General features: G+C 47.5%; 1 protein-coding gene, 1 non-coding gene and 1 pseudogene across 8 annotated transcripts; 2 read left to right on the top strand and 1 right to left on the bottom strand.

The window, feature by feature from the left end:
* Positions 1-68,466: 68,466 nt before the first annotated feature.
* TRNAS-CGA (transfer RNA serine (anticodon CGA)) lies at positions 68,467-68,548 on the bottom strand. The gene has a single exon. It is a non-coding gene; the product is annotated as a tRNA-Ser (tRNA).
* Positions 68,549-68,685: 137 nt separating this feature from the next.
* SMARCC2 (SWI/SNF related, matrix associated, actin dependent regulator of chromatin subfamily c member 2) lies at positions 68,686-278,123 on the top strand. 7 transcript variants are annotated; one of them, XR_010212139.1, is made up of 30 exons: positions 68,686-69,087; positions 81,341-81,460; positions 93,868-93,953; positions 118,769-118,850; positions 119,180-119,272; positions 150,273-150,342; positions 175,766-175,835; positions 177,144-177,219; positions 188,707-188,838; positions 199,579-199,694; positions 215,005-215,129; positions 215,211-215,270; positions 221,463-221,500; positions 222,737-222,867; positions 223,001-223,072; positions 223,555-223,668; positions 223,844-223,997; positions 224,318-224,434; positions 225,258-225,320; positions 225,398-225,656; positions 225,867-226,028; positions 226,911-226,943; positions 227,537-227,601; positions 252,832-252,961; positions 253,506-253,660; positions 254,574-254,708; positions 255,945-256,263; positions 274,297-274,689; positions 276,437-276,574; positions 276,669-278,123. XR_010212139.1 is itself a non-coding variant. In XM_063952635.1 (30 exons), the coding sequence occupies exons 1-30, from the start codon at positions 68,977-68,979 to the stop codon at positions 276,728-276,730; spliced, it is 3,312 nt and encodes a 1,103-aa protein (XP_063808705.1). In that variant the 5' UTR covers positions 68,687-68,976; the 3' UTR covers positions 276,731-278,123. The 7 variants fall into 7 exon arrangements, 5 of the variants coding, with proteins under 5 accessions (XP_063808703.1, XP_063808705.1, XP_063808704.1 ...); XM_063952635.1 differs by lacking the exon at positions 276,437-276,574 and having other exon boundaries at positions 68,687-69,087; positions 274,297-274,386; positions 274,618-274,689; XM_063952634.1 differs by lacking the exon at positions 276,437-276,574 and having other exon boundaries at positions 68,687-69,087; positions 274,297-274,386; positions 274,585-274,689.
* Positions 127,122-127,240, top strand: LOC135051604 (5S ribosomal RNA; annotated as a pseudogene).
* Positions 278,124-288,358: the final 10,235 nt, after the last annotated feature.

Raw genomic sequence — 288,358 nt, 5'->3', positions numbered from 1 at the left:
TTGTTTTCAGCATGTTACTGTAAATGGTTCATGCCTGTTGGCGTGTGTTATGTAGAATGCCATGTTGTGCGGCATGGTTGAGGTGTGAGCTGGTATGAATCTCACCATTAGTATAAAAGTAAATTGTTTCCTCGAAATGTCCGTCTCCCTGGGCACAGTTCCTATAACTGGGGTCTGGAGGAGGGGCATAGAGGGAGGAGCCAGTTCACACCCTTGAAAAGTCTTAAAGTGCCCATGGCTCCTGCGGAACCGTCTATACCCCATGGTCTTGAAATGGACCCCAGCATCCTCTACGGACTAGGAGAAAATAAGAATTTACTCACCGGTAATTCTATTTCTCGTAGTCCGTAGTGGATGCTGGGGACTCCGTAAGGACCATGGGGAATAGACGGGCTCCGCAGGAGACTGGGCACTCTAAAGAAAGATTAGGTACTATCTGGTGTGCACTGGCTCCTCCCTCTATGCCCCTCCTCCAGACCTCAGTTAGGGAAACTGTGCCCGGAAGAGCTGACATTACAAGGAAAGGATTTTGGAATCCAGGGTAAGACTCATACCAGCCACACCAATCACACCGTACAACTCGTGATAACCTTACCCAGTTAACAGTATGAACAACAACTGAGCATCACTCAATGGATGGCTCATAACAATAACCCTTTATTAAGCAATAACTATATACACGTATTGCAGAAAGTCCGCACTTGGGACGGGCGCCCAGCATCCACTACGGACTACGAGAAATAGAATTACCGGTGAGTAAATTCTTATTTTCTCTAACGTCCTAGTGGATGCTGGGGACTCCGTAAGGACCATAAGGATTATACCAAAGCTCCCAAACGGGCGGGAGAGTGCGGATGACTCTGCAGCACCGAATGAGCAAACACAAGGTCCTCCTCAGCCAGGGTATCAAACTTGTAGAACTTTGCAAAAGTGTTTGAACCCGACCAAGTAGCCGCTCGGCAAAGCTGTAAAGCCGAGACCCCTCGGGCAGCCGCCCAAGAAGAGCCCACCTTCCTTGTGGAATGGGCTTTCACTGATTTTGGATGCGGCAATCCAGCCGCAGAATGAGCCAGCTGAATCTTGCTACAGATCCAGCGAGCAATAGTTTGCTTTGAAGCAGGAGCACCCAGCTTATTGGGTGCATACAGAATAAACAGCGAGTCAGTCTTCCTGACTCCAGCCGTTCTGGAAACATATATTTTCAAAGCCCTGACTACGTCCAGCAACTTGGAGTCCTCCAAGTTCCGAGTAGCCGCAGGGACCACAATAGGTTGGTTCAAATGAAACGATGATACCACCTTTGGGAGAAATTGGGGACGAGTCCGCAATTCTGCCCTGTCCATATGGAAGAACAAATAAGGGCTTTTACATGACAAAGCCGCCAATTCTGATACACGCCTCGCCGATGCTAAGGCCAACAGCATGACCACTTTCCACGTGAGATACTTTAGTTCCACGGTCTTAAGTGGTTCAAACCAGTGGGATTTCAGGAAATCCAACACAACGTTAAGATCCCAAGGTGCCACTGGTGGCACAAAAGGGGGCTGAATATGCAGCACTCCCTTTACAAACGTCTGAACCTCAGGCAGTGAAGCCAGTTCTTTTTGAAAGAAAATGGATAGGGCCGAAATCTGGACCTTTATGGACCCTAATTTCAGGCCCATAGTCACACCTGACTGTTGGAAGTGCAGAAATCGACCCAGCTGGAATTCCTGGCCTCACACCAAGCAACATATCTTCGCCATATACGGTGATAATGCTTAGCTGTTACATCCTTCCTAGCCTTTATCAGCGTGGGAATCACTTCATCCGGGATGCCCTTTTCCGTTAGGATCCGGCGTTCAACCGCCATGCCGTCAAACGCAGCCGCGGTAAGTCTTGGAACAGACAGGGCCACTGTTGCAACAGGTCCTGTCTGAGAGGCAGAGGCCATGGGTCCTCTGTGATCATCTCTTGTAGTTCTGGGTACCAAGTCCTTCTTGGCCAATCCAGAACGATGAGTATTGTTCTCACTCCTCTTTTTCTTACTATTCTCAGTACCTTGGGTATGAGAGGAAGAGGAGGGAACACATATACCGACTGGAACACCCAGGGTGTCACTAGCGCGTCCACAGCTATCGCCTGAGGGTCCCTTGACCTGGCGCAATATCTTTTTAGCTTTTTGTTGAGGCGGGACGCCATCATGTCCACCTGTGGCAGTTCCCATCAATTTGCAATCTGTGTGAAGACTTCTTGATGAAGTCCCCACTCTCCCGGGTGGAGGTCGTGTCTGCTGAGGAAGTCTGCTTCCCAGTTGTCCACTCCCGGAATGAACACTGCTGACAGTGCTTGTACGTGAATCTCCGCCCAACGAAGAATCTTTGTGGCTTCTGCCATCGCCACCCTACTTCTTGTGCCGCCCTGGCGGTTTACATGGGCGACCGCCGTGATGTTGTCTGACTGAATCAGCACTGGTTGGTCTCGAAGCAGGGGCTCCGCTTGACTCAGGGCGTTGTATATGGCCCTTAGTTCCAGTATATTTATGTGCAGACAAGTCTCCTGACTTGACCACAGCCCTTGGAAGTTTCTTCCCTGAGTGACTGCCCCCCATCCGCGGAGGCTTGCATCCGTGGTCACCAGAACCCAGTCCTGTATGCCGAACCTGCGGCCCTCGAGAAGATGAGCACTCTGCAGCCACCACAGAAGAGATACCCTGGCCCTCGGGGACAGGGTGATCAGCTGATGCATCTGAAGATGCGATCCGGACCACTTGTCCAACAGATCCCACTGAAAGATCCTCGCATGGAACCTGCCGAAGGGAATGGCTTCGTATGAGACCACCATCTTTCCCAGGACTCGTGTGCAGTGATGCACCGACACCTGTTTTGGTTTTAGGAGGTCCCTGACCAGAGTCACTAACTCCTGGGCCTTCTCCTCCGGGAGAAACACCTTCTTCTGTTCTGTGTCCAGAATCATACCCAGGAAGGGCAGACGCGTCGTAGGAATCAGCTGCGACTTTGGAATATTCAGAATCCAGCCGTGCTGTTGCAACACTTCCTGAGAGTGTGCTACGCTGATCAACAACTGCTCCCTGGACCTCGCCCTTATGAGGAGATCGTCCAAGTATGGGATAACCGTAACTCCTTGCTTCCGAAGGAGTACCATCATTTCGGCCATTACCTTGGTAAATACTCACGGTGCCGTGGACAGACCAAACGGCAACGTCTGGAATTGGTAATGACAGTCCTGTACCACAAACCTGAGGTACTCCTGGTGAGGTGGATAAATGGGGACATGCAAGTAAGCATCCTTGATGTCCAGAGATACCATAAAATCCCCCTCTTCCAGGCTTGCAATGACCGCTCTGAGCGATTCCATTTTGAACTTGAATTTTTTCATATAAATGTTCAAGGATTTTAAATTCAGAATGGGTCTTACCGAACCGTCCGGTTTCGGTACCACAAACAGTGTGGAATAGTAACCCCTTCCCTGTTGAAGGAGGGGGACCATTATTATCACTTGCTGGAGGTACAGCTTGTGAATTGCCGCCAGGACTACCTCCCTTTCCGTGGGGGAAGCTGGCAAGGCTGATTTTAGGTAACGGTGAGGGGGAGTCACTTCGAACTCCAGCTTGTATCCCTGAGATACAATTTGTATAGCCCAAGGATCCACCTGTGAGCGAACCCACTGGTTGCTGAATTTTTGGAGACGCGCCCCATCGCTCCTGGCTCCGCCTGTGGAGCCCCAGCGTCATGCGGTGGACTTAGTGGAAGCCGGGGAGGACTTTTGTTCCTGGGAACTAGCTGCATGGTGCAGCTTCTTTCCTCTACCCCTGCCTCTGGCAAGAAAGGATGCACCTCTGACCTTCTTGCTTCTCTGAGAACGAAAGGACTGCATTTGGTAATACGGTGCTTTCTTAGGCTGTGAGGAAACCGGAGGCAAGAAAGTCGACTTTTCAGCTGTCGCTGTGGACACAAGGTCCGAGAGGCCGTCCCCAAACAATTCCTCACCCTTATAAGGCAAAACCTCCATGTGTTTTTTAGAATCGGCATCCCCTGTCCATTGCCGAGTCCATAAGACCCTCCTGGCAGAAATGGACATAGCATTAATTCTAGAGCCCAGCAGGCAAATGTCCCTCTGGGCATCCCGCATATATAAGACGGCGTCTTTTATATGGCCCAGGGTTAGCACGACAGTATCCCTGTCCAGGGCATCTATGTCCTCTGACAGAGTATCTGTCCATGCTGCTACAGCGCTACACATCCAGGCTGAAGCAATAGCTGGTCTCAGTAGAGTACCAGAGTGTGTATACACTGACTTCAAGATAGCTTCCTGCTTCCTATCCGCAGGATCCTTTAGGGCGGCCGTATCCTGAGACGGCAGGGCCACCTTCTTAGATAAGCGTGTCAGCGCCTTGTCTACCCTAGGGGAGGATTCCCAACGTAACCTGTCCGTTGGCGGGAAAGGGTACGCCAAAAGTAATTTTTGGGAAATCACCACTTTCTTATCAGGGGAACTCCACGCTTCTTCACATAACTAATTTAATTAATGTGACGGGGGAAAAGTCACTGCCTGCTTTTTCTCCCCAAACATATACACCCTCTCGTCAGGGACAGGGTTAACCTCTGAAATGTGCAATACATCTTTCATTGCAATAATCATGTAGCGGATGGCCTTGGTCATCTTAGGCTGTAATTGTGCCTCACCATCGTCGACACTGGAGTCGGACTCTGTGTCGGCATCTGTGTCAACCATCTGAGATAGTGGGCGTTTATGAGACCCTGACGGCCTCTGAGTCGCCTGGGCAGGCCCGGGTTGAGACCCCGGCTGTCCCAAGGCTGCAGCGTCATCAAACCTTTTATGCAAGGAGCTTACATTATCATTTAAGACCTTCCACATATCCATCCAATCAGGTGTCGGCCCCGACGGCGGCGACACCACATTTATCCGCACTTGCTCCGCCTCCACGTAACCCTCCTCATCAAACATGTCGACACAGCCGTACCGACACACAGCAGACACACAGGGAATGCTCTGACTGAGGACAGGACCCCACAAAGGCCTTTGGGGAGACAGAGAGAGAGTATGCCAGCACACACCACAGCGCTATATAACCCAGGGATATTCACTATAATAAGTGATTACCCAATAGCTGCCGATTTTATGTCTTTTGCGCCTAAATTTATGTGCCCCCCCTCTCTTTTTTACCCTTCTTGTACCTGGATACTGCAGGGAAGAGCCTGGGGAGCGTCCTTCCAGCAGAGCTGTGAAGAGAAAATGGCGCTGGTGTGCTGAGGAAGAAGACCCCGCCCCCTCAGCGGCGGGCTTCTGTCCCGCTTCTGTGTGAAAAAAATGGTGGGGTTTTTACATATATACAGTGCCTGACTGTATATATGTATGTTCTGCCAAAAAGGTACTTCAATTGCTGCCCAGGGCGACTCCCCCCCAGCGCCCTGCACCCTACAGTGACCGGAGTGTGAAAGTGTGCTGGGAGCAATGGCGCACAGCTGCGGTGCTGTGCGCTACCTTAAATGAAGACAGGAGTCTTCAGCCGCCGTTTTCGCCGTCTTCAAGCTTCTGTTCTTCTGGCTCTGCGAGGGGGACAGCGGCACGGCTCCGGGAACGGACGATCGAGGACAGATGCCTGTGTTCGAACCCTCTGGAGCTAATGGTGTCCAGTAGCCTAAGAAGCGCAACCTAGCTGTAGACAGGTAGGTTTGCTTCTCTCCCCTCAGTCCCTCGTAGCAGTGAGTCTGTTGCCAGCAGAAGCTCACTGAAAATAAAAAACCTAACAAATACTTTCTTTTACTAGCAGGCTCAGGAGAGCCCACTAGGAGCACCCAGCTCTGGCCGGGAACAGATTCTAACTGAGGTCTGGAGGAGGGGCATAGAGGGAGGAGCCAGTGCACACCAGATAGTACCTAATCTTTCTTTAGAGTGCCCAGTCTCCTGCGGAGCCCGTCTATTCCCCATGGTCCTTACGGAGTCCCCAGCATCCACTAGGACATTAGAGAAAAGGATTTACCGGTAGGTATTAAAATCCTGTTTCCCCTACTTTCCCCCAGGGAAACTTGCCATCACCTTGTAATTATATATTACATCATCAAACTATAAATATATATATTATCACACACCGCTCTTCACACACACAATTAGCAGCCATACAAAAAATGCCTACATTAGTGCTCCTTTCACATAATGGCCACAGTAATAGCTACTTACACATACTGCCACCAGTAATACCCCTTACACATAATACCCCCACTATAGTGCCAGTTACACATAATGCCCCCAGTACAGTGCCCGTTACATGGAAGCCATTATATAGGGATAAGATAGAAGTAACAGGAGGGACAGGACAGAGGTAACGGCAGGGACATGATAGTGGGGATAGGGACATGAAAGTGGGAACAGGGACATGACAACCCAAAAAAGTATTGTATTCAGGCGCAGAACTAAAATGTTGGCAATAATGAAAATATACATGTAAATATCCATATAAATTTGGATCTACTGCAGCTTTAAAAAAGGAGCTCACTACTTCATCATAGAACGTATTAACCACATTAACACACAGAAAAAAGCGCCGCCAATCCAATATATATATATATATATATATATATATATATTCATATGTTCTCTTTATAAAAACTTTTTTTTAAATAGAGTAATTTTTATTCAAAATAAGTTGTGATAGACATATCGCATGAGACATATGACATCAAGTACAGCACATAGTTATACTACAGCATTATGTAACAGTACAGAATATAATCATCAGATAGCTGTATATAAAAAACACAATACAATATGTAGAGGTAGCGAAATCTGTAAGCATGGTATGAGACAACATGAACATGTTTTTTAACGTTTTCTCCCATTTACCTTGCATTTGCAAGTATCTAACAATGCTAAATAAAAAAAAACCTACAAAAAAAAAGAAAAAAAGAAAAAAAGAGGGGAAAGGAAAATATAACCATCACCAAAGGAAGGAGAAGAAGAAAAAGTGAACGTGAAGCAGCATAACATGTATAAAGTACACCAGGTACGACATCAACCCAGGACACTGGTTATGAGAAAATCACAATGGCCGCCATAGTGCAAGATCAGGGGAGGAATACGAGGACTCTAGCCAAGGGGACCAAATTTTCTCAAATTGAGAAATAGCATTGTTTTTCATATATATGTATCGGTCCTTGAGAATAGTATCATTCACCAGGGTCTTAAAAGCAGATATCGAAGGACAGCTAGGGGCCGTCCATAGTCTCGCAATACACACCTTGGCAAGGCACATAAATTGCGAGCATATAGACCCTCCCACTTAGACACTGAGTTAAGGCCTCCCATTCCCAAAAGACAAAACCTCGGAGTAAGCACACTTCCCTGTCCGCTCTAGAACCGACCTGATCCCAGACCAAAATATCCGCAGCAATGGACGGTTCCACACGAGGTGCCAAAAAGAACCCCCAGTAATCCCACATTTAGGGCAAACATCCAAGTGGCCAGCCCCAAAGCTAGCCAGTCTGACTGGCGTAATGTAAGTTCTATGTAAAACAAAGAGCTGTATCTGTTGAAATCTAGGGGACTTAGTAACCAAACTTGGGTATTCCAGGGCAAGTTCCCAGTCTTCTGCATCTATGGGGCCCAGATCACCCTCCCACCTCTCGCAGAGACGAGAAAGTGGGTCAGAGTGAAGTGTAGTTAGAAGGAATGAGTAGGTGAAAGAAATCGCCTTAACTCGACCCAGTTTACTTACAAAGGTCTTAATGGGAAATGGGAGGATTACAGGGGGCGAAGTCTTAAACTGAGACTGTAGGGCATGCCGAAGTTGTAGGTATCTATAAAAGTATGAGTTGGGTATATGAAACTCATCCCTCAATTGCTGGAAAGATTTTAAAATGCCATCACTATACAGTTGGGATATGGAGACTATTGAATAAGAAGCCCAAACCTCTCTACCCTCTAAGGTTTTCAATTCAGGGAGCCAAGCAGAGTGCCAGAGGGGAGTATCCGGGTCCAGGCCGTCAAAACCAAGAAGGACTCTCAGGGCGCGCCAAATCTTTGCAGCCTGAAAGACAATGGGAGGTGAAACCTGAGGCATATGCCCGCTCAGAAGGACCTGTGTGGGAGAGAGGCCTGGAAAGTAACATTGGAGAAACACATAATGTATCGAGCCCACATCACTACCCTGTACCCAGGTACTAATGTGTGACAGCTGAGCGGCGTAGTAATACAATTGAAAATTAGGCAAAGCCAATCCACCATCAACTTTTTGTCTGGTGAGGGTATTCAACTGTATTCTAGGTCTTCTATTGGCCCAAACCAAAGACGATAAAATACTATTAAATTTCCTAAAGAATGTCAGGAAAATGTATACCAGAGATTGCAAAATAATATACAAATTTTTTGGTAGCGAGATCATTTTGATGAGGCTAACTCTACTGGTCACCGTTAATGGGAGTTTACACCAAGATTTTGATTTACATGTAATCTGATGCATGAGTGGGTCAAGGTTTAAAGGTATGAAGTCAGAGGGATTATTCGTAATATGGATACCTAGGTATTTAAATTGATTTGTCCAACAAAGAGGCAAAGACATTTTTGGAATCTTGGGAGGGGGGCCAATGACAGGCATAATAAATGACTTAGTCCAGTTGATATGAAGGCCAGAGACATTGCCAAAGTCCTCCATGACCTGTTATAGAACGGGCATAGATGTGGCATAGTCATGTAGAAACAACAAATCGTCAGCATAAAGGACAATCTTGTCCATCCGAGGGCCAGTAGCAGTACCTACAATGTCAAGATGTGATCGTATTAAACAAGCCAAAGGCTCGATAGCTATGGCATACAATGTGGGGGAGAGGGGGCATCCCTGTCTGGTGCCCCGGGACAGTTTAAAAGAGGAGGAAATATATATCCGTTTACTGAGATCCTGGCACTTGGACTTTGGTATAGCAGTTTAGTCCATTGTATATAGTTAGGGCCGAAGCCCATATATCTCATAACTTCCCACAGATACGACCACTCGACGCTATCAAAAGCCTTGGCCGCGTCCAACGAGACCACGACCGAGTCAGAGGGAAAGTCGCGCGGGCATTGCAGTATGGTATACAATCTGCGCAAGTTTATAGATGAGGACATACCAGGCATAAAGCCGGATTGATCCTGATGAATTATAGAGGAGATAACCGTGTTAAGCCGAATCGCTAAAATTTTTGCCAGGATCTTAGCATCAGTAGGAATGAGAGAGATTGGCCTTTAGGAATCTAAGAGCCTGGGGTCCTTATCAGGTTTCGGCAGGAGTATAATAATAGCCTCAGACATGGAGGGGGAAGTTGATTGCTAGCGAATAAATCCAAAAATAAAGAATATAACCTGGGGCCAAAAAAATCTATGTGTTGTTTGTATAGTTCATTAGGTAGTCAGTCAGAACCCGGGGATTTACCATTGGGAGACAGTGCCGCAGTCACCTCATCCAATGTAATAGGAGCGTCTAAGAAGGCACAAGCCTCAGGGGAGAGTTTGGGGAGGGATATACGCTTCACATATTGACGGAGGTCAGTGTCGGAGCAAGCCGCCGAGACTGATACACATTCTCGTAGTAGGAGGGAAACAGCAGCGCAATATCAGGTGTAGTGTCAACAGTAGTGCCGTCAGGACCACACACTTGCGTAATGACATTCCCAGGTCGGTCATAATAAACTAAATGAGCCAAGAAGCTGCCAGGTCTATCCGCTTGCAAGTATAAATGAGTGGCTCGAAATAAAAGAGAACGTGAGTTGGCATCAGCAAGATGGGTTAACCACGCCGACTGAGCCGCCAACCAGAGCAGTCTTAAGAGCAGGGGTGCCGTTTGCCAAGTATTGAGTCTCCAGTTCCCTAAAGTCTGATTCAAGGGTTTTCTCTTTTTCTCTATTAGACACTTTATGGGCAGCTATCCGTCCAATCAATTTGCCTCGTAGAAAAGCCTTGAACGAATCCCAAACTACAGATACAGGGGCCATACCTACATTATCTGCAAAGTATCCCTCCCACTGAGATTCAAGGTCTGAACAGTCACCCAACTGAACCAGCCAAGAAGGGTGTAATTTCCAATAGGACTGTCCCCTCTGGTACTCCACATTAAGTGACATTATTATTGGTGAATGATCAGAGACACCTCTAGCCTCGTAGTGAACATCCAAAATTTTTGGCAACAGTGCAGGAGAAACCAGGATCAGGTCAATTCTAGAGAAGGAGCTATGCGTGCTAGAAAAACAAGAAAATTGCCGAAGCGTAGGAAATTGAGTCCTCCAGGCATCCACCCACAGTAGACTACACACGAAATCAGCAAATTTAGTCGGGCCCCCGCCCACCCCGGGTGCAGGAGGAGAATTCCACCTTTCCAGAGAGACATCGAGAACATTATTGAAATCCCCTAAACAGATAATGGGGGTGGAAGGGGAAGAGGCAATAAACGAGGCGGCCTTTTGCAAAACTTTATAAGAGAACGGAGGAGGCACATAAACAGGCAAAAGAAAAAAGGGCTGGGAACTTAGTTTACATTCAATAAATACACATCTACCATACGGGTCAGTGGCAACTGTAAGTAACTCAAATTGCACAGTCTTTTTAATCAAAACCGACACCCCACGAGAGAAGGATGAGTGTGTGGAGTGGTTAGAGATGAGCGGGTTCGGTTTCTCTGAATCCGAACCCGCCAGAACTTCATGTTTTTTTTCACGGGTCCGAGCGACTCGGATCTTCCCGCCTTGCTCGGTTAACCCGAGCGCGCCCGAACGTCATCATGACGCTGTCGGATTCTCGCGAGGCTCGGATTCTATCGCGAGACTCGGATTCTATATAAGGAGCCGCGTGTCGCCGCCATTTTCACACGTGCATTGAGATTGATAGGGAGAGGACGTGGCTGGCGTCCTCTCCGTTTAGAATAGATTAGAGAGACACTTGATTTACTAATTTTGGGGAGCATTAGGAGTACTCAGTACAGTGCAGAGTTTTGCTGATAGTGACCACCAGTTTTATTTATAATCCGTTCTCTGCCTGAAAAAAGCGATACACAGCACACAGTGACTCAGTCACATACCATATCTGTGTGCACTGCTCAGGCTCAGGCCAGTGTGCTGCATCATCTATTATCTATATATAATATTATATATATCTGTCTGACTGCTCAGCTCACACAGCTTATAATTGTGGGGGAGACTGGGGAGCACTACTGCAGTGCCAGTTATAGGTTATAGCAGGAGCCAGGAGTACATAATATATTATATAGTGAGTGACCACCAGACACACAGTGCAGTTTATTTAATATATCCGTTCTCTGCCTGAAAAAAGCGATACACACAGTGACTCAGTCAGTCACATACCATATCTGTGTGCACTGCTCAGGCTCAGGCCAGTGTGCTGCATCATCTATATATATTATATATCTGTCTGACTGCTCAGCTCACACAGCTTATAATTGTGGGGGAGACTGGGGAGCACTACTGCAGTGCCAGTTATAGGTTATAGCAGGAGCCAGGAGTACATAATATTATAGTAAAATTAAACAGTGCACACTTTTGCTGCAGGAGTGCCACTGCCAGTGTGACTAGTGACCAGTGACCTGACCACCAGTATATATAATATTAGTAGTATACTATCTCTTTATCAACCAGTCTATATTAGCAGCAGACACAGTACAGTGCGGTAGTTCACGGCTGTGGCTACCTCTGTGTCGGCACTCGGCAGCCCGTCCATAATTGTATATACCACCTAACCGTGGTTTTTTTTTTCTTTCTTTATACATACATACTAGTTACGAGTATACTATCTCTTTATCAACCAGTCTATATTAGCAGCAGACACAGTACAGTGCGGTAGTTCACGGCTGTGGCTACCTCTGTGTCGGCACTCGGCAGCCCGTCCATAATTGTATATACCACCTAACCGTGGTTTTTTTTTCTTTCTTTATACATACATACTAGTTACGAGTATACTATCTCTTTATCAACCAGTCTATATATTAGCAGCAGACACAGTACAGTGCGGTAGTTCACGGCTGTGGCTACCTCTGTGTCGGCACTCGGCAGCCCGTCCATAATTGTATATACCACCTAACCGTGGTTTTTTTTTCTTTCTTTATACATACATACTAGTTACGAGTATACTATCTCTTTATCAACCAGTCTATATATTAGCAGCAGACACAGTACAGTGCGGTAGTTCACGGCTGTGGCTACCTCTGTGTCGGCACTCGGCAGCCCGTCCATAATTGTATATACCACCTAACCGTGGTTTTTTTTTCTTTCTTTATACATACATACTAGTTACGAGTATACTATCTCTTTATCAACCAGTCTATATATTAGCAGCAGACACAGTACAGTGCGGTAGTTCATGGCTGTGGCTACCTCTGTGTCGGCACTCGGCAGCCCGTCCATAATTGTATATACCACCTAACCGTGGTTTTTTTTTCTTTCTTTATACATACATACTAGTTACGAGTATACTATCTCTTTATCAACCAGTCTATATATTAGCAGCAGACACAGTACAGTGCGGTAGTTCACGGCTGTGGCTACCTCTGTGTCGGCACTCGGCAGCCCGTCCATAATTGTATATACCACCTAACCGTGGTTTTTTTTTCTTTCTTTATACATACATACTAGTTACGAGTATACTATCTCTTTATCAACCAGTCTATATTAGCAGCAAACACAGTACAGTGCGGTAGTTCACGGCTGTGGCTACCTCTGTGTCGGCACTCGGCAGCCCGTCCATAATTGTATATACCACCTAACCGTGGTTTTTTTTTCTTTCTTTATACATACATACTAGTTACGAGTATACTATCTCTTTATCAACCAGTCTATATATTAGCAGCAGACACAGTACAGTGCGGTAGTTCACGGCTGTGGCTACCTCTGTGTCGGCACTCGGCAGCCCGTCCATAATTGTATATACCACCTAACCGTGGTTTTTTTTTCTTTCTTTATACATACATACTAGTTACGAGTATACTATCTCTTTATCAACCAGTCTATATTAGCAGCAGACACAGTACAGTGCGGTAGTTCACGGCTGTGGCTACCTCTGTGTCGGCACTCGGCAGCCCGTCCATAATTGTATATACCACCTAACCGTGGTTTTTTTTTCTTTCTTTATACATACATACTAGTTACGAGTATACTATCTCTTTATCAACCAGTCTATATTAGCAGCAGACACAGTACAGTGCGGTAGTTCACGGCTGTGGCTACCTCTGTGTCGGCACTCGGCAGCCCGTCCATAATTGTATACTAGTATCCAATCCATCCATCTCCATTGTTTACCTGAGGTGCCTTTTAGTTGTGCCTATTAAAATATGGAGAACAAAAATGTTGAGGTTCCAAAATTAGGGAAAGATCAAGATCCACTTCCACCTCGTGCTGAAGCTGCTGCCACTAGTCATGGCCGAGACGATGAAATGCCAGCAACGTCGTCTGCCAAGGCCGATGCCCAATGTCATAGTACAGAGCATGTCAAATCCAAAACACCAAATATCAGTAAAAAAAGGACTCCAAAACCTAAAATAAAATTGTCGGAGGAGAAGCGTAAACTTGCCAATATGCCATTTACCACACGGAGTGGCAAGGAACGGCTGAGGCCCTGGCCTATGTTCATGGCTAGTGGTTCAGCTTCACATGAGGATGGAAGCACTCAGCCTCTCGCTAGAAAAATGAAAAGACTCAAGCTGGCAAAAGCAGCACAGCAAAGAACTGTGCATTCTTCGAAATCCCAAATCCACAAGGAGAGTCCAATTGTGTCGGTTGCGATGCCTGACCTTCCCAACACTGGACGTGAAGAGCATGCGCCTTCCACCATTTGCACGCCCCCTGCAAGTGCTGGAAGGAGCACCCGCAGTCCAGTTCCTGATAGTCAGATTGAAGATGTCAGTGTTGAAGTACACCAGGATGAGGAGGATATGGGTGTTGCTGGCGCTGGGGAGGAAATTGACCAGGAGGATTCTGATGGTGAGGTGGTTTGTTTAAGTCAGGCACCCGGGGAGACACCTGTTGTCCGTGGGAGGAATATGGCCGTTGACATGCCAGGTGAAAATACCAAAAAAATCAGCTCTTCGGTGTGGAGGTATTTCACCAGAAATGCGGACAACAGGTGTCAAGCCGTGTGTTCCCTTTGTCAAGCTGTAATAAGTAGGGGTAAGGACGTTAACCACCTCGGAACATCCTCCCTTATACGTCACCTGCAGCGCATTCATAATAAGTCAGTGACAAGTTCAAAAACTTTGGGTGACAGCGGAAGCAGTCCACTGACCAGTAAATCCCTTCCTCTTGTAACCAAGCTCACGCAAACCACCCCACCAACTCCCTCAGTGTCAATTTCCTCCTTCCCCAGGAATGCCAATAGTCCTGCAGGCCATGTCACTGGCAATTCTGACGAGTCCTCTCCTGCCTGGGATTCCTCCGATGCATCATTGCGTGTAACGCCTACTGCTGCTGGCGCTGCTGTTGTTGCCGCTGGGAGTCGATGGTCATCCCAGAGGGGAAGTCGTAAGCCCACTTGTACTACTTCCAGTAAGCAATTGACTGTTCAACAGTCCTTTGCGAGGAAGATGAAATATCACAGCAGTCATCCTACTGCAAAGCGGATAACTGAGTCCTTGACAACTATGTTGGTGTTAGACGTGCGTCCGGTATCCGCCGTTAGTTCACAGGGAACTAGACAATTTATTGAGGCAGTGTGCCCCCGTTACCAAATACCATCTAGGTTCCACTTCTCTAGGCAGGCGATACCGAGAATGTACACGGACGTCAGAAAAAGACTCACCAGTGTCCTAAAAAATGCAGTTGTACCCAATGTCCACTTAACCACGGACATGTGGACAAGTGGAGCAGGGCAGGGTCAGGACTATATGACTGTGACAGCCCACTGGGTAGATGTATGGACTCCCGCCGCAAGAACAGCAGCGGCGGCACCAGTAGCAGCATCTCGCAAACGCCAACTCTTTCCTAGGCAGGCTACGCTTTGTATCACCGCTTTCCAGAATACGCACACAGCTGAAAACCTCTTACGGCAACTGAGGAAGATCATCGCGGAATGGCTTACCCCAATTGGACTCTCCTGTGGATTTGTGGCATCGGACAACGCCAGCAATATTGTGTGTGCATTAAATATGGGCAAATTCCAGCACGTCCCATGTTTTGCACATACCTTGAATTTGGTGGTGCAGAATTTTTTAAAAAACGACAGGGGCGTGCAAGAGATGCTGTCGGTGGCCAGAAAAATTGCGGGACACTTTCGGCGTACAGGCACCACGTACAGAAGACTGGAGCACCACCAAAAACTACTGAACCTGCCCTGCCATCATCTGAAGCAAGAAGTGGTAACGAGGTGGAATTCAACCCTCTATATGCTTCAGAGGTTGGAGGAGCAGCAAAAGGCCATTCAAGCCTATACAATTGAGCACGATATAGTAGGTGGAATGCACCTGTCTCAAGTGCAGTGGAGAATGATTTCAACGTTGTGCAAGGTTCTGATGCCCTTTGAACTTGCCACACGTGAAGTCAGTTCAGACACTGCCAGCCTGAGTCAGGTCATTCCCCTCATCAGGCTTTTGCAGAAGAAGCTGGAGGCATTGAAGAAGGAGCTAAAAGGGAGCGATTCCGCTAGGCATGTGGGACTTGTGGATGCAGCCCTTAATTCGCTTAACAAGGATTCACGGGTGGTCAATCTGTTGAAATCAGAGCACTACATTTTGGCCACCGTGCTCGATCCTAGATTTAAAGCCTACCTTGGATCTCTCTTTCCGGCAGACACAGGTCTGCTGGGGTTGAAAGACCTGCTGGTGACAAAATTGTCAAGTCAAGCGGAACGCGACCTGTCAACATCTCCTCCTTCACATTCTCCCGCAACTGGGGGTGCGAGGAAAAGGCTCAGAATTCCGAGCCCACCCGCTGGCGGTGATGCAGGGCAGTCTGGAGCGACTGCTGATGCTGACATCTGGTCCGGACTGAAGGACCTGACAACGATTACGGACATGTCGTCTACTGTCACTGCATATGATTCTCTCAACATTGATAGAATGGTGGAGGATTATATGAGTGACCGCATCCAAGTAGGCACGTCACACAGTCCGTACTTATACTGGCAGGAAAAAGAGGCAATTTGGAGGCCCTTGCACAAACTGGCTTTATTCTACCTAAGTTGCCCTCCCACAAGTGTGTACTCCGAAAGAGTGTTTAGTGCCGCCGCTCACCTTGTCAGCAATCGGCGTACGAGGTTACATCCAGAAAATGTGGAGAAGATGATGTTCATTAAAATGAATTATAATCAATTCCTCCGCGGAGACATTGACCAGCAGCAATTGCCTCCACAAAGTACACAGGGAGCTGAGATGGTGGATTCCAGTGGGGACGAATTGATAATCTGTGAGGAGGGGGATGTACACGGTGATATATCGGAGGGTGAAGATGAGGTGGACATCTTGCCTCTGTAGAGCCAGTTTGTGCAAGGAGAGATTAATTGCTTCTTTTTTGGGGGGGGTCCAAACCAACCCGTCATATCAGTCACAGTCGTGTGGCAGACCCTGTCACTGAAATGATGGGTTGGTTAAAGTGTGCATGTCCTGTTTTGTTTATACAACATAAGGGTGGGTGGGAGGGCCCAAGGACAATTCCATCTTGCACCTCTTTTTTCTTTTCTTTTTCTTTGCATCATGTGCTGATTGGGGAGGGTTTTTTGGAAGGGACATCCTGCGTGACACTGCAGTGCCACTCCTAGATGGGCCCGGTGTTTGTGTCGGCCACTAGGGTCGCTAATCTTACTCACACAGTCAGCTACCTCATTGCGCCTCTTTTTTTCTTTGCGTCATGTGCTGTTTGGGGAGGGTTTTTTGGAAGGGACATCCTGCGTGACACTGCAGTGCCACTCCTAGATGGGCCCGGTGTTTGTGTCGGCCACTAGGGTCGCTAATCTTACTCACACAGCTACCTCATTGCGCCTCTTTTTTTCTTTGCGTCATGTGCTGTTTGGGGAGGGTTTTTTGGAAGGGACATCCTGCGTGACACTGCAGTGCCACTCCTAGATGGGCCCGGTGTTTGTGTCGGCCACTAGGGTCGCTTATCTTACTCACACAGCGACCTCGGTGCAAATTTTAGGACTAAAAATAATATTGTGAGGTGTGAGGTATTCAGAATAGACTGAAAATGAGTGTAAATTATGGTTTTTGAGGTTAATAATACTTTGGGATCAAAATGACCCCCAAATTCTATGATTTAAGCTGTTTTTTAGTGTTTTTTGAAAAAAACACCCGAATCCAAAACACACCCGAATCCGACAAAAAAAATTCGGTGAGGTTTTGCCAAAACGCGTTCGAACCCAAAACACGGCCGCGGAACCGAACCCAAAACCAAAACACAAAACCCGAAAAATTTCAGGCGCTCATCTCTAGGAGTGGTAAGCCCACCCCACCCAGGGTCTGCGGAGCGACAGCAGTCTGGTTCCATCTAAATGGGTCTCACTCAAGCAAACTATGTCCGGGCCATATTTCCCAATCATTTTAAGCACTAGGGAACGTTTTATTTTATTGTTAACACCGCGGACATTCCAAGCCAAAAGTTTCAGGTCTGGCATCGCACATGTGAAAGTATCTGGCCCATAACGGATAAATGCAATATATCAAGGGTACGCCAACTCATCAGCAAAAGCAGCCAGAGATACGGGAGCTTTAGTATGGTGAACACAGGGTCAACAGTATCCGGAGAGACCTAACATAGGCCCTCATTCCGAGTTGATTGCTAGCTGCTTTCGGTTGCAGCGCGGCGTTTAGGTGAAAAAGCTGCATTTCTGCACATGCGTACGGGCCGCAGTACGTACGCACAAAGTACTTTCACATAAAACTATGCAGTTTTACACAAGGTTGAGCGACGCTTTTCTGTCGCTCTGTTGATCGGTGAGTGAGTGACAGGAAGTGGGTGTTTCTGGGTGGTAACTGGCCATTTTCAGGGAGTGTACTAAAAAATGCAGGCGTGACAGGTAAAAACGCAGGCATGCCTGGGGAAATGGGGAAGTGGCTGGCCGAACGCAGGGCGTGTTTGTGACGTCAAAGCAGGAACTAAACTGTCTACAGTGATCGCAAGGTAGGAGTAGGTTTGAAGCTGCTCAGAAACGGCATGAAAATTTTTACGAGCAGTTCTGCTAACCTTCCGTTCGCACTTCTGCTAAACTAAGATACACTCCCAGAGGGCAGCAGCTAAAAGCAGCTAGCGAGCGATCAACTCGGAATGAGGGCCATAAAACAGCCCCAGAGAGGAACGGAGTTCAACCACTCGCTGTCCACTTTCCCCGGGCTGTAGGCCTGGCCAATTACTACAGAATACCTGCACGTTACAGTCAGAAATACCGAAACAAGAAAAATAACAAACTAAAGAAAGAAAAAAAAACACACTATTAAGGGAGCTGCTTTCAAGATGGCCGCCGGACCCACAGCTCTCTCCCCCCTCTCGTGCAGGGATGCAGACCTCGAGCTTCGGGGACTCTGGATGGCCAAGTGAGGGTGCACAGAGGCTTCAGGGGGTCACTCCACACCCCAGGGACCCGATGGCTCTGGCCTCCGCCGCGGATGCACCGCCGCGGTAACCCGGGACCGCGCGGCCGGAAGCAGGAAATCGAGGCCGGGGATCCAGTGCCGGGCTAGGCCTCAGCTCCGGGCGGCAGCCGCCGCAGCCAGATATCCAGCCAGGAAGGCAGCAGAGGATGCCCGCCGCAGCCCAGAGGGATAGGGGGCTAAATGCAGCTCAGTGCAGCCTCAGGAGGGGGCCCAGGATGGGTGCCAGGATTTATAGCCTGGGGAGCTCCAGAGACCCGCTGCCTACCCGCTCGCCGCCGTGGATATTGCCCCCCTTTATAAAAACTTTTAATGACCATCCAACATACACACAGCCAGTGTTTCACATATAATATATAAGATGGAACGCACACCGGGCCACGCTTGGCGCCGGTATGTGTGATCATTTAAGAGACTGCCTGGATGGAAGTATCTTTGTTACTATAGTCCAGCTATAATGTCTCACAATATATAGCACCGGGTTACTATCCGTATTTTATTGTAACTGCAATGTAGCCGTAACACACACAGAGCTGTATATATGTATCACTGTATGATACGAATAGTTCTCCACAAATAGTTACTTCACTTCTTGCAACCTTAGCAACAATGTAGCGATATCCCTGTTAAGGTCCATACACACTGAGCGCTTTCCCCCCTGCCCAGCGATGTCAGTGGGGGTGAGTGGCTTTCCAAAGCAGGCAGGGCCGGGGCTTCCACTAGGCAGCTTTAGGCAGCTGCCTAGGGGCGCCGGATCCTGAGGGGGCGCCTGCTACAGCTGCCTGAAAAAGGTAGCATGGTCCTACCTCACAGTCGCCGCAATCCCTCCGGCACTCGTATCTTACAGTAGTCGCAACTGGCAAGCTCCCGTATTGCAGCCTCCAGCTCCGCCTCTACCTGGCACAAGAAGTTTCTTTGACAGCTCCTGGAGTCCTGGCTGGGGGTGACATGTGGTGCTGCTCTTCATTGCAGGCTCTTTTGCAGACTACTCAGTCCCAACTCTGCATCGCATCCCGCAGGTATGGTGGCTGCACAGTGCACTCTCTGCATTTGATAAGAAAAGAGGGGGAGAGCAGCAGTCTGGGGAGGGGGGGGGGGAGAGAGGCAGCAGGCATGCACACAGTCTGGGGGGGGGGATGAGCATACCTCCCAACTGTCCCGATTTTCGTGGGACAGTCCCGTTTTTTGGGGACTGTCCCGCTGTCCCACCCGCGGGCCACAGTGTCCCGCGGTGGGGGGGTCAGTTGGGAGGCTCTGTCAATCGCTGCTCTGCTTAGCAGAGCAGCGGTGAATAGACGCTGTGCGCATGCGTCTATTCAGTGGAGTCAGAGGGAGAGGGAGCATGCCAGCGGCTCACAGAGCACTGGGCATGCCCCCTCAGTGACGAAAATGGGGCGTGGCTCGCGATCGCGGGTCCTCCCGTGACGCCACACCCCCTTTTCATAGGCTACACCCCTTTCGGGAGTGTCCCGCTCCACAAGTAAAGAAAGTTGGGAGGTATGGATGAGCAGCAGCACGCACACAGATGTGGAGGAGATAGAACAGCAGACATTTAACAGAGTGGGGGGGGGGGAGCTGCAGGCTGGCCTCGCTTGTGATGGGTGTGGCCTCATTCAAGTGGGCGTGGCCTCACCAAACAGGCCATTTTCCTGCCTTTTGGGAGCGTGCCCAGCGCTCCCCAAGCAGCTGGGCAGCCCCCCGCTCCCCTCCTAGCACTGAATACATGCCCTGCGCATGCGCACAGCATGTATTCACTGGCAGCGGGTGATCAAAGGCTCTTCCAACTGCCCCCCCGCGGGACACTGCTGCCCGCGCGTGGGACAGCGGGACAGGGTCCGAATAGTTGGGAGGTATGCATTCACATAAACACAATTTATAAATATGTTCATTCAAGCCAAGAGTAGCAGTGTTAGAAATAGTGAAGCATGCCATAGGCTTGGTTATAATTCATCACACGTGTGGATACAAGCCGGAACGTATAGAAAACGGAGCAGTCTCCATCCCACTCATCCTCAGTGACGCACTATCTGTCCGTCCTATTTGTAGTGCAGTAAATTATGTCAGAGTCCCACCAGACCTAGGCACTAATGGGGCAATATTTACTAATATTCGTGTTTGATTCGGTTTGTGTAGTGTTTAAACTCGTTTTGTATCGGGTGCATTTTCATTCAACTTTTAGAATCCATATACGCAAAGTTACGAAGCAGTTGACTTTATGGTTTTCGTGTTTTCCGATGTCGATGCCAGTCGGGTTTTTTTGGCACATTTACGGCCGTCATTGTCGTTTGCGTACGTGTTTTTGTTGTTTTTGCTGTTTTTTTTCCTAAGTTAAATGCGGCAGGGTTTTTTTTTTCCGCGGCCGCATTTTCACTTTCAGTTTTGTTTTTCATCCCCGTTCATGATTGGTTGTGTTTTAGATGGTAGGAGTGTCTGTGCGCAACCATATAAATACGCCCCAAACCGTCCGCACCTCGTGGGTTTAGTTAGTGGTGAGGAGGAGGGAGGTTGTGCTGTGGAGGTAGGTGAATTTGTGGTTTGGTGAGGAGTGTTGGTAGCGATTTCTGAGTGTGGTATTGTGTTTGAAAGTCGTCTTGTCATTCTTGTAGTCTTGTATTTTGTGGTTTTGTTTCATTTTTCGTCCAAGTTATTTTTCTTTATAGTCCCTTGTCAGTGTGTGTGTGTGTGTGTGTGTGGGGGGGGGGGGGGTGTGGGTGTGTGTGTGAGTTGTGTAGTGGTAGTGGAGGAGTGTGTTGTTTGTCTTTGTTTTTTCTGTGTTAACTGTTTAGACACACAATTATGTGTGACTCAGAGGTGGGTGAGGTGGAGGGTGTGAGTGAGGGGGAGGAGGTCGGTCAGGTGGAGGAGGTGAGTGTTAGTGAGGTTAGTGAGGTGGAGGAGGTGGGTGAGGTTGCTGCAGCAGCCTCAAGTGATAGTGACAATCAGAGTGCTCCGCAGCCACGCACCACTACTAAGACTGGGCGGAATGTAAAGTTTAGTTTTGCTGAAAATGTGGCATTGGTGCGTGAGCTGATAAAGTATCAGAGGCAGCTATTTGGCCCTGAGTCCGCCAAGGTGCCAACACGGAGGAAGACGGTGTTGTGAGCGAAAGTTGTTGCTGCTGTCAATAGTGAGGGGGTGGTCAAGTGGACGGAGGACACGTGCCGCAAACGGTACTATGACATAAAGCGACGTGTCAAGTCCAAAATGGCCAAGGAGGCGAAGTCGGCTCGAAAAACCGGTGGTGGGCAGCTTTATATTGCAAGATATCTGGAGTATGAGGAGCCCATGCGGAGTGTCATACCTTCTGAAGTAGTCTCTGCAACCCATGTCCGGGATTCCGATAGGCCCAGGAAGAATGGTGAGCATGTGTATTTGCATTTACATTCTATGACCTTATTTATTTATTTTTAAATGTGTGTCATGTGACATTGCATATTACTCCCATCTTCAAGTGTGTGTCAGCAAATACATTGTTTTGGTTAATGTTTTATACAAAAGCCAATGTAACATCTTACTTTATTGTATGTCATGTGTTTTTATGAAAGATATTTTGCATGTGTAGTTTGGACTTGGTGTTTCTCTGAATTGTCCTGCAATAATATTTTCCTTTTGGGCCTTTTTTTTTAAATAATTGTGACTATGTTTTATATTTATGTGATCCATGTGCAATGTTTCAAAAACAGTGGTTGTCATGTTAGCGGCTGGAGTAGTGGAAAGTGGTTTGGAAACCACTTACATGTGTAATTTAATTATTAGATAATGTAATATTTTTTAACAAAATACCACTGTTTCTTTGATAATTTTTAGTTTGTATTTGTACCGTGACACCACACTGCAGTTTAATTTTTAAAATATTTATACATTTTGGTTTGGCTCATATAGTGGTAATGTGTGTTTGGAGTGCCACATCACAGAGCAATTTATATATTGCATCTGTAATATTTTTCCTTTCAATACAAAATGAAGATGTGTGTGTTTTTGGTTGGTAATGTTTTTTTTTTTTTTACTTGTGGCCTATGTCAGTGTCCTGTACATGTTTTCCTGTGTTGATTTTTCCATAGTGCATATGTCTATTGGACAATGTTTATTGTTTTATGTATTGTTTTTTTTGTTTCCGGTCCTTATGTTTTTATTAAAAATAAAGCAAGCATTTCTTAAAGAATAAATGTTTATAAGCATAATGGGTGGATGTATCAACAATAGCATGAATATTTTATTTTTATTTTTTATACAGTGTTTGAAAAAAGCAGTACTACTCGTCGGCCAGTAACTCCTATCACATCTGATGATGATGACGCTGCGGAAGCAGGTAAAGTGTCCATTGTAGTATAGGGTATGTTTGTAAAGGAATGGCCATAACAAAATTGCACTTTCATTAATAGGTCCATCAAAAGAAGTATGGAGCAGCAGAAGTGGGACTTCTGTAAGACATCACCACAAAAAACCTGTGGCCGAAAAGAAAGCAAGGTCGTATGTCCCGGGCCAACCACAGCAGGCTACCCCGCCACGAAGATTATCGTCCGTATGTTCTGTCCCCCCACTCCAAATTTTGGACACACCTCCAAGACATCATCCACACTCCCCTCATCTTGATTGTGAGTATCAAACTGAAATAAATGTAAAAAATTTCAGAACGTAATCCAAATTTTTCTTAACCGCATTAAGTCAAAACACATCAAAAACTTAGATACTTACCGCAGTAAGTAAAACCTGAAATGGAATCCAAGCTAAATGGCCTTGTCCACATCCAGTAAAGATATGTATGTCCACTTGAGCCATACAGTATGACATTGTGTGTAAGATGCTGCAACAAAAAAATCATGTTTTTTTTTTTAGAAAAAAGTAAGGTTGTTTTTCCAAATTTCACATGTGTGTTTGAGGTAACATTGCAAAATACATATAAAAACATTACTATGTTTGTTTGATCAAAGCTATAAGGTAACACATTATGGATTCCAATGTGTTTTTATGGTGGAGTATGTGTGAGCTACAATAAAACTAAAGTGTTTGCTTTCACAATTAAGTAACCAGACACATTTGCCACAAACAGGCATATGTATGTATTTAAGTTATGAGTGATGATGTTGCTAGGCAGAATATTTGAAAGCAACAGTGAATGACATGTGTTCCACGTGTAGTGATTTGTTTACATTTCTCAAACATATGGATAGCTAACGGAGATTTGTTTAACATTTCAGCTTCGAGTCCTGGGAACAGCATCCCTCCGCAACAACAGCAACACAGTGACATGGAGGAGACAAACATCTTAGAAATGCAGCCATTAAGCCAAGGAATGAGCCCCCCAGCACCTGTGAGTACACCACCACAGCAAAGCACACCACCACCACAACACAGCCCAACAACACCAGGAACACAAGGCCCTGATCAGGTGTTTTGGACCATTTGGGCTAGACAGCAGGCCACTAATGAAGATTGCCTGCGTAGGCAGACACAAATGTTTGCAAGCCTACCATGTCACCTCAGAAGAATATCAAGAAATCTGAGTAGACAAAATGAACAAACAACCAGAATTGGCAATACCATGGAGCTCATGCGTACAGACATTACACAGGTCATGGGCAACTTACAGCGCATAATGGAAGAACAGCACAGACTAATGGAAGAACAGCATAGACAACAGCAAAGTTATATAAACATTTTTCAAAACAATCAAAAGATTAATGAAAGTTTATTCCGAATTGTAGACAATCAAAATGCTGCTACACGTGAACTCAATGCCACCCTCACTAACCTGAATGAAACACTCAGATGCATGCACCAACAGCAAACAAGCAGCAGTTCTGGTACAACTACTCCAAATATCACGCCAGTCTCATCACCACCAAGATGCTCCACCAGAGCACAACAACATGACAGTGCTAAAGGCAAAGGGCAGGACAACCAGCCACCCAAAAAAACGTGAAAAAAATACAAATTAGACATTTCTGATAAGTAACTCTAAATAGTTAGTAAGTGTATGTTTGGCAAAAAATATATAACATTTAGCTCCTTGACAATTATTCAACATCATTAATTATAAGTGGTACAAACAACAACATAAAATTTGTACGCACATTTATTCTTTACCGTTTTTTTTTGGTATTGAAGGAGGGAAATGTTGATGGAGCCGCACATACATGTTAGCAGGAAGTAAACAGACCACTTGATTTTTTTTCTAATCATTACTCTTTCTAGATTCCAAACATTCTCATATCCTGCAGACACAATAATTGGCAGCCAGGCAGAATGTCTTTAGCAGGAAGTAAACAGACCACTTGATATTTTTCTAATCATTACTCTTTCTAGATTTCAATCATTCTCATATCCTGCAGACACAATAATTGGCAGCCAGGCAGAATGTCTTTAGCAGGAAGTAAACAGACCACTTGATTTTTTTCTAATCATTACTCTTTCTAGATTCCAATCATTCTCATATCCTGCAGACAATCCAAATTACAATGTTATTGATAACTATTTTACCTTTCTTCTCTATACAACATTACAAGAAGAACACAATTGAGTTGCGAAAAAAGCTTTTAATATGTTGGCATTGAATTTTTAAAAAAACATTGACAAAATGAATGTCAGTATTGTTGGGACATGTTTGTGTGTGTTAAAAATTAGTAAGAATGTTATTACACATGATGCAGAAACCAACAAACAAGAACTTTTTTTTACCAAAAAACAAAGAATGTGTATAATAATGTATATATGTGATAAACTGTGTATTTACTTACACATCAGCAAGTTTACTGCAGCAAACATTAGGAAATAAATTATTTATGATTACAGTAAGTTTGTGTCCCTTAAATATGATGGAGCATCACACATAGGGACACATGTATTCCTCAAGGCTAACATATTATATGTTGAGGAGTGTTTTTTGGGAACACAGGTTCTCAAACTCGGCCCTCAGGACCCCACACAGGTCATGTTTTGCAGGTCTACTCACAGAATCACAAGTGACATAATTAGCTCCACCTGTGAACCTTTTAACATATGTCTGTGAGTAATTCATACACCTGTGCTTCTACTGGGTTACGTGAAAAACATGCACTGTGTGTGGTCCTGAGGGCCGAGTTTGTGAACCTGTGCATTAGGACGTTACACACAATGATAAAGTAAAATACTAAATGGATTATGTGTGCTTGTAATAAATTAGCACTGCAAGTTTACGATCACTTATCCAGACTTAATGCATGCCACTCATAATCTGTTGTTTTGAGTTTTAAAATACACACAATACACATGCGACATTTGTTTTGCATAAAGAGAGGGTATGTTTGTATGTGTCAAGGAGACAGACACATTCTGAGTAATGGTTTTGCCAATAAAAATGGCAAAACATCTATTTATGATTACACAACAAATGAAATAAGCAAACCAAACTTACCTTAGAAATAGCGAGTGATGAACTCTTGCCTAACCTGCCTCCCTACATCTGTACTCCAAGTATCACCAGATGTCTCTAATTCCTCTGCTTGCTGGCTGCTTTCTTCCTCCTCCTCCTCCTCCTCAACATGTGGCAGATGTTGTTGCAAACACATGTTATGAAGAAAGCAGCAGCAGAACACAATTTGAGTCACCTTGGAGGGACTATACAACAAAAGGCCACCAGACTTATCCAGACACCGAAACCTAGATTTCAGCACACCAAAACATCTTTCTATCACATTCCGCGTGGACTTATGTGCATGATTGTAATTGTGTTCAGCAGGGGTATCAGGTCGGGACAATGGAGTTAGAAGCCAAGAGAAACAGCCATATCCTCCATCACCTAAAAGACAGATATAGTTACGTGATTCATGTTAAGATACAGCAACACATAAGTAACACACTGTAGGCAGATGTATTAACCTGTACAAGGCATAAGGAAGTAATAAACCAGTGATATGTGCAAAGTAATAAAGGCAGCAGACAATCTGTTCCTAAATGTTCATTTACATATTGGAGCTGATTGGCTGGTGCCTTTATCACCTTGCACATATTACTGGTTTCTCACTTCCTTATGCCTTCTACAGGTTAATACATCTGCACCTGTATTTGGACAAAGTATACGCAGGCCTACACATATCAAATTACATACCCAGCAGCCATCCATCTGGCATTTGTCCGTCCTCAAACTTATCAAAGAGGGATGACTGACTGAGGATGAAGGAGTCATGGCAGCCCCCAGGGTAACCAGCAACAACACTCATTATTTTGAGATTTGCATCACAAACCACCTGCACATTTGTGGAGTGTTCGAAATGGCGATTAGTATATATGTGCTGCCTGCCCCTAGGTGGTCTCAGCTGAATGTGTGTGCAATCTATGGCTCCAAGCACATTGGGCATGCCAGCCAGCTCATAGAAATCTACCCTGACGGCATGCCACTGAGACTCCTGGGTAGGGAAGCAGATTGAGGCCTCGATGTGGGGCTGCAAAACAGCCAACATCTGTGTGTATATTTTAAAGAACAATAAACACGAGATTTTAGGACAGAACTGGCCACCGAGAAATGAAAACAAACAAAAAACAGAAGAGGTAGTTAGGTATACATCACCTGTGTTAAGATTCTGGAAAATGAGGGCTGTGAGATTCCTATGACATCCCCAGACACAGCCTGAAAGCTGCCAGTAGCCAGAAAGTGCAACACAGCCAGGAGTTTGTGCAGGCCTGAGACAGAGCGAGAGCGTGCTGTCTCAGGGTCTAGGCCCAGTTTGACAAGGTCATACAGACGGAAAATGTTGCTACGATTTAGACGGAACATCTGTATGACCTTATCATCGGACAATGCGTTCAAGTTTAAACGCCCCCTAAAAAAACGAGGCCTGCGCAGCCTCCGCGGAACCTGTACAACCTGCTGACCATGTTCAGTTTCTTGGCCCTGGGTACTTACAGGCTGATGTCTGAGTCTGAGGAATCCCACAGCACACAAAAGATCACTGGCCCACAGTCCTGCTGCCATTTCTGAGTGTAGGTGTATTGAAATGGGACTAACATCCTTTTATAGGCATCCTAATTCAGGTGTGATTGATTTTTGAGTTGCAACACATGTAAACACGATTGAAAAAAGCAGGTCTATTTTTTTACCAATTCGCAAAAAAATACGACCGCAATTGAGCACTCAGAAACTAACACCCAAATACGAATGAATAGTGAATTCCCGTATTGTATGAAATAACAGCCGCGTTTGACCGATGGTCTATTCATTCGTATTTCGGAACTTTGCAAATCAAACCATTACGAATAGTCCAAACACTGCCGAGATTGGTGCTTAGTGAATTCCCGGATTGGGACTTAGAAAAAAAAACACAAATCGGACAAACTCGAATTCTTAGTAAATATTGGCTATGGTCTGGTGGGACTCTGACCCACCAGACTTGTATCAGCATGTGTGTGATGAGTTACAACTATGCCTACGGCATGCCACACTATTTCCAACACTGCTACTCTTGGCTTGCATGAACTAACATATTTATAAATTGTGTCTATGTGACTGGATGACACTGTGAGCAATAAGCAAGCAGCTAATTAATCTGTTGAAGATTGAAAAATATCCTTGGGCTACTAACCAAATGAGTGCGTGAGTTGGAATACTAATAATGCGTACACACAGGGGGTAATTCTGAGTTGATCACAGCAGCAAGTTTGTTAGCAATTGGCAAAACCATGGCCCTCATTCCGAGTTGTTCGCTCGTTGCCGAGTTTCGCTATATTGCGATTAGTCGCTTACTGCGCATGCGCAAGGTTCGCAGAGCGCATGCGCTTAGTTATTTTACTCAAAAGTTAGGTATTTTACTCACGGCATAACGAGGATTTTTCATCATTCTGGTGATCGGAGTGTGATTGACAGGAAGTGGGTGTTTCTGGGTGGAAACTGTCCGTTTTATGGGAGTGTGCGAAAAAACGCTGGCGTTTCTGGGAAAAACGCGGGAGTGTCTGAAGAAACGGGGGAGTGTCTGGGTGAACGCTGGGTGTGTTTGTGACGTCAAACCAGGAACGAAACTGACTGAACTGATCGCAATGTAAGAGTAAGTCTGGAGCTACTCAGAAACTGCTAAGAATTTTCTATTCGCAAATCTGCTAATCTTTCGTTCGCAATTCTGCTATGCTAAGATACACTCCCAGAGGGCGGCGGCCTAGCGTGTGCAATGCTGCTAAAAGCAGCTAGCGAGCTAACAACTCGGAATGAGGGCCCATGTGCACTGCAGGTGTGGCAGATATAACATGTGCAGAGAGAGTTAGATTTAGGTGGGTTATATTGTTTCCGTGCAGAGTAAATACTGGCTGCTTTATTTTTACACTGCAATTTAGATTTCAGTTTGAATACACTCCACCCAAATCTAACTCTCTCTGCACATGTTATATCTGCTACACCTGCAGTGCACCTAGTTTTGCCCAACTGCTAAAAAATTTCCTGCTGCGATCAACTCGGAATTACCCCCACTATGCGATTTCACAAGCGATATCGTTCATTTTCAGCCTTCTGAACAATATAGTTTGTAATATCACCCAGTGTGTATGGTATAAACGATGAACAATGCGCGATCCCGGCTATCACTATTGCCCCCCTCCGTCGCCCGTACATGCAGCTCAATATTGGCTTATCATCCAAAACTGCACGTATGGGCCGGCCGCAGCATGACATCACTGTATGATATCGCTAGCTATACCGTCCAGTGCGGCAGATGTATTAAGCTGGAGAAAGCATAAGGAAGTGATAAACCGGTGATAAGTGCAAGGTGATAAACACACCAGCCAATCAGCTCCAATATGTAAATGAACAGTTAGGAGCTGATTGGCTGGTGCCTTTATCACCTTGCACATATCACTGGTTTATCACTTCCTTATGCCGTCACCAGGCTTAATACATCTGCCCCAGTGTGTATGCCCTGGGTCGGCCACCTGGGAGTGTAGGGAGAACACTATACAGGTTAGTTGCAAGACGTGAATTAACTATTTGTGGAGAACAATTCCTATGATACAGTGGGGCAGATGTATGGAGAAGGCATAAGGAAGTGATAAAATAAGAATTTACTTACCGATAATTCTATTTCTCATAGTCCGTAGTGGATGCTGGGGACTCCGTCAGGACCATGGGGAATAGCGGCTCCGCAGGAGACAGGGCACATCTAAAGAAAGCTTTTAGGATCACATGGTGTGTACTGGCTCCTCCCCCCATGACCCTCCTCCAAGCCTCAGTTAGGTACTGTGCCCGGACGAGCGTACACAATAAGGAAGGATCTTGAATCCCGGGTAAGACTCATACCAGCCACACCAATCACACTGTACAACTTGTGATCTGAACCCAGTTAACAGTATGATAACAAACGAAGTAGCCTCTGAAAAGATGGCTCACAACAATAATAATAACCCGATTTTTGTAACAATAACTATGTACAAGTATTGCAGACAATCCGCACTTGGGATGGGCGCCCAGCATCCACTACGGACTATGAGAAATAGAATTATCGGTAAGTAAATTCTTATTTTCTCTAACGTCCCAGTGGATGCTGGGGACTCCGTCAGGACCATGGGGATTATACCAAAGCTCCCAAACGGGCGGGAGAGTGCGGATGACTCTGCAGCACCGAATGAGAGAACTCCAGGTCCTCCTTAGCCAGAGTATCAAATTTGTAAAATTTTACAAACGTGTTCTCCCCTGACCACGTAGCTGCTCGGCAAAGTTGTAATGCCGAGACCCCTCGGGCAGCCGCCCAAGATGAGCCCACCTTCCTTGTGGAGTGGGCCTTTACAGATTTAGGCTGTGGCAGGCCTGCCACAGAATGTGCAAGTTGGATTGTGCTACAGATCCAACGCGCAATCGTCTGCTTAGACGCAGGAGCACCCATCTTGTTGAGTGCATACAATATAAACAACGAGTCAGATTTTCTGACTCCAGCTGTCCTTGAAATATATATTTGTAATGCTCTGACAACGTCCAGTAACTTGGAGTCCTCCAAGTCGCTAGTAGCCACAGGCACCACAATAGGCTGGTTCAAGTGAAAAGCCGAAACCACCTTAGGGAGAAAATGAGGACGTGTCCGCAGTTCTGCCCTGTCCGAATGGAAAATCAGATATGGGCTTTTGTACGATAAAGCCGCCAACTCTGAAACTCTCCTGGCTGAAGCCAGGGCCAGTAGCATGGTTACTTTCCATGTAAGATACTTCAAATCTACAGATTTGAGAGGCTCAAACCAATGAGATTTGAGAAAATCCAAAACTACGTTTAGATCCCACGGTGCCACTGGGGGCACAATCGGGGGCTGTATATGTAGTACACCCTTGACAAAAGTTTGTACTTCAGGCACTGAAGCCAATTCCTTCTGGAAGAAGATTGATAAGGCCGAAATTTGAACTTTAATAGACCCCAATTTGAGGCCCATAGACAATCCTGCCTGCAGGAAATGTAAGAATCGACCCAATTGAAATTCTTCCGTTGGGGCCTTCTTGGCTTCACACCACGCAACATATTTTCTCCAAATGCGGTGATAATGTTGTGCGGTCACTTCCTTCCTAGCCTTAATCAAGGTAGGAATAACTTCCTCTGGAATGCCCTTTTCTTTTAGAATCCGACGTTCAACCGCCATGCCGTCAAACGCAGTCGCGGTAAGTCTTGGAACATACAAGGTCCCTGCTGAAGCAGATCCCTTCTTAGAGGTAGAGGCCACGGATCCTCCGTGAGCATCTCTTGAAGTTCCGGATACCAAGTTCTTCTTGGCCAATCCGGAGCCACTAGTATTGTTCTTACTCCCCTTTTCCGAATAATTCTCAGTACCTTTGGTATGAGAGGCAGAGGAGGAAACACATACACTGACTGGTACACCCATGGTGTTACCAGAGCGTCCACAGCTATTGCCTGAGGGTCTCTTGACCTGGCGCAATATCTGTCCAGTTTTTTGTTGAGGCGAGACGCCATCATATCCACCTTTGGTTTTTCCCAACGGTTCACAATCATGTGGAAAACTTCCGGATGAAGTCCCCACTCTCCCGGGTGAAGGTCGTGTCTGCTGAGGAAGTCTGCTTCCCAGTTGTCCACTCCCGGGATGAACACTGCTGACAGTGCTATGACATGATTTTCCGCCCAGCGAAGAATCCTTGCAGCTTCTGTCATTGCTCTTCTGCTTCTCGTGCCGCCTTGTCTGTTTACGTGGGCGACGGCCGTGATGTTGTCCGACTGGATCAACACCGGCTGACCCTGAAGCAGCGGTTTTGCCAAGCTTAGAGCATTGTATATCGCTCTTAGCTCCAGTATATTTATGTGAAGAGACGTCTCCAGGTCTGACCATACACCCTGGAAGTTTCTTCCCTGTGTGACTGCTCCCCAGCCCCGTAGGCTGGCATCCGTAGTCACCAGGACCCAGTCCTGTATGCCGAACCTGCGGCCCTCTAACAGATGGGCACTCTGCAACCACCACAGGAGAGACAACCTTGTTCTTGGTGACAGTGTTATCCGCTGATGCATGTGCAGATGCGATCCGGACCATTTGTCCAGCAGATCCCACTGAAATGTTCGTGCATGGAATCTGCCGAATGGAATTGCTTCGTAAGAAGCCACCATCTTTCCCAGGACTCTTGTGCATTGATGTACTGACACAGTTCCTGGTTTTAGGAGGTTCCTGACCAGTTCGGATAACTCCCTTGCTTTCTCCTCCGGGAGAAACACCTTTTTCTGAACCGTGTCCAGAATCATTCCCAGGAACAGCAGACGTGTTGTCGGGGTCAATTGAGATTTTGGAAGATTCAGAATCCACCCGTGTTGCTGAAGCACTACTTGGGTTAGTGCTACACCGACTTCCAGCTGTTCTCTGGACTTTGCCCTTATCAGGAGATCGTCCAAGTAAGGGATAATTAATACGCCTTTTCTTCGTAGAAGAACCATCATTTCGGTCATTACCTTGGTAAAGACCCGAGGGGCCGTGGACAAACCAAACGGCAGCGTTTGAAACTGATAATGACAGTCTTGTATCACGAACCTGAGATACCCTTGGTGTGAGGGGTAAATTGGGACATGCAGATAAGCATCTTTTATGTCCAGGGACACCATGAAGTCCCCTTCTTCCAGATTCGCTATCACTGCTCTGAGTGACTCCATCTTGAACTTGAATTTCTGTATGTACAGGTTCAAGGATTTCAGATTTAGAATAGGTCTTACCGAACCGTCCGGCTTCGGTACCACAAATAGTGTGGAATAATACCCCTTTCCCTGTTGTAGGAGGGGTACCTTGACTATCACCTGCTGAGAATACAGCTTGTGAATGGCTTCCAATACCGTCGTCCTTTCTGAGGGAGACGTTGGTAAAGCAGACTTTAGGAACCGGCGAGGGTAGACCTTTCGAACTCCAACATGTAACCCTGAGATACTATCTGCAGGATCCACGGGTCCACCTGTGAGCGAGCCCACTGATTGCTGAAAATCTTTAGTCGACCCCCCACCGCTCCCGAGTCCGCTTGTAAAGCCCCAGCGTCATGCTGATGGCTTTGTAGAACCCGGGGCGGGCTTCTGGTCCTGGGCAGGGGCTGCTTGCTGCCCTCTCTTACCCTTTCCTCTGCCTCGCGGCAGATAAGACTGTCCTTTTGCTCGCTTGTTTTTATAGGAGCGAAAGGACTGCGGCTGAAAAGACGGTGTCTTTTTCTGTTGGGAGGGGGTCTGAGGTAAAAAAGTGGATTTGCCGGCAGTTGCCGTGGCCACCAGATCCGATAGACCGACCCCAAATAATTCCTCTCCTTTATATGGCAACACTTCCATATGCCTTTTGGAATCCGCATCACCTGACCACTGTCGCGTCCATAAACTTCTTCTGGCAGATATGGACATCGCACTTACTCTTGATGCTAGAGTACAAATATCCCTCTGAGCAACTCGCATATAAAGAAACGCATCCTTTAATTGCTCTAGAGTCAATAAAATACTGTCCCTATCCAGGGTATCAATATTTTCAGTCAGGGAATCCAACCACACTACCCCAGCACTGCACATCCAGGCTGAGGCTATTGCCGGTCGCAGTATAACACCAGTATGAGTGTATATACTTTTCAGGTTAGTTTCCAGCCTCCTATCCGCTGGATCCTTGAGGGCGGCCGTATCAGGAGACGGCAACGCCACTTGCTTTGATAAACGTGTGAGCGCCTTATCCACCCTAGGGGGTGTTTCCCAGCGCGTCCTAACCTCTGGTGGGAAAGGGTATAATGCCAATAACTTCTTAGAAATTAGCAGTTTTCTATCTGGGTTAACCTACGCTTCATCACACACGTCATTCAATTCCTCTGATTCTGGAAAAGCTACAGGTAGTTTTTTCACCCCCCACATAATACCCCTTTTTGAGGTACCAGCAGTATCAGAGATCTGCAAAGCCTCCTTCATTGCCGTGATCATATAACGTGTGGCCCTGTTGGAAAATACGTTTGTTTCTTCACCGTCGACACTAGATTCATCTGTGTCGGTACCCGTGTCGACTGACTGAGGTAAGGGACGTTTTACAGCCCCTGACGGTGTCTGAGACGCCTGAGCCGGTACTGACTGGTTTTCCAGCCGTCTCATTTCGTCTACTGACTTTTGTAATGTACTAACATTATCACGTAATTCCATAACTAAAGCCATCCATTCCGGTGTCGACTCCCTAGGGGGTGACATCACCATTACCGGCAATTGCTCTGCCTCCACACCAACATCGTCCTCATACATGTCGACACACACGTACCGACACACAGCAGCCACACAGGGAATGCTCTAATCGAAGACAGGACCCCCTTAGCCCTTTGGGGAGACAGAGGGAGAGTTTGCCAGCACACACCAAAAGCGCTATAAATGTATATAAACAACCCTAAAAGGTGTTGTTTTTGTTATAAGCGCTTTTAATATATAAATATCGCCAATTTATGCCCCCCTTCTCTTTGTTACCCTGTTTCTGTAGTGCAGTGCAGGGGAGAGTCCTGGGAGCCTTCCTCACAGCGGAGCTGAGCAGGAAAATGGCGCTGAGTGCTGAGGAGAATAAGCTCCGCCCCTTTTCCGGCAGGCTTTTCTCCCGGGTTTTGATAAATCTGGCCTGGGTTAAATACATACATATAGCCTTAATGGCTATATGTGATGTATTCTTTGCCACTAAAGGTATTTAATATTGCTGCCCAGGGCGCCCCCAGCAGCGCCCTGCACCCTCCGTGACTGGTCAGTGAGAAGTGTGTAGCAACAATGGCGCACAGCTGCCGTGCTGTGCGCTACCTTCATGAAGACTGAAGAGTCTTCTGCCGCCTGTTTCCGGACCTCCGATCTTCAGCATCTGTAAGGGGGGTCGGCGGCGCGGCTCCGGGACGAACCCCAGGATGACCTGTGTTCCGACTCCCTCTGAAGCTATGTCCAGTAGCCTAAGACTCCAATCCATCCTGCACGCAGGTGAGTTGAAAATCTCTCCCCTAAGTCCCTCGATGCAGTGAGCCTGTTGCCAGCAGGACTCACTGAGATTTAAAACCTAAAAAAACTTTTTCTAAGCAGCTCTTTAGGAGAGCCACCTAGATTGCACCCTGCTCGGACGGGCACAAAAACCTAACTGAGGCTTGGAGGAGGGTCATGGGGGGAGGAGCCAGTACACACCATGTGATCCTAAAAGCTTTCTTTAGATGTGCCCTGTCTCCTGCGGAGCCGCTATTCCCCATGGTCCTGACGGAGTCCCCAGCATCCACTAGGACGTTAGAGAAACCAGCGATAAGTGCAAGGTGATAAACTCACTAGCCAATCAGCTCCAATATGTAAATTAACAGTTAGGAGCTGATTGCAGGGCCGGCGCCACCACTAGGCAGCTTTAGGCAGCTGCCTATGGGCGGCGGCCACTAGAGGGCGGTCACGCTGCCGATGAATGCTTCCGTACAATATGTGGAGCGTTATCGCGGAGAGGAGGAGGAGTAGACAGTTGTTAGAAGCACTTTAACAATAGCCGGCAGGACGCTGCTTACTCTATGTGCATAGAGTATTAGAGCCTCTGCTCATGGGTTACATTCACACTGACAGCGCTGGCGGCTGATAACAGTTGGGCGGCCGCGGCATCTGTGCAGCGATGTCAGTGTGAATGTAACCCATCAGCAGCGGCTCTATGCACATAGAGTAAGCAGCGTCCTGCCGGCTATTGTTACAGTGCTTCTAGCTCCTCTCCACGCAGGGGCGTCGGAACGGGGAGGGGGCAGAGAGAGGCACCTGTCTACTTTAGAAGGGGAGCGGCAGACGGTCAGGTGCTTAACCGCTGCAGGCTGCTGCACTGTACAGCTAATGTGCGGCAGCAGCAGCTCCTCCTGCTTCCTTGTCTGTCCTCGGTCAGGTGGTCCCGAACTCCTCCTCCATGGTGCCGCCTCCTCTCTCGCAGTGACTCCACCCCCAACCACAGTGGCCAAACGCACACCAACATCTCCGCCGCCGCCGCAGGCATGTGGCAGCGGCTTTAATAGGCTCTAATTCAGCAGCTGCTTTGCCCCCTCACATTGATGCTGGCTGCATGTAGGGGGAGCTGCAGTGGCAGCGCGCAGCTCCTCCCGTCACAAGCAGATCGGTGAAAGGAAAATAGGCAGTGGCAGCCCCTGAACTGAGGCAGTGACTGACTCCAGCATGCCTACTTACTGTGCGACAGCCAGGTTTGTGTCAGGGAGGCCGGGTGGGCAGTGTATTTTATTTATTTATTTATATATAAATATATATATATATATATATATATATATATATAATATATATATTTTATATATATATATATATATATATATATGCTGGCTGAGTGAGGCACACATATATAATATGCTGGCTGAGTGAGGCACACTGTCCCGATTACCGCAGCAGCATGTGGATGGGTGCAGGAGTTTTGCTTTCTGTTATTGTGAGTGCATGTATGTACGGGTCATTCTGACCCGTTTGCTCGCTGCGTTTTAATGCAGCAGAGCGAACGGGTCCCTACTGCACATGCGCCGGCGCATGCCAGACGGCCAAAGGCCGTAGCAGGGATACGATCGCCTCTGCCTGATTGACAGGCAGAGGCGATCGTTGGGTGGAGGCGGAACGGCGGAGTTTGGCCGCCGCTTCGTGGGTTTGGTCCGGCCAACACAGCCGCTGCGGGCCGGGGAGCGATGAGTAGCTCCCGACCAGCACGCTAAAGCTGCGCTGGCCGGGAGCTACTCTTGAAGTGCAAAGGCATCGCCGCTGTGCGATGCCTTTGCACTTCTGCGAGGGGTGGCCAGCCTGACATGTGGGGCGGGCTAGCCCTGTGCTGGGCGTCCCCCCGCATGTCAGTGTGAATGATCGTAGCTGTGCTAAATTTAGCACAGCTACGATCAACTCGGAATGACCCCCTCTGTGTGTGTGTATGTATATTTTGCTCAAAGTGGGCCGGTATTGGGCCCTACACACTCGGCAAATGGCCGACGAGCTGCCCGATGGCCGATGCAGCCATCGGACAACCCAGCAGCGGGGGGTTGTGACGGGGGAGTGAAGTTTCTTCACCCTCCCACCCCGGTCACCCAGCCCCATAGCCCTGCATGCTAATATGGATGAGATTGTCCATATTGGCCTGCACATATAAATGACCTGGCACTAACGAAGAACAAGCTCCTGATTGGCTGCCGGTCCGCAGCAGATTTGAAATAGTAGCGCCGCGGACATAGGAGCCGCAGTGCAACCAACAACAGCTTCCTCCTCCTTGCACCGCCACCGCCCTCTGCCTCCTACTCTGCTACACCGCCGCTGCCCTCAGCCGCTCCGCCACCGCCTTTAGTCCTTCTGTGCACCTCCGCCTCCTTCGCACCATGCCGACCACAGCCTCCTCATCTATCGCACCGCATACCACATCATCCTTACCACCGCCGCTTCTAAATAGGTAATCTTGCCCTGCTGCTTTTCTCTCTCCCAGTCCCTATGTCCCTGCTGTCACTTTCCCTGTAACTCTCCCTGTCCCTATGTCCCTGCTGTCACTTTCCCTGTCCCTCAGTCACTCTCCCTGTCCCTATGTCCCTGCTGTTACTCTCCCTGAATTTTGTCTTATTCCATGAATTTAGGCTCATTCAGTGTGCTATAATGTGAATTTCAGCTCATACCGTGTGCTATAATGCGAATTTCAGCTCATACCGTGTGCTATAATGCGAATTTCAGCTCATTCCGTGTGCTATAATGGGAATTTCAGCTCATTCTGTCTGCTATAATGTGAATTTCGGCTCATACCGTGTGCTATAATGGGAATTTCAGCTCATTCTGTGTGCTATAATGGGAATTTCAGCTCATTCTGTCTGCTATAATGGGAATTTCGGCTCATACCGTGTGCTATAATGGGAATTTCGGCTCATACCGTGTGCTATAATGTGAATTTCGGGCTCATACCGTGTGCTATAATGTGAATTTCGGCTCATACCGTGTGCTATAATGTGAATTTCGGCTCATTTTGTGTACTATAATGTGAATTTCGGCTCATACCGTGTGCTATAATGTGAATTTCGGCCCATACTGTGTGTTATAATGTGAATTTCAGGCTCTTACCATGTGCTATAATGTGAAATTTGGCTCATACCGTGTGCTATAATGTGAATTTCGGCCTATACTGTGTGTTATAATGTGAATTTCAGGCTCATACCGTGTGCTATAATGTGAATTTCGGCTCATACCGTGTGCTATAATGTGAATTTCGGCTCATACCGTGTGCTATAATGTGAATTTCGGCTCATACCATGTGCTATAATGTGAATTTCGGTTCATACCGTGTGCTATAATGTGAATTTCGGCTCATTCTGTGTACTATAATGTGAATTTCGGCTCATTCTGTGTACTATAATGTGAATTTCGGCTCATTTTGTGTGCTAAAATGTGAATTTCGGCTCATACTGTGTGCTATAATGTGAAAGGGGCATCAGTACTAACTAGATAGTATAAGGGGTCCTACTATTGTGGTGCATAATGTGTATAAGGGGTATATTGTGTGGTAAACTACACTGAAGGACACGCCCCATTTTGAGTGGCCACGTCCACTTTTCCAACCTACACTTTTCCATCCTTCACTTTTCCATACCCCCACTTCAAAATTTCTAAAATGTTGTGTGTTATGTTCATGTTTGTCTTATCTGAGCACTTGCAAAGCCTGATGAAGGGTCCCGCTGTGGCCCGAAATGCTGCATTGTGATTACGCTTGTGCTGATGTTACTACTGCTTCATGCCACACATGAAATACACTCCTGAACTTGCAACCCTGGATATATATGTATACATGCTTTGCTGTTGTGGCTATTAAATCTGCTTATATGAAAGACCTGGAGTGCCGTGTCTGCTGTGAATGAGACATCGTTCGGAATTATATATACACACACAAGGTATTGGAGAAACAGCAGGCACGGGATGTAGTTATGTGACCGCTGGTCACAACACCTCCCCCTACATTCCACCCCTTGGGGAGGAGGGGGGGCGCAGCAGGCTGAAGTTTTGCCTAGGGCGTCGAGAAACCTTACACCGGCCCTGGCTGATTGGCTGGTACGTTTATCACCTTGCACTTATTACTAGTTTATCACTTCCTTATGCCTTCTCCAGGTTAATACATCTGCCCCAATGATACAAATATACAGCTGTGTGTGTGTGTGTGTTGAAGAAGGCATCTGTTATATTATGGCTACATTGCGGTTACAATAAAATACGGATAGTACCTAGTGCTATATACTGTAGTACATTGTAGCTGGATTATAGTAACAAAGTTGGTTTGCAGGGACAGAACAGAGGGGACAGGAGGGAAAAGACAGCTGTAATGGCAGGGACAGAACAGAGGAGGCAGGGGCAGAAGAGAGGGGACAGGAGGGACAGGACAGAGGTAATGGCCGGGACAGATGAGAGGGGACAGGAGGTAAAGAACAGAGGTAATGTCCGGGACAGAAGAGAGGAGACAGGAGGGACAGGACGGAGGTAATGGCCGGGACAGATGAGAGGGGACAGGAGGGAAAGGACGGAGGTAATGGCCGAGACAGATGAGAGGGGACAGGAGAGACAGGATGGAGGTAATGGCCGGGACAGGACGGAGGAGGCAGGGATAGATGAGAGGGGACAGGAGGGACAGGGCGGAGGTAATGGCCGGGACAGATGAGAGGGGACAGGAGGGAAAGGACGGAGGTAATGGCCGAGACAGATGAGAGGGGACAGGAGAGACAGGATGGAGGTAATGGCCGGGACAGGACGGAGGTAATGGCCGGGACAGGACGGAGGTAATGGCCGGGACAGGACGGAGGTAATGGTCGGGACAGGATGGAGGTAATGGCGGGGACAGGACGGAGGAGGCAGGGACAGATGAGTGGGGACAGGAGGGACAGGGCGGAGGTAATGGCCGGGACAGGACGGAGGAGGCAGGGACAGATGGGTGGGGACAGGAGGGACAGGGCGGAGGTAATGGCCGGGACAGGACGGAGGTAATGGCCGGGACAGCATGGAGGTAATGGCCGGGACAGGACGGAGGTAATGGCCAGGACAGGATGGAGGTAATGGCGGGGACAGGACGGAGGAGGCAGGGACAGATGAGTGGGGACAGGAGGGACAGGGCGGAGGTAATGGCCGGGACAGGACGGAGGTAATGGCCGGGACAGGATGGAGGTAATGGCCGGGACAGGATGGAGGTAATGGCGGGGACAGGACGGAGGTAATGGCCGAGACAGGACGGAGGAGGCAGGGAGAGATGAGTGGGGACAGGAGGGACAGGGCGGAGGTAATGGCCGGGACAGGACGGAGGTAATGGCCGGGGCAGGATGGAGGTAATGGCCGGGACAGGATGGAGGTAATGGCCGGGACAGGATGGAGGTAATGGCGGGGACAGGACGAGGGTAATGGCGGGGACAGGACGGAGGAGGCAGGGACAGATGAGAGGGGACAGGAGGGACAGGACGGAGGAAATGGCGGGGACAGGACGGAGGTAATGCCGGGGACAGGACGGAGGTAATGGAAGGGACAGTACGGAGGAGGCAATGGCGGGGACAGGACGGAGGCAGGGACAGATGAGAGGGGACAGGAGGGAAAGGACAGAGGTAATGGCCGGGACAGATGAGAGGGGACAGGATGGAGGTAATGGCAGGGACAGTATGGAGGAGGCAATGGTGGGGACAGGACGGAGGAGGCAGGGATAGATGAGAGGGGACAGGAGGGAAAGGATGGAGGTCATGGACGGGACAGGATGGAGATAATGGTGGGGACAGGACAGAGATAATGGCGGGGACAGGACGGAGATAATGGCGGGGACAGGACAGAGATAATGGCGGGGACAGGACATGGGTAATGGCGGGGACAGGACAGGGGTAATGGCGGGGACAGGACAGGGGTAATGGCGGGGACAGGACAGGGGTAATGGCGGGGACAGGACAGGGGTAATGGCGGGGACAGGACATGGGTAATGGCGGGGACAGGACATGGGTAATGGCGGGGACAGGACAGGGGTAATGGCGGGGACAGGACAGGGGTAATGGCGGGGACAGGACATGGGTAATGGTGGGGACAGGACAGGGGTAATGGCGGGGACAGGACAGGGGTAAAGACGGGGACAGGACAGGGGTAATGGCAGGGACATGAGAGTGGGGAGAAGTGAGATTATGGAGGAAGTGGTGCTGTTGGCACCCACTGCATGGGGGAATCAAAAGTAAAGACAGCAAGATGATCTCTCTCTTTTTACCCCCCTGTTCCCCACATTATGACCTTACAATATCACTTACATTCAGAGTGATGTGGGGAAAGATGAGACTGCAGTGGGGAATCTCCTCTGGTGTGCTGAGCCCAGCCTGGCTGAGCTGGGCCTGGGCGTGGGCCTGGCTGTGGATCGGAGCACCAGGCTGGCAGTGTGTGCTCCGCACCCCCTTCAGCATCCGGGTGCTCACTGACTGTGGATCTTCATGGTACCTGGCCACCGGGGAGGGGGAGGAGGAGAAGGAGGCTGCAGACGCAGTCATCACTGCGGTGGCCTGGTGGGACGTCCGCGCCGGGCTGCTGCTTTCCTGGTCATCACACACACGGGTGCTGGCGGCGCAGCTCCTGCCCCCCGGATCGGCACTGTATTAATAAAATAGCCAGGGCAGAGGCGGAGAGAGACGCGGGCAGCCAATACGGCAGTGAGAAATCGGTGCGCCCCATTAAGGGTGGAACCCTGCGTGGCTGCACGTGTCGAACGTGCCTAGAGCTGGCCATGTGACAAGGGGACGGGGTGTCAGGACCAGGTAGGCCAGCAACATCCTAAACATTGGCGTATATACAATGGGTGCAAGGTGTGTGATGCACATGGGCACTGGATCCAGGGGGGTTAACGCCACACTTCCTGCACCCATAAAAATAAGAATTTACTTACCGATAATTCTATTTCTCGGAGTCCGTAGTGGATGCTGGGGTTCCTGAAAGGACCATGGGGAATAGCGGCTCCGCAGGAGACAGGGCACAAAAAGTAAAGCTTTTCCAGATCAGGTGGTGTGCACTGGCTCCTCCCCCTATGACCCTCCTCCAGACTCCAGTTAGGTACTGTGCCCGGACGAGCGTACACAATAAGGGAGGATTTTGAATCCCGGGTAAGACTCATACCAGCCACACCAATCACACCGTACAACTTGTGATCTAAACCCAGTTAACAGTATGATAACAGAAGAGCCTCTGAAAGATGGCTCCCTAAACAATAACCCGAATTAGTTAACAATAACTATGTACAAGTATTGCAGATAATCCGCACTTGGGATGGGCGCCCAGCATCCACTACGGACTCCGAGAAATAGAATTATCGGTAAGTAAATTCTTATTTTCTCTATCGTCCTAGTGGATGCTGGGGTTCCTGAAAGGACCATGGGGATTATACCAAAGCTCCCAAACGGGCGGGAGAGTGCGGATGACTCTGCAGCACCGAATGAGAGAACTCCAGGTCCTCCTTTGCCAGGGTATCAAATTTGTAGAATTTTACAAACGTGTTCTCCCCTGACCACGTAGCTGCTCGGCAGAGTTGTAATGCCGAGACCCCTCGGGCAGCCGCCCAAGATGAGCCCACCTTCCTTGTGGAATGGGCCTTAACAGATTTAGGCTGTGGCAGGCCTGCCACAGAATGTGCAAGTTGAATTGTGTTACAAATCCAACGAGCAATCGACTGCTTAGAAGCAGGCGCACCCAACTTGTTGGGTGCATACAGTATAAACAGCGAGTCAGATTTTCTGACTCCAGCCGTCCTTGAAATGTATATTTTTAAAGCTCTGACAACGTCCAACAACTTGGAGTCCTCCAAGTCGCTTGTAGCCGCAGGCACTACAATAGGCTGGTTCAGGTGAAACGCTGATACCACCTTAGGGAGAAAATGCGGACGCGTCCGCAGCTCTGCCCTATCCGAATGGAAAATTAAATAAGGGCTTTTATAAGATAAAGCCGCCAGTTCAGATACTCTCCTGGCGGACGCCAGGGCCAGTAACATAGTCACTTTCCATGTGAGATATTTCAAATCCACATTTTTTAGTGGTTCAAACCAATGGGATTTGAGGAAATCTAAAACTACATTTAGATCCCACGGTGCCACCGGAGGCACCACAGGAGGCTGTATATGCAGTACTCCTTTGACAAAAGTCTGGACCTCAGGAACTGAGGCCAATTCTTTTTGGAAGAATATTGACAGGGCCGAAATTTGAACCTTAATAGATCCCAATTTGAGACCCATAGACAATCCTGATTGCAGGAAATGTAGGAAACGACCCAGTTGAAATTCCTCCGTCGGAGCACTCCGATCCTCGCACCACGCAACATATTTCCGCCAAATGCGGTGATAATGCTTCGCGGTGACTTCCTTTCTTGCCTTAATCAAGGTAGGAATGACTTCTTCTGGAATGCCTTTTCCTTTTAGGATCTGGCGTTCAACCGCCATGCCGTCAAACGCAGCCGCGGTAAGTCTTGGAATAGACACGGTCCCTGCTGAAGCAGGTCCAGTCTTAGAGGTAGAGGCCACGGATCGTCCGTGACCATCTCTTGAAGTTCCGGGTACCAAGACCTTCTTGGCCAATCCGGAGCCACTAGTATCGTTCTTACTCCGCTTTGCCGTATGATTCTCAATACCTTTGGTATGAGAGGCAGAGGAGGAAACACATACACCGACTGGTACACCCAAGGTGTTACCAGCGCGTCCACAGCTATTGCCTGCGGATCTCTTGACCTGGCGCAATACCTGTCCAGTTTTTTGTTGATGCGAGACGCCATCATGTCCACCATTGGTCTTTCCCAACGGTTTATTAGCATGTGGAAAACTTCTGGATGAAGTCCCCACTCTCCCGGGTGAAGATCGTGTCTGCTGAGGAAGTCTGCTTCCCAGTTGTCCACTCCCGGAATGAACACTGCTGACAGTGCTATCACGTGATTCTCCGCCCAGCGAAGGATCCTGGCAGCTTCTGCCATTGCACTCCTGCTTCTTGTGCCGCCCTGTCTGTTTACATGGGCGACTGCCGTGATGTTGTCCGACTGGATCAACACCGGTCTTCCTTGAAGCAGAGGTTCCGCCTGGCTTAGAGCATTGTAGATTGCTCTTAGTTCCAGAATGTTTATGTGAAGAGACTTTTCCAGGCTCGACCACACTCCCTGGAAGTTTCTTCCTTGTGTGACTGCTCCCCAGCCTCTCAGGCTGGCGTCCGTGGTCACCAGGATCCAATCCTGTATGCCGAATCTGCGGCCCTCCAATAGATGAGCCCTCTGCAACCACCACAGAAGAGATACCCTTGTCCTTGGAGACAGGGTTATCCGCAGGTGCATCTGAAGATGCGTGCATTGATGTACAGACACCTTTCCTGGTTTTAGGAGATTCCTGACCAGGTCGGATAACTCCTTGGCTTTTTCCTCGGGAAGAAAAACCTTTTTCTGAACCGTGTCCAGAATCATCCCTAGGAACAGCAGACGAGTTGTCGGCATTAATTTGGATTTTGGAATATTCAGAATCCATCCGTGCTGCTTTAGCACCTCTTGAGATATTGCTAATCCCATCTCTAGCTGTTCTCTGGACCTTGCCCTTATTAGGAGATCGTCCAAGTATGGGATAATTAATACGCCTTTTCTTCGAAGAAGAATCATCATCTCGGCCATTACCTTTGTAAAGACCCGAGGTGCCGTGGACAAACCAAACGGCAGCGTCTGAAACTGATAGTGACAGTTTTGTACAACGAACCTGAGGTACCCCTGGTGTGAGGGGTAAATTGGAACGTGGAGATACGCATCCTTGATGTCCAAGGATACCATAAAGTCCCCTTCTTCCAGGTTCGCTATCACTGCTCTGAGTGACTCCATCTTGAACTTGAACTTCTTTATGTACAGGTTCAAGGACTTCAGATTTAGAATAGGCCTTACCGAGCCATCCGGCTTCGGTACCACAAATAGAGTGGAATAATACCCCTTCCCTTGTTGTAGAAAAGGTACCTTGACTATCACCTGCTGAGAGTACAGCTTGTGAATGGCTTCCAAAACCGTCTCCCTTTCGGAAGGGGACGTTGGTAAAGCAGACTTCAGGAAACGGCGAGGTGGATCTGTCTCTAATTCCAACCTGTACCCCTGAGATATTACCTGCAGGATCCAGGGATCTACCTGCGAGTGAGCCCACTGCGCGCTGTAATTTTTGAGACGACCTCCCACCGTCCCCGAGTCCGCTTGAGAAGCCCCAGCGTCATGCTGAGGCTTTTGTAGAAGCCGGGGAGGGCTTCTGTTCCTGGGAAGGAGCTGCCTGTTGCTGTTTCTTCCCTCGACCTCTGCCTCGTGGCAGATATGAATAGCCCTTTGCTCTCTTATTTTTAAAGGAACGAAAGGGCTGCGGTTGAAAAGTCGGTGCCTTTTTCTGTTGGGGAGTGACTTGAGGTAGAAAGGTGGATTTCCCGGCTGTAGCCGTGGCCACCAAATCTGATAGACCGACTCCAAATAACTCCTCCCCTTTATACGGCAAAACTTCCATATGCCGTTTTGAATCCGCATCGCCTGTCCACTGTCGCGTCCATAAAGCTCTTCTGGCCGAAATGGACATAGCACTTACCCGTGATGCCAGTGTGCAGATATCCCTCTGTGCATCACGCATATAAAGAAATGCATCCTTTATTTGTTCTAACGACAGTAAAATATTGTCCCTGTCCAGGGTATCAATATTTTCAATCAGGGACTCTGACCAAACTACCCCAGCACTGCACATCCAGGCAGTCGCTATAGCTGGTCGTAGTATAACACCTGCATGTGTGTATATACTTTTTTGGATATTTTCCATCCTCCTATCTGATGGATCTTTAAGTGCGGCCGTCTCAGGAGAAGGTAACGCCACTTGTTTTGATAAGCGTGTTAGCGCCTTGTCCACCCTAGGAGGTGTTTCCCAGCGCTCCCTAACCTCTGGCGGGAAAGGGTATAATGCCAATAATTTCTTTGAAATTATCAGCTTTTTATCAGGGGCAACCCACGCTTCAACACACGTCATTTAATTCTTCTGATTCAGGAAAAACTATAGGTAGTTTTTTCACACCCCACATAATACCCTGTTTAGTGGTACGTGTAGTATCAGCTAAATGTAACGCCTCCTTCATTGCCAAAATCATATAACGTGTGGCCCTACTGGAAAATACGGTTGATTCGTCACCACTGGAATCAGTGCCTGTGTCTGGGTCTGTGTCGACCGACTGAGGCAAAGGGCGTTTTACAGCCCCTGACGGTGTTTGAGGCGCCTGGACAGGCACTAATTGATTGTCCGGCCGCCTCATGTCGTCAAACGACTGCTTTAGCGTGTTGACACTATCCCGTAATTCCATAAATAAAGGCATCCATTCTGGTGTCGACCCCCTAGGAGGTGACATCCCCATATTTGGCAATTGCTCCGCCTCCACACCAATATCGTCCTCATACATGTCGACACACACGTACCGACACACAGCAGACACACAGGGAATGCTCTAAACGAAGACAGGACCCACTAGCCCTTTGGGGAGACAGAGGGAGAGTCTGCCAGCACACACCAAAAAGCGCTATATATGACAGGGATAGCCTTATAATAAGTGCTCCCTTATAGCTGCTTTATATATATCAAGATATTGCCATTAAATTTGCCCCCCCCTCTCTGTTTTACCCTGTTTCTGTAGTGCAGTGCAGGGGAGAGACCTGGGAGCCGTCCTGACCAGCGGAGCTGTGAGAGGAAATGGCGCCGTGTGCTGAGGAGATAGGCCCCGCCCCTTTTTCGGCGGGCTCGTCTCCCGCTATTTTGTGAATACAGGCAGGGGTTAAATATCTCCATATAGCCTCTGGGGGCTATATGTGAGGTATTTTTAGCCTTTATATAGGTTTACATTTGCCTCCCAGGGCGCCCCCCCCCAGCGCCCTGCACCCTCAGTGACTGCGTGTGAAGTGTGCTGAGAGGAAAATGGCGCACAGCTGCAGTGCTGTGCGCTACCTTTAGAAGACTGCAGGAGTCTTCAGCCGCCGATTCTGGACCTCTTCTTACTTCAGCATCTGCAAGGGGGCCGGCGGCGCGGCTCCGGTGACCATCCAGGCTGTACCTGTGATCGTCCCTCTGGAGCTGATGTCCAGTAGCCAAGAAGCCAATCCATCCTGCACGCAGGTGAGTTCACTTCTTCTCCCCTCTGTCCCTCGTTGCAGTGATCCTGTTGCCAGCAGGAATCACTGTAAAATAAAAAACCTAAGCTAAACTTTCTCTAAGCAGCTCTTTATGAGAGCCACCTAGAATTGCACCCTTCTCGGCCGGGCACAAAAATCTAACTGGAGTCTGGAGGAGGGTCATAGGGGGAGGAGCCAGTGCACACCACCTGATCTGGAAAAGCTTTACTTTTTGTGCCCTGTCTCCTGCGGAGCCGCTATTCCCCATGGTCCTTTCAGGAACCCCAGCATCCACTAGGACGATAGAGAAATTATACTTACCCCTTCGGAGTCCCACTGCGGCCAGCGCTGCAGACAAAAATCACTGGGAAAATGCAGTGGTGGCCATTTTCCCAGTGATTTGCACATGCGCAATATGAGATCCCCAGGAACAAGATGCAAGTGCCATGTTCCCGGAGACCTGTGCACAGTGCAATATCTTTAATGGGTGCAGTGTGTGTGGTGCACATGGGGCCCATGGGTCCAGAGGGGGCCCACACCGCACACACTGCACCCATTTCTTCTATACTTACATTTCTGGCATTCATCGGTGTCCGTGTGTGGGCCCAGAGCCGGATTAAGAGGGGGGTCCCGGGGATAAGTACCCCGAGCCCCCTTTTTTCAAAGGGCCCCCCGTCGCCGCTGCAGATCGGAACAGTGATCCGATCTGCCGTATTGCGCCGCACTCCCGGGAACCGGCGCCACACGCAGCGGCAGTGACTAATGTGAAGAACAGCAGCCTGCGGCTCAGTCATTGGCTGCCGCTGGGCACGCAGGCTGCAGGGAAGGAGGAGGGAGGACAGCGCGCGTGGACTCCGTGGAGGCAGCAGCCAGCCCAGCACCCATTCTCAGCCAGCTCTCAGACTCCTACAACACTGGCGCTGCTGAGATCCCCGCAACACTGGCTGTCCCGGCTCCACGCTACCTGTCTTGGCTCCCCACCGGCGCTGCACACAGGACAGCTGAGTGACAGCTGTCCAAAGAATGTAAGTGTGGCTATAGTTAAAGTTTAGGTTCTGGGTATATATATAATATATATGTGTATATATATATAGCATGGGAAGCAGAGGCACTCTGTATAAAACAGTGGAATCTTGGGAAAATCCACTGTCATGGCCCGTTTTTGTTCAGAAGATAAAATCCCTGATGTGGTAGCTTGTGTCAACACATCATCCGATTCCTGTTTGAACCGAGTAGTGGGGTCATAAGATAAGGGACTATAAGTCTCTTGGTCTGACAGTTGGCGCTTGCTTTCCGATAAGTAGTCTGACAAGTCTTGTATAACTATAGCACCACTAGATGACGTCACTGTTCTGAGACCCGCGACTTCAGCGGCTAGACGCGGCGGGAATGGCAGCGCCGGACAGGTGAGTGAGGTTAGACGTAGTTAACACTTGTTAGATAGGGTATATTAGATGTGGTTTGTAGCGTGTATGTTTGTACTGCTTGTCCCTGAAGACGGGGGATTACCCCGAAACGGCGTAGGACCGTAATAAAGGCTATACATTTGCTTCATCAGACTGTTGAGTGCCTCTGCTTCCCATGCTATACAAAGGACTCTACACATCCTCAGATGGCACCACAGCAAGTAATCCTTCCCCATAAGGAGTGCCGAGCCTGACCGCTGCATGTATATATATATATATATATATATATATATATAATATATATATGTATATGTATATATATATATATATGTATGTATATATGTGTATATATATGTATATATATGTACATATATATAGATATATATATATAGATATATATGTATATATAGATATATATAGATATATATGTATATATATATATATATATATAGATATATATGTATATATATATATATATATGTATATATATGTATATATATATATATATATAATAAGAATTTACTTACCGATAATTCTATTTCTCGGAGTCCGTAGTGGATGCTGGGGTTCCTGAAAGGACCATGGGGAATAGCGGCTCCGCAGGAGACAGGGCACAAAAGTAAAGCTTTTACAGGTCAGGTGGTGTGTACTGGCTCCTCCCCCTATGACCCTCCTCCAGACTCCAGTTAGGTACTGTGCCCGGACGAGCGTACACAATAAGGGAGGATTTTGAATCCCGGGTAAGACTCATACCAGCCACACCAATCACACCGTACAACTTGTGATCTAAACCCAGTTAACAGTATGATAACAGAGGAGCCTCTGAAAGATGGCTTCCTAAACAATAACCCGAATTAGTTAACAATAACTATGTACAAGTATTGCAGATAATCCGCACTTGGGATGGGCGCCCAGCATCCACTACGGACTCCGAGAAATAGAATTATCGGTAAGTAAATTCTTATTTTCTCTATCGTCCTAAGTGGATGCTGGGGTTCCTGAAAGGACCATGGGGATTATACCAAAGCTCCCAAACGGGCGGGAGAGTGCGGATGACTCTGCAGCACCGAATGAGAGAACTCCAGGTCCTCCTTTGCCAGGGTATCAAATTTGTAAAAATTTACAAACGTGTTCTCCCCTGACCACGTAGCTGCTCGGCAGAGTAGTAATGCCGAGACCCCTCGGGCAGCCGCCCAAGATGAGCCCACCTTCCTTGCGGAATGGGCCTTAACAGATTTAGGCTGTGGCAGGCCTGCCACAGAATGTACAAGTTGAATTTTGTTACAAATCCAACGAGCAATCGACTGCTTAGAAGCAGGTGCACCCAACTTGTTGGGTGCATACAGTATAAACAGCGAGTCAGATTTTCTGACTCCAGCCGTCCTTTAAATGTATATTTTTAAGGCTCTGACAACGTCCAACAACTTGGAGTCCTTCAAGTCGTCTGTAGCCGCAGGCACTACAATAGGCTGGTTCAGGTGAAACGCTGATACCACCTTAGGGAGAAAATGCGGACGCGTCCGCAGCTCTGCCCTATGTCGAATGGAAAATTAAATAAGGGCTTTTATAAAACAAAGCCGCCAGTTCAGATACTCTCCCGGCCGAAGCCAGGGCCAGTAACATAGTCACTTTCCATGTGAGATATTTCAAATCCACCTTCTTTAGTGGTTCAAACCAATTTGATTTGAGGAAATCTAAAACTACATTTAGATCCCACGGTGCCACCTTAGGCACCACAGGAGGCTGTATATGCAGTACTCCTGTGATAAAAATCTGGACCTCAGGGACTGAGGCCAATTCTTTTTGGAAGAATATTGATAGGGCCGAAATTTGAACCTTAATAGATCCCAATTTGAGACCCATAGACAATCCTGATTGCAGGAAATGTAGGAAAACGACCCAGTTGAAATTCCTCCATCGGAGCACTCCGCTGCTCGCACCACGCAACATATTTTCGCCAAATACGGCGATAAAGCTTCGCGGTGACTTCCTTCCTTGCCTTTATCAAGGTAGGAATGACTTCTTCTGGAATGCCTTTTCCTTTTAGGATCTGGCATTCAACGCCATGCCGTCAAACGCAGCCGCGGTAAGTCTTGAAAAAGACAAGTACCCTGCTGAAGCAGGTCCCTTCTCAGAAGTAGAGGCCACGGATCGTCCGTGACCATCTCTTGAAGTTCCGGGTACCAAGTCCTTCTTGGCCAATCCGGAGCCACTAGTCTTACTCCCCTTTGCCGTATAATCCTCAATACCTTTGGTATGAGAGGCAGAGGAGGAAACACATATACCGACTGGTACACCCAAGGTGTTACCAGCGCGTCCACAGCTATTGCCTGCGGATCTCTTGACCTGGCGCAATACCTGTCCAGTGTTTTGTTGAGGCGAGACGCCATCATGTCCACCATTGGTTTTACCCAACGGTTTAATAGCATGTGGAAAACTTCTGGATGAAGTCTCCACTCTCCCGGGTGAAGGTCGTGTCTGCTGAGGAAGTCTGCTTCCCAGTTGTCCACGCCCGGGATGAATACTGCTGACAGTGCTATCACGTGATTCTCCGCCCAGCGAAGGATCCTGGCAGCTTCTGCCATTGCCCTCCTGCTTCTTGTGCCGCCCTGTCTGTTTACATGGGCGACTGCCGTGATGTTGTCCGACTGGATCAACACCGGTCTTCCTTGAAGCAGAGGTTCCGCCTGGCTTAGAGCATTGTAGATTGCTCTTAGTTCCAGAATGCTTATGTGAAGAGACTTTTTCAGGCTCGACCACACTCCCTGGAAATTTCTTCCCTGTGTGACTGCTCCTCAGCCTCTCTGGCTGGCACCCGTGGTCACCAGGATCCAATCCTGCATGCCGAATCTGCGGCCCTCCAATAGATGAGCCTCCTGCAACCACCACAGAAAGGATACCCTTGTCCTCGGCGACAGGGTTATCCGCAGGTGCATCTGAAGATGCGACCCTGACCATTTGTCCAACAGATCCCTTTGCATGGAATCTGCCGAAAGGGATTGCTTCGTAAGAAGCTACCATTTTTTCCCAGGACTCTTGTGCATTGATGTACAGACACCTTTCCTGGTTTTAGGAGGTTCCTGACCAGGTCAGATAACTCCTTGGCTTTTTCTTCGGGAAGAAAAACCTTTTCTGAACTGTGTCCAGAATCATCCCCAGGAACAGCAGACGAGTTGTCGGCATTAATTGGGATTTTGGAATATTCAGAAACCATCCGTGCTGCTTTAGCACCTCTTGAGATAGTGCTAAACCCATCTCTAGCTGTTCTCTGGACCTTGCCCTTATTAGGAGATCGTCCAAGTATGGGATAATTAATACGCCTTTTCTTCGAAGAAGAAATATTATCTCGGCCATTACCTTTGTAAAGACCCGAGGTGCCGTGGACAAACCAAACGGCAGCGTCTGAAACTGATAGTGACAGTTTTGTACAACGAACCTGAGGTACCCCTGGTGTGAGGGGTAATTGGAACGTGGAGATACGCATCCTTGATGTCCAAGGATACCATAAAGTCCCCTTCTTCCAGGTTCGCTTATCACTGCTCTGAGTGACTCCATCTTGAACTTGAACTTCTTTATGTACAGGTTCAAGGACTTCAGATTTAGAATAGGCCTTACCGAGCCATCCGGCTTCGGTACCACAAAAAGAGTGGAATAATACCCCTTCCCTTGTTGTAGAAGAGGTACCTTGACTATCACCTGCTGAGAATACAGCTTGTGAATGGCTTCCAAAACCGTCTCCCTTTCTGAGGGGGACGTTGGTAAAGCAGACTTCAGGAAACGGCGAGGTGGCTCTGTCTCTAATTTCAACCTGTACCCCTGAGATATTATCTGCAGGATCCAGGGATTTACCTGCGAGTGAGCCCACTGCGCGCTGTAATTCTTGAGACGACCGCCTACCGCCCCCGAGTCCGCTTGCGAAGCCCCAGCGTCATGCTGAGGCTTTTGTAGAAGCCGGGGAGGGCTTCTGTTCCTGGGAAGGAGCTGCCTGTTGCTGTCTCTTCCCTCGTCCTCTGCCTCGTGGCAGATATGAATAGCCCTTTGCTCTCTTATTTTTAAAGGAACGAAAAGGCTGCGGTTGAAAGGTCGGTGCCTTTTTCTGTTGGGGAGTGACTTGAGGTAGAAAGGTGGATTTCCCGGCCGTAGCCGTGGCCACCAAATCCGATAGACCGACCCCAAATAACTCCTCTACGCATCGCCTGTCCACTGTCGTGTCCATAAAGCTCTTATCAATATTTTCGATCAGGGACTCTGACCAAACTACCCCAGCACTGCACATCCAGGCAGTCGCAATAGCTGGTCGTAGTATAACACCTGCATGTGTGTATATACCTTTTTGGATATTTTCCATCCTCCTATCTGATGGATCTTTAAGTGCGGCCGTCTCAGGAGAGGGTAACGCCACTTGTTTTGATAAGCGTGTTAGCGCTTTGTCCACCCTAGGAGGTGTTTCCCAGCGCTCCCTAACCTCTGGCGGGAAAGGGTATAAAGCCAATAACTTCTTTGAAATTAGCAGTTTTTTATCGGGGCACCCCACGCTTCATCACACACGTCATTTAATTCTTCTGATTCGGTAAAAACTACTGGTAGTTTTTTCACACCCCACATAATACCCTGTTTAGTGGTACCTGTAGTATCAGCTAAATGTAACATCTCCTTTATTGCCAAAATCATATAACGTGTGGCCCTTTTGGAAAATACGGTTGATTCGTCACCTTCACTACCGGAATCAGTGCCTGTGTCTGGGTCTGTGTCGACCGACTGAGGCAAGGGGCGTTTTACAGCCCCTGACGGTGTTTGAGGCGCCTGGACAGGCACTAAGTGAGTGTCCGGCCGCCTCATGTCGGCAAACGACTGCTTAAGCGAGTTGACGCTATCCCGTAATTCCACAAATAAGGCATCCATTCTGGTGTCGACCCCCTAGAAGGTGACATCCTCATATTTGGCAATTGCTCCGCCTCCACACCAATAACGTCCTCATACATGTCGACACACACGTACCGACACACAGCAGACACACAGGGAATGCTCTATACGAAGACAGGACCCACTAGCCCTTTGGGGAGACAGAGGGAGAGTCTGCCAGCACACACCAAAAAGCGCTATATATGACAGGGATAGCCTTATGATTAAGTGCTCCCTTATAGCTGCTTTTATATTAATATATTGCCATTTATTTTGCCCCCCCTCTCTGTTATACCCTGTTTCTGTAGTGCAGTGCAGGGGAGAGACCTGGGAGCCTTCCTGACCAGCGGAGCTGTGACAGAAAATGGCGCCGTGTGCTGAGGAGATAGGCCCCGCCCCTTTTCCGGCGGGCTCGTCTCCCGCTATTTAGTACATTTAGGCAGGGGTAAATATCTCCATATAGCCTCTGGGGCTATATGTGAGGTATTTTTAGCCTTTTTAAAGGTTTACATTTGCCTCCCAGGGCGCCCCCCCCCAGCGCCCTGCACCCTCAGTGACTGCCGTGTGAAGTGTGCTGAGAGGAAAATGGCGCACAGCTGCAGTGCTGTGCGCTACCTTAAGAAGACTGCAGGAGTCTTCAGCCGCCGATTCTGGACCTCTTCTTGCTTCAGCATCTGTGAGGGGGCCGGCGGCGTGGCTCCGGTGACCATCCAGGCTGTACCTGTGATCGTCCCTCTGGAGCTTCATGTCCAGTAGCCAAGAAGCCAATCCATCCTGCACGCAGGTGAGTTCACTTCTTCTCCCCTCTGTCCCTCGTTGCAGTGATCCTGTTGCCAGCAGGAATCACTGTAAAATAAAAAACCTAAGCTAAACTCTCTAAGCAGCTCTTTATGAGAGCCACCTAGAATTGCACCCTTCTCGGCCGGGCACAAAAATCTAACTGGAGTCTGGAGGAGGGTCATAGGGGGAGGAGCCAGTACACACCACCTGACCTGTAAAAGCTTTACTTTTGTGCCCTGTCTCCTGCGGAGCCGCTATTCCCCATGGTCCTTTCAGGAACCCCAGCATCCACTTAGGACGATAGAGAAATATATATATATAAAATAATAAGATTTTACTTACCGATAAATCTATTTCTCGTAGTCCGTAGTGGATGCTGGGGACTCCGTCAGGACCATGGGGATTAGCGGCTCCGCAGGAGACAGGGCACAAAAATAAAGCTTTAGGATCAGGTGGTGTGCACTGGCTCCTCCCCCTATGACCCTCCTCCAAGCCTCAGTTAGGATACTGTGCCCGGACGAGCGTACACAATAAGGAAGGATTTTGAATCCCGGGTAAGACTCATACCAGCCACACCAATCACACCGTACAACTTGTGATCTGAACCCAGTTAACAGTATGACAACGTAGGAGCCTCTGAACAGACGGCTCACAACAATAACAACCCGATTTTTTTGTAACAATAACTATGTACAAGTATTGCAGACAATCCGCACTTGGGATGGGCGCCCAGCATCCACTACGGACTACGAGAAATAGATTTATCGGTAAGTAAAATCTTATTTTCTCTAACGTCCTAGTGGATGCTGGGGACTCCGTCAGGACCATGGGGATTATACCAAAGCTCCCAAACGGGCGGGAGAGTGCGGATGACTCTGCAGCACCGAATGAGAGAACTCCAGGTCCTCTTTAGCCAGGGTATCAAATTTGTAGAATTTTACAAACGTGTTCTCCCCCCGACCACGTAGTTGCTCGGCAGAGTTGTAATGCCGAGACCCCTCGGGCAGCCGCCCAGGATGAGCCCACCTTCCTTGTGGAATGGGCATTTACATATTTTGGCTGTGGCAGGCCTGCCACATAATGTGCAAGCTGAATTGTACTACACATCCAACTAGCAATCGTCTGCTTAGAAGCAAGAGCACCCAGTTTTTTGGGTGCATACAGGATAACAGCAAGTCAGTTTTCCTGACTCCAGCCGTCCTGGAAACCGATATTTTCAGGGCCCTGACAACATCTAGCAACTTGGAGTCCTCCAAGTCCCTAATAGCCGCAGGTACCACAATAAGCTGGTTCAGGTGAAACGCTGACACCACCTTAGGGAGAAACTGGGGACGAGTCCGCAGCTCTGCCCTGTCCGAATGGACAATCAGATATGGGCTTTTGTGAGACAAAGCCGCCAATTCTGACACTCGCCTGGCCGAGGCCAGGGCCAACATCATGGTCACTTTCCATGTGAGATATTTCAAATCCACAGATTTGAGCGGTATAAACCAATGTGATTTGAGGAATCCCAGCACTACGTTGAGATCCCACAGTGCCACTGGAGGCACAAAAGGGGGTTGTATATGCAGTACTCCCTTGACGAACTTCTGGACTTCAGGAACTGAAGCCAATTCTTTCTGGAAGAAAATCGACAGGGCCGAAATTTGAACCTTAATGGACCCCAATCTGAGGCCCATAGACACTCCTGTTTTCAGGAAATGCAGGAATCGACCGAGTTGAAATTTCTTCGTGGAGCCTTCCTGGCCTCACACCACGCAACATATTTTCGCCACATGTGGTGATAATGTTGTGTGGTCACGTCCTTCCTGGCTTTGACCATGGTAGGAAAGACCTCTTCCGGAATGCCTTTTTCCCTTAGGATCCGGCGTTCAACCGCCATGCCGTCAAACGCAGCCGCGGTAAGTCTTGGAACAGACATGGTACGTGCTGAAGCAAGTCCCTTCTTAGCGGCAGAGGTCATGAGTCCTCTGTGAGTATCTCTTGAAGTTCCGGGTACCAAGTCCTTCTTGGCCAATCCGGAGCCACGAGTACAGTTCTTACTCCTCTACGTCTTATAATTCTCAATACCTTGGGTATGAGAAGCAGAGGAGGAAACACATATACCGACTGGTACGCCCACGGTGTTACCAGAACGTCCACAGCTATTGCCTGAAAGTCTCTTGACCTGGCGCAATACCTGTCCAGTTTTTTGTTCAGGCTGGACGCCATCATGTACACCTTTGGTCTTTCCCAACGGTTCACAATCATGTGGAAAACTTCCCGATGAAGTCCCCACTCTCCCGGGTGGAGGTCATGCCTGCTGAGGAAGTCTGCTTCCCAGTTGTCCACTCCCGGAATGAACACTGCTGACAGTGCTATCACATGATTTTCCGCCCAGCGAAAAATCCTTGCAGTTTTTGCCATTGCCCTCCTGCTTCTTGTGCCGCCCTGTCTGTTTACGTGGGCGGCTGCCGTGATGTTGTCCCACTGGATCAATACCGGCTGACCTTGAAGCAGAGGTCTTGCTAAGCTTAGAGCATCATAAATTGCCCTTAGCTCCAGTATATTTATGTGGAGAAAAGTCTCCAGATTTGATCACACTCCCTGGAAATTTTTTCCCTGTGTGACTGCTCCCCAGCCTCTCAGGCTGGCCTCCGTGGTCACCAGCATCCAATCCTGAATGCCGAATCTGCGGCCCTCTAGAAGATGAGCACTCTGTAACCACCACAGGAGAGACACCCTTGTCCTTGGAGATAGGGTTATCCGCCGATGCATCTGAAGATGCGATCCGGACCATTTGTCCAGCAGATACCACTGAAAAGTTCTTGCGTGGAATCAGGGGTGTATCTACCCATTGGCCAGGATGGCACTCGCCAGGGGCGCCAGGCAAGGAGGGGGCGCCGCCAGGCAGTGCCACCCGCGGCCAAAGGGTAGAAAAGTAGTAATATCAGACTGTACCTGGTGAGAGTCTGTTACTGCTGAAGCGGTGCCGGTGTCCGGCAGCACAGCACTTGTAATCATATTCAAAATAATCTACAGCTCCCAGCAGCCCTTGTTGCTGGGAGCTCCCGGCAGCAAGGGCTGCTGGGAACTGTAGTTTATTTTGAGTCTGATTACAAGTGCGGTGCTGCCGGACACTAGTCTGATCACTAGTGCAGTGTGGTGCTGACGGACACCAGCACCGCGCCGGCAGTAACAGACTCTCACCAGGTACACAGCAATTGTTATATAGCACAGTGCTATAGATCTATTTGTTGTTGAAGATAATAAAATAGTGGCAGTGTTTGGGAGAAGGGACTGTAGTTCCTAGAACACTACACGATTTTCATGCATGTTAGATGTAAGGAAGTAGTAAGTAAGCGAAAACTTTAACTTTAGTGTAATAAAGAAAATACATACCTTACCTATTTCAAGGCCATGTTCAAGGAAATGTATATCAGTTAATTGTATAATTGATCATTTTATCTTGGAAGTGATGGCACCCTGATGTTTTTTCTAACAGGAAGCACTTCTACCATCCAGCTAATGGTGTTTGGTTAATGGCTGGGTCCATTTGAGGCTCATCTCACAGCATATCATTAGCATTTCATTCAGGATGCAGTCAAGATGACGGCGTTTGGCATCCCGGCGGTCGGAAAGCTGATGCCAGCATCCCGAAACTGCTCGGAATGCTGATGCTGGCATCCCAACATAGATAGCGATGCAGAATGCCAAAATCCGGATCGAGTTGGTGCCAAAGTCTCCACTGGCAAGCCGCGTGGGAGGGTTAAGGTTAGGCTGCGGGGGTGGTAGGGTTAGTCTGCAGGGAGGGAGATTAGGATGGGTGGGTTAGGGTTAGACACCACTGAAGAGTCTTGGGGGGGGGGGGTTACGGTCACGGTTTGGGAAGGGTGGGTTAGGGTTGGGGGGAGGGATGGTATAACGTGAATATGAGACACTACTGTCCGGTGTAATGTGAAAAAGGAACACTGCTGTGTGGCATAATTTGATTTGGAAGTACTATTGTGTCCACGCCCTTCCCCCATAAGACCATGCCCCATTTCCAATACTCACACCTTATTTCAAATGTGTGTAGGGGGGGCGGGGCGCCAGCCCCTTACTTTGCCAGGGGCGCTTGGACCCCTAGATACACCCCTGCGTGGAATCTGCCGAATGGAATCGCTTCGTAATAAGCCACCATTTTTCCCAGGACTCTTGTGCAATGATGCACTGACACTTTTCCTGGTTTTAGGAGGTTCCTGACTAGCTCGGATAACTCCCTGGCTTTCTCCTCCGGGAGAAACACCTTTTTCTGGACTGTGTCCAGAATCATCCCTAGGAACAGCAGACGTGTCGTCGGAAACAACTGCGGTTTTGGAATATTTAGAATCCACCCGTGCTGTCGTAGAACTACTTGAGATAGTGCTACTCCGACCTCCAACTGTTCTCTGGACCTTGCTCTTATCAGGAGGTCGTCCATTTTCTTCGAAGAAGAATCATCATTTCGGGCATTACCTTGGTAAAGACCCGGAGTGCCGTGGACAATCCAAACGGCAGCGTCTGAAACTGATAGTGACAGTTCTGTACCACGAACCTGAGATACCCTTGGTGAGAAGGGCAAATTGGAACATGGAGGTAAGCATCCCTGATGTCCCGGGACACCATATAGTCCCCTTCTTCCTGGTTCGCTATCACTGCTCTGAGTGACTCCATCTTGATTTGAACCTTTGTAAGTGTTCAAATATTTCAGATTTAGAATAGGTCTCACCGAGCCTTCTGGTTTCAGTACCACAATATAGTGTGGAATAATACCCCTTTCCTTGTTGTAGGAGGGGTACTTTGATTATCACCTGCTGGGAATACAGCTTGTGAATTGTTTCCAATACTGGCTCCCTGTCGGAGGGAGACGTTGGTAAAGCAGACTTCAGGAACCTGCGAGGGGAAACGTCTCGACTTTCCAATCTGTACCCCTGGGATACTACTTGTAGGATCCAGGGGTCCTGTACGGCTCCAGCGTCATGCTGAGAACTTGGCAGAAGCGGTGGAAGGCTTCTGTTCCTGGGAATGGGCTGCCTGCTGCAGTCTTCTTCCCTTTCCTCTATCCCTGGGCAGATATGCTTATGGGGACGAAAGGACTGAGGCTGAAAAGACGGTGTCTTTTTCTGCATAGATGTGACTTAGGGTAAAAACGGTGGATTTCCCAGCAGTTGCCGTGGCCACCAGGTCCGATGGACCGACCCCAAATAACTCCTCCCCTTTATACGGCAATACATCTTTGTGCCGTTTGGAATCTGCATCACCTGACCACTGTCGTGTCCATAAACATCTTATTGGCAGATATGGACATCGCACTTACTCTTGATGCCAGAGTGCAAATATCCCTCTGTGCATCTCGCATATATAGAAATGCATTTTTTAAATGCTCTATAGTAAATAAAATACTGTCCCTGTCAAGGGTATCAATATTTTCAGTCAGGGAATCCGACCAAGCCACCCCCGCGCTGCACATCCAGGCTGAGGCGATCGCTGGTCGCAGTATAACACCAGTATGTGTGTATATACTTTTTAGGATATTTTCCAGCCTCCTATCAGCTGGCTCCTTGAGGGCGGCCGTATCTGGAGACGGTACCGCCACTTGTTTTGATAAGCGTGTGAGCGCCTTATCCACCCTAAGGGGTGTTTCCCAACGCGCCCTAACTTCTGGCGGGAAAGGGTATACCGCCAATAATTTTCTATCGGGGGAACCCCGCGCCTCATCACACACTTCATTTAATTTATCTGATTCAGGAAAAACTATAGGTAGTTTTTCCACACCCCACATAATACCCTTTTTTGTGGTACTTGTAGTATCAGAAATATGTAACACCTCCTTCATTGCCCTTAACAAGTAACGTGTGGCCCTAAAGGAAAATACATTTGTTTCTTCACCGTCGACACTGGAGTCAGTGTCCGTGTCTGTGTCGACCGACTGAGGTAAAATGGGCATTATAACGTCCCTGACGGTGTTTTAGACGCCTGGACAGATACTAATATGTTTGCCGGCCGTCTCATGTCGTCAATCGACTTGCAGCGTGTTGACATTATCACGTAATTCCTTAAATAAGCCATCTATTCCGGTGTCGACTCCCTAGAGAGTGACATCACCATTACAGGCAATTTGCTCCGCCTCCCAACATCGTCCTCATACATGTCGACACACAGGTACCGACACACAGCACACACACAGGGAATGCTCTGATAGAGGACAGGACCCACTAGCCCTTTGGGGAGACAGAGGGAGAGTTTGCCAGCACACACCAAAAACGCTATAATTATACAGGGACAACCTTTATATAAGTGCTTTTCCCTTATAGCATTTTAATATATGTAGTCATATCGCCAAATCAGTGCCCCCCCTCTCTGTTTTAACCCTGCTTCTGTAGTGCAGTGCAGGGGAGAGCCTGGGAGCCTTCCCACCAGCATTTCTGTGAGGGAAAATGGCGCTGTGTGCTGAGGAGAATAGGCCCCGCCCCCTTTTCGGCGGGCTTCTTCTCCCGTTTTTCTGAGACCTGGCAGGGGTTAAATACATCCATATAGCCCCCAGGGGCTATATGTGATGTATATTTAGCCATAAAAAAGGTATTATACATTGCTGCCCAGGGCGCCCCCCCAGCGCCCTGCACCCTCCGTGACCGCTGTGTGAAGTGTGCTGACAACAATGGCGCACAGCTGCAGTGCTGTGCGCTACCTCAGGAAGACTGAAAAGTCTTCTGCCGCCTGCTTCTGGACCTCTTCCATCTTCGGCATCTGCAAGGGGGGTCGGCGGCGCGGCTCCGGGACGAACCCCAGGGTGAAACCTGTGTTCCGACTCCCTCTGGAGCTAATGGTGTCCAGTAGCCTAAGAAGCCAATCCATCCTGCACGCAGGTGAGTTCACTTCTCTCCCCTAAGTCCCTCGATGCAGTGAGCCTGTTGCCAGCAGGACTCACTGAAAATAAAAAACTTAAAAACTTTTTCTAAGCAGCTCTTTAGGAGAGCCACCTAGATTGCACCCTGCTCGGACGGGCACAAAAACCTAACTGAGGCTTGGAGGAGGGTCATAGGGGGAGGAGCCAGTGCACACCACCTGATCCTAAAGCTTTATTTTTGTGCCCTGTCTCCTGCGGAGCCGCTAATCCCCATGGTCCTGACGGAGTCCCCAGCATCCACTAGGACGTTAGAGAAAAGAATTTACTCACCGGTAATTCTATTTCTCGTAGTCCGTAGTGGATGCTGGGAACTCCGTAAGGACCATGGGGAATAGACGGGCTCCGCAGGAGACTGGGCACTCTAAAAGAAAGATTAGGTACTATCTGGTGTGCACTGGCTCCTCCCTCTATGCCCCTCCTCCAGGCCTCAGTTAAGGAAACTGTGCCCGGAAGAGCTGACACAACATGGAAAGGATTTGGAATCCAGAGTAAGACTCATACCAGCCACACCAATCACACCGTACAACTTGTGATAACCATACCCAGTTAACAGTATGAACAACAACGGAGCCTCAGTAACAGATGGCTCATAACAATAACCCTTTAGTTAAGCAATAACTATATACATGTATTGCAGAGAGTCCGCACTTGGGACGGGCGCCCAGCATCCACTACGGACTACGAGAAATAGAATTACCGTGAGTAAATTCTTATTTTCTCTGACGTCCTAGTGGATGCTGGGAACTCCGTAAGGACCATGGGGATTATACCAAAGCTCCCAAACGGGCGGGAAAGTGCGGATGACTCTGCAGCACCGCATGAGCAAACTCAAGGTCCTCCTCAGCCAGGGTATCAAACTTGTAGAACTTAGCAAACTTGTTTGACCCCGACCAAGTAGCAGCTCGGCAAAGCTGTAAAGCCGAGACCCCTCGGGCAGCCGCCCAAGAAGAGCCCACCTTCCTTGTGGAATGTGCTTTCACGATTTTGGATGCGGCAATCCAGCCGCAGAGTGAACCAGCTGAATTGTGCTATAGATCCAGCGAACAATAGTCTGCTTCGAAGCAGGAGCGCCAACCTTGTTGGCTGCATACAGAATAAACAGCGAGTCAGACTTTCTGACTCTCGCCTTTCTGGAAACATAAGTTTTCAAAGCCCGGACTACGTCCAGCAACTTGGAATCCTCCAAGTCCCTAGTAGCCGCAGGCACCACAATAGGCTGGTTCAAATGAAACGATGATACCACCCTAGCAAGAAATTGGGGACGAGTCCTCAATTCTGCCCTGTCCATATGGAAGATCAGATAAGGGTTTTTACATGACAAAACCGCCAATACTGACACACGCCTAGCCGAAGCTAAGGCCAATAGCATGACCACTTTCCACGTGAGATATTTTAGCTCCATGGTCTTAAGTGGCTCAAACCAGTGGGATTTCAGGAAATCCAACACAACGTTAAGATCCCAAGGTGGCACAAAAGGAGGCTGAATATGCAGCACCCCCGGAACAACGTCTGAACTTCAGGCAGTGAAGCCAGTTCATTTTTAGAGAAAATGTATAGGGCCGAAATCTTGACCTTTATGGATCCTAATTTTAGGCCCATAGTCACTCCTGACTGTAGGAAGTGCAGGAATCGACCCCGCTGGAATTCCTCTGTAGGGCCTTCCCGGCCTCACACCAAGCAACCTATTTTCGCCATATACAGTGAAAAAGTCTTGCTGTCACGTCTTTCCTAGCCTTTATCAGCGTAGGAATAACTGCATCGGGAATGCCCTTTTCCGCTAGGATCCGGCGTTCAACCGCCATGCCGTCAAATGCAGCCGCGGTAAATTTTGGAACAGACAGGGCCCCTGTTGCAACATGTCTTGTCTGAGAGGCAGAAGCCCTGAGTCCTCTGAGAGCATTTCCTGCAGCTCCGGGTACCGAGTCCTTCTTGGCCAATTCGGAGCAAAGAATATTGTTTTCACTCCTCCTTTTATTACAATTCTCAGCCCTTGGGTATGAGAGGAAGAGGAGGGAATACAGAGACCGACTGGAACACCCACGGTGTTACTAGTGCGACCACAGCTATCACCTGAGGGTCCCTTGACCCGGCGTAAAACCTTTTTTAGCTTTTTATTGAGGTGGGACGCCATCTAGTCCACCTTAGGCAGTTCCCATCCATTTGCAAACTGCGTGAAGACTTCCTGATGAAGTCCCCACTTTCCCGGGTGGAGGTCGTGCCTGCTGAGGAAGTTTGCTTCCCAGATGTCCACTCCCGGAACGAACACTGCTGACAGTGCGCTTACTTGATTCTCCGCCCAGCGAAGAATTCTGGTGGCTTCTACCCTCGCCACCCTGCTCCTTGTGCCTCCTTGGCGGTTTACATGAACCCCTGCGGTCTGACTGGATCAGAACCGGTTGGTCGCGAAGCAGGATCTCCGCTTGACTTAGGGCGTTGTATATAGCCCTTAGTTCCAGGATATTGATGTGAAGGCAAGTCAGTTGACTTGACCACAGACCTTGGAAATTTCTTCCCTGTGTAACTGCCCCCCACCCTCGGAGGCTTGCATCCGTGGTCACCAGGATCCAGTCCTGAATGCCGAATCTGCGGCCCTCGAGAAGGTGAGAACTCTGCAGCCACCACAGGAGAGACACCCTGGCCCTGGGGGATAGGGTGATTAACCGATGCCTCTGAAGAGGTGATCCGGACCACTTGTCCAGTAAGTCCCATTGGAAGGTCCTCGCATGGAACCTGCCTAAGGGGATGGCCTCGTATGATGCCACCATCCTTCCCAGGACTCGAGTGCAGTGATGCACTGACACCTGTTTTGGTATTAATAGATTCCTGACCAGTGTCATGAGCTCCTGAGCTCTCTCTATCGGGAGATAACCCTTTTCTGGTCTGTGTCTAGGATCGTGCCTAGGAGAGGCAGATGAGCTGTAGGAAACAACTGCGACTTTGGAATATATAGAATCCAGCCGTGTTGCCGTTACACTTCCAGAGAAAGTGATACGCTGTTCAGCAACTGCTCTCTTGATCTCGCTTTTATGAGGAGATCGTCCAAGTACATGATAATAGTGACACCTTGCTTCCGCAGGAGCACAATCATATCCGCCATTACCATGGTGAATATTCTCGGGGCCGTGGAGAGACCAAACGGCAACATCTGAAATTGGTAATGACAATCCCGTACCGCAATTCTGAGATACGCCTAATGAGGTGGATAAATGGGGACCTGAAGGTATGCATCCCTTATGTCCCGATTCACAATAAAGTCTCCCCCTTTTAGGCTTGCACTGACCGCTCTTAGCGATTCCATCTTGAACTTGAACCTTCTCAGGTATATGTTCAGGGATTTTTAATTCAATATGGGTCTGACCAAACCGTCTGGTTTCGGGATTACAACATGGTCTAATAATAACACCCTCTTGTTGAAGGAGGGGACCCTTGACCACCACCTGTTAAAGATACAATTTGTGAATTGCAGATAACACTGGCTCCCTCTCTTGGGGGGAAGCCCGCAGGGCCGTCGGTGAGGGGGCATCTTCTCACAGTCCAGCTTGTATCCCTGAGACACAATATCTATTGCCCAGGGATCGAACAGGGAGTGAACCCACTTGTGGCTGAACTTACGAAGGCGTGTCCCCACCGGGCCTAGCTCCGCCTGTGGAGCCCCAGCGACATTGGTGGATTTTTGTAGGGGCCTGGGAGGACTTCTGTTCCTGGGAACTAGCTGCCCGGCTCTGACAAGAAAGGACGCCCCTCAGACTTTCTTGTTTCTTTATACGAAAGGCTGCATTTATTAATGTCGTGCTTTCTTAGGCTGTGCAGGAATATAAGGCAAACTAGCAGAATTACCTGCTATAGCTGTGGAGACCAGGCCCGAGAACCCTTCTCCACACAATCCTCAGCCTTCCATATGCCTCTTAAGTCGGCATCATCTGTCCAATGCATATTCTACAGGACACGTCAAGCAGAGATCGACATAGCTTTGACTCTAGGACCCAGTATACTCATGTCTCTTTGGGCATGCTTTATAACTATATATCTATCACTTAAGACAGCATCTTTAATATATTTATATTGCATACTAGGGTCTCATCTCTGCTGATAAGGTACCTGTCCACGCTGCCACAGCGCTATAAACCCATGCCGACACAATCGCCGGTCTGGGTAGTATACTAGAATGTGCACGCTATCTGCAGGATCCCTGAGAATAGCAAGTGCTACCGTCTGTGCAAACAGGACACCCCAGGGGAAGATTCTCAACATATCCTGGCCCTAGTGGGGAAAGGATACAGCCTGAGAATTCTCTTGTGGGAAGCTGCCGTCTCTTGTCTGGAGATTCCCGCTCTTTTTCCTCATGAGAGGAGGGAAATTTACCTCAGCATTCTTCCCCTTAAACATGTGTACTCTCGTGTCAGGGACAGATGAGTCATCAGTGATATGCAAATCATCTATTATTTCAATAATCATATATTGAATACCTTATAGCCATCTTGGCTGTAACTTTGCATTATTTGTAGTCGACAGTGGAGTTAAACTCCATGTCGATACCAGTGTTTGTTATTATGGATAGTGAGCATTGAGAGACTCTGAAGGTCTCTGTGACATAGGGACAGACATGGGTAGATTTCCTGTCTGTTCCCTAACCTTTTGTGCAATAAATTCACCTTAGCACTTACACATATCCAAACAGGTGTTGGCGTTGTCGACGGAGACACCCTCTCACACACATATCCGCTCTATCACCTCCTTAGAGGAGCCTTTTACCTCAGACATGTCGACACACGCGTACTGACACACCACACACACAGGGGATGCTCTATTTGAGGACAGTTCCCCCACAAGGCCCTTTGGAGAGACAGAGAGAGAGTATGCCAGCACACACCCCAGCGCTATATAACCCAGGGATTACACTACAACTCAGTGTTTACCCAGTAGCTGCTGTATATACAAATTTTTGCGCCTAAATTTATTGTGCCTCCCCCTCTCTTTTCACCCTTTGTGTACTAGGATACTGCCGGGGAGAGCCTGGGGAGCTTCCTTCCAGCGGAGCTGTGAAGAGAAAATGGCGCTGGTGTGCTGAGGAAGAAGGCCCGGCCCCCTCAGCGGCGGGCTTCTGTCCTGTTTCTGACTAAAAATGGCGGGGGTTTTACACATATACAATTTTACAGACTGTATTATGTGTATATATTGCCAAAAGGTATACTTATTGCTGCCCAGGGCGCCCCCCCCAGCGCCCTGCACCCTACAGTGACCGGAGTGTGTGGTGTGCAGTGGGAGCAATGGCGCACAGCTGCAGTGCTGTGCGCTACCTTAATAAAGACCGGAGTCTTCTGCCGCCGATTTTATCTCCTTCTTCTGTCTTCTGGCTCTGCAAGTGGGACGGCGGCGCGGCTCCGGGAACGGACGATCAAGGTCAGGCCCTGTGTTCGAACCCTCTGGAGCTAATGGTGTCCAGTAGCCTAAGAAGCACAAGCTAGCTGCACGCAGGTAGGTTTGCTTCTCTCCCCTCAGCCCCACGTAGCAGTGAGTCTGTTGCCAGCAGATCTCACTGAAAATAAAAAACCTAACAAATACTTTCTTTCTAGCAAGCTCAGGAGAGCCCACTAGGTGCATCCAGCTCTGGCCGGGCACAGATTCTAACTGAGGTCTGGAGGAGGGGCATAGAGGGAGGAGCCAGTGCATACCAGATAGTACCTAATCTATCTTTTAGAGTGCCCAGTCTCCTGCGGAGCCCGTCTATTCCCCATGGTCCTTACGGAGTTCCCAGCATCCACTAGGACGTCAGAGAAATATATGTATATATATATATAGGTATATATATGTATATATGTATATATATGTATATATATATATGTATATTTGTGTGTGTGTCACTCTATGTATGTATATATATATATATATATATATACCCATATATATGTGTGTGTATATTTATACAGGTTGAGTATCCCATATCCAAATATTCCGAAATACGGAATATTCCGAAATACGGACTTTTTTGAGTGAGACTGAGATAGTGAAACCTTTGTGTTTTGATGGCTCAGTGTACACAAACTTTGTTTAATACTCAAAGTTATTAAAAATATTGTATTAAATGAACTTCAGACTGTGTGTATAAGGTGTATATGAAACATAAATGAATTCTGTGAATGTACACACACTTTGTTTAATGCACAAAGTTATAAAAAATATTGGCTAAAATGACCTTCAGGCTGTGTGTATAAGGTGTATATGAAACATAAATGCCTTCTGTGCTTAGATTTAGGTCCCATCACCATAATATCTCATTATGGTATGCAATTATTCCAAAATACAGAAAAATCCGATATCCAAAATTCCTCTGGTCCCAAGCATTTTGGATAAGGGATACTCAACCTGTATTATACTTTGTAGTGATTACGATTTTAATATTACATTTTAGGGCCCCCCTGTCGTAAGTACCCCAGGCCCCCCAAAGCCTTAATCCAGCTCTGTGTGGGCCCCCTCCTCTCCCGTAGCTGGCATCGCCGCTGTTAGCACTCTGAGCACTAGAGACTCTGGAACAGTGCCAGAGTCTACAGTGCATGCGCAGGTCTCCGAAAAAATTACGCGGTGGCTCCCTATACTATAAGAAATGTCACAATTTCTTTTCCAACCAAACGATACGCTTATAGGGGTCTATTCATGCAGCAGAGAAAAGCCTGTTTTGCGTTAAACAGGGCTTTTCTCTGCCTACTGCAATTCACAGAGCCGGTTACCGTGGAGAAGTCTCTGATTTCTCCAGCGGTACCCCCACTCTGTGCCTGAATCGCATCACCATACCTTTGTATGGTGAGTGCGATTCATGAAGGTGCGGAAAGCTCTGCTTTCCGCTTCTCCATGGAGTTCAGGTTCGCCATCTCAGGACGGCGTAACCTGAACTGTAGTGCAGAGACGTCAGGGAAGCTCAATGCTTTCCTGATCGCTGCTCTGCACCTCGCGCTGGCTCCGCCCCCCGACCTCCCAGCAACCACTGCGGCCTGCCGGGAGGTCAACACCCTGCGCATGCGCAAAGGGACCCGCTGCTGGACCCCGCGCATCGCTGGGAAGGACCGCTGGAGATGACCTCACCGCAGGAGCCCCAGACACCGCAGCGCATCGTCGGAAGGGTGAGTATACATGAATTGCTACTTATTACAGCTATACATCGCATCGAAGCGATGCGATGTATAGTGATAAGTAGCAATTCTGTTTTCGTTTTCTGTATGAATAGACCCCATAGTGTCCTAAGCAGTAACCTGCTATAGCTGTGATGAGAAACACACACTGCTAATGACGAGCTCACTGTACTCTATTGCAGTCTACTGTCATAAATACGTAATTATGCAGCGAAATATTAAAATGTCACCGTCCTGCAAAATATATCACCCGTCACGAACAGGATTCGAACCTGTGCGGGGAAACCCCATTGGATTTCGAGTCCAACGCCTTAACCACTCGGCCACCGTGACTGTCAGCCAACCGCCGGCCGCTGCACCCTGATACAGCTGGAGCCGCCTCCTGCTCGGCCTCAGCTCATTGGTGCAGAGCCCGGCGCAGATTAACCAGCTCCATGCTGCGCAGCAGCGTCCGCATTGTACAACTTGCCAGCATTCTGTACCAGGCACGGCATACTGGGAGTTGTAGTGGACACTGCAAGTCCCAGTATGCCACCCCCCGCTGTTTTTCTAGGCACGCTCTCTTGTAAGGCGGTCCCCGAAAACTGACAACCCAGCATCATCATACCGTCGCCGGCAGAGGCCACTGCTGCGGTTGCACGTCCTGTCGCTAGGTGGCGCCCTGTCTGCATGATCCCCCTGACTGCTGTCTGCTGCGCGGCCGCTAGATGTCGCCTTGATGTTGTTGGTAGCATTGCCGGGCGGTAGGCTGGCGGTAGAAGATGGCGGTGCGGAAGAAGGACGGCGGTCCGAACGTGAAATATTATGAGTCCTCTGACACTATTTCTCAGTTCGACAACGTGCGGCTATGGCTGGGGAAAAACTACAAGAAGGTACCGGAAGGAGAGGCGTAGTGTCCCGAAGGGAACCGGGGTGTATTCCGCTAGTCTCTTCCCCGAGAACAAAGAGCCGGGCCCGGCTAGGGGGTGGGGGAGACACGGCACCGGGGACAGTCGCCGGGGCCCGGGACGCTGCTCTGGCTGCTTCTGACCTCGGCAGTGGCCACAGGGAGCGCTTCCCCCTGCGGCGGCCTGGATCTGCTGGCCCGGCCTGGGCAGCGCTGGGACTGTGTTCGGCCTACAGGCATCCAGATGTCGGGGAACAGCATCGTGCTGAACCCCAGAGGGGCCAATGGGCCCTTCTGACGTCTGTGACAGCCTAACAGCACCCCCCCTGGCTGTCATAGTGACCCTATATACTGAGCACAAATCAGGGCAGCTGCAGTGACTGCTGAGGAATGTGGCCAGATAATCCCATTCACAGGTCTCATGTGTCACTGTCACAGCCCCATGCTGTCACCCTGACCCCACCATGTGTATTCTGTCACAGCACTGATCCCATCACTGTGCCCCATATGTCGCCCTGACCACAACGTGTGTACACTGACAGCACTGATCCCACATGTGTACACTGTCAAAGCACTATTCCCATCACTGTGCTCCATGCTGTCACCCTGACCCCACCATGTGTACGCTGTCACAGCACTGTGTCCCATGATGTCACCCTGACCCCACCATGCATACTCTGTCACAGCACTGATCCATCTCTGCCTCTGCCGCATATGTCGCCTTGACCACAACATGTGTACACTGACAGCACTGATCCCATAGACATGTTTAAACTGTCAAAGCACTGTTCCCATCACTGCTTCATGCTGTTATCCTGACCCCGCCATGTGTGCACTGTCACAGCACTGATCCCATCATTGTGCCCCATATGTCGCCCCGACCACAAGATGTGTACGCTGACAGCACTGATCCCACATGTGTACACTGTTAAAGCACTATTCCAATCACTGTGCCCTATGATGTTGCCCTGTCCCCACCATGTGTACACTGTCACAGCACTGATCCCATCACTGTGCTCCATGGTGTCACCTTGACCCCACTATGTGTACACTGTCACAGCACTGATTCCATCACTGCCCCATATGTCGCCCTGACCAGAACGTGTACACTGACAGCACTGATCCCACATGTGTACACTGTCAAAGCACTATTCCCATCACTGTGCCCCATGATGTCGCCCTGACCCTACTATGTGTACACTCTCACAACACTGATCCCATCACTGTGCCCCATACTGTCGCCCTGACACCCCTCCCATGTGTACACTGTCACAGCACTGATCCCATCACTGCTCCATGCTGTCACCCTGACCCCACCATGTGTGTACCAGCACTGTTCCCATCACTGTGCCCCATGTGTACACTGTACCAGCACCAGTCCCACCACTGTGCCACACATGAGCCCAATGTTATCACTGTCTCAGTACTAATCCTATATGCCGTCACCCTGACCTCCATGCTGCCGGCTGCTCCCATTAATAGCTCAGCTGTCCTGGCAGGCACTGGCTGTTAAGTCTCCCATAAATCCTGCCATGTGGCAGCTGTCATCACAGTCACTGGCAAACCCCACTCCTATCACCTGCGTAATGCATGTTCCCCACTTCTCTGTAATATTATGCTTCTTGAATGGGTCTGACCAGTCAGATGTGTTTGTGTTCACCAGGTGCCCTAGATGTGCTTAGTAGATGCTGATTATAATGACTAGCATGCAATGTTACGCCGGGTACATGCCTAAAGGTTTATCTGTCCAATCTGTGGCAGGAACAAAAATCTGGTTATGTGTGGGAGCAAATCAACCATTTGCTAGTCACAAACCCTGGAAAACGGACAAAAATGATTGGATTCATTTGTTAAATCAAACCGATTTAACTAGTTTGTCTGAACAACCAGTGTCTGTTTTCCAGTGTTTGGGAGCAGATGGTCGATTGTCATTTGCTCCCATACATTACCAGATTTTTGTTCCCACCAAACATATTGGACAGATAAATCTTTAGGTGTGTACCCGGCTTTACACAATAGTACATACATTATACCTGTACATGTGTGACCTTTACTGTCTTCTGTTCCTGAAACCCACCCACTGTTAATGGCTAGGTTTATCACATTTGGGTTCACCTCCCTTGCCATTGTATAAGAGAGATTTATGCAGACCATCATGTGAACAGTGGCCATGACCTAGACAGCATGGAGTAAAAGGAGAAAATTGGATTGCAATGTTTACAGGCTGTTGTGTGGCAGGAGCACGTGGATGTGTGATTATAATCCTCAATTACCTCTGACCTGGAGGAGTGAGTCAACTGCATGCATCCCTGCGGCTGCTCACAGCACACACAGCCACGTCTTTCTGCAGTAGTACATCTGATTGTACTGAGGCTTTCTATGAAAAGTGAATAAAAGTAAGCTAGCAGCTATTACTACAATACTCATTTGTTATGGTAGTAGAACATGGATTATATTCTGCAGTTGTTTATATCAAATTAAAGGATGGTTCAATTTTCTGACAACTGTTTTATATTTTACGCCAAAGTATACTTAATACAGTACCGGAGACCTTGAGTTTAGACCACAGGTTCTCAAACCCGGTCCTCAGGATCCCACACAGTTCACATTTTCCAGGTCTCCTCAAGGAATTAAGGGACAGATGTATTAACTTGGAGAAGGAATAAGGAAGTGATAAACCAGTGATAAGTGCAAGGTGATAAATGCACAAGCCAATCAGCTCCAATATGTAAATTAACAGTTAGGAGCTGATTGGCTGGTGTGTTTATCACCTTGCACTTATCACTGGTTTATCACTTCTTTATGCCTTCTCCAGGTTAATACATCTGCCCCTAAGTAAGGAGCCATTATCATGTGACTCCTTGCTGGTTAATCATACCCCTTTCACACCGCAAATATATCCCGGGATATTGCGACCCGGGTCGAGGTGCAGTCTAAAAGCATCACTTTTGAATATCCCTGGTCGAGTAACCCTGCATTTCAACCCGGTATAAAAGCAGTGTTATACACGGGTTGGATCCGGGTTAATGTGCACTCTAAAGTGTCCAACTCAACCCTGCATTCATGTAAAAGTGCTGATTGGCTGTTGTTTGTGTGCCTTGATGATGTCAGCTGCCTGAGCCCTGCTTCACAGGAGAGAACAGAGAGCATTAAGAATTAGGGGTGAGGCAGAGATTGCTAGGCAGCTTACTGCATACCTCCCAACTTATTAAAAGTACAAAGAGGGACATTGGGGCGCACCACGTGCATGCGTGCCTGAAAAGGGGGGGTGGCCTATATGAAAGGAGGCGTGGTCTGGTGGCAGAGCCGCTATCGCAAGTCACGCCCTTTTGTACCGTCACTGAGGGGGCATGCCCAGCGCTCACTGAGCTACTGGCATGCCCCCTCTCCCTCTGTCACTTGTGAATAGACGCTGTGCGCATGCACACAGCGTCTATTCACCGCTGCTATGCAGAGCAGCAGTTACAGGAGCCTCCCAACTGCGCCCCCCCCCCTTCCCCACTGCGGGACACTGCGTCCCGCCGGTGGGACAGTCCCAAAAAAACAGGACTGTCCTGCGAAAATCGGGACATTTTGGAGGTGTGTTATTGGAACAGTTAAAGATGCAATTGTGTATAAAAACATAGATCTGTCAGCCATGATTCCTGCAATGCTGTGATCTGCCCCTCCTACCAGACTCAGTCTAGAAACTGTGCCCGAGGAGACGGACATACTTCGAGAGAAGGAAATACACAGATAGTGGTGAGATTCACACCAGCACACACCTAACAAAAGGAAAGCCAGGCTAACCAACTTGAAACGATTCAGCAACGACTGAACCAACAATACTTAACCAAGTAACAATGCAGGAATTCAAAGCACTGGACGGGCGCCCAGCATCCTCTACGGACTATGAGAAAAGGATTTACCAGTAGGTATATAAAATCCTATTTTCTCTTACATCCTAGAGGATGCTGGGGTTCCATTTAGTACCATGGGGATGTACCAAAGCTCCCAGTACGGGAGGGAGAGTGCTGAGGTTCCTGCAGAACAGATTGACCAAAGAACCCACTTTACGAGTAGAGTGGGCCTGAACAGATTTTGGAATCTGCAATCCTGCCGTAGAATAAGCATACTGGATAGTAAGCCTGATCCAGCGAGAAATCGTCTGCTTAGAAGCAGGACACCCAATCTTGTTGGGATCATAAAGGACAAATAGTGTGTTCGACTTCCTGTGACGAGAAGTTCTCTTCACATATATCTTCAAAGCCCACACAACATCCAAGGACTTTGAGGTAATTGAGGTGTCAGTAGCCCCTGGCACCACAATAGGTTGGTTGATATGAAAAGCTGACACAACCTTTGGAAGAGATTTCTCACGCGTTCTGAGTTCAGCTCTATCCTCATGGAAAATCAAGTAGGGGCTCTTGTGCGACAAAGCCCCCAATTCTGACACACGTCTTGCAGATGCCAATGCCAACAGTGTGACCGCCTTCCAAGTAAGAAACTTTATGTCCACCTCCTGCAAAGGTTCGAACCAATCTGATTGCAGGAACTGCAGCACCACATTAAGATCCCAAGGTGACGTAGGAGGCACAAAGGGTGGTTGGATGGGCAGAACTCCTTTCAAAAATGTCTGAACCTCAGGGAGACCAGCCAATTGTTTCTGGAAGAAAATGGACAAGGCCAAAATCTGGACCTCTATGGAGCCCAAGCGTAGGCCCACATCCACACCTGCTTGCAGAAAGAGGCGAAAACGTCCTAGTTGAAACTCCACCGTAGGAAACTTCTTGGATTCACACCAAGACACATACTTTTTCCAAATCTGATGGTAATGCTTAGACCAGGCTTTCCCAACCACGGTCCTCAAGGCACGCTAACAGTGCATGTTTTAGTGATATCCAGGCTTCAGCACAGGTGACTTAATTAGTAGCTCACTTATTTTGATTTAACCGTCTGTGCTGCAGCCTGGATATCACTAAAACCTGCACTGTTGGTGTGCCTTGAGGACCACGGTTGGGAAAGCCTGGCTTAGACGTTACTCCTTTCCTAGCTTGGATCAGAGTAGGAATGACCTTGTTCGAATGCCCTCCTGAGCTAAGATCTGGCGTTCAACCTCCATGCCTTCAAACGTAGCTGTGGTAAGTCTCGATAGGCGAACGGCCCCTGTTGTAAAGGGTCCTCGCGAAGAGGAAGAGGCCTCGGATCCTCCAGCAGTAATTCCAGAAGATCCGCGTACCAAATCCTCCTTGGCCAGTCTGGAGCAATGAGGATCGCCCGAACTCTTGTTCTTTTTATTAGTTTGAGAATCCTTAAGATTAGTGGAAGTGGAGGGAACACATACACTGACTGGAACACCCACGGAGTTACCAGGGCGTCCACCGCCACTGCTTGTGGGTCCCTTGACCTGGAACAGTACCTCCGACGCTTCTTGTTAAGGCGAGAGGCCATCATGTCTATCTGCGGTACACCCCATCGGCTTGTTACCTCTGCGAACACCTCTGGGTGGAGTCTCCATTCTCCTGGATGGAGATCGTGTCTGCTGAGGAAGCCGCTTCCCAGTTGTCTACTCCCGGAATGAAGATCGCCGACAGCGCCACCGGATATCTTTCTGCCCAGAGGAGGATTCTTGTTACCTCTAACATTGCAGCTCTGCTCTTTGTTCCACCCTGCCTGTTTATGTAGGACACCGCTGTGACGTCCGACTGAACCTGAATGGCTTGATCTTGCAAAAGATGTGCCGCTTGTAGAAGGCCGTTGTATATGGCCCGTAGTTCCAGAACATTTATTGGAAGGATGGATTCCAGACTTGACCATTTTCCTTGGAAGCTTTCCCCCTGGGTGACTGCTCCCCAACCTCTGAGACTTGCATCCGTGATTAGCAGAATCCAATTCCGAATCCCGAACCTGCGGCCCTCGAATAGGTGAGAAGTTTGCAGCCACCAGAGGAGTGAAATTCTGGCTTTCGGCGACAGGCGTATTCGCTGGTGCATATGAAGATGTGATTCTGACCACTTGTCCAGGAGATCCAGCTGGAAGAATCTTGGATGGAATCTTCCGTACTGCAGAGCCTCGTAGGAGGCTACCATCTTTCTCAGAAGGCGAATGCACTGATGAACCGTACCCGGGCTGGCTTCAGGACAACCCGGACCATTGATTGGATCACCAACGCTTTCTCCACTGGTAGAAACACCCTCTGCACTTCCGTGTCGAGTATCATCCCCAGGAAGGGCAGTCTCCTTGGCGGCTCCAAAAAGCAATACTCTGCAACAGCCTCTCCCTGGAAGATGTTTTTATCAGGAGATCGTCCAGATATGGAATTATGTTCACTCCCTGCATGCTGAGGAGGAGCATCATCTCTGCCATGACCTTGGTGAACACCCTCGGTGCTGTGGAGAGGCCAAATGGCAATGTCTGGAACTGATAGTGATAGTCCTGCAGCACAAATCTTAGATAAGCCTGGTGAGGCGGCCAGATCAGAATGTGAAGGTACGTATCCTTGATATCCAGGGATACTAGGATTTCCCCCTCCTCCAGACCTGAGATCACCGCTCTCAGAGACTCCATCTTGAATTTGAATACCCTCAAGTAGGGTTTCAATGACTTTAGGTTTAATATTGGTCTTACCGAACCGTCCGGTTTCGGTACCACACACAGGTTTGAGTAATAACCCTTATGTTTTAGGTGAGGTGGAACTGGAACAATGACATTTGTTTGCACCAATTTTTGAATGGCTTCCCGTAGGATAGCACTTTCTGTCAGCGAAGCTGGTAAGCCTGATTTGAAGAATCTGTGCGGTGGGAGTTCTTGAAATTCCAGACTGTAGCCCTGGGTAACAATATCGTTTACCCAGGGGTCTAGGCATGAAGACGCCCAGACGTGACTGAAATTTTTTAGTCTCGCCCCCACCGGCCCGATCTCCAGGCTGGGAGGTCCACCATCATGCTAAAAATTTTGAGGAAGCAGAACCTGGTTTCTGTTCCTGGGAACCTGTTGGTGCAGGTTTTCTGGATTTTCCCCGACCTCCTCTAATGAAGGTGGGAGGAGGTTTGGATTTTTTAAATTTTGCTGTCCGAAAGGACTGCAGTGTAGGCGTAGGATAAGATTTCCTAGCCGTTGCTGCTGCTGAGGGAAGAAAGGTCGACTTACCCACAGTCACCGTGGAAATCCACGCATCCAATGCGTCCCCAAATAGGACCTGACCTGTGAAGGGTAGGTTCTCCACACTTTTCTTGGATTCTACATCCGCAGTCCATTGGCGTAGCCAGAGTCCTCTGCGTGCCGAGACTGCCATGGAAGTAGCCCTTGCATTAAGCAGGCCAATGTCCTTCATAGCCTCCACCATGAAACCTGCAGAATCCTGTATGTGACGTGAAAACAAGTCAATGTCACTCCTATCCATAGTATCTAAGTCCTCCAGTAATGTGCCTGACCACTTTACTATGGTTTTAGAAATCCACTCACAAGCAATAGTGGGTCTTAAAGCCACGCCTGTAGCAGTGTATAGTGATTTGAGCGTAGTCTCAGTCTTGCGGTCAGCCGGCTCCTTTAAGGCGGTTTAACCAGGGACAGGTTTTTAACCACCTTTTTTGACAACCTAGATACAGAAGCATCTACTATAGGTGGGTTTTCCCACTTCTTCCTGTCGTCTTCAGGGAAAGGGAAAGCAAGGAGAATTCTTTTAGGAATCTGGAATTTTTTCTCTGGGTTTTTCTTGCATTTTTCAAATAAGGAGTTCAACTCCTTAGAAGCAGGGAAGGTAAGCGAAGATTTCTTATTTACGGTAAAATAAGTTTCCACTTCCTGCTCAGGTACCTTCTCAGAAATATGCAAAACATCCGTAATGGCTTCAATCATTAGTTGCACCCCTTTAGCAAGTGATGCTTCCCCTCCCTGCATATCCCCATCACCGTCCCTGGTATCAGAGTCGGTACCAATGTCAGCTTGCATTATCTGTGCAAGTGTACGTTTTTGCAGGTATGTAGGTGGGGTGTTAGACGAAGTAGTAGGGGCCGAATACTTCAGACCCTCCACAGATTTTCTCAAAAACTGCGTCTCTTTCTCAGTATGTGACATCCTTGTTGAAAACTGGGATATCACTTAAAGAATCCACCCATGCGGGTTCGGCTGAGAAAGTACATTGCAGTCCTGAGTACATGGAATAGACTCCTCAGGAGAGGATAAACACTCTGCAGCACAGGACACAGAGTCCTTAGACATGGTAATGTGGGATATGTACACTCACACACACATACAGACAAATGTCAAACAGTTTCCCCCAGAGTACCTTCAGAGAGTCACAGAGTATAAGGAGCCAGCCACACTGCACCCCAGTAGGCTATTATTATAAAAGCCCGGCGCCTACTAGCTAACCTTAATAGGCTAGTTAGTACTGATATCCCACTCCCCCCCTGTCTATAACACCCTGGTACCGTAGAGGTATTGCTGGAGTTATGTGGAGGGCAGCGCTCCCTGTCAGCGTGTTCCTGTTATCTGCAGGGAGAAAATAGCGCTGGTGAGTGCTGGATCCGCTCTGAGAGGAAGCCCCGCCCCCTGTAATGGCGCGCGGCTTCCTGCACTTATTCTTTATACTGGCCTGAGGATTTTTTGCGTTAACAGTGGGATTAGCCCCTGTTAACTGTGTGACCAGTGTAGGGTTAATGCGCTGGCTCAAGACGCCCCTCAAGCGTCTACATGTGTGTGTTGCTGAGCCTTCCAGGAGCGCAGCTTGTCAGAGCTGCACTCCACCCCTTGTGCCGCTATATCCGCCGGCGACCCGCTAACTGGGCCAACGGCACTTTACTCACCTCTCTTCTATCTTCTGGCTCTGTTAGGGGGTGGTGGCCGTGCTGCAGGAGTGAGCGGTCGCCTCGTGGACTTGCGATCATCACCCTCAGGAGCTCAGTGTCCTGTCAGCGGAGTAGAGAACCATTAACTCTTCATTAAGTTGGTTCCTACTCCCCCCCCCCCCCCCTAAGTCCCACGAAGCAGGGAGGCTGTTGCCAGTAGCCTTCCTGTAACCTAACTAACTCTGAAAACAATAAAACTAAGAACTCCTAGGAGCTCCCCAAAATGTGACCGGCACCTCCGGGCACATTTTCTATACTGAGTCTGGTAGGAGGGGCATAGAGGGAGGAGCCAGCCCACACTATTAAACTCTTAAAAGTGCCCATGGCTCCTAGTGGACCCGTCTATACCCCATGGTACTAAATGGAACCCCAGCATCCTCTAGGACAGTGATGGCTAACCTTGACACTCTAGCTGTTGTTGAACTACACATCCCAGCATGCCCTGCATCAGTTTTGTTATTTGGCCATGCTAAAACTGATGCAGGGCACGCTGGGATGTGTAGTTCAACTTCAGCTGGAGTGTCAAGGTTAGCCATCACTGCTCTAGGACGTAAAAGAAATCTGGTTACTGTTATCATTCAGGGTGCTGGGGTCCTTGCTTAGAATTACCCCTCCCTTTCAAGCACCTGAATGATATCACTAAGCTAATTGAGCATCTGCCACTATATATGTCTCCTCACAGAATTGCCAGTGAAATAATCAGCTCCACCATTGGATCTTTAAAAATGTGTCAGTGAGTAATCAATACACCTGTGCATCTGCTCGGTGAACTGTGTGGGGTCCTGAGGACTGATTTTGAGAGTGATAGCCTCCTGCAGACGAATGCTAGTTAGTTCTGGAGCTGTCCGGTTTACCACCCCATCCCACTTCACCTATTTTTTTGTTACATTCTCTACAGTTGTTGGTTGCAGTAATTTTGAAGGAAAAATCAGCCTGGTTTTACCTTTTAAATTATAATCCAGAGGTTCTCAAACACTGTCCTAAGGGCCCCCAACGGTCCAATCCAGGTTTTAGGTATATCCATGGCTCAGCACAGATGGTTAAATTAAATTGACCGAGGTTCTAATTAAGTCACCTGTGGCCTGGACCGTTGGGGTGCCTTGAGGACTGTGTTTGAGAACCTCTGTTATAATCACTTTAAAAATATGAGCTGACCATCTGATTCGTTTCTGTGCCTGCATCTCGGCCAGTTTCATTCATTGCTACTACTGAACGTTTTATTTCTTGTATGATTAGTGTGAGTGGTGCTTGTGCTATTTGCAACATACAGTACCCACCCCCCAGTAAAGCTATTTTAAATAGATACAAATCCCGAAAACAGCTACTTGCATTAAGACAAACCCCCTAGAAAGGGTTCTTCAGGGGTCACAGTAATAAAATAAAAATACATTGTTTTGGACATATTAGCAGTATTACATATATTATGGAATTATTATTTTAATACAAATGTCTATGGCAGGGGCGGCCAATCAGTCAGACAAAGAGCCAAAAAACCTTGTTAGGTACGTCAAAGAGCCGACATCGAGCTGAAGGCGCGCGTGCAAAAATGGAATGTAGCCTTGTGCCTGCTAGACCACGCCCCTGGTATAAAATACATTGAAAAAGCCAGAACAACATAAAATAAAATATTTTAAAGTCAGATCCATTGAAAAAGACACTTTCACATAAAATAATTGAAAAAGCCAGAGTCACATAATAAACTTAAGTTCCCCCATGTTTCACTCCAGCCAGCTCCCCATGTGACACTCCTGCTAGCAACCTTCTATGTCAAGGCCCATACACACTTGACGATAAAATGAGCGACGTCGTTCATTTCAGCCCTCATCAACGACGTCGCTCATTATATCGTCAAGTGTGTATGCATCCGACGACCACCAATGCGCGGCCCCGCGGGACGTTAACGACTTTCGCTTATCTGTGGAGCATGTATGCTCAATTTCCACTATGGTTGTTACCGACCAGAGACGTCGTTGAATGTGTATGGTGTTAACGACCAACGACCAAGCCACTGTTCACCAGCCCTGTTCCCAGCTCATTATTTTAATAAACTGTTCAGCTTGGATGCTTCAACGATGAATGGTCTTTGGTCGTTGGTAGTGTGTATGCTCATGTCGTTTGCTCAGCTGTTCAAGGGAAGTTCAAGGGAAGTCGTTAACGACGTGTGCATCATCAAGTGTGTATGGGCCTTCACTCCTGCCAGCACCCCCCATGTCACTACAGCCAGCTCTCCCATGTGTCATTCCTGCTACCACCCTCCTATGTCACTCCAGCCAACTTTCCCATGTGTCACTACTTCCAGCAGCCTCCTTCATCACTCCAGTCAGCTCCTTTATGTGTCACTCCTGCCAGGACCCTTCTGTGTCACTCCAGCCAGCTCCACCTTGTGTCACTCTAGCCCACCCTCATGTGTCACTAAAGTTCCCCCACCAAGTCGTGCCATTGCTGCAGCCCCTAATGTGTTCTCTGTTTGCCAGTGGGTGTCTCGCCTCTAGTATCTGGCTCCTTCAATTTTTAGTCCCTGTAGTGCTGCTGCATGTCTGGCTGGAGTGGAGCAGTTTCTGTATCTGTTGTGGTGACATGATTTACAGTGTTGGGAGCCACATTTAAATAAAGAAAGAGCCTCATGCGGCTCAAGAGCCACTGGTTGGCCACCGCTGGTCTATGGTGATGAAGGCAAGTTAGCTACTTTTTTTTTGTTGTGAAAGAATCCATATTGTTTCAAGACAGGCTCAGTTACCAATTTAGGCTCGTTACTGTAGTACAGTTAATACTGCTTGGTTTTACCTAAATAATCTATTCTTGATTGAAATTTCAAAAAGCAGATTTAATGCAGGCCGTACATCTAAAGACGGCCATACACCTAAAGATTTATTGTCCAGTCTGGCTGGTTTTAACGAAAATCTGGTAATGAATGGGAGCAAATGACAGCTGACCATTCATTTGCTCCGAAATGCCGGAAAACTGGTCAAAACTGTCGTTCAGACAAATTGGTTAAAGCAAATGGATTTAACCAATTTGGCTGAATTTTTTTCATGATTTTTGTCTGTTTTTCTGTGTTTGGGAGCACATGGTCAATTGTCATTTGCTCCCAAACATTACCAGATTTTCGTGCCAGCCAGATTGGACAATAAATCTTTAGGCGTATGGCCAGCTTTAGACCCTATTCCCCGAACTGGTGCTCGTCAGACATTGATGATCGGTGAGCCGTTGGGGAATCGGGAAAATACTACATGTTAGAAATTCCCAACATCACCGATCCCAATCATTTTTTTAATCAAAATTGTCGAATTGAAGATTTCTAACATGTTGGATTTCCCTTTTCCTTCAACCCAGGCATTGGCAGAATGGGGTATTTGCCCTGATTCTTGGCAGATGTATGGGCCCCTTTAGTAACCAGTTGTTTTGTTACAGTACATTCAGGCCGAGCCGCCTACTAACAAGTCTCTGTCCAGTCTGGTGGTCCAGCTCTTGCAGTTCCAAGAAGAGGTCTTTGGAAAACATGTCAGCAATGCCCCGCTCACTAAATTGCCGGTAAGTACAGTTTTTGTTCATATCTCTCAAAAATATAGATGGGCGTTTAGGTGTGCTCCTTCCCTTATGGAAGAAAAAACTTTCATGTGGAGGTGCTTAAGGGATGGGGATGTTTTTCTGTCACCTAGTGACAATATGCAGATAAGCAATACCCTGCAGGAGGTTTAATTAACTGAGGACACAATTTAAATAGCCACTCTTCTACTCAATGCTTTATCCAGTGAGAATACAGAGACAGTCACACTCTCGTTGTAGTTATCAGTGTGGGTTAAAGGTTTTTTCTGCTGTGGGGTACACTGGGCTCCACAAGTCTGGACAATGGGGTGTAGAGTAGGATCTTGATCCAAGGTACCAACAGGCTCAAAGCTTTGACTGTTCCCAGAATGCACAGCGCCGCCTCCTCTATAACCCCGCCTCCCAGCACAGGAGCTCAGTTTGTCAGTTGGTGCTGCAGTAAGCAGGCACTTAACAGAGGGACTGCTCCAAGCAGCCCTAAGAAAAGCTTTTTATGAGGTAAAAGTGAAGACTTCAAGGGCAGCAGCGGTGGTAAATGTCTTCTGACATTCTCTGCTGCAGCTCCAGCTCTCCCCAGCGGCGCTGTACACTCCCGAGCCCTGGTTGCCGGGTACCTACAGCGGAGGCTCCGGTTTACTTCACGTTAGGTACACACGGCTGGGGCTCTCCAGGATCGCGTGGCCGCGCTTTGGGAGGTGGTAAGTGGGTCCCGCTCGCGGGACCCGGTCTTTATCGCGATCCGGCGCGGTCAGTGGAAGGTGGGCCGCGCGCGCTGGCGGTGGACACTGTGGATACAGGCGATCCCACTAGATCACCAGGGCATGGGCGCAGGTCAGGTTTTCTCTTAAAACCGATTTTAATATCGCCCACAGTACCCGGTGGTTTTGCCAGCAAAGGGGATAAGGCTTAGACCTGAAGCCCCTCCCCCAGCCCCAGGGTGCCATTTCCAGCAAGTGTTCCTGCCCTGGAGCTGCATCTCTGTCTTTCCTCACTCCCTGTCAGTGTCTGCGGCGCCATTACTCCTCAGCTCACTATTCCTGGGACTGCTTAGGCAAATCCTCCTATGTAAAGCCGCCTGGTTGTCAGTGCTGTGACTACAAGACACTTAAGTATTCTACCTGCCTTTTTAGTCAGTGTTAGTTAAGAAAGAGTGCATTTAGTCAGGGGTTTATAGTACAATTACCCTGTGATATACATCCAGTTTCTTACTGGGTAGTGTTATATCTATTGACTATATAGCTGTGTAAGCTAATCCAGTGCAGTATTATTGTCTGTAATAACCTCTGCATTGTACAAACTGTGACTATTTGTGTGTGCATTGATAGCTGAGTGGTGTACATCTCGTGTCTTTCACTCAACCTGCTATCCCTATTTCTCTATCGTCCTAAGTGGATGCTGGGGTTCCTGAAAGGACCATGGGGGATAGCGGCTCCGCAGGAGACAGGGCACAAAAAAGTAAAGCTTTACTAGGTCAGGTGGTGTGCACTGGCTCCTCCCCCCATGACCCTCCTCCAGACTCCAGTTAGATTTTGTGCCCGAACGAGAAGGGTGCAATCTAGGTGGCTCTCCTAAAGAGCTGCTTAGAGAAAGTTTAGTTTAGGTTTTTTTTTCTTTACAGTGAGTCCTGCTGGCAACAGGATCACTGCAACGTGGGACTTAGGGGGAAAGTAGTAAACTCACCTGCATGCAGAGTGGATTTGCTGCTTGGCTACTGGACACCATTAGCTCCAGAGGGATCGAACACAGGCCCAGCCGTGGAGTCCGGTCCCGGAGCCGCGCCGCCGACCCCCTTGCAGATGCTGAAGCGTGAAGAGGTCCGGAAACCGGCGGCTGAAGACTCCTCAGTCTTCATAAGGTAGCGCACAGCACTGCAGCTGTGCGCCATTTTCCTCTCAGCACACTTCACTGGGCAGTCACTGAGGGTGCAGAGCGCTGGGGGGGGGCGCTCTGAGAGGCAAATATAAACCTTATACAAGGCTAAAAATACCTCACATATAGCCCATAGGGGCTATATGGAGATATTTAACCCCTGCCTGACTGGAAAAATAGCGGGAGAAGAACCCGCCGAAAAAGGGGCGGGGCCTATCTCCTCAGCACACGGCGCCATTTTCTGTCACAGCTCCGCTGGTCAGAACGGCTCCCAGGTCTCTCCCCTGCACTGCACTACAGAAACAGGGTAAAACAGAGAGGGGGGGCACATTAATGGCTATATATATATATATTAAAGCAGCTATAAGGGAGCACTTAATATAAGGATATCCCTTGTATATATAGCGCTTTGTGGTGTGTGCTGGCAGACTCTCCCTCTGTCTCCCCAAAAGGGCTAGTGGGTCCTGTCTTCATTAGAGCATTCCCTGTGAGTTTGCGGTGTGTGTCGGTACGTGGTGTCGACATGTATGAGGACGATATTGGTGTGGAGGCGGAGCAATTGCCAAATATGCAGATGTCACCCCCCAGGGGGTCGACACCAGAATGGATGCCTTTATTTGTGGAATTACGTGATGGTTTATCTTCCCTTAAACAGTCAGTTGAGGACACGAGGCGGCCGGACAATCAATTAATGCCTGTCCAGGCGCCTCAAACACCGTCAGGGGCTGTAAAACGCCCTTTGCCTCAGTCGGTCGACACAGACCCAGACACGGGCACTGATTCCAGTGACGACGGTAGAAATTCAAACGTATTTTCCAGTAGGGCCACACGTTATATGATTTTGGCAATGAAGGAGACGTTACATTTAGCTGATACTACAGATACCGTAAAACAGGGTATTATGTATGGTGTGAAAAAACTACAAACAGTTTTTCCTGAATCAGAAGAATTAAATGACGTGTGTGATGAAGCGTGGGTTGCTCCTGATAAAAAGTTGATAATTTCAAAAAAGTTATTGGCATTATACCCTTTCCCGCCAGAGGTTAGGGCGCGCTGGGAAACACCCCCTAAGGTGGACAAGGCGCTCACACGCTTATCCAAACAAGTGGCGTTACCCTCTCCTGAGACGGCCGCACTTAAGGATCCATCAGATAGAAAGATGGAAGTTATTCAAAAGAATATATACACACATGCAGGTGTTATACTACGACCAGCTATAGCAACTGCCTGGATGTGCAGTGCTGGAGTAGTTTGGTCAGAATCCCTGATTGAAAATATTGATACCCTAGATAGGGACAATGTTTTACTGTCGTTAGAACAAATAAAGGATGCATTTATCTATATGCGTGATGCACAGAGGGATATTTGCACACTGGCATCTCGGGTGAGTGCTATGTCCATTTCAGCCAGAAGAGCCTTATGGACACGACAGTGGACAGGCGATGCGGATTCAAAACGTCACATGGAGGTTTTGCCGTATAAAGGGGAGGAGTTATTTGGAGTTGGTCTATCAGACTTGGTGGCCACGGCTACTGCCGGGAAATCCACTTTTTTACCTCAAGTCACTCCCCAACAGAGAAAGGCACCGACCTTTCAACCGCAGCCTTTTCGCTCCTACAAAAATAAGAGAGCAAAGGGCTTGTCGTACCTGCCACGAGGCAGAGGAAAAGGGAAGAGACACCAACAGGCAGCTCCTTCCCAGGAACAGAAGCCCTCCCCGGCTCCTGCAAAAACCTCAGCATGACGCTGGGGCCTCTCAAGCGGACTCGGGGACAGTGGGGGGCCGTCTCAAAAATTACAGCGCGCAGTGGGCTCACTCGCAGGTAGACCCCTGGATCCTGCAGATAATATCTCAGGGGTACAGGTTGGAATTAGAGACGGATCCTCCTCATCGTTTCCTGAAGTCTGCCTTACCAACCGTCTCTTCCGAAAGGGAGAGGGTGTTGGAAGCCATTCACAAGCTGTACGCTCAGCAGGTGATAGTCAAAGTACCCCTATTACAACAAGGAAAGGGGTATTATTCCACTCTATTTGTGGTACCGAAGCCGGATGGCTCGGTAAGGCCTATTCTAAATCTGAAGTCCTTGAACCTCTACATAAAAAAGTTCAAGTTCAAGATGGAGTCACTCAGAGCAGTGATAGCGAACCTGGAAGAAGGGGACTTTATGGTATCCTTGGACATCAAGGATGCGTATCTACACGTTCCGATTTACCCCGCACACCAGGGGTACCTCAGGTTCATTGTTCAAAACTGTCACTATCAGTTTCAGACGCTGCCGTTCGGATTGTCCACGGCGCCTCGGGTCTTTACCAAGGTAATGGCCGAGATGATGATTCTTCTTCGAAGAAAAGGCGTATTAGTTATCCCATACTTGGACGATCTCCTAATAAGGGCAAGGTCCAGAGAACAGCTGGAGACAGCTTTAGCACTATCTCAAGAGGTGCTAAGACAACACGGGTGGATTCTGAATATTCCAAAATCCCATTTAATCCCGACAACTCGTCTGCTGTTCCTAGGAATGATTCTGGACACGGTTCAGAAAAAGGTTTTCCTTCCAGAGGAAAAAGCCAAGGAGTTATCCGATCTGGTCAGGAACCTCCTAAAACCAGGAAAAGTGTCAGTACATCAATGCACAAGAGTCCTGGGAAAAATGGTGGCTTCTTACGAAGCAATTCCATTCGGCAGATTCCATGCAAGAATATTCCAAAGGGATCTGTTGGACAAATGGTCAGGGTCGCATCTGCAGATGCACCTGCGAATAACCCTGTCACCAAAGACAAGGGTGTCACTTCTGTGGTGGTTGCAGAAGGCTCACCTATTAGAAGGCCGCAGATTCGGCATTCAGGATTGGATCCTGGTGACCACGGACGCCAGCCTGAGAGGCTGGGGAGCAGTCACACAAGGAAGAAACTTCCAGGGAGTATGGACGAGTCTGGAAAAGTCTCTTCACATAAACATTCTGGAACTAAGAGCAATCTACAATGCTCTAAGCCAGGCGGAACTTCTCCTGCAAGGAAAGCCGGTGTTGATTCAGTCGGACAACATCACGGCGGTCGCCCATGTAAACAGGCAGGGCGGCACAAGAAGCAGGAGTGCAATGGCAGAAGCTGCCAAGATTCTTCGCTGGGCGGAGAATCACGTGATAGCACTGTCAGCAGTGTTCATCCCGGGCGTGGACAACTGGGAAGCAGACTTCCTCAGCAGACACGATCTTCATCCGGGAGAGTGGGGTCTACATCCAGAAGTCTTCAACATGTTAATAGACCGTTGGGAAAGACCAATTGTAGACATGATGGCGTCTCGCCTCAACAAGAAACTGGACAAATATTGCGCCAGGTCAAGAGATCCACAGGCAATAGCTGTGGACGCACTGGTAACTCCTTGGGTGTACCAGTCAGTGTATGTGTTTCCTCCTCTGCCGCTCATACCAAAGGTATTGAAGATCATACGGCAAAGAAGAGTAAGAACAATACTAGTGGTTCCGGATTGGCCGAGAAGGACTTGGTATCCGGAACTTCAAGAGATGCTCACGGACGAACCGTGGCCTCTACCTCTGAGAAGGGACCTGCTACAGCAGGGTCCCTGTCTTTTTCAAGACTTACCGCGGCTGCGTTTGACGGCATGGCGGTTGAACGCCAGATCCTAAAAGGGAAAGGCATTCCAGAAGAAGTCATTCCTACCTTGATTAAGGCACGGAAGGAAGTCACCGTGAAACATTATCACCGCATTTGGCGAAAATATGTAGCGTGGTGCGAGGATCGGAGGGTTCCGACGGAGGAATTCCAACTGGGTCGTTTCCTACATTTCCTGCAATCAGGATTATCTATGGGTCTCAAATTGGGATCCATTAAGGTTCAAATTTCGGCCCTGTCAATATTCTTCCAAAAAGAATTGGCCTCTGTCCCTGAGGTCCAGACTTTTGTCAAGGGAGTACTGCATATACAGCCTCCTGTGGTGCCTCCGGTGGCACCGTGGGATCTAAATGTAGTTTTAGATTTCCTCAAATCCCATTGGTTTGAACCATTGAAAAAGGTGGATTTGAAATATCTCACATTGAAAGTGACTATGTTACTAGCCCTGGCCTCTGCCAGGAGAGTATCTGAATTGGCGGCTTTATCTTATAAAAGTCCTTATCTAATCTTCCATTCGGATAGGGCAGAACTGCGGACTCGTCCGCATTTTCTCCCTAAAGTGGTATCAGCATTTCATCTGAACCAACCTATTGTGGTGCCTGCGGCCACTAGCGACTTGGAGGACTCCAAGTTGTTGGACGTTGTCAGAGCCTTAAAAATATACATTGCAAGGACGGCTGGAGTCAGAAAATCTGACTCGCTGTTTATATTGTATGCACCCAACAAGTTGGGCGCACCTGCTTCTAAGCAGTCGATTGCTCGTTGGATTTGTAACACAATTCAACTTGCACATTCTGTGGCAGGCCTGCCACAGCCTAAAACTGTAAAAGCCCACTCCACAAGGAAGGTGGGCTCATCTTGGGCGGCTGCCCGAGGGGTCTCGGCATTACAACTCTGCCGAGCAGCTACGTGGTCGGGGGAGAACACGTTTGTAAAATTTTACAAATTTGATACCCTGGCAAAGGAGGACCTGGAGTTCTCTCATTCGGTGCTGCAGAGTCATCCGCACTCTCCCGCCCGTTTGGGAGCTTTGGTATAATCCCCATGGTCCTTTCAGGAACCCCAGCATCCACTTAGGACGATAGAGAAAATAAGAATTTACTTACCGATAATTCTATTTCTCGGAGTCCGTAGTGGATGCTGGGCGCCCATCCCAAGTGCGGATTATCTGCAATACTTGTACATAGTTATTGTTAACTAATTCGGGTTATTGTTAAGGAGCCATCTTTAAGAGGCCCTTTCTGTTGTCATACTGTTAACTGGGTTTAGATCACAAGTTGTACGGTGTGATTGGTGTGGCTGGTATGAGTCTTACCCGGGATTCAAAATGCCTCCCTTATTGTGTATGCTCGTCCGGGCACAGTACCTAACTGGAGTCTGGAGGAGGGTCATGGGGGGAGGAGCCAGTGCACACCACCTGACCTAGTAAAGCTTTACTTTTTTGTGCCCTGTCTCCTGCGGAGCCGCTATCCCCCATGGTCCTTTCAGGAACCCCAGCATCCACTACGGACTCCGAGAAATAGAATTATCGGTAAGTAAATTCTTATTATTCTATAACCTGAGGGGGCTTGGTGCGTCAGGTGTTATTTAATATAGGATTTTCACAAAGATATACTGTATTACGTATTTTTCTCTGTGATTTAGTCACCATATCTCTCCTTTATCTCTGCTGGTGCTGACTACACTGCGCAGGGGTTTGGGTTTAGGGATATAGTGCTGCTAATAATTGTACTGTGTTACCTCATACTGCAAGTTATATCATGTCTGCTTCTGAGGGTAACGGTTCTGGGGCGGAACACACTGCTGGTGTTGCTGAAGCCACAGGCACATATGGGGAGAATATAGCAGCTGTGGGCTCTGGTTCTGGGGGCTCCTTGCTCCCCAGTGGGACTGTGGCAACGGAGGCACATACTGACCCTCCGTGGGCCGCTTTTTCCATGCTTCTGCATACGCTAGTTCATAAACTAACACCCCCTATGGGACCCCCAATGCCGGTATAACCGTATGTGGTCCCTGCAGCTAACCTGCCGTGGGCGGACGATTTATCTGCTCAATTAAAGAAGTTGAACCAGTCCCTGACTACTAAAAAGTCTGACCAACGCTCGCCTAAGTCAAGAGGTCCTCTAAGCGAGCGCTCGTCTCCTCACAATCCACTGCTGTCACTGACACCTCGTCTGATGAAGACAAGACAGCACATACACTGACCCCACAGGTTCTGACTCGGATACGGCTGATGGGGAGGGTAGTTCACATGTGGATGTTCCTGATCTTTTGGAGGCTATTAAGTTAATTCTGCAGATTATGGATGATCCCGAGCCATCCGTTCCTCCTAAGAAACCAGATAGGTTCACGCGTCAGAAGGTGATTAAACAAGTTTTACCTCACTCTGACCACCTAGTGGATATACGTCAGGAACCCTGGCAAAGCCCGGGTACGAAGTTTTTGCCTCAAAAGAAGATGCTGGCTCGCTATCCCCTCGCGCCAGAGCTGTCTAAGAATTGGGAAACGCCTCCTCCAGTAGACTCACATGTGGCTAGGATGGTGGTTTCCTCAGCTCTACCTGTCACTACCGTCACGTCTCTAAAAGAGCCTATGGATAAACGTGTGGAGGGTTGTCTAAAAGCGATTTAAACCCTCATGGGTGCTGCACAAAGGCCCACTATTGCAGCTACATGGGCGGCAGAGTCTATTCAAGCATGGGCCTTGGAGTTAGAGGCTGAAATCTCCTCTGACCATGCTAGACAATGCTTGTCATATATTGTCACAGCTTCTCGCTATATTAAAGAGGCGGCTTCTGATGCCGGTATCCTAGCAGCCAAGGCCTCTACTACGTCAGTCCTGGCTCGCAGGATATTGTGGCTGAGATCCTGGTCTGTGGATCTGGACTCTAGAAAAACCCTGGAGGTACTCCCTTTCAAGGGGGATATTCTGTTTGGGGAGGACTTAAATAAGATAGTGGCTGACTTGGCACTGCCAAAACTGCCTGTCTACCTAATACAGCTCTTTCTGTGTCGAAGGCCAAAGGCACGTCCTTTCGCCCCTTTCGTCCTTCAGGTAAAGCAAAAGGTCAGGCGTACCATAAGCAGGCCCGCACTTCCAAACCTAGTAAGCTGAAGCCCAAAAGAGCCTGGGCTGCCCGTCAGCCAGCAGCCAAGACCGATAAGCCTGCCGCATGACGGGGCGGGCCTCCCCCTGGGGGATCCCAGGGTGGGGGGCCGGCTTCAAGGGTATACCCAGGAATGGTTGAAGACCACTTCAGATGCCTGGGTACGGGAAGTCGTCACTCGAGGTTACGCCATAGCCTTCAAAAACCGACCCCCTCATCGATTTTGCCAGACAGACGTCCCGTCGGACCAGACAAAGGCAAACACTCTGCATTCGGTGGTACAGACCCTCCTGGATACAGGAGTCGTAGTACAGGTGCCTCTTGCTCAGAGGGGCCGGGGGTACTATTCTCCGCTGTTTCTAGTCCAGAAACCGAATGGGTCCTCCCGGCCCATTCTCAACCTCAAGGCACTGAACAAATTTGTGAAGGTTTCCAAGTTCCGTATGGAAACCCTTCGCTCTATAGTTCTGGCCTTGGAACCTGGGGACTACATGGTCTCCCTGGACATACAGGATGCTTACCTGCATATTCCTATAGCAGTGTCACATTAACAATACCTGAGGTTCGCTATTGGCAACCTCCATTACCAGTTTCGGGCGTTACCTTTTGGTTTAACAACGGCTCCGCGAGTTTTCACCAAAGTAATGGCGGTGATGACGGTGGTACTCCGCCGTCAAGGGGTCAGGATACTGCCGTATCTGGATGACTTGTTAATCCTGGCAAATTCTCCAGATCTTCTCCTGCGTCATCTGGATATGACTGTCCGGTTTCTAAAAGCCCACGGGTGGCTCATCAACTGGAAGAAATCCTCCCTGGTCCCTGCTCAGAGCATGGTGCATCTGGGAGCGCTGTTGGACACTCACAACCAGAGGTTGTTCTTGTCTCCGGAGAAAGTCCTGAAACTTCAGGACAGGATTCGTTGCTTCCTTTCTCATCCGCAAGTGTCGATACATTCGGCAATGCAGGTGCTGGGCCTCATGGTGTCAGCATTCGACATGGTGGAGTATTCTCAATTCCATTCTCGCCCCCTCCAGAAGCTGATTCTAGCCAAGTGGGACGGCCTGCCTCACCGGATCAGGTCTCACATGATCTCTTTGACTCCGGAGGTCCGTCTGTCGCTGCTCTGGTGGCTCCTGGACCGACAGTTGTGCAGAGGCCGTCCCTTCTGGATATCCAACTGGGTCCTGTTGACGACAGATGCCAGTCTAAGAGGTTGGGGCGCGGTGCTGGAGCAGCACTCCTTGCAGGGTCGGTGGACCAAGGAGGAATCTCTCCTCTCGATCAACATTCTGGAATTGCGTGCGCTCTTCAATGTGTTGAACCTAGCCCAGCATTGGATTCAGAACCGTCCTGTTCAAGTACAGTCGGACAACGCCACCACAGTGGCTTATATAAATCATCAAGGCGGCACTCAAAGCCGTTTGGCAATGAAGGAAGCCTCACGGATTCTACGTTGGGCAGAACCCCATCTACCGGCAATATGGGCAATATTCATTCCGGGAGTCCTGAATTGGGAAGCAGAGTTTCTCAGTCGTCAGGACGTGCATGCCGGCGAGTGGGGCCTCCATCCAGAAGTGTTTCAACTCCTCGTGGAAAGGTGGGGGTCTTCCCGATGTGGATCTGATGGCGTCTCGACACAATCGCAAGGTTCCGGTCCTCGGAGCAAGGACAAGGGATCCTAAAGCAGCATTCGTGGATGCGCTGGCAGTGCCGTGGAGGTTTCGGCTGCCGTACGTGTTCCCTCCAGTGTCCCTCCTGCCCAGGGTAATTCGGAAGTTCAAGCAAGAAAAAGGAAATCTGCTTCTCATAGCTCCGGCGTGGCCCAGACGGCACTGGTTCTCAGACCTGCAAGGCCTATCGTCAGAGCGTCCAATTCTACTTCCACAACGCCCAGACCTCCTCGTTCAGGGCCCCTGTGTCTACCAGGACCTAGCCTGGCTGTCTTTGACGGCGTGGCTCTTGAAGCTTCCGTCTTAAGAGCTGAGGGTTTTTCTGAAGAGGTCATTAAAACTATGTTGCTGGCCCGGAAACCGGCCTCTGCTCGGATTTACCATCGGGTCTGGCATTCCTACTTTGTTTGGTGCGCACCTAACCATTATGACGCTTCCAAGTTTAGTACAGCCAAACTTTTGGCTTTTCTACAGCAGGGCCTAGATTTAGGCCTGCGTCTGACCTCCCTCAAGGTTCATATTTCTGCCTTGTCGGTGTGGTTTCAGAGGGTGTGTTGCGTATCCAACCTCCCTATGTCCCGCCTGTGGCTCCTTGGGACTTGTCGGTGGTTTTGGAGGCGTTGCAGGAGCCTCCATTTGAACCTCTTGGTTCAAGCTGACCTTAAGGGGCTTTCCCTTAAGGTGGTGTTCTTGCTGGCTATTGCCTCTGCTAGAAGAGTGTCGGATTTGGGTGCCTTGTCTTGTAGTTCCCCATATCTGATTTTTCACCGTGACCGGTTCTTAGGACTCGTCCCGGATATTTACCTAAGGTGGTTTCTTCGTTCCACCTTAATCAGGAGATTGTGGTTCCAGCTTTTGTCTCTCCTGATTTGTCTCCCAAAGAGCGGTCTTTGGATGTGGTACGGGCTCTCCGTATCTATGTGAAGAGAACTGCTTCTATTCGAAAGTCTGATTCTCTCTTTGTTTTGTTTGGATTTCACAAACGTGGCTGGCCTGCTCACAAGCAGACCCTGGCCAGGTGGATTAGAATGGTGATTGCGCATGCTTATGTGAAGGCTGGTCTCTGTTCACATTACGGCCCATTCTACTCGGTCTGTTGGACCTTCTTGGGCGGCCCAACGTGGTGCGACCCTTGACCAATTGTGCAAGGCGGCTACGTGGTCCTCCGGGAACACGTTCCTAAGATTCTATGCCTTCGATACTGCCGCTTCCCAGGATGCTTCCTTTGGACGCCGGGTTCTTGTGCCCGCTACAGTGCATCCCCTCCCATAAGGAACTGCTTTAGGACATCCGCATTGTCCAGACTTGTGGAGCCCAGTGTACCCCGCAGCAGAAAACGAGTTTTATGGTAAGAACTTACCCTTGTTAAAACTCTTTCTGCGAGGTACACTGGGCTCCACAAAGCGCCCACCCTGACGCACTTAGCTTCTTTGGGTTGATATGGCATTAGCCGCTGACACTTCTTTTGTCGTGAGAGTGTGGTATATGTGGCTACTAACCGTTGTCGTCTCTTTTCCTGCTACTGCATTGGGCTGGTTAACTAAACTTAGCTCCTGTGCTGGGAGGCGGGGAATTAGAGGAGGCGGCGCTGTGCATTCTGGGAACAGTCAAAGCTTTGAGCCTGTTGGTGCATCGGATCAAGATCCTACTCTACACCCCATTGTCCAGACTTGTGGAGCCCAGTGTACCTCGGAGAAAGAGTTTTAACAAGGGTAAGTTCTTACCATAAAACTCGTTATGCACAGTAGATGTGGAACTATAAAGACCAGCTCACTTATAAGCTATGTACAGGTTGAGGCTCCCAAATGCAAAATATTCTGAAATTTTTTGAGCACAACTGATATAGTGACATCTTTGCTTTCTGATGGTTCAGTGTACTCAAACTTTGTTTCATGAACACAATTATTAAGAATGTGTTAAGATGTATATGAAACATACATGCATTTTGACTTGGATCCCATCTCCAGGGATATATCAGTATGCTATGCATATATTCCAAAACACTGAAAAATCCTAAATCCTTTTGGCACCAACCATTTTGGATATGGGAGACTCAACTCATTGCCTACTAGAAACAAGCACGTTCTCAGTGTTCTATAACCTCTGCTTTGCAGATGAAATGCTTTCTGGATTTCAAGGTTGGGGGAGCGCTATGTCATATACTTGCTGCTGCTTATAAGTTCAAGAGTGACCAGGGATGGTGAGAGACATTCTGTTTATTTATTCATGTTGTTATATCAAACTTGATTTTCTATATTACTATATCATTTAAATGAAAAGTCGCAGATCTGTGAAAAGATAAGAGACGCATAATTGCTGGTCTGCGTGAATGCCATCTTACCTATGCTACATTTGCCTATGTGAGAAGGTTCCTTTACTCCCCTGCCTCCGGTTGCAAAGCTTATTGCGACTATAATGTGCATTTGGGCCAGTTCGCTTTCTGTACGTGTGCAGTGTGAAAATATGCAAAGTACACCCCTCCAGCAGGCGTAGTGCAGTCATCCTTCGCCTCATAGTTTATAATGTCTTTTACTGAAGCAAGCAAGATGGATGTGTGTTTTAAGAAACTGACCGTCCCGTGATTTTCTTTGTCAACATATAGATGTGTTCTCATATATCTAGCCTAAGTACGCCACGCAGAGAGAGGGAGATGCTTGGCGTGTGAGCTGACAGGTCCTGTGCAACTCCATTAGTGTCTGGATTTTTCCCCCCCTCTGAAAATGCTTCTTATTTGCATCGCTGTGCGAATAAGAAGCACAATCAGACTCTGCTGATTAAAATGACATGAGGCATGCCTATATTCTGTGTTGTGACTGCGACTGTATCTGCATACGAAGTGCTACATTACAGTGTTTTCTAGGAAAACATTGTAGTGTAGCATTTTGTATGCAGATACAGCCAAGGTGTGTCATATTTGCATTGTTTTACAAATAAGACTATTTTTTTTTGTTTTAACACTATTTATTCAAGGAATCTCAGCAGTGAACAGCATATTTGATACAAAAAAATAACTATGCAAGTAATAGACACATATATAAACTGCAGTGTATCAACAACAAAGTAATCCAATTTCTCTAACGTCCTAGAGGATGCTGGGACTCCGTAAGGACCATGGGGATAGACGTGCTCCGCAGGAGACATGGGCACTTTAAGAAAGACTTTGGATCTGGGTGTGCACTGGCTCCTCCCTCTATGCCCCTCCTCCAGACCTCAGTTTGATACTGTGCCCAGAGGAGATGGGTGCACTTCAGGAAGCTCTCCTGAGCTTCCTGACAGAAATTTTCAGGGAGTCTGCTGGCAACAGACTCCCTGCATCGAGGGACTGAGGGGAGAGAAGCAGACCTACTTCTGTGAGTTTCAAGGCGCTGCTTCTTAGGCTACTGGACACCATTAGCTCCAGAGGGAGTCAGAACACAGGTCTCACCCTGGAGTTCGTCCCGGAGCCGAGCCGCCGTCCTACTCACAGAGCCGGAAGATAGAAGCCGGGTGAGTATGAGAAGAAAAGAAGACTTCAGAGGCGGCAGAAGACTTCATGATCTTCACTGAGGTAACGCACAGCAGTGTAGCTTTGCGCCATTGCTCCCACACACCTCACACATGGCAGTCACTGTAAGGGAGCAGGGCGCAGGGGGGGGGGGGGCGCCATGGGCAGCAATATAAACCTCATTTCTGGCAAAAGAGATATATATATACAGCTAGGCACTGTATATACACTGCTCAAAAAAATAAAGGGAACACTAAAATAACACATCCTAGATCTGAATGAATGAAATATTCTTATTAAATACTTTGTTCTTTACATAGTTGAATGTGCTGACAACAAAATCACACAAAAATTATCAATGGAAATCAAATTTATTAACCCATGGAGGTCTGGATTTGGAGTCACCCTCAAAATTAAAGTGGAAAAACACACTACAGACTGATCCAACTTTGATGTAATGTCCTTAAAACAAGTCAAAATGAGGCTCAGTAGTGTGTGTGGCCTCCACGTGCCTGTATGACCTCCCTACAACCCACACAAGTGGCTCAGGTAGTGCAGCTCATCCAGGATGGCACATCAATGCGATCTGTGGCAAGAAGGTTTGCTGTGTCTGTCAGCTTAGTGTCCAGAGCATGGAGGCGCTACCAGGAGACAGGCCAGTACATCAGGAGACGTGGAGGAGGCCGTAGGAGGGCAACAACCCAGCAGCAGGGCCGCTACCTCCACCTTTGTGCAAGGAGGAACAGGAGGAGCACTGCCAGAGCCCTGCAAAATGACCTCCAGCAAGCTACAAATGTGCATGTGTCTACACAAACGATCAGAAACAGACTCCATGAGGGTGGTATGAGGGCCCGACGCTCACAGGTGGGGGTTGTGCTTACAGCCCAACACCGTGCAGGACGTTTGGCATTTGCCAGATTACACCAAGATTGGCAAATTCGCCACTGGCGCCCTGTGCTCTTCACAGATGAAAGCAGGTTCTCACTGAGCACATGTGACAGAGTCTGGAGATGCCAAGGAGAACGTTCTGCTGCCTGCAACATCCTCCAGCATGACCGGTTTGGCAGTGGGTCAGTAATGGTGTGGGGTGGCATTTCTTTGGGGGGCCGCACAGCCCTCCATGTGCTCGCCAGAGGTAGCCTGACTGCCATTAGGTACCGAGATGAGATCCTCAGACCCCTTGTGAGACCATGTGCTGGTGCGGTTGGCCCTGGGTTCCTCCTAATGCAAGACAATGCTAGACCTCATGTGGCTGGAGTGTGTCAGCAGTTCATGCAAGACAAAGGCATTGATGCTATGGACTGGCCCGCCCATTCTCCAGACCTGAATCCAATTGAGCACATCTGGGACATCATGTCTCGCTCCATCCACCAATGCCACGTTGCATCACAGACTGTCCAGGAGTTGGCGGATGCTTTAGTCCAGGTCTGGGAGGAGATCTCTCAGGAGACCATCCGCCACCTCATCAGGAGCATGCCCAGGCATTGTAGGGAGGTCATACAGGCACGAGGAGGCCACAGACACTACTGAGCCTCATTTTGACTTGTTTTAAGGACATTACATCAAAGTTGGATCAGCTTGTAGTGTGTTTTTCCACTTTAATTTTGAGTGTGACTCCAAATCCAGACCTTAATAAATTTGATTTCCATTGATAATTTTTGTGTGATTTTGTTGTCAGCACATTCAACTATGTAAAGAACAAAGTATTTAATAAGAATATTTCATTCATTCAGATCTACTAGGATGTGTTATTTTAGTGTTCCCTTTATTTTTTTGAGCAGTGTATAAAGAGCCCCCGCCAGTTTTTATTATATTTAAGCGGGACAGAAGTCCGCCGCCGAGGCTTCTCCCTCAGCACTCACCAGCGCCATTTTCTCCACAGCACAGCTGAGAGGAAGCTCCCCGGATTCTCCCCTGCTTATCCACGGTGAAAGGGGGTTTCAGAGAAGAGGGGGGGGGGGGCACATAATTGGCAGCAAATAATAGTATTACAGCGCTACTGGGTAAACACATTGTGTGTTTTTCCTGGGTATTAGCGCTGGGTGTGTGCTGGCATACTCTCTCTCTGTCTCTCCAAAGGGGCCTTGTGGGGGGAACTGTCCTCAGATAAGAGGATTCCCTGAGTGTGTGGTGTGTCGGTACGTGTGTGTCGACATGTCTGAGGTAAAAGGCTCTTCTAAGGAGGAGATGGAGCAAATGTTTGTGTGTGTGTGGTGTCTCCGTCGACAACGCCGACACCTGACTGGATATGTGGAATTAAGTGCTGAGGTTAATTTATTGCACAAAAGATTAGAGAACAGACAGGGAATCTACCTATGTCTGTCCCTATGTCACAGGGACCTTCAGAGTCTCAAAACGCCCACTATCCAAAATAATAGACACTGCTACCGACACGGAGTCTGACTCCAGTGTTGACTACGATGATGCAAAGTTACAGCCAAAACTGGCAGAAGAGTATTCAATATATGATTATTGTAATAAAAGATGTTTTGCATTTCACTGATGACCCATCTGTCCCTGACACGAGGGTACACATGTTTAAGGGAAAGAAAGCTGAGATAACATTTCCCCCCTCTCATGAACCAAATGAATTGTGTGAAAAAGAGAGGGAATCTCCAGAAAAGAAACTGCAGTTTCCCAAAAGAATTCTCATGGCGTATCCTTTCCCTGCTAGGGCCAGTATACGATGGGAATCCTCCCCTAAGGTGGACAAGGCGTTGACACGTTTACCCAAAGGTAGCGCTGACATACCAAGATACAGCTACCCTCAGGGATCCTGCAGATAGCATGCAGAAAAGTACTTTGAAGTCCATTTACACACATTCTGGTACACTACTCAGACCGGCGATTGTGTCGGCAGGGGTTTATAGCGCTGTAGCAGCGTGGACAGATACCGTATCAGCAGAGATTGAAACCCTAGCTAAGGATACCATGTTATTGACCCTAGGATATATAAAAAATGCTGTCTTATATATAAGACATGCTCAAAGAGACATTGGTCTACTGGGTTCTAGAGTCAACGCTAAGTCGATTTCTGCTAGACGTGTCCTGTGGAACATGCCGACTAAAGAGGCATATGGAGGTTTTACCTTACAAGGGTGAGGAATTGGGTGGAGAAGGGCTCTCGGACCTGGTCTCCACAGCTATAGCTGGTAAATCTGATCTTTTGCCTTATATTCCCTCACAGCCTAAGAAAGCACGACATTATCAAATGCAGTCCTTTCGGTCGCAGAAAAACAAGAAAGTACGAGGAGCGTCCTTTCTTACCAGAGGTAAGGGCACAGCTAGTTCCCAGGAACAGAAGTCCTCCCCGGCCTCTACTAAATCCACCGCATGACGCTGGGGCTCCGCTAAGGGAGTACGCCCCAGTGGGAGCACGTCTTCAACTCTTCAGCCACATCTGAGTTCACTCACAGGTGGATCCCTGGGCAATAGAAATTGTTTCTCAGGGTTACAAGCTGGAATTCGAAGAGGTGCCTCCTCGCCGGTTTTCCTTATCGGCCCTACCGGTTTCTCCCCCAGAAAGGGAGATAATATTAAATACAATTCACACATTGTATCTCCAACAGGTGGTGCTCAAGGTTCCCCTCCTTCAACAAGGAAGGGGATATTACTCAACCTTGGCTGTAGTTCCGAAACCGGACGGTTCGGTCAGATCTATTTTAAAATTAAAATCTCTGAACCTATACTTGAAAAGGTTCAAATTCAAGGTGGCATCGCTAAGAGCGATCATCGCCAGCCTGGAAGCGGGGAATTTTATGGTGTATCTAGACATAAAGGCTGCATACCTTCATGTTCCCATTTATCCACCCCATCAGGCGTACCTGAGAATTACGGTACAGTATTGTCATTACCAATTTCAGGGTAATTGGCGGAAATGATGGTGCTCCTACGCAAGCAAGGAGTCACAATTATCCCATACTTGGACGATCTCCTAATAAGGGCGAGATCAAAAGAGCAGTTGTTGAACAGCGTGTCACTTTCACTGAAGGTGTTACAGAAACACGGCTGGATTCTCAATATCCCGAAGTTACAGTTGGTTCCTACGACTCGTCTGACCTTCTTGGGCATGATTCTGGATACAGACCAGAAAAGGGTTTTTCTTCCGATAGAAAAGCTCAGGAATTCATGACTCTAGTCAAGAACCTGTTGAAGCCAAAACAAGTGTCAGTGCATCATTGCACTCAAGTCCTGGGAAAAATGGTGGCGACGTACTAAGCCATTCCCTTCGGCAGGTTCCATGCAAGGACTTTCCAATGGGACCTATTGGACAAATGGTCCGGGTCACATCTGCAAATGCATCAGCGGATCACCCTGTCCCCCAGGGCCAGGGTATCTCTCCTGTGGTGGCTGCAGATTGCTCACCTTCTAGAGGGCCGCAGGTTCGGCATTCAGGATCGGATCCTGGTGACCACGGACGCGAGCCTCCGAGATTGGGGAGCAGTCACACAGGGAAGAAAGTTCCAAGGCCTTTGGTCAAGTCAAGAGACTTGTCTTCACATCAACATCCTGGAACTAAGGGACATATACAACGCCCTACGTCAAGCGGAGACCTTACTTCGCGACCGACCAGTTCTGATCCAGTCAGACAACGTCACCGCAGTAGCTCATGTGAACCGCCAGGGCGGCACAAGGAGCTGAGTGGCGATGGCGGAAGCCACCAGAATTCTTCGCTGGGCGGAGAATCATGTAAGCGCACTGTCAGCAGTGTTCATTCCGGGAGTGGACAACTGGGAAGCAGACTTCCTCAGCAGACACGACCTGCATCCGGGAGAGTGGGGACTTCATCAGGAAAACTTCGCACAGATTGCAAGTCGGTGGGGACTGCCCCAAATAGACATGATGGCGTCCCATCTCAACAAAAAGCTACAAAGGTATTGCGCCAGGTCAAGAGATCCTCAGGCGGTAGCTGTGGACGCCCTAGTGACACTGTGGGTGTTCCAGTCGGTCTATGTATTCCCTCCTCTTCCTCTCATTCCCAAGGTGTTGAGAATAATAAGAAAAAGAGGAGTGAGAACAATAATCATTGTTCCGTATTGGCCACGAAGGGCCTGGTATCCGGATCTGCAGGAAATGCTCACAGAAGATCCGTGGCCTCTTCCTCTAAGACAGGACCTGTTGCAACAGGGTCCCTGTCTGTTCCAAGACTTACCGTGGCTCCGTTTGACGGCATGACGGTTGAACGCCGGATCCTAGCGGAAAAAGGTATTCCGGATGAGGTCATTCCTACGCTAATAATGGCTAGGAAGGACGTGACATCTAAACATTATCACGGAATATGGCGAAAATATGTTCTTGGTGTGAGGCCAGGAATGCTCCTACGGAGGAATTCCATCTAGGCCGTTTTCTTCACTTCCTACAAACTGGAGTGAATTTGGGCCTAAAATTAGGCTCCATTAAAGTTCAGATTTCGGCCTTATCCATTTTCTTTCAAAAGGAATTGGCCTCTCTACCTGAAGTACAGACTTTTGTGAAGTGAGTACTGCATATTCAGCCTCCTTTTTGTACCTCCGGTGGCGCCTTGGGACCTTAACGTGGTGTTAAGTTTCCTTAAGTCACATTGGTTTGAACCACTTAGAACAGTGGAGTTAAAATATATCACTTGGAAGGTGGTCATGTTGTTAGCCTTGGCTTCGGCTAGGCGAGTTTCGTAATTAGCGGCTTTATCACATAAAAGCCCCTATCTGATTTTCGATATGGATAGAGCGGAATTGCGGACCCGTCCTCAATTCCTACCTAAGGTGGTCTCATCCTTTCATATGAACCAACCTATTTTCGTGCCTGTGGCTACACGTGACTTGGAGGATTCCGAGTCCCTTGATGTGGTCAGGGGTTTGAAAATTGACGTGGCCAGAACGGCTAGGATCAGAAAAACAGAAGCACTGTTTGTCCTGTATGCAGCCAACAAGGTCGGCGGCCCTGCTTCAAAGCAGACTATTGCTCGCTGGATCTGTAACACGATTCAGCAGGCGCATTCTACGGCAGGATTGCCGTTACCAAAATCGGTTAAGGCCCATTCCACTAGGAAGGTGGGCTCTGCTTGGGCGGCTGCCCGAGGGGTCTCGGCACTACTGCTGTGCCGAGCTGCTACTTGGTCGGGGTCAAACACCTTTGCAAAGTTCTACAAGTTTGATACCCTGGCTGAGGAGTACCTCATGTTTGCTCAATCGGTGCTGCAGAGTCATCCGCACTCTCCCGCCCGTTTGGGAGCTTTGGTATAATCCCCATGGTCCTTACGGAGTCCCAGCATCCTCTAGGACGGTAGAGAAAATAAGATTTTAAACCTACCGGTAAATCTTTTTCTCGTAGTCCGTAGAGGATGCTGGGCGCCCGTCCCAAGTGCGGACTTCTTCTGCAAGACTTGTATATAGTTTTGCTTACATAAGGGTTATGTTATAGTTTTCATCGGTCTTGGACTCATGCTATGTTGTTTTCATACTGTTAACTGGTTAGTATATCACAAGTTATACGGTGTGATTGGTGTGGCTGGTATGAATCTTGCCCTTGGATTAACAAAAATCCTTTTCTCGTACTGTCCGTCTCCTCTGGGCACAGTTTCTCTAACTGAGGTCTGGAGGAGGGGCATAGAGGGAGGAGCCAGTGCATACCCAGATCCAAAGTCTTTCTTAAAGTGCCCATGTCTCCTGCGGAGCCCGTCTATCCCCATGGTCCTTACGGAGTCCCAGCATCCTCTACGGACTACGAGAAAAAGATTTACCGGTAGGTTTAAAATCTTATTTTTAATAGAGATAATAATAGCAAGAAAAAACTTAAGGGCCCTACACACTAGAAGACATGATCAATGTGAAGGATGAACAGTGTGGAAGATGAGCAATTTCCCTTGAACTTCCCAGAACCCTACACACTAAGCAATTTTTCAAACAATTTGAAAGACGAAAGATATCTTTGGAATTGGCACCTTATTTACATATTTTAATATTGGGGAAGCATTTCTGGGTGTGGGGGCAGGGCTGTAGAAGGGGGAACCAATGAAGTTTTTTATCACCCACTACCCCACCAATTTCAACTGTGCCACCCACTTAATAAATAATTAATTATAATAGGTTCATTATACACACACGCACACACACACCAGAACACACACACACCAGAGTGCCCGGCTCTCCCATTAAGACCGCGTTACTGTGGCGGGTGCCTCCACACCTTTGGACTTAATTGGTGGGCCAGTGGGTATAAAAAATTTCCCGTCAGCGGCTCAGCTAGAAAGCCGCTGCTGGGGAAGGAGCCGCTGCCGGGGAGGAAGCCGCTGCCAGGGAGCTGAGCTGCTGCCTGGGAGGGAGCCACTGCCAGGGAGGAGGAGCAGTGTCACATTGTGAACATTGCTCATCGTGGCTCCGTACACACATGCCGTGATGAGCGATGTCACAAGTGACGTTGCTTACATTGAGCATGCAGCACCTCCGACTGCTAACCTGCAATCAACGAGCGTGGGTGCGCGCATAGTTGATTGCTAGGACCATACACACTGGACGATGTGAACAATATTTCTCTAGCATCCACTAGGGACACTGGAGGCTGATTACGCTGGGGAGAGACGGGCTGGCTATCAGGAGCTGGCACTTTAACTAATTGAAGAGAATGCAGACTCCTCCCCCCTCTATCCCCCACAAGCCCCAGTTTTTTTAATGTGCCAAAGGAATTGGTCATCTTTTTTAGTGCTCCTGCACTACGATACCAAACGAAGACAGACTTTGGGTAGGCCCTTCGCCACCTCTGCCAAGTTGGGGTCTGGGTCCTCGAGCAGCCTGACAGCCGGAGGACTCGTCAGTACAGGACTGTCAGCAATTACTGAAAAGTGCTTGCCAGCCTCCGTTCGTCGCGCCGCTCGCCTGGAGTCTCCCGCTCACAGGTAAGAGCGCAGCTTCCCCGCTGCCCCCCCCTCCAGCGCTGGGTGCAGAATGGCCGGGGCTCTGTATCTACATTGCTCATATAACCGTGTACCCAGCCACGTTTGCAGTGGCGCTAAGCGGAGACACAGCAGCTGGAAGGGAGGGGGCGGAGCTTCTTGCTAAGCTCACATATTTTAAGCGCTGGGACATTCCTCTTATCTTGCAGTAACTCCAGCCTTCTGACTCCTGAAAACAGCATTCCTTCATCTCCTGGATGCTGAAGGTGCTGGGGACGGATTAGAGAAGTGTTACCCTTTACTGAACAGACAGCGTTCAGCAAGTGATATAGCTTTTAAGCTTAGAGGGTGCTTTCTCCTCCTCTATCTAGCTCCCTATCCCTTATTGTGTGTTTCACAGTGGTCTAGTGTCCTTGTGCCGGAGCCACAATGTCGGGGAGGAATACAGTGCAAAGACTTCTCAGAAGTTCTTTACATGTACTAGGTGCAATAAGAAATTGCCCAAGGCCTCTGACGGTTCGACAGTTTGTTCTGCATGTACGCAGGAAGAGGAAGTCCAGGCAACTACCTCTTTGTGAGGTTCAGAACCCCCTTGGGCCTGTAATTTAGTACATATTATGTCAGATCTCCGATCCGAACTGGCAGCTGCTCTCAGAGTTCAAAACTCAGCTAGAGCTATTGATCCCTCTGTACACCCTTCTCCCCCTGCAGAACCAGCGCGAGCAACGGATCTAGTCAAATCCGTAGAACGCTTGGTTAAATGGATGGATTCCTCCGCCAGTCAACCTATACCGGTACGCCCCAAAAAGAAAAGGACTCTTCCAGCAATCCTTCAGTCAGATGAATCTGACGAAAAGCGACGAGGGGCGGAAGGGACGGAGGACAAAGAGGGTGAAATTGACGATGTACCCGATGCGGAGGATAACACGTTGCGAGACCGAGTAGAAGCCCTTATAAGAGTGGTTCGCCAGGTGTTGAACATCACTGATACAGCTCCTCCGGAATCCCCGGATTCTTCTCTATTTGGTACTAAACGCAAATCTTCCAGAACGTTTCCCTTTTCACCAAAATTGGACAAACTTTTGTCCGAAGCCTGAAAACACCCGGATAAGAGATTCCAGATAAGGAAACGATTCCTGGCTTCGTATCCCTTTCCAGCTACTATGACGGAAAAATGGGAACAACCTCCCCCAGTGGATTCGTCACTTTCACGATTGTCAAAAAAGACTGCTTTACCGGTTCAGGGGGCAACAGCCTTGAAGGACCCTTCAGACTGTAAGATGGAAACGACACTGAAATCCATCTACAAAGCCGCCGGTGCCTTACTTAGACCCACATTGGTAGGGTTTTGGGTGAATAAGGCTATTGAACATTGGGCGGCCCAATTGATTTCTGACTTGGAAGCAGGAGTTCCACTTGACAAATTAAGTGTTCTGGCAGAACATATTAAAGAATCAGCAGTGTACCTGGTAGAAGCTTCAAAGGATATCGGACAAGTAGGGGCACGGATTTCAACCTCAGCCGTAGCTGCTCACCGGGCACTGTGGCTGCGCTCTTGGAAGGCTGATGCAGAATCTAAACGAACAGAAGCCTTACCGTTTACAGGGAAGGTGGTTTTTGATGATGATCTAGACAAGTTCATTTCTCAAGCTACGGGTGGAAAATCCACGTTTTTGCCGCCATCCGTAACTCCTCCACCTAAACGGACCTATTCTGGTCCGTCTTTTCGTTCCTTACGGACCTCTGCTTCCTTTCGATCCAGATCCGGAACTTCAGCAGGTCAGCCCAAGGGGTGGAAGAGCCTGCAGTGGCCAACAATCTACCTCTCGTCGTCAGGAGCCTAAGTCCACTGACAAAACAGTAACATGACGGACTCCCTTCCCACCTGGGCTCTCCCATGGTGGGTGCACGTCTCCGAAATTTTCAGGAGGCGTGGATGCACACTTCCACAGATGCGTGGGTGCGTGCCTTGGTGTCCAGGGGTTACATGATCGATTTTTGAAGTTTCACCTCCACCACGGTTCTTTACCACCGGTCTTCCGGCTTCAGAAGACAGACAGATTGCTCTTCACGTAGCTATTCAGTCTCTGTTGACCTCAGCGGTCTTAATGCCGGTCCCAGGCCCTCAATGGATGAAGGGTTGCTACTGAAACCTGTTTGTTGTCCCGAAGCCGGACGGCTCGGTAAGACCTATCCTGAATTTGAAGTCTTTGCATCAATATCTCACATATCAAAGATTCAAGATGGAGTCGATTGGCTCCGTGATAGCGGGTTTGGAGCCAGAAGAGTTCATGTTATCACTGGACATAAAGAATACACACCTACATGTTCCCATTTGGGAGCCACATCAGGAATTCTTGAGATTCGCAATCCTACAGGATCATAAGTTCAGAGCACTTCCTTTCGACCTGTCTTCGGCTCCCAGAGTGTTCACCAAGATCATGGCAGTCATGGTAGCACACCTTCGTTTTCTGGGAGTAACGATTGTACCGTACCTAGACGATCTTTTGCTCAAAGCATCAACAGCGGAGAAACTTTGGGAGCATGCCCTGATCACTCACGAAGTCCTCTTGCGATATGGGTGGATCCTCAATTTCAGAAAATCCAATCTCTTGCCAGCCCAGCGCATACTGTTTCTGGGACTGATTTTGGATACCAAGCTACAGAGGGTATTCCTGCCAGAGGACAAGGCGCAGAATATCCGGCTGCTGGTTCAAAAAGTCCTCAGGCCAAAGAGGGTGTCATTACACCTTTGTATTCGTCTCTTAGGGAACATGGTGGCAGCCTACGAGATGTTGCAGTTCGGGCGGTTTCATTCCCGCCCCTTTCAGATAGACCTCTTAACCCAGTGGTCGGGGTAACATCTACATCTACAAGGCACGGTGCAGCTAGCTCTGCGCACCCTAATGTCTCTTCTATAGTGGCTTCATTTGAACAACCTCATGGCGGGAAGGAGATTCGGCATATTGGACTGGATTTTGGTCACGACCGACGCCAGTCTCAGAGGCTGGGGAGCTGTGATACTGGAGTATCACTCCCGAAGAAAGTGGTCAGAACAGGAACAGTTACTGCCAATAAATGTATTGGAACCGAGGGTGATCTTCAGTACGCTTCGAGAAGCCGTTCACTTGCTTCGGTCAAGAGCAGTACGAGTGCAGTCGGACAACGCAACCGCAGTCTCTTATATCAATCGACAGGAAGGCAGTCGCAGACCATGCGAGAAGTGGATCGGATCCTGAGGTGGGCAGAACTTCACAAACTCATATCAGCGGTTTTCAACCCAGGAGTGGGACAACTGGGAAGCGGATTATCTCAGCCGTCAGGACCTTCACCCGGAAGAATGGGCTCTCCACCCCCAGGTTTTTCAACAGTTGGTTCGACGATGGGGTCTTCCACAAGTGGATCTGATGGTCTCACAGTGGAATCATCAACTCCCATGATATCTGTCCAGGACTCGAGATCCCAGAGCAGAAGATGTAGACGAGCTCATGGCTCCTTGGCCGTACGATCTGGGTTACCTCTTCCCTCCATTCCCACTTCTACCACGAGTACTCACGGATCAAGAGTGAATCAACGTGGGTCATTCTAGTGGCTCCAAACTGGCCTTGGAGAGCTTGGTATTCGGACCTCCTTCTGCTCATCGCAGACGAACCGTGGCTGTTGCCTCTTCGTACAGACATGTTGCAGCAAGGGCCGTTACGTCACCCGGATTTGGCGTGGCTGCGTTTAACGGGGTGGCACTTGAAGCCTCTATCTTGAGAAGTAAAGGTATTCCTTCCTCGATAATCCCTACCATGCTTAAGGATCGTAAACCAGTTACGGCGGCCCATTACCACCGCATATGGCGAGCCTACATGTTCTGGTGTTTGAAAAGAGGTTTCGACACCCGATCTTTCAAAATGGCCCGTCTTTTGCTTTTCTTACAAATGGGCCTGGATAGTGGCCTACGCCTCGGCTTTCTCAAAGTACAAGTACTGCTTTGTCTATCTTTTTCCAGCGCAAATTAGCAATCATGCCGGAAGTGCAGACCTTTCTGCAGGGAGTGTTACGGGTGAAACCGCCCTTCGTTCCACCTACTGCTCCGTGGGACCTCAATTTGGTCCTTCACTTCTTACAATCCTCAGTTTTTGAACCTTTGGAGGAGGTGGATTTCAAATTTCTTACTTGGAAAACTGTTCTCCTTTTGGCCTTAGCGCCAGCTCGCAGGGTTTCTGATTTAAGTGCCTTATCGTGTAAACCGCCTTACCTGGTCTTACACGAAGATAGACTGGAACTCCGTACACACTCCGGTTTTCTACCAAAGGTGGTTTTGGCTTTCTACATAAACCAGCCAATCGTGGTTCCTACTTTGAAGGATGACTCCGGGGCTCCAACTTCTCTAGATGTGGTCCGTGCGCTTACTATATATGTCACTAGGACGGCACCCTTGCGGAAAACGGATGCCTTGTTTGTGCTGTATGATGCGATCAAGCGTGGTTGGCCTGCCTCAAAGCAGACTTTGGCCAAATGGATTAAGTTGGCCATTCGCCAAGCCTATTCGCATTCCGCCAGCCAACCTCCGGCGGTTATTTTGGCACACTCAACGCGGTCCGTGGGCCTATCTTGGGTGGCGAGCTGCGGTGCCTCTCTGTCACAGCTTTGCCGTGCAGCTACCTGTCCCACGGCCCATACTTTTGTTCGGTTTTATAAGTTTGATACGTTTGCCGCCTCCGCTTCGTGGTTTGGACGGCTTGTTTTGCAGATTCCTCAGTGCTCTCCCGCCCACATGGACAGCTTTGGAACGTCCCCAGCTTAATCAGCCTCCAGTGTCCCCTAGTGGATACTAGAAAAATTTGTATTTTGGTATTTACCGATAAATCCTTTTCTCTGAATCCATAAGGGACACTGGACGACCACCCAGCACTGTTTCCTGCCTGCGTTGTGGTTTAGGTTCAAGGTTGTAATTGTTAGTTGTTATTGTTGTCCTCCTCTGTTCGTCTTCTTACGGCTCAGTTATTAAAACTGGGGCTTGTGGGGGATAGAGGGGGGAGGAGTCTGCATTCTCTTCAATTAGTTAAAGTGCCAGCTCCTGATAGCCAGCCCGTCTATCCCCAGCATAATCAGCCTACAGTGTCCCCTATGGATTCAGAGAAAAGGATTTATCGGTAAGTACTGTTAAGTTCCTTAAACTTACAGGAAAATGCAATACCTTATGATACAATGGTTCGGTCCGCTGCGGCCGCTGAATGCTGACAATACCCCTACGAGGTGAATGCACGTTGCGTATACACACCGACACGCTATGCGCACTGTACAGCGACACGTGTGGCTGAATACACTTCTATACCCAAACAAGAATGGAATGCGACACCAGTAGTATGTGTTATGTTGTGGTCCAACGCAGCAACAAATATTTACTAAAAGGAGATACACACAGAAATACAACAATATTACAAGAGAAGAGCTACAACCAATAGTACATACGTTTGTTCGCCACCCGGATCCGGTCCTCAGTCAGTCTAGCAAGATAACCTTCAGAGAATAGGCTGAAGCCGGCCAGGAGGCCTTGCTTTTATACAGTGGTCCAAAACACAATACAAAGGAAACTGTAAGCTCTTCTTCCATAGGTCAAGGGGCAGGTCATTTACAGTACATGAGGGGTCATAGGTTGGTTTGAATAGGTGGGCGATGCTTAGTCCAGGTGTACTTACAGATGTCTTCCACTGGGTTCCCGCCGAATATCACGAGTACAGTAATTACAGTAAGAACTGCAATCGGAATGTAGCCCTTGAAATACTGTACATCTGGATACCAAACACTATGTCCTAATCCCCTTATATCCTGTAAAGCTGGATATCTCTATTGTTCTATTTCCTCAGTAAATGTAACTTGCTGGTGTGGTGTGTGTAGACTATAGGTGTGTACACACGGTGAGATTTTTTCTTGAGATTTTGACTATATAGTCAAAATCGCAAGAAAAGTTAGTGCAAATCGCAAGGTGAAAGTCACCTTGCGATCCCGATGCGCGGCCCCGCCAGGTCGGCATCGCAAGAAAAGATAGACTGTGCAGGCAAGTCAATCCTTGCTAGATCGGTGTACTGTCTAGTTCATCTCACATGTCAATATCTCACATAAGCCAAAATCTCACATAAGCCAAAATCGTAAGCACACATAGTCCATATCTCAAGAAAAGTTAGTCAAAATCTGTCCTATCTGGGCTCCGGGGAGTTCAAGGGAAACAAGTAAAAATCGAACATAGCAAGGATCTCACCGTGTGTACACACCTTAAGTGTAAATTATGCACTATGTGGCTAAAATATCAGATATGTCTTTGTGGCTTTTCTATGCGAATGCGTATGCTACCGTATTTACTCATACCACGCGCTAATATGCACGGTTTCGTGAGCGAATGTATGCAGCATGCGGGTATACGCACACACGGCAGAGCACGTGCACGCACGGAGGCCACTCTGTGTGGTGTTTGCACGTGTACTCTGTGTGTGTAATATTTTCGACTTCGACAGTGCCAAAATCCCATTATCGTTCACATTCGTCGGTATCGGCCATATTGGTCAAAATAATCATCTAGTGTGTATGACCCTTTACAGCGAGGGTGTGGCAAGCCGTCAAGGAAGGAAAGGTATAAAAGAATAGAACGAAAAGAAGTAGAAGAGTACAAGGAAAGGGGAATATATGTGTCTGTGTGTGTGGTGGGGTGGGGGGGGGGGGTGACCTCCATGTATATGACCCTCTACAAAAATTCAAGTTGGTAAGTCAAGTGTCAAAAGGGGAGGGAGCGTTTTGAGAAACCTGCCATGAGGTCCATATTTTAATAAGAGTTAGAGGAATTACAGATGATGATGTCAGTCATATACTCCATTTTATGTACATACCATATATGGGATAAAATTGCTGACATAGGGGAGGGTGAGTGACTTTTCCAATCAGCACCTGTTTGACAGGTCATAGCGGAGACGATGTGTTGGAACACTTTATTTTGATGCCGTGTGAGGATTGGGAGAGTCAGTGGGAGTACAACGTATTTGGGATAGAAAGAGATACTTATTTCAAATAGGTGCGCGAGCAGGGCATTGATCTCCTGCCATACAGTGCACCCGGAAAGTATTCACAGCACTTTACTTTTTCCACATTTTTTTACATTACAGCCTTATTCCAAAATGGAATAAATTAATTTCTCTGACGTCCTAGTGGATGCTGGGTACTCCGTAAGGACCATGGGGAATAGATGGGCTCCGCAGGAGACTGGGCACTCTTAAAAGAAAGATTAGGTACTACATCTGGTGTGCACTGGCTCCTCCCTCTATGCCCCTGCTCCAGACCTCAGTTAGAATCTGTGCCCGGCCAGAGCTGGATGCACCTAGTGGGCTCTCCTGAGCTTACTAGAAAAAGAAAGTATTTGTTAGGTTTTTTATTTTCAGTGAGATGTGCTGGCAACAGACTCACTGCTACGAGGGACTGAGGGGAGAGAAGCAAACCTACCTGCTTGCAGCTAGCTTGTGCTTTTAAGGCTACTGGACACCATTAGCTCCAGAGGGATCGAACACAGGGCCCGACCTCGATCGTCTGTTCCCGGAGCTGCGCCGCCGTCCCCCTTGCAGAGCCAGAAGACGGAAGATTCCAGGAGAAAATCGGCGGCTGAAGACTCCGGTCTTCTCCAAGGTAGCGCACAGCACTGCAGCTGTGCGCCATTGCTCCCACAGCACACCACACGCTCCGGTCACTGGTGGGTGCAGGGCGCTGGGGGGGGGGGGGCGCCCTGGGCTGCAATATGTATACCTTAGTTGGCAAAATGCACATAATACAGTTTTAAACTGTATATGTGCCTAATCCCCCGCCATAAATATTATTAAAAAGCGGGAGAAGCCCGCCGCTGAAGGGGCGGGGCTATCTTCCTCAGCACAGCCAGCGCCATTTTCTCTTCACAGCTCCGCTGTAAGGACGCTCCCCAGGCTCTCCCCTGCAGTATACACTACGGAAAGGGTAAAAAAGAGAGGGGGGGCACATAAATTTAGGCGCAAAAGGTGATATAAGCAGCTATTGGGGGGAAAATTCACTTTGTATTAGTGTAAATCCCTCTGTTATATAGCGCTCTGGTGTGTGCTGGCATACTGCCTCTCTCTGTCTCCCCAAAGGACTTTGTGGGGTCCTGTCCTCAGTCAGAGCATTCCCTGTGTGTGTGTGTGTGTGTGTGTGCGGTGTGTCTGTACGTCTGTGTCGACATGTTTGATGAGGACGCTTACGGGGAGGCGGAGCAGGAGCCGATAAGTGTGATGTCGCCCCCTGCGGGGCCGACACCAGAGTGGATGGATATGTGGAAGGTATTAACCGACAGTGTCAACTCCTTGCATAAAAGGTTCGATGACGTAACAGCTTTGGGACAGCCGGCATCTCAGCCCGCGCCTGCCCAAGCGTCTCAGAGGCCATCAGGGGCTCAAAAACGCCCGCTACCTCAGATGGCAGTCACAGATGTCGACACGGAGTCTGACTCCAGTGTCGACGAGGATGAGACAAATGTACAATCCACAAGGGCCATCCGATGCATGATTACGGCTATGAAAAATGTGTTGCACATTTCTGACATTAACCCGGTTACCACTAAAAAGGGTATTATGTTTGGGGAGAAAAAGCAGCCAGTGACTTTTCCCCCATCTGATGAGTTAAATTAATTGTGTGAAGAAGCGTGGTGTTCCCCAGATAAGAAATTAGTGATTTCTAAGAGGTTACTAATGGCGTACCCTTTCCCGCCAACGGACAGGTTGCGTTGGGAAACATCCCCTAGGGTGGACAAGGCGCTCACACGCTTATCAAAAAAGGTGGCACTGCCGTCTCAGGATACGGCCGCCTTAAAGGAGCCTGCAGATAGAAAGCAGGAGGCTATCCTGAAGTCTGTGTATACACACTCAGGTACTATACTGAGACCTGCTATTGCTTCAGCATGGATGTGTAGTGCTGCAGCAGCATGGTCTGATTCCCTGTCAGATAACATTGATTCCCTTGACAGGGATACTATTTTGCTAACCATAGAGCATATTAAAGACGTAGTCTTATATATGAGGGATGCACAGAGGGACATTTGCCGGCTGGCATCTAGAATTAATGCAATGTCCATTTCTGCCAGGAGAGTATTATGGACTCGGCAGTGGACAGGTGATGCTGATTCTAAAAGGCACATGGAAGTTTTGCCTTATAAGGGTGAGGAATTGTTTGGGGACGGTCTCTCGGACCTCGTATCCACAGCAACAGCTGGGAAGTCGACTTTTTTACCTCAGGTTCCCTCACAGCCTAAGAAAGCACCGTATTATCAAGTACAGTCCTTTCGGCCTCAGATAGGCAAGCGGGTCAGAGGCGCGTCCTTTCTGCCCAGAAGCAGGGGTAGAGGGAAAAAGCTGCACCATACAGCCAGTTCCCAGGAACAAAAATCCTCCCCTGCTTCCACTAAGTCCACCGCATGACGCTGGGGCTCCACAGGTGGAGCCAGGTGCGGTGGGGGCCCGTCTCCGGAACTTCAGCGACCAGTGAGTTCGCTCACAGGTGGATCTCTGGGTTCTACAAGTGGTATCTCAGGGATACAAGCTGGAGTTCGAGATGTCTCGCCCTCGCCGTTACCTCAAATCAGCCTTGCCAGCTACTCCCAAGGAAAGGGAGGTAGTGCTGGCGGCAATTCACAAGCTGTACCTCCAGCAGGTGATAATCAAAGTTCCTCTCCTTCAACAGGGACGGGGTTACTATTCCACAATGTTTGTGGTACCGAAACCAGACGGTTCGGTGAGACCCATTCTAAATTTGAAATCCTTGAACACTTATATAAGGAAGTTCAAGTTCAAAATGGAATCGCTCAGGGCGGTTATTGCAAGCCTGGAAGAGGGGGATTTTATGGTGTCACTGGACATCAAAGATGCTTACCTACATGTCCCCATTTACCCACCTCACCAGGAGTACCTCAGGTTTGTGGTACAGGACTGCCATTACCAATTCCAGACGTTGCCGTTTGGTCTGTCCACGGCACCGAGGGTATTTACCAAGGTAATGGCCGAAATGATGATACTCCTGCGAAAGAAGGGAGTTATAATTATCCCGTACTTGGACGATCTCCTTATAAAGGCAAGGTCCAAGGAGCAGTTATTGGTCGGAGTAGCGCTATCTCAGGAAGTGCTACAACAGGCTGGATTCTGAATATACAAAAGTCGCAGCTGGTTCCTACGACGCGTCTGCTGTTCTTGGGCATGATTCTGGACACAGAACAGAAGAAGGTGTTTCTCCCGGAGGAGAAGGCCAAGGAGTTGTCATCTCTGGTCAGAGACCTCCTGAAACCAAAACAGGTGTCGGTGCATCACTGCACGCGAGTCCTGGGAAAGATGGTAGCTTCTTACGAAGCAGTTCCCTTCGGCAGGTTCCATGCAAGGATCTTTCAGTGGGATCTGTTAGACAAGTGGTCCGGATCGCATCTTCAGATGCATCGGCTGATCACCATGTCCCCGAGGACCAGGGTGTCTCTGCTGTGGTGGCTGCAGAGTGCTCATCTTCTCGAGGGCCGCAGATTCGGCATTCAGGACTGGGTCCTGGTGACCACGGATGCAAGCCTCCGAGGTTGGGGGGCAGTCACTCAGGGAAGAAACTTCCAAGGACAATGGTCGAGTCAGGAGACTTCCCTACACATAAATATTCTGGAACTAAGGGCCATTTACAATGCCCTAAGTCAAGCAGAACCCCTGCTTCAAAACCAGCCGGTGCTGATTCAGTCAGACAACATCACGGCTGTCGCCCATGTAAACCGACAGGGCGGCACAAGAAGCAGGATGGCGATGGCAGAAGCCACAAGGATTCTCCGATGGGCGGAGAATCACGTGCTAGCACTGTCAGCAGTGTTCATTCCGGGAGTGGACAACTGGGAAGCAGACTTCCTCAGCAGGCACGACCTCCACCCGGGAGAGTGGGGACTTCATCCAGAAGTCTTCCAGCTGATTGTAAATCGTTGGGAAAGGCCACAGGTGGACATGATGGCGTCCCGCCTCAACAAAAAGCTAAAAAGATATTGCGCCAGGTCAAGGGACCCTCAGGCGATAGCTGTGGTCGCTCTAGTGACACCGTGGGTGTACCAGTCGGTTTATGTGTTCCCTCTTTTCCTCTCATACCAACGGTACTGAGGATAATAAGAAAGAGAGGAGTAAGAACTATACTCATCGTTCCGGATTGGCCAAGAATAACTTGGTACCTGGAGCTACAAGAAATGATCTCAGAGGACCCTTGGCCTCTGCCGCTCCGACAGGACCTGCTACAGCAGGGGCCCTGTCTGTTCCAAGACTTACCGCGGCTGCGTTTGACGGCATGGCGGTTGAACGCCGGATCCTAATGGAAAAGGGCATTCCGGTTGAAGTCATTCCTACGCTCATAAAAGCTAGGAAGGATGTGACAGCAAAACATTATCACCGCATATGGCGAAAATATGTTGCTTGGTGTGAGGCCATGAAGGCCCCAACGGAGGAATTTCAGCTGGGTCGATTTCTGCACTTCCTACAGTCAGGAGTGACTATGGGCCTAAAATTGGGATCCATTAATGTCCAGATTTCGGCCCTGTCTATTTTCTTTCAAAAAGAACTGGCTTCACTGCCTGAAGTTCAGACGTTTGTTAAGGGAGTGCTGCATATTCAGCCCCCTTTTGTGCCTCCAGTGGCACCTTGGGATCTCAACGTAGTGTTGGATTTCCTAAAATCACATTGGTTTGAGCCACTTCAGACCGTGGAGTTGAAGTATCTCACGTGGAAGGTAGTCATGCTGTTGGCCTTGGCCTCAGCTAGGCGTGTGTCAGAATTGGCGGCTTTGTCCTGTAACAGCCCATATCTGATTTTCCATATAAAACAGGGCAGAATTGAGGACTCGTCCCCAATTTCTCCCAAAGGTGGTATCAGCGTTTCATTTGAACCAACCTATTGTGGTGCCTGCGGCTACTCGGGACTTGGAGGATTCCAAGTTGCTGGACGTAGTCCGGGCCCTGAAAATCTATGTTTCCAGGACTGCTAGAGTCAGAAAAACTGACTCGCTGTTTATCCTGCATGCACCCAACAAGCTGGGTGCTCCTGCTTCTAAGCAGACTATTGCTCGCTGGAGCTGTAGCACGATTCAACTTGCACATTCTGCGGCTGGACTGCCGCATCCTAAATCAGTAAAAGCCCATTCCACGAGGAAGGTGGGCTGTTCTTGGGCGGCTGCCCGAGGGGTCTCGGCTTTACAACTTTGCCGAGCTGCTACTTGGTCGGGATCAAACACTTTTGCAAAATTCTACAAGTTTGATACCCTGGCTGAGGAGGACCTTGAGTTTGCTCATTCGGTGCTGCAGAGTTATCCGCACTCTCCCGCCCGTTTGGGAGCTTTGGTATAATCCCCATGGTCCTTACGGAGTACCCAGCATCCACTAGGACGTCAGAGAAAATAAGAATTTACTCGCCGGTAATTCTATTTCTCGTAGTCCGTAGTGGATGCTGGGAGCCCGTCCCAAGTGCGGACTTTCTGCAATACTTGTATATAGTTATTGCTTAACTATAGGGTTATTGTTCTGAGCCATCTGTTGAATGAGGCTCAGTTGTTGTTCATACTGTTAACTGGGTATAGTTATCACAAGTTGTACGGTGTGATTGGTGTGGCTGGTATGAGTCTTACCCTGGATTCCAAATCCTTTCCTAGTAATGTCAGCTCTTCCGGGCACAGTTTCCCTAACTGAGGTCTGGAGGAGGGGCATAGAGGGAGGAGCCAGTGCACACCAGATGTAGTACCTAATCTTTCTTTTAAGAGTGCCCAGTCTCCTGCGGAGCCCGTCTATTCCCCATGGTCCTTACGGAGTACCCAGCATCCACTACGGACTACGAGAAATAGAATTACCGGTGAGTAAATTCTTATTTTTTCCCCCTCAAAATTCTACACACAATACCCCATAATGACAACGTGAAAAACGTTTTTTTTTTTTTTAGATTTTTGCAAATTTATTAAAGATAAAAAACTAAGAAATCACATGTACATAAGTATTCACAGCCTTTGCTCAATACTATGTTGATGCACCTTTGGCAGCAATTACAGCCTCAAGTCTTTTTGAATATGATGCCACAAGCTTGGCACACCTATCTTTGGGCAGTTTCGCCCATTCCTCTTTGCAGCACCTCTCAAGCTCCATCAGGTTGGATGGGAAGCGTTGGTGCACAGCCATTTTCAGATATCTCCAGAGATGTTCAATCGGATTCAAGGCTGGGCCACTCAAGGACTTTCACAGAGTTGTCCTGAAGCCACTCCTTTGATATCTTGGCTGTGTGCTTAGGGTCGTTGTCCTGCTGAAAGATGAACCGTCGCCCCAGTCTGAGGTCAAGAGCGCTCTGTAGTAAGTTTTCATCCACGATGTCTCTGTACATTGCTGCATTCATCTTTCCCTCTATCCTGACTAGTCTCCCAGTTACTGCCGCTGAAAAACATCCCCACAGCATCATGTTGCCACCACCATGCTTCACTGTAGGGATGATATTGGCCTGGTGATGAGCGGTGCCTGGTTTCCTCCAAACATGACGCCTGGCATTCACGCCAAAGAGTTCAATCTATGTCTCATCAGACCAGAGAATTTTGTTTCTCATGGTCTGAAAGTCCTTCAGGTGCATTTTGGCAAACTTCAGGCGGGCTGTCATGTGCTTTTTACTAAGGAATGGCTTCCGTCTGGCCATTCTACCGTAAAGGCATGATTGGTGGATTGTTGCAGAGATGGTTGTCCTTCTGGAAGGTTCTCCTCTCTCCACAGAGGAATGCTGTAGCTCTGACAGAGTGACCACCGGGTTCTTGGTCACCTCCCTGACTAGGGCCCTTCTCCCCTCAATCGCTCAGTTTAGGCGGCCTGCCAGCTGTAGGAAGAGTCCTGGTGGTTCCGAACTTCTTCCATTGGGACTTTCAAAGCAGCAGATATTTTTCTGTACCTTTCTCCAGATTTGTGCCTCAAGACAATCCTGTCTCGGAGGTCTACAGACAATTCCTTTGACTTCGTGCTTGGTTTGTGCTCAGACATGCACTGTCCCAAGTGTGGGACCTTATATAGACAGGTGTGCGCCTTTCCAAATCATGTCCAATCAACTGAATTTACCACATGTGGACTCCAATTAAGCTGTAGGACCATCTCAAGGATGATCAGTGGAAACAGGATGCACCTGAGCTCAATTTTGAGCTTCATGGCAAAGGCTGTGAATACTTATGTACATTTGATTTCTTAGTTTTTTATTTTTAATAAATTTGCAAAACAAATGTAAAAAACTTTTTCACATTGTCATTATGGGGTATTGGGGGTCATTCCGAGTTGTTCGCTCGCAAGCTGCTTTTAGCAGCTTTGCACACGCTAAGCCGCCGCCTACTGGGAGTGAATCTTAGCTTATCAAAATTGCGACCGAAAGATTCGCAAAATTGCGAAAAGACTTCTCGGTGCAGTTTCTGAGTAGCTCGAGACTTACTCTGCCAGTGCGATCAGTTCAGTGCTTGTCGTTCCTGGTTTGACGTCACAAACACACCCAGCGTTCGCCCATACACTCCTCCGTTTCTCCAGCCACTCCCGCGTTTTTCCCAGAAACGGTAGCGTTTTTTCACACACACCCATAAAACGGCCAGTTTCCACCCAGAAACACCCACTTCCTGTCAATCACATTACGATCACCAGAACGAAGAAAAAAACCTTGTAATGCCGTGAGTAAAATACCTAACTGCATAGCAAATTTACTTGGCGCAGTCGCACTGCGGACATTGCGCATGCGCATTAGCGACTAATCGCTCCGTTGCGAGAAAAAAATAACGAGCGAACAACTCGGAATGACCCCCATTGTGTGTAGAATTTTGAGGGAAAAACTGTATTTATTCCATTTGGAATAAGGCTGTAACATAACAAAATGTGGAAAAAGGGAAGCGCTGTGAATACTTTCCAGATGCACTGTATGCAGGTAAGTTTCTGACAAGACCACCAGATGTGTAAAAAGGTGCCCTCATCAGTACAACACCTCCAACACCTATCCGAAGTATCGGGAAACATGGTTTTTAATCTGTAGGGCACATAATACCAGCGATACAACAATTTATATTTCCCTTAGTTTTCACACATATCGAACTAGAAGCAGCATTGTTCCAAATCTCGCCCAGTCTTCATCATCTAAGGACTGTCCGAGATCCCGTTCCCATGCCGATTCATGAGGATTTCAGGCAGTGCTTGATTCCTCACTTAACAAATAAGACTAATTTGAATAGAAAAGTCACACGAAAAGATGCTCGGTGATACCAAGTGATGCCACGGCATGACGTAACTAGAAGGGCTGTTTTACATGCAGGTGGACACCTCTGTACCATATTCTCTCATTCAATGTCATGAAATTCCTGGCTTATTATAATATATATTATCACATTTGTATGAGCTCAAAATTCAGTGTTAGTTGCATTTTCTTAATAGGGCATTGTGTATTGAGGTGATGAGAAATAGACTGATCTTTTTTCTCAAAGTGATGTGTAGTGTAGAATTGATAGTGTCTTGTATATAGCTGTTTTATTGTTAATGATTGCTGGCATTACCTACCTTTCTGGTCACAATTCCACAAAGTTATGTAATGTGTCAGCAGTTATAAGAATAACTTTCTTCTCTCTAATTTCATCTTTATATTCCCTGTAGGCGTAGGTTTGATTTCCAGAACCCATCACGAATGGATCGTAATGTGGAAATGTTTATGAACATAGAAAAGTCCCTTGTGCAGGTAATCTCTCCCATTTCATCTAGTACAGCAGAGAATCTGCATTTTTCTTTAACCCAGCTCTCAGAAGAGAGACAGCAGCCGGCATTTACTGTTCATACTTTATAGAGTAAAATGGATATTATATAATACATGAAAGTTGCTAAGTATTGCAGTTATGTGTTCCAAATATCATTTTTGAATTGACATTTTTATTTTTCGTCTTCTTTCTTTTACTGTCTTCCTCTTCTTTAATGTCAGTTGTGTATTGTACAAAGGAGTGATAAGAGAGTAACTTATGTTATTCCATATTAATATAATGTATGTACGATTCCTTTTTCTTAACTCTGCAGAATAACTGTTTATCCAGACCAAATATATACCTTCATGCAGACATCGATTCAAAGCTGCAGAGCAAGCTTAAAGACATTGTGAAAAGACACCAGGTAATAAGCGCTTGTTTGGTCTGTGTTCGCCTGGTGATGTGACTTTCTATCCAGTGTTTGTACATTATCTTTATGTTTAAAATAGCTTTAGGAAGTAACAATAGTAAATTATTGAATGAAGTAGAAGTTAGCAGTGCTAGCTCTTACCATCTCTCCCATATTGGTGTTGACATATCTACACTGTACAGGTTATGTGGCTAATTAAAGTCAGATAAGATATAAAATGGTTCTAACTAGTCATAGATGTGATACATGTTTTGTAATCCAGTCAGATAAGATCACTGCAGTAGGCCTGATATCAAGGCACGAGTGGTTCCAATTGGTCGGCTAGATCATGATCCTGTTGAAAGCTTATTTAATTAAATGGAAGGGCAGAATCTGCTTATGTGTGCACTCATCTACCTTATGCAAATGAGGGTAAACGTTACATGCCCTTTCAACCTAAGTGACCTGTCAACTCAATCACATCCTATTACACCATCTACCTGGATCCTTCATGTAGCTCATCTCTTCAGTGGCATGATTGGACCTTATGTAGTTACAATTAATATACATACTTTCTGCAGCAGGGTACATTGGTTTCCACAGGGAAACATCGGGTGTAGAGTGGATCTTGATCCAGAGAGGCACCAACAGGCTAAAGCTTTAAGCTGTCCCAGGATGCATTGTGCGGCCTCCTCTATAACCACGCCTCCAGGCACTGTGAGCTCAGTTTTGAGTTGGTGCCTGTAGAAGCAGTCACTAACAGGAGGGCTGCACTGGGCAGCCCTGAAAAAGCTTTTTCTGACAGAAAATTTCTTCAAAACTGGGCTGACAGCACTGTATGTCATGGTGACACTTGCTGCAGCTCCATCACCTCCCAAGCGGCATCACATACTCCTGCGGCCTGTTCCCAGGCACTTGCGGTGGAGACGCTCCGGCTCTGGGCACGCTGTCGCAGACGCTCTCCTGGTTCACATGGCTGCTATGGGGAGGAGGTAAGAGGGTCCCCCAGACGGGACCAGTCACTAAATCGCGTTCCTGTTGCCGTCTAGGGAGACGGACTGCGATGCTGGCGTTGACACTGTAACAAAGCAGGGACCCCACTATATCCTCCAGGGCATAGGAGTACAGGTCGGATATACTCCATTATAATCCATTTCTCATACGTCCTAGAGGATGCTGGGGATGCTTCAAGAACCATGGGGTATAGACGGGATCCGCAGGAGACATAGGCACACTTTGAGACTTTGATTGGGTGTGAACTGGCTCCTCCCTCTATGCCCCTCCTCCAGAGTCCAGTTTAGATTCTGTGCCCAGAGAGACTGGTCACACACAGGGGAGCTCTACTGAGTTTCTCTGAAAAGACTTTGTTAGGTTTATTATTTTCAGGGAGACCTGCTGGCTACAGGCTCCCTGCTTCGTGGGAGTGAAGGGAGAGAAGCAGACCTACTTCTTAAGAGTTCAAGGGCTCTGCTTCTTAGGCTACTGGACACCATTAGCTCCAGAGGGTTCGATCACTTGGTACACCTAGCTGCTTGTTCCCGGAGCCGTGACATCAACTCCCTCACAGAGCCGGAAGAAAGAAGCCAGGTGAGTATAAAGAAGAAAAGAAGACTTCAGTGACGGCAGAAGACTTCAGGGTTGAGGTACCGCGCAGCGGTCGCGCTGCGCGCCATGCTCCCACACACACAGCTGCACTGACAGGGTGCAGGGCGCAGGGGGGGCATTGAAGCTTCTAAAACTGGTATTATAAGTGCCTAGGCACTAAAATATAACCCCCGCCAGTATAAAGATGTGAATTTGAGCGGGACTGAAGCGCGCCAGTGAGGGGGTGTGGCTTAGCCCTTACAGCACTTCCAGCGCCATTTTCTCCTCACAGAGACGCTGGTCCTTCCTAAACACTGCTGCATGGATCAGAGTAGAAAACAAGGGGGGGCACAGTGGTTTGGTGTGATATAAAGTGAAATAAAAACAGTATATCATGGGCGCTGGGGAAAATGAGCTGATAAACTCCTTCTGTGTTTCCATGACAAAATGTACTGGGGTCTATCCCTTATAGCCAGTGAAATGTCGGTGGGTGTTTGGTACACGTGTGTCGGCATATTTGAGGCTGAGGGCTCTGCCACAAAGGGAAGGACTATGTCGGTGCTGTCGTTTCCTAACGGTACTTTGTACATGTAAATATGTCAACATGTCAGTAGAGGTATATTTTCCCAAGAGAAAACTATATGGGAGACACAGACGTGGGGGGTGTCCCTGTCTGCACCAACAATATCTGACTGGGTGGATATGGGGGGTCTTAATCAGTGAACTTATACCTTACACATGTTAATGTTAGTTCATATTAGAGTATACTTGGCTGATTAAGCCTGGCTGATTGATCCACGGTGTAGGACTCGAAGGGAGGAGGCTCAAAGGGAGCAGATATATAATTGTAGTATCAAAGCCTGGACTTAAACTGGACGAAAAACTGAAAGAAAACCTCAAACAACAACAGATGAACAACTTATCAATATCAACTGTATATACAAATGTATCACCCTCAAACTTTCACTCTGTGAACACTATGCAACCTATTTGCAGAAAGAAACATATGTAAGATCAAGTTTCCATCCATAATCAGGATCACAAAGATCTTCTTTGGGACAATTGTGAGTTCATCTTCTCATCTACAAACACTTAAAAAAATCGAACAGAATTACCATTGCTTCTTAACCCTCTCACAATCCTTTCATTTCTTACAGCCCAAATACATTTCTGCACCCACTTTATCTACGCTTTTGACTCATTTCATACTAAATCTACACCCATTGAGCCTACACTGCTTTTCTCACCTGCATTTCTGCAATTCTTCTGCTCTGATTCCCTTACAGTCTCCACTCCTACTTCCACTTTCCCTCAACCTATTTACCTACTTAACACTATGTCAAGGCTTTCTTATACTCCCCACATCACTCAGTGTCTACCTAATAATGTATCTTTATCCTTCCACCCTAGTCTCCTGCACCTCCTCCTCTGTCTCCCCTCCATCCCTCTGTCTCCTTCCCCCTCCTTTCCTGTCACTCCACTTTCATTCACCTCTGCCCCATGGTCCTGCTACCCCACAACTCAGCCCTGCTCCCTCTCTCCCTTCCCTGTCACCTCCCCACACCCCCATCCACATCACACTGACCTCCCTCCCTGCCCACCTCCTGCAGTTTCCCCTCCTAGCTCAGGCACCCATACCATCACTACTCTCTCATCATCCCTGCCCTCAAAGTTAATCTCACCTCATCGCTACAGCAATCCTGATAATCTCATTCACATCTCTCCCACAAACTCATACCCCCTATCCTGTGCCCTCTGGAATGCCAGATCTGTTTGTAACAAACTGGTCCCCACTCATGACCTTTTCATTTCCAACTCCCTACACCTACTAGCCATTACTGAAACTTGGATTACGCCCTCTGACACTACTTCTCCTGCTGCTCTCTCTGCTGGGGGCCTCACATTCACACACACCCCGACCTGGGGGTCGCCATGGGGGTGGTGTTGGGGTCCTTTTACCTTCTAGATACTCCTACCAACTCATACCACCAGAACCATCCCTTACATTCTCTACATTTGAGGTCCATGCCATACGCCTCTTCCAACCAGTCCATCTTAGAGTAGCTATCATTTACCGCCCCCCTGGCACTGCTTCCAAATTCATCGACAACTTTGCTTCCTGGCTTCCTCACTTCCTCTCTTCTGACATTCCCTCCATTATCCTAGGCGATTTCAACATCCCTATTGACATTCCCACACAATCCCCTGCTTCTAAACTCCTTAATCTCACCTCTTCACTTGGTCTCTCCCAGTGGACCTCCTCACCCTCCCATGTGAATGGGAGCTCACTGGATCTGGTCTTCACTCACCGCTGTGATATTTCTTATTTTTCCAACTCCCCATTTCCCCTCTCTGACCACCATCTGCTCTCCTTTAACCTATCTCTCTCGACTTCCCCATCTCTACCTCCTAAGGCTACCATCACCAAGGGTAACATTGAAGCTATTGACACCACATTCCTTTCCTCCCTGTTTGACTCACTTCTCTCTCCTATTCTCTCTCTCTCATGCCCTGAACAAGCCACTTCCACATTCAATGCATCCCTTACTTCTGCTCTTGACTCTGTTGCTCCACCAACCACTATTCACCCTCGCAAATTAACACCTCAACCCTGGCACACCAAATGCACCAGATATCTGCAAAAATGCTCACGTACTGCTGAGCGACACTGGAGGAAATCACGCTCTAAGGCAGACTTCTTCCATTTCAAACTTATGCTCTCATCCTTCAGTGCTGCCCTTTCTCTTGCTAAACAGTCATACTTCAAGAACCTCATCTCCTCCCAGTCTTCCAACCCCCGGCGCCTCTTTGCCACTCTCAACTCACTCCTCTGCCCACCTCCACCTCGTCTCCCCTCCTCACTCTCTGCTCTTGACTTTGCCACTTACTTCACATCCAGAATTGACTCCATATGTCAGGACATCACATCACACCAGATAATCAGTAACCAGCTTTCTCCCATCCCTTACCAACCCTCCCCATCCCTCGCACCTACTCTGACATCTTTCTCCCATGCATCTGGAGAGGAAGTCATGGCCCTCATTTGTTCCTGTCCCCTCACCACCTCCCCACTTGACCCTATTCCCTCCCGCCTCGCCGCTACCTCTCTACTTCTGCTTGTTCCCATCTTTCCCACCTTCTCAATCTCTCCCTCTCATCAGGCACTGTCCCCTCTGCCTTCAAGCATTCACTCTCCTATTCTTAAAAAACCTACCCTTGATCCAAACACTCTCTCCAACTACCGACCCATCTCTCTCCTCCCTTTTGCCTCCAAACTCCTTGAGCGTATTGTCTACAACCGCCTTACTTCCTTTCTTTCCTCACACTCACTGCTTGACCCATTCCAGTCTGGCTTCCGTCCTCTCCACTCCACTGAAACTGCCCTTACAAAAGTTTGCAATGACCTCCATGCTGCTAAATCCAAGGGACACTACTCTCTACTTATTCTACTTGATCTCTCTGCTGCTTTTGACACTGTGGACCATCCTCTTCTACTGCAAAACCTTCACTCCATTGGTCTACGTGATACTGCCCTCTCTTGGCTGTCCTCCTACCTTTGACCGTTCATTCTCTGTCTCCTCTCATGACTCCACCTCCCCCTCACTTTCACTAACTGTAGGGGTACCCCAAGGTTCTGTCCTTGGTCCTCTTCTCTTCTCTCTCTATACGTCCTCACTAGGTAAGCTCATTAGTTCTTTTGGTTTCCAATATCATCTCTATGCTGATGACACCCAAATCTATCTTTCCTCTCCAGACCTCTCCCCTGCTCTCCTCACTCGTATCTCCAACTGTCTCTCTACTACCTCTTCCTGGATGTCCCAGCGCTTTCTTAAACTTAACATGTCTAAGACCGAGCTGATCATCTTCCCTCCCTCCCGCATAACCTCACCTCCTACAATCTCATTATCTATTGATAGCACTACTATCTCCTCTAGCCCTCAAGTGCGCGGTCTTGGAGTAATCCTTGACTCCTCCCTCTCCTTCAAACCACACATTCAGCACCTCTCACAAACCTGCCGTTTTCATCTAAAAAATATTTCCAGGATCAGACCCTTTCTGACCCAGGATGCTACTAAGACTCTTATCCACTCACTGGTCATCTCCAGACTGGACTACTGTAATCTCCTCCTGACTGGCATTCCTGACCAATACCTCTCTCCACTCCAGTCTATCCTCAATGCTGCTGCCCGGCTCATCTTCCTCACCAAACGCACTACGTCCACCTCTCCTGTCTTATTAGACCTTCACTGGCTCCCCTTCCCTTTCAGAATCCATTTCAAGCTTCTCACACTCGCTTGCAAAGCCCTCACCAACTCCTCTCCCATCTACATCTCTGACCTTATCTCCCTTTACACTCCCACCCGTCCTCTTCGCTCTGCTAATGCACGCCGACTCTACTGCCTGCGGATTACTTCCTCCCACTCCTACCTCCAAGATTTTTCTCGTGCTGCACCACTTCTCTGGAATTCCCTACCTCTCCCCCTCTCTACAAAACTTCAAACGGGCTCTCAAAACCCACTTCTTCACAAAACCCAGCCAAATCTCATCCTAACCCTCTGTTCTACGCTCTCTATGTACCCCATCTGTGTCACCCCTGTCTGTCTACCCCTCCCCTTTAGAATGTAAGCTCTCACGAGCAGGGCCCTCTTCTCTCATGTGCTTATCCTTTCTTAATTTAATAATCTTCAACTGCACCAAATCCAGCAGTCTTATGCCACCTGATACTTATTCCAGTGTCATCTGCTTATGTAACTATGTTCATTTACCCTGTACTTGTCCTATACTGTCATCAACTGTAAGTTGCTGTTTTTCTGCTTGATTATTTGTTTATGTACTCTGTAACTGGGCGCTGCGGAACCCTTGTGGCGCCATATAAATAAAGGATAATAATAATAATAATAATATGATGCATATCAGATAGATCTATACCTATGTGTAATATGTATGTATAGTATGATTGTATAGGTCTGTGGCACGATCACAGATGTGATAATTTTATGGTGGGAATCATATTCATAGAATAGATTTCTCTCAGACCCTTCAGGTTCGCAAAAATGTTATTTTGCCCAGTTACTACTCCCTGAGATCGACTCGAAAATCTTTCTTAGGTCGACCATAATGTTTCCTGAGAAGAAAAGGGGCGACCCGGCACTGATCTAAATATGAATGAAATAACAAATAATAATAAATAAACCAGAATTCGGACAATTAGGATATATTTACGTAAATTATCAAATCTCTGTCCAATATGGTGGTGCGCCCAGAGCCAGAAGAAACATGTGTCAACAAAGGGAGAAGAAAGGAAGGCTCTTGTGTGGGCGCACTCTTAAGTAGTTGAAATAAAGTTCAAATAGTTTTAATTATACATAAGAATTGGTAAAATATAACTTTTATTAGATATACATTATAAAGAGTATCTCATGATTACCCATTGAACAACCTGGGATCCAAAAAATGAATGTGATTTAAAATACATATTAAATTGAAAAATTTAAAAGTAATTATATTGAAAAAATGAGGGAATGTTCTGGTCCTGTCTCACAGAATGTGATAAGAAAGGATGTAGATACTTTGCTTTTCTACATCCGTTTCAGCCCGACCAGTACAGAAAATCTGTATTGCTGAGACCAAGCTATGGTCAATTACCAAAAAATGAAAAAGCTGGATAGGTCCGGCAATGGAAAGTGAGACATTACCCACTTCCCACCAGTCACCAGCCGTGTACACTGTATGATTTGAAATACAAAGATCAAAGGGTCTTGAGTAATTGTGTAAACAGTGTATGCCTACAAGAGATTGGGATATTGTAGAAAAGAATAAAGACAAGTGGTGATACTGCTGTTGGCCTCAAATAACGCACATCACAGGGATAAAGAGTCTACTACACTGGGTATTCCCTGTGAGTCTCCCCCTCAGGTACTGACCCAGCCGAGATGCACTTAGCTATTTCACTTATCTGACATCCAAGTGATATTATCAATGTCTACATTCAATTTGTATTATTATTTTTTGTATCCTTTTTTTTGATGTTAGCAAATGTTGGTTAGCAGGGTATTTTGCATAGAACTATTTATGCCTTCTGCTTCCATTCTTGACTCTTTTTTTTCTTCTTTCTTCTTTCCGTGGACTCTCATCTATGATCCTGGATGCGTAATACCACCTATGTGGGACCCACTGCATCCAGCCTAACGTAGAAAGCAGATCCACATCTTTCGTGACTAAAATTGTCACATCTTCATTTATATAGGTGCAATCTCATTGGCGTCTAACCCATCCATCTGTCTACTACCATACCACACTGCCAGTGCCCGATCTCGTCCGATCTTGGAAGCTATACAGTGTTGGGCTGGGTCAGTACCTGAGGGGGAGACTCACAGGGAATACCCAGTGTAGTAGACTCTTTATCCCTGTGATGTGCGTTATTTGACGCCAACAGCAGTATCACCACTTGTCTTTATTCTTTTCTACAATATCCCAATCTCTTGTAGGCATACACTGTTTACACAATTACTCAAGACCCTTTGATCTTTGTATTTCAAATCATACAGTGTACACGGCTGGTGACTGGTGGGAAGTGGGTAATGTCTCACTATCCATTGCCGGACCTGTCCAGCTTTTTCATTTTTTGGTAATTGACCATAGCTTGGTCTCAGCAATACAGATTTTCTGTACTGGTCGGGCTGAAACGGATGTAGAAAAGCAAAGTGTCTACATCCTTTCTTATCACATTCTGTGAGACAGGACCAGAACATTTCCTCATTTTTTCAATATAATTACTTTTAAATTTTTCAATTTAATATGTATTTTAAATCACATTCATTTTTTGGATCCCAGGTTGTTCAATGGGTAATCATGAGATACTCTTTATAATGTATATCTAATAAAAGTTATATTTTACCAATTCTTATGTATAATTAAAACTATTTGAACTTTATTTCAACTACTTAAGAGTGCGCCCACACAAGAGCCTTCCTTTCTTCTCCCTTTGTTGACACATGATGTTTCCTGATCAGATCCTCAAAAATTGGCATTCAGTACCTGTTTATACACATTAGAACGTATTAACGTCACTAGGGACCTTGCTGTTCCTGACAAAAAATATGTATATGTACATATATGTATATTTAGATTTTAGATATGTGTACTGTATGTATATATATATGTGTGTATATATATATATATATATATGTGTTTATAGGTGCATTGGAAGGTATATATGTATGTATATATGTATATAAAGATATTTATAATGAATGGTGAGGTAAAGTTTGTCCTTCTCAATGGATAGAAGGTGAGAGTCACCCCCTGTTCTGCACGGGGACCTGTCACAAAGGATCGTATGCAGGAAGATATGTGATACTCTACTTATGTGTCTGCATGTACGTTGTTTATACTTGCGTTACATGCACATGGGGGAATAGTTGTATGCAACTTAAGTTGAGTCATGTCTATATCTTTGCAGCATACTGCCGTGCGACTACAAGGGATATGGGACTCTTGTTTTCGCGGGCCACTTCCATGGCGGTCTCGGCTAGGAGGGCATTGTGGATTCACCAATGGAATGCTGAGGCTGACTCCGAGAAGAACTGGAGTATCTTCCCTATGAAGGTGAAGCCTGGTTTGGGGATGCCTTTGTTAAGTTGATCTCGGCAGATACCACTGGTAAGTCTACCTTCTTGACCTATGTTCCCTCACAACGGTTGGTGACGCATTTTTGTAGGATGCAGTCATTTCGACCGAATGGATACGGTTTTCCCTTTCTTTGCAGGTAGAGGAAGGTGAAAAGGTAAGAGGTCAGCAGCCTTTTCAAGTTCGCAGAAGCAGAAATCATCCTCTGCTTCTACCACATCCACCGCATGGCGCTGGGTCTATCTTGCGTGAGGCCACACCGGTGGGACAACGTCTAATACTGTTCAGTCAGTCCTGGAACGTACATGGACCAGTGAGTTTGAGGATAGAGTCCCAAGGGGGACATACTGGAGTTTCCAGACGATTCCCCTCACTGATTTTTCAAATAAACCTTTCCAATTCTCCTCTGGACGGGGAGATAGTATGCGACGCCATACAAGAGTTGGGTCAGGATCAGGTCATTGTCCTGCTGTCCCGGTCACACACACACAAAAAAAAAAGGATAAAAGCTGTTATTCAAGCTTTTTCGTGCTTCTGAGGCCGGAAGGCTCGGTCAGAACAATTCCAAACAATTTCTACTTAAGAAGTTGAACTGCAAGATGGAATCTCTCTGGGCGGGGATCTCCAATCTGTTAAGGAGAAAGAGGGTCTAAATGCGGTTCTTCCGCATTAGGCTTACCTGGTTTGCTATTCAAGATTGTCAGTGCCAATTCACCGGAGTGATGGCGGTATGATGGTTTTCTTCAATAGTAAAAAAGTCATTATTACTTGTACTGGGACGCTCTCCTGCGTACGGGGAGGACAAGAAACAAGTGGTGCAAAACGTTGTTTTATCCATGATGGATCTTCAACAAAGTGGTTGGCTTCTGAACTTGCCAGAATCACGGTTGATCCCAACGACGCGGTTGTCGGCGTTGGGAAAAATGTTAGATACAGAACTGTTGAGAGTTTGTTTCTTCCAGTGGAAAGAGCTGTGAAGATCCAGAGTTGGGTCAGATCTACAACAGTGTCAATCCATCAATACGTTCCATTGATGAAAAAGAGGGTTGCGGCCTACGAGGCCATTCAGTGAGCAGGTTAAATGCGAGAGTGGTTTTTAGCGGGACCAATTGGATATGTGGTCCGGGTCTCACCTGCACATGCATCAGAAAATAATCTTATCTTCCAGGACCAGAATTTTTCTCCTGTGGTAGCTGCTCAGTTCTTACCTCCTATAGGGACGAAGGTTCGGGATCCTGGATGGGATCCTGGTGTCCATGGATGCAAGTCTCCAGGGCTGGGGAGCAGTCATTCTGGGGGAAACGAATTTCCAGGGAAAATGGTCAAGCCAGGAAGCTTGTCTGCACATAAACATTCTGAAGCATCTTGTTCGTGGTCTGCACGTCTTAATTCAGTCGGACAACATACAGCAGTGGCGTACGTAAACCGCCAGGGCAGATCGGAGAGCAGAGCAGAGATGGCAGGAGCCACAAAAGTTTTCCGCTGGACGGAAAGGCATGTAAACGCTCTGTCAGCGGTCTTCATTTCTGGTGTAGACAACTGGGAAACAGACTTCCTCAGCAGACACGATCTCCATTCAGGAGAGTGGGGTCTTCATCAAGAGGTATTTGCAGAAGTGTCAAGTCGTTGGGGAATTCCTCAAATAGACGTGTTGACGTTTCGCCTCAACAAGAAACTTCAAAGATATTGTTCCAGGTCGAGGGACCCTCAAGTAATAGAGGTGGACGCCCTGGGGACACCGTGGGTGTTTCAGTCGGTCTAGGTGTTCCCTCCACTTCCACTCATTCCAAGGTGATAAAGATCATATGGGGAACAAGGGTTCAGGCGATGCTCATTGTTCCAGACTGGCCAAGGAGGGCCTGGTATCCAGATCTTCAGGAGTTGCTCATAGAAGATCTCTGGCCTCTTCCTCTTCCAGAGGTCCTGTTACGACAGGGGCCGTGCGTGTATCAAGTCTTACCGCGGCTGCGTTTGACGGCATGGCGGTTGAACACCAAATCCTAGCCCGGAAGGGTATTCCCAGTGAAGTCATTCCCACACTTCTTCAGGCTAGAAAAGAAGTAACGGCAAAGCATTACCACCATATTTTGAGAAAATATGTGTCTTGGTGTGAATCCAAGAAAGCTCCTACGGAGGATTTTCCGCGGGGGCGGTTGCCCCATATTTTGCAAGCAGGTGTGGATGCGGGCCTAAAGTTAGGCTCCATTAAAGTACAAATTTTGGCCTTATCAATTTTCTTTCAGAAGAAATTGGACTCCCTTCCAGAAATACAGACCTTCTTGAAAGGCGTGTTGCACATCCAACCTCCCTTTGTGCCCCCTGTGGCTCCAGGGGATCTTAATGTGGTGTTGCAGTTCCTGCAATCTCATTGGTTTGAACCTTTACGTAAAGTTGCATTAAAATTTCTTACTTGGAAAGTAGCCATGATGTTGGCCTTAGCATCCGCAAGGCGGGTATCTGAATTGGCGGCTTTGTCTCACAAAAGACCCTATTTAATCTTCCATGCTGAAAGAGCGGAGTTGAGAACTCGTCAGCAATTTCTGCCAAAGTGGTTTCACGTAAACCAGCCTATTGTGGTGCCAGTGTCTACTGACACCTTGGCGGAATCGAAGTCTCTCGATGTGGTCAGAGCTTTAAAAATCTATGTCGCCAGAACGGCTCGTATTAGGAAAACAGAGGCTCTGTTTTTCCTATGGGCTCCCAACAAGGTTGGGGCTACTGCTTCTAAGCAGACTATTGCGCGCTGGATTTGTAATACGATTCAGCAGGCTCATTCTACGGCAGGATTGCCGTTGCCGAAATCGGTGAAAGCCCATTCTACCAGAAAGGTGGGCTCATCCTGGGCGGCTGCCCGAGGGGTCTCGGCATTACACCTTTGCCGAGCTGCTACTTGGTCGGGATCAAACACCTTTACAAAGTTTACAAGTTTGATACCCTGCCTGATGAGGACCTCTTGTTTGGTCAATCGGTGCTGCAGAGTCATCCGCACTCTCCCGCCCGTTCTAGAGCTTTGGTATAAACCCCATGGTTCTTGAAGCATCCCCAGCATCCTCTAGGACGTATGAGAAAATAGGATTTTAATACCTACTGGTAAATCCTTTTCTCTTAGTCCGTATAAGATGCTGGGCGCCCGTCCCAGTGCGTACTGTATCTGCAGTCATTGGGTATGTTTACATACATGGTGTGTTGTGTTTCAGTCCGCCTGTTGCTGATGAGGTTCATGCCATGGCATGCGTTATGCTGTTATTGGTTGTGTTTACACACACAGGTTGTGTGATGCTTTATGTCAGCGTATTGCTGCATATTCTTCATGCCGTCAGCTGGTGGTCTATTGAATGCCAAGTTCTGCGGCATACTGAGGTGTGAGCTGGTAAGATGCTCACCGTGGTTTAACATTAAATTCTTTCCTCGAAATGTCCGTCTCCCTGGGCACAGTTACTTAAACTGGAGTCTGGAGGAGGGGCATAGAGGGAGGAGCCAGTTCACACCCAATCAAAGTCTTAGTGTGCCTATGTCTCCTGCGGATCCCGTCTATACCCCATGGTTTTTGAAGCATCCCCAGCATCCTCTACGGACTAAGAGAAAAGGATTTACCGGTAGGTATTAAAATCCTATTTTCTCTTACGTCCTAGAGGATACTGGGGTCCATTTAGTACTATGGGGGTATAGATGGGTCCATTAGGAGCCATGGGCATTTTAAGAATTTGATAGTGTGGGCTGGCTCCTCCCTCTATGCCCCTCCTACCAGACTCAGTTTAGAAAATGTGCCCGGAGGAGCCGGTCACACTGAAGGAAGAGTTATCTGCATTTATTTTCTTTGTTTGTTATTTTCAGGCAGGGCTGGTTGGCACCAGCCTACCTGTTTCATGGGACTTAGGGGGGGGACGGGCCAACCTCTTGAAGGGTTAATGGTCCTATTTCCCGCTGACAGGACACTGAGCTCCTGAGGGAACTATTCGCAAGCCCCACCACGGCAAGCGTACATTCCCGCAGCACGCCGCCACCCCTAACAGAGCCAGAAGAATGAAGAGTGGTAAGTACTGAGCCGGCGTCCCGGCTAGCGGTGCCCCGGCAATTATGCCGGCATGAGGGTACGGATACGCACGGCTCCTACACAGGGCGGAATGCGTCTCCGAACACAGTACACAACTGCGTCCCCGTACACTGTACACAGTACCCATACTGGCACAACAGCCTTAAAACGGTGTTCTCCATTTTAAGCACCAGATTCCTCAGCCAGTATAAAAAAAAGCGGGAAGACCGCGCGCCATTGCAGGGGCGGGGCTTCACTATGAGAGGATCCAGCAGCTCACCAGCGCCTTTTTCCCTCTGCAGTGGACACAGACGTTGACAGGACAGGGACGCGCAGCTCCTCCAGTGTGATTCCAGATTACCTCAACGGTACCAGGGGGTCATAGCAGGGGGTAAGCGACTATTAGTGTACTAAGTCCCCTATCAGGGTACCTAGTCTGTGACCCGGCTAACCTTGGCATTAGAGGTAAGGGCGCTGTGGGGGCTGGCTCCAAGCAACTCTGTGTCCCCCTTGAAGGGCTTTTTGTGGGTTAATTGTGCTTAACCTTTCCTGTGTGTGTGTGTGTGTGTGTGCTGTCACATTTACGTTGTCAGGCAAAGAGTGTGTCTCTTTTACCGCAGAGTGTTCCTCTTCATCTGGGGGCTCACTACTGGGTACTCAAGGTTCACAGACTAGCGGGGCAGAACCGGAATGGGTTAATTCTCTTAAAGGAATGATCTCAACTCTTTCTACAAAATTGTCCCGCAATGGGAAAGAGACGCAATACTTAAAACAGACTGTGGATGAGTTTATGAACAGAGACTCAGTCCCCAAAATGGCGTCTCAATCCCCTCCCATTTGTCCGCAAAAGCGATCTCTGGCCCATATTCTGCAGTCTGAATCTGACGCTGACAGGTCAGACATGGAGGAGGGGGAGGTGGACTCAGAGGGGTGGGATACAGCTCTGTCACAGGGAATACAGGCTATCAGAGATGTTCTGCATATTCCTTATAAGGTGTCAGAGGAGTTTGAGGAATCTTATTTTAATGTAAAAAAGAAGTACTCAGTTACTTTTCCTGTGTCAAAGGAATTGAATACCCTGTTTGAAGAACCATGGGTTAATCCTTATAAGAAGTCTCAGATCCCTAAAAGGTTACTCTCATCTTTTCCTTTTCCTCTGGAGGATAGGAAAAAATGGGAAAATCCACCGATAGTGGACGCATCAGTCTCTAGGCTGTCTCGTAAAATTGTATTGCCTGTTCCTGGTGCAGCCTCCATGAAAGACACGGTTGATCGTAAAAATTGAGACTACACTCAAATCATTGTACACAGCTGCTGGGGTGGCCCAAAGACCCACTATTGCATGTGCGTAGATCACTAAAGCCATTGCGAAATGGTCAGGTAAGCTAATTGAGGTGTTAGATTCCTTATCTAGGTGGGATGTTGTCTTACTTCTGCAGCATATACAGGACTCTGCGAACTTTATGGTGGAAGCCATAAAGGAAATAGGCATGCTTAACCGATATGGCAGTGTCGGCACACAGGGGCTTGTGGCTACGCCAGTGGACTGCTGACGCGGACTCCAGGAAAGGCGTGGAAGGCCTACCATTAACAGGAGAGGCCTTGTTTGGAGATGAATTAGACAAATGGATGTCCACAGCTACTGCGGGTAAGTGTACGTATCTTCCTTCCGCAGCCCCTCCTACCAAGAAGACTTTTTCAGCTTCTAAGTTACAGTCCTTTCGGACGGCCAAGTTCAAGGGCAAGTCCAAAAGTGATTCTACGTACTCCAGCGGTGCAAGAGGTAAACCACGCAAACCAGCAACAGCAGGTGCTCAGGAACAGATCTCAGGCTTGGCTTCCTCAATGAATTCAGCATGACGGTGGACCGCAATACCTGGAAGGCTGTCAGGTGGTAGCCCGACTACAATTCTTCAGTCAGATCTGGTCAAATTCGTGCCAGGATCCCGGGTGTCGGTGCATCTGTGCATTCTCCTTCTGGGGAAAATGGTGGCCTCTTACGAGGCACTTCAATACGGAAGGTTTCACGCAAGACCCTTCCAGCTCGATCTGTTGGACAAATGGTCTGGATCGCATCTTCACATGCACCAGAGGATCCGTCTGTCGCCAAAGGCCAGGATCTCCTTTCTGTGCTGGCTACAGTCTTCTCACCTCGTCGCAGGATGGAAGTTCGGAATTTAGAACTGGATTCTGTTAACCACAGACGCAAGCCTCAGAGGTTGAGGAGTAGTTACTCAGGGCGTGCAGTTTCAGGGAAGATGGTCAAGTCAGGAAGTCATCCTTCCAATCAAATTTCTGGAACTCAGGGCCATATACAACACCCTTCTGCAAGCCTCACATCTTCTTCAAGCCTCACATCTTATTCCGGTAGTAGACAACTGGGAAGCACACTTCCTCAGCAGACACGACCTGCACCCTGGAGAGTGGGGCCTTCATCCGGAAGTGTTCAGGTGCTTGACAAGTTGATGGGGATACCCACAGATCGACATGATGGCCTCTCGTCTCAACAAGAAGCTTATGCAGTATTGTTCCAGGCCGAGAGACCCGCAGGCAGTGGCGATAGATGCGCTGACAACTCCATGGGTCTATCAGATGTTTCCTCCTCTTCCTCTGATCCCAAGAATTCTAAAACAAATAAAAAGGGAAAAGGTTCAAGCAATACTCAGTGCTCCGGACTGGCCAAGAAGGGCCTGGTACGCGGATCTTCTGGAGATGCTCCTCGAAGATCTGTGGCCTCTACCTCTTCGTGAGGATCTTCTGCAACAGGGCCCGTTTGTCTATCAGGACTTACCGCGCTACATTTGACGGCATGGAAGTTGGACAGCTGATTCTAGCCAGGAGAGGGATCCCTTACAAGGTTATCCTGACTATGATCCAAGCCAGGAAGGGGTAACGTCTAAGCATTACCATCGTATTTGGAAGAAATACGTCTCTTGGTGTGAGAGCAGAAATTATTCTGCAGTGGAATTTCATCTGGGACGTTTCCTGCTTTTTCTGCAGGCAGGCGTGGATGTGGGCCTGCGTCTGGGCTCAATAAAAGTCCAGATTTCGGACTTGTCTATTTTCTTTCAGAAACAATTGGCTTCTCTCCCTGAGGTCCAGACGTTCTTGAAAGGTGTTCTGCACATCAATCTTCCCTTTTGTTCCTTCTACGGCACTTTGGGATCTCAATGTGGTCCTGCAGTTCTTCCAATCGGACTGGTTTGAGCCTTTACAGGAGGTGGACATCAAATATCTAACGTGGAAGACTGTCACACTGTTGGCCTTGGCTTTAGCATGACGTGTGTCGGAGCTGGGGGCTTTGTCTCACAAAAGTCCCTATTTAATTTTGCATGAGGACAGAGCTGAACTCAGAACTTGTCAGCGATTTCTTCCTAAAGTGGTGTCCGCATTTCACATCAACCAACCTATTGTGGTACCGGTTGTCACCGACACCTCTGCTACTTCAAAGTCTTTGGATGTTGTGCGGGCTTTGAAGGTGTATGTGAACAGAACAGCTCGTCACAGAAAGACGGACACGCTGTTTGTTCTTTATGATCCCAATAAGATTGGGTGTCCTGCTTCAAAGCAGACCATTGCACGCTGGATCAGCATGCTTATTCCTCGGCAAGTTTGCTGTGTCCAAAATCTGTACAGGCCCACTCTACTAGGTCGGTGGATTCTGCCTGGGCGGCTGCCCAGGGTGTCTCGGCTTTACAGCTCTGCCGAGCAGCTACTTGGTCAGTTTCGAATATGTTTGCTAAGTTCTACAAGTTCGATACTTTGGCCTCTGAGGACCTTCAGTTTGGTCAATTATTTCTTCAGGAACCTCAGCACTCTCCCACCCGGTTTGGGAGCTTTGGTATATCCCCATGGTACTAAATAGACCCCAGTGTCCTCTAGGACGTAAGAGAAAATAGGATTTTAATTACCTACTGGTAAATCCTTTTCTCGTCCGTAGAGGATGCTGGGCGCCCACCCGGTGCTTCGTTCTTCCTGCACTTTTACTTGGTTAAGTAAAGTTGGTTCAGCCGTCGCTGTTCCTGTTTCAAATGTAGTTAGCTTGGCTATCCTCTGTTGTGTGTGCTGGTTCGGAATCTCACCACTATCCTTATCTATCCTTCTCTTGAAGTATGTCCGTCTCCTCAGGCACAGTTTCCTAGACTGAGTCTGGTAGGAGGGGCATAGATGGAACGAGCCAGCCCACACTATCAAATTCTTAAAGTGCCCATGGCTCCTAGTGGACCCGTCTATACCCCCATGGTACTAAATGGACCCCAGTATCCTCTACAGATTACGAGAAAAGGATTTACCGGTAGGTGATTAAAATCCTATTTGTAATAAGACTCCGTAGTACCAGGTGGTGAAGTCCAGCATAGGGGAACCGGCACTTGACCTGTAGCCTCTCCCCTGGCCCAGGGCGCCATCTACTGCTGGTGTTCCCACCCTGGAGCTGCCTCACACTCTCCCTCACTCTCTGATTGAAACACTGGGCGCCATTTTCTAAAATAGATGCGACTGGTCTCTTGGACTGCAGGGCAAGGTCTCCTTTGTAAACGCGCCTGTACATCAGCGCCGTGGTTTTACAAGCACTTAAGTATTCTACATGTCGATATTAAGACAGCGTTAGTTAAGAACAAGTGTACCTGTGACAGAATATATTGTACGAGTATTCTGATATATACATCCGGTCTCAGACTGTGCATTGTTATATATAATATACATTTACTAGTCCAGTGCAGTTTTATTGTATTACTAAAATAATTTTCTGCATTGTCACTGTGTGTGTGCCTATATCTGCTGTGTGCATTTCACTTTCAGTGTATCCCAGCTATATCTATCACTGTATTCTGTACCCTAGGGGACTAGGTGCGTCAGGGTCCATATATAGTGCTTCACAGTATTTACCGATTAAAGTCCACTCAGTCACCTAATACTGGATTTATTCGCTGGTGTTGTGTACTGCGGGCTCAGTCGCATAATACCGGACTTTTTCGCTGGTTTTGTGTATTGTGTACGCAGTCGCATACTAGGAAATTTATTCGCAGGTATTGTACTCTGTCTATAAACAGGTATTGTACTGCACTCAGTCCTATGCTCATCTGCAAGTGATGAAGGTGTATATATTGGCAGTATTCTGTGTAATGGAACACGGGCGCGACGCTTGGGACCAGGGGAGAGGTAGACGAACTAGTCCGGAGCTTTAACCCATCCACTCCTCGCCAGTTTGCAATATCCAGCACTGCACTGACCTCATTAACCATCACCTTCCCAGGCATCAACCACTCCCTCGAGCGCTCTGAAACAATATATGCGGGACGCCGCAAATTGAATGAACTGTATCTGAACTCTGAATACAACCATTGATAAGACTTTAATCTTGAAAATCCTCACTACCCCATCATTCTGGACTTTAAGCATTTGCTTTAAGCTCTATTTGTTTTGTTCTGACTTATCCTTATAGATTTTTATTTTTATTTATTTCTCCATTTTTTTCTTTCTGATTTATCCACACCATAACGGAGGATAATTTATCATTAGAATAAAACCGTATTTTAGTATTCTTTCTTCCAGGTCTGTTATTGATCAAACCCACAAGATAAACAGAACACCTTGACACAATACTTTTTTCAGTTAATTGTTTATTACCCACAGAATATAACTAATTGTTCATATATGAGTGCATTTTCCTTATCCATTACACAGAATACTGCCAATATATACACCTTCATCACTTGCAGATGAGCATAGGACTGAGCGCAGTACAATACCTGTTTATAGATTTACTTACGTAGGTGGTCACCTATACAGTACGGCAGCTTGTCCGAACCACAAGGGACTTGGTGCGCAGATAAAAAAAACCCATTTATTGTACTCTGTCTGGCTGTATCGTACTAATACGCTCTGCGGTGCATTCACTAATTATGTCTAACACAAAGGGCGGGAAATCCGAGGACGTTCCTTCATCCTGCAGCGCATGCGCTGAGGATTTGCCTGAGGGGGAGGTTTTGTATGACGGTCTGTGTTCTATGTGCCATATGTCTCCCAGTCAGACCGCGGCTCCTGTAACCAAACAGGAGCCACCTTGGGCGGCGTTCTCAACTATGGTCAATACGCTCGTGACACGCCTTTCGCCTCCTATGGAGGCGAAAGCCACATATTATCCCTATGGTAAATCCGCCTTGGGCGGATACTTTGTCTACCCAGTTGCAGAAGTGGATTCACTCCTTGGTTAGAAATAAAACTGCCCCAAGTCACTCTTGCGTCACGGGGTCATCTAAGCGGGCTACTACCTCCTCACAATCCACTAATCTCTCAGATTCTTCTGATGAGGATGGGGAGTATACTGTCCCGTCAGACACTGACACGTGCTTCTGACGAGGAATCCACTACTCAGGTTGATGTCCCTAACTTAGTAGTTGCTATTAAGCAGATCCTACAAATCACTGATGATGACGAGGATTCCACTACGGTGTCTAAGAAACCTGATTGGTTTGAGCGTCAGAAGGTAACTAAAACGTTATTACTTCTGACCATCTAGTGGGCATACGACAAGAACCCTGGTCTTTACCAGGAATTAAATTCTCCCTGTCTAAAAGGATGGGAGCTTGCTATACTCTCCCTGCAGAGTTGTGGATTCCCATGTCACCCGAGTAGATGTCGTCTACTCTCCCTGTCACCACTGTCACCTCACTGAAGGAACCGACAGATAAGCGTGTGGAAGAATGCCTGAAGTCTATTTACTCCCTTACAGGTGCTGTACATAGACCCGCTACAGCAGCCTCTTGTGCTGCAAAAAGGAATTGAAGCATTGGTTCAGGCATTAGTGGAAGAGCTGCCTCAGGATATATCTGACATTGCCAGACAGTACCTGTCCCGCATGACCACCGCCGCCTGTTACATTCAGGCTCACCGTATTCTGTGGTTGAGGTCATGGAAGGTGGACCTGGACTCCAAAAAGACCTTGAAGGTACTCCCTTTTAAGGGAGACATCCTGTTTGGGGAAGACCTCAATAAATTGTGGCTGACTTAGCGACTGCTAAGACTGCCTTTCTCCCTAACACTACTCCTTCTGCACAGAAGGCAAAAGGTACCACTTTTTGCTCCTTTCGGCCTCAATGGAAAGAAAAAGGTCAGGCATACCCGAGACAATCTAGTGCTTCCAAAACCACAAAACCCATGGCTAAACAATCCTGGGCATCCCTTCAGCCTGCTTCTTAACAGCACAAGCCTGCTTTGCTGCATGACTGGACAAGCCTCCCTCTGGGGGATCCCAGGGTGGGAGGACGACTTCTGCGATTCAGCCAGGTCTGGTAAAAGACCACTTCAGACGCATGGGTGCGAGAAGTTGTCTCTCACGGGTACGCAGTCTCTTTCAAGAGGCATCCCCCTCGCCAGTTCTGCACAACGGTTATCCCTTCGGATCTGTTACAGGCGCAACCTCTACAAAATGGTTGTGAGTTCCCGCTTCGATACAGGAGTGGTGGTGTCGGTACCTCTATCCCAGAGAGGCAGAGGATACTACTCGACCCTGTTTCTAGTACCGAAACCCAATGGGTCTTTCCGGCCTATACTCAACCTCAAATAACTAAACAAGTTTGTGAGCGTATCCATGTTCCGTATGGAAACACTGCGCTCAATTGTACTGGCCATGGATCCCGGAGATTATATGGTATCCCTGGATATACACGATGCTTACCTGCATATATCTATTGCCATATCGCATAGGCAATATCTGCGGTTTGCTATTGGCAACCTATACGATCATATCCAGGCTCTGCTGTTTGGACTGGCCACGGCCCCTCGGATCTTCACCAAGGTTATGGCCATGATGATGGCTCATCACCGTCGCCAGGGAGTAAGGATCCTGCCGTATCTGGATGACTTGCTTATCCTGGCAAACTCCCATGATGTCCTCCTCAGTCATCTGCAACTGACTGTAAACTTACTACAAGCCCACAGATGGCTCCTCAACTGGAAGAAGTCCTCGCTGGTCCTTGCTCAGAGCATTTTGCACCTGGGGCACTGCTGGACACACACAGTAAACGGCTGTTTCTGTCTCCAGAGAAGGTCCTGAAGCTTCAGGACAGGATAAGATACTTCCTCTCTCGCCCAAGAGTGTCGATACACTCGGCAATGCAAGTACTAGGCCGGATGGAGTCTGTTTTCGACATGGTAGAGAACGCTCAATTTCATTCCCGCACTCTGCAGAGGTTAATACTTTCCAAGTGGGACGGCCTACCTCATCGGATCAGGTCTCACATGATCTCCTTGACTCCGGAGGTTCGTCTTCGCTGACCTGGTGGCTATAGGACCAGCAGTTCAACAGGTGCCGTCCCTTCTGGATCCCCAACTGGGTCTTACTGACTACGGATGCCAGTCTGAGAGGCTGGGGCGCGGTGTTGGAGCAACACTCTTTCCAGGGTCAGTGGACCAGGAGGAATCACTCCTCTCGTTTAAACATTCTGGAATTACGGGCAGTGTTCAATGCTTTGTCTCTCGCCCTGCCTCTGTTAAAAAACAGGCCTGTTCAAGTACGGTCAGACAGCGCCACCACGGTGGCATACATAAACCATCAAGGAGGCACTCGAAGCCACATGGCAATGATGGAAGTGTCAAAAATCCTTTGTTGGGCGGAACGCCATCTGCCAGCAATATCGGCAGTGTTCATTCCGGGAGTCCTCAACTGGGAAGCGGACATCTTCAGTCGTCAGGACGTGCATGCCGGAGAGTGGAGTCTTCATCAGGAAGTCTTTCAACCCTTATTGGACAAGTGGGGCCTACCAGAAGTTGACCTAATGGCGTCTCGACACAATCACAGTTCCGGTATTCGGATCAAGAACCACGGATCCTCAAGCAGCGTTCGTGGGCGCACTGGCAATTCCATGGAACTTTCGGCTGCCCTATGTGTTCCCTGTTTGGGTACTACGGAAGTTCAAACAAGAAGGAGGAAGACTAGTTCTAGTCGCTCCACCGTGGCCCAGACGGCATTGGTTCTCAGACCTGCAGGGTCTATCGATAGAGCGTTCTCTTCTACTTCCTCAATGCCTAGACCTCCTCGTTCAGGGCCCTTGTGTCTACCTGGACCTGGCCAGACTGGCTCTGACGGCGTGGCTCTTGAAGCATCACTCCTGACTGAGGGCCAAAGGATTCTCTGCGGCAGTTATCCAAACTATGCTCAAGGCCCGAAAACCGGCATTTGCACGGATATATTACATGGTCTGAAATTCTTACTTCACCCAGTGTGCTGCTAAGAATTATGATATATACAAATTTGGAACTTTCAGACTTCTGACTTTCCTGCAACAAGGCCTGGACTTCGGCTTTCGTCTGGCCTCCCTCAAGGTTCACATATCTGCCTTGTCAGTGTGGTTTCAGAGAAAAATTGCGTCTATTTCTGACGTTCATACTTTCACTCCGGGTGTTACGGATTCAGCCTCCCTATGTCCCTCCTGTGGCTCCATGTAATCTGTCTGTTTCCTGAATGCCCTGCAAGAGTCTCCATTTGAACCTCTTCAGTAAGTGGACCTTAAATGGCTCACGGTCAAGGTCCTGTTCCTACTAGCTATTGCCTTTCCTAGGAGGGTGTCAGACCATTGCGCTTTGTCCTGTGGTCCACCCTTCCTGATTTTTTACCGTGACCGGGCAGTTCTTAGAACTCGCCCTGGTTATTTACCTAAGGTGGTGTCATTTTTTCACCTAAACCAAGAGATTGTGGTTCCGACCATCTTCTCTTCTGGTTTGTCCTCCAAAGAGCGGTTTTAGGATGTGATACGGGGAGAGGAATGCCTCTATCTGGAGGTCAGATTCCCTTTTTGTACCGTTTGGTTTTCACAAACGTGGCTGGCCTGCAAATAAGCAATCCCTGGCCAGATGGATTAGAATGGTGAATGCACAAGCTTAAGCACAGGCTGGACTCCCAGTTCCTGCTGCTATTATTGCCCATTCTACTCGGTCTGTTGGACCTTCTCGAGCGGCTCGCTGTGGCGGGTCCGCTGAACAATTGTGCAAGGTGGCTACGTGGTCCTCAGTGAACACGTTCATTAGGTTCTATGCCTTTGATACTTCCGCCTCCCAGGATGCTTCCTTTGGACACTGGGTTCTCATACCCGCTAAGGCGCGTCCCCTCCCTTGAGGAACTGCTTTAGGACATTACCCGATGTTTCCCTGTGGAAACCAGTGTACCCTGCTGCAGAAAATGAGATTTATGGTAGACTTACCATTGTTAAATCTCTTTCTGCGAAGTACATTGGGTTCCACAGGATGCCCACCCTGACGCACCTAGCTTCTATGGGTTTGTATGGCATTAGCAGCTGGTCCCTTCTCCTGTCGTGAGAATGTGGTTCTATGTGGCGAACATCTGCCTTCTCTTTTAGCTGCTCCTTCATTGGACTGGTTAACAAAACTGAGCTCAGAGTGCCTGGAGGCGGGCTTATAGAGGAGGCCCCACGAGCATCCTGGGACAGCCTAAAGGTTTAGCCCAGGCATGTCCAAACTGCGGCCCTCCAGCTGTTGTGAAACTACATATCCCAGCATGCCCTGACACAGTTTTGCTGTCAGAGAATGCTAAAGCTTTGTCAGGGCATGCTGGGATGTGTAGTTTCTCAACAGCTGGAGGGCCGCAGTTTGGACATGCCTGGTTTAGCCTGTTGGTGCCTCTCTGGATCAAGATCCACTCTACACCTGATGTTTCCCTGTGGAACCTAATGTACTTCGCAGAAAGAGATTTAACAATGGTAAGTCTACCATAAATCTCATTTTCATAAGGACATCTCCAGGCATGCTTCTGAAATAACTGCGTTGGCAATCATGTAATGCATGTACATTCTGGTTATTGGTAGTACTAACCAAATGGGTATAGATCATCAGATCTACATAACAGAGGTCTACAGTCATTAGGTTGACCACTATTGGTCGACACATGAAATCGTCGACATGACAAAAGGTTGACATCATTGTTAAAGTTTTTTTGGTGTCGGTTTTTGCTGTCACAGCATGTGGTACCCCAGTTAGTGTACAGCGTCCCCTCGCATGGCTCGCTTCATTCGCCTTGATTAAGGCAAGGTTGCTTACCAATCATAGTCCACGTGGATGGTAAAATATGAAAAAGTTGCTTGACATGCTGAAAACAACAAATCTATGTCGCCCATGAGTACTATCAACCTTTTACATGTCGATCTATTGTCCATGTCGACCTATCTAGACGATCTAGAGCCCGGATACCTAACAAACTATTTAAGTTTTTGCTAATTTGTGTATTGCCATAAAGAACACGTTGATCTTTGCAATGACGATTAGGTAGTTGTAGCGTGTAATTCTGTCCACCCAACTGCTTGTACAGAACTATCAATACTGTATGTGTTTATAAGTGCAAAAATATTTTATGTGTGGCATTCTTTATATAGATCTGTGTAAGACTCCAAGTAAAGTTGAGTGTTTGGAATGTCTGTGGGAATGGTGGCAGCTTACATTAGTGGGCCCTACACACCACGTGACTCGGCGGCGGGGGGACATTGACGGGGGGAGTGAAGTTTCTTCACTCCGCCCGTCACCCGGCTCCATAGCAGTGCAGGCAAATATGAACGAGATCATCCATATTGGCCTGCATGCACAAGCGACGGGGCACCAGCGGTGAACGAGTGCGGTGCCGCGCATCGTTCATTGCTGGTGCCTCCACACTGAAAGATATAAATGGTATCTCGTTCATTAATGAACAAAATCGTTCATATCTTTCACTCATATCGCCCAGTGTGTAGGTCCTATAAGAGTGCTGAGGTTTATATTGCTGTATGTATTAGAAGTTGAATTTACCTGCACACAGATGGTCCTAAACCCTGGTCATGTGACTTAAGATTTTACTTAATTAAATTATCTTGTTTATTTGGGTACACCGCTACCATGGTGTTTGAGCATTCCCAATTATTAATTGATGGCAATTATATTTTCTCTGACGTCCTAAGTGGATGCTGGGACTCCGTAAGGACCATGGGGAATAGCGGCTCCGCAGGAGACTGGGCACAACTAAAGAAAGCTATAGGACTACCTGGTGTGCACTGGCTCCTCCCACTATGACCCTCCTCCAGACCTCAGTTAGAATCTTGTGCCCGGCTGAGCTGGATGCACACTAGGGGCTCTCCTGAGCTCCTAGAAAAGAAAGTATACCTTTAGGTTTTTTATTTTCAGTGAGATCTGCTGGCAACAGACTCACTGCTACGAGGGACTAAGGGGAGAAGAAGTGAACCTACCTGCTTGCAGCTAGCTTGGGCTTCTTAGGCTACTGGACACCATTAGCTCCAGAGGGATCGAACACAGTCCCAGCCTCGGTCGTCCGGTCCCGGAGCTGCGCCGCCGTCCCCCTTACAGAGCCAGAAGCAAGAAGATGGTCCTGGAAATCGGCGGCAGAAGACTTCGGTCTTCAACAAGGTAGCGCACAGCACTGCAGCTGTGCGCCATTGCTCCTCATGCACACCTCACACTCCGGTCACTGATGGGTGCAGGGCGCTGGGGGGGACACCCTGAGCAGCAATATTAAACACCTTGCTGGCATAAAACTCACATAATATAGTCTTAGAGGCTATATATGTGAAAAATACCCCTGCCAGATATCCATAAAAAAGCGGGAGAAGTCAGCCGAAAAAGGGGCGGAGCTATCTCCCTCAGCACACTGGCGCCATTTTTTCCTCACAGCTCCGCTGGAAGGATCGCTCCCAGGCTCTCCCCTGCAGTTTCAAGACTACAAAGGGTAAAAAAGAGAGGGGGGGCACTAAATTTAGGCGCAGTAGTATACATATAAGCAGCTATAAGGGAAAATCACTCAGTTATAGTGTTAATCCCTGTGTTATATAGCGCTCTGGTGTGTGCTGGCATACTCTCTCTCTGTCTCCCCAAAGGGCTTTGTGGGGTCCTGTCCTCAGTCAGAGCATTCCCTGTGTGTGTGCGGTGTGTCGGTACGGCTGTGTCGACATGTTTGATGAGGAGGCTTATGTGGAGGCGGAGCAGATGCCGATAAATGTGATGTCACCCCCTGCGGGGCCGACACCTGAGTGGATGGACTTGTGGAAGGAATTACGTGAAAGTGTCAACTCCTTACATAAAAGGTTTGACGACATAGCAGATGTGCGACAGCCGGCTTCTCAGCTCGTGCCTGCCCAACTGTCTCAAAAGCCATCAGGGGCTCTAAAACGCCCGCTACCTCAGATGGCAGACACAGATGTCGACACGGATACTGAATCCAGTGTCGACGACGATGAGACTAATGTAACTTCCAATAGGGCCACACATTACATGATTGAGGCAATGAAAAATGTGTTGCACATTTCTGATGTTACCCCAGGTACCACAAAAAAGGGTATTATGTTTGGGGAGAAAAAACTACCAGTGGTTTTTCCCCCATCTGATGAATTAAATGAGGTGTGTGAAGAAGCGTGGGCTTCCCCCGATAAGAAACTGGTAATTTCTAAAAAGTTACTAATGGCGTACCCTTTCCCGCCAGAGGATAGGTCACGTTGGGAAACATCCCCTAGGGTGGATAAAGCGCTCACACGCCTGTCAAAGAAGGTGGCACTACCGTCTCCGGATACGGCCGCCCTGAAGGAGCCTGCTGATAGAAAGCAGGAGGCTATCCTGAAGTCTGTATATACACACTCAGGTATTATTTTAAGACCGGCTATTGCTTCAGCATGGATGTGCAGTGCTGCAGCTGCGTGGTCAGAATCCCTGTCGGAAAATATTGATACCCTTGACAGGGACACTGTATTGCTAACCATAGAGCATATAAAAGACGCAGTCTTATACATGAGAGATGCACAGAGGGATATTTGCCGGCTGGCATCTAAAATAAGTGCAATGTCCATTTCTGCCAGGAGAGGGTTATGGACTCGGCAGTGGACAGGGGATGCAGATTCTAAAAGGCATATGGAAGTTTTGCCTTATAAAGGTGAGGAGTTGTTTGGGGATGGTCTCTCGGACCTCGTTTCCACAGCGACAGCTGGGAAGTCAGCTTTTCTACCCCATGTTCCCTCACAGCCAAAGAAAGCACCGTATTATCAGGTACAGTCCTTTCCGCCCCAAAAAGGCAAGCGGGTTAAAGGCGCGTCCTTTCTGCCCAGAGGCAGAGGTAGAGGGAAAAAGCTGCAGCATACAGCCAGTTCCCAGGAACAAAAGTCCTCCCCCGTTTCCTCTAAGTCCACCGCATGACGCTGGGGCTCCACAGGCGGAGCCAGGTACGGTGGGGGCCCGTCTAAAGAACTTCAGCAATCAGTGGGCTCGCTCACGGGTAGATCCCTGGATTCTTCAAGTGGTATCTCAGGGGTACAAGCTGGAATTTGAGACGTCTCCCCCTCGCCGTTTCCTCAAATCTGCCTTGCCAACAACTCCCTCAGACAGGGAGGCTGTGCTAGAGGCAATTCACAAGCTGTATTCCCAGCAGGTGATAGTCAAGGTGCCCCTCCTTCAACAAGGACGGGGTTACTATTCCACAATGTTTGTGGTACCGAAACCGGACGGTTCGGTGAGACCCATTTTAAATTTGAAATCCTTGAACACTTATATAAAAAAATTCAAGTTCAAGATGGAATCGCTCAGGGCGGTTATTTCAAGCCTGGACGAGGGGGATTACATGGTATCACTGGACATCAAGGATGCTTACATGCATGTCCCCATTTACCATCCTCACCAGGAGTACCTCAGATTTGTGGTACAGGATTGTCATTACCAATTCCAGACGTTGCCGTTTGGTCTCTCCACGGCACCGAGGGTATTTACCAAGGTAATGGCCGAAATGATGATACTCCTTCGAAAAAAGGGAGTTTTAATTATCCCGTACTTGGACGATCTCCTGATAAAGGCGAGGTCCAGGGAGCAGTTGTTGGTCGGGGTAGCACTATCTCGGGAGGTGCTACAACAGCACGGTTGGATTCTAAATATTCCAAAGTCACAGCTGGTCCCTACGACACGTCTACTGTTCCTGGGGATGGTTCTGGACACAGAACAGAAAAAAGTGTTTCTCCCGGAGGAGAAAGCCAAGGAGCTGTCATCTCTAGTCAGAGGCCTCCTGAAACCAAAACAGGTGTCGGTGCATCACTGCACGCGAGTCCTGGGAAAAATAGTAGCTTCCTACGAAGCAATTCCATTCGGCAGGTTCCATGCAAGGACCTTTCAGTGGGACCTGTTGGACAAGTGGTCCGGATCGCATCTTCAGATGCATCGGCTGATAACCCTGTCTCCCAGGACCAGGGTGTGTCTGCTGTGGTGACTGCAGAGTGCTCATCTTCAAGAGGGCTGCAGATTCGGCATACAGGACTGGATCCTGGTGACCACGGATGCCAGCCTTCGAGGCTGGGGGGCAGTCACACAGGGAAGAAACTTCCAGGGACTATGGTCAAGTCAGGAGACTTCCCTACACATAAATATTCTGGAACTGAGGGCCATTTACAATGCCCTAAGTCAGGCAAGACCCCTGCTTCAAAACCAGCCGGTACTGATTCAGTCAGACAACATCACGGCAGTCGCCCATGTAAACCGACAGGGCGGCACAAGAAGCAGGATGGCGATGGCAGAAGCCACAAGGATTCTCCGATGGGCGGAAAATCACATGTTAGCACTGTCAGCAGTGTTCATTCCGGGAGTGGACAACTGGGAAGCAGACTTCCTCAGCAGGCACGACCTCCACCCGGGAGAGTGGGGACTTCATCCAGAAGTCTTCCAGCTGATTGTAAACCGTTGGGAACGGCCACAGGTGGACATGATGGCGTCCCGCCTAAACAAAAAGCTAGAAAGATATTGCGCCAGGTCGAGAGACCCTCAGGCAATAGCTGTGGACGCTCTAGTGACACCGTGGGTGTACCAGTCGGTTTATGTGTTCCCTCCTCTGCCTCTCATACCCAAGGTACTGAGGATAATAAGAAAAAGAGGAGTAAGAACTATACTCATTGTTCCGGATTGGCCAAGAAGAGCTTGGTACCCGGAACTTGAAGAACTGATCTCAGAGGACCCATGGCCTCTGCCGCTCAGACAGGACCTGCTGCAGCAGGGGCCCTGTCTGTTCCAAGACTTACCGCGGCTGCGTTTGACGGCATGGCGGTTGAACGCCGGATCCTGAAGGAAAAGGGCATTCCGGAGGAAGTCATCCCTACGCTGATTAAAGCTAGGAAAGAAGTGACCGCAAACCATTATCACCGCATATGGCGAAAATATGTTGCGTGGTGTGAGGCCAGGAAGGCCCCAACGGAGGAATTTCAGCTGGGCCGTTTTCTGTACTTCCTACAGTCAGGGGTGACTATGGGCCTAAAATTGGGTTCCATTAAGGTCCAGAATTCGGCTCTGTCGATTTTCTTCCAGAAAGAACTGGCTTCACTGCCTGAAGTTCAGACATTTGTTAAGGGAGTGCTGCATATTCAGCCCCCTTTTGTGCCTCCAGTGGCACCTTGGGATCTCAACATGGTGTTGGATTTCCTAAAGTCGCATTGGTTTGAGCCACTTAAAACCGTGGATTTGAATTATCTCACGTGGAAAGTGGTCATGCTGTTGGCCTTGGCTTCAGCCAGGCGTGTGTCAGAATTGGCGGCTTTGTCATGTAAAAGCCCTTATCTGATTTTCCATATGGATAGGGCAGAATTGAGGACTCGTCCCCAGTTTCTCCCTAAGGTGGTATCAGCTTTTCATTTGAACCAACCTGTTGTAGTGCCTGCGGCTACTAAAGACTTGGAGAATTCCAAGTTGTTGGACGTAGTCAGGGCCCTGAAAATTTATGTTTCCAGGACAGCTAGTGTCAGGAAAACTGACTTGCTATTTATCCTGTATGCACCCAACAAGCTGGGTGCTCCTGCTTCAAAGCAGACTATTGCTCGCCTGATCTGTAGTACGATTCAGCTTGCACATTCTGCGGCTGGACTGCCGCATCCTAGATCAGTGAAAGCCCATTCCACGAGGAAGGTGGGCTCTTCTTGGGCAGCTACCCGAGGGGTCTCGGCTTTACAACTTTGCCGAGCAGCTACTTGGTCGGGGTCAAACACATTTGCAAAATTCTACAAGTTTGATACCCTGGCTGAGGAGGACCTAGAGTTTGCTCATTCGGTGCTGCAGAGTCATCCGCACTCTCCCGCCCGTTTGGGAGCTTTGGTATAATCCCCATGGTCCTTACGGAGTCCCAGCATCCACTTAGGACGTCAGAGAAAATAAGATTTTACTCACCGGTAAATCTATTTCTCGTAGTCCGTAGTGGATGCTGGGCGCCCGTCCCAAGTGCGGATTGTCTGCAATACTTGTATATAGTTATTGTTTAACTAAAGGGTTATTGTTGAGCCATCTGTTGAGAGGCTCGGTTATATTTCATACTGTTAACTGGGTATAGTATCACGAGTTATACGGTGTGATTGGTGTGGCTGGTATGAGTCTTACCCGGGATTCAAAATCCTTCCTTATTGTGTCAGCTCTTCCGGGCACAGTATCCTAACTGAGGTCTGGAGGAGGGTCATAGTGGGAGGAGCCAGTGCACACCAGGTAGTCCTAAAGCTTTCTTTAGTTGTGCCCAGTCTCCTGCGGAGCCGCTATTCCCCATGGTCCTTACGGAGTCCCAGCATCCACTACGGACTACGAGAAATAGATTTACCGGTGAGTAAAATCTTATTTTATTATCAGTATCTCATTATAATTAAAGATCAGTTATTGCCCCTACATTAGAAGGTGTTTGATTACAGACTTGTAAATTAGCTTTTAGTATCTAGAATTTGGAACAGCAGGCCTGAAAATGTAACCATATCCATAGCCTGTATTCCCGTCTTGTTTCTATAGGGTACAGTGACAGAGGACAAAGGTCACTCTTCCCATGTTGTCATCCCAGTTCCCGGCACTTTGGAGGAAGGTCAGAATATTTCTCTTGTTTTTCTGTTATACTGACAGTGGAGGGGATAATGCACTATACAGGGTTTAATAGGACTTTGTTCTTATATTTGAAGTAGCTGGTACCAGTTTCATGTCCATAGGGTTGTACTGATATCATCTAGATGAAACTAAGATAAAGGCTTCATTAACTACCACTACTTCCCTGCGGTTTGGAGATGTAAATTTAAAATGGCAGTCAGTCGGTGTAAGGCACGGTGTGCTTTACACTGTCTGCGAGTGCAGTTTTTCCCTTCCAACCCGCCAAGAAGCTCCGGCTTACAACATTTGAAAGAGTCTAGTAGTACAAGTCCCAACACAGCGTTTCTGCTAATGTTGTTTTGTATTGAAACTTCATAGTTAAACTTTTATTTACATGTGTGTGTGTGTGTGTGTGTGTGTATGTAAAATAATCTATTATTATACATAGACATTACATAATATAGTGTTCACTCTTGATGCAGATTGCTGTTCAGTAGGGAGGGCATATTTTAATTTCTTCTTCAAGGTCCACAGTTGATCCACAGGATTGACATGGGGTGTAGGTGGTTGGTTAAGGATCGGGCACCAAACGGTTAAGCTTTTGAGCTCCCAGAATGCTCCGGTCCAACCTCCCCTATTTCCCTGCTTTTGGCCAAGGGAAATCAGTTTTTTTGTTTGGTGCAGCAGGAGCCGGACCACATGTAAAACGGTGGCACTGTTTCAGAGTCCCAAGCTTTTTAAACTTTATTATTTTATATAGCCTTTTTTAGAGCGTGCTGCGCTATGCGTATTAGACATATTGAAGCAATTGCTCCAACAACTTGCTGGCAGTGCTGCGACACCAGTAACTACGCTGGTGATTTAGGCAGTCGCTGGCGGGGGGGAGGGGGGTTAGCTAGCAGGCCCACGCTGACGATCCTAGGCTGCGGCCGGAGCACGGGAAGAAAGATAAGGCGACTTTCCTGCTTGCGGGAAGTCACGTTTGTTTACGCAGCCTGGCTGTATCGGGTAGGAGGCTACCGGACAGCGCTGACGCCGGGCATTCGCCTCGGGTATTCTATGCCACACCACCAGGATCACAGACACTTGGGGTTAAATTCAAAGGTTGCAGAACCCTGGGATGGACGTCCGCAGTGGGGAGTAAGGCCCTCCCCTGACCGCCACTCCCCCCGGCCCAGATGGCGAATTAACTACGGTTTTCCCACTTTGAACTGATTGTCCCTCTTCCGTGTAAAAGACGCTGTGCGACGTTATACATGTGGCTTTTGCAGTATTCGCTGTGTGACATTATACACTATGTGTGACAATATACGCTGGATGCATCTGTTGAAGGTTGTTGCTGGGCGACAATATACTCTGGGCAAAATTTGTTATGGCATGTCTTCAGGAACGCTGGGTTTAGCCTCCCTATAAACCTTTCCCAAGGGCCAGGTTACACAGCACTGACTCCTACCTACCCCTGTGGTACCGAGTAGTTGATTAAGTGCCCATTGCAATTGTATAATTTATTGCATTGTTTGTGTCTTATGCTAGTTCTGCTATCTGACTAATACTATTTCTGTCATCTCTATTCTGTCCCTTTCACCTTTCAAACCTTAAAGGCTGGTGCAAAAAGGTTTTTTTCTTACGTCCTAGATGATGCTGGGGACTCCGTAAGGACCATGGGGTATAGACGGCTCCGCAGGAGACATGGGCACTGTAAGACTTTAGAATGGGTGTGCACTGGCTCCTCCCTCTATGCCCCTCCTCCAGACCTCAGTTAGATCCTGTGCCCAGAGGAGACTGGGTGCACTGCAGGGGAGCTCTCCTGAGTTTCTCTGAAAAGACTTTTGTTAGGTTTTTTATTTTCAGGGAGCACTGCTGGCAACAGGCTCCCTGCTTCATGGGACTGAGGGGAGAGAAGCAGACCCACTTTCCTAGACTGATGGGTACTACTTCTTAGGCTACTGGACACCATTAGCTCCAGAGGGTCTGAACAATGGTGTCGTCTAGCTGTTCGTTCCCGGAGCCGCGCCGCCGTCCTCCTCACAGAGCCGGAAGATAGAAGCCGGGTAAGTATATGAAGCAAGAAGACTTCAAAGGCGGCAGAAGACTTCAGATCTTCACTGAGGTACCGCGCAGCGCGCCATTGCACCCACACACACACAAGGCACAGCATGGGTGCAGGGCGCAGGGGGAACGCCCTGGGCAGCAATAATCACCTCAAATGAAACTGGCAGCATTCTTAGATACTGCGGCGGCAGTATATTATAAAACCCCCGCCAGTATAAATAAATGAGCGGGACCGAAGCCCGCCGTCGAGGGGGCGGGGCTTGATCCTCCAGCACTTACCAGCGCCATTTTCTCCACAGCATGCTGCAGAGAAGCTGCTCCCGGACTCTCCCCTGCTGAACACAGTAACAGGGGGCAAAAACGAGGGGGCACATTATTTGGTGTAAAATTGTATATTTATAAAGCGCTATTTAGGCTGGGACTTTTGGTTTCAGTATATTGTGGCGCTGGGTGTGTGCTGGCATACTCTCTCTGTCTCTCCAAAGGGCCTTATTGTGGGTCAGTCCCCATATTTCAGTTATCCCAGTGTGTGTGGGGGCGTCAGTACGTGTATGTCGACATGTCTGAAGCGGAAGGCTCGTCTAGGGAGGAAGCAGAGCAGATGGTGGTGGTGTCTCCGATGGCACAGCCGACACCTGATTGGGTGAACATGTGGAAGGTTTTGAATGCTACTGTGGCTTTATTACATACAAGATTGGACAAAGGAGTCCAAAGACAATGCTGGGAATCAACCCATGGCTTTTACTGTGGCACAGGACCCCTCAGGGTCCCATAAACGTCCCTTTACCCAGATAGCAGACACTGATACCGACACGGATTCCGACTCCACTGTCGACTATGATGAGGCGAGGTGGCACCCAAGAGTCGCCAAAAGTATTCAATATATGATTATTGCAATAAAAAATGTTTTGCATATCACAGAGGACCCCTCTGTCCCTGACACGAGGGTCTGCATGTTTAAAGAAAAGAAACGTGAGGGAACTTTTCCGCCATCTCATGAGCTGAACGCTTTATTTGAATAAGCTCCTGACACGAGACTGCAGGTTCCCAAGATAATTATTATGGCGTATCCTTTCCCCTCAAAGGACAGGTTACGATGGGATTCCTCGCCCACAGTGGACAAGGCCTTAACGCGCTTGTCCAAAAAGGTAGTACTACCGTCCCCGGATAGCAGCTTGGGCTGATAGCTTGTCATCTGACATTGACACCCTAGACAAAGATAGTACTGTGTTGACCTTAGGTCACATCAAGGACGCAGCGTTATATATGAGAGAGGCTGCGAGAGATATTGGGCTTTTGGGTTCAAGAGCTAATGCCATGGCAGTTTCTGCTAGAAGGTCCCTGTGGACCCGTCAATGGACAGGGGATACTGACTCAAAGAGGCATATGGAGGCTTTACCTTACAAAGGTGAACTTTTATTTGGGGATGGCCTCGCGGACCTGGTTTCCACAGCTACCGCGGGTAAGTCCTCTTTTTTGCCTTACGTTCCCCCGGGGCTGGGACTCAGGGTCGACAGCAAAAAGGTCGACACACCTTAGGTCGACGCCAATTGGTCGACACACCTTAGGTCGACATGGACAAAAGGTCGACATGGAAAAAGGTCGACATGAGTTTTTAAAAAAAAATTTGGTGTCGTCTTCTTCGTAGAGTGACCGGGAACCCCAATTAGTGCACCGCGTCGCATGGCTCGCTTCGCTCGCCATGCTTCGGGCATGGTGCCTTCGCTCCGCTCCGCTTCGCTCGGCACAGATTACCGTTCCAATCGTAGTCCACGTGGATCGTTAAGTATGAAAAGGTTCGAAAAAAGAAAAAAAACACATAAAAAACTCATGTCGACATTTTTCCATGTTGACCTTATTCCTGTCGACCTTTTGTCCATGTCGACCTAAGGTGTGTCGACCAATTGGCGTCGACCTAAGGTGTGTCGACCTTTTTGTTGTCGACCTGGAGTCCGGATACCCGTTCCCCCACAGCAAAAGAAAACACCTCATTACCAGATGCAGTCCTTTCGGTCGCATAAGTTCAGATGGGGGCGTGGCTCTTCTTTCCTCGCCAGAGGAAGAGGTAGAGGGAAGAGAACACCGGCTACGGCTAGTTCACAGGAACAAAAATCCTCCCCGGCCTCTCCCAAATCCACCGCATGACGCTGGGGCTCCGCTACGGGAGTCCGCATCGGTAGGGGCACGTCTTCGACTTTTCAGCAAAGTCTGGGTTCAGTCGGATTTGGATCCTTGGGTGGTCGAATTTGTATCCCAAGGCTACAAACTGGAGTTCGAAGATGTGCCTCCACACCGATTTTTCAAATCGGCCTTGCCAACTTCTTCCCCAGCGGGGGAAATAGTTTCGGCTGCCATGCTAAAGCTGTGTCAACAGCAAGTGATTATCAAGGTTCCCCTAGTGCAACAGGGGAAAGGGTTTTATTCAACCTTATTGGTGGTCCCGAAGCCGGATTGCTCGGTCAGACCAATTCTGAATCTAAAATCCCTAAACCTATATTTGAGGAGGTACAAATTTAAGATGGAATCTCTCAGGGCAGTGATTTCCAGCCTGGAGGGGGGGATTTTATGGTGTCACTAGACATAAAGGATGCATACCTTCATGTTCCCATATATCCTCCTTATCAGGCGTACCTGAGATTCGCTGTACAGGATTGTCATTACCAGTTTCAGAAGTTGCCGTTTTGGCCCCGAGAATTTTCACCAAGGTAATGGCGGAAATGATGGTGCTCCTGCGCAAGCAAGGCGTCACAGTTATCCCATACTTCGACGATCTCCTGATAAAAGCGAGTTGAAGGGAACAGTTGTTAAAAAGCGTGTCTCTCTCCCTGAGAGTACTACAACAGCACGGCTGGATTCTAAATCTACCAAAGTCGCAGTTGGTTCCGACAACTCGACTGTCATGTTTGGGCATGATTCTGGACACGGAAGAACAAGGGTTTTTTTCTCCCAATGGAATAAGCCCAGGAACTCCAGAACATGGTTAAACTACACTCGAGTATTGGGAAAGATGGTGGCGGCCTACGAGGCCATTCCGTTCGGCAGGTTCCATGCAAGGACTTTTCAGTGGGACCTTCTGGACAAGTGGTCAGGGTCCCATCTGCAGATGCTTCAGAAGATAACCCTGTCCCCCAGGGCCAGGGTCTCTCTCCTGTGGTGGCTCCAGAGTACTCGCCTTCTAGAGGGTCGCAGGTTCTGCATTCAAGATTGGGTTCTTGTGACCACGGACGCGAGCCTCCGAGGATGGGGAGCAGTCACACAAAGAAAGAGAAATATTTTTTTTCAGGGAATATGGTCAAGGCAGGAGGCTTGTCTACACATCAATGTACTGAAATTAAGGGCCATATACAACGGCCTGCGACAGGCGGAGAATCTTCTTCGTAACCTACCTGTTCTGATACAGTCAGACAACATCACAGCTGTGGCGCATGTAAACCGCCAGGGCGGGATAAGAAGCAGAGCAGCAATGGCAGCAGCCACCAGGATTCTTCGCTATGTGGAAAATCATGTAAGTGCTCTGTCAGCGGTCTTCATTCCGGGAGTAGACAGCTGGGAAGCAGACTTCCTCAGCAGACACGATCTCCATCCAGGAGAGTGGGGACTTCATCAAGAAGTCTTTGCAGAGGTGACAAGTCGTTGGGGATTTCATCAAATAGACATGATGGCGTCACGCCTCAACAAAAAGCTTTGGACATATTGTTCCAGGTCAAGGGACCCTCAGGCAGTGGCAGTTGCCGCCCTGGTGACACCGTGAGTGTTTCAGTCGGTCTATGTGTTCCCTCCACTTCCCCTCATCTCAAAGATATTGAGAAGCATAGGACGAACAAGAGTGCAGACAATACTCATTGTTCCAGATTGGCCTCGAAGGGCCTGGTATTCAGATCTTCAGGAAATGCCCTCAGAGGATCCGTGGTCTCTTCCTCTCAGGGAGGACCTGTTACTACAGGGACCCTGTGTGTTCCAAGACTTACCGCGGTTACGTTTGTCGGCATGGCGGTTGAACACCAAATCCTAGCTAGATAAGGTATTCCGGGTGAAGTCTTCCCTACTCTAATTAAAGCTAGGAAGGAGGTAATGGCGAAACACTGTCACCGTATCTGGAGAAAATAAGTGTCTTGGTGGGATGCCAAGAATGCTCCTATGGAAGATTTTCAGCTGGGTCGTTTTCTCCATTTTCTGTAGTCAGGTGTGGATATGGGCCTAAAGTTAGGCTCCATTAAGGTGCAGATTTCGGCCTTATCTATATTCTTTCAGAAGGAATTGGCTTCTCTCCCAGAAGTCCAGACTTTTGTAAAGGGAGTGTTGCACATCCAACCTCCTTTTGTGCCTCCGGTGGCACCGTGGGACCTTAACGTGGTGTTACAGTTCCTAAAATCACACTGGTTTGAACCTCTTCAAACGGTTGAATTGAAGTTTCTCACTTGGAAAGTGGTCGTGTTATTGGCCTTGGCATCTGCAAGGCGGGTGTCCGAATTAGCGGCTTTGTCTCACAAGAGCCCCTATCTGATTTTCCATGCGGATCGAGCAGAGTTGTGGACTCGTCCTCATTTTCTGCCTAAGGTGGTTTCGTCATTTCATATGAACCAACCTATTGCGGTGCCTGTGGCTACGGGTGCTTTGGAGGATTCCAAGTCCCTTGATATAGTCAGGGCTTTAAAGATTTATGTGGCCAGAATGGCTAGGGTTAGGAAAACAGAAGCGCTGTTTGTCCGGTATGCGGCCAACAAGGTTGGCGCTCCTGCGTATAAGCAAACTTTTGCTCGCTGGATCTGTAACACGATTCAGCAGACTCATTCTACGGCTGGACTGACGGTTCCAAATTCGGTTAAGGCCCATTCCACTAGGAAGGTGGGCGCTTCTTGGGCGGCTGCCCGAGGCGTCTCGGCATTACAGCTTTGCCGAGCAGCTACTTGGTCGGGTTCAAACACTTTTGCAAAATTAAAACAAGTTTGATACCCTGGCTGATGAGGACCTCATGTTTGCTCAATCGGTGCTGCAGAGTCTTCCGCACTCTCCCGCCCGGTCTGGAGCTTTGGTATAATCCCCATGGTCCTTACAGAGTCCCCAGCATCCTCTAGGACGTAAGAGAAAATAAGATTTTAAACCTACCGGTAAATCTTTTTCTCCTAGTCCGTAGAGGATGCTGGGCACCCGTCCCAGTGCGGAAAAATTCTGCAAGGCTTGTATATAGTTATTGCATACATAAGGGTTATGTTATAGTTTGTGTTCAGTCTCTGGTTGATACTGTTTTGGTCATGCTGTTAACTGGTTTATTATATACCATGTTGTACGGTGTGTATGGTGTGGGCTGGTATGTATCTTGCCCTTAGATTAACAAAAATCCTTTCCTCGTACTGTCCGTCTCCTCTGGGCACAGTCCTAACTGAGTTCTGGAGGAGGGGCATAGAGGGAGGAGCCAGTGCACACCCATTCTAAAGTCTTAAAGTGCCCATGTCTCCTGCGGAGCCGTCTATACCCCATGGTCCTTACGGAGTCCCTAGCATCCTCTACGGACTAGGAGAAAAAGATTTACCGTTAGGTTTAAAATCTTATTTTTTCCAACGTACTTCACTTTTACTTGTTTTATTTGAAGGCTGTCACATTACTGCTTAATATACACTGATTGTGTGATTATATTGTTACGATGTCCATGAAGAGCAAGGATAACCAGGCAGCTACTGCACCTGTATTAATTTCATACAAATCCTGTGCTGCAGGATTAACCTCTCAGGACCTGATGCAGGACGGGTTGTGTTCAAGTTGTTATGTTCCTAAATTCCTAAATTAAACCAGCACAAGCACAAGAACCACCTTGGGTGGCTTCTTTTGCACAGGTTTTGGCACATATAGCGGATCACTTGGCTACATCTGCTATACTTCCAGCTATGGGGTTTCCGCCACAGCATCCATGGGTAGATGTGTTATCGCATTCAGTCCAGGAATTGACTCAGACCTCTGCAGCCTTTCAACAGATGTTACAGACAGACAAGTCTGTGGAAAGGAAAGCACATAGACGTGTGGCACCGTCCTCACATTCTACACAGCTTTAAGAATCTGAGATGTCATCAGAAGATGAGGCTGACTCCTCTCTCCCTGAGTCCTCCTCAGGTGAAGAAGATTGTCACATCTCAGTGGATGTGCCTGCATTGATTCATGCGGTCAAGTCCATATTGACAATAGAAGAACAGGTGCCACCTCCAAGGTCTAAGGCTCCTATCTAAAAGCAACAAAAAATAGTCAAAGCTGAATTCTCGCAATCAGATCAGCTTACTGAAATAATGCACAAAGCATGGGCTACTCCAAATAACAGATTTAAATTGCCTAAGAAAATGGCTTCTTTTTACCCTCTTCCACCGGTAGAATGTGCCAAGTGGGAAGTACCTCCCACAGTTGATGCTCATGTGGCACTTCTGGCGCACACTTCTATATTGCCTATACCATCAACGTCTTCTTTGAAAGACCTGTTAGAAAAGTTTAAACCTATCTTAAATCTGTTTTTTCCCTTACTGGGACAATTACAAGACCAAGTATGGCCTAAGCATGGGTGGCCAAGGCGTTGCAGGCTGGGTGGACGCATTGCAGTATAGTCTCTTGGTGAATGCTTCTAGAGAACGGCTATCCCATATAACAAATATAAGGCAAGCAGTTGCCTGTTTGGAAGAAGCGGCCTTAGACACAGGCCTACTAGCTTCCCAAGCTTCAGCTACCTCAGTAGTAGCCAGCCGAGCAGTGTGGCTATGACCCTGGAAGGCGGATTCAGAATCCAAGAATGCATTGTAATCGCTACCCTTTGCTGGAGATATTCTGTTTGTAACACAATTGGACAAAATAGTGGCTACCTTAGCAGCCTCTAAATCAGCGTTTCTGCCCTCGGCATAAACTTCGAAACCAAAATTCTCTGCTTTCCGGTCCTTTTGGACCCAGGGCAAAGAAAAAGGACAGGCTTGTTCTAGACTGTTTCAATCAATTAAAACCGATAAGCCTAAAGCTAGACAGATGTGTGCAGTCAGACGTCCGATTTCCAAATCAGAAGTCAAACCCTCTGCTTGATGGCGCGAGCTTCCACCTGGGAGGCTGACTTCTGCAGTTTGCGCAGGTATGGTGTCAGTCCACCACAGATACCTGGGTGCAAGAAGTGGTTTCTCTCGGTTACACCTTCACTTTCGTAAAGCGAACCCCTCTCCCCCCCAGCAGTTCTTTTGCACCAGTCCGACTAGATTCAATCAAGGACAAGGCTCTACAAAAGGCAATTCAGACCTTACTGCAATTGGCTGTGATAATACCGGTTCCCTCAGTATAATGAGGACTGGTTTTCTACTCAAATATATATATGTGTACCCCGGTTTCATATGGAAACTTTATCGGCTATTACCCTGCCAATGGAGTCGGGGAATTTCATGGTGTCTCTGGATATTCAATATGCCTACCTGCATCTACCGATAGCACTCGCCCATCAGCACTATCTCAGGTTTGCGATCCTCCTGCAACATTTCCAATTTCTTTCACTATCCTTTGGACTTGCTACAGTTCCCAAAATCATGGTGGTGGTGGCAGCTCAGCTTCATCACCAGGGGATAAGGATATTTCCATACCTGGATGACCTGCTTATCCTGGCACATTCCCAGGAAACCCTCTTCTGCCATCTACAAGTGACTATAGCCTTCCTACAGGCTCACAAATTGCTCATAAATTGGGCAAAATCCTCCCTAGTCCCATCGCAACGGATGATGCACTTAGAAGCGATACTGGATTTTAGTTTACATAAAATCTTTCTGCCACTGGACAAAATATCCGCGATACAGATGAGAATCCGCAGCTTGCTGCACAGTCGGAGAGTATCCATTCATCCATGCGTATACTGGGGTCAATGGTTTCGGCATTCGACATGCCCAGTTCCATTCAAGGCCTCTTCAACATCTGATCCTCTCCAGGTGGAATGGACAGTATCAGACGATAAAAACCCAGACGATGAGTCTTCCTCAGGAAGTACATCTGTCACTGACCTGGTGGCAACAAGCGTCCCACCTGAACACTTTTGGATTTCAGACTGGGTTCTCCTGACATTGGTCACCAGTCTCTGAAGCTGGGGAGTTGTCAATATTCTCTTAAGGGCTGTTGGACCAAGGAAAAGAGTGGTCGGTCAATCAATGTCCTGAAGCTTCAAGGCGTCTACATGGCACTCACTCAGGCAAGTGAAATACTTCACGGCAAACCGATTCAGATCCAGTCGGACAATGCCACTGCAGTAGCCTACCTCAATCATCAAGAGGCGCTCGCAGCCGGATGACAATGAAGGAAGAAGGCCGCATCCTCAGGTGGGCCGAACGCCATCATCCAGCAATGTCCGCAGAATTCATACCAAGAGTCCTAAATTGGGAAGCAGACTTCCTCAGCCGGCACAACATGCATGCAAGCGAATGGGCCCTGCACCCAGAAGAATTCCAGATTCTGGTCTACAAATGGGGATTGCCGGAAGTGGGTCTCATTGCTTCATGTCAGAATACAAAAGACGGAAAGAAGAAGAGATCTGTCTTTAGTGCATCATGACATGATCTGTGGTAGCACCCCCTTGGAAATATGAACAATTGAAGATACAGTTAATTAGGGGTATTTTTCTAATTCTTTTTTCCTGTGCAACTAACCTCCCCCTCCCATTCCCTTTATTTCATGTCAGAATAACAAGGTCCCAGTATACGGAAATTTTGTCTGGCATATGTCTTCCCGCCAATCTCCATGTTGCCCAGGGTAATTTGCAAATTCAAACAGAAAGGCGGCGCCGTGATATTGATATCTCCAGCTGGGCCCAGACAAAATTGGTAGACAGATCTGCCAAGGCTATCAGTGGACAAACCATTGCTGCTTCCTCAATGACCAGATCTATTGATTCAAGGTCCTTGTCTCTACTCACACCTGGATCGGCTGTTCTTGATGGCATGGCACGGCACTTGAGTCATCTGTCCTAAATGCAAAATGATTTTCACAAGCGTTAATGCTTCAGGCAAAGAAACCATCCTGAGCTGTCATCTATTACCGGATCTGGCATGCATATTTCCAATGGTGCGCTGCCAGAAGTTATGAGCCTCGATCCTTTAGAGTTTCCAGAAACTTGGCATTCCTTTAAGCCAGAATTGACCGAGGCTTCCGCCTAACCTCCCTTAAGGTACAGGTTTTGGTATTATCCATACGGTTCCAGAGAAAAATTGCAACGCTAGAGGATGTTCGCACTTTCTTCCAGGGAGTGCTTCACATCCATCCTCCTTTTGTACCTTCAACAGTTCCTTGGGACCTAGGACTAGTTCTTAAGGCTCTTCAAGCTCCCCCATTTGAACCATTGCACCTGGTGAATCTCAAATTGATGACCGCTAAAACTCTATTTCTACTGGCAATAGCTTCAGCTAGGAGAGTATCAGATTTAGGGGCACTTTCCTGTCGCCTCCCATTTCTGGTCTTTCACCCAGACAGACCAGTTCTCACAACCAGGTCTGGTCATCTCCCTAAAGTGGTCTCTAAATTTCACCTTAATTAAGAAATTATAGTTCCGGCCTTCTAATTGCCGGACCTCACTGTGAGAGATGCATTATTGGACGTGGTCCGTGCACTAAGGATCTACGTGGATCGTACCAGTGCCATCAAAAGAACAGATACTCTCTTTGTTCTATATGGATTCCATAATAGAGAGGATGGCCTGCTAAAAAGCAAACACTGGTGAGATGGCTTCGGAGGACAATCTCAGAAGCCTATTCTCAAGCTGATCCCCCTGTCCCGGATAATGTTTCTGCCAATTCTACCTACTCATTCTGTTCCCCATGGGCAGCCACCTGTGGTGCCTCAGCTGAGCAACTCTGTAAGGCAGCCACACGGTCATCTATCAATACGTTTCTCAGACATTATGCCTTTGATACCTGTGCCTCTCAGGATGCTGCGTTTGGGTGTCGCATTCTCCTGTCAAAATAGTCCACTCCCTTAAATTCTGCTTTGGGACATCCCCTTGTCAATCCTGTGGATCACCTGTGGACCCTAAAAAAGAAAATAAGAGTTATGCTAGACTTACGATGGTTAACTCTGTTTCTTCGAGGTCCACAGGATCCAAAGGGCGCCCACACTGATGCACCTAATTTGAGAATTTTTCACTAACTCCTTCCTTCTGGTATGGAAGAGTGTGGTGTTACTATAATATGTACAGGTCTTCCTTCTCGCTTAATTCTGCTCCTGCCTTGGGCTTGCTGACAAAACTGATTTCCCTTGGCCAGGAGGCGGGGTTATAGGGGAGGTTGGACCGAAGCATTCTGAGAGCTCAAAAGCTTAACCGTTTGGTGCCTGATCCTTATCCATCCACCTACATTCCATGTCAGTCCTGTGGTTCTCGAAGAAACATGGTAAGTTTCTTGTTTCTCTAACGTCCTAGGGAATACTGGGACGGTCTTAATACCATGGGGTATAGATGGGTCCTATTGGATCCTTGGCACTTTAAATCTTTAGAGTGTGTGCTGGCTCCTCCCCTCTATGCCCCTCCACCAGACTCAGTTTAGAAAATGTGCCTAAAGGAGCCGGTCACATCCTCTGGAGCTCCAGAGCGTTTTCTGCATTTATTTTTATGTTTGTTATTCTTTTTTTAAGGCAGGACTGGTTGGCACCAGCCTGCCTCCAGCGTGGGACTTAAGGGGGTGGTGGTACCAACCTATTATAGGGTTAATGGTCCCGAACCCCGCTGATAGGACATAGCTCCTGGGGGAACTATTCGTAAACTGCTGGAGGTGAGCTTACGTTCCCACAGCGCGCCACCACTCCTAACAGAGCTGAAGACTAGAAGAGTGGTGAGTACAGAGCCGGCGTTCCGGGTAGCGGGTCGCCAGCTCCATTGGCGGCATTAGGGTACAGAGACGCAGGGCTCCACTAGGGGACGGCTGCATCTCAGATCAAAACTCACACTGGCACTGGTGTAGACAAGGTTCTGACCCTGTTTTCATATATTATAGAGACATGCTAGTATAAGTAGGAAGACCGCGCACCATTGAAGGGGCGAGGCTTCAGGTCAGAGCGGAACCAGACGCGCCATTTTCACTGCATTCAGACGCTGGCTGCAGGGAAGCGCTGCTCCCCCAGGACCCTCCACAGCCCCTCTCGAGTACCAAGGGGGTTATAGTAGGTCAGAGCTACATATATATACTAAGTCCTCTTCTTGTGTACTTAGTCCGCTGCCCAGCGAAGCATTGCTTTTAGCTATAGGGGCAAGTGTGCTGATTCTCTCTCCTTCTGTCTGCTATCAGGCTGTTTGGGTTAACTGTGCATTTAACCTTTTCATCTTTACCAGAGGGATCATTGATGTGTACACAGTGTAGTGTCCCTTTTCAGGGAATCAGTCTGCAGGAACCAGCATGGCTGGACTCCATTAAAGGGATGATTACTGACCTCTCCACTGAGCTGGCCAAGCAGGAGACGTAGGATTTGAAGAAGTCTAAGGCTGATTTAGTAACTAAACATTCAGACCACAGACTTTCATCTCAGTCCCCTGTACTTATTCCACAAAAGCGTACAATAGCCCAAGTACTCCACTCTGATTCTGATAATGAAAATTCAGATCTGGAGGAAGGGAGGTGGATGTAGATGTAGGGGATGGTACTCTGTCTCACGGAATAGAAGCTCTCATATACTCTATTAGGGTAGGGCCACACAGGGTCCCACTGAATGGGACCCGCTTGGCCTGGAGAGGGGTTCTGTGTTCACACGGATCCTGTTCTGTGGGATGCCGCAGAACAGGATCCGGCCAGTGACGCACAGCCGTACTGTGTGAACACATTCATTGAAATGCTGAATGCGGCGGCGGCGGCGGCGGGACTGCAGCACATGTGTGGGCGCCTGCATAGGCGCCCATGTGCACTCTCCTTCCGGCCAAGCGGGTCTCTTGGCCGCTATGTGTGGCCATAGCATTGAGAGGTCCTAAATATCCCTGATAAAGAGGCGGACATGGCAGAGGAAATGTTTTTAACGGTAAATCCAAAAGTTGCTGCTACCTTTCCTGTTTCCAAGGAATTAGGGGGGTCATTCCGAGTTGATCGCTCGCTAGCTGTTTTTAGCAGCCGTGCAAAAGCTATGCCACCGCCGACTGGGAGTGTATTTTAGCTTAGCAGAAGTGCGAACGAAAGGATCGCAGAGCGGCGGCAAAGTTTTTTGGTGCAGTTTTAGAGTAGCTCAATACCTTCTTAGTGCTTGTGATGACTGCAGACTATTCAGTTCCTGTTTTGACGTCACGAAGACGCCCTGCGTTCGGCCAGCCACGCCTGCGTTTTTCCTGGCATGCCTGCGTTTTTTCGATCACTCCCTGTAAAAAACGGTCAGTTGACACCCAGAAACGCCCACTTCATGTCAATCACTCTGCAGTGCGACTGAAAAGCTTCGCTAGACCCTGTGTGAAACTAAGAAAGATTGTGATTGTGTGGACTAGATGGCGCCATCGTTCAAGCAGTGATGGTAAATGTGAGGGTAATGAAAACACTTAGTTGTACTATATAGCTCCTAATGGATGACCAGAGATGTTCTGTATCCAAGTTTTTGATGGAGAACTCAACAATATGCAAGGAAATCTAAAAACAGAAGTACACAATGTGTAGTAATGTTGTAATAAATAACACGTGAGATAAACTCTTCACCAATGTTTACTGACGTACCTCACTTACAATGTGAGTCGTCAGAAAATACGTAAAAAGGTATCTTTTTTGTATTAGTTATGAAACAGATATCTTCCTATGAACACACCTGACTTACATAGAGCCAGCCTTCCTGCTCCTGGTTGTGTCTGCCCTGTGCTACCTCCCCCACCACACACTCTTCACAGGAGGGACTCAGGGAGCAACAAACCAGTTACACTGTGGCATCAGCGCTCCCTCCTCCCCTGAAAGAAACCGTGTTATGAGGATACACTGCTTTCCACGTGAGTGTTAGGTATGCCTGTTTCACATCAGCGATTTGAAATGAGATCCTGGTTATCTATTTCTGATTGATAAACAATACATTACAGCTTAAAAGATACCTTTATGAGCGTTCAGACACCTGTCTCTATGTAAGTCAGGTGTGTTCATAGGAAGATATCTGTTTCATAACCAATACAAAAAAGATACCTTTATACGTATTTTCTGACGACTCACATTGTAAGTGAAGTACGTCAGTAAACATTGGTGAAGAGTTTATCTCACGTGTTATTTATTACAACATTACTACACATTGTGTACTTCTGTTTTTATATTTCCTTGCATATTGTTGAGTTCTCCATCAAAAACTTGGATACAGAACATCTCTGGTCATCCATCAGGAGCTATATAGTACAGCTAAGTATTTTCATTACCCTCACATTCACCATCACTGCTTGAACGATAGCGCCATCTAGTCCACACAATCACAATCTTTCTTTGTCTAAATCTCTGGACTTTTTGGGATAGGTCCATCCTTGGACTTAGAAGGCAGCAATCGGCACACAAGAAGCGCCACTAAGGATTTCACCACCCTTTTGTAGTATATGTGTGAAACTACATCGGCCGTTGTAAAAGTACTTTGCGCATGCGCATTGCGCCGCATGCGCAGAAGTGCAGTTTTTTTTGCCTCATCGCTGCACAGCGAACGAATGCAGCTAGCGGTCAACTCGGAATGACCCCCAAATACACTCTTTAAAGAGACATGGGTTAATCCTGACAAGAAATTTCAAATCCCTAAGAGGTTCTTGTCATACTTTCCTTTTCCTCCTGAGGATAGGAAAGTGTGAGAAAACCCATCGGTGGTGGATACTTCAGTCTCCAGGTTGTCACGTAAAACTGTACTACCCGTGCCTGGTGCTATCTCCCTAAAAGACTCCGCTGATCGTAAAAAATTGAGACTACTCTCAAGTCACTGTATACTGCAGTGGGAGTTGCTCAGAGACCCACTATAGTGTGTAGTTGGATTACACGAGCCATTGCCAAATGGTCAGGTAATTTAATTGAACACTTTGAGACTGTCTCAGGATGAAGTGGTCACCCTCCTGCAACATATATAGGACTCTGCAAATTTTGTGTGAGAGGCGATCTAGGAAATAGGCTTCATCAGTGCACGTGCTTCAGTGATGGCGGTGTCAGTACGCAGAGGGTTATTGCTGCGGCACTGGGCAGCAGATGCTGACTCCATAAAGGGAGTTGAGAACTTGCTGTTTACAGGTGAGGCTCTGTTTGGCGAAGAGCTGAACAAATGGGTTTCTCAGGCTACGGCTGGTAAGTCCACCTATTTACTGTCTGCGGCTCCGCCAGCTAGACAAACTTTGTCAGGATCCAATATGTAGTCCTTTCGGGTTGCCAGATTTAAGGGCAAGGCCAGGGGTGCCTCCAGAGGTAAACCTCGTAGACCAGCGGCCGCTGGTCCCCAGGAACAGAGTTCAGGTTCAGCCTCCTCTAAGCCTTCCGCATGACGGTTGGCCTTGTGCTCTGGGGGATCTGCAGGTGGGCGCTCACCTGAAATACTTCAGTCAAGTCTGGGAAAATTCCTGCTGGGATTCCTTGGTCAAGGACCTGATATCCCAGGGTTACAGGTTAGAGTTCCAAACTATCCCACCTCACAGATCCCACCTGCACAAGAAACAAGAGTAACTCTACAGGAAGTTATTCAAAAACTGTTACGAATGCAGGTCATTGTTCCACTGCCGCCGCAAATCCAGAACAGGGCATATTACTCCAACCTGTTTGTGGTACCGAAACATGACGGTTCGTTAAGACCGATCCTAAACCTCAAATCACTGAGCCCATATTTACGTGTGTTCAAATTCAAGATGGAATCTCTGAGAGTGGTGGTCTCAGGCCTGGAGGAAGGGGAGTTCCTAGTGTCTCTGGATATCAAGATCGCGTACCTTCACATTCCTATTTGGCCGCCTCAGGAGGCATATCTACGGTTTGCACTGCAGGATCGTCACTACCAATTCCAGGCTTTACCTTTTGGCCTATCAACGTCACTGCGGGTATTCACAAAGGTGATGGCAGAGATGATGCTGGTACTCCGAACATCGTTCCATATCTGGACGATCTCCTGATCAAGGCTGTGTCCATAGATCAGTTGAGGGAAAGCATCAGCCTCACAACACGCCTTCTCACGTTACATGAATGGGCTCTCAATCTGCAAAAATCCCATCTGGAATGACCGCAGAGACTTCAGTTTCTGGGTATGATCCTGGACACAGTGTCTAAGAGGATTTTCCTTCCTATGGACAAGGCAGGGACAATCCAGACGATGGTTCGGTCCCTTCTGAAGCCGAACAAGTCACGGTGCATCTTTGCATACGTTTACTGGGAAAGATGGTAGCCGCCTACAAGACAATCTAATATGGGAGATTCCATGCGCGGCCCTTCTAGCTGGATCTGCTGGACGGGTGGTCCGGTTCACATCTACAGATGCATCAGATGATACGTCTCTTGCCCAAGGCCAGGATCTCCCTGCAGTGGGGGATGCAGACGTCTCACCTGGTGGAGGGTCGAGCATTCGGAATTCAGAATTGGATTCTCTTAACCACAGGCGCAAGCCTCAGAGGTTGGGGCGCAGTAACTCCAAGGGGCTCAGTTCCAAGGAAGGTGGTCAAGTCAAGAAACAGTCCTTCTGATAAACATTTTGGAACTCAGGGCAATTAACAATTCCCTTCTACTGGCCTCATATTTTCTTCAGAATCAGGCCATTAAAGTACAGTCGGACAATGCAACAGCGGTGGCGTACATAAACCGACAAGTACGTACAAAAAGCAAAGCTGCGATGAAAGAGGTATCAAAGTTACTCCTCTGGGCAGAACAAAATGCCAAAGCCATCTCGGCCATCTTCATCCCGGGAGTAGACAACTGGGAAGCACACTTCCTCAGCAGGCACGACTTGCACCCGGGGGAATGGGGCCTTCATCCGCAGTTGTTCCAACAACTAACATAGTGGTGGGGACGTCTGCAAATCGACATAATGGCTTCTCGACTCAACAAGAAACTCCTGTGTTATTGTTCCAGGACTAGGGATCCGCAAGCCGTAGCTGTGGATGCTCTGACAACGCCTTGGTTTTACCAGTTGGTGTACCTGTTCCCACCAATTCCTCTGCTTCCCAGAGTTTTAAAAAGAATAAGAAGGGAAGGAGTTCGGCTAATTCTCATTGCCCCGGATTGGCCGCGCAGAGCCTGGTATGCAGACCTCTTGGCTATGTCATTCAAAGATCCTTGGCCTCTGCCACTTCTAGAAGATCTTTAGCAAGGGCCGTTCGTCTATCCAGACTTAACACAGATATGTTTGATGGCATGGCAGTTGAAAGGGAGATTCTAGCAAGAAAGGGCATCCCGGCCAATGTTATCTCGACTGTGATCCAAGCCAGAAAAGGGGTCACGCCGAAACATTACCATCGTATATGGAAGAGATATATCTCTTGGTGTGAAAGTCGACAGTTTTCTGCTGTGGATTTCGATCTGAGCCGATTCCTGCATTTCCTTTAGTCAGGCATGGACATGGGCCTACGTTTAGGCTCTCTTAAAGTTCAGATTTCGGCTCTATCTATATTATTCCAAAAACAGTTGACTGCCCTCCCAGAAGTGCAGACCTTTCTCAAGGGTGTCCTTCATATCCAGCCTCCCTTTGTGGTCCCCACGGCACCGTGGGATCTCAATTTGGTTCTAACATTTCTCCAGTCTGACTGGTTTGAACCTTTGCACAAGGTTGAGGTGAAGTATCTCACATGGAAGACGGTGCTGTTGGCTTTGGCCTCGGCAAGACGTGTGTCGGAGCTAGGGGCTTTGTCCTTTAAGAGCCCCCTACCTGGTGTTCCATGAGGATAGGGCAGAGTCAGGACTCGTCAGCAGCTCCTGCCCAAGGTGGTGTCCATTTTTCATATCAATCTGCTGATAGTGGTTCCAGATGTTGTTGACATTGCTGCTACTTCAAAGTCCTTGGATGTCGTACGGGCCTTGAAGGTATATGTCAAACGGACTGCCCGGACACGGAAGTCCGACTCGCTTTTTGTATTGTATGATACCAACAAGATTGGCTGTCCTGCTTCTAAGAAGTCTATTGCACGTTGGGTCAAGCTTACTATCCAACAGGCTTACTCAACAACAGCTTTGCCGGTTCCAACATCAGTTCCGGCCCATTCCACTAGGTCGGTGGGTTCTTCCTGGGCGGCTGCCCAGGTTGTCTCTGCTTTACAGTTGTGCCGAGTTGCCACTTGGTCAGGGTCGAATACGTTTGTTAAGTTTTACAAGTTCGACACCTTGGCAACTGATGACCTTCGATTTGGGAAATCTGTTTTGCAGGTGTCTCAGCACTCTCACACCCGGTCTGGGAGCTTTGAGACTAAGACTATCCCAGTATCCCCTAGGACGTTAGAGAAAATAGGAATTTGATACCTAACGGTAATTCCTTTTCTAGTAGTCCATAGGGGATACTGGGCGCCCACCTCGATGCTTCGGTTTTGTTCCTGCAAATGTTGAAACTTTTTGTGGGTTGGATCAGCTGTTGCTGTCCCTAATTTCTAGTATGGTTATGTTACTATCTTCCTGTTGTTGTGTGCTAATTCGAAATCTCACCACTTTCCTCTACTAATTTCCTCTCTGTATGTGATCGGCTCCTTCGGGCACAGTTTCCTAGACTGAGTGGAGGGTCATAGAGGGGAGGAGTCAGCACACACTCTAAAGATTTAAAGTGCCAAGGCTCCAATAGGGCCCATCTATACCCCATGGTACTAAGACCATTCCAGTGTCCCCTACGAGAAAAGGAATTACCGGTACAGTAGGTCTCAAATTCCAATTTTTGAAGGACAAAATTCTAGACTGGATGCATTGCTACAGTAGCTGTAGTGATACATCAAGTCTAAAAGTTTGCTCTTCAAAACTAAAATATAGCCTCCTCACTGATGTGCTCCTACGCCGCAGCCAAATTCAAAAAGACATTTGGCCGGTGTGTAATTCCAATGGAACAAATTTAATTTCTTTCCCAGTCTGGAGGACACAGCTCACCATGGATGATAAGAGGGGTCCAAAGGACCTGGTATTTAATAAAGCAACAGATGATCTGGAGACACTGGATAGAGGTGTTGCCGCTGGATCGGCAGGGTAGTTCACTTCCCTCCTTCCCTTGTTGTGATCCCCTTCAGGGCCCTTTAAGAGGGTGACTGTAACCACGCTGTCTAAGATGGAAGCACCATCTTGGGGTTCATTTCTGTCAAGGCTCCCCACTTCTTGGAGGAGGAGGAGTGTGAGTATAGCAGACAGCCTGGAAACGGACTAGCTCATCAGTTTCCCTCTTAAAGGAAGTTAAGTATGGTGTGCTGGAGGAGTTGTGGGGGCTTATTATAGGGAGGAGCTGGCTGCAGCCCTTTCCTTACCAATGTGTTGGTAAGGTACCAGCTTGTTGTGCTGCAGCCAGAGAGAGAAGGATGCCATTCTTCTGTGGTGAATCCATAGACAGCTCTCTGGGAACACTGCTCTCCATACAGGAAGGCTAGATATTGTTAATTTTATGTTTTTCTACAGTATTTAGCATTTTCTGTGCTGTTTAGTACCTGTGGTGCTCGTCCACTTTAATTTGCAGTCCAGCTTGCTGTACTGTTAGGTAACTGGATTTTGGTATAGTGTAATTTCCATTCTAGTTTTCTGCATGTTTTGTAAGTATGACTGAAAAGGCAAAGCCCTCTAAATCTAAAGTGGGTGCTGCTGCTGTGTGGACAGCTGGACTCAAGGGCTTTGTGTGCAGACAGTGCCATGGGGTCTGGGGGTGCAATTCCTATCATGGCAGAACCAGCATGTACTCAACCTTTGGGCAGGTGCAGAATGACTGTCCCCAAGTGACGCCAGGATCTCTGCTGCACCCTGTTGGTGGACTGCTATGGGTCCAGTTCAAGGAGCAGTCAACTTTGGGGTTTGCAAAAGTCTCTACATACTTGTAGAGGGTATTTGAGGACTTGTGACTCCAGGGATTCGCAGAAATGTCAGCCTTCTTCCCAGATTCCTTTGGAGGAATCTGGATCTGAAGAAGAAGAGGGTGAGCTTCTGGAGGAGTTGCTTTCCCAGAAGTCTTTAGATTCATCTTCCAGTCAGGGCATAGGGAACCTTGATTACTGATGTCTGGCTATCCTTGGACATGGATTCTCAAACTGAAGCTTCAGTACTCTTTAAACAAGAAAATGGTTACAATTCTGTCCTCTTTCAGATTTAAGTGGGAAGTTTGGAAAGCCATAGATAAAAAGTTAATAATTCCTAGGAAATTTGCATCTGTTTATCTCCTGCCAGCAGTTCACTTGCTGTAGTGGGAACAGTCCCTCAAGGTAGACGCTCTGGTGGCAAATTTGGCCAAGACCACCATCCTTATTTTCCTGCCGTCGGCATCCTTTAGGCACTCCCTTGCTAAAAAAAGAGGTTTCCTTAAGTCTATTTTTATGAGTGTGAGGGTGTCCGTTTGGCCTATTCTGGAACGCTGGGTGGACCAGCTGCGTGCAGGCCTTCAGATGGACCCATCTAAGGAGCAGCCATTTGATTTAGTGGAACAGTTCCAGGGAGCTGTGGAATATGTTTTGAGACGGGTAGGATGCTTTTTCAGTGGCTTTGTGGCTGTGCCTCTGGGAGGAAGACTCAGAGTTCAGTCACTCTTCAAGCGCTCCCCCTCAAAAGAAGTGGGGTGCAAAAATGAGGATGTCGACGTTTATCATATAGGCAGTGATGAAATGTCAGCATGTTAGAATATTGACATTTCGTCCTGGTGGCCTAGCGGTGACTTACCTTCTCCTGGTAGCTCCAGTGGCATCTTCCAGGTCCCAATGGTCATGTAACATGTCACTTCCAGATCAGAGCTCCAATTGTTTTGGTAAGTATTTCTTGACTAACCCTAATCCCCCCCCCCCCCTAACACCTTTAACCTAACCCTAATGTTGATATTTTCACAATGTCAAAATGGCACCCTTCAACATTGTCTGCTGACATTTTAACACTGACATTTGACATTGTGAATGTGATATTGTTATTGTTGACCTTTTGACTTCATACCCTTTTTAAAGTTATGGTGCAGGCCACTTGAGGTAAGAGTACTTGACATAGAAACATAGAATTTTACAGCAGATAAGAACCACTTGGTCCTTTTCTAACCATATTGTTACCTCAAACCCTATTTGATCCCTTGAATTACAATTACTGCACAGTTCAGATCTTGCAGAACCATAGTTGGATTCTGAACTTCAAAAAGTCTCATCTGGTCCATTCCGTGGATGTTCAGTTTATGGTATATCTTTCCCCATTGCCTATATTGCCTTGCATGGTCAAGTGGGTCTGGGCTCAGGAGATGCCTTGATCCTGGTCACTCCAGATTGGCCCAGGCCAGTCCTTTTTACAAGGACATCTCTTGTAGTCTGGTGCAGACCACATTGTGGGCCCTGAAGCATGTTTTGGCTTGTAACTACTACAGGGTGTGGAAGATCTACATTTTGTGGTGCGAAAAAAGGGGTTCCATACTTAGTTTTTAATTTCTCTAGTTTCCTTGCTGTCCTTCAGGAAGTGTTGAAGGTGGGACTCTGCTTTGGATTCTTTCAAGGTTAAGATTTCAGTATTCTCCCTTTATTTCCAGTGTAGGTTGGACCTTCTTCCACAGATTTGTACTTTTTGCATTGCCTTTTGCCTCCTTTTTTCCCTACCTTTGTTCCACGAGATCTGAATTTGGTTCTGTCTACCCTTCAAGGGGCTCCATATCAGCCCCTGGAGACTGTTAAGTTTAACTTTTTGACCTGGAATCTTGTCTTCCCCATGGCCATTTGGTTGGTCTGGTGGGTTTCTGATCTTAGGTCCTTGTCTTACAAATCGCTTTCCCTTTCCACGAGCGGTTTTGTGGTTCCAGCCGAAAGTTGTTGGTTTTCCACATCAAACAGGAATTTGGCTTTTTTGGATTTGGTCAGATTTCCTTGATTAGGTGGATGGATTCTCTCCTGGTGCCTTTTATAATGCTAATAAAAAGCTTGGGCGTCGGGAAAACAGATTGTTGTGAGTTGAATCCACTCATGATCTCAAGCTTACGGCAGTTCTGGGGCATTTGGCTACAGAGCAGGTGTCTGCTCTCTTTATCAGGGTGTTGAGTGCTTCTTGGGCGGCGCAGCATGGTTCCTCTGCAGAGCAGTTGTGTTGAGCAGCCACCTGGTCCTCTCTCCACACTTTCACCACATATTACTGATTTCAGATGTTTGCATCGAGAGATCCCAGTTTTGGATGGAAAGCTCTGCATTCAGGTTGTCTGAGCGTACCCTCCTCTGGGTGCGTCATCTGAACATCCCATGGTGAGCTGTGTCCCTCAGATTGGAAGAAAGATAATGTGTTTTTTGAGCTTACTGTTAAATAGAAACATAGAATTTGACAGCAGATAAGAATCACTAAGCCCAGCGAGTCTGCCCCTTTAAAACCTTTACGCTCAGTTTATTTTTTATTCATGCTGGTTTGCAGATTGCTTTGTTGATTGCTTTAGTTTAGTGATTCTTTTGAAGTTGTAGTGAAGGTTACGGATTGCAGAAGGGAGGCGCTTCTATCTTAAAGTTATAGTAGTTAAAAAAGTGGCAGCTTTTTTTGACCCCTCTGATAACCCAAGGTGAGCAGTGTCCCCCAGATGGAATCAGAGAAAGGGAATTTAATGGTTAAGTACAAAAATTCTGTGTTTTTTTTTGTTTTATTTTTGGTGATTTAAGTTTGTAGTATATTATAAAGCAGATTTCTCCTTCTGCAGTAGATTGTTTCAGGTGGAAGTCATAGGGCTCTGGAAGATAACAACTCCACCCTGGTCCCATAACTCCTTATCCATCCCATAAATTTCCTGTTCCCTTGCTACTACTCAGTTGCTATTATACCCCTTTTCCACTAGCGTAGCACGACCCGTGCTACAGCCCCCTGCAGACAGCGCTCACCAACCCGGCAATTGCCGGGTTGGTGACGCGCTAGTGACGCGGCAGCGGCGGCGCTGGGAGATCACATGATCGCCCAGCGCCGCCCTTCCTATGCACTGTGAACGGGAGCCGTGTCGCCTCGACACGGCTCCCGTTCACACTAGACAGCTAGCCGGTTGAACACGTGTTCAACCCGGCTAGCTACCAGGGTAGGATTCCCGGATCACTTGATCCGGGAATTTGCCGGGGGACCCGTTTCCACTAGGGAAAAACACGGGTAAATGTGCGCCCCCGTGCATTTACCCGTGTTTAAAAAAGCTAGTGAAAAAGTCAACTTATTGCAGTGTTCTTTCTAGGAGTGGGCCAAATGCATTTATTCCCTGTATTTCTTTTTCTTCTTACAAATTAATTTAAAGAAAATTACCGTATATACTCGATTATAAGCCGACTTTTTCAGCACGTTTTTTTGTGCTGAAAAAGCCACCTCGGCTTATAATCGAGTCAGCGTTGAGGGACACAGAGAGCGCAGCGCGCGGCTCTCCTGTGTCCCTCCTGCATCTCCAGCAGCAGCGGCGTCTGAGTGTTAAAGGAAGTGCATGAACCGGCACTTCCTTTAACACACACCGCTGCCGCCCGAGATGCAGGAGGGACACAGGAGAGCCGCTCGCTGCGCTCTCCGTGTCCCTCATTCAGAAGACAGCGCGGGAGCGACGGAGGGTAAGTATCTGGCACTGTGGGGCATATCAGGCACTGTGGGGCATATCAGGCACTGTGGGGCTTATCAGGCACATCTGGCACTGTGGGGCATATCAGGCACTGTGGGGCATATCAGGCACTGTGGGGCATATCAGGCACATCTGGCACTGTGGGGCATATCAGGCACATCTGGCACTGTGGGGCATAGCAGGCACATCTGGCACTGTGGGGCATATCAGGCACTGTGGGGCATATCAGGCACATCTGGCACTGTGGGGCATATCAGGCACTGTGGGGCACATCTGGCACTGTGGGGCATATCAGGCATATCAGGCACTGTGGGGCATATCAGGCACATCTGGCACTGTGGGGCATATCTGGCACATCTGGCACTGTGGGGCACATCTGGCACTGTGGGGCATATCAGGCACATCTGGCACTGTGGGGCATATCTGTCACATCTGGCACTGTGGGGCATATCAGGCATATCTGGCACTGTGGGGGCATATCTGGCAGCATGAGGGCATATCAGGCATATCTGGCAGCATGAGGGCATATCTGGCAGTATGAGGGCATATCTGGCACTGAGGGCTGTTTACATCTAGAGCTGCATTTCCCACCCTAGGCTTATACTCGAGTGAATAAGTTTTCCCAGGTTTTTGGGGTAAAATTAGGTGCCTCGGCTTATATACGGGTCGACTTATACTCGAGTATATACGGTATGTCATGATTTTTAGAAAAAAAACCTCTTATCTTTTTGAGTACAGAAATATTTTGCTAATTCTTTGTTGTTTTCTTTGCATAGAGGAATGGGTGCGACCCATAATGAAGAGAGACAAGCAGGTACTTCTTCACTGGGGTTATTATCCTGATAGGTAAGCGTTCAGAATCTTTTATAGTGATTCCGTTGTATTGCCTTAAGAGATCTTCAGGGGGAAAAAAATAATGACATGAGCTGAGGAAAAGTGATGCTCAGAAAAACCTGTTCAGAAAACAGCCATGTGCATGAATTGTATTTGTGTTCGTCATTTGTGATATACTGTATTTGGTCTGTCATGCTGCTTTCAGATCGCAAATACCAGATCCTACCCGGTAAGAGAAACGTGTCCTTACCGGGTGGGATCCGGCATTTGCTCTCCTCTGCTGGCTTTCCGACCCGCCAATATACCGGGTCGGTTGCCATAGCAGCGGGCGGGGGTGGAGGCGGCGCTGGGAGATGAGCTCATCTCCTGCGCCGCCTCTCCCTAAGCTGTGAATGGGAGCCGTGTTGCATCGAAACGGCTCCCATTCACACTGCACCTGACCCGGTATTCAACCTGGTTATAACCCTTCTTTTTAACCGGGTTGAATTACCGGGTCAGGCGACCCGCTAATTCGGCAAAGGCGCTTTCACATCGCACACTGACCCGTTTCGAGACGGCAATATGCCGTGTCGATACCGGGTTATTTGTGCGATGTGAAAGGGGTATCAGTAGGGATCTTTGTGTACACTTTTATATGTAAATGGAATATTTCAGAGATAATTCTCTCAGACTTCAAGTAATTTGTAGAAAAGGGTTTCGCTAATAAATTTATCATAATTTATTAGGGGTTCTATGTACTAAGCTTTGGAGAGAGATTTAGGGGGAGATGTACTAAACAGTGAAAAGAGTGAAAAAGTGAGCCAGTGGAGAAGTTGCCCATGGTACCCAATCAGCTGCTCTGTATACTTTTATAATATGCAAATTCTAAATGTTACTTCAATGCTGATTGGTTGCCATGGGCCACTTCTCCACTGGCTCACTTCTCCACTATCTTCACAACTTGGTATATCTCTCCCAAAGTACCAGCCAGTCAGCTCCTAACTGCCGTGTTACAGGCTGTGTTTGAAAACTGTCATGTTGGTTGGTACATTACTTTTCTACACTTTATCTATCTCCAAGGCTTAGTAAATAGATACGTAGGTCTCCCACACAGGGTACCATATTCGACTACTACTATCAACTACTGCTACTCAACTGCTACTCAACTACTAGAATTGGCTTGGGTTGTTCAGATGTGGAAACATTTTTGCTGGCTTTATTCTGAAACACAATTTGAGCACTTTTTTGGTTGACGCCAATCAAAATTCAACATTTCTCCTGCATGTGGTTGAACTATATGTTGAGACACAATATAACAGCTGACCTCTACTCTTTTCTCAGTTATGACACCTGGATCCCTGCCAGTGAGGTAGAAGCTCCAGTTGAGGATACACCAACTCCAGAAAAACCACGCAAGGTAAATCCATCTCATTTATTAGTAATTTCCAGCTTTCTGTTGGTCCCTGTGACCACAACCCCTTTTAATATAGTGAGTAAGCAGCTACTTGGTACTGTAGCTTTACATTGTTTGTTCACAGTTTCATGATTCCATAGTGTGTTTTTGGTGTGTGTGATATATGAGCCCCCACTAACAATTCAATGCTGCTTGCCATTGAGAACTATGAGCAGCTCTGAATCCTGTTCTAGCTAGCTTCAACTGGACAGAACCACTGAAGGTGAACAGCTCCTCTTATACACTGTTCCACCAAGTTCTATTGATCGTCCAGTGCACCTAAAGCTATGATTGACTCTGAGATCATATGTTACAGGTCCTAGATATGACCAGTTTTCGTGCAATGTTTTTTCCTTGTAATCGGCAGAGTAAAAATGCTGCTCTTCACATTTTTACGGCGTATTTGTGTCTAAAGAGGAGTATGTCATATAAAGAGATATATCATAAGCACTACAACAAAGTCTTTCAAGGCCCACACAGACAAGAACAATACTGAGACTTTGCATTAGCAAGTTTTTGGGGGACATGTACTAAACAGTGATAAAAGTGGAGAAGTGAGCCAGTGGAGAAGTTACCCATGGCAACCAATCAGCATTGACGTAACATTTATAATTTGCATAGTTTAAAAATATACAGAGCAGCTGATTGGTTGCCATGGGCAGCTTCTCCACTGTCTCACTTCTCCACTTATATCACTGCTTAGTACATGTCCCCCTTAATCCGCTATTAACAAAATAACAAGTTTGCATCTGTGCTTCCGTGTTTTAATGCTAAAACAGTTACTGAAATGGATACCGCTCTTCATGGTTTTTATACAAGCCAATAATATCATATTGCTCACAGCTGATTTAGTAGATGTGACTACGCTGTTAACCTTTAAGCATTAGTTGCTGGGGAGCGACCTGTTAGGTATCTGAAAACTGTGTAGTGTAATAAAAAACAATAATGACTGCGAAACCTATGTGGTGCAGCCTATGGGGTAGAGTCAATTGAGGTCGAAAGCTGCCGTCTGTCGAAAAGACTAGTTTTTAACTTTTTTAGGTCGAGAAGGAATTCGACTTGTCGAAAAGCACGTGGATCAGTGGAATAGCTGCCGATCCGCGTGCTTCTGTCGAAAATGGGGGTTTTGACCCCTTTTTCGACCATCTCAATTCGACTTGAAAAAAAGTTGAATTGAGACGGGGGAGAGGAGAGAGGAGGAGGAGGGGGGGGGGGGGGAGCCGCAGGCAGATGGGGGTGAGCAGCGCTACAGCAGCGTTTATAATAGCGTAGCCGGAGGATGTCACAGCTGCCGCTTACAGCAGCGTCCACTCTGCTCCAGCAAGCGAGGCCTCGCCTGCTGGAGCCGGGTAGACGCTGCTGTGAGCGGCAGCTGTGTCACATCCTCCGGCTACGCTGTTGTAGCGCTGATCTCCCCCATCTGCCCGCGGCTCTCACCCGTCCCAGATCCCGCATCTCAATTCAACTTTTTTTAAAGTCAAATTGAGATGGCATTGAATAGCCCTGGTCGGATCCATTCCGACAAATGAATGTCGGAATATATCCAACTTCAATTGAATATACCCCTTTGAGATAAAAAAGATTCCTCACAAAAACCTTCACTAGACATAAACCATAAAACAAAATTTCCTCCAATGGCGCAAACCGTAGAACAGTACATAAAAGGTCCTTCTCTAGAGTAAGGATCTTTCATCTATTGTTCTATATATGCGTTTTTGCCATTTGAGGAAATTTTTTTTATGGCATATATAAAAACTGTGGTCAGCTAGCTATTTATAAACAAGAGGCTGAGAACCTACCTCTGCACCAGGAAATGCATCTCAGACCTCCTGCTAGTACCCCATCAATTACAACATCCTGAGCTTTTAACCACTTCGCTTACTATTATTTCTCTAGCATCCATAAGGGATATTGGGGTAATCTAGTACAATGGGGTATAGATGGGGTCCAAAGGCCGGTGCACTTTAAACTTCTTCACTGGGTGTGCTGACTCCTCCCCTCTATGCCCCCTCCCACAGGCAGTTTAGAAAAAAGTGCCCTCAGGAGAGGATGCACATCTCTGCAGCTCCAGAGTTTTCTTCAATTTCTTTTCAATGATTGTTATTTTCAGTATGCTGTTTGGGAAACAGCATACCTGCACCGTGGGAGTTAGGGGGGGTCACCGGCCTTGTGACGTGCAGAGCCACTGCAGGACCACCGTCCTGAAGGATTGTTGTTCAGTGGGGCACTGCGCCTTGGCTGTCACAATCGCAGCACACCGCACACCCTTAACACTAGCCTGAAGGTGATGTCTGTGGTGAGTACAAACCGGGGGCCCCGCTAAGGTGGTCCTCCCTGTTCAAAGTGCGGCTAAACGCGGGCGCGGCATACGGGACCCTCCTGGGGGGGTCCCGCTAGAGCCCCCCATGTAGACTGGCTAATAATAGCTTGTACTAGCACTTGTGTTATGTTTTTAAGCAAACAGGAGACCTTGCCAGTATAAATAATCACTGTAGCTGCGGCCCCATTGGAGGGGGCGGAGCTACCTCAGAGCGGGACCAGAGGCATTTTGGAGCCTTCTTCTGCTTAATGCAGCCACATACAGCACACACAGCGCTTCCTGCCTCACAAGGCATGCTGGAAAACTGGTACAGGGTGTAGCAAAGGGGGAGAGCCGCTATTGTATACTATCTGGGTCCTCTACAGGACAGAAATTATAAGTGTTACTGTGATAAAATTAGCTGTCAGCCTCACTGAGGCTGAGCAGCTAGGGGTGTGCTGGTGTCCTCTCTGTGTGTCTCCTCTCACATACAGTAAGGGCAGGCTTGAAAAGTACTACTGTCTGTGTGTATGTGTCTGTTATTGTGCTTACTGTAAAACATGGGTAAACAGAAGCTGTGCAGTGTATGCCACACCAGATTATCTCCATTATCTTCTGATTCTGTTTCATGTGAACAATGCAGCCAATCTTCACAAATAGTGAAGGGGGTGGGGGAGAGGGTCCAGAGCCCGCATGGCTAGGGTCCCTTAAAAATATGATGTCTGATATGTCATCTCAGCTCACTGCTAATGTACAGAAAACTCAGCTACTACAACAAGCTGTTGCAGATTTAGCTGCTAGGGCAGATGTTACACAGTCCCCCTCCTCTCATGCTGGACCACAGAAGCGTGGTTTGCCTGATATACTTTCTAATACAGATGAGGATATACAGGAGGATGGTGAGGACTTGGATACCGTTAGTGGGGATCCCGATTCTGCTCAGAGTATTGAACCCCTAATTCTGGCTATACGGAACTTGTTAAAACTTCCTCTAGAGGACTATCCGTCACAGCAGTCGTTTTTCTTTATACAAAACAAGCCTAATGTCCCTTTTCCTTTTTCTGCAGAGTTAGATGACCTATTCAAGTTAGCCTGGAAAAATCCAGACAAAAAATTCCAAGTGTCAAAAAAGTTTTTGTGCACTTTCCCATTTGCTCCTGAAGGAAGGAAATTTGGGAGGAACCACCAGGAGTTGATGTATCAGTGTCGACTGTCCAAAAAGGCGGTGCAGCCTGCCCCTTGCTCCTTTACCATAAAGGATCCTGGGGATAGGAAAATAGAAGCTACACTCAAATATATTTACATGGCAGCAGGTGTATCGCAAAGGCCGGTCATTGCGGGTTGCTGGATGACCCATGCCATTCATTCATGGGCCACTCAAATTCAGGAGGGCCTCTCCGGGGCTATGCCCCTGGTCACTATGGTGACCCTCCTAAAGCACATTCAGTACACTACACGCGTCCTCTGTGATTCGCTCAAGGAGATGGGGAATATTAATGCTAGGACCTCTGCCATGGTAGTGTCGGCGCGCAGGGCCTTGTGGTTGCGTCAGTGGATAGCGGATGCGGAATCCAGACGCAGTGTGGAATCCCTCCCCTTTCAGGGGAATGGCTCTTTGGGATTGAATTGGCTACATGGATTTCCAAATTTACGGCTGGGAAATCCACGTTTCTCCCCTCTGGGGCCCCGCCGGCGAGACGCTTCTACCCGGGGCCGTCTGTACAGTCCTTTCGGTCTAACAGATTTCAATCTAAGGCCAGAGGTGTCTCCAATGCGACTAGAGGCACCAGAGGTAAGTCAAGAAAACCTGCAAGCACCAGCTTTCAGGAACAGGTTCTGCTCCAGTAAGGCCTCAGCATGACTGTGGCCACCCACCCCGAGGGGATCTCGAGGTGGGAGCTCGACTGCGTCACTTCAGCCGCATCTGGGAGGCTTCCTACCAGGACACCTGGGTCAGGGATCTTGTTTCTCAGGGCTACAAGCTGGAGTGCGACAGTGGTCCTCCCCAACGATTTTTCAAATCAAGCTTACCAGCTTTGGAGGATATGCAGGTTACGTTGCAACAGGCCATCCTAAAGTTGGTCCAGTCCCACGTCATTGTTCCAGTACCAATACCACAACGAGGCAAGGATTATTACTCCAACCTATTTGTGGTACCGAAACCGGGCGGTTCATTAAGGCCCATTTTGAATCTAAAGTCCTTGAATATTTACCTGAAGGTCTTCAAGTTTAAATTGAAATCCTTGCGAGCAGTGATTGCGGGCCTGGAAGAACAGGAATTCATGGTTTCCTTGGATATCAAGGATGCCTACCTCCATATTCCGTTTTGGCTGCCTCATCAGACATACCTGAGGTTTGCTCTGCTGGACAATCACTACCAATTCCAGGCACTGCCCTTTGGCCTGTCCACAGCTCCGAGGGTGTTCACAAAATTGGTGGCGGAGAAGATGTACCAGCTCCGGTTCCAAGGAGTCAATATTGTCCCTTGGACGATCTTCTGATCAAAGCAAGATCCTGGGAGCTTTTGCTGCTCCATATCGACCGCACTATCCAACTTCTGTCACCATGGGTGGATCCTCAACTTACAGAAGTCCCACCTGGAGCTGACTCAGCGGCTCCTGTTTCTGGAGATGTTGCTGCATACTGTGACCCAGAAGATGTTTCTACCAGAGGACAAGGTGAGAACACTTCAAGAGATGGTCCGCATGGTGCTCCGACCTACTCAACTGTCCATCCATCTTTGCATAAGATTGTTGGGAAATATGGTCGCCTCATACGAGGCGATCCTATGGGAGGTTCCATGCCAGAACTTTTCAGCTGGATCGCCTGAGAAAATGGTCCGTATCACATCTTCAAATCCAACGAATGATACGGCTGTCGCCTCAGGTCAGGCTTTCCCTCCTGTGGTGGTTGCAGTCCTCCAATCTACTGGAAGGCCGGAGTTTTGGGATGCAGGATTGGACCCTCCTCACGATGGATGCGAGTCTACGAGGATGGGGAGCGGTCACCCAAGGGGCACAGTTGCAGAGCAGATGGTCAGCCCATGAAAGCCTCCTTCCGATCAACATTCTGGAACTTCGGGCAATCTGCAATGCTCTGCTTCAGGCCTCTCCTCTGCTCAAGGATCATGCTTTCCAAGTACAGTCGGACAACGCCACAGCAGTGGCGTACATCAATCGGCAAGGAGGGACAAAAAGCAGAGCCTGCATGCGAGAGGTGTCACGAATACTCTTCTGCAAGAGCTGTCCGCATTCTTCATTCTGGGTGTAGACAACTGGGAAGCGGACTTCCTGAGTCGTCACAATCTCCACCCGGGGGAGTGGGGTCTCCACCAGCAGGTGTTCCAGCAGATCATCCACCGGAGGGGCTGCCCACAGATAGACATGATGCCTTCTCGTCTCAACAAGAAGCTTCACCGGTATTGCTCACGAACCAGGGACCCTTAGGCGAGTGCAGTAGTGCCTTACTGGCTGGTCTACCTGTTTCCCCCGATTCTGTTGCTCCCAAGGGTGCTCAAGCGCATCAGAAATCAGGGAGTTCAGGCAATTCTGATTGCACCGGATTGGCCTCAGAGGGCATGGTACGCGGATCTTTTGTACATGTCCGTCGAAGACCCTTGGCCTCTACCTCTCAGAAGAGATCTTCTTCAACAAGGACCGTTCGTCTACCCAAACGTACGGCGACTTCGTTTGACGGCATGGAGATTGAGCGGAACATCCTAGCTCACAAGGGCCTTTCCAAATAGGTTCTTGCTACCATGGTTCAGGCCAGGAAACCTGTGACGTCAAAACACTATGATCATATTTGGAGAAGATACGTTTCTTGGTGCGATGAACACACGTATCTGCCTGCTGAGTTCCACTTGGGACGTTTCTTATGCTTCCTGCAGGCTGGTGTGGATAAGGGCTTACGTCTGGGCTCCATTAAGGTCCAGATTTCAGCCCTCTCCATTTTCTTCCAGAAGAAATTGGCTGTGTTGCCAGAAGTTCAGACCTTCTTGAAAGGGGTACTCCACAAACAACCTCCTTTTGTGCCAGCTACGGCACCCTGGGATTTGAATGTGATGTTGGAATTTCTACAGTCCTCCTGGTTTGAACGGTAGATGAAAAGTACCTCTCGTGGAAGACGGTGATTTTACTGGCCCTGGCTTCTGCTCGATTATCTCAAAATTGGGAGCCTTGTCGTGTAAAAGTCCGTACTTGGTCTTTTACGAGGACAGAGCGGAGCTCCGGACTAGACAGCAGTTCCTGCCGAAGGTTGTCTCCACATTTTACCTGAATCAGCCTATTGTGGTTCCATTAAGTTCTGGTTCTTCTGCTCCTCTGGAGGCGTTAGATGCTGTGCGAGCCTTGAAGATCTATATCAGGCGGACTGCTCGGATCAGAAAAACGGATTCCTTGTTCGTGCTCTTTGGTGCGCAGAAAAAGGGTTGTCCTGCCTTGAAGTAGTCTATTGCTCGTTGGCTTAGGCTTAGTATGCCACAGCCCTATGTGTTGGCAGCCTTACCTGTTTCTAAGTCCCTGAAGGCCCACTCTACAAAATCGGTGGGCTCTTCCTGGGCGGCTGCCCGTGGAGTCTCGGCCTTGCAACTATGCTGAGCTGCTACCTGGTCGGGGAAGAACACCTTTGTGAAGTTCTGCAAGTTTAGCCAGGGTATCAAAGAGGATACCCAGTTTGGGCAGGCGGTGTTGCAGCAGTCTCCCCACGTTCCCGCCAGTTCTGGAAGCTTTGAGATGTCCCCATCATACTAGCTTCCCCCAATATACCCTATGGATTCTAGAGAAAATATGATTTATTTATTTTTTTAATATAAATTTTTTATTGAAACACAAAATTCCATAATACATACACTTTCTTGGATAACAATAAAGTTACGACTAAGAAGTTCTATGCAGATCATCTTGCGTAACATTTGCCAGAAGTTTATCCAAACATACATTACAAATACTCTGAATCAGTATGATAGTCAACTGTAAAATAAGTACATCCATTATACAAAAATACAGGTCAATGTCTTTTCCCACAAGACTATGCACTCAGGGAGCATTCTCTTTCGACCCTCTTCATCTCAAACCGCCCCTTTACCTCTAAAATTCAATAAGCTCAATTAGGGTAATATATTTACCGGTGGGTCCACGGTTAGTTCCCGAATGGCATACCAACATACCATTGCGTTAGTTTCCGGGAATCACATAGTCTAGTACGTATGTCAATCGGCAAAATATCGATATAGCTTTCCCAAGTTCCAAAGAACCCTGACGAACGCTTCTCTTTTTCCAGCATAGTGTCAGTCAACTCCATGTGAAACACATGGTGCAGTTTATCCTTGAAAAGTTTCAGGGTGTGGGGGGGGGGGGGGGGTTGCCTCAATCCATGTCTGCAAGATGGCCTTGTGGGCAGCTGCACTTATAATTAGTAACAGGCGCTTGCACCCTCTCTCTCTTCGTTGCTCCTCCGGCAGCATACCGAATATTGCCCATTTATCCGTAAAGGGAATATAGTTTACCAAATTATACAGAGCAAACCGTCTTATTCTGAGCCAGAAAGTTCTCAGTAGGGGGCACTTCCAAAAGTAGTGATACATATCTGCTATATCAGCATGACATCTGGGACAAGAGGCAGATGGTATCAACCATGCTAAATGTTGCTTGTGGGGCGAAAAAGTAAGCCTTCTGATAGATGTTTAAAATAATTTCTTGATATTGAATCGCCGGAATTGTTTTCCTGGACCAGCAGAGTGATTTCAATAATCCATCACAAGTCAGGGAGGGAACGATGCATACCCTAGATTTCATACCCGACTGAATATGATTATGGTTAATATTCTGCCTCAAAAAAGTATAGTATTGTGATATCGCTCCCTTGACTGTTAAGTCTGATCTCAACAGCACATCTAAGGAATTATTCCAGTCATCGTCAGCTAATCTTCCTAATCACCGATATTGCATAGTGTTTAGCCTGCATATAGGCGAATGGGTATCTTTGGAAGCTCGGAAATCTTTCCAATGCTTGCGTATACGAAAGAGGTGTCTTAGTTTCTCTATTTAAAAGCGTACCCACATTATGTAGTCCTTCAGATTGTAGTCTATCAAAGGGTGAGGTCGCCAACCCGCCCTGAAAATCAGGGTTGTGTAGGAATTGTGAGAAAAGGGTGTTATATGAATTTAAGTTATGTCTATGTCGGAGTATATGCCAAATTCGTTTTGTAGTCCATAATATAGGATCATTACGTATATATTGTCTTCTACTTCACTGTCATGTCGGTGTAACAGACCCATCAAGCTACAATCTGTCAAAAACTGTTCTTTCAGAGAAGTATTAGCGTAAAGGTCTTTGTCAGACAACCAATCTCGTAAATAACGCAATATCGCCGCTTGGTTATAGAATAAAATATTAGGAAAGTTAATACTTAGTTAGTGACCGGTTGTTGTAACTTTATCAGCCCTATTCGCGGTCTTTTAGCTCCCCAAATACATTTTCTAAAGTGGGCTTTCAATAGGCCAATATCTTTTTGAGATAAAAGAAGAGGCAAAGCCTGCAAAATATATAACCATCTGGGAAACGTCACCATTTTAATGAGATTCGCTCTCCCTACATATGATAGCATAAGGTGGGCCCAACCCTCTAGTACCCTTGCCGTGTCTGTTAATGCCTTAGAGATATTCAACCTGTATAGCTCTACCGGGCGTTTGGGAGGCGAATACCTAAGTAGTCAATGTATGACCTTGCCCACCTTACCGCAATCAGACAACCCCAGTGCGGTGTAGTAATGCAGGGATGTAAGCAATGACCTACCGATTTAGCCAGATTAACTGTGAATCCTGAGATTTCGCCAAATTCTTCCAGTTTATCTAAAAATAATTTGCAAAGATGATTTTGGATCGTCTATATATAATAATTCATCGTCCGCAAAGGCCGATAGTTTAATTTCAACCCCACCCACCCCAATGCCCCTGAATTCCGTCCAAGATTGTAGGATGTGAAACAATGGGTCTATACAGAGGTTGAACAATAGGGGGGATAACGGACATCCCTGATGTGTACCCCTAAACATGTGAATGTGTTCACCCCTCACTCCATTAATTAATAAAGATGTTTTGGGTTGGGAATAAAAATATCTAATCAATTCAATAAAAATCGGGTCAAAACCTCTTCTGTCCAAAATTTCGAACAGATGAGGCCAAGCCACTGAGTCAAAAGCTTTATTGGTATCCAAACTAAGTAACATGCTATTAGGTTGCGGCGTTTGTGTTCCTGCTACCACTGCCGCTATGGCCATTCTAATTGCCCTTACAGAATGTCGCCCCCTAACAAAACCAGTCTGATGCGTGGTCAACAAGTCCGGCAGGATTGCTTGTAATCTGTTGGCCATAATCTTAGCTAATAATTTCAGATCGGTGTTTAGGAGGGAGATTGGCCTGTAGGAATCCATCAACAAAGGATCTTTATCAGGTTTTAGAATAAGGGACGTGTAAGCGTCCGTAAATGATGGGAATATAGGTTTTTCCTTTAACACTTTATTTAATAGAGCCAACAATGCAGGCAACATTTCAGTTTCCAATATTTTGTAATATATGCCAGAAAATCCATCTGGGCCAGGAGATTTGTGGGGCAACAGCCCCTTAATAACACCTCTCAACTCCTCCTCCGTTATATCCCCAGCCAAACTATCTCTCTGTTCCTGAGTTAATGTGGGTAGTTTGGCTAAGGACAAAAGGCGATCTTGTCGATCTGTCGATATCGGTACCTCTTGGTACAAGGACGTATAGTAATTGTGGAAATGGTCAAGTATCTCCCGAGTGTTAACGCAGGTTGCGCCAGTATCCGGGGCTCTAATGGCTGTAATGAAGGATCGTTTTTTATAAGGGCCAGCAATCTGCCAGACTCGTTTCCCCACTTGAAATACATCTGTCTAGAGTGTTCCAAACTGGACCTAGCTTGTGCAGTCAAAAATGCTTCAAGAGCCTTCCTGGATTGCAAATAAGCTTCCATAGAGGAGTCTGAGTGGTTCGATTGGTATATTGTACAGGTCTGTGACACTGATTTTTGTATTTTATAATATGGCCACGCATGACCGCCTTTGACGCCCCCCAGAATAAGACAATATCATCCCAACTGTCTATATTGTCATCCTGGTAGTTTGTCCAAGTTGTCGTAAGAAAATTTTTAAAGTCCTCGGATTTGGACAAGTAGTCTGGGAAGCGCCAAAGGCGAGTCGCCTCCACCACTGCATGATGCCACAGATCTAAGGATACCGGGGCGTGTTCAGATATCAAAATATAGAAAATACTATTTTAATTACCTACCGGTAAATCCTTTTCTCGTAGTCCATAAGGGGTATTGGGCGCCCGCCTCAGTGCGTTGACTTTTCTACATGTTCTCTTTTATGTGTTTACCTGTTCAGCTGCTGTTGTTACCAGCCATTGGTGGTTGTTATATGTTAGTGGTGTGCTGGTATATAAATTTCATCATACTTTTTTATCATGTTCCTTCTCTCATATATGTCCTTTCTCCTTTGGGCACTGTTTTACCTATAACTGCCTGTGGGAGGGAGCATAGAGGGGAGGAGCCAGCACACCCATTGGAAGAAATGTAATGTGCACCGGCTCCTCTGGACCCCGTCTATACCCCATCGTACTAGACGTAGTAATTAAAATCCTATTTTTATCCAAAAATCGCTTAAAATTACAAAGGGGTTTTAGGCTTGAATTATGTTAAGAACATCTATTTAAAACATATCTAATATGATTTTTTTATATTTTAAATAAAAATTATTACACGTTTTTTTAAATTGTTATAAACATCGATGGCCAATGTATTAGTACAAAAGTGATCGGAACATCGCGACCATCGGGAACCTACATCTTCCCAGTGGCTGCTTCTCTCTGCAGCCTTGTGGGGAAGGATGGTGAGGAAGGGGGGTAGCAAGGCAAGTGTGACTCAGGCAGTGGGGGAGGAAACCATGAAGCAGGTCTCTCAGATTGTCTTCCAGCAGTCGCACAGTGATCTTTCTGACTTGCCGCTTCTGATGTGACCACTACCACGCGTACCATTTTAATCTCAACCTTCATAAAGTATTCTATACTAATTGGGAGTATTCCATATACTGCAACATGCTCATTAACAGTTTTTTTGTTTGTTTTTATTATTAGGTGCATGCCAAATGGATTCTGGACACTGATTTATTTAACGAGTGGATGAATGAAGAGGATTATGAGGTGAATGATGAGCGGAGTCCTGTCGCACGTCGTAAGAAGATCTCAGCCAAGACATTAACAGATGAAGTGAGATTATTACTGTAAACTACTCTTATAGAGGTCACTCTACTAAGCTTGTTTTCTGTGTGACTTGATATAAAAACTCTGAAAAAGGAAACCAAATAGACATGTTTTAGATTGATGAATCCAAATTTGCCGGGAAGTGTTTGTCATAGCTCAAAATGTCAATGTTTTTAATCCTACAAAACTGAGCAGAAACATAAATATAAACTACAGGAAGTTTGTTAGGATAAGTTAAAGTTGTGTGGGAAATCCTAGAAACATGAACTCTTGTCCTGAAGTGAATAGACAGCACAATGTCTATTTTTTCTTAGAGATGCTGTATTTATGTACTGTTGACTTACTAGCAATAGGATTTTTGCAGTTATGGTTAAATGCAATTCTCCGATTTCATTGGACACACTGGGGTATATGGTAGTGTGAGGAGCTTTGCACTTTAAGAAAAAACTGCACAGAATTCTGGCTTCTTCCCCTCCAATCCACTGCACCCTAGCCTAGCAATCCATTATGTCTACCAAAGCCTTGAAGGACAAAGGCAAAAAGAGGTAGGAGAGAGGGGGAAAAGCAATAGACTGTGAGTCGCAAACAACATGTTATCTTACAGAACAGTTGTCAAAGAAAAAAATAGGCAGAAGTATTGGGATGGTGTCCAGTGTCCCTCATGGATTCGGAGAAAGCGATTTAACGATTAGTACAAAAATCTTACTTTCTCCTTCATTCACGGGGGCACTGGAAAACACAGGGGACATCCTTCAGGGGTGGGAGCACTCTTACACAGTGCGAAGCACCTTACCGTGCAAACTGGCGTTTCGGGATTTGAACGTATAGAATTTATAGGGTTTGGTAAAAGTATGCAATGACGACCAGGTCGCTGCATAACTGTTCTGCGGAGGCCCCATGCCTTGCAGTCTAGTAAGTCCCTACGCTCTGTGACCCGAAGCAACATAAGCTTGGCGAGTCACCAACAGCCTGTCAACTGTGCTTGTGTGAATCGTAGACAATGAATAAAGAGTCTGTCTTCGGTGAATCTTTGGTCCATCTTTAAAGCCCAGACCAGATCAAGTGAAGGGAGACATTTCCGCATCTGTAGAAGATGGAAACATGGCTGAACCGCCACCCTGTCCTCATGGAACTCTAAATGAGACTCCTAGTTCTGAGAACAGTCTCGCTGATGCAGTAGCCAGAAGAAAATGTTTTTTCAAGTATTGAACTTGAGATCTACCAAATCCAAGGAATCAAAGACACTGGATTATAAGTAACAAAGAACTAGGTTAAGACTCCAGGGAACTACCATGGATACATGTGGAGACTATACCTAAACGACTCCCTGCAGGAAAGTTTAATTGTCAGAATGTAAAGCCAGCTGCTGAAATCTGGACTTGCAGTAAACTCAACCATAAATCAGAGTCTGGACCGTGTTATAGAAACGTAAAAAAAACAAGAAAACTAGAGTGACTAAGTAGGCAGCTGTCACCATTCACACCAAAGCACATAAATATGCCATACTTGGACAATACTGTGGTAATATTTGGCTGAAATTTGCCTTAGAAATTTTAGGATGAGAGAGTTTGAGAACCTTTTCTCTTGAGAATGGAGGTACCACTGATTGGGACTGTGAGTGAGAAAATTGGACAGTATGGGAAGTCGTAACTGAGTAGCCACTAGAATTCCGAAAAGATCTGAATACCATGCTCATCTGAGCCAATCCAGCAGTACAAGGATGACTCTGACCCTCTCACATTTTATCAGCTTCAGGACTATCTGCAGCATTGCCAGACGAGGGAAAATGTAGATCAGTTGACGAGTAGAGTTGCAAGGTCTTGAGTCCAGTAGCAGTACCATGGAACCTTGAGTTTCAGCTGCGATGCCATCATATCAACATTTGGCTTACCCCACTGATTGACCAACAGCTGGATCAGGAAATCCGTCTCTGTTTTCCATGTCTGGTAGAAAGACTGTGGAAATTGCCAGAATGTGCCTCTCCCCCCACTTCAGGATCTTGGAAGTTTCATTGCAAATGCAGTGTGCTCCTGGTGATTTATGTATGCCACCGATGTGACGTCTGATGGACCTGCATTGGATGACCTTGCAACAGAGGTTTCAACATGGTCATATTGCCTAGTTCCAAACCATTGATTGGAAGAACAGACTCTTGTTAAGTCCATCTACTCTGAAAAGTGGACTGCAGAGGAACCACCACCTAGCCACTGAGGCTTGCATCCATAGTTGGGGTCACCCAGTACCATATTGAGAACAGACGACCCTTGGTTAGACAGATGTACTGTCTAACCACCATGTTAGGAAGACATCAGTCTTTACAGATAAACAAATCTTCTACACCAGGCAAAAGGGAAATCTGTTCCACTTGGAGAGGAGATCCAGCTGAAACTCCCTGGAATGAAATCTGGAAAATGGTACTGCCTCGATGGGCCCTACTAATTTTGCCCACAGTCGTCATACACAGATGAACAGAGACTGTCCTTTGCCTAAGAGTAGATGCATCATGGCTTGGAGAGAGAGAATCTTCTCCAGAGGTAGGAAGACCCTGGTGAGTATCGAATATAATTCCTAAGAAAAACCTTCTCAGAGACGGCACAATTGATTTTTAGTGATTAGTGATCCAACTCTTAGAACGCAGAAAAAGTTCTGTTGTCAAAACCTGTGACATGAGCGCCAGAGGAAGCAGATACTTTAACAAATAGTCATCCAAATGGTCATTTCCAGAGCTCTAAGATGTGTTGTCATCATGGGCGTAACCTTTGTGAACACTGTTGGAGCAGAAGTGAGCCCAAAAGCCAGAGCGCGAAAATGAAGGTCCAGAATCGCAAGATGCAGGTATGCCTGCTGTGGTTCAAATATTGGCATGTGCAGGTAAGCGTTTCTTATATCTATGGTGACCTAAGAATTCTTCTGGCTCCATGACTTGTATTTGAAAGACACAATTTTGAAAGTCCAAACATTAACAAAGTGGTTGAGGGACTTCGAATTCAGAATGGGGCGCAATTACACACCAGGATTTTGGACAAGAAAAAGAGAAATAGAACCTTTTCCCCCTTTTGAGATTCCAGAACTGCATCCTGTAGGGCCCTGTGGGTGCGCTGGAATTAAATATAGATTGGGCCGGGAGCAGTAGAATAATACTTACCTGATCTGTACCGGTCGCATTATCCGGTCCTCTCAGGCTCTCCCAGCTGCCTGGAGAATAGATGGATAAATCCGCCATAGCGTAAGCAATGATGCTGACCCACAACTGCGCCTCCCCAATCGAAGAGGCCCTTACTAGGGAGTTTTTAGTAATGATATAACCAATAAAGTACTAAATATATAGACTATGGAAGTGTGTGTGTGTATATAGCAACTGTTAGTTTTCCCAACTGCAGCAAGGCATGAGCAAACACACCTCCCTATAGATATACCTATGTAGGAAACCAGAAAACAAACTGCACAAGTAGTTAGGAAACACCTCACAGAGGACTTGCCTGCTGCAAGGTCCCGGCATCTGAGGACAGAAAATGGTGGGCAGTCCCAGCAGGAGAGTGTGCTTTTCCCAGAGTAGTTGTCAAGGGTAGCTCCTCCCACGGCCCGGAGAGCAAATTAGCGTTCCGGCATCACACTCTCTACAGTGAAGAGTGCCACAGCAGCCGATGCTGGCTGAGCGCCACACTTACCAAGAACCGCAGCCATGATAAAGGCATCGCACCAGCCACTGAGCCATACAATTAGATAAAACTGATCGCTAGGTTGCAGGAGTATGGAGAGGGAGGAGACAGGATGATGTGCGTTTTTTTTTTCTTAAAGTGCCATGTTCCCCACATTACTTAGCATACCTCAGTGTTCTGCAATGTCCCTCATGAAAGAAGGAGAAATATAGTTTAGAATTGTACATATGTGTACTACAGTTAGAGTTTCTCACCATTTATAAAAAACATATTTCTGCTGCGGGGTACACTGGGCTCCACAAGGATTGGACAATGGGGTGTAGAGTAGGATCTTGATCCGAGGCACCAACAGGCTCAAAGCTTTGACTGTTCCCAGAATGCACAGCGCCGCCTCCTCTATAACCCCGCCTCCCTGCACAGGAGCTCAGTTTTGTAAGTTGGTGCTGCAGTAAGCAGGCACTGAACAGAGGGGCTGCTCCAGGCAGCCCTGAGAAAAGCTTTTTATGAGGTAAAAAGTGAAGACTTCAAGGGCAGCAGCGGTGGTAAATGTCTTGTGACATTCACTGCTGCAGCTCCAGCTCTCCCCAGCGGCGCTGTACACTCCCGAGCCCTGGTTGCCGGGTACCTACAGCGGAGGCTCCGGTTTTCTTCACGTTAGACACACACGGCTGGGGCTTTCCAGGATCGCATGGCCGCGCTTCGGGAGGTGGTAAGTGGGTCCCGCTTGCGGGACCCGGTCTTTATCGCGATCCGGCGCGGTCAGTGGGAGGCGGGCCACGCGTGCTGGCGGTGGACACTGTGGATACAGGCGATCCCACTAGATCACCAGGGCATGGGCACAGGTCAGGTTTTCTCTCTAAACCAATTCTTATATCGCCCACAGTACCCGGTGGTTTTGCCAGCAGAAGGGATAAGGCTTAGACCTGAAGCCCGTCCCCCAGCCCCAGGGCGCCATTTCTAGCAAGTGTTCCTGCCCTGGAGCTGCATCTCTGTCTTTTCCACACTCCCTGTCAGTGTCTGCGGCGCCATTATCCCTCAGCTCACTGTTCCTGGGACTGCTTGGGCAAATCCTCCTATGTAAAGCCGCCTGGTTGTCAGTGCTGTGACTTTACATGACACTTAAGTATTCTACCTGCCTTTTTTAGTCAGTGTTAGTAAGAAAGAGTGCATTTAGTCAGGGTTTTCTAGTACAATTACCCTGTGATATACATCCAGTTCTTACTGTGTACTGTTATATCATTTGTTATATAGCTGTGTAAGGTAGTCCAGTGCAGTATTATTGTCAGTAATAACCTCTGCATTGTACAAACTGTGACTTTCTGTGTGTGCATTTGATAGCTGAGTGGTGTCCATTTCGTGTCTTTCACTCAACCTGCTATCCCTATATTCTATAACCTGAGGGGGCTTGGTGCGTCAGGTTTTATCTAATATAGGATTTTCACAAAGATATACTGTATTACGTATTTTTCTCTATGATTTAGTCACCATATCTCTCCTTTATCTCTGCTAGTGCTGACTACACTGCACCTCTACTTGGGCTAGAGGTATTGTGCTGCTGCCAATTGTACTGTGTTACCTGATACTGCAAGTTATATCATGTCTGCTTCTGAGGGTAACAGTTCTGGGGCTGAACACACTGCCGGTGTTGCTGAAGCCACAGACCCATATGAGGAGAATATAGCAGCTGTGAGCTCTGGTTCTGGGGGCTCCTTTCCCCCCAGTGGGACTGTGGCAACGGAGGCACATACTGACCCACCGTGGGCCGCTTTCATAAACTAACACCCCCTATGGGAGCCCCAATGCCGGTACAACCGTATGTGGTCCCTGCAGCTAACCCGCCGTGGGCGGACGATTTATCTGCTCAGTTAAAGAAGTTGAACCAGTCCCTGACTACTAAAAAGTCTGACCATCGCTCGCCTAAGTCCAAGGGGTCCTCTAAGTGAGTGCTTGTCTCCTCACAATCCACTGCTGTCACTGACACCTCGTCTGATGAAGACGGCACGTATACTGACCCCACAGGTTCTGACTCAGATATGGCTGATGGGGAGGGTAGTTCACATGTGGATGTTCCTGATCTTTTGGAGGCTATTAAGTTAATTCTACAGATTACGGATGATCCCGAGCCCATCCGTTCCTCCTAAGAAACCAGATAGGTTCAAGCGTCAGAAGGTGGTTAAACAAGTTTTACTTCACTCTGACCACCTAGTGGATATACGTCAGGAACCCTGGGAAAACCCGGGTACGAAGTTTGTGCCTCACAAGAAGATGCTGGCTCGCTATCCCCTCGCGCCAGAGCTGTCTAAGAATTGGGAAACGCCTCCTCCAGTGGACTCACATGTGGCCAGGATGGTGGTTTCCTCAGCTCTGCCTGTCACTACCGTCACGTCTCTAAAAGAGCCTACAGATAAGCGTGTGGAGGGTTGTCTGAAAGCGATTTACACCCTCACGGGTGCTGCGCAAAGGCCCACTATTGCAGCTACATGGGCTGTCGAGGCTATTGAAGCGTGGGCCTTGGAGTTAGATACTGAAATCTCCTCTGACCATGCTGGACAATGCTTGTCATATATTGTCACAACTTCTCGCTATATTAAAGAGGCGGCTTCTGATGCCGGTACCCTAGCAGCCAAGGCCTCTACTACATCAGTCCTGGCTCGCCGGATATTGTGGCTGAGATCCTGGTCTGTGGATCTGGACTCTAGAAAAACTCTGGAGGTACTCCCTTTCAAGGGAGATATTCTGTTTGGGGAGGACTTAAATAAGATTGTGGCTGACTTGGCTACTGCCAAAACTGCCTGTCTACCAAATACCGCTCTTTCTGTGTCGAAGGTTAAAGGTACGTCCTTTCGCCCCTTTCGCCCTTCAGGTAAAGCAAAAGGTCAGGCGTACCACAAGCAGGCCCGCACTTCCAAACCTGGTAAGCCGAAGCCCAAAAGAGCCTGGGCTGCCCGTCAGCCAGCTTCCAAGACCGATAAGCCTGCCGCATGACGGGGCGGGCCTCCCCCTGGGGGATCCCAGGGTGGGGGGCCGGCATCTAGGGTATACCCAGGAATGGTTGAAGACCACTTCAGATGCCTGGGTATGGGAAGTCGTCACTCGAGGTTACGCCATAGCCTTCAAAAACCGACCCTCTCATCGATTTTGCCAGATAGACGTCCCGTCGGACCAGACAAAGGCAAACACTCTGCATTCGGTGGTACAGACCCTCCTGGATACAGGAGTTGTAGTACAGGTGCCACTTGCTCAGAGGGGCCGGGGGTACTATTCTCCGCTGTTTCTAGTCCCGAAACCGAATGGGTCCTCACGGCCCATTCTCAACCTCAAGGCATTGAACAAGTTTGTGAAGGTTTCTAAGTTCCGTATGGAAAACCTTTGCTCTATAGTTCTGGCCTTGGAACCTGGGGACTACATGGTCTCCCTGGATATACAGGATGCTTACCTGCATATTCCTATAGCAGCGTCACATCAGCAATACCTGAGGTTCGCTATTGGCAACCTTCATTACCAGTTTCGGGCGTTACCTTTTGGTTTAACAACGGCTCCGCCAGTTTTCACCAAAGTGATGACGGTGGTACTCCGCCGTCAAGGGGTCAGGATACTGCCGTACCTGGACGACTTGTTAATCCTGGCAAATTCCCCAGAACTTCTCCTGTGTCATCTGGATATGACGGTCCAATTTCTACAAGCCCACGGGTGGCTTATCAACTGGAAGAAATCTTCCCTGGTCCCTGCTCAGAGCATGGTGCACCTGGGAGTGCTATTGGACACTCACAACCAGCGGTTGTTCTTGTCTCAGGAGAAAGTCCTGAAGCTTCAGGACAGGATTCGTTGCTTCCTTTCTCGTCGGCAAATGTCGATACATTCGGCGATGCAGGTGCTGGGCCTCATGGTCTCAGCATTCGACATGGTGGAGTATGCTCAATTCCATTCTCGCTCCCTCCAGAGGCTGATTATAGCCAAGTGGGACGGCCTGCCTCACCAGATCAGGTCTCACATGATCTCATTGACTCCGGAGGTCCATCTGTCGCTACTTTGGTGGCTCCGGGACCAACAGTTGTGCAGGGGCCGTCCCTTCTGGATATCCAACTGGGTCCTGTTGACGACAGATGCCAGTCTAAGAGGTTTGGGCGCGGTGCTGGAGCAACACTCCCTTCAGGGTCGGTGGACCAAGGAGGAATCTCTCCTCTCGATCAACATTCAGGAATTGCGGGTGGTCTTCAATGTGTTGAACCTGGCCCAGCATTTAATTCAGAACCGTCCTGTTCAAATATAGTCGGACAACGCCACCACAGTGGCTTACATAAATCATCAAGGCGGCACTCGAAGCCGTTTGGCAATGAAGGAAGTCTCACGGATTCTACGTTGTGCGGAACGCCATCTACCGGCCATATCGGCAACATTCATTCTGGGAGTCCTGAATTGGGAAGCAGACTTTCTCAGTCATCAGGACGTGCATGCCGGCGAGTGGAGCCTCCATCCAGAAGTGTTTCAACTCCTAGTGGAAAATTGAGGTCTTCTAGACGTAGATCTGATGGCGTCTCGACACAATCACAAGGTTCCGGTCTTCGGAGCAAGGACAAGGGATCCTCAAGCAGCATTCGTGGATGCGCTGACGGTGCCGTGGAGGTTTCGGCTGCCGTACGTGTTCCTTCCGGTGTCACTCCTGCCCAGGGTAATTTGGAAGTCCAAGCAAGAAAAAGGAATTCTGCTTCTCATAGCTCCGGCGTGGCCCAGACGGCCCTGGTTCTCAGACCTGCAAGGCCTTTCGTCAGAGCGTCCACTTCTGCTTCCACAATGCCCATACCTCCTCGTTCAGGGCCCCTGTGTCTACCAGGACCTAGCCCGGCTGTCTTTGACGGCGTGGCTCTTGAACCTTCCGTCTTGAGGGCTAAGGGTTTTTCTGAAGAGGTCATTAAAACTATGTTGCGGGCCCGGAAACCGGCTTCTGCTCGGATTTACCATAGGGTCTGGCATTCATACTTTGTTTGGTGCGCATCTAATAATTATGACGCTTCCAAGTTTAGTACAACCAAACTTTTGGCTTTTCTGCAGCATGGCCTAGATTTAGGCCTGCGTCTGGCCTCCCTCAAGGTTCATATTTCGGCCTTGTCGGTGTGGTTTCAGAGAAAAATTGTGACTTTACCTGATGTTCATACTTTCACTCAGGGTGTCTTGCGTATCCAACCTCCCTATGTCCCGCCTGTGGCTCCTTGGGACTTGTCGGTGGTTTTGGAGGCGTTGCAGGAGCCTCCGTTTGAACCCCTGAGTTTAGCTGACCTTAAGTGGCTTTCCCTTAAGGTGGTGTTCTAGCTGGCTATTGCCTCTGCTAGAAGAGTTTCGGATCTGGGTGCCTTGTCTTGTAGTTCCCCATATCTGATTTCTCACCGTGACCGGGCGGTTCTTCGGATTCGTCCCGGATATTTACCTAAGGTGGTTTCTTCGTTCCACCTTAATCAGGAGATTGTGGTTTCGGCCTTTGTCTCTCCTGATTTGTCTCCCAAAGAGCGGTCTTTGGATGTGGTACGGGCTCTCTGTATCTATGTGAAGAGAACTGCTTCTATTCGAAAATCTGATTCTCTCTTTGTTTTGTTTGGATTTCACATACGTGGCTGGCCTGCTCACAAGCAGACCCTGGCCAGATGGATTAGAATGGTGTTTGCACATGCTTATGTGAAGGCTGGTCTGTCAGCTCCTGCTCACATTACGACCCATTCTACTCGATCTGTTGGACCTTCTTGGGCGGCCCAACGTGGTGCGACCCTTGAACAATTGTGTAAGGCGGCTACGTGGTCCTCTGGGAACACCTTTCATAAGGTTCTATGCCTTCGATACTGCCGCTTCCCAGGATGCTTCCTTTGGACGCCGGGTTCTTGTGCCCGCTACAGTGCGTCCCCTCCCATAAGGAACTGCTTTAGGACATCCCCATTGTCCAATCCTTGTGGAGCCCAGTGTACCCCGCAGCAGAAAATGAGATTTATGGTAAGAACTTACCTTTGTTAAAACTCTTTCTGCGAGGTACACTGGGCTCCACAAGGCGCCCACCCTGACGCACTTAGCTTCTTTGGGTTGGTATGGCATTAGCCACTGACACTTCTCTTGTCGTGAGAGTGTGGATTATGTGACTACTAACCGTTGTCGTCTCTTTTCCTGCTACTGCATTGGGCTGGCTAACTAAAAGCTGAGCTCCTGTGCAGGGAGGCGGGGTTATAGAGGAGGCGGCGCTGTGCATTCTGGGAACAGTCAAAGCTTTGAGCCTGTTGGTGCCTCGGATCAAGATCCTACTCTACACCCCATTGTCCAATCCTTGTGGAGCCCAGTGTACCTCGCAGAAAGAGATTTAACAAAGGTAAGTTCTTACCCTAAATCTCGTTATTTAGCTTCTTGTTTCCTACTGTTATATTCGATTAGCTTTACTGGAGAGTTATGATATAAACAAAAACAAATAATGAATTTCATGCAAGATTGTAATAAAAATGTGTAAATTGCCCTATGTCCAAACAAATGATTGTATAGGAGACCCAAGTTAACTAGTTCCGTTGTGCTGCTGGACTCGCAGGCTGCATACACAAGTGACCACTTGTCTACTGTACTGTAGATATGAGGGGTGTAGTATGGTATTCCGGCGTCCGGGCTCCCGGCAACCTGCATACCGGCGCCGGGAGCCCGACCGCTGGCATACCGACAGTGTGGCGAGCGCAAAGGAGCCCCTTGCAGTCTCGCTGCGCTCGCCTCCAGGGGGGTCGTGGACCCCCACGAGGGAGAATAGCTGTCGGTATGCCGGGTGTCTGGATCCCGGCGCCGGTATACTGTGCGCTGGGATCCCGACATTCGGCATACTGAAGACCAGCCGATACGGGACTCCCACAGTGTACCCTGTTGGGGAAAGAGAGGATTATTATTATTATTATTTTTATTTTATTTTTAAAATACATGGTCATTTCAGTTGCCTTGCTAAACTTGATCATATTTACATTTTCAATCTTGACATGCACCAAGTAATAATTAATGAAGAAAACATGCCCCGGGGTAGGAGGGGGAATAAGTTGTTAACTATGTTTTCAGATGTTTCTTTGTTGCTCTCTGTGTAAAGGTAAGCAGCCCTGATTCGGATCGCAGAGACAAGAAGGGACCTAATTACAAGAAGAGGAAACGCTCTCCTTCACCTCCCCCAAGTGCAGAGGCAAAGAAGAAGAATGTGAAGAAAGGGTTGGTTCATATACATCATGTATCTACTGTATTTTTAGGGTAGTGTATGTGTGCTGAGGTTGGAGCTGACTGAATGTCTACTGTAGGGATCATCTTTGAAGTCACAGTGCTTAGGGGGAGAGAATGAGTCTGCACTGGTGATAAAAATATGATAGTGGTATATATTTATATTGTGTTCCCTAATGCACACTGAGTGAGAAATAATACTACATAATAATCAGATAATACGGAGATCTTAGTTGCGTGTATTTGCAGATATAGGGTTAAGCCCCCAGGCCGTTCGGCAAGGCGTCTCTGTCACTGGGGGTCCCTAATACTGGGTATGGGTCCGGGGTGCAGGACCCCATCACGTCGGCACAGGTCGGCTACCCCAGGTCAGCACACAGGTGAAAGTTAATAAGGGTTAATAAGAAGCACATAAGTGCTATATAAGTGAAGTGTGATTAAAATAATACCAAAATATATACAAAGTGATAGGGCAAATCATAAGTGTTAATAAAGTCCTTCGTATCTCTGTACAGTATTTTCTATTAGCGTACTAATTAGCATGAACTAATTAGTACCCTAATAGAACATACTGTACAGGGATACTAAGTATGGTGATTTGGCATCCAGGAACTTAGGGAGGAGCTTTTATCTCCATTATACATAGAAAGATTAAACTTGCTACTCTACTTTACAAGCTGTTCATGCCAATTAGTACACTAGTAGAACATACTGTACAGAGATACTAAGGACAGTGATTTGGCATCCAGGAACTTAGGGGGAGCTTTTATCCCTCTCTGTTATACTTAGAAAGATTACAGTGGAGAGAGATAAACGCTCCTCCCTACGTTCCTGGATGCCAAATCACCGTCCTTAGTATCTCTGTACAGTATGTTCTACTTGTGTACTAATTAGCACGAACAGCTTGTAACGTAGAGTGGCAAGTTTAATCTTTCTATGTATAATGTAGAGAGATAAAAGCTCCTCCCTAAGTTCCTGGATGTCAAATCACCGTCCTTAGTATCTCTGTACAGTATTTTCTATTACAGTACTAATTAGTACAAACCACTAATTAGTACCCTAATAGGACATACTGTACAGAGATACTAAGGACGGTGATTTGGCATCCAGGAACTTAGGGAGGAGCTTTTATCCCTCTCCATTGTAATCTTTCTAAGCTTTTATCTCTCTCTGCTGTACTTAGAAAGATTACAGTGGAGAGAGATAAAAGCTCCTCCCTAAGTTCTTGGATGCCAAATCACCGTCCTTAGTATCTCTGTACAGTATGTTCTATTAGTGTACTAATTAGACCGAACAGCTTGTAACATACAACACAGATTCTCTAGCGCCGACGATCTACAGTACTGTGTTGCTCGAACAGTTAGTTGCGTCTGAATACACTAATTTATATTTACTGGTATGTCTATAGGTGCTCATTACCACTGCGTATTTTGGATAGAGAATGAGACGCTCCTGCAGATTTACCCCGATTTGTGTGAAACCTGTGTGCACCCTTCCTTTAAATGTTTTACAATGGATTACACAGAAAAAATAATAATAATAAAGTGAATGTCACAGGAACACAAAAAAAAAAAAGATTGACACTTTGGGAATTGAACCCGGGACTCTCAGCATGGCAGACGGGAGCCTTCATTGCTAGCCCACATCACTGCATGGAACATTTACAAGTTCACGTGTGAAAGTACTGCAAAGAGCGAATTACTTTCCATTGGTATTCGTTTTTGCCGTTAGGGAACTCGGACGCTCATTTCGTGCACTGTACATACTGTAAAGTCAATGAGCTACATTATTCCTTTCACACATTAGTTTCGTCTGCATACACAAGTGTTTTAACACGTTCATTTGCGTCTGTATAAACTATACACACAGTGATTTGGCATCCAGGAACTTAGGGAGGAGCTTTTATCTCTCCCCATTATACTTAATACTACGGGATTTGGACGCTCGCATATCCCTAACATCAATAGACCATACTGTATCTGTAACTTGTTAGTTTGCATCTGTATCTGCTGTACTATTTGCAACTGTACTGTATATACTGTTATAGACTGTATGATATACTGTAGCATAATGTAGCGTAATGAGATGCTCCAGTAAAGTAGTTCTTACGCTGTAGTTCAGTATTGTATTTTAATGGAGACCACACGCATGCGAATTGGTGATTTTAAAAAGCAACATCTGGTAGATGATCTTAGGTATTACACTCAAAGGTAACGCCAAACGCTCTGTGCGCCTCCCTTCGACTAGGCACGCCTCTTTGCACCCAGGCATGCTGCGTATGCCTGATCGCGACTAACACCTCAGTCAGCCAGGATAACGGAGGACTCATCTGTATAAGCATCTTGTTTACCAGAGCAGGGGAGTGAAAACTTCCCTCTCCAGCGATGCCTGTCTCCCTGCCAGGCCGTTTCAGTGCGCACATGCAGCCCGGAGCCGGAAGCCATCGCAGCCAGGCTGTGGTGTATTGTCAACTTCACCTGCAGCTGTCGAAATCCATAGCTGCAGGTGTCGGAGCGGTCAGTGCTACTGTTTGTTCTTTCATTGCCCTGCATATTGATGTGCTAGCTCTTCGATACTAGTGCCAATATAGACAGGGCTCCCGGTCATGTACCGCACAATGTCACAGTAATACGTGGGAGTTAAGCATTATCAGCGCACATAACGGACACTGGTACCTCCAACCCCCCCCCGTATCGATGTTTCATTCAACTACTCCCGTGTTTGTAGTGTAGTGCATACTCAGCACAATTAAAAATTCTTGTGGGAGATGAGTGGAGAAGTTGCCTATACCAACCAATCAGTCTGCATTCTAACTGTTCTTTAACAGGCTGTGCTAGAAGCTGATTGTTAGCTATAAGCAACTTCTCCACTCTATATATCTCTATAAAGGGGGGTACACACAGAGAGATCCGTGCTTAATTTCTAAGCAATCTGACTGAACACCTTGTATTATGATTACTCCCACTCTGAAAAAGCTACTTGAGAGACTTGCTTACACTTGCCTTACACACTTTCTTAACTCCCACAACTTACTGGACCCACTTCATTCAGGCTTTCGTGCCCAACACTCCACAGAGACGGCACTGTCCAAAGTAGTGAATGATCTGGTCACTGCTAGATCGACAGGCCATTACACACTTCTTATTCTTCTATATCTCTCTGATGTTTTGACACTGTTGACCACTCTTTTCTAATACAAACACTACAATCCCTAGGTCTTCAGGACACAGCCTTTACTTGGTTCTCATCTGTTAAAGCTGATTAACTTACAGGACAGAAAAGCTATACCTTTTACACTAAAATTCGAGCCTCTGCTGCCGCTGAATGTAATCCTTAACCTACGTACTTTTTACTCACTTAGCGTACACAGGCCCGTACCGTGTACGCACCTTGCGTACACACGGCGCAACGGACGTACAAAGTACACACTTTGCGTACACACACCGACACGCTGTAAGCACAATACAGCTACACGTGTGGCTGAAATACACTTTTCTCTATCGTCCTAGTGGATGCTGGGGTTCCTGAAAGGACCATGGGGAATAGCGGCTCCGCAGGAGACAGGGCACAAAAGTAAAGCTTTCCGATCAGGTGGTGTGCACTGGATCCTCCCCCTATGACCCTCCTCCAAGCCAGTTAGATTTTTGTGCCCGGCCGAGAAGGGTGCAATCTAGGTGGCTCTCCTAAAGAGCTGCTTAGAAAAGTTTAGCTTAGGTTTTTTATTTTACAGTGAGTCCTGCTGGCAACAGGATCACTGCAACGAGGGACTTAGGGGAGAAGAAGTGAACTCACCTGCGTGCAGGATGGATTGGCTTCTTGGCTACTGGACATCAGCTCCAGAGGGACGATCACAGGTACAGCCTGGATGGTCACCGGAGCCTTGCCGCCGGCCCCCTTGCAGATGCTGAAGTAAGAAGAGGTCCAGAATCGGCGGCAGAAGACTCCTCAGTCTTCTAAAGGTAGCGCACAGCACTGCAGCTGTGCGCCATTTTCCTCTCAGCACACTTCACACGGCAGTCACTGAGGGTGCAGGGCGCTGGGAGGGGGGCGCCCTGGGAGGCAAATGAATACCTATTTTGGCTAAAAATACCTCACATATAGCCTCCGGAGGCTATATGGAGATATTTAACCCCTGCCAGAATCCGTTAAGAGCGGGAGACGAGGCAGCCGAAAAAGGGGCGGGGCCTATCTCCTCAGCACACAGCGCCATTTTCCCTCACAGAAAGGCTGGAGGGAAGGCTCCCAGGCTCTCCCCTGCACTGCACTACAGAAACAGGGTTAAAACAGAGAGGGGGGGCACTAATTTGGCGTTAGAAATATATAAAAAAGATGCTATAAGGGAAAACACTTATATAAGGTTGTCCCTATATAATTATAGCATTTTTGGTGTGTGCTGGTAAACTCTCCCTCTGTCTCTCCAAAGGGCTAGTGGGTCCTGTCCTCTATCAGAGCATTCCCTGTGTGTGTGCTGTGTGTCGGTACGTGTGTGTCGACATGTATGAGGACGATGTTGGTGAGGAGGCGGAGCAATTGCCTGTAATGGTGATGTCACTCTCTAGGGAGTCGACACCGGAATGGATGGCTTATTTAGGGAATTACGTGATAATGTCAACACGCTGCAAGTCGGTTGACGACATGAGACGGCCGACAAACAATTAGTACCGGTCCAGACGTCTCAAAAACACCGTCAGGGGTTTTAAAACGCCCGTTTACTTTAGTCGGTCGACACAGACACAGACAGGGACACTGAATCCAGTGTCGACGGTGAATAAACAAACGTATTCCTTATTAGGGCCACACGTTAAAGGCAATGAAGGAGGTGTTTCATATTTCTGATACTACAAGTACCACAAAAGAGGGTATTATGTGGGATGTGAAAAAACTACCGTAGTTTTTCCTGAATCAGATAAATTAAATAAAGTGTGTGATGATGCGTGGGTTCCCCCCGATAGAAAATTATGGGCGGTATACCCTTTCCCGCCAGAAGTTAGGGCGCGTTGGGAAACACCCCTTAGGGTGGATAAGGCGCTCACACGCTTATCAAAACAAGTGGCGGTACCGTCTATAGATAGGGCCGTCCTCAAGGACCAGCTGACAGGAGGCTGGAAAATATCATAAAAAGTATATACACACATACTGGTGTTATACTGCGACCAGCGATCGCCTCAGCCTGGATGTGCAGAGCTGGGGTGGCTTGGTCGGATTCCCTGACTAAAAATATTGATACCCTTGACAGGGACAGTATTTTATTGACTATAGAGCATTTAAAGGATGCATTTCTATATATGCGAGATGCACAGAGGGATATTTGCACTCTGGCATCAAGAGTAAATGCGATGTCCATATCTGCCAGAAGATGTTATGGACACGACAGTGGTCAGGTGATGCAGATTCCAAACGGCACAAAGGTGTATTGCCGTATAAAGGAAGAGGAGTTATTTGGGGTCGGTCCATCGGACCTGGTGGCCACGGCAACTGCTGGAAAATCCGCCGTTTTTACCCTAAGTCACATCTCTGCAGAAAAAGACACCGTCTTTTCAGCCTCAGTCCTTTCGTCCCTATAAGATCATATCTGCCCAGGGATAGAGGAAAGGGAAGAAGACTGCAGCAGGCAGCCCATTCCCAGGAACAGAAGCGTTCCACCGCTTCTGACAAGTTCTCAGCATGGCGCTGAGACCGTACAGGACCCCTGGATCCTACAAGTAGTATCCCAGGGGTACAGATTGGAATGTCGAGACGTTTCCCCTTCGCAGGCTCCTGAAGTCTGCTTTACCAAGGTCTCCCTCCGACAAGGGGGCAGTAAGGGAAAAAATTCACAAGCTGTATTCCCAGCAGGTGATAATTAAATTACCCCTCCTACTACAAGAAAAGGGGTATTATTCCACACTATATTGTGGTACTGAAGCCAGAAGGCTAGGTGAGACTTATTCTAAAAATTTTTTTGAACACTTACAAAGGTTCAAATCAAGATGGAGTCACTCAGAGCAGTGATAACGAACCAGGAAGAAGGGGACTATATAGTGTCCCGGGACATCAGGGATGCTTACCTCTATGTCCCAAATTTGCCCTTCTCACTAAGGGTACCTCAGGTTCGTGGTGCAGAACTGTCACTATCAGTTTCAGACGCTGCCGTTTGGATTGTCCACGGCACCCCGGGTCTTTACCAAGGTAATGGCCGAAATGATGATTCTTCTTCGAAGAAAAGGCGTCTTAATTATCCCTTACTTGGACGATCTCCTGATAAGGGCATAGTCCAGGGAACAGTTGGAGGTCGGAGTAGCACTATCTCGGATACTGCTACAACAGCACGGGTGGATTCTAAATATTCCAAAATCGCAGCTGATCCCGACGACACGTCTGCTGTGCCTAGGGATGATTCTGGACACAGTCCAGAAAAAGGTGTTTCTCCCGGAAGAGAAAGCCAGGGAGTTATCCGAGCTAGTCAGGAACCTCCTAAAAACAGTGCATCATTGCACAAGGGTCCTGGTAAAAATGGTGGCTTCCTACGAAGCAATTCCATTCGGCAGATTTCACGCAAGAACTTTTCAGTGGGATCTGCTGGACAAATGGTCCGGATCGCATCTTCAGATGCATCAGCGGATAACCCTATATCCAAGGACAAGGGTGTCTCTCCTGTGGTGGTTATAGAGTGCTCATCTTCTAGAGGGCCGCAGATTCGGCATTCAGGATTGGATGCTGGTGACCACGGAGCCCAGCCCGAGAGGCTGGGGAGCAGTCACACAAGGAAAAAATTTCCAGGGAGTGTGATCAAGTCTGGAGACTTTTCTCCACATAAATATACTGGAGCTAAGGGTAAATTTATAATGCTCTAAGCTTAGCAAGACCTCTGCTTCAAGGTCAGCCGGTATTGATCCAGTGGGAAAAACATCACGGCAGTCGCCCACGTAAACAGACAGGGCGACACAAGAAGCAGGAGGGCAATGGCAAAAACTGCAAGGACTTTTCGCTGGGCGGAAAATCATGTGATAGCACTGTCAGCAGTGTTTCATCCCGGGAATGGAAACTGGGAAGCAGACTTCCTCAGCAGGCACGACCTCCACCCGGGAGAGTGGAAACTTCATCGGGAAGTTTTGTCCACATGATTGTAAACCGTTGGGAAATACCAAAGGTGGACATGATGGCGTCCCGTCTGAACAAAAAACGGGACAGGTATTGCGCCAGGTCAAGAGACCCTCAGGCAATAGCTGTGGACGTTCTGGTAACACCGTGGGTGTACCAGTCGGTGTATGTGTTCCCTCCTCTGCTTCTCATACCTAAGGTGCTGAGAATTATAAGACGTAGAGGAGTAAGAACTATACTCATGGCTCCGGATTGGCCAAGAAGGACTTGGTACCCGGAACTTCAAGAGATGCTTACAGAGGTCTTATGGCCTCTGCCGCTAAGAAGGGACTTGCTTCAGCAAGTACCATGTCTGTTCCAAGACTTACCGCAGCTGCGTTTGTCGGCATGGCGGTGGAAAGCCGGATCCTAAGGGAAAAAGGCATTCCGGAAGAGGTCATTCCTACCTTGGTCAAAGCCAGAAAGGAGGTGACCGCACAACATTATCACCACATGTGGCGAAAATATGTTGCGTGGTGTGAGGCCAGGAAGGCCCCACAAAGAAATTTCAACTCGGTCGTTTCCTGCATTTCCTGCAAACAGGAGTGTCTATGGGCCTCAAATTGGGGTCCATTAAGGTTCAAATTTCGGCCCTGTCGATTTTCTTCCAGAAAAAATTGGCTTCAGTTCCTGAAGTCCAGAAGTTTGTCAAGGGAGTATTGCATATACAACCCCCTTTTGTGCCTCCAGTGGCACTGTGGGATCTCAACGTAGTTCTGGGATTCCTCAAATCACATTGGTTTAAAACCAGTCAAATCTGTGGATTTGAAGCATCTCACATGAAAAGTGACCATGCTCTTGGCCCTGGCCTGGACCAGGCGAGTGTCAAATTGGTGGTTTTTTCTCAAAAAAGCCCATATCTGTTTGTCCATTCGGACAGGGCAGAGCTGCGGACTCGTCCCCAGTTCTCTCCCTAAGGTGGTGTCAGTGTTTCACCTGAACCAGCTTATTGTGGTGCCTTGCACCTACTAGGGACTTGGAGGACTCCAAGTTGCTAGATGTTGTCAGGGCCCTGAAAATATGTTCCAGGACGGCTGGAGTCAGGAAAACTGACTTGCTGTTATCCTGTATGCACCCAACAAACTGGGTGCTCTTGCTTCTAAGCAGACTATTGCTAGTTGGATGTGTAATACAATTCAGCTTGCACATTCTGTGGCAGGCCTGCCACAGCCAAAATATGTAAATGCCCATTCCACAAGGAAGGTGGGCTCATCTTGGGCGGCTGCCCGAGGGGTCTCGGCTTTACAACTTTGCCGAGCAGCTACTTGGTCAGGGGCAAACACGTTTGCTAAATTCTACAAATTTGATACCCTGGCTAAGGAGGACCTGGAGTTCTCTCATTCGGTGCTGCAGAGTCATCCGCACTCTCCCGCCCGTTTGGGAGCTTTGGTATAATCCCCATGGTCCTTTCAGGAACCCCAGCATCCACTAGGACGATAGAGAAAATAAGAATTTACTTACCGATAATTCTATTTCTCGGAGTCCGTAGTGGATGCTGGGCGCCCATCCCAAGTGCGGATTATCTGCAATACTTGTACATAGTTACAAAAATCGGGTTATTATTGTTGTGAGCCATCTTTTCAGAGGCTCCGCTGTTATCATACTGTTAACTGGGTTTAGATCACAAGTTGTACGGTGTGATTGGTGTGGCTGGTATGAGTCTTACCCGGGATTCAAAATTCCTCCCTTATTGTGTACGCTCGTCCGGGCACAGTACCTAACTGGCTTGGAGGAGGGTCATAGGGGGAGGAGCCAGTGCACACCACCTGATCGGAAAGCTTTACTTTTGTGCCCTGTCTCCTGCGGAGCCGCTATTCCCCATGGTCCTTTCAGGAACCCCAGCATCCACTACGGACTCCGAGAAATAGAATTATCGGTAAGTAAATTCTTATTTAAACCTTAGCAGGAAAAGGGACACGACACCAATTGTATTTAAATATGTTGGGATTCGACCCACCAACAGTTATTTACTAACAGGGGGTTACAATAGTAATACAATTCACAATAAGAGATACAGGCTACAATCAATGATGCATACGTATGTTCGCAAGCGCTGCCCGGATCCGGTCCTCAGTCAGTCTGGATAGATGACCCTCAGAGAATGTGTGTGACCAGCCAGGTAGCTTGGCTTTTTATACATTTGTACAGTTCATGATACAATAGAAACTGTAATCTCTTCACCCATAGGTCAAAGGGCTGGTTATTTACAGTACAGGAGGGGTCATAGGTCGGTTTGAATAGGTGGGCGATGCCTGGTCCAGGTGCACTGGCAGATGGTCTCCACTGGGTTCCCGCCGAATATCAAAGTACAGTAAATACAGTGTAATATTAATATATGCGCAGGAGCGTGCTATCTTCTGCAAACTGCTACCGGAATATTGCTCTTTAAATACTGTACAACTGGATACCAAACACCACCTCCTAACCTAATTCTGTCCCCTCATATCCTGTAAAGGTGAATTCCTTTGTTATTGTACCTTTCAAGCAAGTGTAACTCGCTGGTGTGGTGCATGTAGGCTATGTGTAAATCGTGCACTATGTGGATTAAATATGAAATGTGTCTTTGTGGCTTTTCCATGCAAATACATATGCTACCGTAATTACTCATACCACGCGCTAATACGCAAATTGCGGGCATGTGCATGTACGGCAGAACAAGTACACGCACGGAGACCATCTGTGTGGTGTTTGTACTTGGTGCGTGTGACAATAATATTTTTGACTTCGACACATCCTACCTATCTAATCGCTCTTTCAGTGTTCACTTCTCTGATTCTACCTCTTCTTCTCTACCGCTATCAGTTGGAGTACCGCAAGGCTCAGTCTTAGGTCCTCTGCTTTTCTCAGTCTATACCTCATCTCTTGGTAAACTAATTAGCTCCTTCGGATTTCAGTACAATTTGTATGCAGATGAAACTCAAATCTACCTATCGTCCCCAGATTTATCACCATCTGTATTGGTTCGTGTCACTGAATGCCTGTCTACCATTTCATCTTGGATGTCATCTCGCCACCTCAAACTAAACATTTCCAAAACAGCCAAGAGTAGTTACCAACCTGATATCTCCATAACTGTTGACAATGCGACTATCCACCCTACCCCACAAGCTCGTTGCCTAGAAGTCATCCTTGACTCTGAACTGTCCTTTGTTCCACACATTCAATCTGTCTCTAAATCATGTTACATGCACCTAAAAAACATATCAAAATACGTCCTTCTCTTACACAAGACACTGCAAAAACTCTAATCCATGCACTCATCATTTACCGTATTGATTATTGTAATAGTCTCCTTACTGGTCTTCCCAAACATAGGCTCTCACCACTGCAATCCATTTTAAATGCAGCTGCGAGGTTAATCTTCCTCACTAGACGTTCTTCGTCTGCTGATCCTCTCGGTCAGTCCCTCCATTGGTTACCGGTATTCTACCGTGTTAAATATAAAATACTTGTACTTACATACAAGGCTATTAACCAAACTGCACCATCATATATCTCTACACTCATCTCAAAATATCTCCCTACCCGACCTCTCCGCTCCGCACAAGATCTGCGTCTCTCATCCACATGTATTATTTGTTCCCACTCAAAATTACAGGACTTTATCCGGGCTTCCCCCACTCTGTGGAATGCCCTCCCATGCACAATAAGACTCACCTCGAGTCTTCAAACCTTTAAACGTTCACTGAAAACTCACCTCTACAGACAAGCCTATCAAATTCCAGACCCACCCACATAACCTTCAATGCTTCCCTGTCTAATTACATCCACTCTGTACAGTCCACATAACCTCACAAATTTTGTCTTCCAACATTGCTGGATGATCATATCATACAACCCATTAAGAACCTAGCAATCTGGTGGACCATTATGCAATAGGTAGCATTTATCCTTGTGTATCAATGCATATTTCCCTATAGATTGTAAGCTTGTGAGCAGGGCCATCCTACCTCTATGTCTGTCTGTTTTTGTCCAGTTTTGTTTTATAACTGTTGTTCTAATTGTAAAGCGCAACGGAATATGCTGCGCTATGGGGGTAATTCCAAGTTGATCGCAGCAGGAAATTTTTAGCAATTGAACAAAACCATGTGCACTGCAGGGGGGGCAGATATAACATGTACAGAGAGAGTTAGATTTGGGTGGGTTATTTTGTTTCTGTGCAGGGTAAATACTGGCTGCTTAATTTTTACACTGCAATTTAGATTCCAGATTGTACTCACCACACCCAAATCTATCTCTCTCTGCACATGTTATATCTGCCTCACCTGCAGTGCAAATGGTTTTGCCCAACTGCTAACAAAGATCCTGCTGCGATCAACTCAGAATTACCCCCTATATAAGAAACTGCTAATAAATAAAATTATAATTTCACTCATCCATCAGTAATCTTTACGCTGCTCTGTTCAGTATGGCATGTGATGTGTTGACTGCAATGATTGATTCTCTGGCATCCTATCTGGGGGTCAATGGGTGCCATGAGGTGTAGAGGGTGTCATTCTAGGAGCATGCAAAATAGCGGACTTAACTTGTTTGTGGACTGCCTCCTCCCTCCGCCATCTTCTTGTCGTAGTGCAAAACACCTTACTTTTGTTTTTTGTGCTCAGGGTATGGGCACGTTTTCTCTTTGTGCTGTGTGTTTTGTTTTTATTTTATGAACAGGTCAGCCATATGTTTTAACTACGTACAGCTGCAATACTCCTGCATTGCTTACTCACAGTTCTGATGTGAACTCTGCTGGAGGACATGTACTGCAGGAGCACTTCTCTGTGCTCCCCCTTCCACGCCTAACCTTTGGCTCCAGTGCTCCCAGAGGAAAGTGGTGTGATTGAGACACTGGAGTCGATGCCATCTCCACCTGGCTGTTAAGAAATTATGCAAGAAGTTCTATTAATGTAATGATTTTTTTTGTAGCTAGAGAAGCCAGTTTTGGAGAGATTTTTTGTGTCCAAACATTTCTAATTGTACCCTCCCTTATGGGGCATCTTTGTAATGTCCCAATGGTATCCAGTGTGCCCCAGATAGAATGCCAGAGAAAGATTATATTTCTAATGATCCTAAGAGGTCTTTAGTGCACCTACACAGAGACTCATTTTGTCCTGTGTTAGTGTTTATAAGCCCAATTGTATAACACCCATAACAAGACTCAAACAAGAGCGTGAAAACAGAGTGCAACACAGAAAGCGAGCGCACGCATTGTCCCCCAGATAGACAGAGAAATGGATTTAATGGTGAGTACAAAAAAATCCTATTTTATTAGTATATTTTTAAAAATAATGCTTTGAATTTCTCAAAGAGCGGTGAAATATGTAAAATATAAAGAGTGAATAGAAAAAGTATTTAAATAATGTTCAAAACCTGTGGCTGCCGCCTATTATTGTATAAATGGTATAATAAAGACTTACTAGTTCTCTTTATATTTTTGTCTTGCTTTGATTGATATGCTATCAAATGTGCCTTATATTAACAATACAATGTACAATTTTGGGAAATCTATGAATTTCACTCTATTATAATTTGTATCAAAGTAGAGTACTAAAAATAGTTGCAATACAAGTTTAGTTTCTATTAGGCAGTGCATTATGGATACACTTGATTTTTCTCTGAATGAGTCTATACCAGTGGTTCTCAAACTGTGTGCCGTGGCTCCCTGGGGTGCCTCAGGACACTTGCAGGGGTGCCTTGGATTGGTGGTCCAGAACCAATTCAAATTATATATGGTCAGTGTAATAGGCAAAACCAGTACTGGTGGCTTCCCATCATGAAATATATGGACAAACAGAAGTGAATCCTGTCCCTCACCACACAACTGACCCTAAGGATGACATATAAACACTATTTACTTAATTTTATATTTCTTTCTAAAGTTCTCAGTAAGAAACTTTTGGTCTAGGGATGCAGTGAAGAAAAATATGACACTTAATGGCACCGTGATATACCTCAATTCTTCCATCTCACTCAGCTGTATAATTCAACTCTGCGTCATATACATAAATGTGGTCTATAATCGGATTCAGTATAATTATATCAACAGTGGCATCCCGGACGCCAGTATGCCGGCAGCGGGGCGAGCGCAGAACATACATATGCATCGAGTTTAGAATTCTTAAATAAAAAAAAACAACATATATCAATCCACTTATGATCCTTTAACTATGTGTAACTATGAGTGTGATGAAAAAAACTCATCTGCTTTAATCTCAGTGACAGTGTCCTTATTATTATGATATCTGTATGTCACATGGGTGTGGTATTGAAAGTCGACAGTAACTAGGTCGACAATGTCTAGGTCGACCACTAGTGGTCAACAGTAACTAGGTCGACAGGGTCTTTAGGTCGATATGTGCAAGGTCGACAGGTCAAAAGGTCGACATGAGTTTTTAATGTTATTTTGGTGTTGTTTTCTTCGTAGAGTGACCGGGAACCCCAATTAGTGCACCGCGTCCCGTCGCATGGCTCGCTTCGCTCGCCATGCTTCGGGCATGGTGCCTTTGCTTCGCTCGGCACAGATTACCGTTCCAATCGTAGTCCACGTGGATCGTTAAGTATGAAAAGGTTAAAAAAAAGAAAAAAATTGTGAAAAACTCATGTCGACCTTTTGACCTGTCGACCTAGAACATGTCGACCTAAAGACCCTGTCGACCTAGTTACTGTCGACCAATAGTGGTCGACCTAGACATTGTCGACCTAGTTACTGTCGACTTTCAGTCCGGATCCCATGTCACATACGGATCAGACACTGTTTAGTGTAGGTTTTTAAAAAAAAAAATTTAACGATCTGGTTTGCGGTCTCTTGAAGAGTGTGTGAAAGGAACACACTATAAGATTTATAATGCCTCTATCTAATGCCGTTTATCCACCATAAACCAGACCTATCAAATGCCAGATCCTCCTATTCTGCCACATTCATATTGGATAATATTTTCAAAATGATATTATAATAAAAACCATGCTTCAGTAGACATGAAATGTTAAGGAGTTTCCAAAACACATCATTGGCTACCTCCTTTATTACAGATGTTACTGATACAAGCAATCTAATATATGCTGCAACGGGAGGAGAAACCGCACTGAAGCCGCTAGTCCCTGCTCACGTAGACCCACCTTACCTATCCCCGTAATGTCCGGCTGCAGTCTCTGGGTCCCCTGGAGACTTGCTTGCGGAGTGCGTCCCAGCGCTGCTGAAATCACCAGACCGCTTACTGGTGTCGGAGCGCCGGGTAGGGGTTTGTAGGAGCAGCAGCGCTGGCGTCCGTTGGACAGCCTAGCGCTGCTACTCTGAAGGAATATAAGTAAAAATCAAACAAATCCTAAAATAAAGATTGGGGCTGCTTAAAAGCAGCCCCCCCTGTCTAATGGTGTATTTGGCTCCTGCTAGTACCAGAGCAAAACTGAAGACCCTTGGCTAGTGGGCAGGGTATAGGGAGAGGATCAAAGCATTCTGGGAAGTCAAAGCTTTAACTATGTCTGGTGCCTGGTTCCTCTCCACGACCTACACCCCAATTGGAAACTGTAGACCCTAAAGGAGAACTCATGTGTATCCATAATGCACTGCCTAATAGAAACTAAACTGTTACATTGTATTGTGACTATTTTTAGTATTTTACTTTGATACAAAGTGTAACAGTGAACTAGATTTCACAAAATAGTTCATTTTATTATTAAAAAAGGCAGATTTGATAGCATATCAGTCACAGTTAGACAAAAATAAAGACAATAGTTATTCACTGCCTTTTGAGAGACTGAATACATTATTTAAAAAAATATACTAATAAAGATTATATTTTTAATGATAGTAAGAGCTCTTCAGTGCACCTATACAGAGACTCGTTTTTTCTTGTGTTAGTGTTTATGGTCCCAGTGGAGTAGTGGGTAGCACCTCATGAGAAAATAAATAGGGATATACAATTTTTTCTTTGCTATTATATATGAGATTAATTCAGAATATTATACTCACTAGTGCAGGATAATTTGTTTTATTGAATTTCTTTGGCCTTATTAAAGTCTAAACTGCTTTGCATTATGGGAAGAGGCAGCCTACAAACAAAGTAAGTGTGCTATTGTGTATGCACCTTGAACAGTGACCTTTCATCCCATGGTATCCAGTGTGCCCCAGATGGGCTATGATATAACAATGAGTACCAAAATCCTATTATTTTTTTTTAATCCATGAAATGTTACTCTTTAGGCCAACTACTCCTTATAGTAAATCGAAGAGGGGCCACCGGGAGGAAGAACAAGAGGATCTGACAAAGGACATGGATGAACCATCACCTGTGCCTAATGTAGAAGAAGTTACACTACCCAAAACAGGTAACTGCATCTTTTTCAGACCAAAGTGTAATATGTTTGTATTGTACATTCATGTCATTGGGTGTTTCTCTCCTATCCTAGTTAACACCAAGAAAGATTCTGAATCGGCCCCAGTGAAAGGAGGCACTGTCACTGATCTGGGTGAGTGATCCGTGTGATTTTGTCATTGTAAGTGTTTTTGCTATGGCATAAGTGAGACCCCCTGTAGCGTATGCACATGATTTAGCTTTTTTCTATCTGTCTATCTATCTATCATTGAGGACATATGGGAGACCGGCAGACGGGATGCCCATCATCTGGAATCCCGGGTGCGAGGCAACAAGTCCCTTTGTGGGCTCACTGTGCTCTCATGCTTAGGGCCCGGTGGCTACTGGCGTTAGCCCACCACCAGAATGGGAATACGAGGTTGTACAGTATTGCGACCGCCGGCATTTCACCTGTTGCCGGGATTCCTGCGTCTGTATCCAACAGCCAGTGTTTCTCTTATGTCCTAGAGGATGCTGGGGTCCACATTAGTACCATGGGGTATAGACGGATCCACTAGGTGCCATTGGCACTTTAAGAGTTTAACAGTGTAAGCTGGCTCCTCCCTCTTTGCCCCTCCTACCAGACTCAGTTTAGAAAATGTGCCCGACGGAGCCGGTCACAGCTAGGGGAGCTCTATAGGAGTTTTTCTAGTTTTCTTATTTTTCTTAGAGCACAGGGAGGCTGCTGGCAATGGTCTCCCTGCTTCGTGGGACTTAGGGGGGGAGTAGTGACCAACCCTGAGAGGTTAATGGCCACTATCTCCGCTGACAGGACACTGAGCTTCTGAGGGTGATCATCGTTAGCCGCCCGAGGCAACCGCTCACATCTCGCAGCATGCCTCCACCCCCTATCAGAGCCAGAAGATCGAGGTGGTGAGAGAGGACGCCGGGGAGCCGGTGAGAATGGCAGCATCAGGGTGGGAGTGCAGCGTTTAGGCTGCGCTCCGGAAGGCTCAGTGGTACAGATGTGCGGCACTGTGAGGGGCGCCCTGGGCCAGGGCAATACCCTTACACTGGTCACCGTTGCTTTCAGGGGCCCTGTCTACTGCCAGCAATCAATTCCTCAGGCCAGTCTAAAGAGTTCAAAGTGCGGGAAGACGCGCCATTGTTGGGGGCGGAGATTCTCAGCGGATCCAGCAGCTTACCAGCGCCATTTTCTCCCTGCAGATCATCGCACTGCTGTGCTGACAGGGAGCGCTGACCCTCCACATAAATCCAGCTATACTGTAAGGTACAGGGGATTATAGAAGGGAGGGAGAGTGTTTATTCACTGTTGCAACTGTGTAGTCTGAAATGGTGCACAGTCAGCGCCGGGCTTGTGTTCTATACTGTCTCCTGGGGCGCTGTGTGGGTGCTGGCTCCTTTACTTCTGTGTTTCTCTGAAGGTACTTGGGGGAAACTGTGTCTGACATTTCCTGTATGTACATATATCCCACCTTACCATGTCCAGGGACTCTGTGTCTGGTACTGCTGAATATGTATCTTCTCCAGACACTCAAGAATGTAATATTATGTCTCAGTTTTCTGACTTCGGACCGTTGTGGGTGGCTTCAATAATGGAATATATCCCAGATTTCATCTGGGATAGCTCATAACGGGGCTACAACGCAGGTTTGAGACACTCTGTAGAGGTTTTGTCTGGTTCTGTTCCACTGCTTCATCAAGATCCCCTGGTATATGCCCAACAGCGTACTCTTGCCCAATTATGCAAGTCGACACGGATACCGACTTTGATACTGAAGGCAGTGGGGATATGCGGCGGGATGAGACATCCCTTGCCTGCGGGTTCAGCTCCTGATGGAGACCATTGGGGATGTGTTACACATTACTAGAAATATCCGGGGAACTCCTTGAGACGAAATTCCAGATCCCTAATAGGGCTCTCACGGCCTTCTCTTTCCCTAAAAAAAAAAAAAAAAAAAAAAAGGGAGTGAACTTCCCTATAGTAGACGCTTCTGTAGTGGGCTGTCTAGAACGGGTGCTTTTACCTGTCCCTGGGTCTGTCACTCTGTTAGGCCTGGCGGATTGCAAGATTGAGACAAAAATCCATATACACTGCTTCAGGCATGGTGTTACGGCCCACGGTTGCCTGTGCATAGTTTTCTTAAGCCATAGTAAGGTGGTCAGGTACATTACTAAAGGTTTATATTCTCTGGATAGAAGTGACATTGAATTGTTTCTCCGTCACATACAGGTTTCTGCTGGTTTCATGGTGGAGGCCTTGAAGGACCTGGGTTTCATTCAGGTCTGGATGTCATCAGGACTCGACCCCTGGGTAAAAGATATGGTGTCTCAGGGGTACAGTATGGAGTTTTCAAGAACTCCCACCTCACTGATTTTTCGAACAGGCTTACCAGCTCTGCTGACAGAAAGGGCTATCCTGCAGGAAGCCATTCAATAATGGGAAACAGTAACTGTCATTGTTACAGTTCCAACTCATCTGAAAAGCAAGGGTTACTATTCCTACCTCTTTGTGGTCAGACCTAATTTGAACCTGAAGTCGTTAAACCCTTCTTAGAGGGGATTCAAGTTCAACAGGTAGTCTCTGTGAGCAATCTCAGGTCGGAAGGGGGGGGGGGGGGGGGATTCCTGGCATCCCTGGCTATCAAGGATGCTTACATCCATGTTCCGCTTACCACAACACCAGGCTTCTCTCAGATTGCGATGTTGGGTTTTCACTTTCAGTTCCAGACACTGTCGTTCGGCCTCTCCGCGACACTGAGGGTGTTCCCCAAAGGGATGGCAGAGCTGTTGCTACTCCTCCGCAGGCATGGAGTGAACATTATTCCATATCTGGATGATCTGCTGTTATGGAAATCCTCCAGGGAGTGGTCGTTACGGTACATTGCTCTCACAACTTGACTGCTTGTGGATCATGGATGGATCATAAATTTTCCAAAGTCACGTTTGGAGCCGTCTAGTTGATTGTCTTTCCTGGGAATGATCCTCGACACGGAAGTGCAGAGGGTGTTTCTACCGGCGGAGAAAGCGTTGGTGATACAATCAATGACCTGGGATGTCTAGAAGCCTGCCCGTGTATTGGTTCATCAGTGCATTCGCCTTCTGAGGAAGATGGTTACCTCCTACGAGGCTCTACAGTACGGGAGGTTTCATGCTCGGTCCTTCCAACTGGATCTCCTGGACAAGTGGTCAGGATCCCATCTACATATGCACCAGAGAATACGTCTGTCGCCAAAGGCCAGGATTTCACTCCTCTGGTGCCTGCAAATGCCTCACCTCCTGGTGGGCCGCAGGTTCGGGGTTCAGCACTGGATCCTTCTAACCACGGATGCAAGCCTCAGGGGTTGGGGCGCAGTCACTCAAGGGGAAACCTTCCAAGGAAGGTGGTCAAGTCTGGAATCCATTATTCTAATAAACATTTTGGAACTAAGAACCGTATACAACGGTCTTCTCCAAGCGGCACATCTTCTGCGAAATCAGGCCATTCAAGTACAGTCGGACAATGTAACGATGATGGCCTACATAACCCGACTGGGAAGAACAAAGAGCAGAGCTGCTATGTCAGAGATAACAAAAATCCTTCTCTGGGCAGAAAAGCTCGCAGGGGCGTTCTCAACAATCTTCCTTCCAGGAATGGACAACTGGGAAGCGGACTTCCTCAGCAGGCACGATCTCCATTCAGGAGAATGGGACCAGTCGTTGGGGCGTGCCTCAAAGAGACATGATGGCCTCTTGTCTCAACAAGATACTTCGGAGGTACTGTTCCAGGTCGAGAGACCCACAAGCAGTTGCGGCGGATGCTCGGGTAACTCCGTGGGTGTTCAAGCCAGGGTATATGTTCCCTCTACTTCCACTCATTACAAGAATTCTAAAACTCATAAAGAGAACAATGGTTCAGGTAATTCTCATTGCTCCGGACTGGCCAATGAGAGCTTGGTACGCGGATCTTCTGGACTTACTGCTGGAGGATCCGAGGCCTCTTCCTCTTCGCGGGGGCCTTCTGCAACAGGGGCCGTTCGCTTATCAGGACTTACCGCGGCTACATTTGACGGCATGGAGGTTGAACGCCAGTTATAAGCCCAGAAGGGTATTCGAGCGTAGTTCGTCCTAACCTGATACAGGCTAGGAAGGGAGTATCGGCTAAACATTGGCATCGCATTTGGAAAAAATATGGGTCTTGGTGTGAATCCAAGAAGTTTCCTATGGTGGAGTTTCAACTTGGACAGTTTCTCCTCTTCCTGCAAGCAGGTGTGGATATGGGCCTGCGTTTAAGATCCATAAAGGTCCAGATTTGGGCTTTATCCATTTTCTTCCAGAAACAATTGGCTGCCCTTTCCTGAGCTTCAGACTTTCTTGAAAGGGGTTCTGCACATCCAGCCTCCCTTTGTGGTGCCGACGGCACCCTGGGATCTTAACGTGGTGTTGCATTTCCTGCAATCAGATTGGTTTGAGCCTTTACATAAGGCTGAGGTCATGTATCTCACATGGAAGGCTGTCTCATTGTTGGCCTTAGCTTCTGCTCGACGTGTGTAGGAATTGGGGGCTTTGTCCTGTAAAAGCCCCTACTTACTCTTCCATGAAGATAGAGCTGAGCTCGGGACGCGTCAGTAGTTCCTTCCAAAGGTTGTGTCGGCTTTTCATATCAACCAACCTATTGTGGTGCCAATAGCTACTGACTCAATTACATCAAAGTCCTTGGATGTTGTGAGGGTTTTGAGGATCTATGTGAAGAGGACTGCTCGTCACAGGAAATCGGACTCTCTGTTTGTCCTTTTATGTTCCCAAGAAAATTGGGTGTCCTGCTTCTAAGCAGACGATTTCTCGCTGGATAAGGTTCACTGTTCAGCATGCATATTCTACGGCTGGATTGCCGTGTCCAAGATCTGTTAAGACCCACTCTATTCGTAAGGTGGGTTCTTCCTGGGCGGCTGCCCGGGGGGTCTCGGCTTTACAACTTTGCTGAGCGGCTACTTGGTCAGTGTCGAACACGTTTGCTAAGTTCTACAAGTTCGATACTTTGGCCTCCTGGGGACCTAAAGTTTGGTCAATCAGTTCTGCAGGAGCCTCCGCGCTCTCCCTCCCGTTCTGGGAGCTTTGGTACATCCCCATGGTACTAATGTGGACCCCAGCATCCTCTAGGACGTAAGAGAAAATAGGATTTTAATTACATACCGGTAAATCCTTTTTTTGTAGTCCGTAGAAAATGCTGGCCGCCCACCCAGCGCGCCTTTGTCCTGCAAAGGTTACTTGGTTCAGTACTGCTTTGTTCTTGGTTAAGTACTGTGTTGTTACTTGGTTAAAGTAATGTTCAGCTGTTGCTGTGTTCAAGCTAGTTAGCTTGGTTTGCCTTGTTTGTGTGAGCTGGTGTGAATCTCGCCACTATCTGTGTAATATCCTTCTCTCGAAGTTGTCCGTCTCCTCGGGCACAGTTTCTAGACTGAGTCTGGTAGGAGGGGCATAGAGGGAGGAGCCAGCCCACACTGTTAAACTCTTAAAGTGCCAATGGCTCCTAGTGGACCCGTCTATACCCCATGGTACTAATGTGGACTCCAGCATCCTCTACGGACTACGAGAAAAATATTTACCGGTAGGTAATTAAAATCCTATTATTACTTGCATCCTATATTTATAAAAATAAATATAGATAGATAGAGAGATATAAAATAAAGATGCACCAAATAAGAGTAAGTAGTAAATAAATTACAGGCCAGTACAGATGTTTCTGGCATGTATTACTGAAGTGGAGAGTGCACATAATTTATATCCACCAGGTTATATCTATATCACATTGTTTGTCAGAGTCTTAAGGTGGGTACACACTAGACGATATCGCTCTGTGAACTATATAGTCTAGTGTTTTCCCTACCCTCCCAGGTGGCCGAACTAGTGCATACACACTAGATAATATCGTCCTGTGACATCATGCCGCGGCCGGCCCATACATGCAGTTTTAGACAATTTGTCCAAATTGAGCAGCATCCACAGCCGACCGCGGGGCATGATAGCGATGTGTGGGACTGAGCATATTTCATTGTTCGAAGCATACACACTGGGGGATATTTCAAATGATATCGCTCAGAATGTTGAAAATGAGCGATATTATCTAAATATCGCCTAATGTATATGCACCTTTAGTTTGGGCATTTATCTTCCTATTACTGCAGGCAGATTATGCTCACACCTCCATAGGTTGCGGCAGACTGTTCCTTCTGCAGTTAACGCGCTGAAGCTGCTGGGATATAATTTGCCTCTTGGAGTGGTGCGATGGGGTTTCTTATTTCCTCTTTTTTTATTATTATTATTATTATTATTATTATTAATATATATATTTTTTTTTTTTTAACAGATGAACAAGAAGATGAGAGCATGGAAGCTGTGACAAAGGTATGGTAGGAAATACATTGCCTTTCTTTTGGGACTAGAATAGTCTGCTTTTGGTTGTTCCCATTTTGTACAGCTATAAAATATAATTTCGACCAGGGGCGTCGGAATGGGGGAGCAAGGGGGCAGCTCATTCCCCTTCCCCCACCCCCAAACATGAGAGAGTCTCCAACACTGGAGGAGCAGAAAGCGGCGGGTGGTCGGGTAAAATACCACTGCTGCACTCAGAGCTGCCACGACCATTACGCCCATGAGGAAGGACTCCTCCGCTGGGACTCAGCAGGGCCGCTGTACGGTTGCTGGGTGGGCGGGCACATGGTGTGGGGGCCGGGGGAGATCACTGTAGGAAGCTGGCTAACATATTGCTGCCTTCAAGTGGACACCAGTGCTGATGGGGAGTTGGGAGTGGGTGCCGGCACAGTAACGCATTGTGCCCATGACCTTTAGCCCCGCCCCCCAGGATGGCAGGACAGCAGAGAATAAAGAGGCTACTCTGTATTAAAGTGTTGGAGCCCACAACTAGCCACCTGGCTGACCTGTGCTCCTCCTCCCCTCTGTGCTTCGTTTATGCCTGGGCATTTCCGCCCCTACTCTGCTCCCTTTACGTCACACACGCAAAAGATGCACAGCTACAGATGTTTTTTTTAGTGTCATGTATGGGACATTTCATGCAATGGCTCTTGCAGACATGACACAATTATACCGCGACGAGAGTCAGTCTGAGCACAACATACTACAGGTTGAGTATCCCTTATCCAAAATGCTTGGGACCAGAGGAATTTTGGATATCGGATTTTTCTGTATTTTGGAATAATTGCATACCATAACGAGATATTATGGTGATGGGACCTAAATCTAAGCACAGAATGCATTTATGTTTCATATACACCTTATACACACAGCCTGAAGGTCATTTTAGCCAATATTTTTTATAACTTTGTGCATTAAACAAAGTGTGTGTACATTCACAGAATTCATTCATGTGTCATATACACCTTATACACACAGTCTGAAGTTCATTTAATACAATATTTTTAATAACTTTGAGTATTAAACAAAGTTTGTGTACACTGAGCCATCAAAAAACAAAGGTTTCACTATCTCAGTCTCACTCAAAAAAGTCCGTATTTCGGAATATTCCGTATTTCGGAATATTTGGATATGGGATACTCAACCTGTATATAGTACTATACAGTGAAAGCTAACCGGTAACTGGAAACCTTCCTTGTCTTTTCTTAGGAAGAAGATGAAAATTCTTCAGTGATAAAAAGTGAACAAGTGAAGACCTCTGATCTTCATGAAGACAATGTAACTGAGCAAACACATCACATTATCATCCCCAGTTATGCAGCATGGTTTGACTATAATAGGTACAAAATAAACTCCTTTTTCTTAAATTGAATCCCACAAAGACTTCTTTCATGATTCCTTAAGATGTCCAGAACACTGTCTCAAGTTCTGCATGTCATACGTGTCCCTCCTCCTTGTACTGTTCCCTTGCAGTGTACATGCCATTGAACGTCGAGCACTGCCAGAGTTCTTTAACGGCAAGAACAAGTCAAAAACGCCAGAGATGTGAGTATACCACTGTCTTTTTTTTATGCTGGGTCCAAGGAGTGGCTCACACCTAATACAACTTTCCTTTTGCCAGTTTGTTTATAGTAGATCTCATAAATGGAATGACTACTGTCAAAATGTCTTATTGAATGCATTTTCATAGCAATACAGTACTTCTCAAACTTTTAAACCTGTTGATGTTGGATAAGTAACATATCCGTTGGACACGGGTGATATTTTTTTTTTTTTTTTGTGGAGGAAGACTTTTCCTTGGAATCCTACAAAGGCCAGGTGTAGTTACTTTACTGAGCATTAGCTCTGAAAATCAGTTGGTTACTATGTGCCTTGTACCGAACAGGTTTATAATTGATATCCCTGCCATTATCAGCCTCCATTTATCTACATTGACTTAGTCATATGAATATGCACGCCTGTTATACAGACACAGGCCAATAATGATATATTCCCAAAATGTGGCTATTCTGTTTTCTTTTATTTAGCTACTTGGCGTATCGAAACTTCATGATTGACACCTATCGACTCAACCCTCAGGAATACCTCACTTCCACAGCATGCCGACGCAACTTGGCAGGGGATGTCTGTGCTATCATGAGGTGCGGGTGACAGGGGAACTGCAGCTGAAAGGACTAAAAGGCAATGACCGAAAGGCGATTGCTGATATAATGTGTAAAAACATTGACTTACTCTTGGTAGAACAGTTTCTAAGAGCTTTCTGTTTCACGAGGAATGTTTGGTTGTCCAAGCTATATCATTTTATGCCTACTGCAGGGTTCATGCCTTCTTAGAACAGTGGGGTCTGATTAACTATCAGGTGGATGCTGAGAGTCGCCCTACACCAATGGGACCACCTCCCACTTCACATTTTCATGTCTTAGCTGATACACCATCAGGATTGGTACCACTGCAGCCCAAAACACCTCAGGTAGCCTCTACGTGTTACATCACATTCACTTGCAGCATTATCATGGAAAGAATAATTTTTTTTTTTTTTTTGGGGGGGTGTTCTCATTCACTACTAATTTGTTTTCTGTTATGTTTTTTTGTTTTAATTAAATTATACATGTAAATATAAAAAGCTATATGGATTTTACTACTTATCCTGGTACTTCCATTGGTTTGCTGGTGGTCTGTGTCACCATTGCATTATTCCCCCCCCCCCCTTCTGTATTACTGTCTTCATTGTCCATCTCTACTTAACCTCACTTCATTTCCTATTGTTGGCCTTCTCTTCTCCCTGTGCAGACCTCTGCCTCACAACAGATGCTAAATTTCCCTGATAAAAGTAAAGAGAAACCAAGTGACCTGCAGAACTTTGGCCTGAGGACTGATATGTACAGCAAGAAGAACACAACCTCCAAGGTTAGACTTCCATGGTGCTCCGTGGCAAAATTGTAGACCATATAAAGCCCATAATTCTTTGTTCAGTGAAGTTTTCAAATTTCTTGTTTTGTTCGTGACGGCTTTAGTTTTATGTAAAACAGCATAATAATAATATCTTAGCAGTTCTTCCCTTACTTTTGTAAGCATACGCCATAACTTTAGCCTTATAAGTGTACTCTAATTTGTGTTCCACATTATAGATACAGGGTAAGGCAAAAACACCTTGTATATTTAAAGGCTAGCAAAAAAGGCTTGGTAAATGCTATTCAAAATGTTAGTATATAATCTAAAAGTGCATGGAATACAGTTTAGTAGAAATTGCTTTTGAATATGATATCGTCATTTTTTGGCGTATAGCAGCCTTCAGGTTCATTAATGGTTCTTGGCTGATGTTTATAGACCTCAGCTTTCAGATGGCCCTCTTGGATGTGTAGAGGCCTTTCATGAATCCGATGAGGATTGTTTTCCGCTAGGTTTTAAAAATTCTGCTTGTTAATGTAGCTAGACAAAGGAAAGTGAGCATCGTCAAGACATTGCAGCCGGAAATGACCCGCCAAGTGACTCAAAACTTCAGAAATTGACTACAAATTTGTATCACAAATGAAGGCTACCATCTGGACAATATCATATTCAAAACTAATTGAACATAACTGTATTCCATGCACTTTCAGATTATGTACTAAAATTTGGAACAGCATTTACCATGCCTTTAAAATCTGAGAGGTTTTTTTTTTTAACTCAACCTGTACAACTGTAGGTGTCATTAACGTGTATACTGTCTGATTTCTGTGTTTTATCATAGAGTAAATCTGCTGCAAGCGCAACACGGGAATGGACAGAACAGGAGACTCTACTACTGCTTGAGGTATGTATGGGATATATGGGAAAATAGTACTATTGCAAATTATGCTAGTTGTATCTAATTCCATGTATCCATATCAGGCACTTGAAATGTATAAAGATGACTGGAACAAGGTCTCTGAACATGTTGGTAGTCGTACTCAAGATGAATGTATCTTGCACTTCCTGCGGCTTCCCATTGAGGATCCCTATTTAGAAGACTCTGAAGCCTCCCTTGGCCCTCTTGCCTACCAACCTATACCGTTTAGCCAATCCGGCAACCCTGTAATGAGCACTGTAGCATTTCTGGCGTCTGTGGTGGACCCTCGTGTAGCCTCTGCTGCAGCGAAGTCAGCTCTTGGTACGTTTTTCCTAGTAACTAATTTTGAAGATTGTGACCAGACACTGTGGACATAGTAGCATGGGAAATTCATTATTGCTTTGGAACAGACCTTATTGTTGACCTTAAATGGGTTAGTTTTTTGAAGGTTACACATCCTTGACCAGCATATGCAGACTTTTTCTATATGTTCCTCATACAAGTGTTTAGCTTTCTTATCACTCATAATAGATGAATTTTCCAAGATGAAGGAGGAAGTTCCCACAGCGTTAGTAGAAGCTCATGTCCGCAAGGTGGAAGACGCTGCCAAAATGACGGGTAAAGCTGACCCCAGCTATGGGCTTGAGAGCAGTGGTATAGCTGGCACTACCTATGAAGAGAACGAGCGGATAGGTGAGCTTTTGACATAAAACATTGTGTGCAGTTTAATCAGCCCACTCTCTGTCCATAATCATTTCTCACTGCCTGCTCTGAATGCATGAAAATAATTATAGTATGTGTGTCTAAACAGAAATTTGCACGTTTAAAAAGGAAGGGGATGTCCTGAATAGCCCAGGACGTAGGCAGTAGATTGCTGACCTCACTACTGATATCCGTATTGAACCTCGACTAGGAATATATATATATAAAATGACAAGCAACTGGATTTACATAGAAACAATAATGAGGAAGCTATTATTTTGTATAGTGTCCTGGATAAGGATAGTGGCAAAACGAGTTGTTTGTGTCTGTGGCACGGCACTGGCAATCTCAAGGATCAGTGTCTCTCTTTATTTTCTTTTGTTCCGCATTGTTACCTGTAGTGTATAGCATCTATAATGTTTTGGAAGTACCCAACTCTGCTTGTTGTGCCTGTAATAGTATGCTGGGGTTTGTAGTTTCAAAACTGCTACAGAACCAGCCCGTGCATAAGCATGATGTATACTTTTGTCTCTATTTGATACCTGTACCAATTAACGTAAATGACTATATACAGATGGAGCCATGCTCATCTATCCCTTTAATAGGATTAATTGAGCCAGGGCAGTCGGACTTAATCCCCTGCTGTATTGTTCTCCCTGTATTGTATTGCAGCTGAGAACAATAGATGAAAGGCTTATGCTAATAAGCCATGGTGCACCTAGGTGCAGCAGAGAAGGCAAGATGTGTGAGGCTCCATCTATAAAAGCAATAACTTAAATTGGATGGATTTGTAGGTTCTCATTATTTATTTCACTGGTCAGCGGAGGTGGAGTATTATCAATTTTTCTTTGTGTTTATTAATATCTTCTACAGATTGTCCCAAAAGGAACACCCATGAAACCCATGGTAGGGAATACTCAACTGTTTCCTCTATTACACCCAAAAAACCTTCACAAAAGAAATGTTAGAGATGAATCTGGCCACACACAGACTGATCAGACAAGATTCAGATATTCTGTCCTGGAGCCAGGCTGCAGCTCTGTAGCAGTTTGATAGTGTGGTCAGAATGTGACTGTAATCTGCCTTTATATGCAGTCGTCATCTGACCACTCTAATCAACTGCAATAGAGCAAATCTGATTTGGCTTTCTCCACCATTTCCGATAATGATCCTATTGACCGTTATAGCTCCAACACTTGTTTAACAACTCTACAGCATAAATATGGAAAATCACTGTATAAGCAAAATCCTTGTAGGTAAGCACTTTACACGTCATAACTCTTTCTGTGTATGATTCATTTAGGGCAAGTTGACTTTGCGTCTTTCAATTAAATAGAACCCTAAAATTAAAAGTAATAACATGGGCAAAAGTATAACAAAGTGTCAAGTGCATGGCTGTCCCTTAAATAGCTCTCATGGGGTAGTGGATAATTTTTACAGAAGTGTTTGGTAATATACACTGATTCAAAGCAATGATCGTATGAACGCTTCATTTCCAGAGGAAAATAATACAGAGGAGCCCCCTTTGGAAGCACAGACCACAGAAGAAAAAAAAGAACCAAAGGTAAAACACGCACTGTACATATGAATTGAATTACTCTGTATTCCAGGTTTAAAGGCACACTATCTTTTTTTTTGTGAGATACATATGTAGTACCCAGTGGAGAGCTTGCACCCAATGAGCTCTCCACTGTGGCCCAGCCTCTACCACCGGCTGGTTCGAACACCATCTGGAGCAGCCCAGGTAGCTGCTATCATCCACCCACCTGTCATCTAGAGGTCACAGCTGTTTTCACTCCCACATCCACAGTAATTGAGCCTGTGGTTCCAGCAAGTTTGATGCTTTCTACAGTCCCCTGTGACTCCTGCAGCTTGCTCTCTTCTGCAATTGGGCACCCAAATTTGCACCCACAACTCCAAACCTCGCTCCCCGTTGCTTGCAGCAGGCACAAGTGGCTTGGCCAATCTGCTATATTTCCCTGCTCTGGTTGACCTACTTTAATAACGAGCCCATTGACCTTCAGTGTGCCAACCCTTGCACCCAATACCAGAAGGGGATGAAGCCAAATCACCGTAATTCTTCTCTGCTCTACCTAAAATGGTCCAGGACATCCAGGAAACCATGAATGTCTAATACACCACCCAACATGTTTGCTAAACTTTCCATGACTGTCCTCCATTTATGCCCTTGCACTAACATGACTGTGGACCTGGCCTTGTCCTCCAACTCTAGGCCTCCTCCGATCTGAAAGGACTAGTCCCTGATACCTTCGCTGTTAATCCAGCCCCAGGGTATTTAGACTTCAGAAGACCACACTATGTCTAAGGTCTCTTACCACCTCCTCACTTTAGAATTTAAGCTCTCACAGGCAGGGTTCCCTCTGTATTACAGTTCATGTTTGTCCTTTCTCCCTGTCTTTCTTATGTCTTATAATGAATTGGATCTGTGCTTTTTCTTCAGATAGCCTACTTTTATCTTATTTTGCCTAATTGTTATGTTCATGTCTATCCTCCATGTCTTAGGCGGAATTCTTCTCTCTGCCATGTAATTTGGTTGAAATTGCATGCATGCATTTTTTCTTCTACGTGTTTGTTGACATTATATCATCTCGTATGTCCTTGTGTTATCTACCTTACTGTAATGCTTTAATTGTTGCTCTGTACTTGGTTTATCGTTTGCGGTTCTGTATTGTACTCATGCTTTGTCTTTCTGATATGTTTACTCCTTGTATGGTACTGTGAACACTTTATGGCACCTTATTAATAAAAGGTAATAGTTTTCATTACACAATGAAGTTACTTCTATAAATTTGCTTGCAGTTTCTTGTTTAGTGGAATACCGTAGTCTCGCTCTGCATTCCCTAAACCTTTTTCTCTGACGTCCTAGTGGATGCTGGGGACTCCGTCAGGACCATGGGGAATAGCGGCTCCGCAGGAGACAGGGCACAAAATTTAAAAGTTTGACCACTAGGTGGTGTGTACTGGCTCCTCCCCCTATGACCCTCCTCCAAGCCTCAGTTAGGTTTTTGTGCCCGTCCGAGCAGGGTGCAATCTAGGTGGCTCTCATAAAGAGCTGCTTAGAGTAAAAGTTTTGATAGTTTTATTATTTTCAGTGAGTCCTGCTGGCAACAGGCTCACTGCAACAAGGGACCTAGGGGAGAAGAAGTGAACTCACCTGCGTGCAGGATGGATTTGCTTCTTAGGCTACTGGACACTAGCTCCAGAGGGACGATCACAGGTACAGCCTGGATGGGTCACCGGAGCCGCGCCGCCGACCCCCTTGCAGATGCCGAAGTAAGAAGAGGTCCAGAAACCGGCGGCTGAAGGCTTTTCAGTCTTCATGAGGTAGCGCACAGCACTGCAGCTGTGCGCCATTGCGCTCAGGCACACTTCACACCGGCGGTCACTGAGGGTGCAGGGCGCTGGGGGGGGCGCCCTGGGCAGCAATGTTAATACCTTTCTGGCTAAAAAGAATACATCACATATAGTCCATGAGGCTATATGGATGTATTTCACCCCTGCCAGGTCTCAGAAAAACCGGGAGAAGAGCCCGCCGGAATAGGGGGCGGGGCCTATCTCCTCAGCACACAGCGCCATTTTCCTACACAGCTCCGCTGCTAGGAAGGCTCCCAGGCTCTCCCCTGCACTGCACTACAGAAACAGGGTAAAAAACAGAGAGGGGGGGCCTTTTTTGGCGATATTATATATATTTAAGCAGCTATAAGGAAACAACACTTATATAAGGTTGTTCCTATATAATTATAGCGCTTTGGTGTGTGCTGGCAAACTCTCCCTCTGTCTCCCCAAAGGGCTAGTGGGGTCCTGTCTTCTATCAGAGCATTCCCTGTGTGTCTGCTGTGTGTCGGTACGTGTGTGTCGACATGTATGAGGACGATGTTGGTGTGGAGGCGGAGCAATTGCCGGTAATGGTGATGTCACCCCCTAGGGAGTCGACACCGGAATGGATGGCTTTGTTTATGGAATTACGTGATAATGTCAGCACGCTGCAAAAGTCGGTTGACGACATGAGACGACCGGCAAACCAGTTAGTACCTGTACAGGCGTCTCAAACACCGTCAGGGGCTGTAAAACGCCCTTTGCCTCAGTCGGTCGACACAGACCCAGACACGGACACCGAATCTAGTGTCGACGGTGAAGAAACGAACGTATTTTCCAGTAGGGCCACACGTTATATGATCACGGCAATGAAGGAGGCTTTGCATATCTCTGATACTGCAAGTACCACAAAAAGGGGTATTATGTGGGGTCTGAAAAAACTACCTGTAGTTTTTCCTGAATCAGAGGAATTGAATGACGTGTGTGATGAAGCGTGGGTTACCCCTGATAAAAAACTGCTAATTTCAAATAAGTTATTGGCGTTATACCCTTTCCCGCCAGAGGTTAGGGCGCGCTGGGAAACACCCCCTAGGGTGGACAAGGCGCTCACACGTTTATCCAAACAAGTGGCGTTACCGTCTCCTGATACGGCCGCCCTCAAGGATCCAGCTGATAGGAGGCTGGAAAATACTCTAAAAAGTATATACACACATACTGGTGTTATACTGCGACCAGCAATCGCCTCAGCCTGGATGTGCAGTGCTGGGGTGGCTTGGTCGGATTCCCTGACTGAAAATATTGATACCCTGGATAGGGACAGTATTTTATTGACTATAGAGCAATTAAAGGATGCATTCCTTTATATGCGAGATGCACAGAGGGATATCTGCACTCTGGCATCAAGAGTAAGTGCGATGTCCATATCTGCCAGAAGAAGTCTATGGACACGACAGTGGTCAGGCGATGCGGATTCCAAACGGCATATGGAAGTATTGCCGTATAAGGGGGAGGAATTATTTGGGGTCGGTCTATCGGATTTGGTAGCCACGGCAACAGCCGGGAAGTCCACCTTTTTACCTCAAGTCCCCTCCCAGCAGAAAAAGACGCAGTCTTTTCAGCCGCAGTCCTTTCGTTCCTATAAGAACAAGCGAGCAAAAGGACATTCATATTTGCCCCGAGGCAAAGGAAAGGGTAAGAGACTGCAGCAAGCAGCCTCTTCCCAGGAGCAGAAGTCCTCCTCGGCTTCTGCAAAGGCCTCAGCATGACGCTGGGACCTTACAAGCGGACTCAGGGGCGGTGGGGGGTCGCCTCAAGAATTTCAGCGCACAGTGGGCTCACTCGCAGGTGGACCCCTGGATCCTGCAGGTAGTATCTCAGGGTTACAGGTTGGAATTCGAGAAGTCTCCCCCTCGCCGGTTCCTAAAATCTGCTTTGCCAACGTCTCCCTCAGACAGGGCGACGGTATTGGAAGCCATTCACAAGCTGTATTCTCAGCAGGTGATAATCAAGGTACCCCTTCTACAACAGGGAAAGGGGTATTACTCCACGCTATTTGTGGTACCGAAGCCGGACGGCTCGGTAAGACCTATTCTAAATCTGAAATCTCTGAACCTGTACATACAAAAATTCAAGTTCAAGATGGAGTCACTCAGAGCAGTGATAGCGAATCTGGAAGAAGGGGATTTTATGGTGTCCTTGGACATCAAGGATGCTTACCTTCATGTCCCAATTTGCCCTTCACACCAAGGGTACCTCAGGTTCGTGGTACAAAACTGTCATTATCAGTTTCAGACGCTGCCGTTTGGATTGTCCACGGCACCCAGGGTCTTTACCAAGGTAATGGCCGAAATGATGATCCTTCTTAGAAGAGAAGGCGTATTAATTATCCCTTACTTGGACGATCTCCTGATAAGGGCAAGATCCAGAGAACAGCTGGAGGTCGGAGTAGCACTAACTCAAGTAGTGCTCCAACAGCACGGGTGGATTCTGAATTTTCCAAAATCCCAACTGATCCCGACGACACGTCTGCTGTTCCTAGGGATGATTCTGGACACTGTTCAGAAAAAGGTATTTCTTCCGGAGGAGAAAGCCAGGGAGTTATCCAAACTCGTCAGGAACCTCCTAAAACCAGGGACAGTGTCTGTGCATCAATGCACAAGAGTCCTAGGAAAAATGGTGGCTTCTTACGAAGCGATTCCATTCGGCAGATTCCATGCACGAATTTTTCAGTGGGATCTGCTAGACAAATGGTCCGGATCGCATCTGCAGATGCATCAGCGGATAAAATTGTCGACAAGGACAAGGGTCTCTCTGCTATGGTGGTTGCAGAGTGCTCATCTGTTAGAGGGCCGCAGATTCGGCATACAGAACTGGGTCCTAGTGACCACGGATGCCAGCCTGAGAGGCTGGGGAGCGGTCACACAAGGAAGAAACTTCCAGGGCGTGTGGTCAAGCCTGGAAACGTCTCTTCACATAAATATACTGGAACTAAGAGCAATCTACAATGCTCTAAGCCTGGCAAAACCTCTGCTTCAGGGTCAGCCGGTGTTGATCCAGTCGGACAACATCACGGCAGTCGCCCACGTAAACAGACAGGGCGGCACAAGAAGCAGGAGGGCAAATGGCAGTAGCTGCAAGGATTCTTCGCTGGGCGGAAAATCATGTGATAGCACTGTCAGCAGTGTTCATCCCGGGAGTGGACAACTGGGAAGCAGACTTCCTCAGCAGACACGATCTTCACCCGGGAGAGTGGGGACTTCATCCAGAAGTCTTCCACATGATTGTAGTCCATTGGGAAAGACCAATGGTGGACATGATGGCGTCCCGCCTCAACAAAAAACTGGACAGGTATTGCGCCAGGTCAAGAGACCCTCAGGCAATAGCTGTGGACGCTCTGGTAACACCATGGGTGTACCAGTCAGTGTATGTGTTCCCTCCTCTGCCTCTCATACCCAAGGTACTGAGAATTATACGGCAAAGGGGAGTAAGAACGATACTAGTGGCTCCGGACTGGCCAAGAAGGACTTGGTACCCGGAACTTCAGGAGATGCTCACGGAAGATCCGTGGCCTCTACCTCTAAGAAGGGATCTGCTTCAGCAGGGACCGTGTCTATTCCAAGACTTACCGCGGCTGCGTTTGACGGCATGGCGGTTGAACGCCGGATCCTAAGGGAAAAAGGCATTCCGGAAGAGGTCATCCCTACCCTGGTCAAAGCCAGGAAGGAGGTGACTGCACAACATTATCACCGCATTTGGAGAAAATATGTTGCATGGTGTGAGGCCAGGAAGGCCCCGACAGAGGAATTTCAACTGGGTCGATTCCTACATTTCCTGCAAACAGGATTATCTATGGGCCTCAAATTAGGGTCCATTAAGGTTCAAATTTCGGCCCTGTCGATTTTCTTCCAGAAAGAATTGGCTTCAGTTCCTGAAGTCCAGACTTTTGTAAAAGGAGTACTACATATACAGCCCCCGGTTGTGCCCCCAGTGGCACCGTGGGATCTCAATGTAGTTTTGGATTTTCTCAAATCCCATTGGTTTGAGCCACTCAAATCGGTAGATTTGAAATATCTTACATGGAAAGTAACCATGCTACTGGCCCTGGCTTCAGCCAGGAGAGTGTCGGAATTGGCGGCTTTATCGTATAAAAGCCCATATCTGATTTTCCATTCGGACAGGGCAGAATTGAGGACGTGTCCTCATTTTCTGCCTAAGGTGGTATCAGCGTTTCACCTGAACCAGCCTATTGTGGTGCCTGCGGCTACTAGCGATTTGGAGGATTCCAAGTTGCTGGACGTTGTCAGAGCATTGAAAATCTGTCAATGCCCACTCCACAAGGAAGGTGGGCTCATCTTGGGCGGCTGCCCGAGGGGTCTCGGCATTACAACTCTGCCGAGCAGCTACGTGGTCAGGGGAGAACACGTTTGTAAAATTCTACAAATTTGATACCCTGGCTAAGGAGGACCTGGAGTTCTCTCATTCGGTGCTGCAGAGTCATCCGCACTCTCCCGCCCGTTTGGGAGCTTTGGTATAATCCCCATGGTCCTGACGGAGTCCCCAGCATCCACTAGGACGTCAGAGAAAATGAGAATTTACTCACCGGTAATTCTATTTCTCGTAGTCCGTAGTGGATGCTGGGCGCCCATCCCAAGTGCGGATTGTCTGCAATACTTGTACATAGTTATTGTTACAAAAAAATCGGGTTGTTTATTGTTGTGAGCCATCTTTTCAGAGGCTCCTACTTTATCATTCTGTTAACTGGGTTCAGATCACAAGTTGTACGGTGTGATTGGTGTGGCTGGTATGAGTCTTACCCGGGATTCAAAATCCTTCCTTATTGTGTACGCTCGTCCGGGCACAGTATCCTAACTGAGGCTTGGAGGAGGGTCATAGGGGGAGGAGCCAGTACACACCACCTAGTGGTCAAACTTTTAAATTTTGTGCCCTGTCTCCTGCGGAGCCGCTATTCCCCATGGTCCTGACGGAGTCCCCAGCATCCACTACGGACTACGAGAAATAGAATTACCGGTGAGTAAATTCTCATTTTTTTTTCTTCCACTAGGGGGCACAAGAGAATTTCAATGCTGGGTATAGGCTGGACTGGGAGCAGGCTGGCACCAAAAGGGTTGCTTAAAAGTACCCAGCAGGCCTTGCTTCCATTGTCCTCTATACCCTGGGCCCGCCAGTTTGGGGGGTTTTTTGGGTGCCAAGGCAGGAGCAACGGCACCTCTCATCTAGAAGCTGTTTTTAAACCGATAGGTTACTTAGCGCCCAGCATGCCCGCTCCAACACCCAGCGTCTGCAGGCTGCAGCGCCGGTAACAGGGCTGGTGTCTTCTGTCGCGGGACAGCCAGGCAGCGCTCTGCCTCCTCCCGCAGCCGCGTATGGACATGGAGGAGGTTGAGTTGACCGGCTCCCTGCACACGGCGATCCCCTCTCGCTGAACGGAGACAGTGAGACAGATGAGTGGGCGCCCAGGTGCACTGCGCCTTATTCCACTAGACCACCAGGGCAGTAGCTGCAGGGCAGTTGGGCACTGTCCCTGGGGTCCAACATCTAAGGGGGAGGGTGCCCAGCTTGTCGCCCCTCCCCCACCCCTGGGGCTCACTGGTAGCTTTGCTCAGGGTCTGCCCCAGGGCTGTTCCTCCTCTCTCAGTCCCTCCCAGAAAACGCTGAGCAGCCATTTTAGCTCACATGCTGGCTGGGACTTGTTGAGAGAGAAAGGTCTGGCCTCATTCTCCCCTGTAGCCAGCTCCAGTGGCCTGGATCAGTCTATTTCGCCTGCCTACTGGTTTACCATAGGATGTGTAATTTACCTGGGTTGAGTGCTTCCTAATTGTCACCGTTGAATTGTATACAAGTGTGTCTCTGTTTCGTTTTACAAATGTCATCCAGAGGCAAAAAGCTTGTTAAACCTGAGCCTCCCACTTGTCGTGTGTGCTGCAATATTCTCTCTTCACAGGATTCCATGGACCTATGCTCTGCATGTGTGGGAGCTCCGCCACGAGCTGATCCGACACCTACACCTGTCATACAGGAACTGGCTTGGGCGACCACCCTCACACAAGTTACTGGTGGATCGCTTAGCTACGCCACAAGTATCGCCACCGGATCCAGCACCTATACGCTTCCTCCTCCCCAGGATGAACCACCATGGGTTCACACATTGGCTCAGTTGGTTCAGGGCCTTTCTCAGTTCTCAGCCTCCATGCAACAACTTATGGACAGGGACAGAAGTCCCAGACGGGCTCATGCCTCTAGCAACACCGCTACCCCTCTCTCGGACGGGGATTCAGAGTTAGTCCCCTCATTCAGATCAGGAGAGTGGGTCAGGGGGTTCTGATCTGGACACCTCTTCCGGTCTGGAAGACTCCCTTTCGGTGGCAGAGGTGGAAGCCCTGGTCAAGCAAGTACCTCTGGTCCTGGATATTGAACATGAGGATCCGGCTCCCACGTCGAAGACACCGGTTTTCAAAAAAAAACGAGGAAAGATTCCACACAATTTCCCTTCTCAGCACAATTGGAGGATATGTTGGAGGGAGCTTGGGCCAAACCGGATAACTGTTTCAGCTCTCCAAACAATATCAGTCATTCTCCCCATTTCCATCTCAGGACAGGTCCAAGTGGGAGAACCCCCACCAGTGGACGCACACGTGGCACGCCCAGTTCTGCCAATTCCAGATTCCTCTTCTCTCAAAGTTCCCACGGATCGTAAGTTAGACATGTTCCTCAAAACAGCTTACACACATGCAGGTGAAATAACAAGGCCAGCATTGGCCTCGATCTGGATAACTAAGGCCGAGGCCGGCGTTGGCCGAGGCCTGGATAACGAAGGCTATAGCTTGTTGGGCGGAGCAACTACACCACGGTCTGTCGACTACTGTTAGTAGAAAACAGTTGTTGGTCCTGGTGGGGAATTTTCAGAAGGCAAATACCTACCTTGGCGAAGCTGCCCTGGATACAGCTATCCTTGTGTCTAAGGTTTCGGCTTAAACGGTTGCGGCCAGACGCTCATTATGGCTCCGTACTTGGAGAGCAGACGCATCCTCCAAGAAAGCTCTGGAAACTTTACCTCTCGCAGGAGATACCTTGTTCGGCAAGGAATTAAATAACATTGTAACACTGGCAACCGATAAAACTGCCTTCCTTCCGTCAGCAGTGGTCCCTAAACCGAAACCTTCCTTTCGCCCATTTCTCTGTCATCCATCTGGGGGATGCTGCGCCGTGACTTGTGGGTTAGAGGTGTGTGGAAGTGGAGTTTGGCACAGAATCTATCAAACAAACTGCTCCTCCCCCCTCTAACCCCTCCCATCTCCTTCCTGCCCAGCCATCAACTCAATTTTAGTTTTGTGCCTGTGGAGTACAGACACAGGGGTATATGCAATTGCGGTCGAATTCCCGAAAATGTCGAAAAACAGGACTTTTTCGCAAAAAAAAAATCGACAATGCAATACAGTACTTTTCGTCAAAAAAACTGACTTTTCAAATTCGACTTTTTGAAATTTGACATTTGACAAATTCGACATTTCTGCAATGGTACAAATGGGGCTTTTCGACAAAAGTATATTCAATTGAAGAATGTAAATTCGACAACAGTGCTTTTCGACAGTAAATTCGTCATTTTCAATCCGCCTCACTTTGCTGGCGGAATGTAATAAAAATTTTGAAAAACATGTTTTTTTTTGTGTTTTTTTTTATTGCTAATAGCATATATATTTATATTTTAAGGGATTAGGTACTTGGTTTGTCTATTTAGGAGGCACAAGTATTATTTATATATTTTTTAAAATATATATATATATATATATTTTTTTAATGGAATGGTTTAAAAACCTGGAAAAAAAATGCGTGGGGTCCCCCCTCCTAAGCATAACCAGCCTCGGGCTCTTGGTTGTAAAAATACAGGGGAAAAAATTACAGGGGATCCCCCGTATTTTTAGAACCAGCACCGGGCTCTGCGTCCGGTCCTGGTGCCAAAAATACGGGGGACAAAAGACGTAGGGGTCCCCCGTATTTTTGGAACCAGCACCGGGCTCCACTAGCTGGGAAGATAATGCCACAGCCGGGGGACACTTTTATATCGGTCCCTCGGCCGTGGCATTAAAACCCCAACTAGTCACCCCTGGCCGGGGTACCCTGGAGGAGTAAGGACCCCTTCAATCAAGGGGTCCCTCCAGCCACCCAGGGGTGAAGCCCGAAGCTGTCCCCCCCATCCAAGGGCTGCGGATGGGGGGCTGATAGCCTTGTTGAAAATGAAAGAATATTGTTTTTTGCAGCAGAACTACAAGTCCCAGCAAGCCTCCCCCGCAAGCTGGTACTTGGAGAACCACAAGTACCAGCATGCGGGGGTAAAACGGGCCCGCTGGTACCTGTAGTTCTACTGCAAAAAGAATACCCAAATAAAAACAGGACACAGACACCGTGAAAGTAAAACTTTATTACATACCGACACACACATACTTACCTATGTGGACACGCCGACTCTGGCCACGTCTCCGTCTGTCGACGTCCGGGGTACCTGAAAATAAAATTATATACTCACCTAAATCCAGTGTCCTGGTCTTTTATTTGTAATCCAAGTACTTGGCAAAAGAAAAAAACGCATACCCGATCCACACGGACTGTCACAGAGGGTCCCTTCAGCCAATCAGCGAGCGCCATGTCGTGGCACTCTCCTGATTCCCTATGCGCATCTGAGCTGGCAGACAGCGCATCGCACAGCACCTCCATTAGTTTCAATGGTGGGAACTTTGCGGTCAGCGGTGGGGTTACCCGCGGTCAGCCGCTGACCGCGGGTGACCTCACCGCTGACTGCAAAGTTCCCACCATTGACTATAATGGAGGGTCTGTGCGATGCGCGTCTGACAGCTCAGACGCGCATAGCCAATCAGGAGAGTGCCACAACGTGGCGCTCCCTGATTGGCTGAAGGGACCCTCTGTGACAGCAGTCACGGGGGGGTCTCTGCATTCGGGGAAAGGGGTCCCATGTGTAAACATGGGACCCCTTTCAGTCCGTGTGGATCGGGTATTCCTTTTTTTTTTTTTTAGCCAAGTACGTGGATTACAAATATCACTGGACACTGGATTTAGGTGAGTATAATTATCTTTTCTTTTCAGGCACCCCATGGATTCTACTTGGAGAAGTGGACCGAACATCTTGTCAACATAGGTAAGTATGTATGTGTCGGCATGTATGTAATAAAGTTGTACTTTCAAGGTGTGCGTGTACTGTTTTTATTTGGGTATTTTTTTTGCAGAAGAACTACAGGTACCAGCGGGCCCGTTTCCCCCCGCATGCTGGTACTTGTGGTTCTCCAAGTACCAGCTTGCGGGGGAGGCTTGCTGGGACTTGTAGTTCTTCTGCAAAAAAACAATATTCTTTCATTTTTACACATGGCTATCAGCCCCCCATCCGCAGCCCTTGGATGGGGGGGACAGCCTCGGGCTTCAACCCTGGCCCTTGGGTGGCTGGGGGGGGGGGGGGACCCCTTGATTGAAGGGGTCCCCACTCCTCCAGGGTACCCCGGCCAGGGATGACTAGTTGGGTATGTAATGCCACGGCCGCAGGGAGCGGTATAAAAGTGTCCCCCGGCTGTGGCATTATCTGTCCAGCTAGTGGAGCCCGGTGCTGGTACAAAAAATACGGGGGACCCCTACTCTTTTTTGTCCCCCGTATATTTTGCACCAGGACCAGGCGCAGAGCCCGGTGCTAGTTGTTAAAATATGGGGGATCCCCTTCATTTTTTTCCCCGTATTTTTGCAACCAGGACCGGCTCAAAGAGCCCGAGGCTGGTTATGCTTAGAAGGGGGGACCCCACGCAATTTTTTTCAGGTTTTTTACCGGTTTTTGTACCGTCTGAAAAGTCGATTCAAAATCCGTCAATTGGTCCGTTTTTCGACAGCGGGACTGTCGAATCCGTTTTTTTATTGAATATGTCGAATTCCGGCACCCGCCGGGCGGAATTCGCCGGTCGAATTGTGTCTAATGTAAAAACGGGCGAAAAAGTGCCGCAATTCGCCCGGAATTGCATATACCCCACAGTGTTTCTTTCTCCTTAGATTTAGTGTTTTATTTTGTTCTCAAAAGCACCTAGTCCCTAGTGACAGGTACTACTGGAGTGGATTTAGTTGATGAGATGTTCCCACTCTGATCTGCCGCTGGAGGCCACCACACTTTGGTCACTGGGGCCCCATTCTTCTCATCGTGATGCAGGGACCCCCCCCCCGCCCGCATCGAACCCCCCCCCCCCCCCAGCCCCTCCCCACAACACGACCGAGGGTGAGCGGTCGTGTTGTGGGGACATAACATTGCAGGGCTACTGAGCGGGGTCCGGGAGAGTGATGTGCACTCCCTGGGACCAGCACACGTTTGTAACTTCTACCCGCGTAAGCCGCTGTGTGTAGCGGCGCGCGGGAGACCCGAACTTCCGGTTTCGGTAAACTCCCAGGGAGCAGCCGCGGCGGTTACGTAATTATTGCAGGGACGGATTCCCACCTTGCTCTGCCCACGCGCGCTGTCCTGCAGCTTCCTGAGGGCTCCGGGGCGCCATCTTCTCCGGCTGCAGACTGGGGGACGCTGTACTTCTCACGCAGACACGGAGGATACAGCTATTTTCTGGGGGAAGTTTTTTATTAGAAACAACACACAACTAACTGCAAGTATATTTGTGGATGGTTTTTGTCTAGCCCTAGTGGGGGATAGTAGTCAGCCTTCTTAGTGTCACTAGAATCGTGGGAAAACTGCTAGGTCACTTTTATAGGGGATTTATAGTGCATTTTTAGTGCTCTTAAATATCAAAAATAAATAAAATAAAATAAGATATGGCCAGTAAACCGGACAAAGCTATAAAGGGCAAAACAGCCTTGGTAGTTTATTTTTCCTGTTCACAGTGTGGCTCAAAGCTGGCTAAGGGTAGCGCTGACGCGGGTACCCTCTGTACTTCGTGCTCTGATGCATCAGTGGTGGATCAGCAGGGAGGTTCCACAGATCAGTCTAAGCCCCCATGGGCCAAGAACATGGTGGATGCCATTTCGGATTTGCGTCAGTCTAGATCGGAGGCTGAATCTGCTCAAACTCAGGTGGAGCCTCTGTGGGCCCAGAATATGGGCAAGTGTCTTACTGATTTATCTCATTCTTTAAACAAGTTTGTAAACTCTGCCAGCAGTTCCACTGCTACTAAACGACCACAACCGTTACCCGCTATAACATTTCCGGGGGAGGAGTTGGATTCTCTGACATCTCCATTGGAGGAGGGGGAGGTAGATCCTGAATGGGACGAAGTTTCGGCTTGGGAAGACGAGGAGCTATCTACTAGCTCAGGTGTTAGATTGCTGATAGAAGCCATTCGTCAAACTCTTAATATTCAGGATACGGCAGTGGCGGAGCCTTTTTCAAAAGACAGAAAAGACAAGTTACTGCCTTCCCTTCTTACTCTCACTTTGCGGATATTTTAAAAGAACCCTGGCTTAAACCAGATTCTCGTTTCCAGGCTTCTAAGAAATTAAAATTTCTATATCCTTTTACGGAGGAAGACACAAAATTTTGGGAAACAGACCCAAAGGTAGACGCTCCTATTTCACATTTGGCAAAAGCTACGGTTATTCCTTCTGTACAGTCCGTGACTTTAAAAGACCCTACAGATAGGAAGATAGAAGCAATACTAAAATCTATGTTTTCTTTATCAGGTGTCTCTCTACGTCCAATTCTTGCTGGAGCCCGGGTCCTTAAGGCCGTGGATGAATGGCTAGCACGGGTCGTATCTGGAATGCAATCGGATGATCCGTCGGAAGCCATCCAATTAGCAGAACAGATCTCGGAGGCTCTTACTTACTGTGGGTGAGGCCTTGTTAGTTTCTGTTGCGCTACAGTCCCGTGTTTCTGCCTTGACAGTGTCAGCAAGACGGTCTCTTTGGCTTAGGGTTTGGAATGCTGATTCGGACTCAAAGCAGACCTTGACGGCAGTACCCTTTGAAGGGGGTTTCTTTCTGGGTCAGATTTAAAGAAGATTATTTCCAATACTACAGGAGGAAAGAGCCCCTTTCTACCATCTGCGCCTCACAAACCGAAACCTACGAGGTTTCGATCATTTCGTACGCAGGGCAGAGGTAGTTTCCATTCCTTTCGTGCTTTCTCCAGATTTCCACGAATAGGGTCATTCAGAGGTAGAGGATCTCAGGCTACTCGCAGACCTGCCAGTAAGCCTGCCGACAAACCTGATGCATGACGTTTCAGGACTTCAGGAGGGATCGATGAAGGTTGGGGCTCGGTTACATCAGTTCAAGGAAGTGTGGCTCCTGCGAAACCAGATCGGTGGGTAATGGGGGTCATATCCAGAGGATATATGTTGGATCTCGAAGAACCAGTTCCATACCGTCTGTTCGTCACCCCTCTCCCAGACGATCCCTCCAGACGTCAAGCTCTTCTTCAGGCAACAGCAACCCTCTTACAAAATGGAGTAATCTGGTTCCCACTCAACAGAGGGGTCGGGGTTTTTACTCGGGTCTTTTTCTCGTGGACAAACCGGACGGTTCGTTTCGACCCATTCTGAATCTCAAAGCCCTCAACCCATATCTCTCAACCCAAAAATTCAAAATGGAATCCATTCGCTCAATTATCGCCGCCATGGAGCCAGGGGAATATTTGGCTTAAATAGACATAAAATACGCCTACCTACATGTCCCCATTTGGATAGGTCATCAATCTCTTCTGAGATTTGCAGTCGGACCTTGGCATTTTCAGTTTCAGGTCTTCCCTTTGGTCTATCCACAGCTCCTCGGGTGTTTACAAAAGACATGGGTCATGTAGTAGCGGTTCTCCGTTGTCAGGGGGTCAACATCACTCCATACTTGGACGATCTGTTGGTCAAGGCCTCGTCAGAGGCGATTCTCTATCAGAACCTGCGTCTAACGATAGAGACTCTGCAGTCATACGGATGGATAATAAACTTTCCAAAGTCGTCTTTACTCCCTTCCCAGAAAATTATTTTTCTGGGACTTTTATTCGACACCAGCAGCCAGAAGGTGTTTCTTCCTTCGGACAAGATTCAGGATCTGCAGTCCAGAATTCGGACCCTGTTGCACTTACCGGTAGTGTCGGTCCTCAGATGCATGCAGGTGTTAGGCAAGATGGTGTCATCCTTCGAGGCCGTCCCATACGCCAGATTTCATGCCCGACCTCTTCAGGCTCAGATTCTCAGCTGTTGGACTCGGATGGAACCACTTCTCGAATTGCAGTTGATCCGCTTGTCGGTAAAGACTCGTAAGTCACTTCACTGGTGGCTTCACAGTCACAATTTGAGAAAAGGAGCGCCGTTCACGATTTGGTCTTGGATGATGGTCACCACGGACGCAAGCCTCAGCGGTTGGGGAGCCGTGTTCCAGACTCATCACTTCCAAGGGCGCCGGAACAGTCAGGAGTCGAAATTACAAATCAACATTCTAGAGTTGAGGGCAATCCGGTATGCACTCCTTCAGATTCAAACCATGGTACAGGGTCATCCAGTTCGTGTTCAGTCCGACAATGCCACAGCGGTGGCTTACATAAACAAACAGGGAGGAACTTAAAGCTGGTCCGCCATGAGAGAAGTCAGATTCTCACGTGGGCGGAACGTTGGGTTCCGGTAATATCCGCAATTCACATTCCAGGAGTTGAGAACTGGGAAGCGGATTTTTTGAGTCGTCACACGATTCATCCGGGAGAATGGGAACTTCACCAGGAAGTGTTTCTCTCTCTAGTGGCCCGCTGGGGAATGCCCGACGTAGACCTAATGGCGTCTCGTCTCAAAAAGAAGCTTCCTCACTACGGCTCGCGGACTCAGGATCCTCAAGCATTTGTAGTCGTTGCTCTAACAGCCCCGTGGCAGTTTCAACTGGGATACGTGTTTCCGCCAATTCCACTGATTCCACGTCTACTTCAACGCATTCGGCGAGAAGGTCTCGCAATAATTCTGTTGGTTCCAGATTGGCCGCGCCGACAGTGGTACACTCTTCTGCGCAGCATGGTCGTCGGGGACCCCTTTCGTCTCCCCCTGCGACCAGATCTTCTTCTTCAAGGACCTTGTCGCCACCCAGATTTAAGTCGGCTGGCTTTGACAGCTTGGTTCTTGAATCCAACATTTTAAGAGCTAAAGGTCTTTCTCATTCTGTTGTACAGACGATGATTCAGGCTAGGAAACCGGTGACTTCTGGCATTTACCTTAGGGTATGGCGTATTTACATTGCTTGACTCCGCATTTGTTTAAGCTTCCTCGCCTACTATCTTTCCCTCAGGAGGGTCTCGATAAGGGTCTGAGGCTTTCTTCACTAAAGGGTCAGGTTTCGGCCTTGTCGGTTCTTTTTCAAAAGAAACTAGCGATCATTCCAGAGGTTCAGACATTCATTCAGGGAGTACTTTGGATTCAACCACCTTTTGTTCCTCCGGTTCCTCCCTGGGATTTAAACTTAGTCCTTACGGCCCTTCAAAAATCTCCATTTGAGCCTTTGGAATCTGTAGAACTACGTTATCTAACACTAAAAGTTGTTTTTCTTTTGGCTATTGCCTCAGCTAGACGAGTGTCTGAGTTGGCGGCTCTTTCTTGCAGGCCACCCTTGATAGTTTTTCATGATAACCAGGTGGTTCTGCGGACTAAGCCTTCTTTCCTTCCGAAGGTTGTTTCGGCCTTCTATTTAAATCAGGACATTGTCCTTCCAGCATTTGTTCCGTCGTCTTCTTCCGGGGAGAACTCCCATTTGGCTCTCTTGGATGTTGTTAGGGCCTTACGTATTTATTTCTCTCGCACGGAATCTTTCCGTCGTACGGATACCTTGTTGGTATTGATTGATGCTCCCAAACGAGGTTGGCCGGCTTCCAAGAACACCGTGGCCCGTTGGGTAACTTCGGCCATCAGACAGGCGTACGTGTCTTCAAATGTTTCGGTTCCTGACTCAATTAGAGCTCATTCGACTAGAGCTGTTGGAGCCTCTTGGGCTGTTCGCGGTGTTGCATCGATTGAGCAGCTGTGCAGGGCGGCGACCTGGTCGTCAGTCCATACTTTCACAAAGTTTTACCGTTTTCATACTTTTGGTTTAGAGACTGCCTCTGTTGGTCGTCATATTTTACAGACGGCTATGCCGTCTACGTCTCCCTCCTCTCATTAGCTTGCTTTGGGAAATCCCACAAGTAACGGCGCAGCGTCCCCCAGATGGATGACAGAGAAATAGGGATTTTTGCTTACTTACCGTAAAATCTCTTTCTCTGAGTCCATCTGGGGGACGCTGCGATCCCTCCCGTAGGTTTGTCTGGTTTATTTGGTTGTTTTTTGTTCTGGTCTATCTTCTTTGGCTTGGCTAAATGTTAACTGAGTTGATGGCTGGGCAGGAAGGAGATGGGAGGGGTTAGAGGGGGGAGGAGGCAGTTTGTTTGATAGATTCTGTGCCAAACTCCACTACCACACACCTCTAACCCACAAGTAACGGCGCAGCGTCCCCCAGATGGACTCGGAGAAAGAGATTTTATGATAAGTAAACAAAAATCCCTATTTCGTTTTCAAGGAAGGCTAAAGACCAGGCCTCCTCTTATTACCAGGCCCCGCGAAAGGTTCCAAATCTTGCACAAAACAGCCTTGGGCTACCAGACACCCAACCACCAAACCTGCTGACAAGCCTGCGGCGTGACGGGGCGGGCCTCCCCCTGGGGTATCCCAGGTTGGGGGGTTGACCTCTTTTCCTTTGCCCCACGATGGTTGGACATCACGACGGACGCCTGTGTCAGTGAAATTGTCACTCATGGGTATGCCTTGATGTTTTGGCGCCGCCCTCCAAGAAGAGGCTCCTGAGGGATCCCGGAGAGTCAGCAGCGCTACAACAATCAGTCGGCTCCCTTCTCGCCGCCAAAGTCATCGTTCCAGGAACGACGGAACAATGGGGAAACGGTTTTTACACTTTGCTGTTTTTGGTTCATAAGCCGGATGCTTCGTATCGGCCATACTCAACCTCCAGAAGTTGAATGTTTTCCTGCGGGTCCCAAAATTCCGCATGGAATCTCTCAGAACTATAATCTTGACTCTGGAACGTGGGGATTATATGGCATCCCTGGATATCCAGGATGCATATTTACATATTCCAATTCGACCATTCCAACAACGGTATCTCCGGTTTGCAATCAAGGACAGTCATTACCAATTTCGAGCCTTGCCTTTCGGCCTATCCACGGCTCGACAAGTTTTCACAAAAGTTATGGCAGTGATTGCTGCCCATCTCAGACTCACCGAAATACGGATACTACCCTACTTAGATGACCTCCTGCTTCTGGGACAGTCCCAGGAGACGCTCTCCGAACACGTTCACTCAGCAGTGGAGAGTACAATCTCACGGCTGGAAAATCAACTGGAAAAAAATCATCTTTGACGCCCTCGCAGACAAGCCTTCATTTAGGGGCGTTGTTAAATTCCAAAGTCCAACGAGTGTTCCTTCCTCTGGACAAGATCAAGGTCATTCAGACCAGAATCCGAACACTTCTCCATCTGTGCACCATATCGGTTCATGCATGTATGAGAGTTCTGGGTTCAATGGTGGCGGCGTTCGACATGGTGGAGTACGCCCAGTTCCACACTCGCCCTCTGCAATTAGAAGTCCTTCGCAAATGGGACAGTTCTCTCCACATTTGCTCACAGACCATTGTCCTCACCCCGGAGGTTCGGCTGTCATTGACGTGGTGGCTCATACAAGCAAATCTCAACAAGGGATGACCCTTTTGGATTCAAGACCGGACCGTGATCACCACCGACGCCTGTCTTCGAGGTTGGGGAGAAGTCTCAGAGACTCTCACGTTCCAAGGTCGCTGGACTACCCGCGAAAAGCGAGCTCCCCATCAACGTCTTAGAATTAAGAGCAATACTAAACACATTGCTTTCAGCTCAATCACTCCTCCGCGACTGGCCAGTCAAAGTCCAGTTGGACAACGCGACGGTGGTGGCATACATCAACCGCCAGGGCGGTACTCGGATTCGAGGGGCCATGCAAGAGCGAAACCAAGATTTTTCTGTGGGTTGAACAAAATCTTCCGGCACTGTCAGCGCTGTTCATTCCAGGGGTACTCAACTGGGAAGCGGACTTCCTAAGTCGTCAAGACGTTCACTCGGGAGAGTGGAAACTTCTCCCGGAGGTGTTCGACCAGTTGGTTTCTCGGAGGGAACTGCCGGACATAAACCTCATGGCATCCCGCCATCCTCCGTAAATTCAAGCAACAGGGAGGCATGATGATCCTGGTGGTTCCAGATTGGTCACGTCGCCCGTGGTATATGGATCTTCTCAATGTGTCCATAGAAAACCCGTGGCGTCTCCCAGTACAGCCGGACCTTCTGTCACAGGGACCCTGTGTACAACCAGCCCCCATAGGCCTCGCTTTGACGGTGTGGCTATTGAGTCATCCGTCCTGAGACGAAAGGGGTTTTCCAGGACTGTCATCAAAACAATGCTTAATGCCAGGAAAGCATCGTCTGCCAGGGTCTAACACCATATCTGGAAAATATACTTTTCCTGGTACACGAACCATCACTTCAGCACGCGGTCTTTTAGATTTCCTCGACTTTCGGCCTTTCCATAGTCAGGTTTAGATCTGGGACTCCGGTTGTCATCCTTGAAGGTCCAGGTCTCAGTGCTCTCTTTGTTCTTTCAAAAACAACTTGTGAGCATTCCAGACATCAAGACTTTCCTTCAGGGAGTGCTTAATGTGCAGCCGCCATTTGTACCTCCAGTAGCTCCGTGGGACCTTTCCCTGGTCCTCAGGGTGTTGCGTACGGCTCGTTTTGAACCCATTGACTCGGCTGACCTATGTTGGATAATGTGGAAGACCTTGTTTTGCTCCTTTTGGCTATCTCTTCGGCGCGTAGAGTTTCTGATCTCAGTGCCTTATCCTGGTGCTTGCCCTACCTAGTATTTTACTCAGACAGGGCAGTCCTTCGCACTCGGCAAGGTTTTATTCCTAAAGTGGTATCTCGATTCCATCTGAATCATGAAATCGTGGTGCCATGGGCTTTCGTGGGGCTTCGGCCGAGCTGCTTTGTAAAGTTGCTACGTGGTCCTCTGCCCAGACCTTCATTAAGTTCTATGCGTTCGATACCTTTGCGTCACGTGACGCTGCCTTTGGGCGAAGGGTCCTGAGCACAGTCCAGGAGCGTCCCCACCCTTTGGGGGACAGCTTTAGGAAGTCCCAGCATTGAGATTCTCCTGTGCCCCGTAGTGGACGAAAAAGAAAAGAGGATTTATGTCTTGCCTTGGTAAATCCTTTTCTTTGAGTCCATAGGGGGCACAGGACGCCCTCCATGACGCACCTGTCCTGCGGATCTGAGTTCCTGTGTGGGCGGTGTGTGGCCAACCATCTTCGCAGTGTCTCTGTGTCTGTGGTGTTCTTCCTCTCCTTCCGCTCCTGCCTTGGGCTTGCTACTAAAACTGGCGGGCCCGGGGACAGGGACGCGGTATAGAGGACAAGGGAGGCAAGGCCTGCTGGGTACTTTTAAGTAACCCTTTTGGTGCCAGCCTGTTCCCAGCCCAGCCTATACCCAGCATTGAGATTCTCCTGCCCCTATGGACTCAAAGAAAAGGATTTACCAAGGTAAGACATAAATCATCTTATTCCTCCTAAATGGATTTGTTCTATTCATGTGACACAATTCACTTACATGGTAGTGGCTTAACGTGCGGCTCTATGGCAGAGGTGGGTTAAGTAGGCATGGAAAGTCCCAGTTTAATGGTGAAATAGTCAACATTCACTAATTTGGCTTCCAGAGTGGGCAGAAAAAGAAAATATTGTACTGTATGCATCCGCCCGCCCACCATTAAGCCAATACAATTTGTTCTTTCAGCAATGAAATGCACAACAATTCTATTTCATGGGAAAACTAACCACCTCGTTAGGAATTTCAGGATGACAGCCACCATGCGGACATAGGTCCAGAAGAAGCATGACTTTCCAGGAAACATCGGGGGGAGACTGTTGCTTGGAAGTGTGCAGGACCCATTGACTCTGCACACATGACACTGCCAGACAGTAGCAGTAGAGCAGGGATAGCACGGAGAGATCCTTCTCACTTCTAGTGTAGCAGATAGTCATCAGGGATACTATTCTCTTGCGATGTGCGCCAGTTTTCCTACATTATTGCACAAAGTGTACATGGTACCCTGAGAAGTCCATTCTGTCTGGTCCTGACCGCCTGCACATTACTCTTGAAAACAGTTTAACTCAATTAGTGTGTCTGTTGTGTTGCATATAAGTTTCTGTTTAAGGGGTTTCATGTTTTGAGAAAAGACCTGTGCTGATTTCTCTGTAGTCCCCTTTTCATCATCCTCAGCTGCTGCTGTTTCCAGATGTTAATGTTTCTACAAGGAACAGGCCATAGCGTGCAATGCAGGTAGTAGGGGCAATTTAATTTTTAAGAAAAAAAAAAAAGCTAAAGCTCTTTATATACCCCATTTAAAATGCCTGGGAATTCCATTTTTGTGCAGAGACCACCAGAGCTGGTGCTTGTTTTATGGCTTTGGACCGCAGCCTTCTTCTTTTATTGCAGGTTTATTATTTTTTTTACTTTTGTCAGACTTTCAGCAGCATTTCTTAGCCATAGCCAGGAATGTCTGGACAGTTTGCTCCCGTTGTTTGATAGCCTCTATATAGAGCCCAGCCACTGCCGTCATAGCTAATGCCTGGGACTTTGCATCTTCAGCCATGGACCAGAAAGTGGGTTAGAATCCAAAATTCAGCCAGGGTAGGGGAACTTTCATTCCCTAGTGCAGGATGGGTGGTGTCAGTTGGGGCTGCCTTTCTTGGCATCCCTACTTTAGGCAATTAGCATGACAATGACTGAGGTGGTTGCCATCCTGCTGTGCTGGACCTTAAGGGGGGGTTCCATCCCTTTGGAACTTCCACCCATTTGTATGCTTGGAAAGCTGTCCAGAACTGACATGACAGTAATTTTCTGGGAGAACTCAGCAGCTCCTTTCTCTCCCTGTCATCTGTAGGGGGTAAGTGGTGAGTTATATTGGGGTGCTGAGTTTTCTACGGTCTATTCCCTGACTCTGGCGTATGTATTTTGCTGCTGTCTTATCATTTCTTCCCTCATTCTTTCTACATCTGGGAAGGGAAATATGTCCAGTATTCAACATGGTGGAGGGAAAGGGGGAAACATTTTCACCTGCTCCAAATGCTACAAAAATTGTCTTGTGCGCAGTGAATGGCTGGTTAGATGTTGAAGAACAGTGGTCATGCACACCCCAAGATGGCTGAGCCTGGATCAGCTATAGTAATTGTGGAATTAACTCTCTTCGTCGCCCCCCCATTGAAAGCCAAGTGTGGATTCTCCTTCTACTGTTTCCTCCATGGAAGTCATGGAATGTGACATTGTCCCTTTTGGCCTCCACTTTGATAGCACCTGATGCCCCAACATAGTTTCAAGGCCTTGCATGGCCACTGCAGGTTCACCTGCATTTACCAGAGGTTTGAACTACAAGCTTAACTTTGGCTTGGATTGTTAAGGTTGTGGAGAGGTAGTCAGAACTATTGGATGAAGTTGTGTCTTCTAGCAGACCAAAATTGGAGCGGATACGGCTGGTGAAGCATATCTTTAAAGCCTTTGGAAGCAGATGCATGGAATGTGTACTTCATATGCTCTAATTTGGAGGGGACACCAGCGGATCTTCAGATTTGCTTTTCTGCCAGGCCCTACCTTTCTGCCTAGCCACCGAACCAGGGGTGTTCTCAAAGATAAGGCAGTAGGGATGTTCTTCTTAGATCCAGGCTGGTCCACTTGCCCCTTGCATGGAGATCAAGGCAAATTCAACTCCGTCTTTGGAGGCTCACAGTTGGTTTCCCAATTTTGAGAAATCAAGGCTGACTTCCTCCTTGAAGGTTGTCTCCCTGGGCTTTCTGTTCCAACACCTGTCAAGCACAGGGTGTTCTTAAAGGAGTACAAGATCCTCTTTCTACTGAGACTGGTGATGGTCCAGGGTAGTTTGCAGAAGTTCATAAACATTCTAAAGCAGTTTACAAGACTCTGGTTGACCAGTTCTTTTGAGGATGATCTCTCACGGACAGTTCCAGTTCCGTCGCAGTTTTTTTCATCCCAGGGATTCAAAAATGTGAAGTACACTTCTTAAGCAGACAATCACTTCATACTAGGGTATGGTCTTCCATTGAGACCTCTTTTAACAGCTTATGGAACAGTGAGGGCAACATTTTCTTGACATGATAACATTTTGGTTGAACCACGTGTTGGAGTGCTTCTTCCCCGTGATGACCTATTCTTCAGGTGTTACTGTACTCCATATCTGTTCCATGGAGCTGCAGTCTGATCCTTTAGTTTCCTCCAGTGACAAAGCTTCCTTGGGTCCCCCAGAAAGTAAAAAGAGAGTGTTCTGGTGATTTCGGTAGCACTGGACTGGTCCAGTTGGTCTTGTTACACAGACATTGCAAAGCAGAGCCCAGCCCAAACAGACCATTGCCGAGATGGATTACTTTTGAATAATCTTGTATCATGACTGCCCATTCCTGATAATACGAGGGTGCAATTCATCGGATCACCGGGAGCCTCCTGGACAGAGTGACACAAAGCATCTGCTGAGTATTTGTGCTTGGAAGCCATCTGGTCTCTGGTGCACACCTTTCCAAATCTTTACAGATTCACTATTTATGTGTACTAAAATGCAAGTATTGGATATAAGATGCTGCACACCACAACTGGTGAGCACACCCTATCTTATGGCCAGCTTTGGTCCTTTCTATAGTGTTCTAGTGTACTACAGTGGATGAAATTTTTTTTTACTTGCGGTAAATCCATTTCTCTTAGTCCATTGAAGGCTGCTGTACTTAAATCCTTTGCTCTTTCTGTGTCTGTCCTTGTTCATAGTTTTTATTACTGTCATCATTGTTAGGATTGTCCTGATTGGTTTTCTCCTCTCCATCCTGTTCTGTACTCCTGAACAGCAGTTTTGTTAGACAAAACTACTAAAGTTCTCTTGCAGCCAGTGCGGTATAGAGGGGAGGTACTAGAGCTTTATACTGATAAATTTAAAGTGCTGAAACTCTATAGCAGGCTTTTTCAACCAGTGTGCCGCGGCACACTAGTGTGCCGCGACCAGTTGTAAGGTGTGCCGCGGAGCCAGAGCAGCTTCCTGCACCTTCAGAGTGAACTGTTGGCCCGGGCTCTTCTTAGAGGATAAGTCGTGCTGCGGCCGTGACCTATGCCTTGAAAACGCGGCGGTGTGATATCATAAGTCACGGCCGCCGCGTCTCACCACCCAGCCAGCCCACCCGCCTGCATACACATCTTCCAGTTCCTGCCTGCATACACATCTTCCAGTTCCTGCCTGCATACACTGCTTTCTTTGCCCACCCACATCCACACCTGCCCGACCGCCCGCTGCTCAGTATTCGCAGAACTCCACTATGAACAACACCCGCCACTGAGGGACAGGGAGGAGGACAGCTGACCGGTATGGGCTAATATTTGTTATTTTATTTCTCCTGTGGGGAACAATAGGATTTATGTGGGGAGAATAAGGATTTATATGGGTTTATGGGAGGAACAATGTGAATAATTCATGTAGGGAGCAATAGGATTTATGTGGGGTGCAATGTGGTTGTTTTTTCTGTGTAGGCCAATGTATGTGTGGATTGTTTTTTTACTGTGAGGGCCAATGTGTGTGTTTTGTTTTTTTCTGTGGAGAACTGGTGGTGTGCCTTGGCAATTTTAAAATATTGTTCGGTGTGCCACGAGTAAAAAAAGGTTGAAAATCACTGCTCTATAGACTGCACTCTAGCACTCTGTACACAATGGTGCTCCAATGTCACTTAATAGACTACATGAAAGTATTTGATATAAGTACAAGACTTCACATTTTTCTTCTAGCTTCACTTTAAGCTAGACATATCTCTGAGCTTGTAGGTCATTTCAAGTGGTCCTCGTACCGGATTTTTTATGAATAGGTAGTAACTCATATCAACCTAAGATTGTTTCTAATTTTCCCATCAGTCAGTGTCTGATGCTGCCAGACTAGTGCTCTTGCCCTCACAGCTCTAAGGATGTGGACCTTCACTCCTTGGATTTGATATGTTCTGTAATCTTTCTGTCCAGGACGCGGAAGTTTCATTCCTTGAATGTACTGTTTGTCCTTTCTATCAGAGCTGCAGGAACATATGTGGTGCTTCCTCTCAGACAGAATCCTGTTGGATCAGACTGCCAGTCCAGAGAAACTATTCTGGTGGTGGTACTTGTTCTCTATAGGTGGTACACCTCACTAGAACGTTAAGTCCTTCTTGGGTGGTACATTTGTTTGTTTGGTGGCAGACCTTTTCATCCCCAAATAAGCTTTGCAGATTTACAGTGGTCCCAGGAGGCTATCATTGTATATACATTATAATACACACAGAGATACATACTGTATACCTAAAAGCCATGTTTTATAAATCACATATTTTTGCTCTGCCCCCTAGGATTCGCCCTGTGAAGCTGGCTCAGAGGATGACTTGAAGGAACGCGTGAGTGATGCTGTAAAAAAGGAGGATGAGAAGAACAAAGATGTAGACAGCGATAAAGACTCAGAGAAGAGTGATGTTGATATGGGTAGGTGTTTCCTAGTGGGAAGGTAAACCTCCATCTTCTGGACATGTTTAATGCTGCAAGTTTCATTTTCTGTCTCCATGTGCTATATTTTATCTATGCACGGGTTTACACTACTGAAGAGATCACAATGAAACTGTATAATTCATTACCTTTTACTTGACCTAAAAGCCACTTATGCTTCTGCTGTGCTACAATAGACTTCTATTATACATGTGGTTCTAGACATTCGATTCCCTTTGGGAAAAAATGAAAATAACAAGTAACACACTTAATAAAGGTGGGTCCTCTGGAGCACAAACATAATGCTCTTTGGCTTTACCTTTACAAACCCGAGCTACAGTACAAGCAGCCTGTTATTGGACAAGTACAACACAATGTTTGTTGCAGAGATCAAAGTGATTGGGTGGGGGGGGGAAAGTGGCCACTGAGTATTTCTTTTTTCTGTTAATGTTTCAGTTAGATAAAGTTATTGCATAGGAAACGGTTCCTGAAAGATGTACAATAAGTGTCTGGATGTTGTGAATTCTCTTTCTGCTATCTGCAGCTGATGGAGAGAAAGTTTCAGATGGTAAAGAAGGATCCGAAGAGACAGATAAGGAAGACAGTGATGGGAAGAACAAGGTAGAGAGAGACATCGGAGAGGGCAACTTGTCTACAGCTGCTGCTGCTGCATTGGCAGCTGCTGCTGTAAAGGCTAAGGTGAGTAAGGCAGTTGTGCCTATAAGATTTAACATTGCAGTGTTGTTTGTCCTTGGCGACTCCCAATGCATATTGTTTGTCATTTCTAAACTGCAACGTTATTTAGTTTATGTGGATGACCAGCACTATGTGGCCTCAGGAATACAGGCAAAGTTAGGTCAATAAATCTTAAATCATCTTAGTTGCACCATGTTTACATTTTTATTGCTGGCACTTACTGACCTCACATGCTTGCATTCAGGGCTCTACATAGTGCTTGTCGACATCTCATTGTTGACAAGACCTATTTATCCCACTCTAACCACTGTTTTTAAGTCATAATTACTGGGATAGAAGGATCACACAATGCAATTGGTGAAGAATGAGGGAGGAAGTGCACCAATCTACAGATGTGTCCCCACACACCTATCCTTTTTGTGTTATACGGCGCAAGATGCCTTGTGTGTCTTAGAAGTTTTGCCTTTTTACACAGGTTTAAAAAAAAACCTGAATTTTCCGTCTTAATTTGCTAATACTGTACTAAGACCCCCATTTATCAAGCTTTGGAGAGTGATAAATAGCATGGTGATAAAGTATCCATATGAATGGCATTCTTTTTTATGTTTAACATGTTAATAACATGGCATTTACTACTAGTAAAAAGGCTTTTAGATCAAATGGTATCTATAAAAAGCTTTAGATAACCATTTTCAGAATATTGCCAAATAAACTGGTATAATGGCAGTACTCAAACGTGGCGTTTACAAATAAATGATTAAACTTCACCAATGGATTACTCTCACAATGTTTCTGGAGCTGCCAGCATGGACATATTGTGAGACTATGAGGAATACAGTCTGCAACAGACACTTACATGATGTGGCAATATAATTATTGCATTGCCCTCTTCTCCTATAATTGTGTTTTTAATTAGCATTTGGCAGCTGTGGAGGAGCGAAAGATCAAGTCCCTGGTGGCTCTGCTGGTAGAGACTCAGATGAAGAAGCTAGAAATCAAACTGAGGCACTTTGAGGAGCTGGAGACCATCATGGACAGAGAAAGGGAAGCGGTAGGTTTGTGTTTAACTACTATATCAATAGGCCCATCCCATCTATACTATAGAAGTAAGAGGCAAAACTCTGTAGCTTGCTATGTCCAAGTGTTCAGGCATTGTGTTTAGACATTGTGTTAAGATGGCTTCGTCTTCCTCTGTGGCTAGTGTCTCTGCTGTTCCCTCCCCTCCCCCACGCACTCTGTCGTGATCCTTCCATGGATGTTATATATACCTATGTTAAATTAAAGCTCTACATTTATTTTTTTTCATCTCACAAGTGAGTGCCAGTTCACTCCAATGCCAGGTCTCCTCAGTCTATCTCTCCTTGCACTATTACTTACCTTACTGTGTTCCCTGCAGAGTTGTGCTCGGGCTCCTCTAGGACTGGTCTATTCATGCTGATTGTTCGGTGCTATGGGAGCCACAGGAAGGTGTCCTCGCCCAGGCTCCCTCTGTGCATGACACAGACAGGAGAGCATAGGGCGTTATATAATAGATAAGCTAAAGCGTGCTATAATTGATGTAATCACATTGGCATGTAGGGTCTCTTGGTATGATACCTCCCACCTGTGTGAGTGCTGTTACTGCCGGTGATCCAGCATAACATACAATCTCCAGACACTGTTATTTTCCATACCACCTCATGAGGAAAACATTGACACTCCTGAATATCAGCCAATTACAACAGAACATTATCCACAACCAAAAATGTATAACCGAATAGAAGAAAGGAAGTGGTGGTGCCACTTAAGAGATATTTGGAAAGAGAGAGAGAAAAAACATGCAATACTGCGGACAACATTTAGTTAAATATAAAATGAAGCACATTTTTAAAGGCAAAATGTTTATGAACCATCTGAAATTTGTACCTCTTCCAGAAATGATTACGTTTAGTACCCATTCACACCTATATGATATAAAACTGAAAAGGTTCAATATGGGGCTTGCAGCATTATCAGTCTGTCTCTATGCCATAACAATTTCAGCAGGGATCATTGGTGCAGATGTATTAAGCCTGGAGAAGTGATAAGTGGAAGGTGATAACGCACCAGCCAATCATTACGGGTTTGAAAAAAACGCAGAGCTGTTTGGCTGGTGCGTTATCACCTTCCACTTATCACTTCGTTACCACTTCTCAAGGCTTAATACATCTGCCCAAAAGATTCCTGTGCAAGCTGTCTTCTCCTTGTGGTCAGTAAGTCTGCACACAGCAAAGACTCAGCCTGTGTGAATCTTTGTCACTTTCTCTAGTTGGAATACCAGCGCCAGCAGCTTCTAGCAGACAGACAGTCCTTCCACATGGAACAGTTAAAATATGCAGAGCTGAGAGCCCGTCAGCAGCACTTCCAGCACATTCAGAATCAACACCAGCAACAACATCAGACCCCACCAGGCAGTCAACCTGTGCCACCCACTGCTCATTCCATTCCAGTGCCACAGGTGTCTCTCACACCTGCGCCTGGGAGCACAGCAGGGAATTCGGAAGGTATTGGTCAGCCGAATGCACCCTCAGCACAGCCACCAGTGAACAGTCAGCAGCAGGGAGGAACCCAGCCCAGCCCCGCACATGGTGAGTGACTTGCCGTTTGATTCATTGTGTATTATTATTATTATTTTTTTAACAATGATTTTTATTTTATTTTCAATTTCAAAACACATTAAACAATGAAATGGGAAATTTTAGGACCAGTACTATAAAACATCACAGAAATAAACAACAAAAACATGGTAAGGCCCAGCAATTACCAGTCAAAATGCATAAACAAGGAAGTAACTACATCTATGGACAAGGTCATGTAGCTAAAAGAGGAGGGATGGGGCAAGACATGGCAAAACAGACAATACAAAATACCAAGGGAAAGGGTCATAGGAGTGTAGCAGAGACCAGCTAGAGGAGAGGATGGAGACTGATACCACAGGGACCACATTTTGTGAAAGGTGGCCGTGGTTTCTGTCTGTAAACTCAAGATTGATTATTTCCATAGATGCTACAATATGAACCCGAGCACAAAGTGATGCTAGGGAAGGTGCTGTAGGTGGCATTTAAAGAATATATGGAGTATTAATTTATTTGAAATTTACTAGGAGTGGACTGAAGAACATAGGAGTGCTACGGATACATCGCTCGGTGTGGTCAGACCCGTGACATGCCATATCAGGTCCCACACTTGATTCCACGAAGAACTGATAACGGGGCAGGTCCACCACGTGACATAAAACGTGCCTTCCTCACCACAACACCCTCCAGCAAGAACTAGTTATTTTAGAATAAAAAAAAAGGAAACAAAATAGTCTGCCAGTTAATTAAACTGATCTTTATATTCCAAGTACATTGTATGTGTATATTGTGCTAGAATTACAGTTTATACCACAATACTCTGCTTGTCCCAACAGAAGCAAGTATTTATGGGTATGTCCTATAGTACATTAGATACTTCAACAAATGAATGCTGTTTAGAATGTGTATTTTATGTGCTGTGCTCTGCATTTATCGTTCTATACTCTATTGACATTTATTGGCTAGTCTTTGAGTAAACACAATTTATCTTTCATCCACTAGGGGGCACTGGAGTTAGACAGCTGGGGTGTGAAGATTGCAGACCGGAGGCAGCACAATGTAGTTATAAAAAAATTATTCACAGTTGGCTCCTCCTCCTTTCACGCCCCCCATCCCTCCAGTTTGAAAAATTGTGCAAGGAGGCAGAAGTAAAGGAGCTCTTGCTCCATAAAGAATTATTTTCTTTTTTTCTAAATGATCTGTGGCCTAATCCCACCTAACTGAAAGGAGGATACAGGCTTTACCAGAAAGTACACTACAGTACTTGTGAGACAACAATCCCGGAGGAAGGGATTAGCGGCTCAGCCATGGGATCTTCAGAACAGTGAGTAGCTATAGCGCGGCTCCTCTAGAGGGTCCAGGCTAACAGGTCCTCGTTAGGCTTCCCCGAGCAGGAGATGGGAGGACGCTATATGCGGCGGCTTGAAGACGGGAGCTGAATCAACTTGTAGCGCCTGCAGTGCGCAGAGCTCCGGGAGCCGGACTGACATCTCTCTCTCCAAATCAGTTAAGGTGTGTGCACGAGAGCCAGTTTCAGTGGGAGACGGAGGACGCCATTCGTGGTAATTGAAACGGGGGCTATATTCTACAGGTGCTTGCGATGCACTAAAGTCCCGGGTGTTATATCAATTCCTCCATGACTTTTGAACAGTTATCCCATAAATAAAGAACCATCTGTTTATGTGAGCAATTGGATAAGTTTATTCATCGAGATATATATAAACAAAGGCTTCATATATATCACACCATATGATATCTAATCATGAATTATCCATGAGCACATCTAATGGGACTGTCCTATTTGAGAATTAAAAACAAGGACAATATCAATTTTTAGCCCACTGTGGCCACTATTAGTTATATGATCCACCTCTTATGCTCAATTAGTGGTCTTATTATTATTATTTCTCTGACGTCCTAGTGGATGCTGGGAACTCCGTAGGACCATGGGGAATAGACGGGCTCCGCAGGAGACTGGGAACTCTAAAAGAAAGATTAGGTACTATCTGGTGTGCACTGGCTCCTCCCTCTATGCCCCTCCTCCAGACCTCAGTTAGAATCTGTGCCCGGCTCGAGCTGGTTGCACACTAGGGGCTCTCCTGAGCTCCTAGTAAAGAAAGTATTTATTAGGTTTTTTATTTTCAGTGAGATCTGCTGGCAACAGACTCACTGCTACGAGGGACTTAGGGGAGAGAAGCGAACCTACCTGCTTGCAGCTAGCTTGGGCTTCTAGGCTACTGGACACCATTAGCTCCAGAGGGATCGAACACAGGCCCAGCCTCGGTCGTCCGGTCCCGGAGCCGCGCCGCCGCCCCCCTTGCAGAGCCAGAAGACGGAAGATTCCGAGGAGAAAATCGGCGGCTGAAGACTCCGGTCTTCATTAAGGTAGCGCACAGCACTGCAGCTGTGCGCCATTGCTCCCCATGCACACCACATACTCCGGTTACTGATGGGTGCAGGGCGCTGGGGGGGGGCGCCCTGGGCTGCAATTAGAGTACCTTAACATGGCAAAAAAACACATAATATAGTCTAATAAACTATATATGTGTAAAAATCCCCTGCCATAATATTAATAAAAGAGCGTGATAAGCCCGCCGAGAAGGGGGCGGGGCTATCTCCCTCAGCACACTGGCGCCATTTTCTCTTCACAGTTCCGCTGGAAGACAGCTCCCCAGGCTCTCCCCTGCAGTTTCCAGGCTCAAAGGGTTAAAAAGAGAGGGGGGGCACTAAATTTAGGCGCAAACTATACATGTTAAGCAGCTATAGGGAAAAATTACTTTCTGTAATAGTGTAAATCCCTAATTATATAGCGCTGTGGTGTGTGCTGGCATACTCTCTCTCTGTCTCCCCAAAGGACTTTGTGGGGTCCTGTCCTCAGTCAGAGCATTCCCTGTGTGTGTGCGGTGTGTCGGTACGGCTGTGTCGACATGTTTGATGAGGAGGCTTATGTGGAGGCGGAGCAGGTGCCGATAAATGTGATGTCACCCCCTGCGGGGTCGACACCAGTGTGGATGGATATGTGGAAGGTATTAACCGACAGTGTCAACTCCTTACATAAAAGGTTTGATGACATAACAGCTGTGGGACAGCCGGCTTCTCAGCCTGTGCCTGCCCAGGCGTCTCAAAGGCCATCAGGGGCTCAAAAACGCCCGCTACCTCAGATGGCAGACACAGATGTCGACACGGAGTCTGACTCCAGTGTCGACGACGACGAGACAAATGTACATTCCACTTATGGGCCCTACTCACTGGCCGAGGTGCCCGACGGCCGATACGGCCGACGAGCGACCCGGCGGCGGGGGGGGGAGTGAAGCTTCTTCACTCCCCCCGTCACCCGGCTCCATAGACGTGCAGGCAAATATGGACGAGATCGTCCATATTGGCCTGCATGCACAGCCGACAGGAGACCAGCGATGAACGAGCGCGGGGACGCGCATCGTTCATCGCTTAAGTCTCCACACTGAAAGATATGAACGAGATCTCGTTCATTTATGAACGAGATCGTTCATATCTTTCAAAATATCGGCCAGTGTGTAGGGCCCATAAGGCTATCCGTTGCATGATTACGGCAATGAAAAATGTGTTGCACATTTCTGACATTAACCCAGGTACCACTAAAAAGGGTATTATGTTTGGGGAGAAAAAGCAACCAGTGGTTTTTCGGCCTTCAGATGAGTTAAATGAAGTGTATGAAGAGGCGTGGGCATCCCCTGATAAAAAAATTTGTGATTTCTAAAAAGTTACTAATGGCGTACCCTTTCCCGCCAGAGGACAGGGTACGTTGGGAGACATCCCCGAGAGTGGATAAAGCGCTCACACGCTTGTCAAAAAAGGTGGCACTACCGTCTCAGGATACGGCCGCCTTAAAGGAGCCTGCGGATAGAAAGCAGGAGGCTATCCTGAAGTCTGTGTATACACACACAGGTACTATACTAAGACCTGCTATTGCTTCAGCATGGATGTGCAGTGCTGCAGCAGCGTGGTCTGATTCCCTGTCTGATAATATTGATTCCCTTGACAGGGACACTATATTGCTAACCATAGAGCACATTAAAGACGTAGTCTTATACATGAGAGATGCACAGAGGGATATTTGCCGGCTGGCATCTAGAATAAATGCAATGTCCATTTCTGCCAGGAGAGTATTATGGACTCGGCAGTGGACAGGTGATGCGGATTCTAAAAGGCACATGGAGGTTTTGCCTTACAAGGGTGAGGAATTGTTTGGGGATGGTCTCTCGGACCTCGTTTCCACAGCGACAGCTGGGAAGTCGACATTTTTACCCCAGGTTCCCTCACAGCCAAAGAAAGCACCGTATTATCAGGTACAGTCCTTTCGGCCCCAGAAAGGCAAGCGGGTTAAAGGCGCGTCCTTTCTGCCCAGAGGCAGGGGTAGAGGGAAAAAGCTGCACCATACAGCCAGTTCCCAAGAACAGAAATCCTCCCCTGTTTCCACTAAATCCACCGCATGACGCTGGGGCTCCACTGGTGGAGCCAGGTGCGGTGGGGGTCCGTCTTCGGAACTTCAGCGACCGGTGGGTTCGCTCACGGGTGGATCCCTGGGTTCTACCAGTGGTATCTCAGGGATACAAGCTGGAATTCGAGACGTCTCCCCCTCGCCGTTACCTCAAATCAGCCTTGCCAGCTACTCCTCACGGACAGGGAGGTAGTGCTGGCGGCAATTCACAAGCTGTTCCTCCAGCAGGTGATAATAAAAGTTCCCCTCCTTCAACAGGAACGGGGTTACTATTCCACAATGTTTGTGGTACCGAAACCAGACGGTTCGGTAAGACCCATTCTAAATTTAAAATCCTTGAACACTTATATAAGAAGGTTCAAGTTCAAAATGGAATCGCTCAGGGCGGTTATTGCAAGCCTGGAAGAAGGGGATTACATGGTATCACTGGACATCAAGGATGCGTACCTGCATGTCCCCATTTACCCTCCTCACCAGGTGTACCTCCGTTTTGTGGTACAAGACTGCCATTACCAATTCCAGACGTTGCCGTTTGGTCTGTCCACGGCACCGAGGGTATTTACCAAGGTAATGGCCGAAATGATGATACTCCTTCGAAAGAAGGGAGTTATAATTATCCCATACTTGGACGATCTCCTTATAAAGGCGAGGTCCAGGAAGCAGTTGTTGGTCGGAGTAGCACTATCTCAGGAAGTGCTTCAACAGCACGGCTGGATTCTGAATGTTCCAAAGTCGCAGCTGGTTCCTACGACGCGTCTGCTGTTCCTGGGTATGGTTCTGGACACAGAACAGAAGAAGGTGTTTCTCCCGGAGGAGAAGGCCAAGGAGTTGTCATCTCTGGTCAGAGACCTCCTGAAACCAAAACAGGTGTCGGTGCATCACTGCACGCGAGTCCTGGGAAAGATGGTAGCTTCTTACGAGGCAATTCCATTCGGCAGGTTCCATGCAAGGATCTTTCAGTGGGATCTGTTAGACAAGTGGTCCGGATCGCATCTTCAGATGCATCGGCTGATCACCCTGTCCCCGAGGGCCAGGGTGTCTCTGCTGTGGTGGCTGCAGAGTGCTCATCTTCTAGAGGGCCGCAGATTCGGCATACAGGACTGGGTCCTGGTGACCACGGATGCAAGCCTCCGAGGCAATGGTCGAGTCAGGAGGCTTCCCTACACAAGACCCCTGCTTCAAAACCAGCCGGTGCTGATTCAGTCAGACAACATCACGGCGGTCGCCCATGTAAATCGACAGGGCGGCACAAGAAGCAGGATGGCGATGGCAGAAGCCACAAGGATTCTCCGATGGGCGGAAAATCACGTGAGAGCACTGTCAGCAGTGTTCATTCCGGGAGTGGACAACTGGGAAGCAGACTTCCTCAGCAGGCACGACCTCCACCCGGGAGAGTGGGGACTTCATCCAGAAGTCTTCCAACTGATTGTAAACCGTTGGGAAAGGCCACAGGTGGACATGATGGCGTCCCGCCTAAACAAAAAGCTAAAAAGATATTGCGCCAGGTCAAGGGACCCTCAGGCGATAGCTGTGGACGCTCTAGTGACACCGTGGGTGTACCAGTCGGTTTATGTGTTCCCTCCTCTTCCTCTCATACCAAAGGTGCTGAGGATAATAAGAAAGAGAGGAGTGAGAACTATACTCATCGTTCCGGATTGGCCAAGAAGGACTTGGTACCCGGAACTGCAAGAAATGATCTCAGAGGACTTTTGGCCTCTGCCTCTCAGACAGGACCTGCTACAGCAGGGGCCCTGTCTGTTCCAAGACTACGTTTGACGGCATGGCGGTTGAACGCCGGATCCTGATGGAAAAGGGCATTCCGGTTGAAGTCATTCCTACGCTGATAAAAGCTAGGAAAGATGTGACAGCAAAGCATTATCACCGCATATGGCGAAAATATGTTGCTTGGTGTGAGGCTATGAAGGCCCCCACAGAAGAATTTCAGCTGGGTCGTTTGCTGCACTTCCTACAGTCAGGAGTGACTATGGGCCTAAAATTGGGTTCCATTAAAGTCCAGATTTCGGCCCTGTCTATTTTCTTTCAAAAAGAACTGGCTTCACTGCCTGAAGTTCAGACGTTTGTTAAGGGAGTGCTGCATATTCAGCCCCTTTTGTGCCCCCAGTGGCACCTTGGGATCTCAACGTTGTGTTGGATTTCCTATAATCACATTGGTTTGAGCCACTTCAGACCGTGGAATTAAAATATCTCATGTGGAAAGTGGTCATGCTTTTGGCCTTGGCTTCGGCTAGGCGGGTGTCAGAATTGGCGGCTTTGTCCTGTAAAAGCCCCTATCTGATCTTCCATATGGACAGAGCAGAATTGAGGACGTGTCCCCAATTCCTCCCTAAGGTGGTATCAGCGTTTCATTTGAACCAACCTATTGTGGTGCCTGCGGCTACTCGGGACTTGGAGGCCTCCAAGTTGCTGGACGTAGTCCGGGCCCTGAAAATCTATGTTTCCAGGACGGCTAGAGTCAGAAAAACTGACTCGCTGTTTATCCTGCATGCACCCAACAAGCTGGGTGCTCCTGCTTCTAAGCAGACTATTGCGCTCTGGATCTGCTCCACGATTCAACTTGCACATTCTGCGGCTGGACTGCCGCATCCTAAATCAGTAAAGGCCCATTCCACGAGGAAGGGGGCTCTTCTTGGGCGGCTGCCCGAGGGGTCTCGGCTTTACAACTTTGCCGAGCTGCTACTTGGTCGGGATCAAACACGTTTGCAAAATTCTACAAGTTTGATACCCTGGCTGAGGTGGACCTTGAGTTTGCTCATTCGGTGCTGCAGAGTCATCCGCACTCTCCCGCCCGTTTGGGAGCTTTGGTATAATCCCCATGGTCCTTACAGAGTTCCCAGCATCCACTAGGACGTCAGAGAAAATAAGAATTTACTCACCGGTAATTCTATTTCTCGTAGTCCGTAGTGGATGCTGGGCGCCCATCCCAAGTGCGGATTGTCTGCAATACTTGTATATAGTTATTGCCTAACTAAAGGGTTATTGTTATGAGCCATCTGTTTGTGAGGCTCAGTTGTTATTCATACTGTTAACTGGGTATAGTATCACGAGTTGTACGGTGTGATTGGTGGCTGGTATGAGTCTTACCCGGGATTCCAAATCCTTTCCTTATTGTGTCAGCTCTTCTGGGCACAGTTTCCCTAACTGAGGTCTGGAGGAGGGGCATAGAGGGAGGAGCCAGTGCACACCAGATAGTACCTAATCTTTCTTTTAGAGTGCCCAGTCTCCTGCGGAGCCCGTCTATTCCCCATGGTCCTTACGGAGTTCCCAGCATCCACTACGGACTACGAGAAATAGAATTACCGGTGAGTAAATTCTTATTTTAATTAATGTTATAGTTTTATTTATATGCGCATATTAATTATTTCATTTGTTGATGAACTATTTATGTGTTCACATTTGATTGATTTTATAGATAATAAAATTATCTTATAATGATATTATTTTATTGAGTTTATTCATGTCCTGTTGCCTCTAGTTAAGTTTAAATAGCGCAAGGGGTGTTCACACCCGATTTCAATCGGGTGGATTGTGTTGGCCATACCCACAGGCCATTTTACCTTTGTTGCTGCTGGATAGATTTCACGAGGTATAAGAGATAATAATATTGAATTATATCCTAGATACCTGTGCGGAGTGGGTGTGACTGTGGATACGGGCACCCATCCGCAATTATATATATTCAATAGCGCCAGACATTATTAGTGGTTTTTACAAAAGATGCTAGCAGGATAACATCACGCATCTCGGCTTCGGCTATATCTGTCAGACGGATTTTCTGGCTCAGAGATTGGCAGGTGGACTCAGATTCAAAGAAGGCAGTGGAAGCGATTCCCTTTGTGGGGGAATCGTTATTTGGTCCTGAATTGGACAAGTGGATTTCACAGGCCACGGCAGGAAAGTCTGCGTTTCTGCCTACTATGTATCCTAGAACCACGCCACCGGTAAGAAGAAACTATTCTGGTCCGGTGTTCAATTCATTCAGGACGCAGTCCTTTTGTGCCAGAGGTAGAGGTTTTGGTGGACATACTCGTGAAAATAGAGGTAGAGGCTGTTCCCAGTCCACAGCCCGAAAACATGTTGACAAAACCGTGGCATGACGGTCTCCCAGCTCACCTTGGGTGTTGCCCAAGGTGGGTGCAAGGTTGATAAGGTTTCAGGAAGCCTGGATCAACAATATTATCTCCCAGGAATACACAATAGATTTTCTAATCCGACCTCTCAGTCAGTTCTTTACTACAGGCCTACCTCGGTGCCTTCAAAGAGCGAGGGCATTAGACACGGCTATTCAAAAATTACTTCTGATGGAGGTAATTATGCCAGTACCGGTTCCACAAAGAGAACAGGTTTTTATTCAAATCTTTTTGTAGTACTGAATCAGATGGTTCGGTCAGACCAATCCTAAATTTAAAAGTGTTAAATCAATTTTTGACGGTTCACAAATTCAGAATAGAATCGATACAGTCGGTCATTGCAGGACTGGAGAAACAAAAATTCATAGTATCAATGGACATAAAGGTTGCTTACCTACATGTCCCAATTTGGTCACCACACCAAGCGTACTTAAGATTTGCAGTGAACAAGAATCATTACCAATTCAGAGCTCTACCATTCGGTCTATCATCAGACCCGAGAATCTTCATCAAGATCATGGCAGTCATGGTAGCGAAATTGAGATCATTATGGGTAACGATAATACCTTATCTGGAAGACCTTCTGATCAAGGCTCCGTCCCAGGATCTATTGACCGGGATGCTCGGATCGCTCATCAAACTAATTCAACACGTTTGGATTGTGAACTTCAAAAAAATCCAATTTACAACCGATACAGAGACTTCAATTCCTGGGTGTCGTCTAGAACACAGTACAATTTAGAGTGTTCCTTCCGGAAGACAAGATTTGAGACATCAAGGAAATGGTTCGACAAGTCTTACAGAATCAGACGATGTCTCTGCATCTTTTTATACGGCTTCTGATAAAGATGGTGGTGTCTTTCGAAGCGATCCAATACAGCAGACTACAGTCAAGACCTTTCCAGTTAAATCTGATTGCTCAAGTGGCAGGCAGGCATCTACTCCATCACCGAAGGATTCGCTTGCCACCTCAAGCCAGGACTAAGTTGATTTGGTCGTCGGTTCACAGGAACCAATCAAAGGAAAAAAGGTTTGGAATCGGGGATTGGATAATTTTGGGATGCCAGTCTCAGAGGATAGGGTGCAGTACTAGACAACCATCAATTTCAGGGGAGATGGTCACCGTACGAGAGCAGCTTACTAATAAATGTATTGGAACTTCGAGCCATCTACAATGCACTCATTCAGGCGGAGAGCCTTGTATGAGCTCAACACATGAGAGTACAACAGATGATGTGACAGCAGCAGCGTACATAAACTTTTAGGGAGGAACAAAGAGTCGCATGGCCTTAAGGGAGGCTACAAAGATTCTGTCCTGGATGGAAAAACACGACATAATCCTGTCGGCAGTCTTCATCCCAGGAGTAGACAATTGGGAGGCAGACTACCTCAGCCGTCAGGACATGCACCCAGGAGTGTGGAGTCTGCACCCCCAGGTCTACGACGCAGTGGTACAACGATGGGGTTTACCACAGGTAGATCTAATTTCCTCTCGACACATCTATCAACTGCAGAGTTATGTGGCCACAACATGGGACCCAGCAGCAGAAGCAGTGGACGCGCTAGCGATTCACTGGAATTACAACCTGGTATACATATTTCCACCGTTTCCCTTATTTCCAAGATTGTTAAAAAAAGGTGAAACAGGAAAGACTATGGGTAATTTTAATAGCACCAGACTGGCCTCGCAGAAGTTGGTACTCAGATCTGAAGAGTCTTCTGGCGGACGTGCCTTGGAGGCTGCCGCAGAGGGAGGATCTGCTGTCACAGGGCCCATTCCTGCACCCAGATCTGGACCGCTTACGTTTGACCGCATGGTTCTTAACCAGGATTTTAAGGGAAAAGGGTATGCCAAAATCAGCTATTCCTACCATTTTGGCAGCAAGGAAGCCCGTTACTACGGCGCACTACTATAGGATCTGGAAGAAATACATGGACTGGTGCCAACCTAAGGGTTGGAACCCTAGGGAATTCCGACTTGCTAGATTGTTGAGGTTTCTTCAATCGGGTTTGGATGGAGGATTAAGGTTGGGATCTTTGAAAGTGCAGGTCTCAGTCCTTTCAATTTTTTTCCAACAAAGGCTGACGTCTTTACAGGAGGTTCAGACATTTTTACAGGCAGTGTTGAGGATGCAACCACCTTTTCATCCACCCACAGCTCCGTGGGATCTAAATTTAGTATTGCAATCTTTGAGATCTGACCTTTTCGAACCTTTGGAATGGGCAGATCTAAAATAAGTGTGCTGAAAAACAGCTTTGCTTCTTGCTTTGGCATCAGCAAGGTGGGTCTCTGAATTGGGGGCCCTGTCATGTAAAAGTCCCCTCCTAGTGTTTCATGAAGACAAAGCGGAACTCCGTACGAAGGCAGAGTTTTTACTAGAGATGAGCGGGTTCGGTTTCTCTGAATCCGAACCCGCCCGAACTTCATGTTTTTTTACACGGGTCCGAGCGACTCGGATCTTCCCGCCTTGCTCGGTTAACCCGAGCGCGCCCGAACGTCATCATCACGCTGTCGGATTCTCGCGAGGCTCGGATTCTATCGCGAGACTCGGATTCTATATAAGGAGCCGCGCGTCGCGGCCATTTTCACACGTGCCAGTCTATATTAGCAGCAGACACAGTACAGTACGGTAGTCCACGGCTGTAGCTACCTCTGTGTCGGCACTCGGCAGTCCATCCATAATTGTATACCACCTACCCGTGGTTTTTTTTTTCTTTCTTCTTTATACATACTACATCTCATTATCATCCAGTCTATATTAGCAGCAGACACAGTACGGTAGTCCACGGCTGTAGCTACCTCTGTGTCGGCACTCGGCAGTCCATCCATAATTGTATACCACCTACCCGTGGTTTTTTTTTTCTTTCTTCTTTATACATACTACATCTCATTATCATCCAGTCTATATTAGCAGCAGACACAGTACAGTACGGTAGTCCACGGCTGTAGCTACCTCTGTGTCGGCACTCGGCAGTCCATCCATAATTGTATACCACCTACCCGTGGTTTTTTTTTTCTTTCTTCTTTATACATACTACATCTCATTATCATCCAGTCTATATTAGCAGCAGACACAGTACAGTACGGTAGTCCACGGCTGTAGCTACCTCTGTGTCGGCACTCGGCAGTCCATCCATAATTGTATACCACCTACCCGTGGTTTTTTTTTTCTTTCTTCTTTATACATACTACATCTCATTATCAACCAGTCTATATTAGCAGCAGACACAGTACGGTAGTTCACGGCTGTAGCTACCTCTGTGTCGGCACTCGGCAGTCCATCCATAATTGTATACCACCTACCCGTGTGTTTTTTTTTCTTTCTTCTTTATACATACATACTACATCTCATTATCATCCAGTCTATATTAGCAGCAGACACAGTACAGTACGGTAGTCCACGGCTGTAGCTACCTCTGTGTCGGCACTCGGCAGTCCATCCATAATTGTATACCACCTACCCGTGGTTTTTTTTTTCTTTCTTCTTTATACATACTACATCTCATTATCATCCAGTCTATATTAGCAGCAGACACAGTACAGTACGGTAGTCCACGGCTGTAGCTACCTCTGTGTCGGCACTCGGCAGTCCATCCATAAGTATACTAGTATCCATCCATCTCCATTGTTTACCTGAGGTGCCTTTTAGTTGTGCCTATTAAAATATGGAGAACAAAAATGTTGAGGTTCCAAAATTAGGGAAAGATCAAGATCCACTTCCACCTCGTGCTGAAGCTGCTGCCACTAGTCATGGCCGAGACGATGAAATGCCAGCAACGTCGTCTGCCAAGGCCGATGCCCAATGTCATAGTACAGAGCATGTCAAATCCAAAACACCAAATATCAGTAAAAAAAGGACTCCAAAACCTAAAATAAAATTGTCGGAGGAGAAGCGTAAACTTGCCAATATGCCATTTACCACACGGAGTGGCAAGGAACGGCTGAGGCCCTGGCCTATGTTCATGGCTAGTGGTTCAGCTTCACATGAGGATGGAAGCACTCAGCCTCTCGCTAGAAAACTGAAAAGACTCAAGCTGGCAAAAGCACCGCAAAGAACTGTGCGTTCTTCGAAATCCCAAATCCACAAGGAGAGTCCAATTGTGTCGGTTGCGATGCCTGACCTTCCCAACACTGGACGTGAAGAGCATGCGCCTTCCACCATTTGCACGCCCCCTGCAAGTGCTGGAAGGAGCACCCGCAGTCCAGTTCCTGATAGTCAGATTGAAGATGTCAGTGTTGAAGTACACCAGGATGAGGAGGATATGGGTGTTGCTGGCGCTGGGGAGGAAATTGACCAGGAGGATTCTGATGGTGAGGTGGTTTGTTTAAGTCAGGCACCCGGGGAGACACCTGTTGTCCGTGGGAGGAATATGGCCGTTGACATGCCTGGTGAAAATACCAAAAAAATCAGCTCTTCAGTGTGGAGGTATTTCAACAGAAAAGCGGACAACAGGTGTCAAGCCATGTGTTGCCTTTGTCAAGCTGTAATAAGTAGGGGTAAGGACGTTAACCACCTCGGAACATCCTCCCTTATACGTCACCTGCAGCGCATTCATAATAAGTCAGTGACAAGTTCAAAAACTTTGGGCGACAGCGGAAGCAGTCCACTGACCAGTAAATCCCTTCCTCTTGTAACCAAGCTCACGCAAACCACCCCACCAACTCCCTCAGTGTCAATTTCCTCCTTCCCCAGGAATGCCAATAGTCCTGCAGGCCATGTCACTGGCAATTCTGACGAGTCCTCTCCTGCCTGGGATTCCTCCGATGCATCCTTGCGTGTAACGCCTACTGCTGCTGGCGCTGCTGTTGTTGCTGCTGGGAGTCGATAGTCATCCCAGAGGGGAAGTCGTAAGCCCACTTGTACTACTTCCAGTAAGCAATTGACTGTCCAACAGTCCTTTGCGAGGAAGATGAAATATCACAGCAGTCATCCTGCTGCAAAGCGGATAACTGAGGCCTTGACAACTATGTTGGTGTTAGACGTGCGTCCGGTATCCGCCGTTAGTTCACAGGGAACTAGACAATTTATTGAGGCAGTGTGCCCCCGTTACCAAATACCATCTAGGTTCCACTTCTCTAGGCAGGCGATACCGAGAATGTACACGGACGTCAGAAAAAGACTCACCAGTGTCCTAAAAAATGCAGTTGTACCCAATGTCCACTTAACCACAGACATGTGGACAAGTGGAGCAGGGCAGGGTCAGGACTATATGACTGTGACAGCCCACTGGGTAGATGTATGGACTCCCGCCGCAAGAACAGCAGCGGCGGCACCAGTAGCAGCATCTCGCAAACGCCAACTCTTTCCTAGGCAGGCTACGCTTTGTATCACCGCTTTCCAGAATACGCACACAGCTGAAAACCTCTTACGGCAACTGAGGAAGATCATCGCGGAATGGCTTACCCCAATTGGACTCTCCTGTGGATTTGTGGCATCGGACAACGCCAGCAATATTGTGTGTGCATTAAATATGGGCAAATTCCAGCACGTCCCATGTTTTGCACATACCTTGAATTTGGTGGTGCAGAATTTTTTTAAAAACGACAGGGGCGTGCAAGAGATGCTGTCGGTGGCCAGAAGAATTGCGGGACACTTTCGGCGTACAGGCACCACGTACAGAAGACTGGAGCACCACCAAAAACTACTGAACCTGCCCTGCCATCATCTGAAGCAAGAAGTGGTAACGAGGTGGAATTCAACCCTCTATATGCTTCAGAGGTTGGAGGAGCAGCAAAAGGCCATTCAAGCCTATACAATTGAGCACGATATAGGAGGTGGAATGCACCTGTCTCAAGTGCAGTGGAGAATGATTTCAACGTTGTGCAAGGTTCTGATGCCCTTTGAACTTGCCACACGTGAAGTCAGTTCAGACACTGCCAGCCTGAGTCAGGTCATTCCCCTCATCAGGCTTTTGCAGAAGAAGCTGGAGACATTGAAGGAGGAGCTAACACGGAGCGATTCCGCTAGGCATGTGGGACTTGTGGATGGAGCCCTTAATTCGCTTAACAAGGATTCACGGGTGGTCAATCTGTTGAAATCAGAGCACTACATTTTGGCCACCGTGCTCGATCCTAGATTTAAAGCCTACCTTGGATCTCTCTTTCCGGCAGACACAAGTCTGCTGGGGTTGAAAGACCTGCTGGTGAGAAAATTGTCAAGTCAAGCGGAACGCGACCTGTCAACATCTCCTCCTTCACATTCTCCCGCAACTGGGGGTGCGAGGAAAAGGCTCAGAATTCCGAGCCCACCCGCTGGCGGTGATGCAGGGCAGTCTGGAGCGACTGCTGATGCTGACATCTGGTCCGGACTGAAGGACCTGACAACGATTACGGACATGTCGTCTACTGTCACTGCATATGATTCTCTCACCATTGAAAGAATGGTGGAGGATTATATGAGTGACCGCATCCAAGTAGGCACGTCACACAGTCCGTACTTATACTGGCAGGAAAAAGAGGCAATTTGGAGGCCCTTGCACAAACTGGCTTTATTCTACCTAAGTTGCCCTCCCACAAGTGTGTACTCCGAAAGAGTGTTTAGTGCCGCCGCTCACCTTGTCAGCAATCGGCGTACGAGGTTACATCCAGAAAATGTGGAGAAGATGATGTTCATTAAAATGAATTATAATCAATTCCTCTGTGGAGACATTGACCAGCAGCAATTGCCTCCACAAAGTACACAGGGAGCTGAGATGGTGGATTCCAGTGGGGACGAATTGATAATCTGTGAGGAGGGGGATGTACACGGTGATATATCGGAGGATGATGATGAGGTGGACATCTTGCCTCTGTAGAGCCAGTTTGTGCAAGGAGAGATTAATTGCTTCTTTTTTGGTGGGGGTCCAAACCAACCCGTCATTTCAGTCACAGTCGTGTGGCAGACCCTGTCACTGAAATGATGGGTTGGTTAAAGTGTGCATGTCCTGTTTATACAACATAAGGGTGGGTGGGAGGGCCCAAGGACAATTCCATCTTGCACCTCTTTTTTCTTTAATTTTTCTTTGCGTCATGTGCTGTTTGGGGAGGGTTTTTTGGAAGGGACATCCTGCGTGACAGTGCAGTGACACTCCTAGATGGGCCCGGTGTTTGTGTCGGCCACTAGGGTCGCTTAGCTTACTCACACAGCTACCTCATTGCGCCTCTTTTTTTCTTTGCGTCATGTGCTGTTTGGGGAGGGTTTTTTGGAAGGGACATCCTGCGTGACACTCCTAGATGGGCCCGGTGTTTGTGTCGGCCACTAGGGTCGCTTATCTTACTCACACAGCTACCTCATTGCGCCTCTTTTTTTCTTTGCGTCATGTGCTGTTTGGGGAGGGTTTTTTGGAAGGGACATCCTGCGTGACACTGCAGTGACACTCCTAGATGGGCCCGGTGTTTGTGTCGGCCACTAGGGTCGCTTATCTTACTCACACAGCTACCTCATTGCGCCTCTTTTTTTCTTTGCGTCATGTGCTGTTTGGGGAGGGTTTTTTGGAAGGGACATCCTGCGTGACACTGCAGTGACACTCCTAGATGGGCCCGGTGTTTGTGACGGCCACTAGGGTCGCTTATCTTACTCACACAGCTACCTCATTGCGCCTCTTTTTTTCTTTGCGTCATGTGCTGTTTGGGGAGGGTTTTTTGGAAGGGACATCCTGCGTGACACTGCAGTGACACTCCTAGATGGGCCCGGTGTTTGTGTCGGCCACTAGGGTCGCTTATCTTACTCACACAGCTACCTCATTGCGCCTCTTTTTTTCTTTGCGTCATGTGCTGTTTGGGGAGGGTTTTTTGGAAGGGACATCCTGCGTGACACTGCAGTGCCACTCCTAGATGGGCCCGGTGTTTGTGTCAGCCACTAGGGTCGCTTAGCTTAGTCATCCAGCGACCTAGGTGCAAATTTTAGGACTAAAAATAATATTGTGAGGTGTGAGGTATTCAGAATAGACTGAAAATGAGTGTAAATTATGGTTTTTGAGGTTAATAATACTTTGGGATCAAAATGACCCCCAAATTCTATGATTTAAGCTGTTTTTTAGTGTTTTTAAAAAAAAACACCCGAATCCAAAACACACCCGAATCCGACAAAAAAAATTCGGTGAGGTTTTGCCAAAACGCGGTCGAACCCAAAACACGGCCGCGGAACCGAACCCAAAACCAAAACCCGAAAAATTTCCGGCGCTCATCTCTAGTTTTTACCTAAGGTGGTCTCTGGTTTTCACATAAACCAACCAATTGTCATTCCGTCTTTCCAGGGATTGTCAGAGGGGGACCTGTCTTTGGATGTAGTCAGAACCTTAAGGATATACGTTCAGGCTACGAGTTCGGTTAGAAAGTCGGATGCTTTGTTTGTACTGTATGACGGCCCCAGAAGGGGCTGGCCAGCTTCTAAACAAACTTTAGCTAGATGGATAAGGCTAACCATTAAACAGGCATATATTTCGAAGGGGAAGAGAGTCCCGTTTCGAGTGGGTGCTCATACAACGAGATCATTTGGGGCTTCTTGGGCGGCGGCTAGAGGAGCGTCCCACTGCCCAACTTTGTAGAGCAGTAACATGGTCATCAGCGCATACGTTCACTCGTTTCTACAAATTTGATACCTTTGCAGCTAGGTATTCCAATTTTGGTTGTTTTGGATTTACAGGCTTCGGACAGCACTCCCACCCTTGGGGGGGGTATCTTTGGGACGTCCCTAGCTGTCTAACTCCAGTTGCCCCTAGTGGATGATAGAGAAAAGAGGATTTTGGTACTTACCAATAAATCCATTTCTCTGAATCCACTCGGGGACATTGGATGCCCACCTCGGTGCTGCCAGCCTGCGTGTTCTTGTTATATTAGTTCAGACATGTTGGTTAATGTTTTTGATAGTTCTAGGTTGCTGAGTTCTAGGTTGCTGTTTGACGTCATGGTATGGTTGGTTCCTTACCGTAGACTTTTAATTTTTCATGTTCTCTCTTCTCTCGTCAAATTTTTCAAACTAGAGGGATGGGGGGGGCGTGAAGGGGGAGACGCCAGCTGTGAATAATTTTTTTATAACTACATTGTGCTACCTCCGGTCTGCAATCTTCACACCACAACTGTCTTACTCCAGTGTCCCCGAGTGGATTCAGATAAATGGATTTATCGGTAAGTACCAAATATGCAATATTAATTTTATTATGTGCACATCATGCCCAACCAGTACGGGTTTAGTCGCGTAAAGTGGCTAAATCCAACTAAACCGATGGGCGCGATGCGGAAAGTGCCGTTTAGGGCCACTTTGCACATTTTAGCTCACCACAGAGCAACAATTGAATTGCTTCATTGGGCGCCAGGCAGTGATGGCTGCCTGTGAAAACAATTGAATTCCATTCTTAATATCTTGAACAAAGTTTGCTGTGGGGACAAACTTCTGTTTTATATTTGATCAGAACTACAATGTTTCTATTTCTTTCCTTTAGGTTCTGGTGCATACACAGGTCAACCAGCACCTAACCCAATGATCCCATCAGCAGTACCAGTACCAGTTCCAGCCCAGCCACCGGTGCCCGGTAATCAGCATCCCAGCATGCATTTACCTGTCCCATTTAATCTGGGTAGTGACTTAGTTGACTCTGTTCATCACAACCCACCACCAACTAACCCCTACACAATTCATCATCCCATGCATGGCACCTTCCCTCCTGCAGCATGTCGGGTTGGTGGGGCATCTCCACTTGCACATAACCCTGCCATTACCATGTCTCCAGCTCCTCCTAACTTGCCATCCTCCCTGGGTTCAGCTGCTTCTCATAGCCCCGCGATCGTAGCCGCAATGCAGGGAGGGGCTGCCGTCACTTCCAGTCCTGTGCCAGGTGAGATTAGTTGTGAATGGTGAAAGTCATTCAAATGTAATAAAATAAAAAATGTGTGTACTTGCTGATTTATAGGACAGCAGCAATTGTACTGATGGTTGCTTGTTCTGCTGTAAGAGATGAGCATCCAGAAGTTCAAAATATAAGGACACCAACCCTGTATATGAAAACTGATTGTATATAGTATGCGTGAAGGAAATATTGACACTTATAAAGTAACCTGAGAATGTGCTGTTTTTTGTGTCCACGCACAAAGTGTCAAAGTAACACTGCTTAGAATTGTTTTAAGAAATGTAACAGTTTCATAATGGTAAATATGTTAAATTATATTGTTATTTTTACGCTATAGAGTCTGCTCTTTTGTGATTTAAAAGGAATGTTCTTTAATGAAACTCATCATGTAATGTAAAGGGAAAACTCCCAGTCCTATTGTGATTTGCCTGGTTACAGTCATTGTGATAGGTACTGCACCATACTGCTCCTTATGTGTGAAATTGGACTTGACTGGCTAAATGAAATGACACAGCTGCTGGATGAACATAACTGCTCTTATCTGTCACCTTGGAAACAACCAGTGCAGTCCACATTTTGTTTCCGTTATTAGAGACTAGTGTATCAGACTCTGTATACGCCGAGATTGCCTTGGTCTGCCCGCTGCTTCGCTCCCTTCCTGCTCCCAATCTCACTGTATATACCAGTGATGGCTAACCTTGACACTCCAGCTGTTGTTGAACTACACATCCCAGCATGCCCTGCATCAGTTTTAGCATGGCCAAATAGCAAAACTGTAGCAGGGCATGCTGGGATGTGTAGTTCAACAACAGTTGGAGTGTCAAGGTTAGCCATCATTGTTATATACTTATCCTTCTGGTGCAGAGCGTTCCTCCAACTAAGGTCTGTCCCGTGGCTCGTTACAGTGAGAGCGTTTAGAGGGGTGGTGCACCCAGGCTCCCACTGCGCATGCATGTTGGAGACTGAAGAGTCCTTACCAGTCCTTCACAGATTATTATATACTGTAGATGCTGCTAAGTATTGTTCATTACTTAGTTATAACTAAGCTTACCATGCTATCCCTTTAAACCGGGACACCTATGATTCACACAGGTTCTGTGGCTGCTGACTGTAAGCTTGCATTTCACCTGGTTTTAATCAGCCACACAACCTGTATAATACATGAGTGTCCCAGTTTAAAGGGATGGTACGGTAAGCCTAGTTATAACCAATCTGTTGAATAGCGGTAGGGGTATGTTTCCAATTTTCCAACAGGCATTTTCATGCAGCCTGTTTTTAGTTAAAATATCAGCAGTTTGTCCAAAAGATGTAGTACTAATAATGAATTTATTTAGGTGCCATCATTTTTGAGTTGAGTGATAATTAATGTAATCTGTTTGCACACTTCCAGTCTGTGCCTGCATTTCTCAGCCTGTCACATGGGGGAGCTGTTAGCATGTTAATTAACCTAGTATCAGGAACTGCTGTTGCGCCTCCTTCTTCCTGAAGCTAATCATTAGAACTGCGTTCAGATGCTTCTCGCTAGTCACACGTTATTATCGTGTTTGGTTTCTTGCTGAAATTCATTTGTGTCACTGAATAGAAAAGCTTAGTCCTCATTTTTAATGTGCACCTCTCAGTTTCTTCACTTTCTGCAAATATTGTATATTTATTCGCAAAATAATTAAATGTGTCACCTGAATTGATGGAAATGTTCCTAAAGTAATGTAGATAATTGTGTTTTTAAATTATGCAGGGACAGATCTAGGGATTTAAGAAATCAGCCTTGTGTCTTAATTTCTCATGACATATAAACTTTAAATTGGTTACAAAACTTCAGTGGTCAAGATTTAGTCTGAGCCGTGATTCAGCGGCAGATCCTGTAATACACTAGGTACGCTTATAGTTCGGCCTGTTTGGAATTGCGTGCTTGGCTTAGTAGCTTTGTTGATAGTTTTTTCCAAACGCTCGTTTGTTTCTTGTTTCAGACTCTGCGACATCTCTTCCTCCAGAATCTATTGGAAACACGGTTCCCCCAGCCCAACAGTAATAGTGGGACATTTATTTTTTGAGGGGAAACGGTGAAATGGGGAAGTAGTGAAAAGTTTGTGGAAATCTCTTTCTACCACTGGTTCCTGTGTCTCTGATCTCTCCAGGAACACGATGCCCCTTTCGTGTCATGACCATAATTTGTTTTATTTGATGACTGACCCGCACAACAGTGGTTTGCTGTTCAGGGATAAACCGCAGAAAAGTATTCCCCAAGGGACCTGTAATGGAGGAGGATAGAACTTGGCAGGATCCACTGTTACAGCTTTCTCTATTTGAGGGGTACAGAAACGTAGTACACAGCAAAACTACACTGTGTGTATTTGCAATAAATGGCGACAGATGAACGAGCTTGTTACGATTACAATCTAAGGACTGGATGGGAACTGATCTGGTTTACACAGGAGTCTGTTCACGTTATACAAGAACCACAGCCACTAACCTGAGAGAGGATGCTCACCTATTCTATTCCTAATGGAACCACGTTATGTACTGTGCAGAGTTCAATCCTCCCTCACAGAGAAAGAGTATTGGAGAAGAAAACTATGCCGAGACATTGAGCACATGTTGCTGTATTGGGGATTTCCAGTCCTGGATTATTGGCAGCACTGATTATTACATTTCTGTTAGAGGTCTGGGAAATTAATCTATTGGTATTTCACATGTCGGTGACTCATGGTTGTTATTCCAGGACCAGAGCCCTTTGTTTTTGCATCTTTGCCTCTGCTGTAAGTGGTGCAGAGGGAGCAGATCTTTCCAGCAATGGTATCTAGGACAGTGGTCATTGCACTTGCACAGACAGGGTTCAAGGTCATTTCATTGTTTCATATCTGTTGGATGCTATACGAGTTACATATCCCTATGATTTCTTTGTCCAAGCTGGAGAAAGGTGCATAGCTGTGTGCTCCTCAGAAGCACTGGGCTGTTGTGTCTGTAGGAGGAGAGGCTGAGAAGTGTGTACACCTGAAGGATGGCAATTGAGAATCTCTGTGTCTCATTCTATAGTGCACTATTTGACCTTTGGTAAAATATTTTAACTTTTAACTATATAAGCTTTTTTTTTATTTTAAATCATTGTATTTTAAATATTTTTGAGCAGGGATGGGTGATGGGGGGGTTCGGAGTGCACTTTAATGAGAGGAGGCTCGCAGCATTTTATGTTTGTTTTTACTGCAAGGTCTTCTAGCTAGAGAGGGAATTTTTGGGTGATTTGCTGGCACATTTAAGGGAGACGCCTCTCATCTTTTTCTTGGGTGAGTAACCTCCTTAGAACTCTTGATTGCCACCTGGTTGTGCTGCCCCATCGGTCTGTTCATGTTACCTGTACCTTATCCTGTGTCTGTGTATCTTACAATTCCTCAGTCATGGGGTATTAAAATCTTAAAATTTATAAACCACGTGTGAATTTTTTTTTATTTTTTTTTTGTGTGTTTTAATGAAAATACCTACAGTACATTATTTACTAACACTGAAATCATTGAAATCATACCATATTGGATCTGCAATGCGAACCTCTCTCGTCATGCATAGATATAACACTAGATGGTACCCTGAATCCTTTTGAGATCTGAGTTCAAAACAGGGCTAAAGATAACAATCATAGATTACGGCTATATATGAATGCCAGGATGCCGTCCCCCACCTATATGCTAAAAGTACTGTTATTATAAGTGTAATGATGTTGTTACCGATTTTGTGAAGGTGGAAAACCCACTTCAAAAGTATCTCTGCCACCACCGCACAAAAAAATGTACCTTTTAATTAAGGAATAACGCGCACACTGATGAGTTAATTGGTGATTCGCTGAGCAGACTTATGTCACCTATTGTATGAGGGTGATTGGGGTTTCTTTTAGTTTGTTTTTAATCAGACACTCTAGTATGTGTCTGTTTAATTTTAAAGCTTCTAATGGATGTATTACCTTGTAGGTTTATAGATGTGTACATATGTCCCCTGGCTGTTTAAATGTGTTCCAAATGAAACATTCCTTAAAAGGAGGCATCTGCAGTTTCTGTGCTTCAAGCCATTTAAAGGGTGTTTCCTTGCTTTATACCTTGGTATTTAAAGTGTGGGAAACATTTAAAGGGAATGACCCTCATCAGAGGGGACTGTGTGTCACACTGGTCTGCATCATTTATCTACAACTTGGAAGCAGGAGGATATTTTGAAGGAGGAGGAAACAATGTTCCCTGGTGTTATCGGTCTATTTCCTTTTATGAAGTAGCTCTTTGATTTGAGTCTGCAAAAACTATTGTTAAAGGAGACCAACTAAGTTTATACAAGCTGTTATCATAGTATATTTGTGTGATAAATATCATTTGTGTTAAGCATTTGGCAAAGTACAGTTGAAGGTTTTTGTCTTGCAGTGATGCAAATGTACATAGTCTTATAGGCCCTACACATCAGGCGATTTCACTGAACGATATGAACAATATGTTCAGTGTGTAGGCTCCAATGATGAACGATGCGCGTCGTCAAGCTCGTTCATCGTTGGTGGTGGCCAATATGGACAATCTCGTCCATATTAGCATGCATTGCTATGGGACTGGATGACGGGGGTAGTGAAGAAACTTCACTCCCCCCGTCAACCCCCGCCGGGTCGGCTAATCACCTAATGTGTAGGGCCCATTACTACTTATGCATTCCAGCCCTCCACTAACATGTGCAATCCAACTCGATACTCAAATTCCTGATCATGGGTCAACAGCATGGCGGTGACTTGTGTAAACTTGGGGGTTCTGTTTAACCTCTGAGCCATAGAATTGCTTGTTTCTGGAGACTGACTGCTAAAGGATATGAGGTGCTTGTGGTGCCTCACTACTAGTGATGTCAGAGTGGCCTTGTCTGATTGGCTGGAATTATAGGAATGAAGTACTGAAATATAAGTTTCTTCCTAGACATTGATTGATACTGTCCTAGTTTATTTAAAATGGCAGTTAAAAGTAACAGCTGGGTGTGAATACAGTTACATACTATAGCTTCACTGCTCTATGTATACCCGATATGTTATCTAAACTGTAAATGTTTCCCAGGCCCAAATATATTAAGCCTTAAAATGTGATAAATTGGAGACTGATAAAGAATGATAAAGGATCAGCCAATCAGCTTCCTAACTGCCATGTAACAGGCTGTGTTTGAAAAATGACAGTTACGAGCTGGCTGGCTGATCATTTATCACTCTTTGGGGTCTGTTCATGAAGCAGTGAAAACCACGGAAAAGTGAACCAGTGGAGAAGTTGCCCGTGACAACCAATCAGCTGCTACATATAATATTATAGAATGCACTTTTTAAATGTTACCTCAACACTGATTGGTTGCCATGGGCAACTTCTCCACTGGCTCACTTCTCCACTCTTTTCACTGCTTCATGAATAGACCCCTTTATCCATCTCCACTTTATCACTTTTTAAGGCTTATACATTTGGGCCCCAATAATTAGCTTTGACTACTGTTCTGTTCTCTTTGAACATTTCTGTGCAAGCTCTAATGACATCTGTGAACTTATGAAGGCAAAAGTACAAATGTTTTTGAGGGGGTGGAGGCAATGTATATATGTGTAGTTATGATATATAACTTTTCTGCTGCGGGGTACACTGGGCTCCACAAGGAATGGACAATGGGGTGTAGAGTAGGATCTTGATCCGAAGCACCAACAGGCTCAAAAGCTTTGACCTTCTCCCAAGATGCATAGCGCCGCCTCCTATATCACCCCGCCTCCGTGCACAGGAGCTCAGTTTGTAGTTGGTGCTTGCAGTGCAAGCATGCAACAGGAAGAGCTGCTCATAGCAGCTCCAGAAAAAGCTTTTTCTGAGGAAAAAAGAAGACTACAAGGGCTGCAGCAGAGGCACAGATTGTGCTGGATGTCAGTAGACATTGCCTGCTGCAGCTCCATCTCTCCCCCAGCGGCGCTGTACACTCCCGAGCCATGGTTGCCGGGTAACTAAAGCAGGAGGCTCCGGTTTTCTTCTTGTCAGGCACACACGACGGGGGCTCTCCGGGATCGCGTGGCCACGCTTCGGGAGGTGGTAAGTGGGTCCCGCTTGTGGGATCCGGTCTTTATCGCGATCCGGCGCGGTCAGTGGGAGGCGGGCCGCGCGCGCTGGCGGTGGACACTGTGGCAGTACAGGCGATCCCACTAGATCACCAGGGCATGGGACAGGTCAGGTTTTCTCTATAAACCGTTTTATTAGAGCCCGCAGTACCCGGTGGTTTTGCCAGCAGGGGGATAGAGCTTGGACCAGAAGCCCTGCCTTTTTTAGTCAGTGTTAGTTAAGAAAGGGTGCACTTAGTCAGGGTTTCCTAGTACAATTACCCTGTGATATACATCAAGTTCTTACTGTGTTCTGTTATATCTATTGTTATATAGCTGTGTAAGCTAGTCCAGTGCAGTATTATTGTTAGTAATAACCTCTGCATTGTACAGACTGTGACTATTTGTGTGTGCATTTGATAGCTGAGTGGTGTCCATTTCGTGTCTTTCACTCAACCTGCTATCCCTATATTCTATAACCTGAGGGGGCTTGGTGCGTCAGGTTTTATCTAATATAGGATTTTCACAAAGATATACTGTATTACGTATTTTTCTCTGTGATTTAGTCACCATATCTCTCCTTTATCTCTGCTGGTGCTGACTACACTGCGCAGGGGTTTGGGCTAGAGGTATTGTGCTGCTGACAAATTGTACTGTGTTACCTGATACTGCAAGTAATATCATGTCTGCTTCTGAGGGTAACAGTTCTGGGGCTGAACACACTGCCGGTGTTGCTGAAGCCGCAGATACCTATGAGGAGAATATAGCAGCTTTGGGCTCTGGTTCTGGGGGCTCCTTGCCCCCCAGTGGGACGGTGGCAACGGGGGCAAATAATGACCCGCCGTGGGCCGCGTTTTCCACGCTTCTGCATACGCTAGTTCATAAACTAACACCCCCTATGGGACCCCCAATGCCGGTGCAACCGTTTGTGGTCCCTGCAGCTAACCCGCCGTGGGCGGACGATTTATCTGCTCAAATAAAGAAGTTGAACCAGTCCCTGACTACTAAAAAGTCTGACCGTCGCTCGCCTACGTCCAAGGGGTCCCCTAAGCGAGCGCTTGTCTCCTCACAATCCACTGCTGTCACTGACACCTCGTCGGATGAAGACGGCACTTACACTGACCCCACAGGTTCTGACTCAGATACGGCTGATGGGGAGGGTGGTTCACATCTGGATGTTCCTGATCTTTTGGAGGCTATTAAGTTAATTTTACAGATTACGGATGATCCCGAGCCATCCGTTCCTCCTAAGAAACCAGATAGGTTCAAGCGTCAGAAAGTGATTAAACAAGTTTTACCTCACTCTGACCACCTAATTGATATACGTCAGGAACCCTGGGAAAACCCGGGTACGAAGTTTGTGCCTCAAAAGAAGATGCTGGCTCGCTATCCCCTCGCGCCAGAGCTGTCTAAGAATTGGGAAACGCCTCCTCCAGTAGACTCACATGTGGCTAGGATGGTGGTTACCTCAGCTCTACCGGTCACCACCGTCACGTCTCTAAAAGAGCCTACGGATAAACGTGTGGAGGGTTGTCTGAAAGCGATTTACACCCTCACGGGTGCTGCACAAAGGCCCACTATTGCAGCTACTTGGGCTGCAGAGGCCATTGTAGCATGGGCCTTGGAGTTAGATGCTGAAATCTCCTCTGACCATGCTAGACAATGCCTGTCTTATATTGTCACAGCTTCTCGTTATATTAAAGAGGCGGCTTCTGATGCCGGTATCCTGGCAGCCAAGGCCTCTACTACGTCAGTCCTGGCTCGCCAGATATTGTGGCTGAGATCCTGGTCTGTGGATCTGGACTCTAGAAAAACCCTTGAGGTACTCCCTTTTAAGGGAGATATTCTGTTTGGGGAGGATTTAAATAAGATTGTGGCTGACTTGGCTACTGCCAAAACTGCCTGTCTGCCAAGTACTACTCCTTCTGTGTCGAAGGCTAAAGGTACTTCCTTTCGCCCCTCAGGTAAAGCAAAAGGTCAGGCGTACAACAAGCAGGCCCACATTTCCAAACCTGGTAAGCCTAAGCCCAAAAGAGCCTGGGCGGCCCGTCAGCCAGCTTCCAAGACAGATAAGCCTGCCGCATGACGGGGCGGACCTCCCTCTGGGGGATCCCAGGGTGGGGGGCCGGCTTCTAGGGTATACCCAGGAATGGTTGAAGACGGGAAGTCGTCATGCGAGGTTACGCCAAAACCGACCCCCTCATCGATTTTGCCAGACAGATGTCCCGTTGGACAAGACAAAGGCAAACACTCTACATTCGGTGGTACAGACCCTCCTGGATACAGGAGTCGTAGTACAGGTGCCTCTTGCGCAGAGGGGCCGGGGGTACTATTCTCCGCTGTTTCTAGTCACGAAACCGAATGGGTACTCCTGGCCCATTCTCAACCTCAAGGCATTGAACAAGTTTGTGAAGGTTTCCAGGTTCCGGATGGAAACCGATCGCTCTATAGTTCTGGCTTTGGAACTTGGGATCTTCATGGTCTCCCTGGATATACAGGATGCTTACCTGCATATTCCTATAGCAGTGTCTCATCAGCAATACCTGAGATTTGCGATTGGCAACTGCCATTACCAGTTTCGGGCGTTACCTTTTGGTTTAACAACGGCTCCGCGAGTCTTTACAAAAGTCATGGCGGTGGTACTCCGCCGTCAAGGGGTCAGGACACTGCCGTATTTGGACGACTTGTTAATCCTGGCAAATTCCCCAGAACTTCTCCTGCGTCATCTAGATGTGATGGTCCGGTTTCTGCAAGCCCACGGGTGGCTCATCAACTGGAAGAAGTCATCCCTGATCCCTGCTCAGAGCATGGTGCATCTGGGAGCACTATTGGACACTCACAACCAGCGGTTGTTCCTGTCTCAGGAGAAAGTCCTGAAACTTCAGGACAGGATTCGTTGCTTCCTATCTCGTCCGCAAGTGTCGATACATTCGGCGATGCAGGTGCTGGGCCTCATGGTGTCAGCATTCGACATGGTGGAGTACGCTCAATTTCACTCTCGCCCTCTCCAGAGGCTGATTCTAGCCAAATGGGACGGCCTGCCTCACCGGATCAGGTCTCAAATGATCTCATTGACTCCGGAGGTCCGTCTGTCGCTGCTCTGGTGGCTCCGGGACCAACAACTGTGCAGGGGCCGTCCGTTCTGGATATCCGACTGGGTCCTGTTGACGACAGATGCCAGTCTAAGAGGTTGGGGCGCGGTGCTGGAGCAACACTCCCTTCAGAGTCGGTGGACCAAGGAGGAGTCCCTCCTCTCGATCAATATTCTGGAGTTGCGGGCGGTCTTCAATGCTTTGAACCTAGCCCAGCATTTAATTCAGAACCGTCCTGTTCAAGTACAGTCGGGCAACGCCACCACAGTGGCTTACATAAATCAGCACTCGAAACCGCCTAGCAATGAAGGAAGTCTCACGGATTCTACAGTGGGCAGAACGCCATCTACCGGCCATATCGGCAATATTCATTCCGGGAGTCCTGAATTGGGAAGCGGACTTTCTCAGTCGTCAGGACGTGCATGCCGGCGAGTGGGGCCTCCATCCAGAAGTGTTTCAACTCCTAGTGGAAAGGTGGGGCCTTCCAGACGTAGATCTGATGGCGTCTCGACACAATCACAAGGTTCCGGTCTTCGGAGCAAGGACAAGGGATCCTCAAGCAGCATTCGTGGATGCGTTGGCGGTACCGTGGAGGTTTCGGCTGCCGTACGTGTTCCCTCCGGTGTCACTCCTGCCCAGGGTAATTCGGAAGTTCAAGCAAGAAAAAGGAATTCTGCTTCTCATAGCTCCAGCGTGGCCCATTCGGCACTGGTTCTCAGACCTGCAAGGCCTATTGTCAGAGCGTCCAATTCTACTTCCACAACGCCCAGACCACCTCGTTCAGGGCCCCTGTGTCTACCAGGACCTAGCCCGGCTGTCTTTGACGGCGTGGCTCTTGAAGCTGCCGTCTTGAGGGCTAAAGGGTTTTTTGAGGCGGTCATTTAAACTATGTTGCGGGCCCGGAAACCGGCTTCGGTTCGGATTTACTATAGGGTCTGGCATTCTTACTTTGTTTGGTGCGCATCTAACGATTATGACGCTTCCAAGTTTAGTATAGCCAAGTTGTTGGCTTTTCTTCAGCAGGGACTGGACTTAGGCCTGCGTCTGGCCTCCCGCAAGGTTCAAATATCTGCCTTGTCGGTGTGGTTTCAGAGAAAAATTGCGACCTTACCTGATGTGCATACCTTTACTCAGGGAGTGTTGCGTATCCAACCTCCCTATGTCCCGCCTCTGGCGCCTTGGGACTTGTCGGTGGTTTTGGAGGCGTTACAAGAGTCTCCGTTTGAACCTCTTGGTTCAGCTGACCTTAAGTGGCTTTCCCTTAAGGTGGTGTTTCTGCTGACTATTGCTTTAGCTAGAAGAGTTTCGGATTTGGGTGCCTTGTCCTGTAGTTCCCCATATCTGATATTTCACCGTGACCGGGCGATTCTTAGGACTCGTCCCGGCTATCTACCTAAGGTGGTTTCTTCGTTCCACCTTAATCAGGAGATTGTAGTTCCGGCACTTGTTTCTCCTGATCTGTCTCCCAAAGAGCGGTCTTTGGATGTGTTACGGGCTCTCCGTATCTATGTGAAGAGAACTGCTATTAGGAAATCTGATTCTCTTTTTGTTGTGTTTGGGTTTCACAAACGGGGCTGGCCTGCTCACAAGCAAACTCTGGCCAGATGGATTAGAATGGTGATTGCACATGCTTATGTGAAGGCTGGTCTCTCTGCTCCTGATCACATTAAGGCCCATTCTACTCGGTCTGTTGGACCTTCTTGGGCGGCCCAACGTGGTGCGACCCTTGAACAATTGTGCAAGGCGGCTACGTGGTCCTCTGTGAACACGTTCATAAGGTTCTATGCCTTCGATACTGCCGCTTCCCAGGATGCTTCCTTTGGACGCCGGGTTCTTGTGCCCGCTACAGTGCGTCCCCTCCCATAAGGAACTGCTTTAGGACATCCCCATTGTCCATTCCTTGTGGAGCCCAGTGTACCCCGCAGCAGAAAACAAGTTTTATGGTAAGAACTTAACTTTGTTAAAACTCTTTCTGCGAGGTACACTGGGCTCCACAAGGCACCCACCCTGACGCACTTAGCTTCTTTGGGTTGGTATGGCATTAGCCGCTGACACTTCTCCTGTCGGGAGAGTGTGGTGTTTGTGGCAACTGGCAGTTGTCGTCTCTTTTACTTGCTATTGCATTGGGCTGGTTAACAAAACTGAGCTCCTGTGCACGGAGGTGGGGTGATATAGGAGGCGGCGCTATGCATCTTGGGAAGAAGGTCAAAGCTTTTGAGCCTGTTGGTGCTTCGGATCAAGATCCTACTCTACACCCCATTGTCCATTCCTTGTGGAGCCCAGTGTACCTCGCAGAAAGAGTTTTAACAAAGGTAAGTACGTACCATAAAACTCGTTATCTCCTCACTCACTTAGAAAGTTTGGCCTGAGGAAGTTCTATCACTGAGTACAGAATTAATCTGTTTCAGAAATAATATTTTTTTTAAAGGTAAATTCCACCCCACAATATAGCTGTGCATTTACTGTGGTATTAAGTAAAATAATGTACAAAATTATAATAAGAATTTACTTACCGATAATTCTATTTCTCATAGTCCGTAGTGGATGCTGGGGACTCCGAAAGGACCATGGGTATAGCGGCTCCGCAGGAGACTGGGCACAAAGTAAAAGCTTTAGGACTAGCTGGTGTGCACTGGCTCCTCCCCCCATGACTCTCCTCCAAGCCTCAGTTAGGATACTGTGCCCGGACGAGCGTACACAATAAGGAAGGATTTTAAAACCCCGGGTAAGACTCATTACCAGCCACACCAATCACACCGTACAACTTGTGATCTGAACCCAGTTAACAGCATGATAACAGAAGGAGCCTCTGAAAAGATGGCTCACAACAACAATAACCCGATTTTTGTAACAATAACTATGTACAAGTAATGCAGACAATCCGCACTTGGGATGGGCGCCCAGCATCCACTACGGACTATGAGAAATAGAATTATCGGTAAGTAAATTCTTATTTTCTCTAACGTCCTAGTGGATGCTGGGGACTCCGAAAGGACCATGGGGATTATACCAAAGCTCCCAAACGGGCGGGAGAGTGCGGATGACTCTGCAGCACCGAATGAGAGAATTCCAGGTCCTCCTCAGCCAGGGTATCAAATTTGTAGAATTTAGCAAACGTGTTTGCCCCTGACCAAGTAGCTGCTCGGCAAAGTTGTAAAGCCGAGACCCCTCGGGCAGCCGCCCAAGATGAGCCCACTTTCCGTGTGGAATGGGCTTTTACAGATTTTGGCTGTGGCAGGCCTGCCACAGAATGTGCAAGCTGAATTGTACTGCAAATCCAACGAGCAATCGTCTGCTTAGAAGCAGGAGCACCCAGCTTGTTGGGTGCATACAGGATAAACAGCGAGTCAGATTTTCTGACTCCAGCCGTCCTTGAAACATATATTTTCAGGGCCCCGACTACGTCCAGCAACTTGGAATCCTCCAAGTCCCTAGCAGCCGCAGGCACCACAATAGGTTGGTTCAAGTGAAATGCTGAAAACACCTTAGGGAGAAATTGAGGACGAGTCCTCAATTCCGCCCTGTCCGAATGGAAAATCAGATAAGGGCTTTTACAGGACAAAGCCGCCAATTCTGACACGCGCCTGGCCCAGGCCAGGGCCAACAGCATGACCACTTTCCATGTGAGATATTTTAACTCCACAGATTTAAGTGGTTCAAACCAATGTGACTTTTGGAATCCAAAAAAAAAAAAAAACTACATTGAGATCCCAAGTGCCACTGGAGGCACAAAAGGAGGCTGTATATGCAGTACCCCTTTTACAAACGTCTGAACTTCAGGGACTGAAGCTAGTTCTTTTTGGAAGAAAATTGACAGGGCCGAAATTTGAACCTTAATGGACCCCAATTTCAGGCCCATAGACACTCCTGTTTGCAGGAAATGTAGGAATCGACCCAGTCGAATTTCCACCGTCGGGCCTTACTTGCCTCGCACCACGCAACATATTTTCGCCAATTGCGGTGATAATGTTTTTGCGGTTACATCCTTCCTGGCTTTGATCAGGATAGGGATGACTTCATCTGGAATGCCCTTTTTCCTTCAGGATCCGGCGTTCAACCGCCATGCCGTCAAACGCAGCCGCGGTAAGTCTTGGAACAGACAGGGTCCTTGCTGGAGCAGGTCCCTTCTTAGAGGTAGAGGCCACGGATCCTCCGTGAGCATCTCTTGAAGTTCCGGTTACCAAGTCCTTCTTGGCCAATCCGGAGCCACGAATATAGTGCTTACTCCTCACCATCTTATCAATCTCAGTACCTTGGGTATGAGAGGCAGAGGAGGAAACACATACCCTGACTGGTACACCCACGGTGTTACCAGAGCGTCTACAGCTATTGCCTGAGGGTCCCTGGACCTGGCGCAATACCTGTCGAGTTTTTCCCAACGGTTTATAATCCTGTGGAAGACTTCTGGGTGAAGTCCCCACTCTCCCCGGGTGGAGGTCGTGCTGAGGAAGTCTGCTTCCCAGTTGTCCACTCCCGGAATGAATACTGCTGACAGTGCTATCCCATG

This window comes from Pseudophryne corroboree, chromosome 2 (genome assembly GCF_028390025.1).
Source record: "Pseudophryne corroboree isolate aPseCor3 chromosome 2, aPseCor3.hap2, whole genome shotgun sequence".
NCBI classification, from domain to species: Eukaryota; Metazoa; Chordata; class Amphibia; order Anura; family Myobatrachidae; genus Pseudophryne; species Pseudophryne corroboree.
This window is presented reverse-complemented; position numbering and strand designations above follow the sequence as displayed.

Bases quoted from the DNA above. Each gene is read 5' to 3' on its own strand.
- SMARCC2 (XM_063952632.1), top strand. From the start codon at position 68,977: ATGGCGGTGCGGAAGAAGGACGGCGGTCCGAACGTGAAATATTATGAG. The intron at 215,271-221,462 runs GTGAGTGATCCG...TTTTTTTAACAG, and splicing joins AGGCACTGTCACTGATCTGG to ATGAACAAGAAGATGAGAGC. The intron at 222,868-223,000 runs GTACAAAATAAA...GTTCCCTTGCAG, and splicing joins GCATGGTTTGACTATAATAG to TGTACATGCCATTGAACGTC.